The sequence below is a fragment of the Cupressus sempervirens genome, chromosome 3 (genome assembly GCF_028749045.1).
Source record: "Cupressus sempervirens isolate cs-2001-9-10 chromosome 3, ASM2874904v1, whole genome shotgun sequence".
In the NCBI taxonomy this organism is placed as follows: domain Eukaryota; kingdom Viridiplantae; phylum Streptophyta; class Pinopsida; order Cupressales; family Cupressaceae; genus Cupressus; species Cupressus sempervirens.
This window is the reverse complement of record NC_143120.1, coordinates 1,088,632,371-1,088,920,728: the sequence shown is the minus strand read 5'-3', so window position 1 is coordinate 1,088,920,728 and position 288,358 is coordinate 1,088,632,371. Positions and strand designations below refer to the sequence as shown.

Sequence of the window (288,358 nt, the reverse complement as noted above, 5' to 3'; positions counted from 1 at the left end):
TTGGTTGCATTACCCAAATTTGGTACTCCAACATAGACTCTTTAGTAGCCGAGCACCGATAGGTTACAATTACAAATTAGGACACCAGGCTCGAGCTCATCAAAGGTAGCCAGGAAACTTCACTATGGAATTCCTAAGCTTGATGAAGAAATAAAAATTCCATATTATGAATCCAGCACTCTCACTGAAGAGAAGATCAATGAAATTCAGAGTGCATTGGACAGAAGAAGGAGACAAGAAGCACTAAGAAGAGAACACAAGCATAAGCTTACCTTGAATGAAATCAAAGACATATTCACCGAAGCTTTCTGCTTACAGTCTCTAGATGAGTCAAAACCAATTGTAGAACAACTATCTGATATAGTTGACCAGGTGACTAGTGAAGACCAGGAAACAAACACCAAATTACTGGAATGGTCAGAAAGAAAATTCCAAGGCAAGGTAAACAAGAAAATATCCGTGATATAGCACTATCACAAGTAGAGTCGGCTAAGAAAATAGAAAAAGTCAAAATTGTACTTGGAAACATATTTTCCCTGTACAACAAGTTGTGTGACTTTTCCACATTCACACAGGATACTAGCCAGAAGATACTAAGCTTGGAGAAAAATTTGAAGATTTCTAGCATGCAACTCCCCACAAATCCAGCTCAGAGTGAGATGCATTTTGCCCAATTGCTTCACACACAAAGAGAGTTAGTTGTCTTAACAACAAAGGAGGCAACCACAAAAGCTAAATTGATACAAATTCAATCCTCTATCACTCCTCATTTGGAATTACTTCACAAGGAGCAGATGAATGCAGAGACAGTCCACAAGAAAGACCCCAATCTTTCTACAACTGATGGACTTGTACACCTAGAGATTGCCATCCATCATAAATCATTGGATGTTGCACTAGCAAATTGGGATGCAGCTCTGAAGGTACTCCTTGAAGTAAATAGTACATTTTTGGCCAAGTATGGCATTTCTTTATAAGACCTTTCACATAAGTGTCAAAAAGGGGGAGATTAAGTATGAAGTGAGAGTTAAGTATAGAATGAAAGGGTAAGTATGATAAAAGGGGGAGATAGAATTTTTTTGACAAATCTTGTATAACATATTAGTCAGAATGCAGAAACGGGACAGAAGCCACAAAGTGTATAAGGCATAATCAACCCAGAGGGAGTCATAAGGTATATTCTTATTTGTTTCTAAATTTTTTGAAGTGAATAAGAGGATGCATGAAATAATGCCAAGATCACAGGATCTTAGTTAAGTGTTTTTGCCACTCATGTCAAAGGGGGAGATTGTTGGTCTAAAGAATAATTTTGATAGCTGAGTGTCAATACACTTAACCATTTTTCACTATACAATGCCGAGTGATATCAAGTGCCGAGTTATTCAAGTGCCGAGTGATATCAAGTGCCGAGTTATTCAAGTGTCGAGTGATATCAAGTGCCGAGTTATTCAAGTGTCGAGTGATATCAAGTGCTGAGTTATTCACGTGCCGAGTGATACAGTTTTGTTTAGGTGCCGAGCTATCCAGGAAACAACATGTGCTGAGCATTAGTAATGCTTCAGGAGCCGAGTAACTCAAGATATTAGCATAAGAGTTTGTAATTGCACAAACTATGATGTAAACCATTTTTGTAGCCAACATAAGGTAAATCTTGAATGGTCCAGAGATAAGAACAAATATTTTACATTTCCTATGCAATCTGCATGCAGCCAATTGGAAAATTGGAAAGGCATGCAACCAATCAGCAAAAAGGGAAGTATTGAGCAAGAAATTGAGATTCAATGTGGATCGTAGATCCGTATCTAACCCTAAATCCTCAAATGTTTTTATAAGGAAGACAAAATTTCATTGTAAAGAGATGCGAGTGGATATACAAGGGTGTATAAGGAAATCTATTTTCAGAACAAGGGTTATCAGATCACAAAGGATCAAGATCAGAGAAAGCAGAACAAGTGCCTGCATTCAGCAATCAAGGATTGCAAACTATCAGGTTTATAATACCTAATACTCTCTTACCATTTTATTAGAAAGGAAATCCTATGTAGATAGGTTTGCTTAACAACTATTTGTAGATCCTTATCAAAAGGTGATTAAATCCTTTAACAAGGTGACACTTCATGTTAAGTGTTTGTAAATCCTTTAACCAGGTCACTATTGACACAGTGTAAAACCTTTAATAGGGCAGGCCTTTAACAGGGCAGACCATCAGAAGTGGTTGAACCATATTACTGCAGTGAATTTTTGTGGGTATCATCCCCACCCTAGTTTTACCTTCTTATTTCTGGAGGGTTTCTGGGTTACCAAATTCCAGTGTTGTGTGTTGTTGATGCATGTTTTAGTTTCATATTTTCATGATGTATTTACATGCATGCAATTTACTTTTAGATAAAAGCTTTATTGTATAAAGTATAATATTTCTGATTCACACCCCCCCCCCCACCCTCTCATCAGTATTCTTTCCATATTTGAATATTCCAACACATATTATTTGTTAAAACAATATAACAAACAACTTACCAATGGATGATAATCAAACCCCCCTTCAATGTGACCATTGTCTCTATAATGTTTTTTAAGTATTTTGATTTTGAGCCTTCTAGTGTTTAAGCCCTTGCAATGCTTGTAGGGACAATAAAATTTGTCATCACCTCATCTTTGAAAGTTAGACCACAATCTAGCGGTTGTCTCCCTATTTTGATCCAATTCACTCATATTATCCGACATGATCCTTCTTCATAAGATCTTATGCTCGTACCCTTTATCAATTGGTTGTACTTTCTACATCTATCATTGATAACCATTTCACCATACACAGTAACATTGGAGAATAAATTGAGAGAATATGTCAAAAGGAATAATCATAGATTCCATTAAAACCTTTATCAAAGCATATGACTAGCCTTCATCTTTACTCTTATATAGAGAGTAAACTATTAATTATCTCCAGCAAACTCAAAATCAAACAAACCAAAGTATTGATTGCAGGAAGCAATGTACTTGGAGAGAGTTCAACCTTCACTCACAGGTAAACCCTCAGCCATTTCAATAAACTACAAAAAAATAATACCCCCATTCTCTTGCATTATATCCACCAAAGTTTTGAGTATAAATCTCTAAGCTTGAAGAAGTAGACTATAATTTTTCCAAGTGAAAGTGAAAAAAGTGCCTGGACTCTCTTTGGGATTGATATTCATCAACCTTATTTAGCTAAGTATTCAACATACCTTTAACCAATAGTCCTATGTAACATACCAAAATGCAACATTCAACAATTCTTGCAATCAAGGGGGCCCTGATGGAATACTAATAGTGAAGAAAGATATAGGGTAAAGAATTAAGTTGCATTAATTTACCTTGGAGAAATTAATTACAAATTTTTACAAACCTTCTTAGCTAAAGAGGAAAGTGCTTTCAATTGACTATTAAAAAGGAAATTTGTGGAAAAAAATTTTTTAAAAAAATCTTACATTTACATTCTATCAGTTTGTAATATATATGAAATTTTAATTCTTGAAAGTAAGATAAGAGTAATTTTGTTTGAACAACTATCAAGTTTAAGTCTAACTTTATTTTTATAGTATATTAATGTTTCTTTAACAACTATAGAACTATTGGGGCGGGGGCCCTAGCTCGGTTGGCTAAATCTTCCCTGTTGCAAGGGGTTGGTCACGGGTTCTAGTCTCCCCTGTCCTCGTGGTACCAGTGGGCGTGTCATGCCAGTGCTACCGGTCATGTTAAAAACTTTACCAGGCGCACTGCAGTTTATAGGGGGGCCGTGTTGCACCGATTCCTGCAGTCTAAAAAAAAAAAAAAAACTATAGAACTATATTTATGTGTTATGAACTTAATTTCTTTGTCTTCTTCTCTTATTTTCTTCCACTTGTTTGTCTTTTGGTTCATGTGTCACTCCCTAAATCCTATACCACCCCTTCATTGTTTAGTGGATCTTGGTCTACTACTTATTTTTTATTCTCTAGTTCATTATTTTGATGATGAATCTATTGGACTAACTGCCAACATTCCCCTTTGAGATTCGTGATGTGGTTAAATCGTCTCCTATTTTCTATAAGTCTAGTGGTCGTATCGAGTATTGACAGGTCGATATTTTCTTGTAACGACAACCCTAGCTTGTAACAAGTGGTATCAAAGCTTGGTCATAGGTTTAAATCTCCTTGGGTAATGTTGAGGGAGGGATTTTTGGAATAACCACTAACATTCCCCTTCAAGATTTGTGATGTGACTTAACCACCTATTATGTTCTATAAGTCTAGTGGTTGTATCGAGCATTGACAGGTCAATCTTTTGGTGCAACAGAAACCCTAACTTGTAACAGAATCATGGAGTATGAACTAAAATATTAATGCAAAAAGCTATATACAATTAAATCCAAATCTTACAATAATCATTAACATGGACTATAGAAACTTAACATCTTTAATAACCAACTATCAATATAACAAAATTACAAACTTGACCAATTATTTACATTTAATTATTACCAATAACTTGACCTTAATATTTGAATTTTAGGAAAAGAAAAGTATAAGGAACTATAACTTTTCATAGTAGTCCCACGTAAGAGAATCCTACACCTACAATTTTCTAGGTTGCAAATCTTACAATAATCATTAACATGGATTGTAGAAAGCTAACATCTTTAATAGCCAACTATCAATATAAAAAATTACAAACTTGACCAATTATTTACATTTTATTATTACCTATACTTGACCTTAATAGTTGAATTTTAGGAAAATAAAAGTATAAGGAACTATAACTTTTCATAGTAGTCCCATGTAAGAGAATCCAACCCATTGTGAGAAAAACTATTACTTCTTATTATAATGTTCCGCTATCTAATCCTATTTCTTATAACGTTCATCCTTTCTATCTTAATGACTATTAATCAACTGAGAACCCTTTCCCTTATTTTTCTATTTAGAACAAAGAATATTAATATTAGATTTATCTATATTAAAATCCTCTCTCGCATATGATAATAAATTATAATATAAGATCCAAGATATTGATACAAATAAACTTTACAAAATTGAATTCAAACATACAACATTGAAAAGTCTCATTTCTACCTACCTAAATCCAATATCTCACTTAATAGTATCCATTAGAACAATGCCAGTTCTCATCATCATCCTCATGTATGAGGCTCATTTGTAAAATAGAAGCCCAAGTGGAACCTACTTCTACTTGTGGTCACTTGCACACTTGCTCTTTGTCTTACCAATGAACCCTTTTTTCATGATGGTCCAGTTGCAGTAATAACATAGTGTTCTCTGTGGCAGCAACAACTCTCAATTTACTTCCTTTTCTTTTATGGTGTCCTTCATGGCCTCCCTAAAAATTAGAGAAGTTAAATTCCAAATACATAGCACCCACATTAATTAATCAAAATCCCCACAACACATAGGTTGCAAAGGAGGAAGAGCTTTTCATTTGTGGCTTGTGCCTTTTGTCTTGTTTACTAACTAAATACAATATGAGATAGTTGTCAGAGCTTTGTCTATACTTATCAACTTTCAAAGCCTCACCACCCCATGTGAGGATTTGCTTTGTATTTAAAGACATTGTACTAAATAGAATAATGTACCAAAGCCCCATTATGTTGCCCGCAACTATAACAAGAATGACTAGTCAGTGTGACTGTGACTATATGAATTTGTTTCTTCCATAATGACAGGCTTATAGAGATAAAGTGGTCTATTTACACTTAGATGCTCAACAACCAATGAGGAGGTTTGGATCCCACATCACTGGAATTGGTGCTTTCCTTGTGTATAGGCAAAATCTTTATCTCTTTCATGTGTAAGAAGAGAACTATGAATGACAATCTCACTGTTTTAGTGGACCTATTTGTTAGCTATACTTCATTGCAGTGATATTGTATTGTGTTGGTACTAATTCCAAAGAGGAATTATAACTTGTCCTCAGCAAAAATCAATGAGGTCCCTTACACAACTAATTGCACTTATCATCACTCAATTACTAAGTTAAAAGTATTCTTCAAACTACACCATAGTAGGGTCTTGTAACCTTTTCTATTAGAAATATAGTTCTTTATCTATCAAACACTATTCTCACATGCAAAGACCAATCAAACATATATTATTAAATTTGATTCTAAATATACATAATCCTATAACAATATCCCAATTTGATGCTTCTTATCTATACCAAAATAACTATTCAATTTAATTAACAATATCCACATCAAACATAGTTTTTAAGTAATAATATTGGTCTCTGAATTATAATAGAGAGATTCATTTATAAGCATTTAAGGAATTGTTGTTTTCTTTAAAATTAATAATATTTTTTCCAAAACAAAGGACTCGCTTGGTTGTAGGCATAGGAATTGAAGATTACAATTGAAAATGGGAATGGGTACGGAAATGGAGAATGGAGAATGGGAATGGAAAATATGAATTCCAATGTAATGCCCCACCAAGGGATCCAAAGAATTAAACTAAAATTTCACTAAGTTTGGTAGCATTTAAAAAAAAAAACACAAAAGTAATATCATTTACAACTAATCCAATTACACCTAATACATAAATATGGAAGCAATAGCAATAACCATCTAAAAGTAAATATAACATACATAACAGGTTACATTCTTTAAGGATCCCTTAACATTGAACTACATCTAAATCAACTAACATTATTGAATCCTTCTAATACAACAACCACATGAAATAATAATGATAAGTCCAATGTTTATACATTACATTTCTAAATGCTCAATCATCCACTGTACATGTCACAAGGTATGAAAAGCTTAAAAGAATATACATATGAGAAATAAGGTACATCATCCTATTCTAACCCATGATACATCAAAGTAAAGATAATCACATGATACACATGATACATCATCATAGAAGATATATACATCCATCATAAAGATCAAACATAATAAACTAAGTGCACAGTTCCACCCAACCATTGATAGCATCATTAGACCATCGTGGGTCCTAGCCATCCCTCCGTGCGTAACATTCCAAATCACCGAGGAGATCATCGGTGTAACATAGTAGGAATGTCACTCCTAACATATACTACATCATATACAGAAAGTAATCTAACATGCAAATAAAAGCATAAGATAACATCATCTAACATATGCTAATCATCAATGAAAGGATACATATCCACCATCATGAAGGACGCATCAACCACGATGTCTCAATGGATCTCAAATGATAAGAGTGGAAAAACACTACCACCCGACTATGTGATACCTAAGTGGTCCACTCCCACCGTGCTAAGGAGATAATCTCAAGTTCCAAACAGGCTATCCAAAATCACATAGCATAAGAATACTCTCTAAGTCTCGAAATCCTAGAAGTTTACTAACTTAAAGGTTCCATCACACAAAAACTTGACATCTAATTCCCAGAGGCACACAAAGACATGTAGGAACCTACTATGCAAGTGGGAAAGTGTCATCGCATATATCATGTAGAAGTTATCCTGGCAGTTAGCTAAACTCCACGGGTCCCTATTGATCCTCATGCGGTCACTAGTATCCTCTCATACTGACAAGGCATACTATGGAATGCAAGGTCGCAACCATGCGTTCTCTCTACTCCCATCCTAGTCTGTACAAGCACTCGAGGCATGGGCGAGAACAAAACAATTATCTTTTTAGGTTCATTTAGTTAGTATTAGGTGTGAATGTTTTCACTTATTAACCAACTTACAATGAGTTACCCTGGCAGCCTCTTAGGGCCCCGACCCCCATTGCAAGCCACTTCCCCACACTACAAGCAGATAACCTACCCTAAGCTCATGGAATCATAAACCTCAAAATCATAAAAGATAATCCATAATAAGAACATCAAATATGCACAATAAAAGCATCAAATCTCCATGAGCAAGCATCCATAGAAAATCATGACCACAACAGCTCTCTATTGGCAACTGAAGCATCACTGATAATTAAAAGTATCCATTGGTTCTCAATAACCAAAATATATCTCAAATCATACTGATTGAAGACTCCAAAATGGTTGAGTCAAATCATGTCACAACATGACATCATGAATCAACATTTCAGTCTCATCATGGCGACTAGAAAATATCCCAAGGATAATTGATCGATGACTCAAAAATGGTTAAGTCAAGTGTCTCATAAATAGGAATCTCAACTATAACAATCAGTAATTACAAACATTACATAAAGCATTCCATCACATAACCATGGTTGGGTTTATAAAGATTGAAAATAAGACATCATTACGACATCACAATCATAACCCCCCCAAGCCTCTGGTAGACGTCCTATAACTGGTCAACACTAGTCAACCCCAAAACCCAAAACAAAAACATAAAGAATACACAATGCAAACACATGTTTTGGTTTTGCTAAAATTACATCTTGAATTAAATGTAGAGGTCTCAGTTTATGTTTTCAAGTTTGGATAATGAATGGAGGAACATTTTTGTATGTTTTTTTTTTCCTACCCCATGTATATGTTTGATAGATAAAGGTTTCTCCCTAAAACCCTTAGAATCAATTTTCCAATTAATCTATTGATTATAAAACATTAGTTGAAAAAGACCCCCATCAAATTTAAATCGTAATTGAGAATTTACCAATTCTTTTTATTAAATTCTTTTCTTCATAATACAAGTCAATTACATAATTTAATTAAACCTAAATTATCAAACTTTAATATTACAACCTAATTTGTTATTAAAACAATGATCTATTTAATACAAATCAATTTTTTTAAATATAATAATTATTTATTATCATCAATATATATACATACATATATATATATATACATATATATATACATATATACATATATATATATACATATATATATATATATATATATGTATATATGTATATATATATATATATATGTATATATATATATATATATATATGTATATATATATATGTATATATGTATATATATATGTATATATATATATATATATATATATTATAATATTAATATTTTATATAAATGAAATATTAAAAAAATCAAATTAACAAAACATATTATGATAACCGCACATTATAAACAAAGGCGAGTTATTTAATAACCGCTAGTCATAGTTGTGTGCGTCCTGCGGATCGTAGGTACACTGTAGACCACAGGTACTCTGCGGTATCGCAGTCCGCAATACATTGTCGTCGGTGGGTGGGGAGATATGTCTCTCCCGCCCCTCTTTAAACTTCTAAAAAAAATTTATAACATTTTTAATAAACGTTACAAACATGATTGCGATTTTTTTTTTATAAATATTTTTCGAATAATATTTTTTTAAAACGTATTCGATCAATCGCGATGCGATTTTGACTTTTCAAATAAGTAAATGTGTGTGTGTGTGTGTGTGTGTGTGTGTGTGTGTGTGTGTGTGTGTGTGTGTGTGTGTGTGTGTGTGTGTGTGTGTGTGTGTGTGTGTGTGTGTGTGTGTGTGTGTGTGTGTGTGTGTGTGTGTGTGTGTGTGTGTGTGTGTGTGTGTGTGTGTGTGTGTACGCAAAGTTTATATAGCATAAACATATATATTTTATAAATGTATTTTTATGCAGATCTGAAATTATATGTTTTTACACCAAGAATATATATATATACAATTTTAAGAATCTCCTATATAATATTTGCTCTCTAAATTTACCCAACAATTCTTTTAATGGATTTGGCTACAATTTAAACCCTAGCCCCTTGTTCTCTTCAAATCTATGCATACAAGGTGTTTTCTCAAATAAATTTAACTACCCATATTGAAAAATGCATACAACCACAATAGGAAAAATCCTCAGAAAGCATATGGAAGACACGAAGAAGATAGGAAGTGCAAGATGCGGAAATAGCATAAGCAAAATCACAAGAGTCTACCCAAATTTTGATGCTAATTCACTCTTCCTCAAAAAACCCACAGAGCAAGCTCCTCCCTTCTCCAAAGTTCTCGAGTCCTCCAATGCTCCAAAACGCTCTTCCACGCTATGTCTAAGCTTCTAGGAATGCCTAAATATAAAGAGCTCTCAGGAAGCACCTAGAATGTCTCTAGAAATAACTAGGTGTCACCAAATAAGCATGTGTCTTTTCCAACCTTCTAGATGAGTCATAAGGTTGTAGACACCATGTGCTTAATTGGTGCACTAACCCCCGTGTTGTTGACATATGAGGAATAAAAATGTGCGTTTACTCCTAAGCACGCTTATAACTCTTATTTAATTTTTTTATAACTTTCATTTTAATTTTTATAACTTTTATTATTATTATTTATTTATGACTTTATTATTATTTTATAATTATTATTAATTTTTAATTTCTAATTTTCTTTTATTTAATTCTTTTTCCTCAATTAATTCTCATTTAATCAAAATATCAAAGATCATGATATTATATTAATTTTCTCCAAATAATTAATTTATTAATCTAATCTATTTATTAAGACTTAATTAATAGAAAATTCACCATAGACCTCCAAGATAAAATATGAAAACCCATCATAGAACAATTCACACAAAATTAGTCTAAAGGGTTAAAAATCATGAAATATGTCATCCGACACATTCAGTGGGTAAAATATCTAGATACTTGTCCTACCTCACTAAGACAAATGGTTTAAGGGTTTGGGATTTGGACTTGAGAATTTATCTCCCTTCTCTTATCATTGAGATAGTATAATAGGGTATGCTCATCCTCACAATTCAGGGAAGTCGATACCCAGTACCTGCAACCTGCATAAAAACTATGCATGTACATACAATATATATAATGCTAAGCTAAACAGGCAATGGCAAAAAGTGGTGCATCGTGTAGATCCCGACTAGCAAGTGACTACGACTCCCTTCCTTAACCACATCAGAAACGCCATACAATAAAAGCAAACACGCACACCATACACATGCAAGTATGGGGTAAGTATTCATAATAAAACACATGAGATAATAAACCATCTAACTAATCATCATCAATAACTGAAAGCAATACAATGATCATCATACATACATGAAACATAAAGTCTAAATGATCTCATCATATGTCCACTGAATCCATAACATAATGTCTGATATTCTCAAAACAATACCACTAATCCATAAAACTAGTCTAACATAATCTAATAATGAGAACAACAATGTGTCCAAAAAGATGTGAATAAGGGCAGGCACTACATCCACCCCCCCTTAGATTAGGCTTACTCCTGGAAGCCTATAAACAGGTAGGGATATAACTCTCGTAATCTAGCTGCATCCTCCCATGTAGCTGAAGAATCATCAGTAGGGTCCCATTGGACCCTTACCTGCTCGATGGTTTGACCCTGAGGGTCAACTCCCGCTGCTCTAGAATACGAACCGGCTCCAAAGCCAGCTGTCTGTCCTCTACCTGCAATGCATTCCAATCAAGAACATGTACAATATCAGGAATATACTGCATAAGCACTGAAACATGGAAAACATCATGAATGCGAGCTAAGCTAGGTGGTAGAGCAAGGCGGTAAGCAACCAAGCCAATCCTCTCAAGAATCTCGAATGGTCCCACAAAGTGAGGTGCTAGCTTAGAACCCTTTCTGTATCGGATCAGACTCTTTCATGGATGCACTCTCGAGAAAACCTTGTCTCCCACAACAAACTGCTTATCTATCCTATGAGCATCAGCATACTTTTTCTGCCTATCTTGTGCCATAGTCAAGTGCTCACGGATGCGCACTACCTGTTGCTCCATATCATGAAGCATCTCAGGACCCAACAGGATGCGATCCTCAAGACTATCCAAACTCAAGGGTGTACAACAAGGACGTCTATATAATGCCTGAAATGGTGCCATGCCAATAGAACTATGATACTCGTTGTTGTAAGCAAACTCCACTAGGTAGAGATAGTCCTCCCAATATGTCTGCCTATCCATCACATACATTCGTAACATATCCTCCAAAACCTGATTCACTCTCTCTGTCTGACCATCTGTCTCTGGATGATATGTCGAATTGAAATTTAATTACGCTCCAAGCTCATGCTGCAATGATGTCCAAAATGCGGATGTGAAAACAGGATCCCTGTCAGAAATGATCTTTCTATGAATGCCATGTAATCTCACAATGTCACGCATGAAGACATTAGCTACAAAAGCTACTGTGTAGGATGACTTGATCGATGAAAAATGTGCCACCTTAGTCAACCGATCAACGGTGACCATGATAGCATCATGACGATGAACAGTCATAGGTAATCCTACTATGAAATCCATGGAGATGATATCCCACTTCCAAGAAGGAATGAGATTTAGCTGCAAAAGTTCGACCGGGTGCTGGTGCTCTGCCTTCACTCTCTGACACTCAAGACACCTAGCCACAAAATTAGCAATGTCTCGCTTCATCCCAAACCAAAAGAACAAACGTCTCAAATCTCTATGCATCTTCTTGACACCTGGATGTACTGAGTAAGCTATACGATGGGCTTCTGCTAGAATCAAGGTGCAAAGCTCATCCAGTAATGGCACATAAATCCTCCCCAAATGTCTCAAAAGACCATCTGACTCTTGGACGTAGCCTGCAAACTTACCTTCCAAAGGTCTTCCTGAATCTATTTCTCTGCACACTTCCTGATACCAACAATTTGTAGGAAGTGCCTAAAGAATTCGACTCCTCAAATCCACACTAAGAGTCATAGATGATATCACATGTCTCCTGCAACTCAAAGCATCTGCCACCACATTCTCCTTTCCCTGAATGTACTTAACCTCAAAATCATACTCGCATAGAAATTCCATCCATCGCCTCTGGCGAGCATTCAAATTAGGTTGAGTGAAGATGTACTGAAGACTGTGATGATCACTATGTAGCTCAAATTTGTGCCCCAACAAGAAGTGTCTCCACCTTGTCAAAGCATGAACTACTGCTACTAACTCAAGATCATGCGTAGGATAATTTAGCTCGTGATCCTTGAGCTTGCGTGATTCATACGCAATCGCGCGTCCATTTTGCATCAATACTGCCCCAATCCCTTCAAGAGAAGCATCTGTACACACCATGAAATCACCTTCTGGATCAGTTACTACTAAGATCTGTGCACTGGTCAAAAGCTCCTTGAGCTTCTGAAAAGCTTCCTCACATTTCTCCGTCCACACGAACTTCTTTCCTTTCCTCTGAAGAGAATTGATAGGATGTGCTATCCTAGAGAAGTTTTGGACAAATCTGCGATAATAACTAGCTAGACCCATGAAACTACGAATCTCTGACACATTAGTTGGTGTAGGCCAATCTATTATCTCCTGAATCTTTGTAAGATCCACTGAAATACCATCACCTGAAATGACATGCCCTAAATACTGAATCTCTGATTTGAAGAATTTGCACTTAATTGCATTAGCATAAAGCTGATTATCTCTTAAACACTGTAAAATCAATCACAAGTGTTCCTCATGCTCCTTATGGGTATTAGAATATATCAATATATCATCAAGAAACACAAGTACAAACCTGTCCAGATAAGATCGAAACACACCATTCATCAAACTCATGAAAACCAATGGAGCATTAGTCAACCCAAAAGGTACCACTGTAAACTCATAATGCCCATAGCGAGTTCGAAAAGCAGTCTTGTGAATATCAGCTTCCTTAATGCGAAGCTGGTGGTATCCTGACTTAAGGTCAATCTTGGAGAATACTGTAGCTCCCTTGATCTGATCAAATAAGTCATCAATCCTAGGTAGACGATACCTGTTCTTAATAGTCACCTTATTCAACTGTCTATAATCAATACAAAGGCACAAAGAACCGTCTTTCTTCTTCACAAAGAGCACTGGAGCTCCCCATGGTGATACACTAGGTTGAATGCTCCCTTGGCCAAAAGTTCCTCTAGCTGAAGACGTAACTCACCCAATTCTTGTGTAGTCATATGATAAGGATTTTTAGAGATAGGCTCCACTCCAGGAATCAGATCAATACTAAAATCGATGTCCCTCTTTGGAGGCATGCCTGGAATCTCACTTGGAAAAATATCTGCATACTCCTGTAAAATTGGGTGATCTAAAGTCTTCCTCATGGGATCTTCCTCATCAAGATCATTTACCATAATAGAAAATATCTGACATCCCTTATGGAAACTCTGCTTCATTTACATAGCAGAAATCATCTGCAGAGATATAGGCCTTGGTATCCCAACTATCTTCACATCATTTCCTTGGTCATCTTGGCACAAAATAATCTTCTTCCTGCAATCTATACTAGCTCTATGAGATCCAAGCCAATCCATGCCTAAAACTACATCATAGGAACCAAGGGGTATGACTCGAAGGTCCACCGTAGTATCAAAGCTTCCTAAGCTAAGCCCACACTTATGAACTACAGAATCTGTGGAGACCTTAATGCCTAAGGCTAGTTCCACTTGCCAACCATGATCTTGCTTCACCGCATCCAGCTTACACATAGAAACTATAGATGGTGAAATAAATGAATCTGTAGCTCCTGAATCAAACAATACTAAAAGAGATATACCTCGAATAGCACCTGTGGTCTCAACCACTATTCCCTAATGATCTGCCTGACGGTGATCTACTGCTGCAAACACCCTATGAGCTCTACCTGCATCACCAACTGTAGGCTCTAAAATTGTAGGCCTAGGCCCTAAAAACTGAGGTGCTCGTTGTGGATATTGAGCTACATAATGTCCAATCTAACCACATGAAAAACATTCTATATTTCTTTCAGATCCTTTACCCATAGGTGGTGCATTCAATTGCTGACGGCTATTCCTGCTAACAAAAGACTGACTGCTCTGAGCTGGCTGATTGGGCTAATTTTGTTTATTGCATTGAACATTGCGGTTGTTCTTGGAGTTAGAACCTCTACCACCATCTTGAGCCTAAGAATTCGATCCCTTCTGTTGCTGCGTCTACTAAGACTGCTATTGATACTATTTCCCCTTAGAAAAAGAAGGCTTCCTATTACCACCTGAATTGTAGTTGCCTTTAGATCCTGATGCTACTGGCGCTCCTACAAAACCTCCTTGACCAAGGTTGACACTTTTCTCAACAAGGATAGCTTGACGTACCGCATCCTTGAGGGTTTTTGGCTCAAATACCTTAACACCCCCAATTATACAGTTGTTCAATCCCCTAATAAAGTGTTGTGTCAACTGAGCTGAATTTTCACTGAATCCTGAAAAAGACATGAGCTCATAAAACTTACACTCATACTCGTTCATTAACATAGTATACTATCTGAGATTATGAAACTCATCTGCCCTTTGCTACTTCCATTCCTCTGGTAGGAATCGTTCGTGGAAACTTTCTAAGAATAGTTCCCAAGTGACACTGCTCATATCGATTCCCAGCTTCTTCTCCTCAATTGTCCACCAAGTGGCCCCAAAATTCTCCAACTTGGTGATCGAAAATCTTGCCTTAACATTGTTGTCAAAATCTTGCATGGCAAAAATCCTGTCGAGGGAAATAAGCCACTGTTCGGCCACATAACCAGAACCTTCCCCATTGAAAGGCTTGACCTCGGATCTCGAAAGATCCTTCATCTGAGTGGACACAATGGACCTCTGTTGATCCTTCCGAGGACTCCTAGACCTAGGTCTATGCTCTTGTTTTGTCTGATCTGCTTTGGGCTGATCTTGAATAGGAGGTAGACAGTCCAGAATCTGCATTATCTATCTCAAATCAACCTCTTCAGACTCAACTTGGTCCTCTCTATGGCTCTCTTACTATTGCTTTCTAGCGTGCTCTCTTATGCTCTCTTCATGAGCAGATTCCCCATGGGCAGACTCATGGACACTTATAGCTCTGCCACGACCACGACCTCTACCACGACCTCTACCACGGCCTCTAACAGAAGACCTAGTCCCAGATACCATCCTAAAACAGTACAAAGTACTATTATAATCAAAAGACACATTTTTGCAATAGACTAAGTTCAATTTAACTAAAATTTTCAGTTTTGAAAACTAAGTGTTGAAGTATGAAAAATATACAAGTAACAATTCAAGTTCTGTTTCAGTTCACCTAGTTTCAAGTTTGAAAAGACACACTTAATAATTCAAAGTTCTAGTTGTTCTAAAATAACTAGAGCTCCCAATGTAGAAACTCAAGCTCTGATACCAAATGTAATGCCCCACCAAGGGATCCAAAGAATTAAACTAAAATTTCACTAAGTTTGGTAGCATTTTTAAAAAAAAAACACGAAAGTAATATCATTTACAACTAATCCAATTACAGCTAATAAATAAATACGGAAGCAATAGCAATAACCATCTAAAAGTAAATATAACATACATCACAGGTTACATTCTTTAAGGATCCCTTAACATTGAACTACATCTAAATCAACTAACATTATTGAATCCTTCTAATACAACAACCACATGAAATAAAAATGATAAGTCCAATGTTTATACATTACATTTCTAAATGCTCAATCATCCACTGCACATGTCATAGGGTATGAAAAGCTTAAAAGAATATACATATGAGAAATAAGGTACATAATCCTATTCTAACCCATGATACATCAAAGTAAAGATAATCACATGATACACATGATACATCATCATAGAATATATACACATCCATCATAAAGATCAAACATAATAAACTAAGTGCACGGTTCCTCCCAACCGTTAATAGCATCGTTAGACCATCGTGGGTCCTAGCCATCCCTCCATGCGTAACATTCCAAATCACTGAGGAGATCATCGGTGTAACATAGTAGGAATGTCACTCCTAACATATACTACATCATATGCAGAAAGTAATCTAACATGCAAATAAAAGCATAAGATAAAATCATCTAACATATGCTAATCATCAATGAAAGGATACATATCCACCATCATGAAGGACGCATCAGCCACGATGTCTCAATGGATCTCAAATGATAAGAGTGGAAAAACACTACCACCCGACTGCATGGTACCTAAGTGGTCCACTCCCATCGTGCTGAGGAGATAATCTCAAGTCCCAAACAGGCTATCCAAAATCACATAGCATAAGAATACTCTCTAAGTCTCAGAATCCTAAAAGTTTACTAACTCAAAGGTTCCATCACACAAAAACCTAACATCTAATTCCCAGAGGCACACAAAGACATGTAGGAACCTACTATGCAAGCGAGAAAGTGCCATCGCATATATCATGTAGAAGTTACCCTGGCAGTTAGCTAAACTCCATAGGTCCCTACTGATCCTCATGCGGCCACTAGTATCCTCTCATACTGACAAGGCATACTATGGAATGCAAGGTCGCAACCATGCGTTCTCTCTACTCCCATCCTAGTCTGTACAAGCACTCGAGGCATGGGCGAGAACAAAACAATTATCTTTTTAGGTTCATTTAGTTAGTATTAGGTGTGAATGTTTTCACTTATTGACCAACTTACAATGAGTTACCCTGGCAGCCTCTTAGGGCCCCGACCCCCATTGCAAGCCACTTCCCAACACTACAAGAAAATAAACTACCCTAAGCTCATGGAATCATAAACCTCAAAATCATAAAAGATAATTCATAATAAGAACATCAAATATGCACAATAAAAGCATCAAATCTCCATGAGCAAGCATCCATAGAAAATCATGACCACAACAGCTCTCTATTGGCAACTGAAGCATCACTAATAATCAAAAGTATCCATTGGTTCTCAATAACCAAAATATATCTCAAATCATATTGATCGAAGAGTCCAAAATGGTTGAGTCAAATCATGTCATAACATGACATCATGAATCAACATTTCAGTCCCATCATGGTGACTAGAAAATATCCCAAGGATAACTGATCGATGACTCAAAAATGGTTAAGTCAAGTGTCTCATAAATAGGAATCTCAACTATAACAATCAATAATTACAAACATTACATAAAGCATTCCATCACATAACCATGGTTGGGTTTATAAAGATCAGAAATAAGACATCATCATGACATCACAATCATAACCCCCCCAAGCCTCTGGTAGACGTCCTATAACTGGTCAACATTAGTCAACCCCAAAACCCAAAACAGAAACATAAAGAATACACAATGCAAACACATGTTTTGGTTTTGCTAAAATTACATCTTGAATTAAATGTAGAGGTCTCAGTTTACGTTTTCAAGTTTGGATAATGAATGGAGGAACATTTTTGTATGTTTTTTTTTTTTCCTACCCCATGTATATGTTTGATAGATAAAGGTTTCTCCCTAAAACCCTTAGAATCAATTTTCCAATTAATCTATTGATTATAAAACATTATTTGAAAAAGACCCCCATCAAATTTAAATCGTAATTGAGAATTTACCAATTCTTTTTATTAACTTCTTTTCTTCATAATACAAGTCAATTACATAATTTAATTAAACCTAAATTATCAAACTTTAATATTACAACCTAATTTGTTATTAAAACAATGATCTATTTAATACAAATCATTTTTTTAAATATAATAATTATTTAGTATCATCAATATATATATATATATATATATACATAAATACATATATATTATAATATTAATATTTTATATAAATGAAATATTAAAAAAATTGAATTAAGAAAACATATTATGATAACCACACATTATAAACAAAGGCGAGTTATTTAATAACCGCCGGTCACAATTGTGTGCATCCTGCGGATCGTAGGTACACTGCAGACCGCAGTCCACAATACATTGTCGTCGGGAGGTGGGGAGATATGTCTCTCCCGACCCTCTTTAAACTTCTAAAAAAAATTTATAACATTTTTAATAAATTTTACAAGCATGATTGCGATTTTTTTTTTTTAATGTTTTTCGAATAACATTTTTTTAAAACGTATTCAATCAATCGCGATGCGATTTCGGCTTTTCAAATAAGTAAATGTATATATATATATATATATATATATATATATACATATGTATGTATATATACATATGTATGTATATGTATATATAAAGGTGTGTGTGTGTGTGTGTGTGTGTGTGTACGCAAAGTTTATATAGCATAAACATATATATTTTATAAATGTATTTTTATGCAGATCTGAAATTATATGTTTTTCCACCAAGAATATATATATATATATATACAATTTTAAGAATTTCCTATATAATATTTGCTCTCTAAATTTACCCAACAATTCTTTTAATGGATTTGGCTACAATTTAAATCCTAGCCCCATGTTCTCTTCAGATCTATGCATACAAGGTGTTTTCTCAAATAAATTTAACTATCCATATTGAAAAATGCATACAACCACAATAGGAAAAATCCTCAGAAAGCATATGGAAGACACGAAGAAGACAGGAAGTGCAAGATGCGAAAATAGCATAAGCAAAATCACAAGAGTCTACCCAGATTCTGATGCTAATTCGCTCTTCCTCAGAAAACCTGCAGAGCAAGCTCCTCCCTTTTCCAAAGTTCTCGAGTTCTCCAATGCTCCAAAATGCTCTTCCATGCTATGTCTAAGCTTCTAGGAATGCCTGAATACAAAGAGCTCTTAGGAAGCACCTAAAATGTCTCTAGAAACAACTAGAAGGTGTCACCAACTAAGCATGTGTCTTTTCCAACCTTCTAGATGAGTCATAAGGTTGTAGACACCATGTGCTTAATTGGTGCACTAACCCTTGTGTTTTTGACATATGAGGAATAAAAATGTGCGTTTACTCTTAAGCAAGCTTATAACTCTTATTTAATTTTTTTATAAATTTCATTTTAATTTTTATAACTTTTATTATTATTATTTATTTATGACTTTATTATTATTTTATAATTATTATTAATTTTTTATTTCTAATTTTCTTTTATTTAATTCTTTTTCCTCAATTAATTCTCATTTAATCAAAATATCAAAGATCGTGATATTATATTAATTTTCTCCAAATAATTAATTTATTAATTAAATATATTTATTAAGACTTAATTAATAGAAAATTCACCATAGACCTCGAAGATAAAATATGAAAACCCATCATAGAACAATTCACACAAAATCAGTCTAAAGCGTTAAAAATCACGAAATATGTCATCCGACACATTCAGTGGGTAAAATATCCTGATACTTGTCCTACCTCACTAGGACAAATGGTTTAAGGTTTTGGGATTTGGACTTGAGAATTTATCTCCCTTCTCTTATCATTGAGATAGTATAATAGGGTACGCTCATGCTCGCAATTTAGGGAAGTCGATACCCGGTACCTGCAACCTGCATAAAAACCATGCATGTACATACAATATATATAATGCTAAGCTAAATAGGCAATGGCAGGAAGTGGTACATCATGTAGATCCCGACTAGCAGGTGACTGCGACTCCCTTCCTTAACCACATCAAAAATGTCATACAATAAAAGCAAACACACACACCATACACATGCAAGTATGGGGTAAGTATCCATAATAAAACACATGAGATAATAAACCATCTAACTAATCATCATCAATAACTGAAAGCAATACAATGATCATCATACATACATGAAATGTAAAGTCTAAATGATCTCATCATATGTCCACTGAATCCATAACATAATGTCTGATATTCTCAAAACAATACCACTAATCCATAAAACTAGTCTAACATAATCTGATAATGATAACAACAATGTGTCAAAAAAGATGTGAACAAGGGCAGGCACTACATCGAATCCCATTTGGTTCACTTGGAATTTGTAGATGGGTATGCATGTAACAATAGTGTTCAATATGGGGCTTCTTGTGGTTGCAAAAGAAAGAAGTTGAGGAAGGTTTTTTAGAGTCAATTGTTTCTGAAATGAAGAAAGAGGGATTTTGTGTTTCAAATTTTGTAGGACTAGGAGATATAATTTATGGGAGTAGTGAGAATGTTAGGTATGGGAATGGTAGTACACTGGGGTGGAAAAAGCCTCTGAGGCCTCTTAGAACACCCACAAATTCCTCAACAAAGAGACATATGAAGGGAAATTTTGATAGAGCTTTGTTAAGAAGAGTGGCTAGATTGGAGAGAATGAAAAATTGAGAAGGTAGAAGTTTGGGAATTCATCTTCAACTAAAACCAATCCCTGGGCTTTGTTATTTACAATTTTCTTCTTTGTTATTGTGATCACTCAAAATAATCTTTAGGTAGTCATCACTTGCTTCATGTACATTCACTTTTGACCTTGTACATTGTTCCATTTGGTATCTCCAATTTTAACACACTTTAACAACAAAATGCACAGCCGAGTAAGAAAGAACATTGAAATTGATCTCCTAAAATGTTGTAGTAAAATGGTGGAGTATGAGCGAGGGTTTTTTTAACCAGCGTAAAAGGCTCCCATGGACCTAACCAATTATATATTTTGCCAAATTTTGGGAAAGCAAGATTGGGAATGGGAATGGCCCATTCCAATTACAAGTTTTTTTTAGAATGGATAAAAGCTCATTTTGGGGTAATAGGAATTCGTAATCCTATTCTCCATTCCCATTTTGTGCACCAAACAAAGAATTAAAAACATATTCTAATTTTTTAATCGTATTCCAACAACCAAATGGGCCCTAAGAGAACGTGTTTGCTAAGGTAAGGACAATGATCTACTTGAAAGACCTACATTGGTTAGTTGTCATAAGAGTTACTTTCCTCTAATTTAGCCAAAGAAAGTAAATCTTTCAAATTTGAAACAGATACATTCATACATGTTGAGTCAATATCTAAATTATCAATTTGTTAGTTTATTAATTGTCATTCATTGTACTATAGAGTAATTATGGAGGGGAGTATTTTCACATTTTTTGAGAGAGGTCCATTGTCATTAATTTGGATCCTTATTATTATTTATAACCCCTTCCATAATGGATTATTTTAATTTCTTGCACTCGAAGCACATCATCCCTTCTTGAAGTCTTGCCTTGCTAGAAAATCCTTGGTAGATGCCAAACTAATTCATGTTCACATGATTCAAACTACTTTCCAAAGCAATTATGACATTTTACTTGTAAACAAACTAATGAGTAACTATGCCAAATTATTTATTTTGTTGGATGCTACAAGAATATTTGACAAAATGTTAATAAATAAATAAATAAAGAAGTCTCATGGAGTGCCATAATTTATTCTTACTCAAGCTCTGGCTTTGATAAAGACATTGGCATTGTTTAAGAAAATGAAAACAACACCTATCCAACCCAATTACTTTGAATTTTCTAGCGTTATCCCAACATGTGATCACATGGTGTGTCTAAGAGAGGTTTATGGGGTTACTATTAGAAGTAATTTTGAATCTAATTTGTTTGTAGGCAAAGCTCCAAGGTGGAAGTGCTTATTTTCTTATTATAAAGTGTTTACAGGGTTATTTATGAGTATTTAAGGAATTACTATTTTCTTTACAATTTATAATTTATTTATTTTTCAAAACTAAGATAACGTGTTTGCTAAGGTAAGGATAATGATCCAACTGAAAGACCTCCATAGTGAGGTAAACAATAATGTTGATGCATTCAAGATTTTAATGCAAAATTGAAATAGATTAGGATAGAGCCAATCTACTGGCGATGGAATTTGTGCATATTCTCAGCTAAGGCACCACATTGGCCAAACAATAGATTCTTTGGTCAAAATGAAGGGAAAAATAGAGTCACAAATAACTAGCATAGATGGCTCATAGAAGAAGCCATCTAGTGAAAAACATTTAGCTATTTTAAGAATGAAAAATTAAATAAAATTTTGTTTTGTTCTTCTATTCCCTTAGGAAACAAATGGTTTAATCCTTAGGGTTTTGCCTAATTGAATGCCCTTGTTTAAATCAATAGATTTACTCTAATTTTAGCCATACCTAATTTTGTTCTCCTTCTATAAGTCGATCCGTGGAAAACTATGGAGGTTGTTCATGGCTGTAGTCTGATTAAATATGCAAATGCCACCTCTTTCAATGTAAACCTTAACATCATTTTCTCTCTTCTTCAATATGCTTCAGTAAGCTTCACCAAGGAGAGGCATAGATAGTTGTCTATGGACTATCCCAATAAAGAAAATAGTTTCCATGAAGGACTATTCTCGTTGCTACTTAAATGGTTAAATAGTCCACGCATATGCATCTGCCCAAAAAAAATCATATAAAAGCACCTGTAAAAAACCTCTCCATTCTTGCACAATCATCAATGAAACGAGGTAGAGTATTTTTTAAAAATATAAAAAAATTACAAAATACGCATACAAGCTATTCTCAAATGTAAACCGTCAAATTTTTGAAGGAAAATACTGTTGGAATTACAATAAGAAAGGTAATCTTCTTTGGGGGGGGGGGGGTGTGAATCAGTAGTTTAAACTTTGACCCTTCAAACACTCATCATACATCCATCTCATACATTCAACAAGTAAACTAAAATATTGTGTAAAGCATGTACATCTAAAACATGTAAACAAGTAAACATCACACATATATGACACCAGATATGATTACCCAGAAACCCTACAATGAGAAGATAAAACTAGGGTGGGGATGACACCCACAAATCTTCACTACTGTAGTAGTAAAGTGTATCCAATAAAGGTTACAATGTTTTGATCATTAGACTTGATCTACCCTATTAAAGGCTTACAAAGATTGTTAGGTCTCACCCTGCTAAAGGATTTCAACACCCTGTTAGAAGTGTGGCTTGTTAAAGGACTTTAACTCACAGTTATGTAAGCACCCTACTAAATGATTTCAATATAGCCTATTAGGATTACTTTGTTAAGAGATTTAACTGATTCACCTGCTAGAATGACTCAGCATTGATCTTGCAATTAGCACTTGGTTGCTTGATGATAGATCACCTCTATACTGATGTTCTCTTGATCCTTCTCGATCAGTTGCCTCGCCATTCTATACTTTTCCTTTCCTTTGTTCTCCTTTAACTGATTCTGCAATGTAATCTCAATTCACAATTTCTTAGTCACCATGAATGCTCTATCTATGCATGCAAACTTCTCTCTTTGCTCCTTCATACACCTTAGAAAGTTTAGGGTTTGTCCTCCTTAAGAAGACTTAGGTGACTTAAAGTTAGGCATGAATCAACGACTGTGATCCATCCATTTTGTCGCTTAATCTTTCCCTTTACTTGATTGGCTATTGTATGCCTAAAATGTGGGCACACTTCTATGAGTCATTATATCCAAGATTGCTCAAGAATGATGGTCTTGAATGACGGCTCATAGCTCTCTATTCATGGAGTGCAAGGGTTTCTAATGAAGGCCCTCAGTTTGACCTAGTTTGTGCCCATACAAGTAAACCATGAAACAAGATATTCAAGGATCCAAAAATATGCGTGCAAATGGAGATGAAAACTAATCTATATGATAACAATGCAAAACAACACAAGAAAGGAAATGTAATAACAATGCAATACTAATCTATAAAAGAAAATAACAATACAATATTAATCTATGAAAACAAATATGAATCTAAGCTAATATGAAAATGTAAGGATGAAACTTCATGATGGAAGCCATGGATGCATGAGAGAAGAAGACAAGAAGATAGATTTGTTCTCCACAAAAAGCTTTAGTATTCAAACTCTTTCAAAATTTGCTTTCAAAACCTAAAACATAACAATAGCATAATAGTGGACATATAATTGTGGATCAATTGTGGATCAATTGTGGATGTCTAAAATGAGGAGAGGGTTCTCCCTTATAAAGGAAAATATGGAGGTGAGAGGCTTTCCACAACCAATATGAGATAATAGAGTTTGATCCATGTGAGACAAAATTCTACCAACGAGAAAAGAGGAGTGTTAGAGAAGAAAGTGGAAAGAGGAAAAAGAGGAATCCCACTTAGAGATATGTGCATTTAAGTGTAGAGAATTTTTTTTTAAAGATTAATTTAGTTTTTTATTTCCTTTTCAAGTGGGTTTAATATTTATTTAATTAAATTCCTTTTTATCACAAAGAGATATTTAAGTGGGAATTTTATTTAGTTAAAAAGGAGCAAGTTCTTTTAATTAAATAGGAAATATTTAATTAAATTAAAAGAAAGGTTTTTCTCTTAATTAATTAAATGTGGATGAATTTAATTAAAAGAGAGGTTTTCTTTTAATTAAATGGGGACTTATTTTATTTAATTAAAAGGGAGATTTTCCTTTAATTAAAGAAGACTTAGGATAGAATGATCAACCTTAGAAAAATAAATAATTGAATTTGATCAAGAAAATTGAATTGAATTGATTTAATAAAATATTACAAACCATTGATTCAGGAAATTGATAAATTGAATAATGGGGGCCCATAGTCTAGGTGACCATTTTCGGGTGCATACATTTGCCCCTCTTTGACTAATGTGTGATCAATTTGGGAACACATGTAGTCAAAGAAAGAAATTAAAGTGTGAGGTCAATTTGGGATCACAAAACAACCTAGATGTGTGGTCGATTTGAGAACACATCAGGACAAAGAATACAAATAAATTTTGACTTAAAAAAGTCAAAGATAAAATTGATAAAACTGAATCAAGGATTGAAGTTGATAGGTATTGCCCCCTCGTGATTGAAATTGAAATGAGATAGAGGAGAAACAACAAATTGATCAAATCAAACAAAAGGTAAAGTTCTTGATGTAAGATGAAAGATATAAGAATCACAGAACCAAGATAGATCAAAAAGCATGAAATATTATGCCCCAAAGGTGATTTAGAAGAAAAGAAGTGAGGAAAAGGAAAATGGATGGTAGAAGTTTGGAAGATATGGAAAGAAACAGAGAGAAGAAAAGAAAATGCCCCAAAATCAATCAACTGTTTAAGATAGAAATTTTGATTGAGATCATGAAAGAAGATAAGGAAATGAAGATCAAAACATGACCACAACTAATTAAAAGTCCACAATAAAGATGAAGGAAAAACCCTCTCAAACTCATAATGTAGCCTAAAAATGCAAACTAATATGAAGTCTAATAATGCAAGCTACATGAAAATGCAATGGTGTACTTGCAAAAGAGCAATTGTAACATAGGATTTTGTGTTCATCATTCATTAGAGAATGTAAAAGAACTTATTTTCATTATTGGGCCATTATTAATGGACATCAAAAAATCACACAATTATCACTAGTTACAAGCACAACTATGAAGATATGAATGTGATTTATATCAGATTGGAATGTGGAAAGATTCTAACATAAGTATCAAGGACATAAAGGTCAAGATGGCTTCGATGTTATCTCACCCAATTTAATGTAGCAAAACCATACTCACATCAAGGCATAGATGCCAGTATGATCAGAAGAATGGTTGTGCAAAAATAGTCAAGGATGATGCCTCAAATCTCCTAAGTGTTTCAAGGGGACAACAAGAGACACTCTAGAGTTTCAAGACCACACCCACAAGTAGAAAATAAATAAAAGAATGCCCCAAGTCGTCTAGTTATGCATCCCAAAGAGACTTATCAGATAAGGACACTTAACGAAAATCAATAATAGTCAACACACAAAGAAAAGATCATGATATAAGTCAAGCATTAAGTGTTTGTTTTTAAAAATTTAAGTGGGTTGACTGATATTGAGTTTTCAGGATAAGGATCAAATTATTGCAAGTAGGTAAGATCACATGACAAAACTAGGTAAGACCAAACTGATAAGTGTTGAAAACACTCGATGTTAGGGGTCGTATTGAAAAATATAATTGGGATGGTGTTGAAAAACACCGGTTGCAAGGTGTCCTAAAGACTAACGCAACCAAGAGACCAAAGCTAACATAGATACCCCCCTAAACAAAGACCAAATCCAAACAAAGGCAACAAGGACAAGGCATGGTGGAGAAAGGTTAAGTGTTGAGAACAAGTGCTAAGAAACAGGGGTGCAAAGGCTTCAAGTAGCGCCTGTGTCCAAGTTTTTACCAGTTGAATTTTTTTAATTTTTAATTTTATTTAAAAAAAAAAATCAGGACTTTTTATAATTTTTTTGTATTTTTTCTACCAAGGCTCCTGTTTCAAGGTTTTCACCAAGGCACTTTTTTCTTTGTTTTTTGAGTTTTTGAATTTTTTTGTATTTTTAGAATATATAATTTTTTTGGAGATACATCAAAGCACCTATTGCTAGGTTGTCACTAAGATGATCATTTTTTTCGGGACATTTTTTAATTTTTAGAATTTTCACAATATATCATTTTTTTGGATTTTTTTTAGGATCAATAAATATGTACAAAGATGCCTCCACACAAAAACAAGGACCAAACTCTCAAACAAGAGCACATCATGCAGTCCTAATCTCTAGCAAGGTGGAGGACAAGAGTGATCAACAAGCTAGTGGATATGATGGATAAGCAAGGAGTGTATGAAGCAAGTGAAAGTGATCTTCAAGGACTAACTCCTTAAGAGTACCCAAGATAGGGAAAATTTGTCATGTAAAGCACATTTGGACAAGAAATGAAAGGCCAACGCAGGATAATTCATGAAAGCATAATGTAAAAGTGGGAAAGATGCAATCCAAAAGAGTAGACGTATCAAGGGGCTTCATATCATCATATTTTACTCTTTTTATTAGATCAAGACCAAAAGGGTAAATGTGAAAAGGATAGAAAAATACTAGAATAAATGGAGAAAAATAAATATGAAGGCTAAACATGAAAGGAATGAAAACAAGATAATCATAAGATAGCTCACAAAATAGCCAAAGGTTTGCGTATAGGTCAACATTGTCAAGATCAAAAGAGAAGACAGAATGGATGAAAGATGTAAAAGAACTACACATGATGCCTAATTGTTAGGTTTTCATCATGGTACTTATCCAAGGCACCACAAGGGAGTGGTTTTTACCATAGGATGAATTTATTTCTCTTTACTTTTGCTACCAAGGTGCCTGATTACCAGATTTTTACCAAGGCACATTTTCAAAATTATCTTCTTCTTTTTTTCAATTTTTTTTTTTTGGAAGAAGTCAAGCTTTTTAGATACTGCTCCTTGAAACTTTAAACCATGACATGCAAAGTATTTGAAATAATATGCTTAAAGATGTTGATAGGGAAAGGAAGATGGAAGACAAAAATGGAGGATATGGCTTTATGCAAAGCGAGTGAGATTGGAAAATAGAAATGAAGGCAAGATCAATGTCAACACATACCTTGAAGGGTGGAAAGAGGATGGAGAAAACATGAATGAAGGAATACATGAAGGAACATGGTAAGTGGATAGAAGAGGTTGCAGTTTAGGCACATGGAATGGAAGAATGCTTTTGGAAGAAGATGAAGTGGAATTCTTTGGAAGTTTGAATGTCAACTTCAATTGTTGTTCAACATTAGACTCTCTCAAGAGGGACTTTGGAATCCATATAGCCATAGGCCTCTTTTTAATTCTTTTTGATGATTTAGAGATGATATCTTCAATGATGGATTTTGGAACCCATACTTGTCTTATAATTTTTTTCTTAGATATCTCTTTTGACTTTATGCCCCCATGTCGATTAGAGGAGACATGGTGATCTTCTTTTTTATATGGATTCTTGAATTGCTTCTTTTTCTTGTATTGAACATTCAGGTTACTTCCAAAAGACTTGGGACTTGTGGAAGAAGAAGGATGATATGACTGGTTTAAGTGAGTAGGTAGATGTAAAGGATTCAAGGATATTCATCTACATTGATCTTGAGGAAATATAGGAGAGGGAGGGACGTAAGGACCGAAGATGGATGATGAGTTAGCAGAGTTGGGAGGGAAAAGTGAAGGGACATTAGGACCCAAGATGGAAGGAAGACATGAAGCATTTAGTATTGGTGGGGGAGGTCCAAGGATGGATGTGGAAGATGCAATAGGGTAATCAATAAGTTCATCAACATCTATATGACAATCAAGGACATCAACATCTTTAGAGTGAGCATTAGGATTTTCAATAGGATCATGAACATCTTGAATAGGAGCAACTTCTTTGATAGGAGTACTTGAAACTTGAGAAGACTTAGGAAGAGTAGAAAGTGGAAGGGAACATGGAGTGGTAGAATAAGAAGATGGAAGACTTTGATCTTGACAAGGATCTTTGGATAACATAAGTGTAAATTTTTTCTCTTGATTTTCAATAGGCTCAACATTGGAAGCAACAACAGTATTTTTAATAACCTTAATGGAAGTATAATCTCTAGAAGGTGCAATTGTATTAAGGTCATTTTGATTGTCAATAAGCTCAGCAGTGTAAGTAGTAGCTTGATCTTGCTTAGGAGAAGACTTAAGACATGGTGGAATGAATGAGGAAGGGCATAGAGGATCAAAAGGACCATGAAATTGACAAGAGACATCATGAAAATAATTGGATGACATGGAGTGTTCTTGATCTTGATCTTTCTTTATATTCTTTTCTTTATCATTTTTAGAGTCCTCTTGACATGAAGCCACTCCTAAGGAGAAAGAAGCATATTGGAATTGTATGGAAGACTTTGGAATAGATGATGAAGGACTAGTTGAAGTAGGTATTATAGCGCATGAAGGCTTAGGCTCTTTGGATTTAGCATTGTCAAAAGTATTTTCAGCCAAGTGAAGGTTAGCTTGAGTTTCTTTAAGAGGTAGCCTTTGAGGCTAACTATAGGGAACTGCATGAAAAGCATTAGAATCTTTGTTAGATAAAGGATATGTAGAAGATTTGAGAGACTTGAAATCTTTAGGAAATGTATGGATAGTGGAGGAAGTAGAAGATGAAAGGGGAGCATTAGAAGACAAAGGTTCAACATTAACATAATCTTGCTCAAGAGTGTAATTTTATTTTCAGCATAAGGGTTCTTAAAAGAGGAACTTTTATGCCATTGATGTTTTATTTCAGCGCAAAAAAATGCTTTTTCTTTCTCAAAAAATGTAGATTTATCATTTAGGTATTGTTCACAAAATTTATCAATGTTAGTTTCAAAATTTGAGTCATATGGATTACCATCAATATCTATTAGTGACTCATCCCCTTTGAGCATGAGCATAGGACTAGGACTTTTAGGAATCGTAGGAATATAATAGTCATCATCATCATAATCATTGTCACTATAGGAATTATAGATAGGCATATCACAAGACTTTTCATGTTGTTCATTATGGTATGTCTCAATAAGAGGAATAAGACTCTTGGTAGAAGTAGAAGAAGAATGATATCATGAAGAAGATGTAGGTGAAGACCTACACAAATGATATTTAGAAGAATCATGGTAAGACTTGGAATATGAAGAATGTGAATGATATTTAGAAGAATAATGATAAGACTTAGAAGATGAAGATTGTGAATGATATTTAGAAGAATCCTGATAAGACTTAGAAGATAAAGAATTTGAACGATATTTAGAAGAATCATGATAAGAATTAGAAGATGAAGAATCTGAATAATATTTAAAAGAATCATAATAAGACTTGGAAGATAAGCAATATTTGGAAGAAGGACATTGTGATCTGATCTTGCATATGATCCTAGCAAGAACATCTGATTTCTTCCCTTTTTGAATCATTTTTGCCAAAAGGTTAGCATCCATATATCTATTGTAGTAACAACACTTTTCAAATTTAAGAAGGAGATCGAGTTCATCTGAGCTCAAACAAGGATCCCTAACAAGATATTCAAGATCCATGTTTCTAGAAGAAGAAGAATCAAGAATGGAAGAAGAGAAAGGATGAATAGAAGAAGGTAGACTATATGATAATAGGAAGAAAAGAATCAAGAAGACATGAAGAAGAGGAAGAATGGAAATGGGAGATTAGAAAGACATGGAAGATGAAGAAGAAAGAAGACCAAGAATCATCTTGTGAAATTTGATACCATTTGAGTTCATTTGAATGTTGAGCAACATGTAATAACACTTGTAACTAACATGAGAGAAAAGGTACTAATTGATAGGATAACCCTTAGAAACATTGGTACCAAACTAGGATAGAAAAAACACTCATTTGTTCAAGAGAGAAATGATAAGATAAAATATTGCAATAGACGTAAACCAACACTACCACAGAGGTGCCCACGACTTTGGGTGAATACCCTAGTACATATAGACTAGGAGGATGATTTACCCTTATTATAAATAATTAAAATCGAATTTTGATGAAAGTGGATGGACAAGAGATTACTAAGATTCTCCAAGCATAATATCAAAGAATTCAAGGTATATCTTTCTCAACAATGACGATCTCTAACTCACCAACTCCAAACAAGTTCTCTTTTGAAATCATTGATTATTAATTCAATAGGTCAAAGCACAATAACCCAAGGTGCAAACAAGCTTCTAACAATGAGGTAAGTAGCCTAATTTGAATTGGATCAACTTAGGTAAATTGAAAATAATAAGACAACAAAGTACTTTGATCGTAAAGTCTCAACTCAAGAACTCAGATTTTGTTCGTTTTAAATGTCCAACTACGTGTATCAATAGATTTTTAATCATGAACTAAGCACACAAGATAACAATCAAGGATTTCAAACAAATATCTTCAAACAATGAGCAAGAGACAAAGCAACCTTGCACATGAACAACAATAGTGTCATAGTATCAATCTAATCCCTAGAACCACTACTGTGTGTGTTCTTAAAATATTTTATAGTCATGCACATAGTCTTAGAAAAAAAAATTGGCAACACTATGGTTCTTAGTAATGTTCAACTTTGTAGCTTTTTTAATCTAGAGTGGGCGAAATCCAATCCTAGTACACCAAGGTTTTGACATATTTAGAGAATTTAATCAATTGGAGATACTGAGGAGATTTGACAGCCTAACAAAAGACTACACCCATGAGGATTTCCCCCACAAGGACATTTATATGGCGGTTGCTACTACCATGTCAAAAATTTCTATTACTGCTTGAGGTACCATCCACATGGTTGACCCAATTAAGGAAATTTCCACTATGGTTTAATCCTCTCTAATCAGGGAAGACTCACAAAGTTGTACCACATGGAGAGGTTTGGATTCAAGGGTTCCAAGTTTCTGATGTGCCCAAAAGGGAATAGAGCATACTCCTCTAACATTTTCACCTTACCCAAACATAGAAAACAAGATTCTTTGACATGCTAATTTGAAATCACCTCACCAACTATTTGGAAAATCCAACAAAAAATACCACCAATCTCAAAAGAGAAAGTACTAATGGATGTTGAGGACAAATCCAAGCAGAATAGCGAAATAATAACAAATATCCTTTCCTACCTACAAGGAGATCCGTCATCAAGAGGAGCTTCACATGTAAAGTAATCGAATGAAGCTCAGTCTCTCAAGATCTCCCAAATAGTATTCATAGGCCCTAATTACTATGTGAAACACAGATGCGTGAAAGCAAATCTAGATCCAATTTTAGAGCACCAAATGAAGTGTGAATCTATTAAAGCATGTAAAAGCACTCTAGCCAAACACATGAGATGTTTATTTTACTTCCAATCCAAATGTTGTAGAGATCTAACAAAATAACTAGTAATCTTTGTAACACATTTTTTATTTTTTGTACCGTTTGTTTATGCTTGAACGCTCGCTGACAACGAACAAAGCAACAAGCAAAATAAGCAAACACAAGATATGCAATATATATCCAACTTATGCAAAATTAGGGTTAGATCTAAAAATCTTAATTATAATAATGATAATAATTAGGAAATAACCTGAATGAAATCTCACACCATGCATTGATCCATTGTAAAAATTAAATGCAAGCTATTCATTAAATGTCATTTTTTAAAATTGATTTTTGACCTAGTTATAAAGATTGGACCTATATGATATGAATTCGGATCCAAAGCCCTAAATACTAAAAAGTGACCCCTACCAAAAATTAGAGAGCTTTCCAAAAATGTTAGAATTTTAAAAATATATTTTCATTTGTGCCCTAGGGAGCCATTTTGTCAAAATAGACTAGTTTTTGCAAATCAAATTATTGAGCCCTAATATGATCTTTAAAATCAAAACATAAAAACCAACTCTATTTAGAATTAAGAGAGCTTTTAAAAAATGTAGACTTTTCAAAAAAAATCGCTAATTTGCTACTTAAAATGATTTTTTTATTAAAAATAAAGAAAAAATTATAAAAACATTGAAAATACTGTAGAAAATTTTGAAAATTAGATTGAAGCTTTTCTAATATGTTGCCACCTTGTAGAAAAAAATTTAGATCAAAATACCTAGTTGTTTGGGAGATATGATCAAATCTTTCAAATCTAGGATTTTTTAATCTCCAAACAAATCTACACAAGGGGGTTAACTCCAAAAAAATCTAAAACTAGCAAGTAAAGGTGGGTTGCCCCAAAATGGGTGCCAAAGATGTATGCCTAAAATGTGGGTACACTTCTATGAGTCATTATATCCAAGATTGCTCAAGAACGATGGTCTCGAATGACAGCTCATAGCTCTCTATTCATGGATTGCAAGGGTTTCTAATGAGGGCCCTCAGTTTGACTTAGTTTGTGCCCATGCAAGTACACCATAAAAAAAGAGATTCAAGGATCCAAAAATATGCATGCAAATGGAGATGAAAACTAATCTATATAATAATAATGCAAAACAACACAAGAAATGAAATGTAATAACAATGCAATATTAATTTATGAAAACAAATATGGATCTAAACTAATATGAAAATGTAAGAATGAAACCTCATGATGGAATCTATGGATGCATGAGAGAAGAAGACAAAAAGATAGATTTGTTCTCCACAAAAAGCTTTAGTATTCAAACTCATTCAAAAATTGCTCTCCAAACCTACAACATAACAATACCATAATTGTGGATCAATTGTGGATGTCCAAAATGAGGAGAGGGCTCTCCCTTATAAAGGAAAATATGGAGGTAAGAGGCTTCTCACAACCAATATGGGATAATAGAGTTTGATCCATGTGAAACAAAATTCTACCAATGAGAAAAGAGGAGTGTTTGAGAAGAAAGTGGAAAGAGGAAAAAGAGGAATTCCACTTAGAGATATGTGCATTCAAGTGTAGAGAAAAAAAGAAGAAGAAGATTTATTTAATTTTTTATTTAATTTTATTTCCTTTTTCAAATAGGTTTAATATTTATTTATTTAATTTCCTTTTTCATCACAAAGAGATATTTAAGTGGGAATTTTATTTAATTAAAAGGGAGAAAATTCTTTGAATTAAATAGAAAATATTTAATTAAATTAAAAGAGGGGTTTTTCTCTTAATTAATTAAATGTGGATGAATTTAATTAAAAGAGAGGTTCTCTTTTAATTAAATGGGGACTTATTTTATTTAATTAAAAGAAATATTTTCTTTTAATTAAACAAGACTTGGGATACAATGATCAACCTTAGAAAAATAAATAATTGAATTTGATCAAGGAAATTGATTTGAATTGATTTAATAAAATACTGCAAACCATTGATTCAAGAAATTGATAAATTGAATAATGGGGGCCCATAGTCTAGGCGACCATTTTAGCTGGGTGCATACAGCTGCATGTAATGCATTGCAAATCCAACTTAAAATTCGTCCTTATCTCCAAAATATCATAATTCAATCTTTAAGTTGACTAAAAAATGGTCTACATAGTTGTTTGTGCCATTACAAACAACTCTAACAAAACTGTCTTACTTAGCATCTAAAGTCTCTGATGCTTGGCATATACCGGTCTCTATCCTATGACTCAACATGTTCTTCTTACTTGGCTCCTGAATCACTCGGCATACACTGCCTACTCGACACTTGATTAACTCGGCACATGAGTGACCTGGCACTCACTGTGAACTCGACATGCACTATTATAGACATGTTGTGCTTGGCATGTACTACTTGTCTGACATGAACTAATTAAATGACTTAAATGTGTAGACACTCATTAGTCAAAATCAATCTGAGATCAACACATACTTGGGGATTATAATGGTGACCTTCATTCAAATGTAAACCCTCAGCTTCTTGATTCACAATGTTGAAATGAGCTTGATTTCCCTTTTTTTGGGTTATATTCTCGCTTCCATCTAAATACTGATGGTATCGTTGGTATTTCAATGACATCGGGGACACTAACCAAAAAAAGCCAAATTCACATGTAAATGACTTTGTCGTCCCAATTTGACCCAAAATCTACTAGTGGTTGGATATATAAGAAGCAAGGTTAGATGTAGGAAGTATAGGCAAAATAATAGGAAGAAAATAGAGATGTGAGCTTGGACTCTAGTTTCATAATTCTCTTTGTATATGGTTGCAACCCGAAAGGCCTCACAATCGAGCATGTTGTCTTTTTTATATGTGAAGTGAAATAATTACACCTATGAATGTGTTGCATCTTGCCTCGTGTTCTATGTTGTTTATTTAATTTCTTTGTTAAATCTTCCATGTGTAACTCTAAGCAAGGAATGTTGGTAGGTTTAAGTTGGGTTTATTTTACTGTTTTGTCTATCATCTCCTGCCTGTGTCAACAATCAAGGAGACAAAGAATCCATCAAGCCCTTAAGGGACTAAGTCTTTGTTAACCTTGAGATCATAAGAAAGAAATCATTGATTGAGAAAACAAGAGAAAGAAGGCATTAATACGTCCGTTGAGAAATATACATCTCATTGTGAATCACACAAAATAAATAATAAAAATGGGTTACCTATGTATGGGATTTAGCATAGTTGAATGTGTAAAAGAAAGAGAGACCTCATCCTAAGGATATGTACAAGGTGAAATGTTAGAGAGCGGGCTTCCATTTAGAAATTCATTTTTTACATTTGATTTCTAGTAATCAACACAGAAGAAATCTTCAGCTAAGATGGTTATACCTACTTTTCCCTTATAGGATTCTTGGAACCACTCGACTTCTTCTTCCCCAAGAGCCCCGCAACCAACCCATCTTGCAAAAAAAAGTATGTTTTTCAATGTATTTTCATGCCCTTAATAGTACCATTATTAAGTTCAATGGTGATACTCTCAAGTAGAGATTTACCAATTTTCCATAGCTACAATCTTTGGTGGGTCTTGAGGACCCCTAATGGATCTAATAGCTTTCTAGTTTCATTGCCTCCAGATTTTGGAGGAAAAATCTCATAGATATCATATGGGGTTTTCTTATAGAGTTTTAATATTTATAAAATTCTTCTTAGGATCTAAATTTAGAGAACCCTCCTCAGTGTTAAGGAAAATAGATCAATTTGGTGGAGACTGAACTAACTTATATTGGCCAAAATATCATATTGATTAGAGTATTATTCAATTTCCCTTTTGAGAATTCTAATATGTATTTGATTGACTTTCTTTTGTAGTTTGATTATGTTGATGACAATAACTATGAAATTTGATGAGAGCATATCTATTTCAAACTCTACTGAAAATATATTACAGACTAAATTTGTTGAGTTGAAGACTGTGATTCACATTGCCTTGTTATTGATGTTATTTAGCAGTCTTCAAAGGCATATTAATATATTGAGTAACATGCCCATGTATGGGCATGACCCTACATGGTTACATTTGATATCACTTGCAACTGTCGATTCAAAATAATATGATTATCAATGATGGTCAATACTTAATAGACATTTGGTCCTTAATAAAGTTGATACTTATCATATTTTCAATAATATAATTTTGATATATGATATATGTAAATATATATGTTGATGCTATGTGTATGTGTGTGCACACATGCGTGCGCGTGTGCATATTTACATATTAGATCAGACTTTCATACATTAGATTTTCATCAACACATATATATTAACATATATTATTTATAGAATTGTCTTCAATTCACCATGAGGCTAAATTTCTCAGCACTCCTTGTTTAGCAAAGAGGGAATTGAAGCAATTTCCACAAAATTAATATAAGCTTAAACACCACCTTGAGTATGTCCTATAATAGTAAATATATCACGATATCCGACAAGATCTAGCCCAAAGGACCATGACAAGTTGGTTATCATGATATCGGAAAAATTCAATCAAAATAACCATGATAATTTGGTCATCATGGTGTCCAACAAAATCTGGCCCAATGAACCATGATAACACTTGCTCCTAAACATCCAACACATTTAGGTGCTACAAGTCAATGTAATGTATCTAGGAGATAGGTCAAACTATTGATAAGGTCATCACCTTACAATAGTGACCTCACACACATCTTTGAAAGATTGTCACCTTTCATAACACACAAATGCAAAAATTAAATTTTCAATTATTCATGAATATATTAAATTAAAAATGTATTTGAAAACTTTTCATGCCAAGTTTACCTATGAAGTACTCTATTTTCAACCTTGCAAGAGGCTTGGTGAAAATGTCAAAATTTTGCTCATTAGTGTTGATATAAATCAGTTTAATAACATTTATATTAACCATATCTCTTATGTAATGATATGGAGTCTCAATGTGATTTGATCGATTATGAAAGATAATATTAGCATAAGTTTTGATGCATCTTTGGTTATCACAATGAAACATCCTGGAGCTTAGCTGCTTTCCGAATAGTCCAATAGTAGCTTTCTCAACCATACTGCTTTACGAGCTCCCATGGAGGTTGCCATATATTCAAATTCAGTGGAATGCAAGGAAACTATTGGTTGTTTTCTATTGAACCAAGATATCATTGTTGATCCAAGACTAAAGAAACACCTTGTAATACTCTTGTGATTTATGGAACAACCAACCCATTTAGAATTAGTATATCCTTCAAGTTTTATCTTAACATTTTTTACTTCAAACTAGGACCAATAGTACCATGTAGATATCTCAAGATATGTTTAGCAACCATCAAATGAATCTTTTTTGGTTCAAACATGAAGTGAATTAATACATTGGTGACATAACAGATATCAGGCCTAGTGTTTACCAAATACATAAGTGATCCAATGATTTTTCTGTAGAGAGCGGGATCAACAGATTCTAAATTCACTGCTTCTTATTTTAACTTGTGTAGATTTGATTCCACACGAGTCACTGGGGACTTGTAGTCCATCATACCAAATATAGTCAAGATGTCATGGGTGTACTTCCCTTTAAATAGAAAAAAAAATTGACATACTTCTAGACCCAAAAAATATTTTAGTAGGCCTAGATCCTTCATTTCAAATTCAGCTACAAGATCTTGTTTGCATTTTTCAATTAGATGATCTTCACCTTGTTGACAATATGGTTAAATAGATGTATTGAGTGTTGTCATTTATGAAAACATATATTTAACATTTCATTTATGCATTTAGAGATAGAAAATTGTCTAAGTGTTAGACAGTTTGCAACAGTAAAAGAGAAGATGTGATGTGTATGGACGACTCATTGAAAGTTAGATCATCTGTAGTTGAGGAAAGCTCTATGATAGTGTCATGATGACATATGCTAATCCACAGGTGTGTACTGATAATACAATGCGAGATATGATTAAAATACTAGTACGAGTATTTAATAGAGCAGAATAAAGCATAATAGAGAATTGGATTGTACAACTTGAGGAATTATTTTGGAAATAAAATAATTACTAATTCATGATGAGCCGACTATGTGGATATTATTCCATAAGTTATTTTATTTTATGCCAAGTGTGTGAAAGCATAAAGGTTGACTAAGTAGTGAATTATGAATATGAGAGGTATAAGTAAAGACCTTATCTTGCGAAGATAATTGTATATATATGATCTATCTGAGATTTTTGATTGATAGAAAGTCAACGAATGCAAACTAAATTTGATATATGATCAAAACAAGTATGAAATACAACAAACAGAAAGTATTGTATGTATATGTATTCTTGAAGAACTAAATTGTATAATTGCATGCTAGGACAGTGGGCTCTTCTTGCATACATTGTATTTGTTCTACCAACTCCTAACAGGGTTGAGGCTTCTAACAAGGCCTAGTCCTCTAACAAGGACTTGAGACACTATATGTACTTCATAGACTCTTAACAAGGTCAATATCCTTAACAGGATCCTATCATTTAGTTAACCATCTAGTGGTTGTCATCCCCACCAGGGTTTTCCCTTGGCTAGGGTTTCCCTAGTTATCAGATAATGGTGTTATGAGTTCTCTATGTGCATGGCTATATTTACTATTCAACATTGTTGGTTTACATTCATATGAAAGTTATAAAGTAATTAACAATATTCAATTGTGGGCAAAAGTTTGTAGAATACTAATTCCCCCCCCATCTCGGTATTATCTATTTTTAACAATTAGTAATATAGCACAATTACTCAGAACAAGTTTAACAACTTGACTAAGATCCATATAGATATGGAATAGTTAAAGAAAAACCTTGAAGAATCTCTTGAGAAAATTGATCTTCTTACTGAAGAAAGAGATAACCTAAAAGATAGATATGAAGATGCAAAAGTTTTCATTGGTAAACTGAAAGACAAGATTGATGATCTAAAATCTAGCAAGGAATCATATGTACAGACTAGTGACAATGATGAAGTAGGAAATCTCTAGAAATAAAATGAGATTTTGAAACATGAACTGAAAATCGTTGAACTTAAGTCGAGTCTTAAGAAAAATGGTAGCAAGAATGAACCTGAACTGAAAACTGAGAATGTAGATCTTAGATCCCAGTTAAGTCTAGTTACATCGAAACTAGAAATTATCAAGATTGAGCATACAAAATTAGAAAAGTACAATATAATTATGAAAGGAGAATCGACACAAGCTAAGTAATAGTTAGAGAAACTTTATTGCAACAGTGAGAAGATAGATCAACATATATTTCACCAAAGACCTTCTTATGACAAGACAAGACTTGGATATCTGATTGGAGAGAAATCAGCCAAGAAAGTTAAAATCAAAAGAGAACCATATCCAGTTATTAAATCCCCTAGGGAATCTAATCTAAGTAAGGTTGAATCAAGCACATCTACTGAAGTATCAAAGGAAGTAGAATTAATTGATTTATCAAAGAAACGTGATGAACCTAAGATAACAGATCAAATTGATAAACCTAAGCAAGATTAACCACCCAAGGAAGTAAGACGTGAGTTCAAAGGTAGATGCTTCATATGTAATGAAGTTGGACATATGAAAAGAGGTTGCATAGGTAAGTCTTTTAAACCCATTACTAATTTCTATTGTTACAATTGTCATGGTTATGGACATAAAATAATAGAATGTAAGAAACCTAAGTTTAATTATAATAATACAAATAGTAGAATGTTTAGGAATACTAACCCTATAGGTAATGAAAGAGGAAGATCACAAAATAGATCCAATGATGGAAAGAAATCTAATGAAGAGAAGAACTAGTTTGTGTGTTAAAGTGTAACAATCCTAGACATATTGCAAGGAATTGTAGAGCACTTGAGAATCATAATGGAACTAATCAGAGAAGAAATGCACCTATATGTCAGTTATGCAATAACTTTGGACACACAATGAGATATTGCAGAATGGATAGAAGGAACTTTAATAGGAATCCTAATAACAGAAGGAACAACAACAAAAATGACAAAAGGAATGATAATGGCAATGACAATAGTCAGAAGGAAGCAATTAAGGAACATGTTGATGAGTTCAAAGAAGCATTTGTGACACCTAAGGATCTAAAAAGCTCTTATATAGTTTTGAAGGAGCACTAATTTGATGCATCTAATAAGACATTGAAGTCACAGATTGTTTATGACTCGTCCTACTTGAATTAAGAAGTTTTAGAAGAGGCAGTGCATCAGTTGGCCAAAATTGATGTTAGAGAGAGAGTTGGAAGTTGTGTAGTTAACTAAAGGTTAAGGACATAAAGAGAAATCTATGATCAAGTGTGCAAGTCTAGATATGATCTCAATGAGCAAGAATCTAAAAAACAATCTTATTAGTAAATAGAGACAATATTTGAATTTCTGGTAGATACACATTTAATGTGCATTGTAATTTGAAATGATTTAAAGATCGCAAGCAAGATTGTGTGTACCATTTGTTCATGTGAAGTGTCTTGAGTGAATTGAAGAGTGATTTGACAATGAATTGAAGTGAAAAGAGAAGTTTGTGAAGCGTGAATTTGCAGAAGCCCTAAATCGTGGTTTTAAGGTATTTTACGAAGTTTGAAACCTATTTTTAGTGTTTATAGGTACAGTTTCAATTTCTAGTCAGACCGTGTATGATGTAAGTGATAGACCACGATATGTGTTTAAGAAACATCTATTTGTTTCACTTTTGGATGTCCCTTTGGGTGCCATTTTGCAACTACCAGAGAATGTGCTTCATGTTGAGGATATCAGAAGCTATATTCAGTACAAGATAGAAAGTATTGGTGATGACGATATTCATCAAGATTTGGGAAAAATGTGTAACAATGACCTAACCTTGAAGTCTGAGCATGCACACCTAGATGACTTAAATCTAGTGAAGTATATGTTTTAGACGAAGTTTGGTAATTGTGATTGGACCTGAATGATTATAAGTAGGGTACACGATGATATGTTGTGGCTAGGTGATTGTTGGTAAATAGATTGTTCTTTCTAATTTTAACCCTTCAACGCCCTAATTTGTGAATGATTACAACAATTGGAAAGTTGCTTCTAAAAATACTTAATTTCCTATGAATTATTAGGTACAACTACCTATTGTAAAATTTGCAATGAATTTTGTTTACTCCTAAATCTAAATAGGCTATGTTATTAACCAGAGAACAAGAGAGGTAAACCAAGTCAAACCTATATAGGATTCAACTCAGGAAAGAAATGATATTTTGAGGGTTGATTAACTCTATGAACTCGTAATTAACATGTGTTAAGGCTAACTGGTCTATCTAGAAACTAAATTGTAGAGAGAAAGAGACAGAGATTAAATTGAATGAAAACATCTAAAGGATCTCTTTTAAGCCTATAATGACAATACTTATCATATTCAGCTCGTTGTTTCAATATAGGGGAGTGAAGCTCTGTTCGTTCCTCATTTTGATCCAGAATAAAGAGAAAACAAGTAATTAACAATTAGCCAAAATGGAATAGAAAATAGTTGATACCAAAATACCATTCGATTGACTCTGCAACATCAAGTATTTCACACCAAAAATTTGCCAACCCTTTATTCATCTTTCATTATCATACATATAGGATTCTGAGATGACCGTTACAATAGAAGTTCAATCATTTCATCTCCTCAAAAATGACAAATGGAAAGGAACCAATTTGTCTATTACAATGATTACATAAAAATAATGAAAAGGCAGAAAATGAATCACTTCGCCTTCTTTCCTTTTTCTGGCCCTATAGGCTTTGGCAGCAACAATGATTGGAATTAGCTCTTCATATTTATGGATGTGTACATTAGTGTAACTCAAGAGCCATTTTGAATGCTCTCGAGCCAGATCTTTAATGATGCCCAACTAGTCTTGTAATTCTTCTATGGCCATGTGCATGCATCCACCAAGCCTTTGAAGCTCAGAGATTCTATCCTAGTGACTAGAAGTCATTCCTGTCAACTAATCTATGGAATTGGAGAAATTTGTCTGCATGACAGTTACTCCAATGATTGTCTTCCCTTTCCCACTAGATTGTGAGTCTGTATGCAAACCTCCTAGTAATTCATAATCTCTATCTTGCTCCTTCTTTAATTTGACTTCAATTTCTTTAAGTCCCTCCTCTGCCACCATGATCATTTTGGACTTGAACCACACACTCTAAAACCACTCAACTAGGGGCTTATCTCCTTTAGGTAAAATATTTGCTTCAACAACCTCTTTTACCTTCATGTGGATGATCATCTTCAACAAGGAAACATAATCATCACTCTTGGTTTTCTCTACAACCATGGTGGTTCTATTTGATGATATGTTATCTTTCTCTATTTCCAATCTTAATATAACATTACCAATCTACTCTATAATGGAGAGTCCTTCCACCTTGATCTTCTCACTCCACTCTCTACTGATTTGCCCAAAATACTTATCTTCCTGGAGCTGGGAGATAAGTGCCTGAACGTTTGTTGTGGTGGGATCTCTAGTAACGGGCATCCCGGGGATGCTTGCCAAAGGGGTGACTAATTGCCTTACGAAACCATTCAATTCTTGTATTTCCACTTTCATTTGGACCTTTGACAACTTAAGGCTTTCCAATTGTCCTTCGATCACCTCTTTTTTTGACTTCCACAAGCCGACTTTGGTATCATGTTTGGCTTCCCCAAGATCCACCAAGTGCATGGTGAAATCATCTATTGTCATATCCTCAATCCTTCCTTCTTTAGTAGGTTTTATTATTTCCATTGTCAAATGCCCTATTTCAGGATCTTGTCCAAGAATAAACAAGGTATTTTGTTTCTTAGCCTTAGTCAATCCAGATCTAGAGTGGACAACAAGGGATAAGATATCCTTGTTGGGAGCACCTTCATCCTTCCTCTTTCTCTTCCTATCTAGGGTATCTTCCAACCATGAATCTATGCCTATTACCTTTGAAGTTGTCCCAAGAGAATCTATGCTAAACATTTTCCTTTTGACCAAAGTGATTGCTTTCACGGTCGAAGAGAAGGGATTCTTTTGGGCTTGTGAAATCAGCTTTGAGGACTCTTAGTCTTTCTCTGTCTCTGCAGTCTTCTTGGTTGCCTCATCTGATTTAGCAGACTTGCTATCATTACTTCATCCATCTCCTAAGTCCACTACTTGCACACGAGCGCTGCTTGGTAGAAGAAGTGCAACACTTGCAGATGGAACTAGACTACTATGAGGTGAAGGAACTAGAGTAATAGCATTATCTTTCAGTTCATCCACCTTCTTCTCAGCTTCTAGTTGGGCACCAATCACTGGGAGTGAGTTGTCTTGACAAGTCTTAGCCATAGGGATATTCCTGTCTAGAGGTTGATCACCTCCACCTGCTGGTTGAGTTGGTCCTTGAGTTGTGGCCAAGGTTACACTTGATGTGCCATCTTGTGAGGAGGAAGGAGGAGTAACTATTGGAGAAGCTTGAGTGGGTGTGCTTTTACTTTGACTCCTTCTTGTTGTAGTCCACTCGACCCACTTCCTAGTCCTTTTAATAATTTGGGCCATCATGACATCTAGATCTTATCCAATATCCTCATAAGGCTCTAAGCTGATGGGAGTATTTATTAGCTTTGTTAAATAGGTATTACTATACATATTTTGCCCATCATCTTCCACTCCCCCCACATTGATATCAACTTTATACATTTTCACTTGATCTATTGTGAGTCTGGTGAAAGCACAATCACAACTCTTGAATTCATCCTTGCAATCGACCCAATAGTCTTCAATGGTGGTGATGTGTTTGATAACACTTCCAATATACAACACCTCCCTTGGATATCCATTTGGATCAAACATAGGCCTCAAAACCTCATACATCTCCGATTTATATTTCATCTTGAACACCTTTAACATGTTCCTTGCATCAGAATGAGACTCACAACTGAAAGCTCCCACCTTCACAGGAAACTCGTAACCTTTCTTCTTTAGACTCTCACTCAACACATTCACTTGAATTGCTTGCCTCACGATCTCAATCAACATGATCATATCACTTGGATATCTCGGCAGCTTCAAGGGGAATCCATCAAAAGTTGCAAGAAGCAAATATGAAAATGATGAGAATAGGATAAAATAACTCTCGAACTGACTAATGGCCTCCATAGCTTTAAGACTGAATCTCCTCTCTAGACATCCTTGGAGCTCCCTACAAATTATCATGGTAAATGCATCATTGACTCTTATATACTTTGTGTAACTATTTTCCAATTGTAAACATGGGTAGAACTCATAAGACTTCGTGTCATTAGGGAAATTTTCTACTCTTGGGAGACCTAGCCATAACTGTAGAGAAGCTAACATGTAAATTGGAAAGGAGGACATATAGAAGGTGTTGTAGAATTTCGCAGTACAGAGAGCATTGGACAGAATCTCACTTACCTTATGAGACCAATCAATAAATTGGGTGTCAAAGTAGATAACTTGCACCAAAAAGAAATATTGCTCAAGGAAGTTTAAAGCTTCTACCTCACCTTTCAATTTGTGTAAGAGAACCAGGATGTCGACAATCTCAGGCTTGAGATTAGTACCAAAAAGAGTCTTAGGAACCTTACTCTTGGCACTTTATGGTTTTTGAAACCATGATTGCATGATTTCCTTTCTCCAAATCATTTTCTTCGCGAAAAATTCAAAGATGGCTCTGCCAATTGTCAAATCTAAAAACTCCTCCCACTCTAGAACTCGAAGGCAATTTACCACAGTTTTTCTATCAATGGAGATCAATACTATGTCATCTGGCAATACAACCTTTCTAGTGTTTAGGTTATAATGATTTATGCATTCATATATCAACTCCAGAGCTTGGACTATCACTAGAAAACCCACTGCTTTGGCTAGCTTGCATCCTCAGAGCTTCTCAGTAAGGGGATGAATAGGCTCTGATCTCACTCTCTTCTAAAAATTTGCATGTCATAGAAATGAAGAGAAGTGTTTGTGAAATTCTACAGCGAAGACTTGATTCCATTCAATCCATCGAAACTTGCAAATCTAGTTGCCAGTCTGTTTGAAACTGAATTTTGAATCTAGAAAATGAAAAGAATAGTAAATGTGCATATACTAGATTTTTGAAAAAGTAATGCAATTTTAATAGAATAATAGTTCAAGAAAGAGCGGTAGTTTTGTAACTGTTCATATTTCTACCTATATAAGGGCTTCAATTCACCCGTTGATCTTCAGTATTCATGCCACACGAATGAATTGAAGGAGAGATTCATTGGAACAGTAAATCCATAGTTTTAATAGGTATTTAGGTTTCTTTTCACTGTTCAGTTTGCCCAATGATAACTTTCTATCTCTCATACTTACTTTCTCATTTTCCATTAAGTTTCGGGAAGTTATGAATCAAGTAATCTGTAAGAAAATATCCACTAATCAAATTATGCTTAATAGATCTTTCCCGCAATGGTTAGACTATTTCCATTATCATCTTGAGATGTTTTGCACATGAAATATAGGTTCAATCTGCTTACCAACTTGATTTTCTTTAAAATCTAGAAAATTGTCCTCATGGGTTGAAAACTTGCCAAGGAGAAGACAATTTTTGTTTCTCTACCCAGACTTTGCTTTTAACTTTACCTTTTGATTATGTTTTCCCTTGAGTTCAAAAATGTAGAAAAGTAGTACACAAAATCATTAGGGGGCTACCTTTTTTTTCCTTTCCCTCAGAATTACCTTTTGCAGGAAATAGACTACATGGGTTGAAAACCCATCAAGGAGAAGTTAGTTTCTAGTTTTCCACCTGGAATGATTATAAGAGTTGAAATGAATCTCGAATACTTACTAAGATAGATAATTGTAAGAGGAACATTAATTTTTCATAGGACACATTATTATCCTCTTATTTTGACCCTTATGCATCATTTGGTGCTCTTCGCGAGAAATCACCTTCATGGGTTGAAAACCCGTCGAGGAGAAAACGAAGTCTGGATTTCCACAAGCTTTCATTCTCATGGAAAAAATAATGGGCGGCAAGCAAATATAACTCTTGCAAATAATCTTTGCATGTTTCATGAATCTCCGTCGGCTTAGGTACTAAGCTACCTGCAACATCCCTCGACACAAAGGAAAAACTATCCAACTACGAAATATGGAGAAGGGAAAGATGATAAATCTAATGAAGATTCCTGCCACCTAAGGGGACTTAAACTTGAATACACCTAGGACCTTACTAAAGCAAATATTTCCACTTTACAAATTGGTTAGAGGATGAAAAGGGGGGCAACAGTGATGCACAGATAGTTATTGACAATGACCTAATTCATAAGGTCACAAGATTGAGTAATGAAGGTTGTAATCCTGTTAATGAGAATAATATCAGGAAGATGGTTGAGACAAACCTGAACACAAGGTTTGATTGAAGAAACATGAAGGTAGATTCCATTGAAGACAAAGGAGCAAAGGTACTAAGCAAGATATTAGGGTACAAGTTCAACCATGGATCAAGGGTTAACTTGGTACCAGATGGATTTTTACATGTACCTTATGTAATGGAAATTCAAGGGAGAAAAGTTAATTTGTGTGAGATTATTAGATTGCAATTGTTGGATAACATTACAAAGTTGAAGAAGACAAAGAGTACAATTTTTAGATTTGAGTCCCTATTGACTCATTTATTCTTTTATGCTACAAAGAAGTTTCTTGGAATGACAAATTGGGACAACAGCAAGTGTGCAATGAAGATGGTGAATCAATGCTATAGATAAAAGTTAGAGAATTCTAGAGATGATGGCATAGACGGGATAATAAGGAGTTTTTAGACATAAATGAAATAGACGTATAAAATACCTCCTTCCATGATGGAGAAATATAAGGATGAAATATGCTTTACAGTGGAAACTGATAACACATATATGGAAGCTCTAATACCAATGGTAAAGTTCATAAAGCCCATGGGATATAAGATGAGCATTGAGCTCATAGAAGGGTATGTGTAGATCATACTTCAGTCAGAGAAGGACACCAAGTGCCCTAGATAGAGAACTTATGAGGAGAAAATGAGAATAGTTCAGTCTGAACTACACAACAAGGAAAGCAAGAAGAAAGTAGAAAATGCAATTGATTCAATCCTTAAGGAATTAGGAATTACCAGAGAGGAATTCAATGAGGTCAAAGGTATTGTGATAGAAATGAGAGCAAGTGGATAATTTGAAGTGCTAGCAATAGCTCCAATTGTTGTAGCAGGACCTTCAGAAGGTGTGACAATAGCACAACCATGTGCGCAGACCCCCATTACACCTTATGCAGTAGTTGTGCAAGTGCAACCTATGAGAACAAGAAGTGATCAACCAAGGAGGCATCAAGAGATGGAAGCACCTACAATGTAGAGAAAATTACAGAGATTAGTGAAGGTGAAGCAAGAACCTGTAGCATCACCAAAGAAAAGGGTTAAGTAGACCACCAGTGGACCAGGCAAGAGGAGGAAGACGATACAAGTGAATTTGAGAGTTCTAAGGATAAAAATAGAGATAGGCTAAGCATGGAAACCAGAGGTAGAGAATCTTAACATGAAGATAATAAATGATGACAATTTTGTATAGTTAAATAAGTATTATAAACTATATAGTAATATGGATAGAAGGCAATTAGAAAATGCCATTGTAAGGAATATGATTTTGAGGAATAAGAAGTTTGAGAATATACATAATAAGATACCTGAAGATCTACATAATAGGCTTATAAACAAGAAGAACATAGTATTATCTAAGAAGATTTGAATTTGAGAATCACTGTGATAAATAAACTATGTGAAGTTGACTCTAGTGAGGACTCAAATAAAATTTTGAACGGTATTGAGCCCCTGCTAAGGAAAAAAAGAAGAGTAATTCTTATGATGGGAAGTAATTATGAAGATGTTAGACAAGAAATAGAGGATGCAATTGTAAAATACATGACCACAGTGCGAGAGGTAAGTGTGCAATCCAAACCTATGAGCCTGGTCTATGTACAAGAAAGTACACCTTCCAATGAAGAGGAAGAAGTAGAGGAGACACAACAAGCACTTTCACCACCACACATTTTTATGGGTACTAAATCCATGCAAGTGGATAGTATGCACATAATTGTGGACACAAAAGAAAATCCATTTGTAGCCTATGGCCAAACTATTGTTGGCAATATTACAACTTACTCTAGCTTGAATGATGATGGAGAAGAGGAGAAGAAGAAGAAGAAAGAAGAAGAGGAGCATAAGAAAAAGGAAGAATATGAGAAGAGAAAAGAAGCAAAAAAGAAAAACAAAGAAGAAGGGGAGAAGAAAAAGGAAGATTTTTAACTTAAGCATAAGTGGAAGATTGTAATCCAAGAATCAACATTATTTCCCAATCTAAAACACATGGAGTCAGAAATTGGGAAGGTAGTGCTCTAGCATAAGGCTGACATACCTTATCTAGCCCTAGCAATTATATCTATTGTAGTACCAATAGCTAGCCCATCAACAATAGTATCAGATGATGAAGATGAGCTTGCTAAGCAAGTTGTTTGAGAAGAACAGATCAATAAAGTCTTTGGAGAAGACATTAATTGAAGTCATGGACATAATGTAGAAGATAGTTACTACAATTGCAACAAATCAAGACTTGTAGTCAAAGGCCAAGGAGTTGGTGAAAACCGTTGATTAGTAATTCACAACTCTAGCAGAGGTAGCTTCAACACAAGCACATGTTAGACATGATGCAAGACTATTTAATATAGAATGCACCAATGTGAGGAATGATCTAAAGGAACTTGATGGAAGCATTAAGGAACTGAGAAAGCACATTGATGAAGGAAAAAGGTTGTATGGACAATACGTGTTGTTATACAAGTACGTGACTTATTTTGAGAGCCCAATAAATGATAAGTTGAGTGAACTTGAAACACTCACTGCTAAGCTACAATTCCCAGAGACCAATATTGAGGACTATAGAGAAAAAGTTGAGAATATACATGATGTGATCAGAGGCTCGAAATCTAGTAAGCAGAAGGCATCAAAGAGATTCTCTAGTCTTAGAGATTTTTTTTTAGCAAAGATTAGCATTTTGTAGAGGCAATTAGAGGAATGTCTTGCAACAAAGACTTTATATGACAAATTTTCCTATACTGACTTAAGCATAGTTGAAGTGGAATCTTATGCACTATGCGCACAAATCAGTATTTCATATACAATGAAAGAGAACTAGAAGAAGGATGTGGAAAGACTAAAACTTGTGTATGCAGATTGCTTTTCTAGAATATCAAGTTGATCAACAGCAGGCCACCCAGTATTTGTTGATACAGTTTTGATACCTTTGTCATTGATGTCAAAGGGGGAGTAATAGGTAAAGGAAATTTGTATATTTGTAAGTTGTATATTGGATATGTAAGGGGAGGTACAGTTATATATCAATGTAAAGGAGTCATAAGGAATGTAATGATCCATCAAAACATGAATAAAATTGTTATGTTTTGAAGGTAGTTTTGTGTAGTTACTTTTATTTATTTTTTACTATGTATGACATCATTTTGGGACTTCGTCAATTTTTCCAAATGTTTCCATCAATGCCAAAGGGGGAGATTGTTGGAAATATGGTCAGATAGATGTATTGAGTGTTGTCATTTATGGCAACATATATTCAATATTTCATTTATGCATTTAGAGATAAAAAATTGTCTAAGTGTTAGATAGTTTGCAGCAACACACAGAGAAGATGTGATGTGTACAGGTGACTCATTGAGAGTTAGATCATGCACAGTTGAGGAAAGCTCTAAGAAAGTGTCATGATGACATATGCAAGTGTGCAGGTGTGTATGGAAAGTACAACATGATATGATTGAAATACCAATACAGGTATTTAATAGAGCAGAATAGAGAATAGTTGAGAATTGGATTGTACAACTTAAGGAATTATTTCGGTAACAAAATAATTACTAAGTCATGATGAGCTAACTATGTGGATAATATTCCATAAGTTATTTTATATTATGCCAAGCGTGTGAAAGCATAAAGGCCGACTAAGTAGTGAATTTTGAAAATAAGAGGTATAAGTAAAGATCTTATCTTGCGAAGATAATTGTGTGATATATGATGAACTACGAGGCATATATATGATCTATGCAAGATTTGTGATTGATGTAAAGTTGATGATATGCAAACTACACCTGATGTATGATCAAAGCAAGTGTGAAATAGAGCAAACATAAAGTATGGTATGTATATATATTCTTGTGAAGAACTGAATTGTATAATTGCATGTTAGGGCAGTGGGCTCTTCTTGCATACATTATATTTGTTCTACCAACTCCTAACATGATTTAAGCAAGTCATAATAGGGTCGAGGCATCTAACAAGGCCTGGTCCTCTAATAAGGACTCAAGACACTATATGTACTTCATAGACTCCTAAAAAGGTCTAAATCCTTAACATGATCCTATTGTTTGGTAAATCATCTAGTGGGTATAATCCCCACTAAGGTTTTCCCTTGGCCAGGGTTTCCTTAGTTAACAAATAATAGTGTTATGAGTTCTCTATGTGCATGGTTATATTTACTGTTTAACATTGTTGGTTTACTTTCATATGCAAATTATAAAGTAATTAACAATATTCAGTTGTGGCAAAAAGTTTTTAAAGTATTGATTAACCCCCACACCCCCCCCCCCCTTAGTACTATCTATTTCTAAAACACCTGTTATTAATAAGTCATCAACATAGAGAACAAGAATTAATGTGTCACCATTAGATATTTTGAAATATATGTTAGGATCAACTTCATTTTTGGAGTATCCTAATTTGGAGAGATAGCTATCAATCCTTTCATACCAAGCTTGAGGTGCTTGTTTAAGGCCATGAAGAGATTTCTTTAGTTTAATACATACAATTTCTTATCTTTTATAATAAAACCTTTTAGGTTGTTTGATATATACTTCTTCATTAATTACACCATTCAGAAATGCAATTTTGACATCCATTTGATGTATCTTCCATCCTTTGGATGTTGCAATTGCAATCATTGTCCTTATTTCAATGTATCAAGCAAATGGAGAAAATGTCCCCTCATAATCAATACCATCTAAAGCATACTTAATTTTGAATAACCACTTTGATGAGACAACTGATTTGTCTTTTGACCTAGGTATGATTCCCAAACATCACTTTGTAATATGGATTGATATTCTTCAACCATAACATCTTTCCATGCTTGACATGATTGAGCTTCTACAATAGTTGATCGTTCAGATTTTGTAAGCTTAGTTACTAGTGTAGTGTAGGATGATTTATTTTTGGTTTTCTTACTCTCTTTGGAGATTTCATTTGATTCAACATTATTTGCTTCAATTATTTTCCTTGCCCATAGCAACCTTTTCTTAATATTAGAGATGTCCCAATCTTCAATGTTTGATAATAGTTCATTTTCTTCTAATATGTTATCCCTCTGATTTTTAGTTTGTTGAGTTTCATCCAATTCTATGATGGGCTCATCTTCTACACTTGTGGATAGTTTGAAGGCAGTGTCTTCTTCAAATTTGACATCTCTATTGATTTCGACTGATCTTTTCCCAGGTATATAGACTCTATACCCTTTAGTATTTTTATTATATCCAACAAATATACCTTTCTTCCCTGATGGTTCTAACTTGGTTCTTTCTTCTTTAGGTACATGAATGTAAATGGGGCAACCAAATATTCTAATATGACTTAGGTTAGGTTTAATTCATGTAAAGGCTTTTTCAAAATATTTTTAGATAACTTAGGTCAGGTTTAATTCCTATAAAGGTTTCTTCAAAATATTCTAAGATGACTTAGGTTAGGTTTAATTCCTATAAAGGCTTCTTCAAGGGTTGTGTTTTCTAGGATTGAGTGTGGGCATCTATTTTGAATATATATAGGAGCATTAGCAGCCTCAACTCAAAATGAGAAGTGTAAATTTTGATCATGTAACATGGCTTTTGTCACTTCAACAATGGTTCTATTTTTCATTTCCACTAGTCCATCCTGCTGAGGATTATAAGGTACAATATACTCCCTCTTAATCCCAATAGAGGTGCAAAAATCTATAAAAAATTTGGAGGTATATTTGCCCCTATTGTTTGATCTTAGAGTTTTATATCTCTTTGACATTTAATTTTCCACAAGTGCTTTGAACTCTTTAAATTTCAATAGAACTTCATTTGATTCTTTTACTTCTAGGAAGTAAATCCAAGTTTTCCTAGGAAAGTCATCAATAAAGATTATGTAGTACGAGTATCCTCCTAGAGAGGGTGTTGGCATAGATCCACACAAATTAGTGTGAACTAGTTCTAGTACTAATTTAGATTTGTGTTCACTTGGGGGAAAATATTAGTTTACATTGTTTACTAGAGCGTATCCTTTACAAATGCATATATGGTTTGAATTTAAGTGAGGTGTTCTAGTGGTGATTTTTCCTATATTCGGCAGTGTACCGAATCCAAGATGTCTATACCCTTTATTCCATACTTCATTAGGGTTTGATACTTCATGATTTAGGGCTCGAATATGAATGTTACATAGTTTATATAGAGTTCCATCTCTAGACCTTATGGTGATGACATTCTTAATTTTAGAATTTTTAGGCCAATACAACACTTTGTCTTCATTAAAGGTAACATGATACCCTTCATCTGCAAGTCCTAAGATGGATACTAGATTCCTTTTCATGCCAAGTACAAAGAGAACATCTTTCAATTAGAGTGATCTTGGTTCTTAGTTGTATAGAACAAGTCCCAATTCCTTTTACTGGATAGGTGGAGTTGTCTCCAATGATGACTCCTCCAGTGAGATCATTTTTAAAAGTTTCAAACTTATCTCTGAATCCTATTATGTGATAAGAAATAATAGATTATCCACACATTTTTTTTAGAATTCATCTCACTTGATAGAGCTAAGTAGAATAATAGATTCTCTCTTCAACTATGGTGGCTAGAATTTTTTTCCCTTTCCAGATAGAATTTGCAAGTATGTCCAAATTTCTCACACTCATAACATTGAACTTTAGAGAAGTCTTCCCTACTGTGATTATTGTTTCCTTTTCTTTGGTCATTTTTCTTCCCTCTATTACTAGAGATTGAGAAAAGAGCTTGATTTTCTCTCTCTTAGTCTGAAATGATCCCTCTAGAAATTAGTCTTGATTCTTCTGAGGTGCAATCATTTTAAAGTTAATCAAAGGTTGGTATTGAAGGTTTTTTGATGACTTGGATAGATGCTTCCCAAGATATAGGTAGCCCTTTAAGTGCTATTATGGATAATTCTTGATCTTCAACTTTGTTTCCAATAGATGATAGTTGATTCTTTATTTCATAAATTCTTCCAAAGTAGGATGAGATTGACTCTCCTTTATTCATTTTTATATTCATAAGTTGATTTTTTAATGTGATCAATCTACTTGAATTATTAATCTCAAATGTATCCTTAATTGTTTCAAATACTTAAAATGCTTTCTTTAGATTTGAAATGGAAGGGAGAATGCGATCTTTTATTGAATCAACAATGAATTTTCTGACTTTATTATTTCACTTTTTCCAAGTGGATTTTTCTACCTCATTTTCAGGCATTGAAGTGTCTTCTTCAATAAATGATCCTAATTCCAATTCTTTGAGGATTGTTGTAATTCTAATTTTCCATGAGAAGGAATTTGTCGCTCCTTCAAGCCTATCCTCGACTCTAACATTGCTTGCCATGATGTCACTTTTATTTTGTGATTCAAGAATTTGTTTTAATTAATTTAACAATCTCTCGACCAATTAGCCTTTAATACCATGTTAAGGAAAATGAATTGATTTGGTGGAGACTGAACTAACTTATATTGGCAGAAATATTGCACAGATTAGAGTATTATTCAATTTCCCTTTTGAGAATTCTAATATATATTTGATTGACTTTCTTTTGTAGTTTGATTATGCTAATGACAGTAACTATGAACTTTGAAGAGAGTGTATCTATTTCAAATTGTACAAAAAATATATTGCAGAACGAATTTATTGAGTTGAAGACTACGATTCACATTGCCTTATTATTGATGTTCTTCAACAGTCTTTGAAGGCATATTAATATATTGAGTAACATGCCATGTAGGGGCATGACCCTACGTGGCTCATACTGTGTAGGGTCATGACCCTACTTGGTCACATTTGATATCACTTGTGACTGCTAATCCAAAGTAATATGATTATCAATGATGGTCGATACTTAATTGACATTCAGTCCTTAATAAAGTTGATTCTTATCATGTTTTCAATATTATACTTTTGATATATGATGTGGATGTGTGTGTGTGTGTGTGTGTGTGTGTGTGTGTGTGTTAATTAAAATAGGTCTTAATTACTCCACTTTTGGGGGTGGTATTGACCTTATACCTCAAAAAGAAGTTAAGGAGATTGATCATTTCAATTCTAACTCAAAGGTAATTATATCTAAGATGATTAGTATAATCCAAATGATGTAGGATCACTAATGCAAACCAAGATCTAATGATTATAGAATTAGAGAAAGAATATAAGATCTTTAAACCCTAATGTAGCAAGAGCTATGGAATGCAACTAAGATTATAGCCATGGAAAGTAGATGTGTTGAAATAAAGAAAAATAAATAAATAACTTACCTTAAAGGGTGATAAGGAATATTGAAATTGGTTTACAAATTTCTATACAACTCCAAACTACAAGAAAATATAGTTTCAAACCTAAAATAGTGATATCTCTGAAACCCAAAAATCTTTAAGCTTCTGATCAAGATTGACCGGGAAGAGAAGGGTTGATCTACAAAAAAAGGGTCAATCTAGAGAAGAATTAGGGTTGCACTACATCCCTAATCTACAATGTCCATTTGTAAAACAAATTTTGAATCTCTTGGGTTCTATGAAAGGGTATCCAAATTTGCGATAGATTTTTCCTTCCAAAATTTGCAACCTGCATGAACAATGGTTATATTTTGTTGATGGGAGCTTTGCCTTGGTCAAATCTCATATTAAGAATTAACCTTGAAATTAAAATAATTGAAATGTTGGAAATGCAAAGTAAATTCACCTTACAATAGTATGATTTCTCAAATCACATGTAATGAGACCACTTTACCAATTGAATTGATCAAGAGGAATGTGAATGTAGAACAAGGATGAATGTAGAAGCCCTCTCTTGATGGCAAGCTCCACTATCATCAATGAAGGAAGTTAGATCTTGAAAGGTTATGAATATGTAAGAGATGATGATGCTCCCAAATGAATGCAAGATACCTCCTCTCCAATGGCTTGTAAAAGGATCTCATTGAATTTACTTGAAGGTGGCTTGAAATGATTAAATGCTTGAACACTTTAATGCTTGAGGACTTGTGTGTTATGAGGGAGAGATCATGGTTTCTTAGATGTGGTGTATGGATTGCTTCCACATTTGAATTATGGATGCAAAAAATGAGGAAAATAGATGGGCTAATAAAGGGCTTAGAATAAACTTTCTCCCATTGGTTAATCAGACACAAAATTAATACCTTAGATCAATCCTAATACAGGGCTCAAGAAGGGAACTTAAAAATAGGTCCCAAGCAAGAATAGATTACATCATGAATGATGCACTACATCATTAGGGACACATTGCATCCTTCATTCCTAGGTACAGAAACCCCTAGAACTCCCTCGAAGTCCCAAAACAGGTCTTGGTTTTGGGAAATCAAGTGTCAATCCTGATAAAATCCAATTTCAATGTGGATAAGAGATTATGAGTGATTGAAGGAAGGAAAGGGAACACCCAAGTGGAGAGGTCCTACCTCAAGCTTTGTGACATGAAATAGGAATACCAAGGAGAATCTATTAGGTCCTACCCTAATTCCATCCAAGAAGAATAAAGAGATACGAGAACAAAGGGGATAATGCAAATTAAATGAAAGCCTCTCACTAAATAGGTGTTAAACCACCATTAAATTGAAGTGCTTACAATTTAAGATGATACATTTAGCCCTCACTTAAGTGAGTATGGGATCAACCCAATCTCTTGGTAAAGTAGAACACAAGGCATAAGATAATCTTATCACAATCAAGGAAATAAAGTATCCATCAAGCCCTATGCAATCGAGTCTTTTCTAACCCCAAGATCATTATAAGAGAGAAATCATTGATTGAGAAAAGTAGAGAAAGAAGGGGTTTGATCAATTCACCCAATGAGAAGTGTACAACTCATTGTGAATCACACAAAAAATAAAAAATAAAAAAGTGTTACCCATTTATGGGACAACATGTTGCATTGAATATGTTATCTATGTATGGGATTTAGCATATTTGAATGTGCAAAAGACCCCATCCTAAGGTTGTTTATAAGGTGAAATGTTAGAGAGGGTACTTTCCATTTAGAAATTCATTTTAGAAATTTGATTTGTAATAATCAACATGAAGGAAAATTTCAGCTAAGATGGTTATACCTACTTGTCCTTCATAGGGTTTTTGGAACCACTTGACTACTTCTTCCCAAGGAGTTCCATAGCACACCATCTTACAAAAAAATTATAGGTTTTTCAATGTCTTTGCATGCCCTCAATATTACCATTATTAAGTTCAATGGTGATACTATTAGGCGAGGATTTTTCATCTTCCCATGTTTTAGCTAGAATCTTTCATGGGTTTTGACGACCCCTAACAAAGCTAGTAGTTTTCTAGTTCCATTGCCTCCCAATTTTGGAGGGAGCATCTCTTATAGATCATATGCAGTTTGATTATGGAGTCTTAATATTTCTTAAAAACATCTTAGAATATAATTTTAGAGAACCCTCCTCGAGGTTATGTAGAAGTTGATATCTGTTATTAACTGACGATATATATCTTTCCCAAAGGGAACTTGAAACCATGACCTTCTTAGGGTGTTTTTTTCTATACCCCTTAACCTGGCCTCCTAATCCCTCCTATATCCAATGACATCCCAACCTTAATCAGTATCCTAGTGAGGAGGGGCAGGCAACACCTCCTAAATAGTGCATAATCACCTTTAAATCTCCATGATTATTCATATGCACATTTCATTTTATCAAAAAAATATTGTTGAGTCCACAGTTTTATATTTCAATATGGTAGAAAATCCATTTTTAACAACTTTATTGTTTTTGTACAATTGAGACTTGTATTATTGTTTGATCATGCCAATGTATTCTATTACATTCATTAATGTTTATTTGGGGAAACTATGTTGACTTTAGGAGTGGTACACAAGATGCTTGGATTTTGTTGTCTACATGACATGAGTATTTTCAATAATTTTGTGATGTTGACTTGGTCATGATTATTTTACTCAACTTGCTTTATTAAGCTAGTTGTGTTGTGAATTGTTTGAGAGAGAATGTTTCATGATATTATGGTGTGATGACAAGTATGGATTTATGATGTCATGGTTTAAGGACCATTATGTATTTATGATTTTATGATTTGAGGATTAGTATGAGTTCTAGTTGTCTTTTTTATGGAACTAAATGTGACTAACTTGTCTTATGTGATTTAACATATTTATTATGATCTATTTGCTTAAGGTAGGTTATCTGAGTGTGTAGATGTGGAGTGGTTTGTAATAGGCATTAGAGCTCATTAAGTGGTTGCTAGGATAACTTGTTGAAAATGTATTAATAACTAATTTCACAATACATTAAATGGGGTTTACAATGAATTAATAAGATGTTTTGTGTGTTGGAAATATAAGGCAGGCTAGGTTACTGAGAGGGGAGGGGTGAATCAGGAACCAATAAAACTTTAACTCACTTCACCAATTAATCCTTCATATATTATTATGATCTAATTGCATGCATGAAAGAGTGAAAGCAACAAAACATTCATAACACTTTGAAAAAGATACGGTGACCCAAAAACTTTCGAATTAGAAAGTAAAACTAGGGTGGGGATGATACCCACGAGCTTTAGTACTGCATTATAAAGTTGGCCGAGCGATCTTCCCTATTAGGAGCTATAAGGACTATTAGGTCCACCTTGTTAAAGGATTTACAAACATACAATGAAGTATGCACTTTTTTAGGAGATCTGGCAAAAGACTGTTAAGTCCACCTAGTTAAAGGATTTGATTGATGCACCTAAGAATGAATTAGTGGTTGATCTCTGATCTACAACTTTGACTTGCTGAATGAGATTCCTTGAATAATAATGATAACCTAACTATGATAGATAAGTCTCTATTGTGCCATATACTACTTGTAGTCTTCTTTAATTCCCACACCTCTTCTCTTACTTCACATACTCATTCAATTCGCACACCTCTGCTCCTACTTCTTCAATTACTCATACTTCCTTACATTTGGATATGATACAATACATTACATATATACCAATCCAATTAACTACTTACTAGGGTCAACTACAATACCAAATTCATCATAATTCACAAAGTTGGCCCATTGTTGTAACTCAGGTTCAGAAGACAAACTCAATGATGTTCTTGTTACAAGCTAGAGTTGTTATGTGAAAAGATCGACCTATCAATGCCCGATACAACCACTAGACTTATAAAACACAGGAGGTGTTAAGCCATGTCACGAATCCTAAAGGGGAATGTTGGCGATTAGTCCAATAATTGCCGCCTAAGAATTACCTGAGGAGATTTGAACCTATGACCAGGCTATGATGCCACTTGTTACAAGCTAGAGTTATCGTTACACCAAAATATCGACCTATCAATGCTCCATACAACCACCAAACTTATAGAACATAGGAGGCAGTTAAACCATGTCATGAATCTCGAAGGGGAATGTTGGTGGTTAGTCCAATAGTTCTAATGCTCCACAAACACTATCAATGCTCGGCAAACTTTGACACTCGATTGACGTTGAAGCTTGGCACATACTGATCACTTTGAGTAGCACAAAATCAATCAACACTATATGGCTTGATGAACATTAAGAAATTCAGTAGATACTAAATCACTCGGTTGACACTACATGACTTGGTCAAAATTGCATTCACTTCATTAACACTGCGAGCTCGATAGACACTGTAGAACTTGGTTAACACTATAGAGCTTCATTAACACTAAGATCTTCATTACTTCTATTAGATAACTCAATAGACTCCGCTTGGGCTATACTATAAACTATCTCAGATGCTCGATAGATACTGTGAAGCTCGACATGAATTGCATTCTGACTACTTAGCTCAGTTGCAATTGAAACACTTGGTTAACACTGCTAGACGAATGATAAGCTCGGTAGCAACTATAGAGATCAATAGCAATGTAACCAATTGACTAAGTGTTAAGTTACTAATTGACAAATTGACCTTAATGTCAACAATGTGTTCATCACCCATGTCTTAATTGCTAGTATAAGTGAGGTCAGAGTGTGAGATGATGCTTGTTGCCCTGAGAGAGCTTGGATATAAATGGTTGGTAATGCTTTATGCATGTGAGGTTTACTGAGTTGCATATGGTCACTTGGGCATTATGGTCCAAAGAGGCTCCCAGGATAACTAAAGGGTTAGTTGTACGTGATAATACTTCCCCATATGTATCTTAGGTCTCTTATATCTATTGGTTGCCTCTTATTTTTGTATGTATTACCTTTGCAACATGTGTATTTGATGCAATGAGAATATGAGGGTACCCTTACTGGAGGTAATCCAGATCCCTGCAAATAACCACACAATGGAAACACAACACAAGATACACATTCTGATACCAAATGCAACTCTTTATTCATAAAATGACTATTTACATGCAATGTACCTGGCTATAAGGCCTTTTGGGTTTTGGTCAAATACAATAGCAATTACAAAAATATTTATGCAAGATCCCTCAAGATCTAATTCCAACACTAGCTAGTTTAGATCCACACTTTGGTAGAAACTTCCAAGGAATATCTCAACTTGTGCTTGCAAGCCCGCCAAGCAATCTCCTTGTTTCCCAAACCTCATCTTTGCCACATCCTCTTCTCCAAGCTAGATAAATAATGACTTAAGACTCCAAAAAATACCCCCACTTATACCCAACTAAGCCATAGGTTGGCCTAGCCCATTAAAAATTAAATAAACCCTTAAATCAAATATACCCCTCAAGCCACAAGTTGTCTCACAACATAAATTAAATACATATAACCCACATTAAATGCATAAAACAACTCACAAACAACTTGGTCAACATAGACACCAAGACATGGCCAAGTGTAAAAAACCTCCACCAAGTATCAACAACTCACCAAGCATAACCAAGCTCCCTTCATTGACCAAGCCAACTTGGGCAACACTACTAACAAGTTCCCAGTGTAAACCAAGCCACAATATATGCTGAGTACCCCAAGCATCACTAAATGCCTTCATTAACTAAGTTCCTTCACTGACTGAGCAACTTAGGCAACACTGCAGCCAAGCTTCATCGAGCTCCTAGTGTGTGTTGAGTTCTCACAAGCAACATCAAGTGCCTTCGACAACTGAGTGCCCCTAAGCTATGTCGAGCTCCTTTGACAAACAAGCACCTCTAGGATTGCCAAGTCCATCCATCCACTGAGTTCTCAACCAAGAACTACCAAGAGATGACCGAGTAACCTCTACCAAGCACGTCTTCTTCAACTAAGTACCAATCCAACCACCCTCCAAAGCAACTATCAAGTATCCTCCCACAAACTCCAAAGTAGCCACCGAGAAAACCCAAGATTCTCATGCGTCATTCTCCAAGGTAAATAGAAAAGTGTGTCCCACACTTTGATGTCCAAAGAAAGATCAACAAATAACTTTATTTCACCAAAGGATTCCACTCCAACATGGACAAAAAAACTAATCTACACATCATCCACATCTACATCCATCTATCAAACACCAAAATCTCAGTCATCTAATCAACATGCTCACTTCTAGAAAAAACTTAACATAATTCTTCATAGGTAAAGCCTCATAAGTAACTAGTAAATCCACACCAACAACAACAAACTCCACATCAACAACCATATGTAACTCCTTAGCAACATATGCCAAACTCTCAATACCAACAATCTCATTGCTCATAACAAGATGCTCTGCAACACATAACTCATCACCGAAAACAATTGGATCATCCATGACTAAGAGCTTTGCAATTTGCATGTTGGACTCAACCAATTGATCATGAAAACCAATATCCATCACAACATCAACAAGGTTAGGAATATCCTCATCAACAACCTCAAGTTGCTCTATAGGTTCTGCATTAGACTTCACAAACTGATCAACAAAACCAACCTCTTCCACCTCAACCTTGCTATGCCATCTTCTTTCTCAAACAAGTCTTCTAACTAGCCAAACAATTCTCTTTCAAATTGGTAGACTCCATCTCTAATAACATACAAATTTCTTCTTCTATTTCTCAACTCTTTTAGAAAAAGTAGCATCCACAACAATGTCCACCCGAGCTATTGTTTCATTAATCCTCCTCTCCACTATATCATGGAGATTCACAATCATCCCAGGGTCCAATCCTGTCAGAGCCATCTTCCAAGATCTTCGCAAACCCTCTACAACAAATGACCAACAAATCAATCTTCCCCAACAAGATCAACCTTCCATCTTCGCATCCATCGATCCATCTGCAAATCCTTTGCAATTGCAAGTCAAAACCACAATCTGCCACCTCCCAACCAAGAGATCTAGGACTCCAAAAAGAACAATCCACCACCAAATCAAGATCGTCTCATATCAACTTCTCTCAACCCAAGGTCTTGGTGCAAACTACCTCAACTTTGACGATCAATCTACACACTCAGGAACAATTGTGATTTTATACTATCTGATGCAACAAGAATCTGAGGGTACCCCTACTAGAGGTAATATGGATCCCTACAAATACTCGTATAGCAAAAACACCACACAAGATACACAATCTGATGCCAACTGCAACTCTTTATTCATAAAATAACTATTTTCATGCAATGTTCCTGGCTGTAAGGCCTTCCAGGTTTTGGCCAAATACAATAAAAATTACAAAATAGTTGTACAAGATCCCTCAAGATCCAATCCCAACACTAGTTACTCTAGATCCACACTATGGTAGAAACTTCCAAGGATGATCCCAACTTGTGCTTGCAAGCCCACCAAGCAATCTCCTTGTTCCCCAAGCCTCAGCTACTAGCCCTTCTCAAAATTCGCTCTTTTGCCACATCCTCTTCTCTAATATGCATGGACAATGAGCTAAGACTCCACAAAACACCCTTGCTTATATCCAACTAAGCTACAGGTTAGCCTAGCCCATTACAAATTAAATGGACCCTTACATTAAATACACCCCTCAAGCCTCAAGTTGGCTCACAATAGAAATTAAATACATATAACCCAAATTAAATGCATAAGTCAGCTCATAGACAACTTGGGCAACATAGACACCAGGACATGACTGAGTGTCAGAAACCTCCACCAAGTATCAGCAACTCACCAAGCATAACCGAGCTCCCTTCATTGACTGAGCGAACTTGGGCAACACTACTAGCAAGTTCCCAGTGTAAAACTGAGCCATAGTATATGCCGAACACCTTCATTAATCGAGTCCCTTCATTGACCGAGCAACTCGGGCAACACTACAGCCAAGCTTCACCAAGCTCCTAGTGTGTGTTGAGTTCCCACATGTAATGTTGAGTGCCTTCGATGACTGAGTGCCCCCAAGCTATGTCAAGCTCCTTTGATAATCGAGCACCTCTAGGATCACCAAGTCCATCCATCCACCGAGTTCTCAGCTAAGAACTACCAAGAGATGATTGAGTAGCCTCTATCAAGAACCTCTTCTTCAACCAAGTACTAGTCCAAGCACCCTCTAAAGCAACTGTCGAGTCTCCTCCCATGAACTCCAAAGTAGCCATTGAGGAAACCCAAGATGCTCCTACATTAGTATTACTTCTTCAAATAGAGATGTTTTTGGATCCCCTTCTTAATTTAGTTTTGGTTAATTTTGATATTTGATATCCAAGTGGGGTTTGATGTTATCTCCTCGTCATGGTGGAAGTGGACCTTTGGTTCCATGTGGTTAGGTTTTAGTTATTGTTTTACCACTTGAGATTCTAACATACTTATATTAGTGTTGGATAATCCCCATAGTTGTTTTATTCTCTTGATCATCATTTGAGAATTGTTCTTATCTTTCATGTGTTGCATATTGTATCATGTATCAATTTTGATACTTTTAGGATATTATATAGTATTCTATATTTAGTTATTATTACACACAGTGTGACTTGTGCAACAAATCTTGTTTTTTTATATATACTCTATGGTATCAATTTTATCTATGTATCCACTAGTGTGGTGATGTACTTGATATTCACCTATGGATGTGAAACTTTTTGCTTATGATTAATCTACATCATTAATTAATATATACATAATTATTGGTTATAGAACCCTTGAGAATTGAAATCTATGTTTGAGTTAGATTCATGTGTATGTATTGTATTCCATGACATCAATTCCACATTGTTATTATTGTTGTTATGTAAACAATTAAAGGAAAATATTATTCTATAAACTTAGTATTGTGTTTTAGGATGATTTGTTTTGGTTTCCTTACCAACACATTATAGATTACTTCTCTTCAAGTCACACATTCAAAAGAAAGATGTCCCAATAGGCTAGGATGACCCAAAGTGCTAAATGGGTCAATGATCCTTTGTTAAATATGTTAAATCAATATGGGAAATGATAATGAATTGAGAAATACAAATTAGGGGAAATTTGTATGCACCTATAATCAAAATAGGAGATACACTGCTTTTGATTTGAATATTGGACAAAAATAATGATAAACACCTATGACTATTGCTATGAGATATCTAGTTTGTGAATTTTCTTTTAGTCAAATATAGCTCGGATTTGAGAGGTATATGGAATTTAAAACATTCTATGCCTAGGTATAGGATGTTTGAAACATTTTGTACCCTACATTTTTTCCAAAAACTTACAAGGATGTTATGATTGTTCTTGATCTTCTTGGAAAAGTTTTGGTAGATCTATAACATTTCTCTGCACATAAAAAAATTAGGAAAGGGTCGGGTAAAAGGGGTTTTCCTTGGTCAAACTTACGGAACCAACCTTGAAAATGAAAGAGAGCAACATAGAGGAAAGTATGTAAAAAAATTAAATATTTGATCCACCTTGCAAAGATCTTCACGGGTGAATATAAGAATCACTCGCACCCATAAAGATGTTCAAGTGTTCTTAGAATCAAAGAGTTTAATTTGAAATGTAGGATACAATCAAGGATGTCCTTAGAAATGCATTAATCTATGAACCACCTTCCTAAATCTTAAATTTTGGTATGCTTGATAATCACTTGCAACAAAGGAGAGATGATTACAAATCAAATGAAGGATCTTATTTATTAAATGGGAATTCCTCTACTTAGATTTCATAGGAGAGAATCTTTCTTCAATGGAGATTTTTTTCCTTGGGATTGAATTAGATAAATTGGACAAATGAGATCTTGGATGCTTGCTTTAAATTATTGAATCAACTCAACTGCTCTTGATTGATTTAATGCTTATTGACCATGAATGGTTGAGAATAGTGAGTGATATCAAAATGAGGAGATAAAGAGAGAGGGTGTTTATATAGTTCATCCATAATTTGGAGATCAAAAAAAAAAAACTTGACCATGCAATCTAATTTCTCTTAAGGCCTCGACATAGGGTTCCCAGCCAAATTTGAGCCAAAAAGTGTAGGTATGGAATATTTGAAATGTTTTGTGCCTAGAAGATTCAAACCAAATTCAAGATGGCATCAAGATGGTGGAAACAATGTGACAAAAGATGATTCATGTTGCTAGGATCAAGCATAAAAAACTTCAGATATCAAAATCACCCAAAATGGGGCTTATTAGAGCATCCAACTATGAATGCTAACTTCTTTGGATGCTACACATTCATCTACCTGTTTGATGCATCAAAGATCTACTATGGACCTAAGCTATGATAATTTCACATTTTATCCTATGTATGCCTTTTCCTCATGATCTTTTGTGAGATAAAACAATTTGATATACTAGCCTTTTTTACATCCATTTTTCTCCAACCATGTGATATTCCTTAATTTTTCTCTCACATTCTTTTGATATTCCTTAATTTTTCTCTCACATCCTTTTTTATTTTTTCATTTGTATCCATACATTCTTCTATGCTAATTTTTTTTTTCATCCTTTTGTCATTTTGCTTCACCCATGTTTTCTTTCTTCTATCTAGTTTGTCCTCCATAATCAATTTAAGCCAACAACATTTTTCAATACTTTGCATTTTCTTTATGCAACTTAACAACCAAACGATTGATGAAACCTTGAATAGGAAAATATCAATTTCAGCTAATAAGATATCACAGGGGACAACACTTTAAGTTTGAAGCTATTGATAATAAATGTTTTTTAATTCTTTCTACTTTCTTCTATGTCTAATTTGATATGCTACAACCCTGAATCTCTCATCTATTGAGTAATCAAATTAGGGTAGTAATATTTTTTGATACTTTGCATTTTCTTTATATAACTTAAAAATTAGACAATTGATGAAACTTCTAATGGGAAAACATCTATTTATGCTAATAAGATATAATGGGTAACAACAACAATCTAAAGTTTTAGGTTGTTGACGATAAGATGTTTTGAATTATTTCTACTTGCTTACACTTCTAACTTGAAATGCTATTGCCCATAATATCACATCTATGGAGTATTGTTATGGTGAGCAACAAACTAATTTTTCTTTTTCTTAATTTTACAATACCATAACTCTGTATTAGTACATATTCTTTTTAAGGAATATAACACTTTATAGCCTCTCAAATTTATTTTTTCTCTATATGTTCCCAACTAAGTTTTTTGTGGAAATCAATCCCTAAATATTTGTACTCACAATCTCTAATAAATTACCTAAAAAAACAAATGTGTTTTATGATTATTTGTCGTCGTTACATTAAAGTAGGTACCTATTCCTAAGACCTTGTCCAGGGTATTAAAAATATAAATGTCCCTTTCAAGTGATGCACAAGGATCCTCCCAGTCTAAATTCCCGTTCTCGTGTATTTTTTAATCCTTTTGGAGAAAAAACACAATGCCACCCTTATCAAAAGTTTATTTTATGTTATTTTCAACAATGTGTACTATTTGTTTGAGTCATATTTCTCGATACTTATGAATTCACGCCTAGCTTATTTGATTAAAATGGTAATTCCTCCATGTAATTTGCCAATATTAATTCTTTCATTCTAAACTGAAGTTTTTTTAATCCCTAAAACTCTAGAACTTGACACCCATCATGCTCATGTCTCTACAAGAAATATGGTATCTTTACCTCTAGCTACAGGCCCTAACTTGTATCCCCTTCTCCAGAGGTAATCACTACAATTCTAGCTAACCATATTTATGTTCTTTTGAGCGGTCCCAAGTTCATTTTTCTTATGTGTCATTTTGTTATTGATTTGGGCCTTACCATTTTCCAACTAAGATAAATTTCCATTATCCCTTATTACCTTTACTTTTTCCCATTATTTCCTTCTTGTTTCTTACTAGATTATGGTAAGGTCCTCATCAAAATATATGCGTGTGGCATTGAGGAACCTCCTATTTCTTAGAAACATGTTTGTGTCCTCCATGATGTTCAAATTATTCCTTACATGTTTGCCTCTGCCATCATTCTTTCATTTTCCAATTCTTTGTGCTAGTTGGATTACTCTATACTATTCTAATTGATTTTTAAGGAAGTCTCTTATTAGTTATTTTGTGTTTTCTTTTCTCTACAACTTTTTAGCTCTTTGACGATGATATTTGTTGTCTTATCATTTTTGTTCTTCTCTTCTTGTATATGCATCCTTTCTTTTCAATGAATTCACTTAGTGTGTTTGATGACCCTCATGCCACTTGAGTTCACAACTTGACCTCTTTTGTTTGTTCTCTTGACTAACTTTCTTTTAACTCCATGCTTGCCATTACAGATTAAATTTTCTTAATGTGCAAGTCAGTATATATTTCATTTCCACTTATTTTGTTTTATCCCATTGTTTTCATTTCCTCTCGCTCTTTCCTCATAACTCATATTCACCTCTTTTCATGTTGAATTGTAATTTTTAAACATTTTCTCTTAATTCTTTATTCTCGCTTATTATTTTTTTATGTCACATTTATCCAAATGTCCTCCTCACTACTCCTTATTTCTAGAAACTTGTTTACATATAAATCTGAACACCATGTTAAAGTTATTCGAAGTGGGAGTCTATTTTTATCAAACTTCCACCTTGTTTGCTATTTGAATTTCATGCTCAACTTTTTCAGATTTGACATTAAAAGAAATGTTGTATTCATCATCTCTTGCACATGAATATTCATTCTTAGGAAAAATCAGCTTCAATCAAGAAAATTATGAGTCATTTGTGGTTGCCTTGGAGCACAATCTTCAAATTACAAAAGACGATCCTTTGTGCAAGGGAACAAAAGAGAATAAGAAACATATTTGTTACAACTTGCTTATTCCTATAATCCATAAAGCTCTAGAGGCATGTTAAATATCTTGGTCTAAAAAGAGGGGCAACAACACTTTCCCATCCAACCCATGGTATGGTGAAGAGTGCAAGGCAACAAAAAAAAGAATAAATTGGAAAAGAAAAACAAAATATTATATAAGGAGTTGATAAAATCTAAAAAGGAAAGATATGTCACTACAAGAAGATAATAGCTAATCTCTTTGGGGAAACACAACCTCGAGAGATTTCAAAGAGAATTACAACAAAAGAAGTAACAAATAGAAAGCAATATTACAGATAGTCAGTGGCTAGAGTATGCAAAACTCCTTTATGATCAAACTCAAGACATAAACAATCCTCTTAGAATTAGCACTTCTATTGAACTTTTCTCAGCGGAGGATATTAAAGAAGGAATAAAGAATCTAGCAAGTAATAAAAGCAAAATATATCAATGGGCTTTGAGATAAAATTCTGAAGTGGGGGCATAGAACTTCTTGCTCCCCACATCCAAAATATTTTCAACAAAGTTAATCAAACTGGCTCTTCGACAAGTTGGACCACCAGTGTGGTTATACCTCTCCACGAGAGTGGAGATACCAATAATCCCTCTAACTACCACACTATTGTGGTAAATCTACTCCTTGGAAAATTATTTGGGGGCATGACAGGCCACAAAACGACAGATTGGGTTTAGACCAAAACACTCTATTATTGACCGTTGCATCACTCTTAGACACCTTATTGAAAAGGTTTGGGATATATAGGGCAAAGAGATTTTCTATTGTTCTGTTGATTTTAAAATAGCTCTTCACATGGTTCCTAGAGACAAATTTTGGAAATAAATGGAGGAGCTTAAGTTCTAAATGAGCTTAGAGAAGTTGTTCATGGGCTTTATGAGCATGTTAGAGCTAGAATCAGAATAAAAGATGATATGTCATAATGTTTTGGCAACAATATTGGAGTTAAGCAAGTCTTCCCTCTTTCACCCACTCTATTTGTATTATATATTGACAATTTGGAAGAATGGTTAAACAAAACGGTGGGGGGTGGGAGAGTCCAACTTGCTAATTACGTGGTGAAGTTGCTTCTATATGCAGATGATCTTATTCTAATTGCACAAACGACCAAGGATCCAAAAGAACACTTGAGAACTTTGGAGAGTTTTTGTCAAGAAGTTGGGATGCAAGTGAACACTAGCAAGACTAAAATTATGATATTGTCTCTAAACAAGAAACAACAAGAAGTTGACTTCCACTTCAAAGGAAACATTCTTGAGATTGTAGAAGAATATAAATACCTAGGCATCGACTTTAGCAACAAAGTTGATTAGGAAACTTGTAGAAATAAGTTGATACAAGGGGGTTGGAGGGCTTCCTTTTTATTGTAAAACAAGTGTAGTCAGGCATAGCTTTGGGATTGGAAAATCCAAAAAAAATCTTTTTGGGCTACTAGTCTAATGAAGGGCCTACTCTGATACCATTTGATGACGAGCCACACTACCCTTACCAACTCGCAACCAAGAATGCAACAATATGAAGACAATTTTATTATACTTGAAAATCCAATAGTAATTACAATAACATTTTTGGCAAGATCTCTCAAGATCCAATCCAAACCCAAGCTAGTCCAAATCCACACTCTGGTAGAAACCTCTGAGATCTCAACTTGTGCTCGCAAGCCACCAAACAACCTCCTTGTTTCTAAACCGCAGTCACTAGCTCTTCTCTAACTCTATCCAAGATCCAAGTGTAAATTGCCTCACATTCGACACTTTGTCTACACTCTCACAAGTCCATCACAATTCTGCTGTAAACTGCCTCACATTCGGCGCTCTGTCCACAGACTCAGGAAAACTCACTCTTCACTTCCTCCTTCTCTTTCACACCTTGAAGCCTTCCAAGCTTTCCAAGCTTCACCTTCCACAACTTTCACCTTTCCAAGCTTCTCTTTTTCGAGCTTCTCCTTCTCAAGCTTCTACTCCTCGAGCTTGATTATAAATGCTCATATGCCTTGCTTAAATAGGCACTAACCACCCAATACATGACTTATCCACAACCTTTTAGAATTTCTCCACAACCTTCTACAACTTCCATAACCTTCTACAATATCCACAACTTTTTACAATATTCATAACTTTCTAGAATTCTTCCCACACACCTTGATAAATGGAATGACAACCATTTATTTTTTATTTTTTCTATTATGCCACCTATGCACCTCGAAAATAGAAATCCCCTTTTCCTTTCTTTTCTCCTTTTTCCTTTTATTTATTTATTTTCTCTAATTTTCGTCACTTTCTCTCTCCTCCAGATTTATTTATTTATTTTTTTTCCAATTTAAAAAAAAAAAATTTCAATAATTTTCCCATGCAAGATGCTCCTGCATCATAGTCACCCCAGTTGCCCTATATGGGTGTGAGGTTTGGGAGAGCAACCTATCTAGCCACAAATGGAGCAGATAAAAAGAATACAAAAGAACCTATCACTACAAACCTTAAAGTCAAATCAACAATACCGTATAAGATCCTCTTGGTTGAAGCAATGATGTGCCTGATGGAAGCTTCTATGATTGTTCATCTGTTAAGCTATTTAAACAAGGTTGAAAATATGGATACACAATGCTGGCCCAAGTTTGTGGTTGAAGAGGGATCAGACCAAAGAAAGAAAATGTTGATAAAACATAATGAAAAATGACTAATTAAGTGGGACATTGACATACTAGAACCACCCAAGACCAATGAAGAGATAAAAAGGCTTGTGGTGGAAAAATTTAAAAATACCATGTGGACAAAACTAATGGCGAAGAAAAATGGCCACTATGTAAAAGAGTTCAATCCCATGTAGTGTCACAAGGTTAAAGATTACCTCTGAGAGGACATGAAAGATAAAAATAGGCTGCTAGTGGCGTAATGAAGAACATGATCCCATCATCTACGGTGTGAGATGGGTAGATGGACATTACCCAAGGAGAATTGTGAAGAAAGAAAGTGCATCTACTACAGTAAAAGATGTATTAAAACATAATGACACTTAATTTTTGAGTGCGCTGCCTACTAGGATATCTAGAAACAATTTGAGGAAAATTTAAAGGAGGGCCACTTGCATCAACTTTATGAAGAAATAAAACTATACAAAACAATTAATTTTTTAAAGTAAATTCATAATATTGAAAACAACATGAAAGTAGTCCCCATTGACTGGTCGACCTTATGAACATTACCAAAATACCTTCGCTCCTTCATCTTTGACCTTTTTTTTCCCCAGTTCATTTTGTTCAACTCCAATTTCAGCGATATCTCATGTTTAAAGAAAATGTGTCGAACAATTCCACCAAACCCTTAGGCTGGGGTCCCATGGAAGCCAACTTCTTTAAAAATAGAGCTGCACCCGCTGAGATTTTTTAGGAAATTTGTAAGCTGAATGGTCCTATGGGTTTTGTAATTTGAGTTTCAGCTCTCAAATTTAAGGAAAAACTTTCTAAAATTTATTTTATGATAAAAGACTTTTTTAGTTTTAAAGTTTCAGTCTTTGACAAATGGCTAGATTTTTCCCTAAGCTGGTGGGCCTATTTCCAACCCCACCCCATTTTCATTTGCTTCCTAAAAAAGCGGGGCTCCTATTATGAAGGAAAAGATTCTAATTAAACCTGTAGCCCCTAAAAAAATTTCTTATAGGACCTCCTCTACCTGAAAAATAGCCCTGTAGCCCCCTCATGGGACCCTGCCTTACTGCCCCGCCCTATTTTCCCTAAGTCGACTTTATATTTAAATAAGTGAAAGGATTTAGCGTTTTAAATTATCCTATTAGGTGCAAGACACGTTTTCTGTGGAATTAAATTCAATTTTTTAATGCAGAAGGAGCTTGCGAGAACAGAGTTTTGTTTTCCTCTTCCCGCCCCAATTTGTGGCTAGCATTCCGCCTCTAAATGTCTGTCTAAGAAAAATCGAATTGAAAGTGCCTTCATCTTCCTTGGGATGGATTCCTGGTCAGCTGCAAGTATAGCAAGTAAGTCATTGAAAAAATACATTTGTTTGATTTTTTGAGATATAAATATTCCATGCTAGGTGTGTTTTCATTTTGGTATTAGTTGGACTGAAATTAAACAGTTTTAACTGCTCCAGTTTTAAATGTATGCAGTATTTTTGTGACATGCTTGTTACGAGAATGGTTGAACACTAGGTTTGTAGCTAGAGTAATGTATTATGTGAGGTCTAAGCTATATATATTTTCTCTTCGTTATTGCTTTCAAATGATCTCTTATTGTCGTGTGAACGGAAAATCCTCCTAGTTTTTGATTTTATGGACAATAGGTTTAAGGGAAGTGGTTTCAATATATTGCGTTTTTCTTAATCCTTGTTCGCTCTCGCGGGGGGTAAAGCATGACCAGTATTGGGTAGTCTCTATGTTAAAATGCCTGTCGCTTTATCCGTAAGATTTCAAGGTGAGGCAATGCTTATGGATATTCTGCCGTTATCAGCTTATCTAGCGTCAGACGGATTTAGGTGGTTTGGGTTCTTGCAGAATATGAGCTGGCACTGCTCAGCATATTTACAAGGTAATTTATTCATCAATAGTATTCATTTTCTAGCTAGACTTGGCTGAATGATCTGTCCAAGATTTGCAAAACATTGTGATACCTTTCGAAATCGACAGCCAGAGTTCATTATATTGTCACCCGAAACTTAGGTTTCCACGAGTAGAGGATATGCACATATTTATCACCGGAGTTGAGGCTTATTTGAGATATCTTCCAAAACCTTTGAACTAGATGATAAAACCATGGGATGAAAGGAGATTGCTTTGTCTCAATCATCTTTGAACCCCCAAGCCATTGGTTCGAGAATCATTCGGGTTGGCAAATGTCGCCAGACACCAGCAGCATCTGATTCGCTCTACCAAGGCCCTGCTGAAACCTAAGGGCAACATTTTCTTAGGGAACTCCCAATTCTCCATACTTATTAGTCATGTACAGCGACATTTTTTCAAGAGTGGGTAGACCACTAGATCCCTGTAATGCTGTTAAGAATTTGATGAGTATATCAAAGCTTTTCTTGCTGGGTAGAAACTATGTTTTAGAGACATGTTTTGTTGGTTTTGTTACCAATATTTTTATGAACTTATAAACGGAGTTGGATACAGCAATAGGCCGTGGTGCCCCTAGCATAGATGCAGAAAGACTATTTGACATGGTATTGTTGAAGGTCTGCTTATTTGGTTAGAGGAACGTCTTTATAAACTTCAAGCAGGTCATTTTTAAGCAGACTGGAAAACTCTTGGAAGAATGTTGTAGCACAACCATTTGTGGCAAGGGTCTTTCCTATATCAATGTTAGTGTTGGTAAATAGATTTGTCACTGCGAATGCTTCTTTGAAAATGACCTTGTTCACCCGCAGAGCAGTGACAACTGCACCAACATTTGGATAGATTGGAGCCTGATCACTATCAAACTTCAACCATCCTCTGCAATTGAGAGGGGCGGCTCCCTCATATGATAGGGGTGTTTGTATTTCTGTGTACTTTTCACATGAAAGTACATAAAGGAAACAAAATAGAACTACAAACATGAACCCCAAAAGCAGACATACGAATACGTTGAGATTCACAAATGATAATGATTACAAAGGGGTTTAGGCACAAATGAAATGATGACAAAATAAGAACAACAAACCTTAACGTACAAAAAGATAAGTTATTCTAGTACATTCTTATCTAGATATCTAGAAACGAATGCATTTTGCCAAACCAATTACATAAATGAGAAAGACTAATGGTTTTCAACAACACCTAAAGAGATTACCAAATTGACATATGAAAACTTAGTAATATCAAATCATGAACACAATTGAGACATATGACTAAACACTTTCTTCATTATATCTTTAAAGATGTACAAATTCAAAGATAACTGTATACATGATGGAAAGCCAAAAATCTGTTTTGAAATTTCTCCATAATATCCCCTTTGTGCAAAAAGTACCTTTTTTCTTTACATTTTCAAATGGCCTTGTATATATAGGCTCTTCTTGATAGCCAACCTGTAACCACTTAACTACATTGGGTAACTAATTAACTAACTTTAGTAACTACCTAGGGTAACTAATTAAGTACCAATTGGTAACTGCTTTGAGGTGGTTACTTACAAATCAAAACTTTCAAAAGTTGCTAATTGTAATTTAAAATGACTACCTCCTTAGTACAAGTCAGGATTGCACCTAGCTTTTTACAATTATTGAACTCAAATCATAACTTAAGTTACATTGGGTGACATAAGTAGCTTTTACAAAAGGCGATTAACAATCCCACAATTTTAAAATAGAACCAAGGTGTCAGTGTCATTGAAATGATCTCTTTGTCTTTGCTCGATCCATGGATTACCTTTCTATCACCAAGTTCAATTTTCAAGGAAATGTATTCCACTTGCATTCAATAGACATCTTTTTCCTTCTATATAGTCATAGTCATCTTTAAGCATTTCCAAGCTTCATCTTTCCCATCTTTATCATCTTCATTTCCTCCTTACTGCTTCCATCTCACCACCAAGTTTGTTTATCTTTGGCTATTTATCTTTGAACTTTTAATCATCTCTTTATCCAGTGCATAGCCACATAGCTTTGTATCTCGATCATTGACATTTGATAGGATAAGAAACTGCACCGAATAATTAGTAGTTATGCCTTTGCTTCCTTATTTTACATACATGTCTAATACACTCAATAAAAGTCTTCTCTTCACAATGCTTTGAGAGATGCCAATGTCTCTTTTGTGGTAAAAGAAAAACAATAACAATTATGATCTTCAATGGAACTCAGTTCAAGTGACATCTTTATTGCATTTTACACTTCCAACTTCATATAGACATTCTATGTATATGATGAAGAGTGGTCCTATTAATACCACAACAAACAACAGAAACAAAGAACAATACAAATTGAGAGAACAAAATATGTGCTTCTTGTTATCACCGCAAATGCGGAATTACAAATTTACAATATGCAAAACCACATGGGCACCTTTGTTACAACTATCTGCAAGAGAGAGTTGCGACTATCACCCAAAATTGCCCTAGACAACTTACGAGCCTTCCTTATATAGGCACTTTTTACCGCCTGTGAAGGTTCTAGACACTAAGCCTAACCCTTGAGGCCAACAAACCTCATATTATATCATTTCATTATAGTTTATTATAAAGGATTGACTCAAGGCAATTTACAAGATACATTTTCTGATGGGTCCACTTTTGGAGACCACGACTAGCAAACCGTTGACTTGATGGGTTATTATAACCCTATTTCGGAATCCTTGGCTAGCAATCTACATCAATGATCACGCAAGCGTCCATTAGTTGAGGTTTTGCCTCGTTTCAGAGCAATTAAAGCTTTCATTGCTGGACCTGAAGTTTGGATAGCCAAAATTCATACCGAAAATCTGCACTAATTGCACTAAAACATATGACAATGAAACTCATCTAGTAGGCTGATATGTTAAAGATGAACCTCCACACATGAGATAAGAACAATCTGAGCACATGATACCAATTAACTAAAGCTAGCAAACTTCCACAAAGAATAACTCTGTACAAAAGTAGCCCTTATTAAAAACATAAAAATTGGATAAGTGGAAATATAAATATTTTTGGGTGATGCAAGATTGCCCTTACACCAAGGATGCTCCTGCATCAGACACTCGGGGTAATTTAAGAGGTGACTTTGTCACGTCTTAGGTATTCAGAGGAAAACCAAGATGATCAACCTCCTTTCGACCAGCCATGATGAATCCTCTACTAGCCTCCCTTTCCATTCAACTAGATACTCTTCATATTTTCTGTTCCTTGTGCTTCTTCCTTCACGACTGTCCAATATCTCCTCAATCACTATGTAGCTGAAGTGGATGTTGGAATACTCCATTGTGCTTCTACAACTTCATCTCCATCATCTCCCTCATAATATTCTGTCAAATTTGAAATGTTAAACGCTAGTGAAATGTTCAGTTCAATTGGCAACTCTACTTCACAGGCATTTCTATAATCATGCCTTTTCTTGCATGGTCCAAACTTCTTCATTTTCAGCTTATTATACGTACCCACTGGAAATCTCTCCTTCCTTAAATGAACTATGACTTTATCTCCAATATGAAATTCTTTGTACTGCCTTTGCCTTTTCACATCTGCTTTAGCCTTATACTATGTATTCATCTTTGTAATGTGCTCCCTCACCTCATGGATGTTCTTTAAATGTTCAACAAAATCTTCTGCTTCAGCACTACTTATTTCTCCTTTATCCAACTGGCTCAATTCCGAAGCATTTCTGGTACGACTCCCATATACAATCTAGAATGGTGATTTACTAGTACTCTTGTTGACAGAATTATTGTATGCAAATTCCGACTGTGGTAAAATCATATCCCAACCTTTTGGCTTATCTCCCACCAAGCATCTCAACAAATTCCCTAATCTTCAGTTCACAACTTCTCTTTGTCCATCAGTTTGTGGATGATGGGATGAATTGAACTTCAAATCTGTCTTCAATTTCTTCCACAACGTACGCCACAAATACCCAACAAACTTGGTATCTTGATTAAAAACTATAGTCTTTGGTAGACCATGTAGCCTCACCTCTTCTCTGAAAACCAACTCCGCCACATGAACATCACTAGTCTTCTTGTAGGTAATGAAATGTGTCATTTTTGAAAATCTATCTACCACCACAATAATTGAATCATGCCCTTGCTATGTTCTTGGTAAACCAAGAACGAAATCCATGTTGACATCTTCCAATGACTTCTCAGGTACAGGTAATGGTTGATATAACCCCATATTTTGTTTCACTTCTTTTGCCATTTGGCATACTCTGGAACTTTGCACAAACTTCTTAACATCTTGCTGCAACTGTGGCCAGTAATAATTCTCAACTGTGGCTAGTAATAATTCTTAGCAACCAAAGCAATGGTTTTGTCTCTACCAAAGTGTCCAACCAATCCTCTGCTATGCTTCTCCTTAGTGAGATTTGCTTTCATAGAACTTTTGCGAATGCACAACTGACTTCCCTTGAACAATATACCATCTTGGATTATGAAATCTAACCGCTTTGTCCTCCTAAGTGTAACAGGTTTTGTACAAGTTTCCCAAGCCTCACCAAAATTAGGATCCCCCGGAAACAAATTCTTGAGTTCCTTGAATCCAACCACCTCAATTTGCATTTTTGTTAGCAAAACTTGACTTCTATTAAGAGAATCTGCGACTCTGTTAGACTTCCCACTCTTGTGTTTCAAAACAAATGTATAGCTTTGCAAAAACTCAACCCATTTCCAGTGTCCTTGGTTCAATTTTCTTTGACTATTCAAATATTGCAAAGCTTGATGATCAGTATACAAAACAAACTCCTTAGGAAGAAGATAGTGTCTTCACTTCTTCAATGCCTGAATATAGCATAAAATTCCTAAACATAATGCTTTCTTTTGGCATCATTCAATTTCTCATTGAAATAAGCAATAGGTTTACTTTCTTGGCTCAAAACAACTCTTATTGCAGTACCACTAGCATTACAGTCTACTTGAAACACCTTATTAAAATTTGGAAGTGCTAAAATAAGGTGCTCTGTAACTTCCTGTTTCAACAAATTAAAATTCTTATTTGCTCCTACAATCCACTTAAATTCTTTCCTATTGTTTCAGTGAAAGGTCTACAAATATTGCTAAAACCTCAGACAATTTTTTTGTAAAAACTAGCCTGTCCATGAAAATGTCTTACCTTTGTTACATTCCTTGGATTAGGCCATTCGAGGACAGCGTTCACTTTCTCAAGGTCCATTTTCAGACCTTTTTTGATACCACAAATCTCAAGTGCACCAAATCCTTCTTCATAATACTACACTTCTTCAAATTTATTAGCAACTTTTCCTCCTTCAACTTATCAAACGCCTTATGAATGTGCATCAAATGCTCCTCCAATGTCTTACTAAAAATCAGAATATCATCTAGGTAAACAATGACAAACTTACCTGGAAACTCCTTTGTTACTTCATTCATGAGCCTCATGAAAGTGCTCGGTGCATTGGTTAGCCCAAAAGGCATGACTAACCACTCGTACAATCCTTCCTTTCTCTTGAAGGCAGTCTTCCACTCATCACCTTCTCTGATGCGAATCTAATGGTATCCACTCTTCAGATCAATCTTTGTGAACAAACTGTCCATAATATCATCCATCCGTTGCAATGGAAATCTATACGTCATTGTGATCTTGTTGATAGATCGTGAATCTGTACACATCCTCCATTCTCCATTCTTCTTAGGTGCCAATATTGTTGGTACAACACATGGACTCAGACTCTCTCGAATCAACCCCTTCTGTAATAAGTCATGAACTTGTCTGTTCCAACTCTTCACTTTCTGTTGGTGTCATTCTGTGCGTTGCCTTGTTTGGCAAACTGACTCCTAGAATCAAGTCCATCTAATGACTGATCTTCCTCACCGAGGGTAATCCATCAGGTAAATTATTTGACAAAATATTTGGAAACTCTTCTAACAAATTTACAATTTCTACAGGTGCCTTCTCTACTTTTTTACCATCTTTTGGATTTACAACAAAACACATATGCTCATGCCTCATATCCTTGAGAAACTGCTTTCCATCAACATAACATATTCTGGCAATACTATATACCTTTTTGTCTTTCTCCTTTAATGGCTTCAACTTATGTTTCACTCCATCCTTTGTCAGAGTGTAGGTATTTGCACGCTTGTCATGTACATCATGCCTATCAAACTGCCACAACCTACCTAATAACATATGACATATGTCCATAGGTATGATATCACAAGGCACCTCATCCTAGTAGCTTTCAATCTTGAACTTCACTAGGTACTGCTCATTCACCACGACCTTGTGGTCACACCCAGGTATGGTATGGATGTCGGTGTTTATGCCTCTTGAGATTTAGCTTTGTGACCATCTTTTTTGACACCATTTTGTTAGTGCTTCCACCATCAATGATCACATCACAGCACTTATCTTCACATTTGCACCTCGTGCAAAACAAACTTCTCCTTTGATCAGGTTAATTCTCACCACTCAACAAGACTCTTCTGTTAACCAGAATGACTCCTCTTTCAACATCTTCAGAATGTGACGATTTTGCATATTCATCAACATGTGCTACTCTGGCTTGGCCTTCAGTTCTTCTATTAGTTCTTCCTTGGCGCTAGAAATACTGAAATGCTCTATGCACTTCTTCCCTGTAGTGAAAACATTTTCCATGGAAACCTGCTTTTCTAGATCCTTGCCCTCTTCTTCTTCCTCTTTGATCTCTATTGTTTAGATCATGGAAACGATTGGAGTTGCTCCCCCTTTGGTTCTGGCTGCTACTACTAGACTAATCCTTGTTCTTCTGATCGTCAATTTGACCTCCATAAGATAGTCCGCCAGATCTTCCACCGTGACCTCAACCACTATTTTTCTTATCAAACTTTTTGTTCATCTTTTCCTCAACTCTCTCAGCAAACTAGTATGCCTCCTCAATATTGGTCATTCAAACTAGACTCAACTCTTGAATGCTTGGCCTCAACCCATTAAGATAAGGAACAACTTTCTCCTTATTAGCTTTCGCATGGCCGGTTTTGATGAGAACTTGGTAGAACTCTTCCATATTCCTCTGAACAGATCTTCCTACTTGCTTCAACCCTTGCATTTTCTTCAATAGATCGAGCTCATAATCCATGGGAATGAATTGTCGCTTCAATTTAGCTATCATCCGATCCCATCTTGTGATTTTATCCTTACCTCTCTATTTCGCTCCAATTGAATCTCCTGCCACCAGATCTTTGCATGACCCTTTAGTTTGGCCTTCACAAACCTGACCCTATTAGGATCCTCACTATCTTCATACTCAAAGTATTCCTCCAATTCATTGATCCAATTGATCAACTCCTTTTTGTTAAGATTTCTCAAAAATGTGGGAACCTCAAACTTAGGTCTTTTTTCAATCTTGGAGATGGCCATAAAAAATCTTTCTTCTTTTGGGTTCAAGACTGCTTCTTCTTCAATATTTTCTTCTTCTCCTCCTTCATTCTCACTTTTATCTCTTACGACAAGATTTATTCCTCTGCACATTTGTTCTTCTAATGCTTGCATCTGTCTCTGGAGGGCTCTAAAACCCTTAGGTGTAACACGTACGACTCTCTTGCATATGTTTACACGTATGAAGAGAGTGTGTTGGAAGAGTCTTACGTTACACTTGAGGGTTTGAGAGCCCTCCAGAGATAGATGCAAGCATTGGAAGAACAAATGCACAGAGGAATAAATCTTGTCGTAAGAGATAAAAGTGAGGATGAAGGAGGGGAAGGAGAAAATATTGAACTCTTCCACCACACTCTCTCCATACATGTAAACATATCGCATATGTTTACACACTCAGGAACTCCCGCTCTGATACCACTTGATGAAGGTTGCTCCCCTTAATACCACAACAAACAACAGAAACAAAGAACAATACAAATTGAGAGAACAAAATATGGGCTTCTTATTATTGTTGCAAATGTGAAGTAACAGAATTACAATTTGCAAAGCCACATGGGCACCTTCCTTACGACTATCTACAAGATAGAGTTGCTACTATCACCTAGAACTGCCCTAGGTAACCTACGAGAATTCCTTATATAGGCACTTTTTACCGCCCGAGAAGGTTGTAGACATTAAGCCTAACCCTTGAGGCCGACCAACCTCATATTATATCATTTCATTACACTTTATTACAAAGTATCAACTCAAGACAATTTACAAATTACATTTTCAGATGGGTCCACTTCTGGAGACCATAACTAGCAAACCATTGACTCGGTGGGCTATTATAACCCCATTTTGATATCCTCGGCTAGTAATCTACAACAGCTGATTGTGCAAAGTGTTTATCAGCCGAGGTCTCGCCTCGTTTCATAGCCATTTAGGCCTTCATCGCTGGACTTGCAGTTTGGATAGCCAAAATTCATATCGAAAATCTGCACTAACTGCACTAATACATATGATATGACAATGAAACTCATCCAGTAGGCTGATATGTCAAAGATGAACCTCCACACATGAGATTAGAACAATCTGAGCACATAATACCAACTTACTAAAACTAGCAAGTTCCCAGAAATAACAACTCTGTATAGGAGTCCTTGTTAAAAACACAAAAATTGGAAATAGAAATATTTTTGGGTGATGCAAGATTGCCCTTACACACAAGATGTTCTTGCATCAGTATGTGTTTACAACAAGATGAGCTTGCATATTCAAAGGACGTCCGCCTACCATTATCCTTTCATCCTTTAATATGTTGCCAATACTGTGTTTGAATGTTCTTATCGAGTGGGGCTATTATTGGGATAGCCAAAGCTTGGAGAATGCTAAGAACATTGTCTTTAGAGGTCTTGAAATACAACTTTGATTCATCATTACTATGTTTCAAATGCCCACTTATGACACAATACTAACAACTCTACGATGCCTTTGATTCCATATTTTGCGTGCATTGAACCACTCAGAGGATGTAGCTTCAAGGTAGATGTGAAAGCATTACTCATTAATTGCAAAAGATGATTTCCTTACAATCATTTCTTCAATGATTTGGATCTGTAATTGATATTTCTACTCAGCTGGTGGTAAAATATAGGTTAAAACATGGATATGCACTGCATGCTTGAAGAAGTGATTGACACAGGAAACAAGAAATCTTGCTAGCCACGCTCATTCTGTCAAACATTTTATGTGTTGAGCTCATCTTTGATAGTTATAAGAAGTGTGGGCACCTTCTTTATCCTAATGTGTAAATAACCATGCCCACTTCCTTCAACATGCATTCTTTGGCATGATTGTATGCTTTGAAGAGCATTACATGAGGTGATAACATTCAAAGGTATTATGTCAAATGGTTCATAGCCATATTGGCTATCTTTCCATACTCAGCTTAGGCAAGGAGAGTGGTTGTAGACTTTCATTGTGTGTCTTACATTCCCTTAAAGATTCTCTAAATCCTCTTCTTTTTAAAAACCATTAGAGAGTATAACTTTGAGTATTTGCAGAGATATCACCGTGAATGCATTCTTTGCACTACAACATGTACATGGGATGATAGGTAGTTTCAAGAAGTAGTTAAAGTTTGAGCAACTACCTTGCTTCATATTTGAAAAATAAAAGGAACTTATCGGTTCTTCTTTGGGGAAGTTGACAAACTTTGGAAACTTTGGAAACTTTGAAGGCGTGCGATAATGTCACCTTTGTAATAGAATGCTGCCACCTTTTCTCTTTCCACATGGCATACTTATTCTTCGTCAGCCCTTTTAGAGTCTATCAAAAAAATTTGTATCTTCAACACCCTTTAATCTTTCCTCGGATATTTCAGCAATATACACGAAGCAAATATAGCTTATGAAAAGAAATATACACTTATCGAGCAGATAAATAATATTTGAGAGCTGGCTAAAATATGATAATTGCCGATGTAATACTTTCCTTTGGTAAGTTGTGTGTCTGAGATCAAAATTTCATTTGTATTGACTTCAAATGTGCCCCACCTATTATCTTCCTCTTGGTATTTAGAAGAATGATCTTGACAATGTTATTGAGTCACCAACAACCACATATGCATAACTACCCTTCCACAAAATAATGTCTTGGGAATACTGCCAAACTGAGATTTGATTCAACATCATAAACTTTTATTAACCAGTTAACTCAAGTGTTCATAATAAACTTGATGATTTGTGAGGGAAGACATGTCAACTTATTTACTAGAAGAATCATGATGGAGATCTCTACATGAAATCACATAGTGACCAATTGTTGAAGTATTTACACCAAATGCTCAAGATTCAGGTTAGTGAGATAGTGAATTCAATATGAAAGTTTAAATTTTGGCTAGTTCAATATAGGGGCTAACAGCTAGAAACCAAATTCTTTATCGCTTCAACATTCACTCACTTAGTTAGGACTTTGTGCTGCCATTGAAAAATAAGGAGGAATCCAGGCAAGATTTTGCAGTGTTTTGGCATAGGAGCATCTAGGCCCATGGTTAATCTTGCATCACAATAAATAGAGAAATAAATAAATATAGTAAATTCTAAAGTTTTGGCTGCTTTTATCCAGCAGTTAACTTGTCAAACACTTGGCACATGCATGGTAATGGTTGGAAGTCCTCAGGCCACCTAAAGTTTGGAGTGCTGCCCAGGCATGTAGGTTGTATTGAAGGTATTTAGTTGACCTTTGACAAAGCTAAGGTTGCTGCCTTAATGGGCTTGAAGCTACCTTAAAACATATTTGGACCACATTTAGATACTTTAGAAATACCCTTAAATTGTAGCACCTACAGAAGAATTGTTGCCAAAGGATAACAAATCGACACAAAAAATGGTCATAGTTACAATATTTTTTTCTTGAATAGGAAGAAAAATATCTCATGGGCATAGAATACTTTGGGGATCGTCACTAGTATGGTGCTAGCTCATCTAGGAGAAGAAACTATTCCACAACCCATTTTCTTTGCAACATGACAAATAATTATTCTATTGCAAAGAGACAATCATTGCATAATCTCTTTGCAAATCTATTTTAACTGCAATTATACCACTAGGTCACGAGATATTGGTGAATAAGCTAGTTATTGGAGGAATAGTATGAAGGTAGTAGGTGCTTCAAAAAAAATCAGCTCAAAGGGGCTTGAATAACTTTGTTGTTTGCTTGATTCGTTTTGGAGTGAGTACACAATCAACTTTATTTTGGATTGGCCCGATGATAAATTACATAGCAAGTATTTTTTGTTGCTTGACTCATATTAGAATATTGTAATGTATCTTTAATGTGTTGATGTTTGGTAGCTTCAGTTGGATAAACTATGAGACTAAAGTGCATATATATATATATATATATATATATATATATATAGTCAATTATCATGTGTGATAGTATATAGTTAAATAATAATTGTTTTTATATTAATTACATTATAATGAACAAACATGTTCTATGAAGGGACATGTCTCTTCTTGGCTCATATTTTTAATATAAAAGAAAGAGGTTGTTGCCTTTGGAAAACACATACCAAATAGATAGTGCTGAGTACATTTGCAGCAATCTCGGAAAATTAACATGGTATCAGACCCAAATTGCAAATGTAAGAAAGGAAATGACAAATTGAAGGAAAGAAATGAAGGCGGTTTTAAGAAATGCAATTAACTGATTCGGAGATGGTCATGAATGGATTTATTTGTATAGACCCACGTGAGCTGTGGCTATGGTCAAATTCGCTATTGAAATATACGGGTAGGCCTTTGTGGATACAACCTTTTCAAGTGCATTCATAAATGCACAAGCCATTCCGTTAACTACAAAGTTGTTATCTTTATTATCACTAGATGAACTATAAAGCCAAATTGATAATCTTCAACTTCTAGTTGCAGAGGATTTTAAAGATGGTACACGAAATTAATGAAGCATTTGTTAAATGGCAGAGAGGGGGAAGAAACATTTTACATTGGGCAGTAAAGAGAAGCTACTCCTCAAATATCGTGGATAGTCTACTAGAGTGTCCTATTTCAAAGGAGAGTGAACGCTCGATTTTATTCAAAGGACAATCGTGTGCGCATACATAAACATGTTACTATCTTTATGTTTATTTGGAACAAAACCATCTACTAAACGTTGACGGGTGTTGGTTGATCAATACCATATTCAAACCTAAGTAAGAAGACAACAATATAAAAAGTGAGACATATGGTGCTGTTGCTTTGGTGCAAAATGGAGGCACTGTTGAACTGATGAAGGAGGGTGATGTAAACAATAGAAGGAATGGGGTCCAATCTTAATATTGGCCATTTCTGACTAAGCAGGGATCCCCATGCGGTGGATATTTTTATGTAGATGTGCTGTTTTTGAAGACATCAAATGATATAGGGGTATACCCTTGGCATAAACAAATTATATATAATATTTTGAATAAATTACATTAAGGATGCAAGTAAATATAGGGCAAAATATATCAAAGAGGATATTAAACGAGATTGATGTCAAAAGTTTATAGTATCTATAATGTGAAGAACAAAGGGATCGGGCACCCACTGACCCTATAAGGTATGTGAAACATTATTTTAAGTTGTTTTCATTTATTAATATGTTTAAGATATTAGTATAATTCTTATGTGAGAGGTGAGGTCCAAAGTAAAGTAAGGATGAATATGTTAAATAATTATTATTGCGAGTTTCGAATATTCTTATTATAAACATTGTATAAGAATGTCATCTTGAATAGAGTAATCATATTATTCTAAAGGAATACAATTACACTATTATGATTATTACTATTATATGATTATTCCTAAATGTTATTCTTATCCTCGAGTATTATAGTAATCTTTTTTTAATACATATTATAATAGCTATTTGCCTTGATCTTTTCTTTCGAGAACATTATTGTAGGAAAAGGGAGATTGATATCAAATTCAGAGGGATTCTGACACTTCTTCAAAGGTAAAGGAGCTCAGAAGATTGATGTGTAGAGGGAGTCTAACACATTCGTCAGAAGGAGCAAATAGAGGATATGTTTCAGTTGATCTTCGAAGATCTTAATCATGTTAGAATCAGAGGAAGTTTTGATTTCATGTAAACTTTTGTTATCATGCGTGTGATTGCATGATTCAATTGGGTACATCATGAGGAAGTGATGACTTCCAAATGATTATTACTTGCATTTTCAGAAGTAAGTAGAAGGTCATGATCTTACGATAACTTAAGTCATGATATATATTTTATGTAAATGTTGAAATATATCATTATGAATTATATCTTTTAAATCAACAACTAAGTGTTAGATGTCATTAACTTGACGGTCTATGAGTTGTTTGTATAGATATATGATACGTATTTGGTGAATATCATGTGTTGATATTCTACAGGCCATTACCTTATTGAGTACTTGGTGAATATCATATGTTGATACTCTGTAGGCCAATACTCAGAGTATTTGGTGAATATCATATGTTGATATTTTGGAGGCCAATACTCATGATATAAAATGTGTTATCAAAATGGTTGATATCTTTTGATCAAAGCTATTCTTAAAATTTGCCATTTTTAATATTACCAATGGTGTAATATTATCATGTGTTTATCCTTCCTAGCTAAGAGGGAGTGTTGATGTTTGGTAGCTTTAGTTGGAGAAACTGCGAGACTAAAGTGCATATATATATAATATGTGTGTGAGATATAATATATATAAATTAATTAAATAATTGATTATTATGTGAGATATTTTATAGTTAAATAATAATTGTTATTATATTAATTACATTATAATGAATAGACATGTCCCATGAAGGGACATGTCTCTTCTTGGCTCATATTTATAATATAAGTACAAATGGTCGCTTCCTTTAGAAAACACATACCAAATATGCAGCGCTTAGTACATTTGTAGCAATCTCAGAAAATTAACATAATGGTTAATTTAGTTAGTCTTTAGTTTATTAGGTAGTTTTCTATTTCCATTTTTAGCTCACAATTGTTCCTTTTAGCAACATTATCTTTTTAATCTATATAAAGAGCTTTCATCTCCTTTGTTTAATACAACCGCACAACATTGATTTACTATAACATGGTATCAGGGAAGGTCGATGGGATTCCATCAAATTTGGCAAATTTTTAAAGAGAAATTTGTCTCTTATGATCTAGAGGTTTTATTTTCTAGAAATTTGGTTATTGTTAGAGGTATTTAGTGAAAATTTTGTGGTTTGGCTTCAAAGATTTTTGCTGAAAATTGCAAGCTTGGTTGAGGGTTTTGACCACTCGATTTCTTGATTTCAGCAAGAGTTTGATTTTTGAAGGTTGCATGTACTTGCATGTTTGTTGCATGCTGCTTACTTGCCCTTTTTGTGAGTTACATGTTCTTGCATGTGCTGTCTTAACTCGTGAAGTTTCATGTGTTGTTGCATGAAGGTTTTTTTGATGGATTTTCATAATTTTCCCCTTAAAAACATTTATGATAGGTTTTCATAATTTTTCCCCTTGTTTCTAATTTTGCAATTCGTTAAGTTGTGTGGGGTTCCTTTGTGGGTCTTAATAATTTTTCTTCTCAAAAAATATTCATTGGGTTTTACTGTTTTTCTTAAAAAATGAAGCGTTGTATTCTTTGATCTATGTCTCAGATTGTATTCCCTGGTTTGGTCGATTTTCACCTAAAACTTTGTCTGATTTTAATGATTTTTCTCCTTAAAAAAATGGCTTTTGGCTTTTTGCATTTTTGTTTTGGATGGCTTTGTTGGTTTTTCCTCAAAATTGTGCTAGTTGCTATTAGTGCTTGTATCTGTCTCTAGGGAAGAGCAACTTTGTTATCCAACATTGGGGTACATGTTTTGTGATTATTTCTAGTCAAAAGATTTGTTGGTTTTGGGAGGGTTAGTAATAGACTTATCTGAGTGGTAGAGTCTATGAGAGAGGCTCTGGTCTCATTCTCCAAAGCTTTTTGAAGAAGGGGACACCCTTTTGTGTTCTTTTTTGGATGGTTTCTGGCTTCTTGGTCATTAACATTTTGTAGATCCAAGGACGGTCTTAGCAACAAGAAAATGTTTTGAAGAATTTGTAACCAAATGATACTAGTTAGACAATGATCATTAAGGGAGGGTATTAGAATATGGTAATTTTTCTTTAATGGTCATCTTAGTTAGTCTTTGGTTCATTAGGTAGTTTCTATTTTTGTCTTTAGTTCACGATTGTTTCGTTAAGAAAAATCGTCTTTGTAAATCTATATAAGGAGCTTCAATCTCCTTAGTCTAATAGAATGACAACAACTTCAATTTGCCATAACAATCCCTATTGGCAAGGGCATGTATTTGTTGTAGATGACAAATATTTGCCAATTTCCATGAAATTAGGTTTCTTTGCTTCCTCCCATTCTCTAGAAAGATATTTGTTGGCAATATAAATTAGTTGAGGGTTAGAATTATTGGAATGGATATCTAAGCCTTTGAATTATTGTGCTCTGATTTTCCCTTTGCTTGAAGAGCCTTGATCTTTGTTCGCAATGCCCACCTTTTGAAGTAGGATTTATTAATAAGTAATAATAAAATTAAAATCTTATATAAAAAAACTGAAATATAATTCAATATAATTAAAAGTTAATTAAGTTTAATGAAAGGTTAAGAGGTATTCAATGAAGAGTTGTGACTCCCTCAACACGAGATTATAAAAGGGAAAAGACTTAACTTGAAAAGAAGATATTAAGGAAGAATGAATGGAAGATGTAAATCAAAAAAGAATTAGCTGAAGAGAAAAGAGGAGCATGAAGATTATAAGAAAGTAACTCCTACAAAAAGGAGAAATTATGGAGGGTTGCAACTCTTGTAAAGGGTGGCAATTGTGAAAGGTTGTGACTATTTGAAAGGGCATAAATGATAAAGGGTTTTGACTCTTTCAAAGGGTGGTAATTATGGAAGGTTGTTACTTATTCAAAGCGCATAAATGATGAAGGGTTTTGACTCTTTCAAAGGGTGGTAATTATGAATGGTTGCGACTCTCAAAGGTAGACATGATGAAGAGTCGTGATTCTCCCTCACATTTGAAGATATGAAGGGGAGAAGATACCATTTTTAGGACATCCAAGGGAGATCAATTTTGGGAATAATATATTACTCTCAATGACAACAATGAAAATTGGTGACTTCATTCATATGAAAGGTGATGACTTTGAAAGCTTTTGACAATAGGTTTTTGATTCCGAATTCCCAATATTGATAACCCGTTCCAAAATACAAGAAAAATGGAATTTTGGTGAAGGCAAGCCCATGTTTAGGAATTAACCTTGAAAGATACAAGTATTTAAAAGCAAATAAAGAAGTAGGACAAATGCAATGATTCACCTTACTTGATGAAACTATTGTTAGAAAGAGTTCCATAATGCTAGATGTTGCTGATGTTGAATGTTCAATAGAAATTTAGGAAATCTTACAAATGTAATGGACCTACTCTATACCAAATTATGGAGCCATGGATGTAGATGTGCACAAAGGAAGAAGAATGCCATAATGTAGATCTCTTATCTTGATGACCAACAAAATGCTAGATCTTGAAGAGGAAATACTCACCACGAATCTTTGAATCTTGAGAAGAGCATGAGAATGCCTTGAAAACTTGATGAATGTCTTGAGTATGCTTGCTTGAATATCCTTATGCATGTGTAAGTCTTGTGATTTGAAACTGAAGTGACCAAGCTTCCCTATATATCGGTTTTTGGGATCGAAGACAAAGCAAGTTGACTAGGTGACAATATTTAACAATTTAACACCTGAGGCAAAATTGGCCCCGAAAGTAAAAAGGGCCAAGGTATACGTCGACCTAGTCGACCTACACTAGGATTATCCATGGACCATAGCGGGAAAAAGAACCTTTTGAGCACAAATGTATCCATGGACCATAAGATTAGTAAAGGGTGGAGCTAAAAGGTCTAAAAGGATGGGTTCTTGTATTTTAAGACGGTACATTTGGCCCCAGTGTTACATGGGGACTCGCACCCCCTCCCAAACCTTAGAGTACCCGTCCCTGAGATGTCCCTGCACTGGGTATTCACGTACCCAAGTACCCCCACCTCTGCAATTCCGCAACCATGCTACTGCTAGTATGGAGACTTGGATTTCTATTTGACTTTTGTTTTTTGAATGTTACTATTGGGTATGTAATATGTTACTACGTTGAATGTTCAACGGTTCTAGTTCATGTTGCAATTTGGCTATGTTCAAGTATTTAAATTTGGTATGTTCTACTGAAACATCATTTCATAACAAGCATTTCAAGTTCTATATGTATACTATACAACACTCCTCCCTGCCTCATCCTCCCCTTGCCACCATCTCCTGGCCGCCCCCCTCTGTCCCAAAAATGAGGCCCATTTTCCCCCCATCCCGGAAACTCGTTTCGACGTCCCAACGCACCCTAGTAGTGGGGTAACATTGTTTAGCCCCCACTTTAGTGGGAGTACAAGCCTACCTCATACTCATGATAAAGTAGATCAAAAGCAAGAGCTAATCTCATCTTGACTAAGGAGATAATGAAACTACCAAGCCCCCCAAAGGCTCGAGTCTTTTCCATATCCAAAACCATAATAAGAGGTCATTGACAAGAGAAAAAGAGAGAGAAAATGTGGTCAACTCGCCCAGTAAGGTTTGTGTTCCTTATTGTGAACCACACAAAAAGATGTGCTGCAATAAAAAGATGGTGTTGAATGGTCTCGCAAGTGTGTGTGACATGCTAATTCACCCATCATAGATGAATTGAATGGTCTAGCTAGTGTGTGTTTCATGCTGGCCAATCCATCAAAGACTCATCCTCAAGGGACATTGTGTGCCAAAAAAAGAATCTGCAAAAACAACCTAGACATAAGGATGTGTTTTCTTAAGGGATTGAAAAAAGTGGAAGAGCCATCTCAGATTGTTTGGTAATCCAAGTAAGGATCAAAAAGCAAAGATCAGGCCTCCCAGACTGTTAGGTAATCCAAAGAGGGATCAAAAAGCTGTGGGGATCAAACTTTCCAAGCTACTTGGTAACCCAAGGAAGGATCCAAAAAGATGCAAAAGAAAATTGTCAAAGTGCGTGTGTGCACGAGTGAGGGGAGTGTATGCCACCACGTTAGAGTGTTTGGAAACTCCTCAATGGGAGCAATGGTTTTAGTGGAAGCGTACATGCATCCACTACAAATGTTTCCACTATGAAATGCCCCAAGTAAAGAATACTTAGGGAAATAAACACATGACAAAGAGAGAGCACAAGAGGGATCTACCAATTGTGGGGTTAGTATGATCATATGCTAATATATATAATATTATGTCAAATATGCAATGTCATCATTTCCCAAAGGATGCAAAACTACAACACAATGGAGGAAAAACACTTAAGATGGATAAAGAAGAGTCTTTTTGGGCCGATATCAAAGAGACCAAAAAGAATTGGTGCTACCATGTTGCAAGCATCCAAGCAGACTACACAAGGGCACATTGACGAACAATGGCACATATACAACGCAACATATAATGACATATAGCTGAAGAGAGATATAGATAGAGGAATGTGTACAACTTGTTCAATTATTGTATCACCTTGCGCCAATGTAGCAACAAGGATCATTTTAAACAATCTAGAGAAAAAATATATAACAAGCAACACATCACAGGGGAACGCAGTACAATAGACAAATACATAGACTACCATGCTAAAGAAGTCACGTTAGGCATGTTTCCTAAACCCCCATCTTGTTTTGTATCGTTAGGGAAAGGTGGGTAACTTGCAAGAGGAACCACATTCAACATAGTAGGAACAACAATTAGATCTAAGCAAGGACTCTGGTGGGAGCCATTGTGCTCAATACTAGGAGTAATCTTTATTTGTTTGTAAAGCATGTTATGCAAATCATGATCAACAATAATAGTCTTGTATTCATCATCATTAACATGTGTATTATCATTATCATCAATAACATCATCATCAAGAGTATCTAACTTATCAAGATTAATCACAATAAAATCTAATATACAAATAGAATTATCATGTTTATCCATTTGCATGTTATTATTATGATTTACTTCGTTTAAAGGCTGAAGCATGGGTTGATCGAAGCAAGGCAATAGTTGAGAAGATGACGCAATTTGAGAAGCATGAATGCATGCTTTAGCTTTAGCTTGACGGTTCATACGATACTTACGAGCATGTTGATTACGAATGGTTTTACGAGATAAAGCAAAAGGAGCAAGATCAATAGACATAGGTTCCGAGGAAGGATTAATGACGAGTTGAGAGATATTTTGAGAAATACTATAATGTGAAGGAGGAATAGGTGGAGTAGGTACAATGGCTTTGGAAGGACCAACCTTAGGTTGAGTAAGTTCAAGAATTTTTAAAATTTTGAATTTCGAGTAGGATTGATAAAGATGACCAGGATGGCTTGGTAGTTTTTGAGGTAAAGAAGGCCAATAGAAGTCCATGTTAGCACAATCTTGAGGGTTAGAAGGTTGATAAAGAGAATGATTAATAGTGATGATTTCTCCGTTGTGGGGAAATTAAGGCATCTATGAATGGGTGGAGCGATAGCTTGCATGGAGGAAAGCAATAAGATACCAAGCTTAACTTGCATTTGATTTGAAGGAGGGATGACAACAAAGGTAGTATCTACAACTTTACCACAAAGGGTCATAGGAAGAGATATAAAACTTGAGGAGGATAAAAGAACTATTACAAGCTTGAATCCAAACTTCATATTTGTCATACGAATCTTTATGCAATTGTTTTTTGTAAAGATGTTCTTCAGTGATAAATTTAACCATGGAAGAAGGATCAACCAAAACACCAGGGGAAGGGATATAAGAAACCCTTGTAGTAATGTAAAGAGGACCATTGGGTGCTTTGATCATGTTATAATGATCAAAGGTGATAGGAAGTGAAGATTTAGGTTCAGGTGGAGGCAAATTTAGAGGCTAAGGGTGAGATTCAACATGATTAACAATGTGATTAGCTTTTTTTGCTTTGTCATTATAAGTGATATTAGTAATCATAGAAGAAGGTTGATTAATAAGATATGCTAAATGAGAGTGTAAGGGATTGGTGTAAATTTGCAAGTTCTGATTAGGAGATGCAACAAATTTATTCGGATAATTAACCTCAACACCAATGGATATAACATTAGAATCAATGAAATCTTGGATAGCATTTTTCATCGAATATTACTTTTCAGTATCATGGTGAGGCTGATGATTATATTGACAAATTTTTTTGGAGCAAGTGATTTGGGCATTGGTTTGCTAGTATCAAGAGGTTAGATGGGAGCAAGTTTAATAATATTGGCATTGATTAAATTTGGTATTAGAACATGTAAGGTTCAGACAAAGAAGTGTACTTACGATTAAGACAATATACAAAGGAAAAAGTCACTATACCTTTAGATGCAACAACAACTTGTTTATCTATTATGTTTGTTGTCTTGTTGATTTTGATGTAGTTGTTGGGTTTGTAGATTTTTTTTGATGAATCACGATGTCACTCTTATCAATAGTCATAAGAGCCACCAGAGTGGTTCTCTCAAATTGGCTCATTTGTAATTCATAATGGTGAAACACTACACAATTTTGTGAAAATGAAGTATACTTTGTAAGGAGAATCTTATCTCTAGTATCTTTTTGCAAATTAGAAATAAAAATATATTGAATATCATGATGAGGCACATGATAAAATATTTGAGCATACAAATGTTTGAATCTACCAATGGAGTCACCAACTTTTTCTTTAACATTTTGTTTACAATGCATTAAATTAGTTAAAGAAATTTGAGTGCCAATATTATTTTGAAATTGTTGAATGAAAGCATTGGCGAGTTTTTTTAAGGAATCTATAGAGCAATACATTCAAAAATCTTTGTCTCTAAAGGTTCATGTGAACAACTTAGCCATGAGACTATAGTCGTGAGAAAATCACTACATATAGTTTGGAAAGTCCTAACATGAATCACAGGATCACCCTTACCATTGTAAGTCTCAAGATGAGGTATCTTAATATGTTGCAGAATAAGAGCAACATGTAAGTCCTCTTTCAAATTAGCAATGGCATACAAGTAAGTACGCAAGTAAGTCCTCTTTCATGCAATGTACATTAACCTTTAGATTTGTAAAATACAAATTGAGTTGATTGGATTAATTGATTAAGTGCTAGATTGATTAACTTGCCTAGGATTAATTGATATAAATGCAAGAAACACATACACAACCCTACTAAAGCAAGAAATCAGATTTGAGACACAAACAAAAGAGAGTTAAAGTAACTAACCTTGAAGAGGGGTAGTAGAAGACACCTTTCTGCTCAGAAAACTAAAGAATGTAAACTGCAAAACAAGAATTGAGATCAGATCTGGAATAAGGATAAAAAACCCAAGAATCTCAAAAAAGTGAAGATCTCTAGGTAAAAGTCAATTTGGTTGACCTATGCTACTATATGTTATACCAAGTCGATGTGTTCTTGGCAGGCAAAAACACTGTCGACCTCAGACTTCCCGAAAGCTTCCGATAGTAGCTTTCTTATTCTAAATTTGTAATTCAAATAACTTGTTCCTGCACACAAAAAAAATTGGTTTTTTTTTTTCGGGAGAGGGGGGGGGGGGGGTGGCGATGCAGGGCTCGCCTTAGTGAAGCCACTCTTTAAGAATTAACCTTGAAAGAGAAAAGTATGTAAAATTATGTAAAGAAGTAAGAGAAATGCAATGATTCAACTTACTTGATGAAACCCTTGTTAGGAAGAGTTCCGTAATGCTAGATGTTGATGTTGAGTCTTTAATAGAAATGTAGGAAATCTCCACAAATGCAATGGATCTAGTCAATACCAAATCATGGAGCCATTGTTGTAGATGTGCAAAAAGGAAGAAGAAGAATGCCACAACGTAGATCTCCTCTCTTGATGGCAAACAAAATGCTAGATGTTGAAGATGAAATGCTCACAATGAATGCTTGAATCTTGAGAAGAGCTTGAAAATTTGATGAATACCTTGAGATATGCTTGTTTGAATTTACTTCACGTGTGTGTAAGTCTTGTGATGTGAAAATGAAGTGTCCAAGCTTCCTTATATACTAATTTTTGGGATTAAAAACAAAGCAAGCTAACCCGGCCACAACATTTAACAATTTAAACACTTGAGGCAAAACTGGCCTTGAGACTAAAAAGGGCCAAGGTTGACGTGGTCGACCTATACCAAGATTATCCTGAGGAGAGAAAATCTCGGTATCTTGGGGATGGTGCAAAAAAATTAAAGAAAAATGACAAATAGCGAGAAAAAGAGCCATTTGAGCACAAATGCATCCATTGACCATAAGTTCACTAAAGGGGGGGAGATAAAAGGTCTTAAATGATGGGTGCTTACTTTTTAAGATGGTACAATATTAAAGAAATAGATACGACTACTGTTATAATTTATATGTTGTCTGACAGCTTAAGCATATTTATTATGGAAGTGTTTCCATTCTATAGCTTAACCACTGAAGCTATACCAAATATGATGTTGTCTTCCACAGACTATTGCAGATTGACTAGAGTCATACTGGAGGGAGGCCTAACCATTTGAATTGTTCCCTCTTTAATTAATCTTAAAGGTTTTCTTCCCAATACCTTCTCAAGGGTGATGAATAGATAAGGAGACAAGGGGTCCCCCTACTTGATACCTTTGGTAGCTTTAGAGAAGCCTCTCAAAACTCCCTTTAACAAGATTGAATACCAAACTGTAGTAACACACTTCCTTATCAAATTAACCATTCCATTGTGAAACCTTATCTTCCCCAGGACTTAAATAAGAAGTCCTACTTGACTTTATCATGGGCCTTTTGAGTTGTCGAGCTTAAACACCATTCTTGGTTGACGACACTTGTCCATGGAATGGAAGATTTCATGAATTGTAATAATTCCATCAAGGATATGTTGCATAGGGACAAACCCCTTTTGGTTGCAAACAATGATACCATCCAAAAGAGTTATGATTCTAAAGTCTGAGAGTCTTTATGGTTTTTGTATCTTTTTAATAACTTCCCAGTCTAAAAGAAATCCTTTGTTAGCTATGGTGATTTCAAAACCTGCAATGTGATTTCAAAGCAAACGACAATGGGCTTGGAGCTTTGTAGGCCCCCATAGAGAAAACATTCTTGACCTCATCCTCCATTATTGGTGCAATAAATTAGGCATTACTAGTAGCATTGACAACACTAGGTACGCAATGAAGCAATTGGTCTTCGAAAAGCTCGTTGACAATACGATGCTCATCCTTGAAAATATTACACATAATTTGAGGCCATCAAGCCAAATTGATCATCATTCTTGATCTCACTATTATCTTCATCCTTGAAGCTAAGGATGGTGTTTCTCTTTTAATGCTTGTTGGAAGAATGGTGAGAATAGGCCGAATTTCAATCACTCTTTCAACCATTGGACTTTAGACTTTGCTTCCCGTTTTTTCCATATATAAAATTTCCTTCCATTTGCTTCTTCGAGCTTCCTTCTTGTGTTAATTTTGTGTGGTCACCTTTAGCCATTTGATCTTTAATCATTGCAATCTTATATTGATTTCTCTTTTCTTTGCAAAATTATCCCCAAATGTGAATTTGTTCCAACCCTTCATGTTTTTTCTTATAATATCCAACTTCTAAACAACTCTCTACATCAAGGTCTCTTGGATAGGAGGACGCCACCAGTTTTGAATGTAGTTACAAAACATAGGATATGTAGTCCACATGATTTTATAACGAAAAGGTATGTGTCCCTTATTTGGCTCGTCAATCTATTTAAGGAGGACATGTTTGTGATCAAACACCATCCAGGGGAGAGCTCTTAAGGCGGTTTTCTACCTTGTGTCCCAATCAACAGAAATTGAGAATCTGTCTATCTTGACTTGAATGAGGTTGTTCCCCTTTCTATGATTGGACGAAGTGAAGAATTGCCTAATCAACTCACTGTCAATCAGACCAATATGATTAGTAAAGTTGGCCAAGTCAACCATTCTACTAGAGTAATCAACCAACCCTTCCTTTCCAACAAGAAGATTGGTGAGTTAAAATCACCTATGACTAACCAGTGCAAATAATTGAAACTTTGTATCGAGGAAGAGGTCTCCTCCCAGATCATCAACTTTCTAGTTGCTTCAGGGTGATTTTGGTGCTACAATAATAATCCCTTCAATACTTTATGTAGTATTGGGATCAATTGGTCATTGCAATGATCATGTCTATCAAGGGAGTTGTTTTGATGTGAGTGGGCTTTTGTTGTAGGATGAGATCCAAAATACTCATCGACTTGTGGAAGTGTAAAGGAGAATCTGGGAACAGAATGGCTGCACCATTATATTTGATGGGTGGAAAAATGATAGGAATATGACACTCATCAACTTTCTAGCTACTTCAGTGGGATAGTTAATATTTTAAAAATTAGTGGATACTTGTGATCAACTGAAAAACATAAAGACTTAGTGCAACATGTTGGATGAGGTTGTGATGGAAGTGGGAATGCATAATGTCGTCCAGATTGTGATCAATAGTACAATTGCATAATGTGGCAACTGACAAACATTTGATAGAAAGACATTTGACGTTATTTTGGAGGCCTTGTGCTGCCCATTGTCCTGACTTGCTTCTAGAGGGCATATGGTGGGAAGATGGAAGGAATACCACAAAGTACATCTACAACCACATATGGGTCCGAAGTCCTATAAGAGAACACATAGATGGTAAGGATCTCGTGTGATCGGGGGTCACATGCTTTGCCACTAATTTTCTCACCTTGCAAAGCATATTAGCTACATTGCCCAACCTAAAGCAAATGTCACTGAGTGAGAGATGGTAGGAGGGTCCTTATGCCAAGAAGCCTAAAGCAAAGAAGGTTGTGAAGGCCATTTTTGGTGTTAGATTTGCCAAGGTGATCGTGGAGATCATCAACGTAAGTTTTCAAACCTCCATTGATGATTTATTATTTAATTTTTGATATTGCAATTCTTTCTTTTGTTAATTTTTTATGTCTATGTGTTGGAATTGCTTGTGAGGGTTCTACGAATGGTGGATGGAGACAAAAACCCCATGGGGTATCTATAATCTATATGAGGCCATGGATAGGGCCAAAGATGCGATTAAGCACTTGTATGGGTCAGATGAAACCAAATATGGATCCATATGGCGCATAATCGATTGAAGGTGGAACAAACAACTCTACTAACATATTCAAGTTGTTGCCTATTACATGAACCCTAAGTTTTATTTCTCCAACACTTTTAGAGAAAATGCAAAGGTTGAAACTGGCCTAGACACGTATTTGGAGATTAGTTGATGATGAGCAACTTCAAGATCTGATACTTGATGAGTTACATAGTTGTAAGAAGTCCCAAGGGCCATTGTTTTCTTCACCTAATTGCATATGTAGGAGAGACACCCTACAACCAGGTAAAAAAGAACATGTGTTTAATTTTATTATATCATTTTTTTCTCTCATTAAGTTGATCACAATCTTTATATAGTTATAAATGACATTTTGTATCCTTGCATCTTTGTGGTGGGAAGATTATGGTGCCATAACTCCTAATCTTCAAAAGCTTGCCATCCATATATTATTGCAGCCGTGTAGTGCTTCAGGTTGTGGGCACAACTAGAACATTTTTGAGGCCATTCATACAAAAAAACATAATTGGTTGACTCAGTGGTGCTTGAATCACCTAGTGTATGTGTGGTACAACCTTTGATTGCAAGAAAAGGTGGAAGGGCAAGTTTCACATGAAGCACTTGACTTGGATGACATTGATCCATATTTAGCTGATTGGATTGCTACTCCTGACGGTGATGATGTAGATTTGGGTCCTTTCTTGATAGACGGTCAACTAGCTAAGTTGGAGATGGAGGAAGATGACTAGGACGCAAAAGTGGTTGCATGTGAGAAGGAACATGGGCTTGGTCGTCCATCAAAGGCTTCTGTTGAGACACCTATTCAGTCACTAGTTGAGGATGTTGCAAGTACTTCAACACCACCCACATAGATGCAATTTATGATTTCTATTTTTCATGATACTGAAACTTGAACTTAATATGTATTCAGAGGTTGTAGTTGTTTCATGGAGTTGGACTTCGATATGTGTTGAACTCAATTGTATTCTGGTGTTGCACTTGTTTTTTGGTACGACTGGTGCTGATTGGCTAAATTCTAGTTGCTATGTATTTAACTTAAAACTATGATCTATATGTGATCGAATCTCAAATCAGTATATGCTTTACAAATTTGGTGTATATGTGTCTTTGTAAAGAATATTTTAAGAAATTTTATATGTTCAAGTGTTTGATATAAGTGCCAACTTTTCTTGCTAATTTTTGTGGCAAGTCCGAGTTTTTTAAATTTTTGAGCAAGCCAAGTTATTACTTATTCTGACTTTTTCAACTATGGCTCCCTTACTTTGCCATGGATGAAGGCAAGACACAGACATTGGGCCCCAGATTTGGTTGGCTGCATCCTAAGAGACTCCGGGTCCAAATTCTTTACCCAGAGCAAACTCTATGCAAACCATGGCTTTTTCAGTTTATTTTAGTTTTGAATTTTTTTTTGGGTTTTTTCTTCACATTGATATTTTTGATTTTGTTACCAGTTTTCCTAGAAAGAATAAATAAAATATGGTATGAAGGCCATCATTATTGAGGCTTATTCTTTTACTGACATCTCTGTCCAATGATGCCAAATCATTTGTGCTGAAAAATGACGGTGGCATTAATGTTGTTGGAGCTGCTGCTGTTTTTAGGTCATATGCTCTACTCTTTCAGTTTCACTCTTTTCTTTTCCTTTTTTCTACTTTTGGGGATTTGTATGGCTTTTATTGTTTGTCCTTTAATGGAAAATCCTGGAGTTTCGCCTGCTGCATTTCTCTGTAAAAAGCAACAATGCGCGGCTTTGTATTATTAAAAACAATACATGTTTTATATTCATATTTTTTTATAAAATGTCGAAATGCTTTTAACCTAGAGCTATGAATCGATCAGGTCACAAATAAGGGACCTTGTACCTGATAGAAATATTTAACACTACCACCCCAACAGGGTTTTGAACCATGACAGAAAGAACAGCAAGACCAAAACATAACCGTCACATTATGCAAATACCATCATCACATGTTTTTCTTCTTAATCCTTACGTGTTCACTATGTTCATATCATTGCTTTAATTTTTTTGTTTTCAGTGTTCTAGAGTTTATTCTCGATGTTCTTAGCGGAGTCTTTGGAAATCAGTTGACATCTTTATTAGTGAGGTAGATACCATCTTAAAACTTTTATGGTTTTGTTTATTATTTGTTTGTTATGTGTACTGTGAACTTAATTCCTGTTTATAGGTTAAATATGCACACGTCTATGATTTTTTATGATATTTTTCATTTTTGTATAGAGATACCCAACCTCAAATGTTTTTGCTTTACCTGCGTACCTAACCAAAGATTTTAGTTTTTCACAGGGAAACATAATATCATGTATCTAGAAAAAACTGTATAACATTTTTTGATTCCAGCATTTTGGGCCCTCTTCGATATTTTGATTTTTGTTGATAGAAATTTATATGCTCACTAATATTCCTGGCTAAACCTCCCTCTCTCCCTCTCCTTTAGTTTGTGTTTTGTTACATGGCTCTTTGCTGTTCACATTTTTTTATGGCAACTAGAATTTTCTATATTTTGGGTAAATTTATGGAGGCAGGATAGTATGAATAAAAGCAACCTAAATATTCTCAGGCTGTTTGACCTGTAAAGGATTTGTTTGGTATTTATGCACTGTCATTTTCTGAAAGGATTTCTTATGTCTAAGTTGCATTTGTAGACATTTTAAGAGATTTGATGTATTGTAGAGGAATGAAGGAAGGACGCTTCAAATGCACATGGACAAAAATGGCAGAGATGGAGATGACTGTGGCGCCGGGTGGCTTGAAGTCAAGAAGGTTGAAACTTGAATCAATTTTATTACAAATTTTGTCGCTATTTTTTGCCATGTTGAGGGTTTATTCAATGTAACACATGGTTTTTGAGTGCATTTTAGTTTTAGTTTGTTTTATTCAATTATTGTAGATTGTTATTTATATTCATAGCCTTAGATGGATGTATGTTTCCCTATCCACATGCAGCAGAAACATTCACCATAGTCCTCTTATTGTGCTTTAATAATTTTGTAGAAACACAGATCAAATACAAAAGTCTCCATGGTCCAGGGTGTTGGCTCCAGCATAGTGCGCCCTGAATTGTTGAGGAAAGGAAAACCAGGATTTTTACAGAATCACACTTTGATATCTGGGCAAGTAAGGCGAAATTCCTCTAATAAATCTTCGAGTTCGAGGAACACACAAAAAAATGAAAATGATGAGAGAAATGAACTTGACAGAAAGACAATGCTTGAAAACAAGGAATCAGATATCGGAGTACAAGTTCATAATTCGCAAGTCTTCGAAGAGGAAACAATAAAAAAAATAGCTGAGCATTCTCTTCAATTTGGTGAAATTAAGCCTTCTGTTCAGGGAATTGGTGATTCTTTAGAGAATGCTGAATCAAAAAATAGGGCAACTATAAGAAAGCATGTTCAGGAGACTTGTGTAAGAGAGACCTCTAATATTGTTAATCTCGAGGTAGTTTCTCCAATGGCGCAGGTTCCCAAAATTAAGTGGGGGAATCTTGAAGAAGATGAGCTGAATGGAACTGAGTCCACAGTGATGGGCACTGAACTAAGCAAGCATCAAAATCTGGATGGTCCTTATATAGTGGAAGATAAAATTCCTTTAGTTATAAGTGCTGCCCATGCTATTAGCAAGAAAAATAACTCCTTTGGCCTGGAAACTTCAAGAATTTCAGAAGATACGGAAGAAGCTGTACTTGGTGATGTGTCTTTTGTCAACTCCAAAATGGAAGAGGTTAATTTAGAAAGGGACAAGTTCATGGAAAGTTCCACGGACATAGCTGGAAAATCTGAAGTTTCTGCTAAACAACTCGATGAAAAGTCTATTGAGATTGAAGAGTTTTGTAAGGTACAGGGGGACAGCTCCATCCTAAGTGAATCTACGCAAGTTGATAAATATCGAAGCAAACCGTTATTAATGTCAGATGTAACTGAAATGGCATCTAGTGAAGATCCCAATTCTGGGTCCAAGGGCGGCTGTCATTCTTGTTTGGAAATAACAATTCCAAACAAAGTAATAGCTGCAGGTGAAGAGACTCAGGAAGCTGCCTCTTCAATACATAATTTAGATGGTTATGAAGGTAGGGAAAATGCATCCAGATTTGAAAATACAAGTGCAGCAGAATACACCAATTCTACACAAGATACAACACAATTGAAAGCCCCAGAAGAGATCATAACTGCAGATTCTCAGGTAGATAGGGAGAAGTTTAATGAAGATAGAAGCATTGCAGAAAACTTGTTGATAAATGCATTTGAGAAAGGAGAAACAGGAGAAAGCAAAGAGAGGTTCAGACAGCGGCTTTGGTGTTTTCTTTTTGAGAACCTCAATAGAGCTGTAGATGAACTTTATCTTTTATGTGAATTAGAATGTGATGTGGAACAGATGAAAGAGGCACTTCTCGTGCTTGAAGAAGCACAATCTGATTTCAGAGAACTAAAAACTAGAGTTGATGGATTTGATAAAGCGAGAGATTCCTCTTTTGCTTCCCAAACATTGTCAAATGCAACACCCATCGCTACAAAGGTTGAGCATCGTCGTCCTCATGCTCTTTCTTGGGAGGTTAGTGCTTTATCATATATTCATTCTTATTTTGATATTTCTTGCATTTATAGTGAGAACCTTTTCATACAGAAGACAGCAAGAGGAGAGGGTTTGAAGCTTGAACATACTAGCTAATATATATTTTATTCTGCCATAGCTCTTGGATATTGAATACAAATGAATGGATGAGATGATTTTTTTATGCCTGAATGTTATACAGTTTAACTACTTTTGGATTAAATTGCTATACTGTGTTTCTTTGCAATGATTATACTTCCTTAGATTCGCTTAAAGGTGTGAACATTGTATAACAACTAAGAATTACTTTGAGGTTCATGACATAACTCAGAATTCGCTTGCATATTTTAGAATTTTTATTTTTTGCAAAATGCATCTGATATTACTCTAGAGAACAAATGATTTACAGAAGTTGAGCCTCTCTAATACCAGGGAAGTCTTTCCCTGTGTAGGCAAGAAAATAGAGCACTTTTGCCTGTGCTTGAATGAGCAAATAATTCTTATGTTCCGGAAACTAGCCAAACTTCCCCCTGTTGGGTAGATAGGTATTTTTCTGGAAAGTAGCTTTGCATCTTGTCCTATGAAGGAAAATTGTGTGTGCAAACCTTGTTGTAAGCCACAATCTCTCGAAGCTGCCCTTGATCATCCAAGAATTCTTGGAATAGGTTTGTGCCAAGTGACAATGGCATTTAAAAGGAGGTTGAATTCAGTTGTATCCATACCCACAATCCTCTATATTTCAGCACTTAGAGAAGATATGGTAAATTCTCTGCTCTTTTCAACAGTATTTATAACATTCACAATACCTGCATTGTGTTGTACTTGTGACAACTAAATCTTGATGCATTACTAACCACCCGAGCTTCTTGTAATTAATGAAGTTTTTCCTTTCTTTATGACATGAAAGTATCATTGCTGTTTCTCCTTAGGGTTGTTGTCTCACCAGTGCTTGTTTAGTTGTAATGCAATAGTTATAGAATTTTTGTTGTCTTGACATGGTTTTGAACCTTTGAAATATAATCATCATCAAGACTTCCTAAAATCATAAAAATAATGTTGAAGCTCAAGGATGTTACAAAAAGGAAGGAATATGTTCTGTTGAAACTTCATCCGCAATGTATCAAAGAAATAAGAGACATTTTAAGATTACAAAGGAGTGTGGGAAAGGCGAGTCTCCTCTATTAGCTCCTTCACCTACCTTCAAAACCATTATTGGAAGCCAATAAGGTTTAGACTTTTGAGAAACCTCTCAAAGCTCCAAATTATAAGCAGATACAATATTCATTTCAAAACGAGAGCTATTAATATGGCGAGATTTCACATCTGCCAACATTAACAGATGCTGATTAATGTCCTCACAAAACACAAAAATACAAATGTAGAATAGTATAAAGCAATGCAACGCAAATGGGAAGGTACTTTAACAAGTGACTGTTAAGAGTGGATGCAGAACTACAAGAGTGAATTGCAAATGAATCTTGATTGTCAGGTAAAAAAGATTTTGGTAGTACAAAACAAAAATCTCTCCAAAATTTGAAGGTACATAATTGCCTTCTGTCCTCATAGTTTATAGAGAAGAAATATTTAGTTTTATAATGCTGGTTTCATAATAGCTTGTTTCCCGCTGGATGTCTTGCCCACAATAATTTTTCTCCTAGAAATGCTTGACTTTTTGTTGAAAACTTTATTTTGCTTCCTTTATAAATTACTCTTGGCAAAAATAAAGTACAAATATCTTGTATATAAGCACCAGCTTTGGAGAGCATGCTTCTTTAAATTGAAGATACAAATTTAGGGAACATAAACTTTAAAGACTTTTGGAACATAATGGGGAATGAAAATAGGTCTCCGTCGATGTGAGTTTTATGACCATTTCAACATGCAGAATCAAATGCTTGGTATTCCAAACAAAACACCAAACCTCCAACTCTCTCTTGAATAAGGAAGTTCTTATGTTAAACGATGTATGTGGATCGTGTGATTTAACGAGGCAACCCCGAGGTTCCTTGTAATTGGACTATCACATGATTTTTTCCCAAGAATCATGGAAGATTTTTCATGATCTTTCCTCAAATTGTGGTTTTATTTTGCCTCTTATTGATGATTATTGACAAAATTGTGGGTTTTGTATTTTTTTTAACAAAACGGGGGTTTTTGACCAGTTTTTCACAATTTTTTTGTAGAACATGCTGACCTTTTGACCATTTTTAACAAAATAGTAGTCTAATGTTGCAGAACCTTTTGAATAGTAGTCAACCTTCTATGCATTTGTGGGCAAGTGACGAGTAGATTATGTCAAATCTTTTGTAGGGTAGTTAATACAATGAACATTAGGGATGGGTATGAATGTAATATTGGAATATTTGGATTACTGGTCATGCAAGTAACTTTCTTTTAAGTCAATCAGTTTTAGTAGCTTTTTGTTCTTTAAGTTGTTTAGTTAGTTTAGTAATTTTCTAGTCTGTGTGTAGTTCTCGATTGATTTTGTTATGGAAAGATCTTCTTGTAATTGCTTATTGAAGGAATATTCCTCTCCTTTTTTAAATTTTGAATATTAGTTGATAAAAATTTCAATCCTTTGTGGATGCAAAAAAATTTATTGTACTTGTTTTAAGGTTTTACAGTTTTTGAAGGTTTCAGAGTTTTTTTGAGAAAAAATTTAGACTGCAGGAATTGGGTATAGCAAACCCCATATATTGCAATGTGCCAAGTAAATGTTTTGAATGTGACTGGTGACATCAGTGCTGGCGTGATGTATCCTTCTGTACCATGTGACCTGGGGGGAGACTTGACCTTGTGACCTTGTGCTTTACAATAGGAAGCTCTCACCAATCAAGCCGGGGCCACCAACCCAGGTTTCATAGTTTGTTATGATAGTGCAGTTTCTAGATTTAACATTCTTCTGAAATAAATAATAATTTGGATTGCAATGTTGTTAGTAGCATTTTGCCACAACTTACATCATACAACAAGACTAGTGCTTTTCACATATCATATAGTGAAAATTTCATTGTTAACTTAACAATAAGTTTATCAACTTCATATAGAACTTACCAAGTAATCATTTACCAGCAAAACTTACATGCTACACTGCAATCTGCTATTTTAGACAAATCCTTTCTTTGGACAATTCATGGGCTAGAACTCCCTGATTTATTTTTCCTCTAAATCTCTCTAGTATGGAAATGCCTTTAAATTTCATAACAAGTGGTTTTTGTCTCTTTTGCAATATTTTCTTTTCTTTTTAAATGTGATTTTTCCGCATTTAAGTCCTGTTTTTTTCAAAAAATCTTAATGCTTACAGTTTGCTGTTTTTTTTTCTCCCAAAGAATTTAGCTGTTATACAGTTCAACTAAAACCAGAAGATCCTTTTATTTACCTCCCGGAAGTCTTAATAGAAATCGGCATTGTAAGCTTTAGAACTAGGAGTGCTGTCTCGAATCATGTTGAAGACCTTGGATGTCAGTTCTTCCATTGACACCTCCTAGTTAAAATCTCTATTTTTTTCTTGAGAAGCTTACTGAGGGGATATTAACTAAGAGTGAATTGAGATCCTTTTCATGGTCCTTGTCTTCCTCTTGAAAAAAGATTCCTGAAGTGAAGAGAAAATTTGCTCCTTTATATCCATAGCCTACAAAGGATGGCCATCGTCACTTTGGAGCACAGTGATTGTATTTGCATTCTTTCTCTGCTAAGTTTTCTTAATGAAATATTTGGCACTTCTGTTGCATTTGGAATTTTAGAGAGCCAGAGAAAATTTAATTTTAGTCTCCAGTAGTTTCTGTGCTTCTGCTATTTGAAATTATGTTTTGTTGATATATTAGTTATGGTGTATGGTGTACATCATCAATTATGGTCTAGAGTGAGCTTGCTGTAGGAGAGTGGAAGACCATGAATGATGCTCTTAGAATTGATAAGTTCAAATGGGAATAGTTGATTGTGGTATTATTTGTTTTGCAGGAGTACTAAATTTTTTAAGATTATTTTCCTCCCAAATATCTTCCCAAATATGCTGTATACATCTATTTTGTAGGTGTCTCATTTAACATTTTTCAAGCTGTTATATTTCATGTGTGATGATATGATCTATGAACTTGTTTAACAATAATACACCTATGTTTTGTGTTTCTCACAAAGATTCATGTTTGTCTTGTGTTCACCAAGATATCTTCCAGTGGCAGATTAAACAACTATATATCTGTGCTTTTGGTTTCATATGGTGGCATCTAAGGAATTTCATTGTTTTAAGTGTGAGTAATATATTTGTTATCCAGCTTTTTTCTTATTGATTGGTTAAACTGTAGGTACGAAGGATGGCAAGTTCACCACGCAGGGCAGAAATACTTTCTTCATCCCTTGAGGCCTTCAAAAAAATTCAAGAAGAAAGTGCGAGTAAAAATGCAACTCACTTGAGTAAGAGAAGAGATACCACTTATCCTCCATTGACACAAAGCCAGAGGGAAAATGCTTCAGGGAAATTATCTGCAACAGCACGTGATTCAATGCCAACTTCCAAAGAAGTTAGCTCAAAGCTGAAAGGAAAGCAAATATATAATTCGGAGTCCGGGAACCGTGGCTCCACGGGTGAAAGAAAGCATGCTGAACTGGTCAAGTCAGTTAAAGAAAACTCATCAGAAGCTAGAATAGTTCAAAAGAGTCCACATTTTGCTTCCCCTCAACTATCAGGCAAGAGGGAAGGAAACTCATCAATGTGCAATGCTTCAAGTTCTAGTTCAAAACTTGATTTTTTAAGGCCTGTTTCTGAATTGGACTCAGTCAGTACTCGTCGATTAAAATTACCCTTGTCTGAAAATCGGGCTAACAAGAACAGTAAAGGAGGCGATTTCCTTCGGCATCAATCTGCTATTGACAAAGAGAAGGACAAGAGATTATTATCAACAAAAACATTGGATGCTTGGAAAGAGAAAAGGAATTGGGAAGATATACTTGCATCACCTCTGCGAAGCTCTTCTAGGACTGCTCATTCTCCTATTGTCAGCAGGAGAAGCACAGAAAGGGTTCGGGTTTTACATGATAAGTTAATGTCTCCTGAACGAAGGAGGAAGAGCCCTCTAGACATGAAAAAGGAAACTGATGAAAAGCATGCCCGAGCAACAAGGATAAGAAGAGAGCTAGAGAATGAACGAGCTCAACGCTTGCAACGAGTATCTGAAAAATTGACTCGGGTTAGTGAGTGGCAAGCTGTAAAAAACTCCAAACTCCGAGAGGGTATGCATGCCCGACAACAACGTGTTGAGTCACGACATGAAGCTTACCTAGCACAGATTTCAAGAAGAGCAAGTGATGAGAGCAATAAAGTGAGTGAGGTTCGATTTATTACTTCATTGAATGAAGAGAACAAAAAGTTGTCATTACGGCAAAAACTGCAAGATTCAGAGTTGAGAAGAGCTGAGCGTCTTCAGAATATCAAGATTAAACAGAAAGAGGATATAGCTAGGGAAGAAGCGGTATTAGAACGAAGAAAACTACTGGAGGCTGAGAAATTACAGCGCCTTGCTGAAATACAGCGTAAAAAGGAAGAAGCCCTTGCAAGAAGAGAGGAGGAGCGGAAGGCAGCCAGTGCAGCACGAGAAGCAAAAGCTGTGGAACAAGTCCGAAAAAAAGAAGTCAGAGCCAAAGCGCAACGTGAAGAAGCTGAACTTCAAGCACAAAAGCTAGCTGAGAGATTGACTGAAAGTGAACTTCGACGGAAAATATACTTGGAGCAGATACGTGAGAAAGCTGCCATGGATTTCCGAGAACAATCATCTCCCTCATCGCGACGTCCTTCAAGTAAAGATGGGCAGCAAAGATCTGCATTGAATCAATCCTCTGAAGGGTATTCAGCAAGTGCAGTCACTGGACTCGCATACTTCACTCCACACTCTTCTAGTAGTCTTTTACAGCAGCAATCTTTTAAAAAGAGGGTGAAAAAAATAAGGCAGAGACTGATGGCATTGAAATATGAATTTGTTGAACCTCCGGTGGGTGTTGACAGCAATGGACTTGGCACAATAGCAATGGCTGGAGCTGGCAGATCAAAAATAGGAAGATGGCTACAAGACCTTCAAAGGTTGCAGCAGGCCAGGAAGGCGGGTGCTGCAAGCACAGGCTTAATAATTGGAGAAATGATTAAGGTACACAAGGATAATTCTTTAGGAGTCAATAGAATTTTATAATGTTCTCATCTCCAATGTTCAAATTAGTGAAATTAACGTTCTTTATATGGAACAGTGAGAATAGCTATAACTGAGAAAAGTTGAGTGGTAAGATCATCTGATATTAAATCATTTGTGATAATACTTTACTCATGGGAATGTATCTGGTTTTATCTTATCATTGAATCTCTTCCTGTTACTTTTTATTGATAGGGATCTAAATGCTGCACTGTGCTCCCAATTTTGGCTCAATAAGCCTAGTCGAGGTATCCCACGGGTTGGAAGTGGGAATCAAAGTCATAACTTCCTTTATATGATAGAGTCCACAATCTAATTGCAGTCCAACCATGAGCTATGTTTTTCTTTTTTCCTGTGGTTTTGTTGGATAAGGTTCTATGCCCTGGAGCATAACTTTTGCTTGAATTAGAAGTTCAACATGAATTCTACAGGTCTCTCATTTGAGGGGGAATAACGAAGGACCTGAATCATACATGTAGAAACAATATAGAAAACACCATCGTATGTTCAAGATACAAGCTCTGCTAGTTCTTTTTCCAATAAATTAGATCTTCTATTAATTGGAGAATGTGCCTTTTAGTAGATTTCAGAATTAGCTCCAGAGCAGCTCTCTGGCATCCATAGGCAGAGACAGGTTCGGAATATTTATTCCCATGGCATCAAGATCAAAGCTTTTATTGCTGGCATTAAAGTAATAATTTTGGATTACCCAAATATTTTGGCCAAATAACTAGGTTGTTAGTTTAGTTTGATAAATGCAAAAGATCCAACACACAGGACATATGTAGGCTGAGAAAAATCATAAGATGGTATAAGGCCACACTTTCCTGAACATATTACAGTGGGCATTCCTCTTTAGCACCAGCCACCAGAATTTGAGCTTTCTATGGTAAAGTAACTTGTTCCTTTTAGTAATTTTACTGACTGGATTTGGAAGCAATAAAGGGAAATGCTGTCCACATCATATTATATTCGTCTGTTGAGTCATGTTTCGTGGATGTAGTAAATCAATTTGATATCCCATAGAATTCTGCTATGTATTCAGACTTCCCTACCGTAGATTAATCATCTTAGAAATTCTTTCATTGTTTTGTTGAAATGATTGGAATTTGAGTTCCTGAATTATTATCCTCATGTTGAGCAAATTTCTGCTATCATGGTTGAAACAAATCAAAACTTAACTTAGAAAACATGTTGGGGGACAGGAGTGATGGGAAAGAATCGAGGATTTTTTGGAGCCCAAGATCACATGTTGGAGACAATGAAGTTTTGCTGATGTAAATGAAAAACTCCTCAGAGATGGTGGAAGTCCGTCATCGCCGAGCATAAAATTCTCAAGAGGTGTCAAATTCCACTCTTAGCAAGGAGAAGATCGCACTAAGGATCAGCTGGGGAGAAAAGGACGAAAATACATTACATGCATTAATATACTGAAATAACATAAAAGCATATGCATCAATCATGTAAACATGTAATCAAATACACACACTTAACACCAGATATGATTACCCAGAAACCCTCCAAATGAGAAGGTAAAACTGGGGTGGGGATGACACCCATAAATCTTCACTACTGTAGCAATAAAGTGTATCCCATTAAGGTTACAATGGTTTGACCATGAATCATGATCTGCCCTATGAAAGGACTACCCTGTTAAAGGCTTAAAAAGAATAAGGCCACACTTTCCTGAACATATTACTGTGGGCATTCCTCTTTAGCACCAGCCACCAGAATTTGAGCTTTCTATGGTAAAGTAACTTGTTCCTTTTAGTAATTTTACTGACTGGATTTGGAAGCAATAAAGGCAAATGCTGTCCACATCATATTATATTCGTATGTAGAGTCACATTTTGTGGATGTAGTAAATCAATTTGATATCCCATAGAATTCTGCTATGCATTCAGACTTACCTACTGTAGATTAATCATCTTAGAAATTCTTTCATTGTTTTGTTGAAATGGTTGGAATTTGAGTTCCTGAATTATTATCCTCATGTTGAGCAAATTTCTGCTATAATGGTTGAAACGAATCAAAACTTAACTTAGAAAACATGTTGGGAGATAGGCGTGATGGGAAAGAATTGAGGATTTTTTGGAGGTCAAGATCGCATGTTGGAGACAATGAAGTTTTGCTGATATAAATGAAAAACTCCTCAGAGATGGTGGAAGTCCGTCATCGCTGAGCATAAAATTCTCAAGAGGTCAAATTCCACTCTTAGCAAGGAGAAGATCACACTAAGTAAGGATCAGCTGGGGAGAAAAGGACGAAATTCTGCTCTTAGCCATGGTCTACATTGAGATCAAAGGGCAGACTGAATCCTTCTACTTCCAGGATTTGGGTAGAGTTGATACCAAAACATGGAAATAAGTTCTTCGACAAAGTAGGAAGGAAACTTTGAGGATTGAAAGTGTGAAATTGAAGAATTCTTGAGTGATGGCAGAATTCCGCCATCCCCAAGGATAAATTCCTCTTCCTCTTGGGATTTCAACCTAAACATGAAAGGCCAAATATCAATACGATTCCGCAACTTATGATTGAAAGATAAAACAAGAGAAAATGAAGGAAGCTTGGTAAAGTTTTGTTAAGTTTTAAGGGTGTCTAGATGAAGTTGAGGCAAAAGCTAAGAAAAATCCTTGGGAATGGTGGAATTCCGCCACCCTAGAGGATTCAAAATCCTCTCATTTCCCTTAATTCCACCACCCTAGAGGATTCAAAATCCTCTCATTTCCCTTAATTCCGCCAGGAATCCATGGCAATGAAGTCAAGACAAAACTTTCCTATCCACAAAATGATGAATGTGAGTATAAGTTGATGATTAAAGGCCAAGTATGGACAAAGTGTTATGAGGAAAGATCTCAGTGATTTGAAAAGCATGTAGTGCAAAATCCTCTAGATAGTGGGATTTCCGCCTCCTATGAGGACAATTTCTCCTCCACCCTCAAACTACGTCTTGAGTTGTTTGTCACCACATCTTAGTTTCGAGACAAAATGTTCAGGTTAGAAGGTGATGGAAGTTGTGCAGGGGTAAGGAGAATCAAAGTTGTGAAAGCTGATTGAAGTGAATCCCTTAGGGATGGCAGAGTTAGATAAAATTCCTCTCCCAATAAGGATTTTCACCCTCCGAAACAATAAACAATTCAACACTTAAATGATGTGATGAAAAAAAATTGACCGGAGAATGAAGTTAAGGGGAGTTTGATGGCAAGCAAGGGGAGGGTTAAAGTGAGATTTTGGCTATGATAAATGTTAAAAATCCTTGGCAAGGGTGGAACTCCCATCCCCCCCCTCCTCCCCCAATCGAGGATTTTCAATCCCTCAAATGATGAAAATCTTCACCTAAATAGAGACATGGCAGCCTTTGAAAGAATCTTCCCTGTAATCTGATATGGAAGTGCAAGGTCAAATGAAGTGAGCTCAAAGTTGGGAGGTAAAGTAGAAGTAAACACAAGTCAATTCCTTAGGGATGGTGGAACTCTGCCATATTCGAGGATAAAATCCTCAAGCATAGTGGAATTTTTCCCTATGTGAAGACTTGAACAAATCTTAATGAACAGTGATTTCCATGAAGGAAATTAAACATTTTTGAAAAATCACTATCGTTCTTTGAAAAAGTTGGCCTAAGGGGCTTGGTAAAACAAATTAAATAAATAATATCATTCACCATTTTTAGCCAAGTTGGACAACCTTCAGGAATGTGCCTCTTCGCATCACCAATGCCTATTTAAGAGGTCAAATTCAATCATTTTCACATCTAAACGCAGCAAAATATCTTAGACCGTAGCAGCAAACTGCTCCTCAATTAACAGGAATTTTAGGCAGTGAACTTACTTTCCCAATAGGACAGAAAAATGTTTCCAGGAGTGCTGGAGTGATACAGAGATTGGTGGATCAACATTTGGAGTGAGATAAAATGTTTTGAGAAGCTATAATTCTGGGCGAGGGAGGCAGACTGCTTTCAATCATTCTGATTGGAGGAAGGTAAGAAGTTGAAATAGGAAGTTGTCGCAATGTAAAAACCATTTGTTAATTTCTGATTTAAAAGAAATCATGATGCAGAAAATCACATTTTGTATGATGAATTTTGAGCTATAAGGATTAATTGAAATTGATGAAAATTGAGATATAATCGGATTTAAATTCTCATTTAAATTCTCAAATTTTAGTTTTCTTTGAAAGCAATTAGATCATCATGAAGAGGAAACTACAAAATAAAGGGATAGAATTTACAGACATTAATTAGAAGCTCTTCAAACATTTAAGTCTTAGCTTTCTAATCGTAAATTCAAATCCAAATCTTGATGTGCTAGTAGAAATTAAAAGTTGAAGTGTAACTGAGGAATTGTAATTGCAGGGAGGAGTATGTCAGGAGCGACATCCAGGAGGTAATACCAAAATTCAGTCTCACCACAAAGAAGAAGAAGACTGGAGATACCGATATTGGGCTAGCCAAGATGATTCAGTCAAGGAGAGGATGTCACGAGGAACTAATTCTAGGATGGCTAAGATGATGACGAAGAATGAATAGTAAAGCAACTGCCTGCCCTCCTGCTGTGCAGTGCATCAAATTGGTTCTTGAATGTGGAAATCATTGCAACCCTCAAAAGAAGACAATTGAATATGGGAAAGAGAAGAAGGTGGTTGTAACTACACTATCAGAGAAGGCTATTCATTGCAACCCTCAAAAGAAGACAATTGAATATGGGAAAGAGAAGAAGAAGGTTGTAACTACGTTATCAGGGAAGGCTATTAGGGCCACTTTCTACATACCATCTTACAAGGAGGGAACCTTCATTCGAAAAGAGCAAGCCTTGGAACACTATGAGGATCAAGTAGATGCATGTACGAAGAGGATGAATGATGAATGAATAGTTGAGCCATGGAGTCACTATTTTAAAATCTTGAAGTTGACCAAGCTAACTATATCAGACCTTAAGCAAGTTTTTTAGTGATCTTATTGTGATGCTAAACAGAGTGATGAGAGAGCCATAACTAGGCACTTTAAAGCCTTGGATGTTCTACTTCCAAGATCTCTTCAGGAGAGGTGATGTTTGAATGGGCAAAGATTATCAGTGCCAACATTGACCACCAACTAAAGGTGATTTTTACTATGGTATTCAAATTTTAAGGATTGGCAAGTTTGGAATGACGTGGAATTGCTCGAGGGGATTACTTAGTGCACGATTGCTATCCACAATACACCTTCACAATCACAACAACTTAATAATTTTCAATTATGCATTTGCCATTAAGATTGTGAGACAATTGCAGGGGGTTCCACATGTGAGACTTTCTGAAGAGGCTAAGAAATTGATTGAAAAACACATATCATGGTACAATCAATATTCCAAGTTCACATACATTCAAATACTTTGAAGTACCGTTTTTACAAGGAAGCTGCCTATGTATTTATAAAAATGGCAGTCATCAAGGAGGAGGCAAGGCAACAACTTGCCTAATATAGAATATAAAAGAACAAACACAAACCAAGGGATAAATTTGACTCAATCTAGGAAGTGAGACTTGTCCATCATAAGTAGCAGTTGAGGCGAGAGTTGAGGAATTTTAGTACTATGGATTAGGACTTTTTGAGTCAAGAGAAAACCTTGATCCTAAGAGGAAGATTAAGAGAGCATATGGGAACATATATCTTCACATTCCACATATAGAAGATTATTGGGCTGATGAAATGATGATTTGGAAGTCAGAGAAAGAGGATGTTCTCTAATTTGACAATAGACATAATTAGAAAGTAAAAGTGGAAAGGGATTTTGGTTCTTGATCAATTAGAAGAGGATGATAACATGAATAGAGGAGACTTCAACACCATTGCAAACCATGAGTTGGAAGCAATTGATTGGAAGAATGATAAGAAGGCTAGCCTCAAGACTTTGATGATTTAGGTTTCCTTCTTCACTCTGCTATGATTAGATGATCTTTGAATGTTTTTGGATTTAATTGTGTCACTCTTTTTATCATCAACATTTCAGATCACACTCTGGGATTCATCACCAAGATGAATGATAAAGAAAGAACAAAATAAGTGGAGTGATGCTGGATCATAGAGTGTGATCTGAAACGTTGATGCAAAAAATATTGACATAATTGAATCTAGAAACATTCAAAGATTATCAATGAATTGTGGAAAACTGCTTTATCAATGAATGGTTGGATGGAAAGATGACCAATTTAGTAATAAGAGCAATAAAGTTGACATATGATAAGACGAAGGAGGCAAAAGAAATTGAAGAGGAAGAATCGTCTGAGTAGCCTCAAGCATCAAGTGGGTGGCAAGGGGAAGCTAGAAAGAAAAGGAAGAATGTAGCAAAGGCTCCACCTAGTAGGAATTTGAGAGAAAAGAATCAAGATTGAAGAGCCACAACCAAAAAGACAAAAATAAATTGCTCAATCCAAAGAAAGTGCAAATCCAAACAAGGAAAGACTATGCCATCTAAAGGGAAAAAACTGCATCTAGAGGTTTATTTTGAATCAAAGTACAATACTTGTTAGAGTTCTTAAGGATACTCAACATTGGGTGTAGCTGAGGTAGAATGATTGTTCTCCACACATAACGATAATGATGATGAGATGGTCAATATTGGAGATTCTCCTAAGGATAACTAAATCCCACATCTTAATGAAGGTCTAATTGAAGATATTGCAACCATACTAGTTGCGAGCCAAATAAGAGAAGAAACCAATTTGGAGTTAGGAGAATGCACAATGTTTGATTGGTTGTGAGATATGATACAAGGAAAGGAGAGTGTTAAGCTTGAATCAATTGAGAACACCAAAGATGTTATACAACAAGTTGAAGAAGAGAAAGAGAGTCAGCTAGCGTGAAGGGTAGCCAAGGTGATTAGAGATGATTCAGGAACCCACAAGGTTCATATTGCTATTCCTAAGGTGAACAAGATAAGAGATTGCATTCTACCTCAAGATTACAAGATAGTAGAACATGGATTGGGAGCTACTACAAAGAAGATAGAGTACGAAGAGACTCAAGATGCTCTCAAGGTTGTCCAAAAGAGAGTGAATAAGGAAGTTGCAAAGAAGAATAAATACAATGAGGAAAATCAAAGATTCAGAGAATACTATAGGAATGTATTTGAACCAATCTAGCATAAAGATCACGCATTTGTACTACCTCTCACCCTTGAGAGGGATTATATTGATAGTGCATAAGGTTAAAGGATATCACAAGGCAATTTTGAACACTTACAACACTTTGAGCAAGATTTCATGCTTTTAGTAGCCTTTGGGAGGAGTTTCAGCCTATCAAGAACAAAACAATACGCCAACTGTACGCTGTGAGAAAGGTTCCTGACAGTAATTGGGAAGAGACAAGTTGATTAAGATAGGAGGAATGAAGGATGTAACATCATGGTATTTGTTGTGAGGTTCTCACACCATCGCCCCAAAACTTTGGGGACCCCTTTTTTTATCGCCTTGGCAAATTTTTGGATTTGTCCAACAATTTTGATTTGATTTTTTGAGAATTTTAAGTCTCGGACACCTTCAGGCCAGAAGGGAGAGGGCTAGGTTTATTTTCACCCTGTTTCAACTTGATTTTCCAAAGCAACCAATTTCATCCTTAGGTCGGACAAAATTTTAAAAAGCAACACTTGGTAGGATAAAATTATAAATATTGTACTTAGACGATTTTTTTGAAAATTTGGATGTAATTGTATAAAATTAGATAATTTTCAAAAAAGTGAAATTTTGTTACATTCGAGTTTTTGGAAAATCTTACATTTTTCCTTGGCCAGAAAATTAATTTTGTGAAGACGAAATCAAATTGCAAAATCGATTTTAGACTCTAAAAATGATTTTATTTTTGTCAAAAACTAAAATAGCTTGGCAAAATCGATTTGTATTGAATTGCAAAAATTGGCTCTAATGGATTAAATTTGCCTTGAAAATTTTTAAGCCTTTAATGAAATTCGTAATTTAATATTGAAAAAATGGCTTTTGGCTAGCCAAAACCCGATTTTAATGACATTAATTGCTAAATCATCATTAAATGGAAACATTTAGCATCTCCAAGGCACTATTTACTTTCTTTTTGCAATTTTGGTCTAATTGGCAATTTTTAAATGTAAATTTCATCTTGGCAAAGTTAATAATTGGCCAAGCATTTAATTGAGGGCCAATTTTGGTGTTCTAATTAATATTTTCTTGCTCCTAGGGTCCCAGTTGGCCACCTATGGAGAGTAGGAGAGTTGGGTATAAGAGGAAACTCTTTCCTCTTTTCTCCTCACTTCTCATCTTCCTCCTCTTTGGTGTTTGGCAATTTTGACTTGGAGCAGCTCTTCCTTGGGCGATTCTTCTTGCAAGTGCAGATTTCTCCTTCCTTTGGCGATTTTCTTCTTTGGGCAGAATTTCCATGCTTCGATGATTTTGAAAAGGCAGATTTCTTCTTCATGTTGGGCGATTTTTGCTAGGGCAGTCTGATTTCTCTCATGCGTGGCAATTTTTATTGAGAAAGAACATCATCCATGCTTGGGCAAATTTGTTTGAGGGCAGAATTTTCCATTCTTGGCATGTTTTTGAGAGGGCAGATCTGATTTTTATGCCCTAAGCGATTTATGGTTAGGGCCTGATTTCTTCTAGAGGGATTGCATTTTTTTTTTTACTTCAGACTTGGGCAAATTTATTTGGAGAAGAAATACATAATGAAGGTCTGATTTTTTTTGGCAAATGGTGCACAATTCCGAGAGCACTAAATTCTGATTTTTTTTTCAGCTAGAGCCTCAAGTTTTGCAAAGGGTTTGAAATTCTCAAAGTTTGATCCTAAATTCCAAAAGAAAGATCCGACTATTGGTAGAGGTGACTTTTAATCATTTAGAGTTGAAAAGAGTCCTTAAGCTGACTTCCTTTTTTCGTTCTTGTCTAGATATTGTCTCCCTTGGTTCTTCTTGCATTCATTGTCCACCACTTTACCATCTCGTAATAGGGCGGCGAGATGGAGGATGGTAGTGCAAGCAAGAATCCTAAGGGAAGAAATACTAAGAAAGACAAAGAGGATATGATGCCCAAAACAACTTTCTTCTCGAAAATGAAGCGAATAACCGATACCAATGTCGGTACAGTAAACATGATACAAGTAAAGGACAGACTAAAGGAAGGTCAATCGCTCTTTGGCAAAGAAGATATACAGAAGTGGAATTGTACATGCAACAACTTTTCCTCCTACATTGCCCTGTCCAGAATTGGTTATGGAATGTGCATCCAAGTTTGATCTAATCAGTAAATCCATCATTTTTGATGAAGGGAAGAGGGTGTTGGCCAATATTGGCAGACAAGCAATTAGAGAAGCATTTAACATTTCCCAGTATAAGAGCATGACAGTGGTGATGATGGATCAAGCAGCTATGTAACGCTCCGCCAAGAGACCCAAAAGAAATAACTTAAAGTTTTACTAAGTTTGCCAACAATTTTTTTTTTAAAATACGAAAGAACAACATGCACATCAAACACGTAGTAGCAGAAGCAATAACATACAATCAACTAAAACATACATAACAAGTTACATTTCTTAAAGATCCCATGACGTTGAATTACATTTTAATTTAATCTAATACTAAGTCTAACAACTACCACATCCACATGAAAGAATAATTATAAAGTCCAAAGTCCATAATATACATTTGTTTTGAATGCCTCTTGGCAAATGAAATCCAGAATGCTCAATCATCTACTGTACATGTCATAGGGTATGAAAGGCTGAAAGTATATATATATGTAAAAATAGAAATACAACACCCTCTTCAGATCCATGATACAAAGTACAATAAAGTAATGAAACCATCCACCATACATGATACATCCATCCATCATAAAAGATATAACATCCAACATGAAATACAACTATCCATCATAAAAACATATCTAAGTGCGCGTTTCCTCCCAACCGTCAATAACATCATAAGACCATCGTGGGTCCTAGCCATCCCTCGCACGTAACATCCCAAGCCATCGATAAGATCATTGGTACTATCGTAATAGGGACGTCACTACTAAAACATGCTACAACATATGCATAAAGAAATCTAACATGGTAGAATAAAACATAAGATGATCCTACAAAGTAGATAACATCACCTATCACATGCTAATCATCAATATAAGGAAATGCGTTAGTAAATAACATCCATCATAAGATATGACCAACCATCAAATGAAACAAGATAGAATGAAAGGATATACAGACAAGAAAGCTCCAGCCACGATGACTACGAACGAACCTCAATGGTAAGAGTAAAAAGCACTACCACCCGACCGCGTGGAACTTAAATGGCCCACTCCCACCGCATTGAGGAGATAGTCTCAAGTCCCAAACAGGATATCAAATCACATATCACAAGTACTCTCTAAGTCCAGGAAATCCTAAAAGTATTCTAACTCAAAAGTTTTAAAATAGATTGACATCTAATTCCCAGAGGCACAGAAGACACGTAGGAAACCTACTATATAAGCGGGCGAGTCTCATCGCATGAATCACGCTCGAAGTTACCCGAGCAATCCCTTAGGGCTCTCGGGTCCCTAGTTATCCCACTGTGGCCACTAGTATCCTCTTGTACTGACAAGGCATACTACGGAATGCAAGGTCACAACCAAGCGTTCTCTCTACTCCCATCCTAGTTTGTATTAGCACTCAAGGCATGGGCGAGAACATACAATTAACTCTTATTAGGTTCATTTTAATCCCCATTTAGTGTAAATGTTTTCACTTATTAAACAACTTACAATGAGTTACCCTGGCAGCCACTTAGGGCCCCGACCCCCATTGCAAGCCACTTCCCGACACTACAAGTAGATAACCTACCCTAGGCTCAATAAAAACACAAATCAATAATCATATAAAAATCACCTTAGTTATACACAAGTGACTGGAAAGCATTATAAAGATAATCATAATAATCACATCAGTTCTCTACGAGCAACTGTAAAGCATCAAAGATAAATCAGAATATCCATCGGTTCTCAACGAGCAACCGGAAAGTATTCCAAAATAATACTGATTGAAAACTCCAATATGGTCAAGCCAAAACATGTCACAACATGACATCATCAAGAACATAACAAACACTTAGTCCCATCAAGGCGACTGGAAAGTAATCCAAGTATAACTGATCGAGGACTCAAAAATGGTTAAGTCAGGTATCTCATAAACATTTACCTCAGTATCACACAAGATCACTAGAAAGCAATAACGAACAGTAAATACAACATATCATAAAACATATCATCACATTACCATGGTTGGGTTTTAAAAGATCGAAATCAAAGCATCATAACATCGCAAACTCATAACCCCCGAGCCTCTGGTAACAACCTAAACTGGTCAACATCTAATCATCCCCCAATCCAAAACATAGGCATCACACAGAAAACAAGACAGTCTCATAGTTTAGATTTGATTTGAAAGCATATAGTTGAGTTTAATGTAAGGTTCCAGTTAATGTATGTTTTAAGTAAGTAAGTTTCAGGGTTCACCCTTTTCAAGTAACCCATTCTTATTTTAAATAGTTTGTGCAATTACCCCTATTTGATTTAAGTAAGTTTCCTCCAAAATAGCCTAAGGATAGTCATTAATTAAATTATTACAATAGTAATCATCGATGTTTCAATTAATACTACTTTATTAAAAATCAATTTTATTAATAATAAAAATAAGATAACTCTATGTCTTTTTCTGCAATATTAATCATCAATTAAATTCAATTAAACTAATTTTTTTAATTAAATTAATTAATAATTATACAAGACTACTATATTTCCATTCATTAATAATCTATTAAAATTAATAATTATTAATAAATAAAAATTCATTATTAAAGTTAATTATTACCATTAAACAATCTTATATTAAAACTGATTAAATAATTAAATATCGATAAATTAGTATATCCTTAATAAACTTATTGATAAATAGTAATTTAATTAAATATATTTTATTTTTTAATAAAATTAAATTACATTAAAAAAAATTATAATTAAAAAAAAAAAAATAGCGTGTTTTATGGCCCACTGGCCCTCACGTTTAAAGCGGCTACGCCTTCTGTCCTGTCGTAGCAAAATGTACTGCGGCTAAAGGCCGCCGGTTAAGGTAAGGGGGTAGGGGCTGGGTGAAACCCGCCCCTCTCCAATTAATATTTATTTATTTTTAAATTTTTGTTTATTATAAATTAAAAACTTTAAAACTATTTCCCCCCACACTCCCGCCCCCCACCCCCCAAGTGGGTAAAAATGCAATTATTTTATTTTATTTTAAATTCCCACTAATAATAATATTCAAATAAACAAATAATTTTAAATTTATTTTTACTTTATAAATACTTACAAATGTAATCGGATAGAGGAAATATCATTATCCAATCGAATTTCCAACTCTTAACTCGTTATTAACTTTTATTTATCTTTTCCATGCACATTAATTAATTAATTAAATTACTTTATTTAATTTTCACTTGACTTCGCTTTTAATTAATTAATTAAGTTTTAAACTCATGCACACATCATGCAATTAAAATATCTCTATTAATTTCACTTATTTTATCTTTTAATTAATTTCTTATATTTTAATCTCATGTACACATCATGCGAACTTAAAACTTTTAATTAAATTAATATATTTTATCACTTTTTAATTTATTTTCGAAACTTAATTGATAAAATATTTATTACCTTAAATAATAATAATATTTAGCATTTATTTAAAAATGAACTCTAAATATATTATTATTAAATTAAATAAATATTATCACGTTTTAAAATTAAACTTATAACTTTTATCTTCAAATTTAATTCTTTTTATCTAATTAATTTCCCAATTAATTAAATTTAATTAAAATATCATAATAATTTTCCATTAAATTAAGCCATTAATTTAATCTTTTAATTAGACTTAATTAATAGAAAATTCACCAAAGACTCATAAAACAACATACGAAAATCCATGAAAAAAAAACACATACAAAATCAAACTAAAAGGTTATAATCACGAATTAACGTCATTTGATGCATTCAGAGAGTACATGACTCAAATACTTGTCCTAATTTCCAATTAGAACAAATGGCTTAAAGGTTTGGGATTTAGACTTAAGAATTTATCTCCCCTCTCTTATCATTGAGATAATGCAATAGGGTACACTCATCTTGACAATTCAGGGAAGTCGATACCCAGAACTTGCATCTGCATAAAATCCATGCATGTACATAGACAATATTTACTAAGCTAAACAGGCAATGGCAGGAAGTAGTGCATCATGTAGATCTCGACTAGCAGGTGACTACGACTCCCTCCCTTAAGCACATTAGAAATGCCATACATACAGAAAACAAACACACACACCATACACATGCAGTATGGGGTAAGTATGCATAAGAAAACACATAGCATAATAGACTATTTAACTAATCATCATCAATAACTGAAATCACTGAACAACTATCATGCATACATGAAGTATAGAGTACCAAGTAATCTCATCATAAATCAACTAAATCTGAAACAATATTTGACAATCTGAAAGTAATGCTTCTAAACATCAAGCATAAGACTGGTCTAAAAGAGTTTGGCAATGATAACATAAATGCGAACTAGGGGTAGGTACTACAAGCTAAATCATTTCAGGATAACCAGGATGACTATTTCACACATCTAAAGTAGGATTGGCTACACGAGAGAAAGAAAGGCGTAACTAAGTCATCAAAGCTTACAGTGACGGACTTTAAATTAGAATACGAAGATCTCATTGTGCTTCTCAGTCGGATCATGGGCCTAGCTCAAGATATGCAATTTGAAAACTGGATGTACTTCTTCATTGATGAAATTGAAAAGGGAAAAAGAAGATTTGATTGGGCTAGGATCATAAGCGAGAACCTAGAGTTGCAACTTAGAACTATACAAAACCAAAAACGATTCTATATGGGATCCTATCTGTTTTACCTAATTGCTAAATTATATAAGAGTCCGGGTCTTAAGGCCTTAGGAGGAGTTGGCAATGGGCGGGGGCAATATTTGGTGCATGAATGCTATCCACAGCTTCATTTGCACAACAACAAGGAGTACAAGATGTTTTGTGACGCCTTTGCTATGAAGACAGTAAGGGTATTACAAGGGACACTTGCTAAGAGACTTTCATTAGAAGCAGAAGCAAAGATAAAGAAGTTTGGGAGTTGGTTTATCCAATTTCCACAATTCACCTACATTAGAGTAGTAGGGAGCACAGTTTGTCCTAAGAGGCTTCCGAGATACCCACCGGACAAGGTTGTTTTGATGGAATTGGGTAGGCAACTTGAGCACTATGATAGAATAATGAGAAACGAAGGTAAAGTAGGGATTACCTTCTCAATCGGGATTGGCAATGATAGTTGCCCGAATCGGGCCACCTTTGCAGCTACGGAGAAGGAATTGGAATGGTATCATCTAGAGTGGTACAGAGCAAGGCAAGGATTCAATCCTAATGGTCTTATCAAGGTATCTCATGGAGATGTATTTAAACATGTTCCCACTACTGAAGACTTTTGGGGCAATGCCAAGGATGACTTTCATGTGAAAAAGCTAGCTTTCTCAAGATTGTCGGTGAACATGATGAGAGATATCAAATGGAGAGATCTTAATATTCCCGATCAATTGGAAGATGATGGTAATGTGTTGAGAGAAGATTATGATACAGTAGAAGGAACATAGTTGAATTCGGTAGATTGGGATGACCATTAGGATCCTTCCTTGGAAGCAGTCACAAGGGCAGTTGATTTGCATACCGAGTCATGGTATAATGAAAGATTAAGGAAGCTACAAAGTCAAAGGGTCCCCCTTACTTATGAGAAGATGAAGCTAAAAGAATGTCCAACAGAATCAGTCAGACATAAGGGTGAAGGAAGTAGCTGGCAACAGGAAACAGTTAAAGGTGAAAAGAGGGCTTTGGAGGTTGAGAAAAGCAAAGAACATCCGAAACCTCCAGCCAAGAGACAGCATATAGTTCCATCAAGGGAATGTATAATTGAGGCTAGAAGTCAAGAGGTCAGCTCAAGTGATAGAGGGGCCGCGGCAGAGGGGAGCTCTGATTTAGAATCAAGTGGTTACAGTGAGAGCACCGAGTACTCTTCTCTCTCAGAAAACCAACAAGGAGATGATATGGCAGTAAGTAGTGGAGAAGAAGATGGGCCGATTGACATTAAGGCAATAAGTCGGGCACTTGAGGCCGTTGGTGATGCTTTGTTAGTCGAACCAAATCCAGATTTGGGGAGATGCATCGCACCACTATGGTTAAGGCAAATGCTTATGCCAAAAGGCAAGGTGGTAACTGCCCGAATAGTGGAAGACATCCAAGGATTAATAGAAAAGACTGACAACAAGAACTAGAAACAAATGGCAAAGACGGTGGCAAAGGTAATCAGGAGTGACAATGATGGTCACCGAAAGGTTCAGATTGCTATACCTATCGTCAACAAGGCAGTGGATGAAATTGCAGCACAGGAATATGAGATAGTGGAACACAACTTGAGAAGGAACATGGATGATATGGAATGTGAAGAGATCCACGAGGGTATAGTTTCAATCAGAGAAAGGTTGAGGAAGGAAAATGAAAGGATCGTAAAGTTGGAGGCCGAGAACAAATATTGAAGAGATTGCCAGCCTATTCAACAGTTGCACCAGGCAGCCCTTCCTCAAGATAGCGGAACAACCTAGAAGAGATATCAGCTCAGCTACATGAAGTCAAGGGTTGGATCCATGATACAATCCAAGATGGGCGAAATTTCTTGCCTTCCTTCATCTTGACATTCCGGTCATTAGTGACTATTAGAAACAAGTTTAGATTATTTGAAGAAGAGTGGAAGGATTTCCTTCCCATCAAAGATTTAGCTATTCCCAGGCTGCAGGCATTCATTGGGCTACCAGAGGCATATTTGGAGAGGGCCAAGTTGGTTGATGAGAGAAGATTGGGTACGGTTGAATCTCGTTTGTCGCCTTGACTACTAGATTGAGAACACTCGAAGAGATACATAAGGCAGTTGCATAGCACAGCCCAAACGTCGACACTTCCATTTCAACCATGATGAGCGACGTTGGGATGGCGCTTGATTTTGAAGACATCAGATAAGAGGATATTAATGAGACAAGACTTGCATCAAGATTGGATGAGTTAGGAAAGGTTGCTATCAAGAAGAAACATCTAAACACCCTTTCCTCCCTAAATGCTTTTATTGGATTCGCAAAAGAGTATGAGAGGGATCATGAGAAGACACTACAAGTAGCAAACAACGTGATGAAATCGGCGGAGCTCAAGATAAAACACACACCTTGTCCTCCCATGGAAGAAGTCAACGAAAGGCTAGCTAGATTCATCGCCTTAGCTAAAAGAATGAAAGAAAAAGGGAGAATTATATTAGAAGATCATTTGATGTAAGCCCAAGTGGCAATTTCTCTTTCTTCTAGGATATGACAAGTGTCTAATTCTGATTGGCCACCATTTTGGTGCCTTCTCATTGGTTGCCACTTTTACACTTTTTTCATTGGTCCATTGACGAGGTGGCATCTTCTCATTGGCTGATAGGTTGGCAACCCTAATTAGGGTTTCTAGGATTCAATCTGGATCATCGATTTTGTCTCTTTATCTCTACCGTCGGTTGTACATTTTGGCTTCTATATAAAGCCATTTACTTTCATTTGTAATGGTCAGAGAAAATTGTTGCAAAGATAATGCCAAAATTTGCTATTTCTTTCTCATTGTTGTGACTTGCATGGTGATTAAGAGCCTTTGGTATTATTGCATGGTTTCTACTTCCAAATAGTTAGAGTAAAATTTCCTTTCAAGTTGTTAAAGTTGGTTGCATTTCAAGTTGTTAAGAGTAAAGTAGATGAATAGTTGCATGGTAGTATTAGTAGATGTTTGATAGGGATCAATACTAGACCACTAGCATCCTAGCGACTTGTTGGGAAGCTTTGTGTGGCAAACTAGTTTATTTTTCGTTTGAAGCATTGCATCTATGGAGGTGGAGCCGCTGGTTAACTTTCATTAGGTTCGATCCTAGTCCATTTGCTAATCTTCCATCCATAGGAGTAGGAGTAGGATAGCAAGAAGTTTAGGACTTAGAATTTAGGAGAAGAGAGTTAGAAAGATACCAGTTGTAGGAACCATTCACCCCCAACTACCATCACTTTCCCATCACCATCTAGCATTCACACCGAATCGCCATCTCCATCATCCCACGGAAGTCCAAGTCATCCTCAACAATTTGCGTAAGGCCGCCTACGTAATTACTAGCAAATCACATCAATAAACTGAGCGAGTGTCCACAAGTGCAAGGAACATTGGAGTTACTCTCATATCCCATGAGCATTAACTTTTCAAGAGAGGAATTGTGTGTTTGATACTCCGTATCAGATATTCAATTACTAATATGTTATGTAGTGGTTCAAAAACTTTCATCAACAGTACTTAACCTTAATCCACATATAGGATACTTTGGAAAAGATAAGGAATGATAGTACTCATCTTGGTGTTTCTATCCATACTACAATTGAAGAAGCTTTGAGTGTAACGAGGACTGCCTTGGAGAAAAAGGAAGAAAACATGGACTTAGAGATTTCAAAGAGAAATTGAGAACTCTCAATGTTAAGGAGAATGATATCATAAGGAGAGAGTATTTGAGAGGACTTGTATCTATTGAGCTTTCCATGGCCTTAGTGAAGGACAATGCAGCTGAATGAGAGAAAACAATTAATACAGCTACAACTGAAATGAACTTAGCAGATTGGAGAATGCAAAATACGCCTATGCCTACAATGAATGAGCTTAATGGTATGGTGTCCAGGTTTATTGAATTGCAAGAAAGAAAGAGAAAGAAAATATTATTTTTGCATGATGATTTGATTTAAGCCTAAGTGGCAAACTAATATCTCATTGGTTGGTAGTTTAGATGCATAATTCTGATTGGCTCACGTTTTGGTGCCATTTGGTTGGATGCCAATGTTTTGTAATTTTGCTATTGATTCATTTTGGGATTCTTGAATCCCATTGGCCAATGGGGTGGCAACCCTAATTAGGGTTGTAGGATTCAATCTAGGCCATTGATTCTGATTTAATCTTGGCCATTCATTGTACTTGAGCTCCCTATATAAAGATTGCTCCTCTTATTTGTAGGGAGATGTTGGAGAATTGTTGCTAAGATAATGCCAAATTTGCTCTACTTATCATTATTGTGTTTTGTATTGTGATTTGTTGTGAACAAGTGTGAATAATTGCATGGTTATCTTCATCCTCATTTAGTTCCAAGTTGTTAAGATAGAATAGAATTTGCTTAAGTAGTTTAGTTGAATGAAAGAAATTGTGGATGTTTACTTGCTTGACTAAATTTAATCTAGGCCATTAGCCTCTTGCTGATTGTAAGTGTGCCTTGTGTGGTTAACTAGTGATTGAAAGTACTTAACTTCAATTGGTATTCAACCTTTACTTTGCATTCATTGATTGGATTGAAGGTAGATATTGATTTGAAAATTATTCGAGTATGATGGAATTCTATAATTTTGGAAAATTTTGAAGTCCCAAACATCATAGTGATATCTAAATAATTGGATGGGCTTTGCGAGAGCATTACAATGAAGAGAAATATGAGTAGTTCGTGGAAAGAACGGTATGATATTTCCCTGAAAGTCAATGGATTGGGAACTAAGAATGCCATCAACTTTTGAAATGAAACTAGAAGAAAAAGACGAGGTCCTTTATCAAGTCTTTATTTCTCCAGTATTGAAGATAGAATTAACAATCACTCCAGATTTCAGTGGAATAATAAAATTCATAGATATGTTGAGCCTTTCTGGACTATAATAGAAGACAATGATCTAATTTTAGCAACATGATGCAGACAGTTTGGATACATCTGAATCTGTTTATCAAAAGACCCCAATATCTGAATGGTATTCTAATCTGTCATGATTCATTGCCGTTATTGCCAACGTATGGACACGAATCAAATGAGCCAGTACATTAAGAGGAGCAAAGACTTGAAAAGAAGTTATCAATAGCATAAATTTATATAGCAAGTGTAGTCTATGCTATGGAAACCAGAAAAAATGGAGTGGCCTGAATATCATACATAAATTGCGTTGAGTTACACGCGAGTACAAACCAGTCTTCTCGGGATATACTTGATGTTTCTTATTTTATGGCCCCTCCTTAGTCTGTAAAAGTAGTAGCAGTGATATGTGATTTACACATGGTGTCTACAGAATCTAGGCTGTCATGAATTCAGTGATTGTAGAGACATTGAAAAGTGACAACAAAATTACAGGCACGATGGAGATTTTTCAAAAGCGACAGATATGTTTGAAGGAGTATTGGGCAGATTCGAGCTTCATATCAGGTTCAGTATTGGGTATAACCTCAGAGGTATTCTAGATTGCTGTTGAGGAATGTATGAAATTATAGTATTAGTTTAAGATACAGTGATAAATTCATCAAACATATACAGTTATAACTGGTCCCAAGGACACTCAGTGATGTTCCTAGATATTCAAACCTTAAAAACAAGTATGCAGATTTGAATTCAAACATCCAGCAGTGTTGTTTATCATATACAGTGAAACATCAGCCCAACTGAAGGAAATAATAGCGCAATAGCAGAGACAGAGAACGCTACTTTGTGCCCTTCAAAAAGATGAATTATATCCAATCTTCATTGATAAATATGAACACAAAAATGAATTCTTGGACTGACAGGAGCAACTGGAATCTGTAGGTGACTGGTGGACGTCTAACCCATACACCCGAGTAAAAGTTTGTATCGCTTGTGGAAGACATTGATGCCAAGTGTAAAGAGCCTTGTTTGGATGCTTGCCTGCATTGAAGACAAAGGAGTCAGGAAGAAACTCATGCCCTAAAATGATTAGGGAAGCCGTTGAGATTCAAACCGAGCACGGGATTAATGGAAGAAGCTGCCGCATAGGCTCCATCAAAGATAAAATAAATTCTCCTATATGCCAATATAAAGTGTCGCCTGAAACAATACCTCAATGAATTAATAAACGGAAACTATATGAAAGCCCGATAAAATTTAATTAAAGGCAATATTTTGGAGATTTGTTGCAAGATGAAAACGTTGAATACCTCCGGACATTTCACTCGCACAACCAATAACCTTGGAGCACGCATTTTCAGTGAGTGATGGAGATTAACGGTAGGAAGGAAGGTCCAAATCAAAGTCATCCATTAACGGCAAGAAAATATTGATCTTCGCAAGCAATTTGATCTATGGCAAAAATCAATGCCTGTCTTCCAAAGTTATAACTATGGGGATACCATCAATAATTAAAAGGGTTGAAGGGATATATTAAATTGCTTATAATAATAAAACATTAAAAAATGATTGGTTATCGGGAGTCATTTGTTTTATTTTAAAAGGGTATATTGAATAGGTGTGATTTTTTAAAGTTTGAAAGGTCACATCTTTCATATTATTTAGATATATAAGGGAGATATGGAACCAAGCAAAGAATTCAACATTGTAATATATCCGAACATTTTATTCAATAGAAGAGAAGTATTTTATATTTATTGTATGGAGAGATAAGGGCAATATTATGATTTTGTAATAAAGTCCATTATTTTATTTTTAAATAAAATAAAAATGTCTTTTGTTTACCTTTAATGGCGCGGAGATTTAAACTGCAGGTGAATCGTCCTTCATAAATATATTTTAAAATTCTATATATGATTTTGTTATCAGATAAGTGGACATGGTCAATTAAGCATTTTAAATTTGATCATCGCAGGTGTTGTGAAATATTTAATTGTTTCCACAGCTGTGTCCAGTTTGTCTCAGTGGAGTTAAAATTCAATCTGGACTAATTTAAGATTGTGTCATAATTGGTCTGTCGCATCTAGATTATCAAAATTGTTTGCAGTAAAAATACATTGAACATTATGAAGTTGTATGTAAAAATTCTCTGAAGTTGACTCTATCGCCCGGATAAGCGAAGGCACTGGTCTTTCTATTGAAGTCAGAAAATCTATATTCCTCCTGCAAGCATCAAATTCATTATTTACAAAATTTATACAAAACATTCAATCATCAAGTATTCAGCATCCAGTTTCAGTTTCATTCTGATCGAGTTCAAGGACCTTGCCAGCTGAGGAACTTGTAAAGTTTAAATTCGCTATAGAAAACCCTTGAATTGGGTAGTCAGTGTTCAAGGTGAAGGTTTACCCGCCTGGGTGTAGTGGAGCCCGAAGTGCAGGGGAATCTGAGCGATTTCCGTTCGTTGGCCAAAACTGATTGAGAAGTCCTACCGGAGAAGTGGCAGGCTCTTGGATTTCCAATCTGCGGTTTTGGGAACCAACAGAGTATACCTTGGAAACTTGCACTAGGTGGGTGGAGTAGCTGACAATGTTGCACTCAGTAGAGTCCAAGTTCATCCATGCTTCCTTGCAGTCATAGTTAGAAGTCGAAGAAGTTAAGTTCAAGTTGAGAATCCGGAGTTGGAAAATTAAAAAATTTTTATTTTTGTTGCGCATTGTGAAACCAAATCTTTAGAAATCCAATTGAAAAGTCTTGAGAAACTGCATAAGTCCTCTTAGTGATTCCTTAGTAATTCACAATTGAAGGAACCTTGAAGGCATTCCATGATCTTACTTTGCAAGAGAGGATTAAGTATTTGGTGTTTCACTTCAAAACATTGAGTGTGTGATTCTGCATGTTGCAGTGAAATAAATCTCACATCAACACTACCCTAACAACATTTTCTTGCCGATTTACTTATCTGTTATTAGTGTTGTCAGATAGGACTCCCTTGTCTAAAACAGGGAATGGTGTATACTGTGGATTTAATAGTGCTTTGTGATTGCCTGCTTGTAATGTTTTGTTGACATTAGGTAATCATGTAACATTATGGCCAGTGTATAACAAAAAACCATATGCATCGTCATTTAAAAAGTAAGTCAATGCTAGAGAAGGTATGCTGATTCCGGGCCTCCCTGTACCACACAATATTAAAGATACTTCCTGTAAGAGAACATCTGATTATCTGTTATTTGTTGTGGTCATTATTATTACTGTTATTATTAATATATTACTGTACTTCGTAGTGTCGAATCAGTACCAAAATGAAGAGACTAAATTGTGAGATCTTCTGATAATCTAGTCATTGTCACTTTGAGAAGGAAAGTGTATCTTGAAAATCTGTGTATTTTTAATATTTTTTGGGTGAATGGTGCTTTGGCTATTGAAGCATCTGTTTCATATGATTGTGATGTCCTGCAAAATTTATTGTGCAGCCTAGTCTTATCCCGCATCTGTTGTTCTTGCATTGTTGTTTTTTTCATGTTTTCATATTATTGTATACTGACAGTGTTGGTTTTTTACAGTACCTTGAAGGAAAGGAAGCTGAACTTCATGCAGCTCGCCAGGCAGGCTTACTTGATTTTATTGCTTCTGCACTTCCTGCCTCACATACATCAAAGCCAGAAGCTTGTCAGACAACAATTTCACTTCTCCGAATAATGAAAGTTGTTTTAACTTTAGCAGCCAATCGCAGCTATTTTATCGCCCGTAATTTATTGCCCCCTCTTATTCCTATGCTGTCTACAGCTCTTGAGAATTATTGTACCATTGCAGCATCAAATAATAGTTATGCTGGTGTGTCAGGAAACACTACTAACTCATCAACTGATAAATTATTTGATGAGAAACTGGAAACAATAGGTGAAGTACTGGAAGGGCTTTTATGGTCTGTTGCAGCTATCATGGGTCACACTTGCTGTGATGAGCATCAAATGCAGATGCAGGATGACTTGGCTGAACTGATTGTGGCTTGCAAAGTTATTCACCATTTACGTGACTTGTTTTCTCTTTTTGATAGACCTCAGATAGAAGGGGCTCCTTTCCCATCTCCTGTCCTTCTGGGGCTAAATTTATTAGGAATCTTGACGCATAGAAGAGGAAATCTTTTATTTGAAGGCTGGGAAGCATGCTCAACCCCATTGGTAATGTTACCTGCAACACAAAATTTTGAATCTACACACAATGAGGGAACTTTGACTTCTGTGTCGGATTCTTCTGCAGAGAAAATAGCTGAATATCATCCATCTGAATTGATTGTGAAGGAGGGAACACAGATATGTGAACTTGGTTTGATCAAGAAAGATGAGACAAAGATTGAACTGCCCGCATTGGAGAAAAATGAGGAGCTTAAGAATGCTATCTGTGAAAATGGTGTAAACACCAGACAGCCAGAGTCAACTAGAGTAAATATGACAAACATCGGCCCAGAAGAAGCTGCTACTTGGGAACAGACAGATTCGTGTAGCTCACAAATGGAAAGTGGTGGAAAATCAGCTGAAGAGGCAAAGTCTGAGTCAGATAATACTCTATCAGCAAAGGTTGATGAACAGAGGGTTTTGGCAAGAAATAGAAGTGAAAAAGTGCCAGTAGCAATGAACAATCGATCTGTTGCATTTTTAGTGTCAGTTATTGCTGAAACAGGTTTGGTAGGTCTGCCATCACTGTTGACTGCTGTTCTTTTACAAGCGAATCCTCGAGCAAATTCTGAGCAGGTAAGTTATACTGATAAATGCACCAATGTCTTTGACTACATCATCATCATTAGACACTGTTGTGTTATGTGAAACTTGCTGCATTTATAGCTTTTATTTGTGACACATGTCTCTATCTAAGGTTCATATTTGTGTTGATGTATAATCTTATCAGCATTACTTGTGATACATCTGTGTTCCACTTTGCTTGTCCATTGGCTAAATTGTTAACAATGTTTTTTTGACTGGAACTAGCAACTTGTTGATGGTATAGTCTATTCCGATTGACAAGGCATATAAACTCACTTCATTTTTCAAAGCACACTGGGAATCTTATACATAGTTTGATCATGTGATAAGTCATTGTCTTATGAGATTTTTTTATTTACTTATTTAAAATGACATGATATTCTGAAATGGAATTTGTTACAGATTTACAAATTACAGATTTTCTCATTCATTAATTACAGACAGGAATCCATCTTTTAGTCTGATGTGTCTACACACTGCTGTTATAAGTTATGGATTAGCAAATATGGCTATGAACCTTTGATGTTTTGATATTTTTTTTGTCTTTACTGTTTCTTTTATTTTTATTATAGACATGTATTTATACAAAGTTACAATAAAACCTACCTAATTCTCTTTCTCGAAGTTTCCGAATTGGAATTGGATGCTGATATTGGTATGTGGGTATGATGCGCTAGTATGCCAATTTAATATTGGGCGCTATTTATGTACTGGGTACTTCCGTAACAAAAAATCCCAATTATATAATAATATTTATCTAATCTAATATGAATAAATAATATTAATATGATAAAATGTTAATGAACTAATACTAATTAATTTATGAAATAATATATACAACTAAATAGTAAATATATATATATATATTATCATATGACTAAATATCATTTTAACACAATAATATTATTTTTTATGAAATAATGTATAAAACTAAATAGGAAATCTGTAGGCAAGAGCCTTCAACACAATGGTAACTTGTGAGTCTCTAATGTGGGAGCTCTTGGGTTCAAGTCTACTCGAACTTAACACATTATAATAATTAATTACAGTAAATAATAATAATTAATCTAGGCTTCGGCCCATTACAGGTAAAAAAAGGAAATGTGCATCATAAAATATAATTTAATAATAATGTCAATATTAAATAAATAAAAGTAAAATGTTATAATATTAATTGATTATAATTTAAAAATTATATTTATAATTTATAAATAGATTTATTTATAGGCTTATCCCTCAACCAACCCAAACATCTTGAAGTAGGCTTCTCTATGAGCTAAATGAACATTCATTTGTGCAATGGTCAAGTCTACCAATCATCATGCCTAAGAGGTTGGACCCACCCAGGTATTAATGACGTGGTCCAATCATTAGACCATTGTTGGTGAATTGTCTGGGTGTTAATTCGCTCAATTGGCGAGGTAGTTATATCATATGGTGTGGTGGAATTGTCAAGGTGTTAAATATTTTTCCATTGTTTATCCAAAGTGTCGGTGTGGGCAAGCCTGAACCCCCAATGCCCTACAAAATGACAGGGTGGAGGTGATAAGTCAACTAGATCAGCCATGGGGGCACAAGATTGAAACCATGATTGTAGTTCAAGCCAAACCAACCTTTGGACAAAAACATATTTTATTTTTACCAATCTGTCTGGTTCAAGCAACAGGAGGGTGGAATAGTATTGTAAATTTGTAATGCTGCCTGAGCAATAGAAGATGGTGAAATGTAATAAAATAAAACATGAAGGTTTCAATTTCACTATATTTTTAGATAAGAGCAGTGATATAGCAATGCTGTCTAAGTCTATATTGCTTGTGTTAACTATGTTTATTTGTTTTAAGTGATAGCAGTATGCCTTTATCCAAATATTAGAGACTGAAAAGTGGATATCAAGCTAGAATAGGAGAGTAACAAAAAATGCAGATCTGGGCAGTTTTGCACTTTATAAACAGTGTCACAGCCACACTGGAATTTGCATGATTATGTAAATATCCATGGTGCATAGAAAACAAGATGTATAGGCTCCAAGTATCTGCAAAATCTTAGCAAGTACAAGACAACAACAAAGAGGATACTACAGAAAAATAATAGGAAAAAATACAGGTTGCGTTGAATAATGCGAATCCATTGAAACTATATTAAATCAAACCAAATAACTGATACAAAAGAGGGGAAGAAAATTTTAACCATTGAATTAGATGTTGAATTTTGAAGAAATTACACTCATGAAGCCTCCTACATCTAGCACGGGATAAACAGTTAATTGCTTCGAGTTGGGAATTTACCAAAATAGTCAGTTCAAGCACTTATTTTTGTAGTTCCACCTCTATGGCAGAAAAATTAAAACGGATTGTTAATATGTTGCTTCTATCCTATGTGTATCTAGAACTGAGAGCAGCTATGTATAACAAAATACAAGAATAATAGTAAGGATGTCTAACACTTTTTAGTGCATGGTGAGGGAAACCTGGGAAAATGTAACACCAAGAACTGGCAAGAGAAATGAAGGAACAAGAAACAATGTGATAAACTAAAAAAATGAATAATAAACTGTAAATAAAATATTGCTACCTCAAGAGGAGGAGAAAAACACAACAATAGAAGTTGAATGGGAAAGGAAACAGACAAGAAGATACTTTCCCTAAAACCATAGAGAACGTTAGAATATAAAATAATAATAAGTAAAGGTACAACATTGATAACATGAAATAAAAACTTGCAACCACAGATTATTGGAAATTTACAAAGAAACATAGCTAACAAACTTGCAAGTCTAAGAGGAGTAGATAGCAAGCTTGCAGGGAATATGCCAAAATTTTGCTGATGTGCTTGCTGTGACTGATGCTTGCTAATGCAGGCATACAGACAACTGTACATCTGTATGAAATAATGGCAGTGAGGCAAATAAACCTCTGGAGAAAGTCTTCAATTTTGTGGTTGAGTGTTGACCTTAGGGTTTTTGGGCATTTGGGACGTGATGGCAGGGTTTATTTTGATCTGAAGTGCTCCAAAAATTCAGCTACTTGCTAGATATGGCAACCTCCCAGCTTCAAACATTTATAGATGTGGCTTCACAAGCCTAATGTGAGTGAAACAATTGGCAAGACTAACTTTTTTTGACTCCCTAAATTTCATGGTGAGGTCAGATTTGCTATAACATGCTCCAAAATGAACCTGCACTAGAAACCCATAAATAGGAAATCTGATGCTTTTTTCAAGTTTTCCTTATTTTCTAGGTCATGAGATGATTGAAGAGAAGATTATACTCTACTAGTTTCACCAAGATTTCTCATTTGGGAGTAGCTCCACCCTTAGATTTGAGAGGTGTTTTCACAAGACTAGAGCTTTAATATCACGAAGGAGCTAAATAATGGCTCATCACCCCAAGATCTCTTGCGAAAACCAAAGACCTCCTTCTGCAAGAGAGTGTGGAAGAACTGATCTTATTTAAGTTCTATAAGATATGTTAGAACTTAGAGTTCGATAGCCTTGCTTATGTAGGCAAGGTGAGTGATAGGACTAAACAATATGGCATATGTCCTAATCCTATAACATGAGACAACACAACGACCTAGGATACAATATTAAATATCTAAAAGATAAGCTATGATATATGTGACAACTAAAACTTCTAGAGAGACTCCTAGGACCTAAGTTAACGTGTGAATAGGAGCCCACTGAGGATGTATTTTCCCCTCCCACATAGTTGTTCGTGGTGACCTTGTTTGGCTTTTTAATTCTCATAGGCTGTAGTCAACAATAAGGGAATCAATTAATTTATTCATCTAATATTATTCTTCAGTGAAACATAAGGTTAGTATTAATTAATTTAATAAAGTTATATTGTGACTTAATGGCTTTTAAGTGAGGTTTTGATAAAGTTATTTTATTATTATTCCCCTCAAATTCAAATTTAAGTTAAAGAAAAGGGAAGATCAATGGGTGTCTCTAGTGGTTATAAAAGAGGATCTCGGGCTTCATTTGTATCTGTTATTATTAATAGATATATACAATAGAGACAAAATGCTCTATTTAAAGCAGATTACAAAATAAATTAGAAACTAACAGAAGTAACTAATATGACCATTATAGAAACAATAAAAATATTTCTATACCCTCACTTGATGGTCATCGTTCTACCTACCCTACAGAAGACATAATATGTCGGTCTTTTGGTCATGAATATATAGAAGGCCCCCTTCTCTTGAAATGTTTTGTGACATGAGTCTATTGTAAAGACCTTCGTTGATTTTGCAGATATAAAACCAAGATAACCAAAATCCTTCCAACTTGAAGTTGAACTTGAAGTTGGGAAACAAAGCTATCCCTCTCTTTAGCCAGAGGCACTGCGATCAACTTCTCAAGCTAAAATGATGATTTTGAGGAAAAAATACCAAACCCTCCATTGCTTCCATAAAAAAAGCCATGATTTTGTTAAACAAACATCAAAACTTTTACATATGAGAACTACAATCCAAAAACTGACTGCAAGAAACCAGAATTTTTATGGGAAGAATTGTCAAAACAGTCCAATAATGTTTTTGGCAAAATAAAATAACCCTAAGACCTACAACACCAGTCATGATTATTGTGGGAAAATTGGAAAACTCGGATACGGTTTTTAGGAGGAAATTGAAATAGCTTAGACTTAATTTTTTTTGAGGAAAAAAATAGCTTAATTGTTTTAGGAAATAATTATAAAACCCAGCAATACTTTTTTAGGAAAAAATAATAAAACTGAACAATAATTTTTAAGGGAAAAAATATAAAACTGAACAATAGTTTTTTATGAAAAAAAAGAACGAACAATATTTTTTTTGGAATTTTTTTTATGAAACCCAATGTCGTGGACACCTAGAAACATGGCCAACAATTAATGCTGCAGATGAAGTTCTAGACGAAGCTGTGACCTTTGAAACAGATGAAAAAGCACCAACCAAAAACCCACCGTCATTGGTGTTAAGGTCACATCACCGAAAAACAGGCTAAAAAACCCTCCTTGCACAACAAAAACACACCGAAAAATGATCATAACATTAGCTTGCATGTTAACAACACGACACAGAAATTACAGATGAAAAATAATCAGACCATGCAAGAGTAGAAACCCTTGCAAGAAGCATACAATTAGGAACAGAAATGGCATATTTTTCTTTAAAAACAACATAATGATGTTGCTCTCAAGTCGAATACGACACAAAATCTCCAAATCGTGTGGTACAGGAGAAAGAATCTGCTGAATTCTAGCTGTCAAAATACAAGCCCTCGCGAAGTTGGTGCTCATAATGTGCAACCTCAAAAAATGACTGTTTTACGCTTAGATACCGATTCTCCCCTAGAACCATTGAATGCTGATGCTGATGTGTTCTGGTGCGCAGGTGCATTTGGAGGCTGCCCGGATGCGCCTGAGAAGCTCATTCCAGGCTTGTGGATGCTTGTGGAGGCGAGCTTCCTGGGTACCTCCAAATGTAGTTGAGAGCATTTGTGGGCCTAGATGGTTTTTCCAATGCCAAAATGATTTAAAAGTGTTTTTCTGCATGTGCTTTATTGTTTTATTTTATTCTTTTTTTTTGCTCCTTTTTGCTATTAAACCCTAAAACGACCCTAAAGAGGTCATTCATTTGTAATGTTCCTCTAGAACTATCTTTATGAAGATAGATAAACAAGAATAATATATTAATTATTTTAAATTAGTTTCACATTTCAAATTTTTGAACTAATATAAATTAATTAATTATTTAAAGGGATAATAACATTTCATTATGTAGTCAAGTTAACTTTCTGGGATTAATTAATCAATTCAGTTGGTCAGTTTTGGAAGTTCATGGGACTTCCACCCAATTTCTCCAAGTTAAATAATGGCCATAGACAATTTTGAGGGCAAAGGGAATTGAGTATTCGATCAAAGTTGGTCAGTGACCAAGAGACAGATAACTCCTTTTGACTAAATATGTACATCTGGCCTAGTGGAGACAAATGGGTGAGGAGTATTATTTAACAGACAAGGTTCATGACGATTGGTGAACAATGAATTTATCCTTCCATTGTGTTGTACGCAAACAGGAAGATTTATATTGTCAGTGTAAGTATTGGGCTCGTGAACAAGAAACAAAAGATAATGGTGTCCTCTTGCGAGGAAATACCCTCTGACTGACATGTTGGTTTAGAACATATGATCGGGTGGAACGAGAACCATAATCATGGAAGTAGAGACCACGTTAGCATAGTGTCCACGAAGTTTCATGGCTTCCATAATGGTAATAGATACAATTTCAATATTTTGTTTTGAGTGAGGAGGCTTTTGATGGGATTGGTCAATCCATTCTCCGTTGAGCGAATCAGACGAAGGGATGCCATGATCGCAGAAATCCAACCAGCCTGAGAGTTGATTAAGACAAAGAACCAAATAACTTGAGGAAGTATTGATTGAACGTCCGGAAATAGAAGTCTGAAGAAGCCAAAACGACATTTTATATTGAATTGGAGTCGTCAGATAATTTTAGAGAATTGTAGAGAATTTCCAAGATATTTCCTATTGTATTTGGAGCATTGGTGTGGACCCAATATATATATTTGCATAATTTTCCAGGTGCATATTTTTGAGTTTAATATGTATTCCTTAGCAATATGATCAAATCAATTTTATAAATCAATTCAATATAGATCCAAGGTTCAATTGATTGTATCTGGTGTTACAATAAATCTGTGTCTTGAGTTTGTAAATTCTGTTTGGAGATAATTACTAGTAATTACATTCAAGTTTGAAATTAAACCTAGAACAATATTGGAAATTGTCTTGTAAAATCTGGATTTTATGGTATTAAAGTTTTCTGTCTTGCCATCCTGTGGGAATAATCCTAATTAAGATGAATCATTGAATATGCAATCTTCATCTTATAGTCTAAGGAATACCCGGGTGAGGCAAAGGAGACGACTTAGCAATCAAGTAGAATCATCTAACTCCTCCATAGAGGTTGACATACAAGACGACCATACTAAGACGAGGAAATAATTTTTGAAAACAATATGGGAAACATAGATGACACTAGGGATCTCATAGCTGCATTACTCAGGAGCCAAGAAGATATGCAAAATAATGTAAACCGCATGGCAGATTTGATGGCACAATTCATGAACAATAACTTGAATCAAAATCAAAATAATGTAAGGGAAATAGGTGGACAGGAGAACCAATTAGTAAATGGACAACCTAAAGGTTCAACTTCATCAAGACCTTTCATGCCAACCTTCACCCCTAGAAATCCACAACCTGAAAGAGAACCCACTATTAGGGAATTCCAGGAAGAAATCTATCATGATTGGATACAATCAAGTGATGATTTCAGGGCATCAATGACTTTTAGAGAATATTTGGATGTTAGGATGAAACATAAGAATAGGGGGCAAAGCGGACATAATAATGAATTGCAAAGGAAGATTGGTAAAATGTCCATTCCATATTTTGATAGGTCAAGTAAAACCACTTCTAGAGCTTGGGTACAAAAACTTGACTCATACTTGCAATTAAATCCAATGATGGAGGATGAAGCCATCAAATACGCAACATTACATTTGGAGGGAATTGCCCATGAATGGTGGCATCATGGACAAATTACATTGTGTCATAATCAGATTAACACTTATGCTATTTTCATAGAAAGACTTATTGACAGGTTTGACTGTAAAGATCGTGAACTCCATCTCAAAGATTTGACTCAGCTTAGACAAACAGGTACGGTGGAACAATACATTTCTGAATTTGAAAAATTAGCAGCATTAGTAACAAAAATCACTAAGAGACAGAAAACAATGATATTTACAGATGGATTATCTGATACTATCAAAGGGCGAGTTAAATCCATAAATCCTCCTTGGTAAACAACCATAAAATGGGCTAGAGAATTAGAACCTCCTTCTAAAGGAAAGACATTTAACAAAGGGCCACTCTTTAAGCCAGATTTTGATAAAAATCCTTTTCCAAACAACACACCTCCTAGAAACAAATTAGAAAAGGAAGAGCACGATGAACTCATAAGGCAAAACTTGTGCTTCAATTGTAAAGGCATGGGCACTAGGTCATAAATTTGTGGGAGAGGGGAAAATTCACTACATTGAGGTAGTATTTGATAGTCAAGATGAGGAGAACATAGATCCTAATTAGGAAGAAAATCTTAAATTTGCAAGATAGGCTCAAGAAAATCCACTAGGGAAGGGTGAATATGTAGTGCCTGTCCCTAGTTCGCATTTTGCTGTTGCTGCCGAACTCTTTTAGGGCTAGTTTTATGTTGATGATTATTAGTAACATTATTTTGAAATTATCAGATATTGTTTCAAATTCAGCTTATTATATGATGAGATTACTTGGTACTTTATATTTCATGTATGTATGATGATTATTACAGTGTTCGTAGTTATTAATGATGATTAGTTAGATGATTTATTATCATATGTGTTTTTTTATGGATACTTACCCCATACTTGCATGTGTATGGTGTGTGTGTTTGTTTTCTTTATGTGTGGCATTTCTGATGTGGTTAAGGGAGTCGTAGTCACCTGCTAGTCGGGATCTACACGATGCACCACTTCCTGCCATTGCCTGTTTAGTTTAGTATATATTGTGCTTGTACATGCGTGGATTTTATGTAGGTTGTAGGTATTGGGTATCGACTTCCCTGAATTGCCAGGATGAGCATACCTTATCACATTATCTCAATGGTAAGAGAGGGGAGATAAATTCTCAAGTCCAAATCCCAACCCCTTAAGCCATTTGTCCTAATTGAAAATTAAGACAAGTATCTGAGTCGAGTACCCTCCGAATACGTTGGATGGCGTAATTCGTGATATTAACCCCTTAGTTTGATTTTGTATGTGTGTTGCTTTGATGGGTTTTTGTATTTTACTTTATGAGTCTTTAGTGTATTTTCTATTGATTAAGCCTAATTAAAAGATTTAATTAATGGTTTAATTAAATGGAAAATTAATATGATATTTTAATATTTAATTTTATTTAATTAATTGGAAAATTAATTAAATAAAAATAAAAATTTGAAGATAAAAGTTATAAGTTTAAATTTGGAACGTGACAATAATTATTTAATAATATTATATTTAGAGTTCATTTTTAAATAAATGTTAAATAATATTATTATTTAAGTTAATAAATATTTTATCAATTAAAGTTTCGAAAATAAATTTAAAAGTGGAAAAGATATTAAAACTATTAAAAGATTCTAGATCACGTGATGCATGCATGTGATTAAAATATATTAAGATAAAACAAGTGGATTTAATAAAGTGAGTGCATGAGATTTAAAATTAATAAATTAATTTAAAAAAGAGTAAAGTGAATATTAAATAAATTAATGTGCATTATTTTAATATTTATTCACATAGGAGTATGTGAGCTCTTGGGAGTTGTCATTTTGACAACACAAGAGTTTGTACTCTAATTATGCACGTGTTGTCTACACTTAAGAGTTAGCACATTATTTGAGCACATGGTGTCTACAACATTTTAGACACCTCATCATGTTTATCTTCTTATCATGGAAATTATGCGTTTAGTTGTCATGCTTATCTCTTAGTTCTTTCTAGACACATTCTAGATGCATCTTAGAGGCCTTTATATAGAGGCTCTCCTAGTGTGTATGGACATCCTCAAATGCTTATACAAGCACTTCTAGTCATTTGGTGGTTTTGGTTCTTGGAGGAATTGCGAATGTTGGAGAAGGAAGGAATTTTTAGAAAGAAAAAGGTTCTGAGAGGAGGAGCTTCTCTACAATCTTCTGAGGCGTAGCGAATTAGCATCAGTGTTCAGGTAGGCACTTGTGATTCTTTCGCATATTTTATTATGCTATTTCTTTTCCTATCTTCATCGCGTCTGTTATGTGTGTCTGAATAATTCTCTATGAATGAATCTTCAATTTTATAATTTGGAATTTGGGCATGCATATTGTTTCATCCCGTTATGGGAATTAAAATATTATTGCAATCTCCCCTAGTAGAATCAAGATTTGGAAATTGATTCGCGTTTGGGTACGAATTAAAATAGAATCTTATTATTATGCATTAGTTTTATATGATTTATTAACTAATCTAATTAAATTAAATTAAATTAAGATTAGTTAATAGTAGAAGAAGTGTAATTAATTATTAGTCAATTTAAGTAAATGAATTTTTAAATGAGGGCAAATTAAAAGAAAAGAGATATTAATAAGTGGAATTAAATAATTGAATTATTAATGAGATTGATTTTACTTAAAATCAATGAGGATTATTTTAAATAAATGATTGTCCTTGAAGTGTTTAAAGGAAATTGTAAAGTATTACTATTATTCTAATGTTTTGAATAATGTGAATGATTTTATCTAAAAGTCAATGGGAGCTAGTTCAATGATTTAAATAAGTAGATAATTATTTTATGATTTTAGAGAATTGTTTTAAAATAATGGAGGGATAATTCTATGTATTTATTTGAAAGGATAAATGGGTTGACTTGGAGATTATATGAAGAATCTTATACACTTGAAATATGCTTAAACGAAAATTGAAACCTCTTACTTGGTGTAACCATGTGTTTGCATTTTGATTATCTTTGGAAATTGAATGGGGTAATTTTGTATTCTATTTGAGCAATCGAATGAGTTAAACTTTATTGAGTAAGATGTACCTCTTTAAATTTGAAAGCTCAAACTGAAGTAAGAATTGGAACTTTATTGTAAATTGACATTGTGTGTTCAGAGCTAAACCCAAACATGAAACTTACACTGATGTATGCATATTGTTTGTGTTTTTGGTTTTTGGGGTTGACTAGATTGTTGACCAGTTATAGGTTGTTACCAGAGGCTCGGGGGTTATGAGATGTGATGGCATGTTGATGTTATTTGGTCTCGATCTTTTTAAAACCCAACCATGGTAATGGGGGGTTATGAGATGTGATGGCATGTTGATGTTATTTGGTCTCAATCTTTTTAAAATCCAACCATGGTAATGTGATGGCATGCTCTATGAGATGTTTGTATTTACTGATTGTTATTGCTTTTCAGTCTTTCTGTATGAAGCTGAGATGTATGTACATAAGACACTTGACTTAACCATTTTTGAGTCATCGATCAGTTATACTTGGATTACTTTCCAGTTGCCTTGATGGGACTGAAGTGTTGATTTAATCTTGATGATGTCATGTTGTGACATGTTTTGACTCAACCATTTTGGAGTCTTCGATCAGTATTATTTTCTTTGAGATGCCTTTTTGGTTGCTCGTTGAGAACCAATGGATATGGTGATTTATCATTGATATGGATATTGAGATTTATACGGTTGCTCGATGAGGACCGATGGATATTGTGATTATCTTTGATATTGTGGATATTTGATGTTCTTATTGTGGATTATCTTTTGGTATTTTTCCAGTCGCTTGTATAGGACTGAGGTGATTTTGTGATTTATGATTCCATGAGCCTAGGGTAGGTTATCTACTTGTAGTGTCGGGAAGTGGCTTGCAATGGGGGCCGAGGCCCTAAGTGGCTGTCAGGGTAGCTCATTGTAAGTTTTAATAAGTGAAAACATTTATACTAAATGGGGATTAAAATGAACCTAGTAAGATAATTGTATGTTCTCGCCCATGCCTCGAGTGCTAGTACAGACTAGGATGGGAGTAGAGAGAACGCTTGGTTGGGACCTTGCATTCCGTAGTATGCCTCATCAGTATGAGAGGATACTAGTGGCCGCATAAGGATCACTAGGGGGCCGGGGTCTATTGAGAGACTACTAGGGTAACTCTAGCGTAATTCGTGCGATGACACTTTCCCGCTTACATAGTAGGTTTCCTACGTGTCTTATGTGCCTCTTGGTATAGGTGTCGACCCTTTTATGTTGAAACCCTTGTGTTAGTATATTTTTAGGATTTTTGGACTTAGAGAGTATTTGTGCTATGTGATTGATAGCCTGTTTGGGACTTGAGATTATTTCTTCAACGCGGTGGGAGTGGGCCATTTAGGTCCCATGCAGTCGGGTGGTAGTACTTTTTCACTCTTACCATTTGAGATCCGTCTGAGACACCGTGGCTGATGCATTCCTTGTTGGCATCTATCTTCATTCTATTCTTGGATTATGATGATGGACATGTATCCTTATATTGATGATTAGCATATGATAGATGATGTTGTATACTTATCTTATGCCTTATTTTCCATGTTAGATTTCTTTATGCATATGTTGTAGCATGTTAGATTGCTTTCTGCATATGATGTAGTATGTTTTAGGAGTGATGTCCCTACTATGATACTACCAATGATCTCTTCGGTGACTTGGGATGTTACGCACGGAGGGATGGTTAGGGCCCACGATGGTTTAATGATGCTATTTACGGTTGGGAGGAACCGTGCATTTAGATAATTATGTGTAGTGTTTATGATTTATGGCTATCTTTTACGATGGATGTTTATATCTTCTATGATGATGTATCATGTAAGGAATTTGGTTTCATTTACTTTATTGCACCTGCATCATGGATTAGAATAGGATGATGTATCTTTATTTTTACATATGTATATTCTTTTAAGCCTTTCGTACCCTGTGTCATGTACAGTGTGTGATTGAGCATTTCGAATTTAATTGCCAAGAGGCATTCGGAACAAATGTGTAATATGGACATTGGACTTTCTATTTATTCTTTCATGTGGATGTGGTAGTGGTTAGACTTAGTATTAATTAGATCAAATGTGACTCAACGTCTTGGGATCCTTAAGGAATGTAACCTATTATGTTTGCTTACAGTTGATTGTATGTTATTGTTTCCGCTACTATGTGTTTGATATGAATGGTTTATCTTTCATGTTTAAAAAAAAATTGTTTGACAAACTTAGTAAAATTTTAGGTTAATTCTTTTGGATCCCTTGGTGGGGCGTTACAGAATAGCAATAATGACAGGAACTCCACACTACAATATTTTCAGAGTAAGAGGGTTTTTACAGGGGCAACGAGTCATTGTTATGATAGATAGTGGTGCTACTCATAATTTCATTGATACTGCTCTTGCTAAAAAACATGGCTTACATAGTGAAACATGAATGATTTGGTGTCTGAGTAACAGGTGGTACTACTTTAGTAAGCTCACGTAAGGTTCCTCAATTAAGCATTACTCTTGGTAATTATATAGTAACAGATGATTTTTATGTGGGGACCCAGGGTTATTTCTGCTAATAGGATGGAAGCATTTTCCGTCATGGTGATGCCACTTGGTCAATACAATGCCTTATCTCCACTAAGGTAACATGTTTTGAATCTAAACATTATCAAGATGGTTTTTTGCAGCTTTTAGATTCACATAGTATGGTTTTCAGTGGTATACATCTAGGAGTACCTTCGGATAGAGGTTTTGAACATACTATTGAATTGGAAGAAGGGGCAAAGCCAGTTATCACTACTCCATACAAACATCCTAAGGCATTTAGAGATGAAATAGAAAAGGCCATTAAGAAGTTGCTAGATATGGGACATATCCAGCCTTGTTCAAGTCCATTTGCTTCTTCAGTAGTGTTGGTCAAAAAGAAAGATGGGACTTTACACGTATAGATTACCGTGCCCTCAATAAAAAAACCATAAAAAATTGGTATCCAATTTCTTGTATTGATTAATTGTTAGATGAAATACATGGTGCTATATATTTTTCTAAAATTGACTTGAGATCTGGATACCATCAGATCAAGTTAAGGGAACCTGATATTCATAAAACTGCTTTTTGTTGTCACTATGGTCACTATGAATTTTTAGTCATGCCATTTGGACTAACAAATGCTCCAGCAACATTTAAGTCTTGTATGAATCATATTTTTATAAACGACTGAGGATGTTTTTGCTAGTTTTCTTTGATGATATACTGATTTATAGAAAGGCTTGGGAGGAACACTTGAGACATATTGACGAGATTTTGGGTATAATGGAAACACAACCCCTTTATGGAAAAACCTCTAAATGTGAATTTGGTATGACAAAAATTTTATATTTGGGCCATATGATCAGTGCTAAAGGTGTGTAGGTACATCATGAGAAGATTAGAGCCATTTTGGATTGGCCACCTCCGCAAAATCTTTCAGATTTAAGAGGGTTCTTTGGTTTATGCAATCATTAGAGGAGATTTATTAGAGGATTCTCACAACTTGGTGCACCATTGACAAATCTTACCAAAAGGGGAGTATTCAGGTGGACTGAAGCAGCACATGTATTTGATAAACTCAAAGAGGTAATGAGTTCTTGTCCAGTTCTTGCACTTCCATATTTCAATCAGCCATTTGTCCTAGAATGTGATGCTTCAGGTGAAGGAATAGGGGTAGTTTTAATGTAAAATAAGCATCCTATAGCTTATGAAATCGGGAATCTCAATAGTGCTAAAAAGTTGTATTCAATATATGATGAGGAAATGTTAGCAATAATGCATGCATTGGCTAAATTTCGACAATATTTGGTGGGTGGTAGATTTATGGTTAGAATTGATCATAGTAGCTTGAAATATTTCTTAAGCCAGAAAGATTTGAATGATAGGCAGCAAAAGTGGATTAGTAAGATCCAAGTTTATGATTTTGAGTGAATATGTCAAAGGTAAGAACAATGTTAGTACTGATGCACTATACAGGAAACCTGAAATTAATGCTATATTAGGGGTTACAGCTGATTGGAAATCTTTCTTATTAGTGGAATATTCTAAGAATGCATTTGCATGTAATTTATTGAATGGGAATGTATAGGATGATAGATATAAGATTGTGAATGATATTATTTACAAGTATAAGATCTTTCTTGTAACTGATTCTAAATTAAAATTGATAATTATGTAGGCTGTTCATGATCTACCTTTGGTAGGACATCCTGGTTATTTTAAAACTTACAGGCAAATAATTGAATGTTTCACATGGAAAGGGCTAAAAAATGATGTATTACTAAAAAATGATGTATCCCATTTTTGAGTTCTTTTACTAATTTTTTCTGAGATCATGAGTTTTTCAAGATTTGGACAAACTTTTACAAGTTCTTTTATTATTTTTTTTAGAAATAAAGAAACAAATTTAGCTATCTATTTTAATATTTTTGCACTTGTATGCTTGATGTACATAGTTTGTTTCTAATTTAATTTATTATTATTTTCTTATTAGATTTACAGAGTGTATTGTGCAAGAATGACTACTACCATAGTTGGAAAACTCGCCAATGACAACAACTCGTTAAGCCGCTAAAAGTTTATTTGTGAAAAAATCGGCCAATTTAAAAAAAAATTGGGGAAAATTCGGGAACTTGAAAAAACTGCTAAAATTCAATAAAAAATACATTTTTTGTTGTTGCAAATTTCAATGAGAAGATTCATTTAATGAGTTAATTAAAGGGAACACAAAAGAAACACACAGAGTTTAGATATATATAAATGCATAGTGGGTACAAAATTGCATTCTCATGAGGAATGTTGATGGCAAGAAGCAAAATAGTAAATAGTTTCTTTCAAACTAGAAGTCTAAAAGTAAATACTAAATGGTAAATACATCAATACAATCACATCTTCCTCTTTCCAGCTTTGCCAGCAAAAAAGAGAGGGGCTCTAGTCCTCAAAGAGGTGCCCCGCACTAGGACTAGGCGTGAGCTGCGTGACTGTGAAGTTTGTGGCTGTGCCTCTTGGCTTGGCATCCCTACTAATTGGCTTTGCGTCCTGGAAGTAGATGTATCTCCTCTTATGTGTGGCACTAGTAATACCTCCCATAGAGTCTGAATCCTCATCATCCTTGTCCTCAATGTCATCCATTGTGAAATGAAAATCTGTTCTTGCATCCCCCTCCATGGCCTACCTCTCCAAATCAACAACCTCCTCTACTGAAAACAATGGACCTGGTTCTTGTGCTGTCCAATCAGAATAAGGATCGATCTCATCTAGATCAAATGGACTAGGTACTCCTGAACTCTGTGCCCTTTTTATGTGCAACTTAAGATTATAGTGTACATAAATAAGGTCATTGAGCCTTTTTCGAGGCAATCTGTTTCTTTTCTTTGTGCGGATAGACTCAAATAAGCTCCGATTGCGCTCACAATGGGATGCACTACAAGGTTGGTACAAGACTCTAAGAGCAACATTCTTTAAGTTAGGGGTATTTCCACCCCAAGTTGACCACCAACCATCTACTACACAAAATATCATAAGTTATAAAACAATGAAAAAAATTAATAAAAAAACACTACTTATCAATTTGCAAAAGTTTTTATGTTTAAACCTTGACGGTTTACTTAGGGCTTGAGTGCCTCTTGCTCTCTTTGCTAGCGTAGAAGAGAACAAATTACCCCTTGATTCTACATAGACTTGTTGTTCGGTCACATCAAGGTTTCTCTCTGCTTCATCGGATATCATCCTCTCAATGCATCTAGAGAGACCCTCCATGACCTCTCCATTAGGATATAAATAGGAATCATCAGCCCTAAAACAAACAAAAAATTAAATCAAGTCCTAGTACACAACCTTAAAAAATGAAGTAAAATGAAGTCTTAGTAAAATCTCAAGGAAAATCATAGTACAAATTTGGGGTTGAGGAAGCAACTTGCTGCATGAATGGGTCAGTGGAACATAATATTCCACCTCCTATCAATTATTTCCCCAATGGGGTCAAATTTGAGTTTGTATGCATGGTAGTAATTTCTAACAGCCTCTTTGGCCTTATCCATGGCCTCATAAAGACATCCCATTGGGTATTGTTGCCCAACACCTCTGCACATGACTCTAACTAGGGGCATAGACATCTACAGTTGAAATTTGTAAAATACAGATTAGTTACTAACATAGTAAGTTAACAAATTAATAATGAAACTTGAATCAACTAAAAAAATAATGTTTTGATTCTTGAAGTTACCTTCACAATCTCAGTTGCCTTTTCAAAAAATCTATCATCAAAGACTATCCATGCCACAACCTCTCCTTCAAGCTTCTTTGAGTATGGTGAAGCAACCAAATCAACACACACAAACATTTGTTTCAGAGGTAATATTGCGTCGATAATGCTTTGCAACATTAAGAACACCGTTGCAAACTTTGTCATAGCGGGTCTCACCAAATCTTTGTCTTTGGTGATCCCTCTATCAAACTAAGTGTAACAACCCCTTTTCTCAGGTCTTAACTAACAAGTAGGATATTTAAGAATTACAGTTATTACTTCATATTTATAGGAAGACAACTATATCAGTTATGTTCATGGAATGAGATTAATGGTTACAATTAGTTAACGAAAATTTCATAACTAACAATTGAAAATACCATCAATGAATTTAATACGAAATTTAAAATCTACATATCGTAGAATTCAAAACCGAAATCTGTCTAGGGATGCTTTTGCAAAACTTAGGTTAGTCCATGAATACCGCTTAGGAACATATAGCCATATCACTTTATCGAAATGACAATACCATCAAATACCAATATATCATTTAGGGTATCAAATACCATTGTATCATTTGGGGCATCAAATACCATTATATCAATTAAGGCATCAAATACCACTGTATCATTTAGGGCGTCAAATACCACTGTATCATTTAGGGCATCAAATACCATTGTATCATTTAGGGCATCAAATACTACTGTATCATTCCCTTTTTTTCTATTGCTAACTATAGCAATGACATACAATTAGAAGATACATTCTTTTTCATAATTCACATAAATGAAAGACAAAAATAACAATCCATTAGATAAACCTATCTCTTGCATATAGATATACTTCATGTTTAGTTGGAAGGTCAACCAATCTAACTGGTTACCAATTAGATTGACGAGAAAAATTGCTTTCATCAAAGGATTTAATTGATTCAATGATATAACTCAATCCATCATATCTTCTACTTGCAAAAGCATCATGAAAGTAAAATACCTTTTACCAACAAATGTTTGAATGCATAACTCATCTTTGTCTGGTGCATGTCTTGGCATCTTGTGGAGAGGGGAAACATTGTCAAGGGCTTAACCTCCCAATCGTGGACCCTCAAGGTAGCCCAAGAAATCTCATTCGAGAAAGGCCCTCCCTATTTGGAGTAGACATGGAACACCTTGTCCAACCATTGAGCATTCTGGTTCTTAATTGCACCACTGGACTTGGCAACAGGGTACGTATTGGACAAACATGAGCTTATTGGAAAGTTCTTTAAGTTTGAGTGATTAAGTTATCATGACAAATCTGATTTCTGTTCCTTGTTTTTGCAAAACTTCCTTTACCTCTTCACCCTCTTTCTTGGCCATCCAACCACGGTGAGTCCTTGGTGTTTGTTCATTAATGAAATCCTTCCATTAACAGTTCGTTTGTTGAAACTCAACTAATGTAAAGATGATAATTTATTTCTCGCATTAAGTCATCCTTGTGACTCAAGGACTTCTCTTTCATAAAAATCAAAAGATTATATATCAGAAATAAAGGACAAGCTGATTCAAGAATGAGAATATATAAATTGCATATTTGCTTTGTGTTAGATTTGAACAGGTCAAATTACATGGTAAGCTTGATCGAATGAACTATTCATTATTCATCTTTTTATTTCACAGTCATGCATTGAGGAAATAACATTGGCAAACTCAAAACCAACTTGCATCTAGATTTCAGACGCATATATACCAAATAAGAAAATAGAAGTATCCACATAACTTGATCAATGATGGAATGAATTCGGGTAGTCGCGACTGGCTGACTCTCAATGATTTGGATAGCCAAGGTGGAGGCCTGACATAGAGTCCCTTGTCTAAAAAACAGCAAGTTCGGTTTCACATTCAATATCGGGAGCCGAATGGAAGGAGTAAGAACACGAAAAGAAAAAGAGAGAAAGAGAGCAGTATTGATGTTAAGCTGAAAGCAAAGCAGTAAAAGAATATTTTGTCTAGGCAAGAGAGAAAGCTTGAACTGAAGCTGCAACTCAAGATGACAATTATAAATAAGACCATCGACTTCTTGGTTCATCGATTCCAAAAGAAAGAAATCTATATATGTGCATAATTCAAAGAATTTATTTTATCTTCATATCTTCCCGATGTGTATATATATATATATATATATGTATGTATGTATACGTATGTTAATACAGACGAGCTTGGATAATTTAATACCATGGTGGCATCATACCTCTATACATATGTGCATATATATAATGAAATGATGAGGATGCCAACATAAATCATCAAAGGTACAGATTTTGATTATGTTTAAATATTTAAATGTTTTATATGTTATCCAAGTAGCTCATGGTATTGTCCAATGTACACTCTTGCTTGCCTAGTCGTTTACCCTTAGCCATGGTGATTCAAGGTTCAGACCTATTTGCCCAGTGATGGTGGTGCCCCTGTGCCCAATTCTTTTTTGACAGTGCTTCCACCCCTTTGATGTGTTCCCTCCAAGGAAATTCTCCACAATTAAATCATATTCCTCAATATAATAATAATTACCATAACAAGTTATTAATCATAAATAATTACAACGGCTAACCGCCTTTTCACTTGCCATGAATTCATGATGAATAACCAACTTTCCAAATAGCATTAAAATATCATCATAACAGTTAGCTAGTATGCCAATCGTCATATAAAATTATAAAGATTAACCATCTTACCATTTCACATGATTGTAACTAATTTTACTTGTCAACAGACTTCACATGAAACCTCAACGGTTATATGAAGATTTCAAATGGAGCCAAATTTTGGGATGTGACACTAAGAACCCATGGGTGATTATAGATATATTTGGTGGCTGGCCTTGCATCTTCCACAATTGGACTCACCCATTCAAGTTTTCTTATGTCCTTCAAAAGAAGGTCGAGGACACGTGTTGCACAAGGTGACTAAAAAAGTGTGGGATGCCTCTCTTGGAGGATTCTACCTAAAAGATTAGTAAAAATAATATCGAATGTACTTGTTTTCACATATGCTGCTGCATTATCTGTGATGATTTGCACTACATTCTCTACTTCCATCTCCATGACAACATTCTCGAACATTAAAGCCAATGTGTGTGCATTTTTCACTTTATTGGTGACATCAACGGATTTTCAAAACACCACATCATCTTTGCAAGCAACTGAGAAATTAATAATTGTTCTACTTCTTCCATCTGTCCACCCATCAAATAAAATGGCATAGCCATATTTCTTCCACTCTTTCTTTTTATCTTCTATTAATACTCTTGCCCTATCAACCACATTGTCAAGCAATCTACAAAATTTAGGTGTAATAAAGTGTTAGTAAAAAATAGGAAATACCAATTAAGATTTAAAATAAAACAATGAGCTCAAGTGGATTTCAATTATTTATTGTTACTAAATAGTAAAGTACTAACCTTGCACTCAAATCCTTGTGAGAAGGGGGGTTGTACCCTTTGCTTGATATTGAAATTGCGTTCATCGAATTCAACCAGTAGGGACTATCAACAACATACATTGAAATGTTGTTGAAAAACCAAAAATCAACTGCTGCAATATTACTTTGCTCATGCACCTCCTTGTTCCATCCAGTGCCCTCTAGTGATGGTTGTGACCCAACGGTGTTCCTGTACATAAAATAACTCCCTATCCCTGATGCGAATGGTGATGAAGAACTAGGTAATGTAGAAGTAGTGGAACTGACAAAAGAGGCACTTTGTTTGTGGATCTGTGGGCCACGAAAAGATCCCACTATGTTCTCGAGTGCTTCTTCTTCTTCGTGAATACCAATAGAAGCTCTTTGAGATTCAGTTATGCCCACCCTCATAGCTAATTTCCCCCTCTCCCTATTCAAAATTTTCTCTTCAACATCTACAACTAGGGCATTGGTGAATATTTTTTCATCAATTACCTTGAGACAAGGAGTTGAATTATGTTTCTTTATGCCTGCAAGGTGGTACTTGAAGCGGTTTATGCATCTAGAAATAAGTTTTTCAAATGAAATGCATATAACCTTTCCAACATCATTTGGAGCTTTATAGGCATATCGACATGCCTTTTCTCTTGCATTTCTAGGTCGAGTGCCTATATATCTAGATGGGCATGGAGTTTGTGGCCACTCTTCCTGTGAACTTGTCATGCTTTAAAAAAAATTAAATGCTTAACCCCTGCCCTAGAGGTATAAATTTATAGAAAAATGAATAAACAAAGTTAGAAGGTAGAACTTCGATCTATGAGTATGAACTAAACAAACAAAACAAACAGTTAGGGTTTGTTTTTAAAAAATTCTTACATATTCTTCAAAATTTTTTGTCAAACATAGAGCTGAAAGGCTTTCAAATGATTCAAACATAGAGTTGAAATGCTTTCAAATGATTTAAATTCATTTAAAAGCAACAAGAAAACAATAAAACATTTTTTTAAAACTATAAAAACAATCTCAACAAACCTACCTCGGAGATAGATTTGTCTTCTAAAATCGGGTTTAATCCTCTACAAATCCACTCAAATCCGCCTTCAATAGCTTGTATTTGCAATCACCTAAGAATGCCTTGGAACCCTTCTTCTCTTCACTCCCCAAGCCTCTAAAATGCACAAATGAAATTGGTGAAGAAAAAAAATCAATTTTTTGGCCTATATTGCTGGCCTGTGCGCGTAAACGAGTTTTTCATTAAAACTCACTGTGTAATTGATGAATTTTGGTTAGTGGCCGATTTTACATACGTGAGTTTTTGGCAAAAAAACTCGCCTGTCTATAAAACTCGGTGACTTTAATTTCTAAAGCTTGCCGATTAAACTGTGAGTATGCTAACTATGGCTACTACTGGTAGTCTAACTTCAGTAGAGGTGAATGAATTGATCACTTCAAAATTGATATAAGATCTCCACAATGGAGTCAAACCACAAGATTAACACAAGTTTCAGGAGGTGAATCATACATGTGGAAATGTAAAGTATGTCATAGTAAAGTATTCAATAACTCATATTCTTGGGTCAAAGCTCATTTTATGAGCCCTAGTGGTAAAGGAATAGGACTGTGCAAAGGAAGCAAAGATGGAAAGAGGATGATTGATGCACAGTTAGCAAGATTTATAAAAGAACAAGAAGCAACTACCGATCATTTTTGTCAACAAATCATAAACAAGTTTTTATCAACCTTCATCTAGAAAGAGCAAAATGAAATTGGCCAGTGATCATGTTGTATCCTCCAAACATCCATTCATGTAAGTACTTGTACCAGGAGAGGAAGAGGAAGAAGTAAAAGTTATTGCCTGCAAAAGAGGTCCATGGGATTCCACATTTAAAATGTGGGCAAGAGAACTCGCTCATCAAGCAATTAAATGTTGCCTCTATGCCATTTCCTTTCAACTTGGTGAGATTACCATATTGGAAGGAAATGGTGGCAGTCATCAAAAAAACACCAACTGATTACACTAGTCTTGGGTATTATATGGTGTGTATGACACTTTTGCAAAAGGAAAAGAGTTCTACGGACTTGGCGTATATTCATACCGAAGCTGAGGACTTAGTGTATATTCATATCAACTAGTGTCTTTTGTCACGTAAAGAGGATGGATATAAGGAAGGGTCAATCAAGCTTTGGGATGTAGCCCCTAAATGTGCAAACTTGGATGCAACGATTTGGGATCTTACTACAATCACAAATGATGATGCTGATAGCATCATACATAGATGGAAAACTTGACGAGTTTTAAAAACTCATCGAGTTTTCTACTCGGCAAGTTTTTCCTATAAAAACTCGCAACTCAGTAGGGACAAAACTCATCGAGTAATTGATGAGTAAAAACTCAACAAGTTTTAGGAAAACACTCACCTGTGATGGCATTTTTTGATACTAGTTTGCATTTGCAGCATTGTTTAGTCATTTTTGCAGCTCACAAGTAGTAGGATTTATACAAATATAACATTTAAGTATAAGTTGCTTATATTTTTACGTTGTATTTGTATAAATACTATTAGGATGTTTGAGATAGGTTTTAGCTTCATAGGAGTTTAAATGTTGATTGTAGATTTTGTGGGTTATAAAACAATTCCTAGCTTAGCCAAATTTCAAGAGTCAACATACCTTCAATAGTGTTATCTCCCAACTCCCACAACCTGTCCCTAGCTATTTGAGGTCAAATTGAAGCTAAAACAATGATTTTCTAATGATTTTAACTCATTTTCTCACAAATCGCTTGGTTTTAATTCTATATTTTTTATTCTTAACAGACTTAGGTCAACCACTTGCTTACACCCAAGACGAGCATTACTTTCTAGCAGGCCAAAATTGCTTAAATTCACTCTTAGACTATTTTGCCATTGATGTATTTACTTCTAGTTTTATAGAAAGTATTTTCTATGATGTATTTACTTCTAGTTTTAGAGAAACTAACTACAATGATGTATTTACTTCTAGTTTTATAGAAACTATTTACTATTTTGCTTCTCGCTATCAACATTCCACATGAGAATCCGATTTTGTACCCACTTTGCATATATATATATATATAAACTTTGTTTTTTTCTTTTGTGTTCTCATTAATTAACTCATTGGATGCATCTTCTCGTTGGATTTTGTAGAAAAAAAGTACTTTCCTTGATTGTCTTTTTTAAACTGGCCAAATTTTTCTTGAGATTTTTTTGGTCTTGGTGAGTTTTTCTTGATTGAGTTTTCCATCTATGGCATCATGACACATGGTGCGTCTAGCACAAGCAGAACCATTTTTGGTTCAAATGATCTTGACCTTGCAAGTTTTGCAACAGTTGGAGATGATGAGAATGTGGATTTTTTTGAAAATCCTTATGATTTTGAATGATTGAATTTGATTAGTGAAACTTGAGTCTTGACTCTTGATTGATCAACATTGAATCATGAACTAGTTTTTGATTTTTGTAATTCAAATTGCATTGGAATCTTGAACTTGAGTAATTTACTAATTAGTTATTTTAATTTTTATATTTGTGTTTGCGAAGTTTGAAGTTGAACTATCAATGGTGAAGTATGATACTATGGAATGGTTTATTGTTGTATATTTCTTGCATCCAAAATCGAAAAAAAATTCGGGCATCCAATTGTTGCATCAGCATCGGCAACTTTGGTTTCACAAGTGTGGAGAAAGAATGTGGGCTGGAGGAGACTCGACATGAGTAGAGTAAAACCTTTGAGCTATATAAAAAAAAGGCTTGACCCAAGAAAAATGGTTAAAAGCATTGTACATTTGCAGAAATTGTTTGTTGGTTTTCCAAATCTCATGATTTTTTTTTAAAATCCTCGAAAATGCATGCAAGAGACTCAATTCTTAAAAAATGGTGCACAAGAAATTGCCAACTAAAGCCCTTCAATGTTGCAAGAGGTCACTATGCTTCTAGAAAATTCTTTGAATGTAAAGGACAACTTTTGGAAAAGCCTACAATGACTTATGTCATAAAAAATCAATTTAAGTTTTATTTGGAAAAATTCCAGGTAGAGCTTCGAACTTTTATTTAAAAATTCACCAAACTTTAATGAACCTCATCAATTTGCTCTTATATCATATTATTACTATTTGATATATACAATAGAGACGGAAGGCTCTATTTATAACATATTATGATACAATGTTTCAAAATGAAACAATTGTAAATCTGAAGCCAAAATTAAAAACTAACTAAATTAAGATGACCATTATAGAAACATTACAATATCTTCATAGTATCATGCTTGGTTTATTTTTCATTTTGGCATGGAGAGCTTCTTGGAGCTATAACATGGAATGATCCATCCTGGCTAGTTTGTTGGAGATATCACTCTTGATATTTCACTTTGCATTTGTAGAGTTTTGAATTTTGTGAAGCTTTTATGGAAGGCAAAATTGAAGAATATAGAATTGTATTGACATATGAAATAATTATAATCATGTGGGAAATGAAGATTCATTATGGGCTTACAATTTTGAGTAAAAGGTCACTATAGTTGCTAAGGATTGTGGTGCAATTTTTTTATAAATTGGTTCAGCTTCTATCACTAGTTGTGGATGCTATATTTTGAGACATGTTGATTGTTGGCTTTTCCGAGCATTGTCATGAAGCCTTTGAAGTATTAGAGGTTCCCGTTGATTTGCATACGGAAGGCTTCTGAATTGGATTGAAAATAAAAAAATAGATAATATACAGTTGAGTGTTTGTATGATTTTTCAGCCTCTAGTTAATGTAATTCCATCCCAAGGCTGCAGGATTCTCTCCTTTTTGCAGTTTCTATTATTCCTGATGTCTGATGATTTTGGGCACAAATTTTGAAGTGACGTGATACATTCTTAGTAGCACAGGTTTCTTATGGGTGTAGAAAAATCATCATACTATTGTCACCCTTTCTTTGCACATGTTTTGTTACCCTTCTTAGCAACAAGAACTTCTATCAGTTTACTGAAGTATCGAAGATTTGGATGAATGCAACATGTGGAAATTAATTTGTGAGTGACATTGACGATTGTTAAGTTTTTAATATTAGCAAATTCTGCAAAATGCCAATATTAACCTTAAATTGTCTATGCTACCGTCATAACCGTCCTATTAAATGTTACTATTCATAAGGCAAATTCATATTGTGTCCACAGAACATTTGATTTTTAGTACATATTAAATTTTTGTTCCTTTTTTCACATGGAGGATTATTCCTATGGCTACTATTGGATGCGAAATACAATGAATTTATCTATTCATTTATATGTTTCTAATATATATATATATATATATATATATATATATATATATATATATATATATATATATATGTCTTGATTTGTATTATTAGATTCTATATTATTCTCTTACATTGCATAATATATTTATCATGATTGTATTCATTTATTTCTATGTTTCTCTTTTTTTCTTGTCCTTTGCTAAAGCCTAAAAGTCCTATTACCTTCTAACCCTACTTCCTTTTGAAAGTTAATTGTGCAATCTTAATTGTAACTATTCTCTTCTTGATGATGAATCACCAAATGTGATAAAAAATTTAGACAAAAAAACATATAGTTAAATCCAGAAGCACTCTAGTAAGTAAACTCATGCCAACTAGTATCCAAATTAACTTGTACTTCATACCAAGTTGTCTTTTTGTTGTCGAGATTGAGGGTTTGGAAGCTATGAAGTATAGTTTGGTCATATTTAGGCCTGAACCCGGTCCAGTTCGAAAATGGTGTTGGGTCCAAACCAAATACACTTATGGGTCTGGACATGGTTAGTGCCTACAACATGTGGTTCGATGTTGTTGAACCATATTTGAACTATGGTAGACCATAGCGAATTTCATGGAAGCCAATGCGAACCTATTAGTAAAAGTAATAACTACGTGATTTTTTATTGCAATTTTTTTGAAATTCTAAGATCCATAAACCTAAAATGGATTTTTAAACCGACTTATGTTGGCTTTAATGACTCATTTGGTGTGCAAATGGATTTTTTTCTCTTGAGGTGGAGAAAATGGGTGGTTGAGCAATTGAGAAAATTCTTGGTTGAGCAAAAGGGAGTTGGAAGACTGATTTGTGAATCTTCATCAAGTGTTTGTGCCTCATTCCTACACCTTTGCAAGCTTCTAATGGGTGAAAAATGTAAGTTTTTTTTTTTCATTTGATTTTTGTTTTGTTTGAGGTTTTAATTTTTCTAATTTCTATTTAATTGTCCTTTAAGATCGATATATTTTTTTCCATTCTCTTGTTATTATTTTTAATATGTATAAAATCTATTGCCATAGGAATTGCAATGGTATCTACCTCTTCTCTAGTCAGCAATAATGAACAAAGAAGGAGATTTCCAAATTATGATTCTCCTTTTTGAAAGTATGTTGATTAAATAAGACCCCTTACAGGGGGTGGTGATTTTTGTTGGAAATGTTGGGGTTATGATGTAGAAAGGAATAGTTTGTATTATTGGGTGGTAGGCGATTTGTGTGGATATCATGGAAGATGAGTCAAGAAATGCCCTGGAAAAAAAGATGCACCTATACCAAGTGAAACAATATTAAAATATATCACGGAGCATGAGTAAGTAGAAGAGAGAGAAGCACATATTCAAAATACAACCACTAAAAAGAAATCAATAGGAATGCAGCCCCCATCTTCAAATATTGTGATAGAAAACCACCCCCTTTATACCACTGCAATTGAGCCTATAATTGAAACTCAAGTACCCATTCTGCGTAAAAGTAAGGGACCTTTGGAAATTTTATTTCAAAATGTAGTAAACTCTAATCCAATTTAAGAAACAAAATACTGGATATGAAACTGTGGGGCATTATATCAAACAATTTTCAAACAATCTTGGACTTTATTAAAGGTCCAAGAAAAAGCCCCTTTCTAAGTCAAATCGGTGAGGGGTGCAGCTACCTGTGAAAAACCCTTGGCAAACCGCCGATAATAGGAACATTGACCAATGAAACCCCACAATTTTGAAACATCCTTTGGTGGCGGCCAATCCAAAATTGCCCTGATCTTCTCCTGGTGCACCTTAACTCCTTCAGCTCTGATCACATGACCCAAGTAGAGAATCTCCGTCAACCCAAATTCGCATTTAGATTCTTTTGCGAATAGAAAGCTCTCCGCTAAGATACTAAGAACCTCATCCAGATGCTGTAAATGTTCCTCCCAAGTTCTGCTGTAAATTAATATGTCATCAAAGAATACCAAAACGCATTTCCTTAACTGTTTTTAAAAAATATGTTTCATGCAAGACTAGAAAGTGGCCAGTGCGTTAGTGAGCCCAAATGGCATCACCAAGAATTCATAATGTCCGTAATGGCATCTGAAGGCTGTTTTATGCACATCTTCTTTCCGGACCCGTATCTGATGGTACCCTGAGCGAAGATCTATCTTAGAGAAGTAAACTGCCCCATGAAGCTCATCCAACAACTCATCAATGCGGGGAATCGGGTACCTATTCTTAATAGTCCTCTTGTTCAATGCGCGGTAATCTATGCACATTCGAAGGGTGCCGTCCTTCTTCACCAACACTACTAAGGATGCAAAAGGACTCGAGCTGGGTCTGATATGCCCCATATCCAAAAGCTCCTTTATCGTCTTCTCTATTTCCTCCTTGTAATGCTTGGGATGACGATAAGGTGTAGTAATAACAGGTTTAGCTCCCTCCTCAAGCTCAATAATATGCTCAAATCCCCTCTCTGGAGGAATCCCAGGTGGAATGTCCTCAAACACTCTCTTGTGCTTATCTATAACTGATTGTATATCACAGTGATAACGCTGTCCTGTACCTTATGTCTCCTTGGACGAGATGAAGCACTGAGTAGCCCACTCTATATCCTCGTGTCTCAAAATAGCCTCCATCCTGTGAGCTGAAATCACCCAGGGACTATTATCAGATATAGCTTTGAGGATCACCAATCTATCATCTTGTAAAAACTCCAGCTGCATAGTCTCATGATCAAATGTATACCGACGGAGTGTACTCAACCATTGTCTTCCCAAAATAGCATCTAGTCCCTCCAGAGCAACCACATAAAAATCAGACTCTAGAAGATAACCATCAAATTGAATCTGGAGTCCAACTACCTTCTCTGTGCACCTCAAAACTTCTCCACTAGCTACCTTAACATCAAACTCGGGTATGGCCACTGTTTGTAATCCCCTCCTAGATACCATTTGTGTACTGATAAAATTATGTGAGGCTCCTGTATCTAAAAGGCAAATAATACGCTGGCCTCTAACAACCCCTTTCACCTTGAAAGGATGACATGCTGGATCACTCGAAAGGGTAGCTAAAACTGGAGGCTGTTTAGTAGGGGTTTGTTTCTTCTTATCTTTACCGGCCTGCCCCTCAACTTCCTCCTCCCCCTCGCTGTTAGCACTGATATCCTCTTCCTGTGGCTCTTCCACCCCTTCCTCCTCCTCAGAATGGACCTCAACGTAGTGGATTTTGCCTTTACCCAAGCATCTGTGATTAGGAGTCCAAGGCTCCCTGCAAGTAAAACATAACTTCTTCCTCCTCAATTCATTGCGTGTCTTAAAATCCAATTTGGGGGTGTTTGTCTTTTGCTGTTTTTTATTCCCCTTAAATGAATTGGATCCCTTATAGGATTTCTTAGGAGGTTGGGACAAAGAGATAGGTGTGTCCAAGTCGTGAGCAATCTTAATGGCATCATCCAAGGTGTTTGGTTTTAGGACCTTGACCAAACCTCTAAATCTGTCCTGTAATCCTTCAGTGAATAACATCACCTTGCGCTGCTCGGACATATCCGGTACCATCACTTATATTTGCTGAAACTCATCTATATAGTGATCCAAAGTCCTGCTCTGCCGTAACTGGGCCAAATCCCAATAGTAGACCTCGATATCTTTCCTGTCAAAACGGGTAATCAGCTTTGAGCTGAAAACCTCGTATGAAGTGATGAGTCCATGATGCTGGGTAACAAGTCCATGGTGCCACCAATCATAGGCTGCCCCCTCAAGATGCATAGTGGCAAATCTAATAGCTTCTGTTTCCGCCATGGGCTTGAGTGTCAAGTAGGTGTCCAATTTATGAATCCATGCCCTGGCTGTAGTTTTATTGCTGCCATCAAAAGTGGGAAGTGTTAATTTGTTCATGGCATGTTTAAGATCTGTGTTTTGCATCCTAGGCCTTCTATCATGTTGAGGTCTCGCCGCTTCCCTCTTTTGGTTCATATATTGATTAAAAGTCAAATTTTGTTTAATTGGATCTGGAAGTACATCCCACTCATCATATATAGCTGTAATATTATCCGGTAACAAGGCTGGAGTTGCGGGTCGAGCTACTTCTTCTTCAGCATTATTTTCCACAAAAATAGGCATCAAGGATCTATCTGTATTCCGAGTTGGAGTTCTTGCTGTACGGGGTGTTCCTGATATGCTACCACCCCTACTGTGGTGGCTGGGCGCTCTCCTATTTTCAGGAGCTAACTGCTGCATGGCACCTGTGAGCTGCTGTAACGCTGCAGCAATGTTATTTTGCCCTTCTCTAATGGCCTGCATGGTTTCCATTACTTCCCTGTCTATTGCTTCGTCATTTCGTGCCATTGGAGAAACTAGTGCTTGTTCCTGAACCTGTTCAAATCTAGTAGTTTGTTCAACTTGTACTTCTGGCCCAAAGCTTATATCCTCATCCACTGAATAACTATCTTCCACCACAAGACGTTCTGAAGATTCTGTCTTTTCCGGCTGAAGATGACGGAATGCATACTGCCTTTTACTCATTCACGAACTTGTAAAAATGGTTTTCCCCCACAAGCTGGTAGGGTCTGTGGCTCTGATACTACTGTAGTAAACTCTAATCCAATTTAAGAAACAAAATACTGGATATGAAACTGTGGGGCATTATATCAAACAATTTTCAAACAATCCTGGGAACACATTTGATATTGTGGAGCAACCAATCGACTATCTTTCTATTTCAAGCATTAGATATTGGTCTTATGAACAATTAAAATAGTCACAGTCAATTACAATCAATATTGTTCCCTGTTAAATTACTGATTCCTTCTATATTACAACCTTCCCAGTTATGAGCATTTAAGCAAACAGTTTGTAAGCAATATCCCTACAGGTGACTTTCCAAATCACTTCGAATACATAGGAATATATCTATTCATATACGCTGGCACTACAGTATTACTTGAATTTGTAATTATACTATCAACTGATACATTGGAAACAAAAAGTTAATCAAGGAAAAATAGTGCACCTGTCAGACCAAACCCCTATGCTAATACCTTGTAGATTGGCGGAATTTCCAGAAGGTCAAACATGCCCGTAACTGATGTTGTGTTCAGTTTGTAGACCATTGACTGACGTAGTGTCCACTCCAAATTGCTTAATGCGGGGTGACTGCTGTAGCCGTCCAAACAACTGACTCAGAATATAGCCACGTTAAGAGGGTCTGCCAATACTACAAATTGCCCGACTGTAGATATATTAGCTATCAGTTAACTCTTATAACTCCTGCAGCTATTAATATATGCCTTCATTCCAACCGTCTGTGATCACAATCACATCTCAGAGGATAACCACGGCCTCCTTTCACGCGAACTTTAACCCAGCTATGAAACTTTCAAACATGCGTATCATAACCTGCACATGACGCCCAATGTCGTGTTCCTTGGTGACATTTCAGACTAACCCGATTATAATACTGAGCCTCAAATATTCACGCCAGTATTTAGTGAAACACTCGCTCTCAGCTGGTTATATACTGCAATATTCAAACGTTCAGCCCTTAGTCGGGTTTAACCTGTGTAACGTGTATTCATTAAAACGACTAGTCCCTCAAACAACAATGTATATCAATGCGCCGACTGGAAGTGTTAAATCCCGTGGTTTGCCTGCTATTATGAATGTAAAACGGCCCAGTTCGAAAAGAAAACTCTTACACCCTGATTCTTGCCCTTCCTGTTAATATTGACCACTGGATATTGAACCCCGGTAGAACTCCTTGCAGTCGTGGGTTCCTTAAGATATTTCTTCAAATCTTTGAAGGACTACCAACTGTAGATAATTGCAATCCACATGCCTGCTATAAAATTTACTGTATTTAACAAACAATGGCATAAAATACTGAACTTACTGCATTCATAAAATTGGTCTTCCTGACGTTGCCGACTTTTGCCCAAATATTACTGCAATATTGAAATGGAGAAGCTAGGGTAACGTCCAACTTCTTGGAAAATCTCCAGACTTATCCTCCCAGTCATAATCCAGTCACATTTAAGCAACCAGAACTCAGTGCATTCAGCTTTCATAAATTTCTTGTGTGTGTTAATCCCAATGCAAACTCCTGTATTTATAACCTCGGAATGAGGGAAAAGTACCACATGCAAAGGATGTGGGATTAAAAGTCGTTTTCGTCCTGTAGTCACTTAAGGCTATTTATAAGATAAATAACTTTAGAACATTTAAAGTGACTTAACTCTGCACCTTTAACAAAGTCCTGGAATATATTAAATTAAATTCCTCTTTTTGTGACTGGATAGCATCCTGTCTGAAGTCGATATTAATCTATCCGGATGTGGAGATAGATTAATTCTGTCACCCAGAACTGAAATTGAGAAGGGGACATGACACAAAATGAAAGTTGGGACATTGCCGACCAAGATATAGCAAGATGCATATATACATGCGGGTTGCCTTTAAGTGTTGTCTCTCCCCATACAAGAAGATGTTGAAAAGTGTCAATGAAGCTCCAAGAGGGTATAAGGGCCCTGATTATTAGAGAATATGCACCACCTTATTGGAAAGAGAGCTCAAGTCAGTTGAGGATGCATTGAAGCCTATAAGGGATTCATGGATTGAGACGGTTTTAGATGGCTGGAAAGATGCAAGAAGTTGTCTCTTGATCATGTAAGGGGCAATGTTTTTGAAATTTGTGGATTGTGAGGGCCACGTAAAGATGCGTAATTTATCGCCAATATTCTCATCTGTTTCATTGAGTCAGTAGGACCTAGAAACATTGTCTAAGTCATAACAAACAATGCTAAGTTTAATAGACCACTTGGTTTGTTGGTTGAAGAGTGATAGCAACAATATCTTTTGGACACCTTGTGCAATCCACTTAATCTTATGCTACAAAAGATTCAGAACAAAATTGAGTGGGCCAAATTAGGTGTAGAGGTTAAGGACATCCAAATGTTTATCACAAACCACCGCATGACTCAAGGAATTTTCAGATTATTCTCAAGTTTAGAGCTATTAAAGGTAAATGAACTTGAATTTGAAGTAGTACTTTAATTTAAAAATATTAAAATTAGTATTTTACATTTTCTAATTTTTAAAATTTGAGTGTTATGTATATTATTTTTCAAGTTTGTCTCTACTTAATTGTATTTTTTTTCCTCTACTTTCTATTACAGGTTACTGAGACCTGTTTTGCATGAAACTTAATTATCTTGAGACAACTTGTAAAAGTTGAAGTGACACTTTGCAATATTGTGATCATCAATAATTGGTTTATATGGAGGCAAAGAAACATTGAGAGTGCAACAGAAATTAAGCGAAGGATATTGGGATGACTCATGGTAGCAATGTGTGGAGTATCGCCTTCGCTTCATTGAGTCCATTATGAGCTTTCTTCGCTACATTGACATAGATAGACCTTGTCTTGGAGAGTTGTATGATGACATTGACTCCATGCTTGAGAAGATGAAGAAAATCATAATTGACAGAGCAAGATCCTGAGTGGACCTCCTTCAAACAATTGCAAGCAATTGTTGTGGAACGATGGAACAAGATGACAACTCCTACATTTGCTTTCCTATGTGTTGACACCAAAATATTATAGCAACCAATATCATAAGACGTCGGGAAGGTTGCCATCATATAGAGATTTAGAAGTGTTTGATGCGTACAAGGCAACATTTGAAACTCTTTTTTAATGATGATATGTGAGATTTGATTACAAATGAGTTCATAGAGTTTGTGAATGCAAGAGGCTTAAGTAATTTTATGACTAAAATAATTCTATTTTAATTGCTTACTTTGTCTTGTCTTCGAGGTTGCTAGTTCATCTGGATCAAAAAGAAACTAGAGCACATATTCTTTTATCTGCTTAGTAAAGCGCAATACGTTACAATAAAAAGAGTGGAGAAGTTAAGATATGTGCATTCCTACTTGTGTTTCCTTTCCTACAAGCAAAATGAAATAAAGAAGGGGAGACGAAGATGTGAAATATAAATGCAGAGCATATGGACTTGGATGCTTCTAGTTCCCAGCTTGCAATTGATGCATTGGATGACTTGGACAGCGATAATGTCATTGGTGCAGCTGATCTAATAGGCTTTGGCAGTATTTGTGAATCAACTAATGCCATTGGCATTGATGATGAGGATGAAGAAGTAGGAGAAGAAGAAGAACCATAAATTATTAATCCAATAGTTTAATTCGAAACTCAAAGAATGATACTTGAATTTGATGTTATGATTTAGTTTTTGACATTTCAATATTTTGATGTTGAACTTGAAGTATATGATGGTATGATCATGATGCTAAGATGACAAGTTTATGGTGTTTTTGTTGTGTGACATTCTAATCTTGATTCATGCTTACAATCTTTATCCATTCATAATGTTTCTTCAAATTATCCCTTTGTTGGTACATTTTTGTTATCAATTTGTCTGCTGTCTTTTATTGAGATTATAGAGACTAGAAAGATCAAGGGTCATGATCTTCCAGACCTCGCTTTCTCCACATGGAACTTGTGTGAGCAGACATGCAAAATTTGAAGAAAGATTTAGCTGAGCAACTCCAATACCACTGGGATTTGATAGACAATAATAAGGTGCTCTGATGCTGTTAATCTGAGGCCAAGGTGTGCTTGAAGGACGACACACTCAAATGAATTCACATCTGTTATGAATATTTCTCTTGGCCTGGTTGAGCTTTGATACTACAAAAGAGACTAGCAGAAGTGAAGCAGGGAGAAAAAGCGACAATTTGGTTCAGTCCTTCATTATTTTTTTTGAATAGGCAATTTATTCAAGCCCGAATAAAAAGTATATATATAAGCCTTCTTATTTTCTAGATTATGATGTGAATACAAGCAGAAACAAATAATTTCTTAGATGTTCTGTAACCCATGTAATCATGATGATATTCAATGACCTTTATACATGAATTAATGTAGTACATGTATGGTTTTATTTCTGCAATAATAAATTTTCTTAAAAAATTGCCTCCATGAATTATTTTGACATCAAGTTCCCCATTTTAGTGATTTTCATTTCGTCTTTTCAAGCTATAGACACTTTTGGAAGCATCTTGCATATAGTTGAGTCAAGATAGATAATTTTTCCCTTATTGAAGTGCCTACGGTTCTTCTATTTAATTGATTTGAACATACAGGCAACGTATATGCTTCCAGTCAATTTTGAAGAAGTGGCAACTGGTGTTTTGAAGATTATGAATAATTTGGCTCACTTGAATCTTACTCTTGTACAAAGTATGCTGGTGAGTTGTGCACTATTTTAAGTAACTAGTCAACTAGATTATTCAATGTTTCTTTACTCTTCTAAGGAGATTTATTTATCATCTTGCAGAAATTATCTTTTTATTATTTGAATTCTTATTATTTCATCGCTGTTTAACATATTTTAATAGGTATCTACAATTAAAAATAATTGGGCTTCCATGTATACCAATCAATTAAAGGATTCAGTATGCATGATATGAAGTAGTTATTTGTTTTTTGATTATATGTCCCACAAAACTTTTTATGTTTTTGGTTCTTCAGGCAAGGCCAGACTTACAAATGGAGTTTTTCCATTTGATGAGCTTCCTTCTTTCTCATTGTACAGGCAAGTGGAAGACTGCAACTGATCAGGTATTTTTTCAGGGAACATGGTTTGTAATTTTGATCATAGTGATTGCTTTAATCATCTCGAGTTATACTTGATGTTATTGGATCTTTCTCTAGTACTTGCATGCTATTTAGTATTCATTTTCACAATTATAGATAGCTTTGCTTAATATGCGCTACAATTGAAATTTTTCCACAAAACTTGTTAGTCTTATTAAGATATATTACATAAATAGGATTTCCACAGAGTTGGTTATTAGAAATTTAGAAGTATATTTTTGCTTCCTTTCTTGCATGTTAAGGTATCTGTGCTCAGGTGCTTGTTTGCCACACCTAGTTTCCTTGAGTTCATTGTGCTCGTTTTCCATTACAGCTTGTTGCTACATCCTTCAAGGTCGATCTGTGTGTACAGATACATAATCTCTAGAAAATAACTGTGTAAATAAATAACCTTGGGATCATTCTGCAATATGATTTTATCAATCAATATTCAATAGGGTTGATAGATTGGTTTGCCAATTACATAAACAAATTGTGGCCATCTTGACTAAAGTCATTAGTGGATATGCAAAAAATGTGATTGTAGACAAAAAGCCTTGGAATTTTGAAGTGATTGCATTATGTAGGTGAAAAGTCAGCTGTCTTTCTTTACAAAAGAAATATCTCCAGTGATCATAGATTAATGACTGCAACGGATTTCCTTTAATGCATGCATTTCTTGTTATCTGATTAGCCAATGGAAACATGTTTCACTCTCCTAGCAGCTATTTTCTTCCAAAGATCACTAGGAACTAGTGAACTGAACTGGTACTTTTGGTTCCCTTACCTTTGGATTGTATCAATACCAAAACTCAAAAGTTGTTATTCCATCCAATGCTGAAGTTTTAGCTTTATTCACAAATAGACTATTTTGTATCATGTCTTCCCAAAAAAAATGATCTTGATTTGAATTTTTCAATTGAGATCTAGCCTATCTTGAAAATCATTCTGCTCTCCCCTTCTGCTGTGGTTTGTAGAGCGGGAGAAAAATCTCCTGTTTTCTGATGTTTCTTACAAAAATGTTAAAACTTTTCAGAAATGTTTTAACCATCATTAGCTAATCATATCTTGTGAACACCTTTGACTTATTAAAGAAATACTGATTTATACTATATTTTTTCATGAAAACTACAAAATATCTATTCGCTTTGTGTATAATCTGCTCTATCGCAAACATCAATATGAATCAATTGGAACTATTGACTAGCAATAGTTTGATTGTTGCAGGAACTTTTAATGATTTTTCTTACCTAAGATGCATTCAGCTAGAATATTCTCTGATCCACATGTTGGCTGTTGATGTACTGGAAACCTTTCCTTTGCATGTCAGTTAAATTATGTAACTTCAAATGCCCATTAGACTGTAAATTTAAATGCCCATTCTTTAGATGCCACAGCTTTTGAAGATGCACATTCTTTGTGTTCAATTGCTACATGCTCCTGTCTTCTTTGTATGATTTTGTAATCCATTCTAATCAAATTATAATTGTCATATACTATAAGCTTAGATTTATATCCACACTCAACTGAATTTACTTCACCAATACATGCATAGTACAATTTGATAACCCTATTTCCTTATATTATGAAAGATAACAAATGCTTTTTAAAAGTAGGAACATATCATACATCACAAATAAGAGCTTCAGTACCATTAAAATGTTTTACCTTCACTCTGCCAATGGCAACTGCTCAATGCGAATCTTGTCTGCAGTTTGGTTGAGTTCAAATGTGCATTTTGGTACTCCCGAAAGAAATCCTTTCTAAAAGTCATGTTTTGCAAAACTTGTATCATAGACCAAGTTCCACACATTTGTCAACTTTATAGCACCCACCATATTGTGCACAGCTAACTGGATATTTTCAAAGGTTGCATGGGGATGGGGGTACTTGGGTACATAGGGTAAGGGTATGGGTATGAGTATGGCTATTTTTCAAAATAGGGGATGAGGGTACTTGGGTATGTCTACCTTTTTAAATTATAATTTAATATTTATAGAAAATCTGAAATTATGAGTTATGACAATGGTTTTTTAAAACAAGAACAGTGATAAAGTTTGCACATTTAATGTGTTGTTTTCAGTTTCAGATTTGCTATATCTTTGTAATAATAATATATGATAAATGTTTAGATGTATAATGGAGAAGGCAGACTTGACACATGAACAAGATCATAAATCATATAACAATGACATATTGCAAATGATAAACTTCTGACTTGAACAGCGATAAAGTTTACTGTTAATCAGTATTGTATCAAACTTTCAAACTGATTACGTATTGAATTAAGCTTGATAAATAACAAGCTGATATGCAAACAAAAAACCTAAAAAAATCAGAAATCTTAATCAAGGTCCTTAGCTATGCTGCTCTCACTGAGTACCCGGTACTTGGGGTACGTGTACCCGGTTTCTGGATACGTGGGTACGATTACCAGGGGTGTGGATACGCGTACCCATGCAACCTAGATATTTTCTTTTTGGAGATCTCCTCAAAAGATGTGTAATACTTGACAGTTTCATGTCCAATCCTTCCATATCTGTAGCTTTGTGGTTTCGTTTTTACTTTTGCTTTGGCCTCTTCCTCTTCCTCTAGAATGATTATCTCTTGCATGCCTTGTGTAATGAAAATCTATACCTCTTCTGTTGTTGTACACTTCTGCATCTGTTTGAACTTCTTTAACTTTTATTTAAAAGCTTCTTTGACTTCAAATTTCTTGTAGGTTGCAATGTTTAATTGAAATTTTTATAAAAATGAGGACAACCATTCAATGTGATTGTTATCATAGTATTTATGTTTTTTGCCTCAAAATCTTCTTTGCTGATTTGTGGGTGGACATTTTTTATTTTAGACAAATGTTCATTTACTTCTATTTTTTAAAAATATTATATAATTCTAGCATTAAATCATTCTTCTTTCATGCAAGTCATGAATTGTGTGTGATACCTTCTATCTATTGTTTGATGAGTCTGTGAACATGTCTTTGATGTGTAAGTTGGATTATTGCAAGTGGTTTTTCGATTTTTTGAATTCACTGTGGTATTATAAAAAACATCTATTGGAATAGCAAATCCATCATTTGACCCATCCTCACGAAGCATTGGAAATTAATGTTAAAACCAGCCTTTTCATTCTATGTGTTATGTGGCATTTAACATATCCGAGCTATTGACTAGTCAAATCTTTCACATGGTTATGAGAGTAAATAAAAAAGTCCTAGTTATCGGATTCGTCACTTTACCCTCGGATTCGGATTCGGGTCCGATTTGGATTCAGATCCATGTATGGATCTTTGAGGAGCCAGGCAGGATCGGTAATCCTCCTGTGGCGCGCGGATCCTGACGGATCCACAGGAGGATTACGGATCCTACCCGGATCCTTGAGGATCCACACGCAGATCCGCGTGAATCCGCGGTAGGGTCATAAAGAAATTGCAAAAAAGTGGGCCCAACCCCATTTTTTAATGTTTTTTTTTCTGAAGGCCCTAAACCCTAAAAACGACCCTCTAAATCACAATGCAAGTTCATTTAGTATCTATTTTGCTCTCTCATACTTGCTAGTTTGAAGTAAAGAGCTTGGATTCGAAGGAGATCGGTTGTGGAGCTCCAAATACCTTGCAAGAAGTGTTTAAGGTATGCATTTCAACTATATTCTTGAGTTCTTTCATAGATTATTGATTTATTTTTAGTTTTCCAAATTTTCGAAGTTTTGTGTAAGTGTGAAACATGGTTTTCTTTCATTTTTTTTTTTAGATTGCAAGAATAGAACAATGAGTAGTCAAGGCTCAGTGGGTGGGGGTGGGGCTACATCACCAAGCTTCAAAATTGATAAGGGGTGTTCTTAGTGGAGACACACAACAAGAATTGTACAATGTCTTGGGGGTGGGGCATACATATGGAAATGTAATTTTTGCAACATACAACATAGAAGCTCCTATTCCTGAGTGAAACTACATTTGTTGGGCCTTGCGGGTGAAGGAATTAACATGTGTCTAGGTAGTGATAAGAAGGGATTACCAGCTGCACAAATAGCAGCATTAGCAAAAGAGCAAGAGGATGTTGATAGAGCAGTTGCAAAAGCAAAACGTGGTGCTTCCAAAAGAACAAATTTGCCAACACCATCATCCGATCAAACAAACTCAAGAACACATCGTTTTTTGCCTATGCCAACTAAAAATGATGAAGATGAAGACCCATCTCCACTCACCTGCAAGAGAGGCCCACTAGATAGGGCATTCCAAAATGAAAAGAGAGACATTGCTGATCACAAAATTGGACGTTGTTTAATTGCAAATGGTGTTTCATTTAATTTTGTGAGATCATCTTATTTTAGGGAGATGGTGGAAGCAGTAAATGATGCACCCCATAGTTACAAACCGCCTGGTTATGAGAAGTTGCGCACTACCATATTACATGATGAGAGGAAATATGTAGAGGCTCAACTTCAACCAATAAAAGATTTTTGGGTTCAATCGGGTGTGTCTATTATTTTGGATGGGTGGAAAGATTGTAGAAACCGTCCATTGATTAATGTTATTGCTGTATGCTCTAAGGGGGCAATGTTCTTGAAGGCAGTTGATTGTGAAGGGCAAGTGAAAGATGCAGAATTTATTTCATGCATTCTCATTGATGTTATAGAGTCAGTGGGTCTTGATAATGTTGTCCAAGTGGTCACGGACAATGCAAAAGTTTGCAGGGTTGCAGGGATAATTGTAGAGTCTAGATATGATCATATCTTTTGGACACCATGCATCGTCCACTCTCTCAATTTAGTGATGAAAGCAATTGGCATCGAAATAGATTGGGTGAAAAGGATATATGAGGAAGTTGAAGAGATTCAAATGTTTGTGACAAATCACCACATGTCACAAGCAATTTTTAGGAGTTTCTTGGACTTGGAGTTATTGAAGGTAAATTTGTATATTTATTATATAATTGAATATTATTGGATTCCATAATTATTAATTTTTGTTGTTGTTTACATTAACATGTTTTAATTTTTAAATGTATTACTAACTTGAGTTTGATATGTTCTTAGGTTGCTGAAACCCGCTTTGCCTCACACAATCGTCTTAAGACGACTTGTGAAGGTAAAAGAAGCATTGAAACAGATGGTCATTAGCCCCTAATGGGGCATTTGGAAGAATTTCAATACAGCAAGTGCCATAAATGTGAGAAGAATGATACTAGATGAGGATTGGTGGGGTCTTGTGAGTTATGTGTTGGAAATCACCGATCCAATAATGGCAATGCTTCGCTTCGCAGATAGTGATGAGCCATGCCTTGGGGACATTTATGATTCCATGGATAGTATGTTGGAAAAAATTAAAATGGTAAGTTTTACGCTCTTTTACAACAATTTGAATTTTTTATTTGAGAGATATCTAAATTCTAAAGTTTAAATTGACATATTCACTAATTATAATTATTATTCATATTTCATATCCTAGGTCATACAGAGGAGGGAGAATGATCTTGAGGACACCCTTTACAAGAAGGTGGAAAAAATTGTTCATCATCAATGGAACAAGATGACCACACCTTTGCACCTCCTTGCATATGTGCTATCCTCGAGGTACTGTAGTTCTTATCAAATGCTTGTGCTTATTTTATCCAATGTTTGTGCTATTGATATTTGATAGTGTTCAATTGTCTTTTGTTATCCCCAGGTACTATAGTGCAGAGGTACTTCACCTTCCAGGTAGAGTGCCACCATTTAGAGATGCATAGGTTGTAGATGGGTATAAGAAGGCACTAGCTAAGATATTCCAAGATCTAGAGATTGGGGCAATTGTGAGGAGTGAATTTGCTGCCTTCAACTCAGGTGAGGATTTCCTCCCTATTGCCATAGCAGACCGAAGCAGGATGGGTGCCATCAAATGGTGGTACCTTCATGGGCAAGCCTTCACGTGCCTCCAACCTCTTGCCATAAAGGTCCTATCCCAAGTAAGTTTGTAAAATTAAGCTTAAGGTTAACACTCTCAATTCCTTGAATTTATTATTTAATTTATTTATCTTGATTGTTGTATTGATAATTTTTAATTTCTCTTTAGGTTGCTAGCTCTTTTGCAACTGAGTAGAATTGGAGTATTTACTTCTTTATCCACTCAGTCAAACGCAACCGGTTGGCTCCAAAAAAACAGAAGACCTTGTGTTTTGTCACAACAATTTGCGCTTGTTGTCACAGAAGGATCCTAAGTACAAGAAGGGGCTTGAAAAGCTTTGGGAGGTAGCACTTGAGACTCCTGATTTAGATATGACCATCTGTGATCTTGCTAGATCCACTTTGATTGATGTGGATGATGGGGAGGAGGATTATGAGTTAACAATCCCCTCTACTAGTACTACTGGTGGTTTGGGTTCCTCTACTGATACAGATGCAATACTTGCAGCTCATCAGTACCCCTCTGATGCAGATTTTCTTGAAAATCCATTCGATGATTAAATCAGAAACTTTTAGTCTTTAATCTTGACTCTTTTATGAGTAAATCATGTTACAAACTTTAAGTTTAATGATCTATATTTTGAATGTTACAAACTTTCACTTTCAGTAATTCAATGTGAATGTGTTGATTTTCTTTGTAATCATGAAAATAGATTAATTATCAATGTCATTGATCAAGTATACTAGATTCATAGATGCATACTATGAAATGATTTAGTTTTAGAATTATTTATATTTCTCTTATTTTTTAGTATATATATATATGCACGAATCCTCCACGAATCATAATTGGGAAAAAAAAAAATTCTCGAATCCACGGATCCGATTCCGTGCCCAAATCGGATTCGTGTCACGAATCGGCAACTATGAAAAAAATTAAATGTCTAACAAATTAAAGACAGCCTTCAAAAAATTCTCAAAGAACCCTTTATATTAATGGAATCATTGCATCCTCAAGCTGTCCTCCCCAACGTCACAGCCTCAAAAAATAAAAAAAAATGACTTGAGATGACATTGGGATGCATAATATTTATATGCCCAAAATCATAGTGTATCCAAGAGGAGATCCAAGTAATGACAGTAGTAGTTTAGATTCAATTTCTTTTTTATTGTCCTTTTTTTTAAAGCAGCAAATGTAAGAAAAAATCTAACACCATCTCAACATTTTGATCAATCTCAACAAGAACGGTTATACAGTTTGTGATGAATGTTTATGCACTGCTTGCTCATATTTCTATTTTCTCAACAAAGATTAAATACTAAGGGGATTGGATGAGCTTGACACCATTGATATCTTGGTACGAACCATTGCACCAAAACCACGAGGTGCTAATGAAGGCCGTCCACCAGGATCATAACATCCCACCATGCTCCGCAATCTAGAGTCTGGGTTGGATGTGAGCCCATACGGTGGGCCCTCCCTTGGCCGTATGAGCCCCTGACGAACACTGCAATGTCGGTGTTGCCACCCGCTCAGAGAATCGAACTTGTGTGGAGGCTTTGATACCACATGGTATGAACCATTGCACCAAAGCTCCAAGGTGTTAGTGAAGGCCACCCACTAGGATCATAACATTGAGTCTAAGAGCGGGTGGCAATGCCGGCATTGCAGTGTTCGTTCGGGGCTCATACGGCCAAGGGAGGGCCCACCGTATGGGCGCACATCCAACCCAGAGTCTGGACTGTGGAGCGTGGTAGGATGTTATGATCCTGGTGGGCGGCCTTCACTAGCACCTCGGGGTTTTGGTGCAATGGTTTGTACCATGTGGTATCAGAGCCTCCACCCAGGTTCGAGTCTCAGAGTGAGTGGCAATGCCGGTGTTGCAGTGTTCCTCCGGGACTCATACGGCCAAGGGAGGGTCCATCGTATGGGTGCACATCCAACCCGGAGTCTGGACTACGGAGCATGGTGGGATGTTATGATCTTGGTGGGCGGCCTTCACTAGCACCTTGGGGTTTTGGTGCAATGGTTCGTACCATATCTTATAATAAAATACTCTAAAGACACAAAATAATGGATTTCCATCCTCATGCGCATAAAATAAATAGAAAATGTTTAATTTGCAAAACTAAATATACATTAAATAAACCTACTATAGTTTGGATCAATATTCCCAAGTCCTAGTGCTGTACACCCTTGTCATACATACTCCAGCTATGGATGACAGAGAATGATTTGTATTTTTTTTTGATTGACTCAAGAATGATTTGTATTATTCTCAATAATGAATTCTTCAAATAAATTTAAAGTGCATAAAAGCACAGATTTATTTTCATGAAAATTGTTTATAGATATCTCATTAGCAGAATGAAGTTATAAGTATCCTGGATATTTTATAGCCACATACAATTGTCCTCTGCATTTAATTGAGATTTTCATAATTTATCTTCTCCCTTTAGCAGCTGTCCTCACTTAAATACTGTTGTAAACCTTGTTTATTGATCAATCTTCAGATTCTAGAATCTTGTAAGAGTATTTAAGTGCAACTTTCTGTAACTCCTTCATGGCTCAGCCACAAGTACTGTTGATCGGATCATAGCAGAATTGACCCACCAACTGTTTCCAACATCTTTCTTTTGGCATTGTGTTGAATTTCATTTCTTGCTGTTTTTTTAGGAGGAAAATAAAGAAATGGTGCAAAGTTTCTTAAATTGGAGATAAATGGATTTCTATCTGAAGTTGGATTAAATGAACAGAAATATTTTTTCTTTTCTCAAAATCAGTGTTAATACTAAGACATGTAATTTTTATTGCCTTTGATTTAGGTGGCATTGCTATTGTTTGAGACACTTTTACTGCTTGGTTATTTTGCATTGCTTCATCGTGGTAATCAAGCTGTACTTCGCTGGGGGAAAAGCCCTACAATACTTCACAAGGTAAGATACTATATTATGATTTTTTAATGGTGTGCATAAGTGATGATAAATGCATACTGACAAACAATTGGTTTTTTATTTACTTTCAACAATTCTGTTGTTGAGGATCTTGACCTAGTAAGGATCACTGTTACCAGACTCAAGGCTGGCATAGAATTAGCAGGCTGATTACGGACTATGATTCAACACAATTTTTTTTATATTCTATAATTTACAAACTAAAATATGATATATAAAGATTTTTTAAGGAAATGCAAGCTTTTTTATCCACTCTTTTAGTATCAACTTTCAACTCAGAAAATCAATTAATTGAAAGCTACTGTGATTACATACACATATGCATAAAATGAGTACAAAAGTAGACTTTAGTGGAAGGAAACAAATTTCTTAAATATACAAAAAAATCTTGTGTTTTTGCCTCTTTGGTGTACAAAACTCACAATTTAAGATATTTTTGGCTAGATGCAGAAAGAAAAAATTATTAATAAAATTAAGTGATTGAATTTCATTTGGAAAATAAACCAGATTGCCAATTCTTAGTTTAGGATAAATACATGTTATTGTGCTTGATAGTGTAGACACTAAAAATTGTTCCATCGCATGTGCGTGTTATTTTTACTAATTTTTGTCTCAATTAGTTAAATAATCTTTATTATTTAATTAATGTGTCATTCTTTCAATTCAAATTTTAAAAATTACCATTTCTTTCCAAATTCTCATAGTTAAATAATTTTAGTTTTTAATTAGCTATTTTTTTTGGATTGGTAAAAGGCCTAAGCCCTGTTTTATATAGAATATTGAATTGCATTAAATCTTTTTCACATTTAGGCATTACTTGAATGCTGAGAGTCTTATAACTCTTCTAGGACTTATTGTCCTTTAAGAGATTAAAACAATTATTCAATTTCAAATCTTTCCTTGATTATACTTGCTTGAATTAAAGCTTTCATCTTTTTGTAGACACCTCATTCCATAGTTTCTTCATATCATTCGTTCTTTTCCTGCATAACTTAGTCACTTGGCTAAGATCAATGTTAGTCCCATTATATTTCCATATGTAAATGCTTAAATCTAATAGATTACTAATTGTGAGAAAATATCATAATTGTTTGAAGGATCAAAGAAAGGAAAACATCAATTAAACCTCCCTTCAATTTGTTAGTTAAATTTGTGTAAAGGAATGAATATTTAAATATTGTATATCTTTATTTACATCTTAATTTCTTTTTTTATTATCTTGAATTTTTCTTTTGCTAAATTCCAATTTTTATATTTCTTTGCAGGTGGATTACGATTTTTTCAATGAAAGGATTTAAATTACCTTGTTATTAAGTTAGAGTAAAATGATCTTTTAAAGGAGAATTTCACCTTGCCCCCGAATTTGCTAGAGAATCGGCCTCACCATTCCCTTCTCTATAAATATGTTGTATGCAAGCTTCTTTCAGTTTATCCATTAATATTAGAGCACATTCTAATTTTGAATTGAGCTGCCACTTAGGAGTCCTTCATTTTCTGATAGCGTTTAATGTAATCTGCAAACGTCCTTCTATAACTAAGTTTTTAATCCCTATTTGTAGACTGAGATTCAATCCTTTAATTAAAACTTCTAATTCAGCTATGTTTTTCGATACTACCCCTTTGGATTTAGCTATCCATTCTCCATTTGTTGAGTGGACGATGCCTCCTATTCTTGCATTCCCAGGATTACCTCTTGAGGGACCATCGAAGTTTAATTTAGCCCATCCTCTATGTGGTGGATCCCATTTACAATTTGGTCTTGCCTGCTTGTCTGCCTTAGGATATAGCATGGGAGGATTTATCAGATAGTGCCAATTCTGCCTCATTTCTGCATCCCATTCTGAAAAGGTACCTTCTTCTTTAATTGAATGTTTAAGTTCATTATTTATATTTTTTATGATACTTGCCTCTACTTTGTTCAAAAAGGAAGGTATTGACAAATCTTCATTAATGAAAATTCTACGATTTCTCTCCTTCCAAATTTCCCATAGTAAGATGGATGGGGATGCCTTCCAAAGGTTGTTGTAGATTTTGGAGTATCCATTATTGGGCCAGCTTTTGAGGTCATCCCAAAGATTGTTTAAGAGAGTCAAATGCCAATTTAGTTTGTTACATAGCCAAAGCCAACATGTTTTGGCGAAGGGGCAATTAAATAATAGGTAATCTGTTGTTTTTGAGTTGTTTTTACATAATGGACATCTCTAGGGTCCTTCGAAACCCATTTTCATATATCTATCTACCATTAGAATCCTATTCTGGATAGCTGCCCATAAAAAGATGCCCGCTTTTGGTAGGCATGCTGGATCTTAACATAGAAGGGATATCTATTGTATTCCATCTTTGTGATTCGGTAGTTATCTCATATCCTTTTTTCACTCTATATTGTCCATCCTGAGAGGCTCCCCATATAAGTTCTTCCTCTCTATCTTTATGGTTTGTTGTTCTTTGATTGATGAATATTTCATATTGCTGTTTTTCATGTTCTCATAAATTCCTATCTGAAACTGATCTCCATATGTATCTTGTTGATTGTGTTGATGTGGAGATGGTTTGGTAATCGTATACTGAGTTACTCCATAGATTGGTCAATGTATAATTTATATTTAAGGGGAGATTTAGGTTATCGGGGGTTGGGAGGCAATCCCAAGAGTCTTCCCAAAATAGAGCAATCCTCCCATTACCTATATCCCAAGTAAGAATATTATTGATAAGGGTTCGACATTGCATCATAAAGTTCCAGGTTCTAGATCCCTTTGGAGAATTGTTAGAATGAAATAAGGATGTTGGATCAAATAGAGTTAGAGGTTTGTGATATAGAATTTTTGCCCATTTTCTATCTTTCTCATGAAACATTCTCCATACTAGTTTTGCCCCCAATGCTTCATTTTGCCAATTTATATTTTTAATACCTAAACCTTCTGCTTCTTTTGGTCTACACATTTTGCCCCATTTGATAATTGCTTGTTTTTTCTTGTCCTTTATCCCATTCCAGAAAAAAGTCCTCATCTTTTGGTCTAATTTATTTTTAACTCCTTTGCATAGAGGAAGATAGGACATTTGATAAGTTGGAATGGCTGTTAATACTGATTTTAATTTGGTTGCTTTTCCTGCTTTAGTTAACCATCTACCTTTCCAATTCTCCATGTTTTTATCAGATTTCTCTAGAATAGGTTGCCAAGACTTAGATTCCTTGTTACCTTTTTCAAGTTGTACACCTAAATATTTGCAAGGAAATTAGCCTTTCTTGAATCCCATGTATTGACAAATTCTACTATTCCTCACTATTGATTAAATAATTTTTATTGTTAAATTAATTATCTTTCTCAAGTTTTAACTAAATGATCATTATTATTTAATTAAATTGATTCTTCTCATTCTTTCCACCTCAATTAAATTTAAATGTTTATTTTAATTATTTAATTTACAACTATGTCTTCTATAATTGAATAAATCATTTACTTTATATTTAATTATTCCATCTCCCGAAAGCTGACTGAAAATTAAAAAAATATTTATTTTATTTATTATCTCATGCACAGTAAATTAATATTTTAATTATTTTATGCTAATTGTTCCTCTAGTTCCACTTCCCTAACACACACTGACTCTTAGTCTAAAGAATTCATTTATCCAGTGATCTCTTCAATCAGTTCACTTGACTAATCAATCTCCTTAGTCTTATAATCTGTCAATTCATTCGTCTGTCAATCAACCAAGTTACGTCAACAATCAATTCTATAAGCAAACAGTCAACTGCCAATCAGTCTGAGTCATCTGTGCAATCAGTTCAGTCCTGATAAATCATGGCCATTCATTATTAGTCTGTGCCCCTTAATCTGAACCAACCAATGAAATCCAAAATTTTATAAAATGAAAAGTGATTATATTATGGATTGTATATGATTTATTCGTCTAATATTTCTTTTGTTAGGAGTAGGATTTTGTCCATTGAGGATGATTTCTTATGGATTGTCCTCTAATCTTGTAGGTTGTTGATTCCACAATTTTAACCCTCCTATAAATATCATTGCACATACCTTACAAACAAAACCCTTTTCCTGTTTTAGGATATCAATTTAGCAATGCCCCTCGTCTTTTTTCAACACCTGAAAAGAATATGAAAATGTATTTGAACAGCCTTGGACAAATTTATCCATTCTTTTTGATTGATGGTCTACAAAAGGTAGAGAAATTCAAGAAGTAGCTAACAACTTGGTGATCCTATCTAGGATCAATGATCTTCCGAATTGTCATGAATCTTCTTTCATCATTCTACTTTTTAAATTGAATTACCTCCTTTGCCATATCAGATAACCCATGGGGACTTTTCCCTCATCAACCAATCTTACCTCTCTGACTTTTCCTTCATCAACCAATCTTAGTACTCTGACCTAAAGCTTTGGGATTTGCACAATCTCTTATGCGTCTACAAAAATGCATCATCAAACACAAGATATGCAATGTTGACCTCATCCATTTGATTAGAGAAAAATCACTCAACCCAGTTTAAATAAAAAATGTGTTTGAAGTTCATCTGTTGAGCACATTTATTATTTATGATAGATTACAATGAAATTAATCAAAAGACATGCAGTCTACAAAATGATAATCAATTGGTATTCAATATCCTCTTCTCCTTAAATAAGCAATTGCAAGGTCTTTCTATAACGGAAATGATTGAGAAGTAGAGACAAAATCGAAAGTTACTAAAATATTCAAACAACTTAAAGAACATAAAGTTACTAAAAGATAAGTGACAAACTTAAAATAAAGTTACATGACTATTATACTTAAGTACTATAATATTAGTTTAATAACCTCCCTTAATGGTCATTCTACTAACTACCCTACAAAAAGATGACATAATGTGCATGTCATTTGACCATAAATACTTGGAAGGCCGCCTCCTTCAATATGACTAAGTATACCATAATCCTTCCAACATGATGTTAGATAACAAAGCTATCCCTCCCTTCATCCAGAGACACATATCAGTTTCTTAAAACTTCACAGTTCTGGAAAACAGCGAGTCTATAAAAAATTGTCAAAAGCAACAACACCCGCAATTTTGTGAAACAATTGTCAAAAACTTTTGTAGTAGAACATCGCTCACCCTAGAAACACTATGTGCGACACAAAACAAACTGCAAAAAACCATGATTTTATCCAAAAAATTGTCAAAAACTATTGCTATAAGATGACACCATGATTTTGTGGAAAATGGGCAAATCTGCGATGCAATGTTGAAATCTCACATGATTTACAAAATCGACAAAGTTTTCATTTTATGAAAATGGATAAAGTCGCATGAAATCAGAAATTTGGAGAACACCCATCATGACTTTTTTTTTGAAAAAATCAAGCAAAACCCTTCCATGACTTTTTGTGGAAAACCAATCAGAAAACCCTCTTAGATAAGAAAAATCACAAATTTAGGGGAAAAATAGCAAAGCAATCGTTGTTGACAATAATAGAGAACCCTTGCATTTCTTTTTTGGTGAGAAAATGGTAAAGAAATCTGTAGAAACCACGATTTGTGTTAAAAAAACACCAAATAGTAAATACTGAAAGCTTTTGATTCTATTAAAAGATTGAGGCAAAAATCTTCTGAAATTATCCTTACAAAATGCTAAAAAAATCCACAAATTTTGTCTTGTAAGAAATCCACCAAAAAACTCAATGATTTTTGTTTTAAAAAGAATTGGGCAAAAAATTCTAGAAATTTAGGGTAATTAAACCACAAATTTTATTCAAAATTCACATAAAAAACATATTTTTCTCTCATACCATAAAATGATAATTGATTGATTTTCAATATTAAATAAAGGAGAGAAATACTTCTTAAGTAAGAACTTACAAGATCTTTCCGAGAAGGAAACAATCAAGAACTAGAGATAGAATAAAAGGTTACTTACATGACCATTACACCAAATATTATAATATTATATTAACAATGTAATGCCCCCTTTTTGAAATAGATTTAATAATAAACAATAATAATAGTTAAAATATAAAAGGATAAAATAAATAATATAACATGATTTAAATTTAGTTAAGTTGACGAAGGGTCAAAAGGGATAAAATGAAAAGTCGCAACTCCCTCAAACATCAATTATAAAAAAGGAGAAGGTAACTTCTGTTGGAAGGAAAGAAAGGAAGAGAAAAGGGAAGACATGATTCAAGAAAGAAAGGAAATGACCACTTCAAAAAGCAATGTTATGAAAGGTTGTGACTCTTTCAAAGGGAAGCAATATGAAGGGTTGTGACTCTCTTAAAAGTGGTAGTTATGGAAGGTTGTGATTCTTGCAAAAGGCACCAATGATGAAGGGGTGTGGCTCTCTTAGAAGCTGGTAATTATGAACAGTTGTGACTCTCACAAGGTGAAGAGTTATGACACTTTCGAGGGGTGGTACTATTGACAGGTTGTGATGTGACCATTGCAGAGGTAGACATGATGGAGAGGTGTGACTCTCCCCCATATAGGATGATATAAAGGAGAAGGTTTCAGTTTGGGAGGTCATTCAAGAGAGATCAATGTGGGGACTAATATATTATTCTCAAAGGCAATAATGAATATTGTTGACTCAATTCTTATGAAAAGTGGCGATCCTTTACCAATAAAGTAAAAAGGAGATTTCATTCCAAGCATTGAAGGAGCATTTAACAATCCTCCTCCTTCCATTAATCATTAATCCCTCAAAAAATCAAGCAACCGATCAATCATCAAAATCAAGCAAAAAATCATCAAATTCACATAAACTAATCACTTCATCTTGGGATCAAGAAACCATACAATTTATCAAACTAGCTTTCATTATATTGTCATGCTTTAGTCATGTAATCACAATTACTTCATCATAACTCAAATCATCAAATCAAAGGAATTCATTCGATTAATCAATCAATTCAACAACAATTGAAAGAACAAGCAATCATTTTCAAGATACATTGACCTTTTCTAAGTCAGAAATCACAAACAAAAAATCATCAGATGGAAGGAAGAACAACATTCAAAGCAAGAAGATAACTTCCAGATCGAGCGTAGAATGATAGTAGACATCTGATCAATTTGGTACTGATAACTTCTATATCGAGTGTAGAATGATAGTAGACATCTGATCAATTTGGGGCTGTTATTACCTATAAATATTGTTTATATGTATGTATTTATATAATGTGCACATGTTTGTGATAAATCTATTTATGAATGCCCATCATGTATGCAATGAAGGAGGTGCAAGGAAGAGGTGAATTATGAGGCTGCCATCTAAGTAGGCCACCTTAAGTAGATGTCCATGTTGCCTGCCACTTGGGCCAAGATGGAAAACTCACACTCTTAGGCTTGGATGGGACAATCAAGAAGTCCTCATTATGATCTCCTCCCATATAGACAATGATGGCTATTGCTCTTTGGGGCATGAGGCATGGATAGGGAAAGCAAATACAAGTAACCAAGTATGCCATCTTGAGTTGATGCCCATGTTGCTTGTCACTGCGGCCAAGAAAGTGAGTACCTACTCTTGAGCTTGGTTCGAGATACCTATAGGTGGACTTATCACACTTCTTCCTCCAAACCCTGATGTATTTGAATAGTAATATAAATATTGTATGAATACTGTAATGTCCCCACTTTAGCAGTTGTCCAGTTGTGAGACCATTAGCCTATTTTTGCATGGTCCCGAAGGCTAACGAAGAGGTTAGTGGGATCTTGAGATGTTTTGGCCTAGTCATTTCCAGTTCGGGCTAGAACAAAGTTGATTTACATGGTGTTGGGCATAATTACTATTTTTAGTAAGTCAGCAGGGCATGGGTGATGTCAAAATTAGTGATTGGGTTTGATGCTCTTTGATGAGAGCTTTCTGACGAGCTATCACTCATATTATTTCGAGTCCAATTACTATTTTATTTTAATGCCTGAAGTTCATTAAAGTAATATTTAAATTAAATGTGAAAATAATAAAGTGTTACTTCAATATTATTCATGTTGGGTTGTGTGTGGAAAAGGGAAGCCCAAGGGAGACATAAGGTGTTATTTTATTTTATTCTATTTTAGAACACTTTATCCCACATTGCTTGTGAAAATATTATTTCGAGTCCAATTACTATTTTATTTTAATGTTTGAAGTTCATTAAAGTAATATTTAAATTAAATGTGAAAATAATAAAGTGTTACTTCAATATTATTCATGTTGGGTTGTGTGTGGAAAAGGGAAGCCCAAGGGAGACATAAAGTGTTATTTTATTTTATTCTATTTTAGAACACTTTATCCCACATTGCTTGTGAAAAGTGGGTCAACCCTATGAAGTAGAAATAAAAAGGAGAGCTTGTGGCCTTGTTTGGCAGGTGGGATATAAGAAGAAAATTGATGTGTGAGTTGCAGATCCATTCTTGGCATTAGAGGACGTCTATCCTCTCTTGTGACATTCTAGACGCCATTTCCTTGGGGTTTGGCCTTTGGAATTCATTGTTATCAGCTTCATTAACAGGTAGATTGGGCGCATTTCTAGCTACAGGCGGATTCGATGTTTGCTCATATCATTCTTGCTTCTTGTCCGATGCTTATGCCATTGCGAAGGGATGATTTTATGAGGGTCTTGGACTGATTGAAGGCAGATTTTACTGTAGCAGCCTGTAGCGCGACACTATTCATATTACTATAGCAGTAAGATGGGAAGTCATTACTAGAAAATTATGTTATAACGCTGGAGTAATTAGTGAGTTGAAAAGGTTGCTATGTATTTGATTTTATTAGTTGAGAATTAATATTATTTCAGCAGTAGTTCAATCTTTAGTTTGCATATTATTATAAATTTCTTCTTGTTCTTGTTATGTGGTTTCAAATCTATGCAAAGACAAAAACAAACAAACATTTTATTTCTGGAGCCATAAAAGGGTTTAGACATTTAACAGAGAAATTAAGACTTGGATGCAAATTATTTGACTAAATTCCTATCAGTAGTTGGTTTAGTTTTTGGGCAATTCTAGGGTGCCCATTACAATGTTATCAGAGCTTTAAGTCTTGCCATCCTATGGAAGCCTTACAAGGAATTTGGAATAGCAAGTGTTTGACAAAATGTCAAAACACTAAAATCAGAAATAGAACAGGTTTAGAATGTATGTTTGAGCATGCGACAAAGGCCATTAACTTCCACCATATCAGAGCAAGACAACAAAGATTTAGACTCATAGAGCGAGCAGTCTAGTTCATCCATGCAGGTGGACATAGAATCCAGTCATACAGACACAGGATATATTCTTTGAACAAGACAATAGTATGGGTGACCGAGATGACAAGAATACAGGATTAGGCGGAGGCAAGAATGCCAGTCTAGATCAGGAGGAGGTAATGTTTAGACGATTACTGGTTATGTTAGAGGATGGGCAACGTATGCAACAGGAGCAGAATAGGCGAATGGATATGATGTTGCAACTTCTGGCTAGATAGATGGCCGTCAATATTAATCTAGGTGATGCAAACAATGGAAATGGGGGCAATGATAATAATAGAGGCTGAGGCAACAACAATGGTCTTGAGAATAACATTAATGGTAATAATAATGGACATGGTAATAATGGGAATGAGGCTGATAACTTTAGACATGTTGCACGCGTTGCTCAGATACTGAGCTTGAGACCTCTTCTACCCACCTTCGCACCCAGAGATCTGGTTCAACCAATAAATGAACCGCAGATTACCGAGTTACAAAATCAGTTCAGGAGGGACTGGGGGGCTAGTGGACCGGAGTTTCAGGCGGATATTTCCCTCAAAGATTATATGGACTCGAGGATGAGGCACATGCCTAGAGCAGGAGGGAGAAATCAAAACTTTGAGCTGAGAAAGAAAGTTGGGAAACTTTCTTTACCTTACTATGATGCCTCAGGGAAGATGACTGCACAAGCTTGGGTGCAGAAGGTAGATATATACTTCTAGCCGAATCTGATGCCTAAGGAGGAGGCTATCAAGTATGCGGCTATTCATTTGGATGGCCCAGCGAATGAGTGGTGGCACCATGGCATGGTAACCTTGGGGCATAATCAGATCACATCTTACGAGGAGTTCATTGAAGGACTCATAGAGAGAGTTGATACCAAAGATCTTGAGTTATAGTTTAAAGAGTTGCTGCAGCACAAGTAGTGGGGATCAGTTAAGACATACACTAGTGAATTTCAGAGGTTAGCTGTGTTGGTTATTGATATTTCAAAGAGGAGATTAGTAGTGCTATTTATGGATGGACTCTTAGATCCCTTAAGGGGTTGGGTCAAAGGGCATGACCCAACTACATTACAGGAGGCCACTAAGAAGGCTCGTGACCCAACACCTTTTAAGAGTAGATTTCAGCCTAGGGATTCACATACGAAGAAGGATAAGGAGAAGGACAAAAAACATTTTCACCAGGATGCTCAGCCAAAAAGAGATAATAAGCTAGATAATGACACCTTGCATGAGTTGAAGAGTAAGAAGCTATGTTTTCATTGCAGAGAGCCTTGGGACTTATCTCATAAGTGTCCTCTCAAGACCAAGACAAATCAAATGGAGTATTTCTCAGCAGAGGAGTCATAGTTAGAGAGGGAGGATCAACACTCTAATTCAGATGAGGGTAGCACTACAGAGGAGAGCAACATTCTTGAGGATGAGAAGTCATTGGCATGACTAACGGCGGCTCAGAAGGCAATCACATTTAAGGTTAGGGGCACTACCCGGGGGCAAAAAGTGTTCTCACTCATTGACACTAGGGTTACACATAATTTCATAGTTGCACAATTGGTAGCCAAGAGAGGTTTACAGATCGAGGAGCATGTTGAGTTTAGAGTCATGGTGGCGAATGGTGACAAATTATTATGCACTCAGAAGATATCTAACCTTCATATAAGGTTTGGAGATGGCTACGAGTTAGAGGATGAGTTCTATGTAGTAGACATGGGAGATTATGATGTCATCCTCAACATGACATGGATGGCCTCGTTGGCAGAGTTCACACTCAACCTAGCAAAATTGGAGATGAGGTTCCGGCATGAAGGAAAAATTGTTGTACTTAGAGGACTTTTAGATGGGAGTTGCAAAGTAATCTCCTTGAGGAGAATGTAGAGATTGTTTTGGCATGATGATGTAGAGTGGGAGGTAGAATGTTTCACTTTGCCAGCCTCATAGGAGCCATAGGTGAAGAGTCATCCACTAGATATCCAGGAGATACTGGATAGACATGCTAAAGCTTTTGGCGAGATTCCGCATGGGTTTCCTCTTGACAGAGGGATAGAGCATGTTATTGAGCTCGAGGAGGGAGCCAAACCAGTTATGATTACTCCCTATCATCATCCTAAGAAATACAAAGATGAGATAGAGAAGGTGATTAATGATTTGTTGGAGATGGGGCATATCATGCCTAGTAAAAGCCCCTTTGCTTCAGCAGTAGTATTGGTAAAGAAGAAGTATGGGACGATGCACATGTGCATTGATTACAGGGCATTAAATAAGAAGACCATTAAGAACAAATATCCCATTCTGTGGATAGATGAGCTGATTGATGAGTTGCATGGTGCATGTTTCTTTACGAAGATTGATTTACGGTCAGGGTGTCATCAGATCAGCATGAGGGTGGAGGACATTGAGAAGACAACCTTTCGGTGTCACTATGGCCACTTCGAGTTTTTGGTTATGCCATTTGGGCTAACCAATGCCCCTGCTACGTTCTAGAGTTGCATGAATCAGGTATTCAGGGGGCAGCTTAGGAGATTTGTCTTGATTTTCTTAGATGACATTTTGATCTACAGTAAGACTTGGGAGGAGCATTTACAACATCTTGAGATGGTGTTGTCCATTTTGGAGAAAGAGTCACTATATGGCAAGGATCTAAGTGCGAGTTTGGGTTGATTGAGTTACTATACCTTGGGCATATCATTAGCGCAGATGGAGTTCTAGTAGATCTTGGAAAAGTTAAAGCTATTGTTGATTGGCCTACTCCTACAAACCTCACACAGCTTAAGGGGTTCTTTGGTCTCTGCGGGTTTTATAAGAGATTTGTTAAGGGATTTTCTCTGACCTCTGCACCCTTGACAGACCTTAATAGGAAAGGGGCCTTCGTATGGACAGGGGCAGCTTAGAGATGCTTCGATCATTTCAAGAAGGTGATGTCATCATGTCCAGTATTAGCTCTATCAGATTTTACGAAGCCACTTGAGCTTCATTGTGATGCGTCAGGTGATGGGATTGGGGTAGTCTTGATGCAGGAGAAGCATCCCATTGCTTTTGAGAGTAGGAAGCTCCATGGAGTGGAGAGGAGCTACTCCATCTATGACTGAGAGATGTTGGTCATTATGCATGCATTTTCCAAGTTTCAGTCCTACCTAGTCAGGAGAAGTTTTTGATCAAGACTAATCACAACAACATCAAATACTTCATGAGCCAGTGTGACTTGAATGATAGACAACATAATTGGATTACGAAGTTGCAGGCTTATGACTTTGACATTAAGTTTGTCAAAGGTAAGAAGAATGTGGGGCCAGATGCTTTATCCAAGAGATCTCATATTTGTGCTCTAGCTGAGATTACTGGAGATTGGAGAAATAAGATTATAGTAGAGTATGTGAGGGACACTTGGGCTTCTAGAGTGATTGCAGGCACCATATAGGGTGATCGTTATGTGGTGATGGATGGATTGATCAAGTTCCAGGGTAGGATATATTTGATTCCTTCATCACAATTTAGGGAGGTAATACTAAAGGCATTTTATGATGTACCTACAATTGGACATCTAGGGGTCTTTAAGACCTATAGGCAGATCCATGAGTGGTTCACATGGAAAGGGCTCAAGGATGATGTTTAGAAGCATGTCAGGGAGTGTTCAGTTTGTCAATAGAATAAGGGAGAGCACACATATCCTGCAGGGTTGTTACAACCTTTGTCCATTTCGGATAGGAAATGGGAAAGTATTTCTATGGACTTCATCACTAGGTTACCATGAGTACAGGGGAGAGATTGCATCTATGTGGTAGTTGATCGGCTAACAAAGTTTGTTCACTTTTATGCTATTCCATCCACCTACATAGCAGCATAGGTGGCCGATCTTTTCTTCAGAGAGAAGTTCAGTTTACATGGGCTACCTAGTTTCATTGTTAGTGATCGGGATAGTAAATTTACGAGTGCTTTTTGGCAAGAATTCTTTGGGTTGTGTGGCACAAAACTTACACCTAGCACTAGTTATCATCCACAGATAGATGGGCAAACGAAGATTGTGAATAAATGGGTGGAAGGATATTTGAGGAATTATGTGATTGCACAACAGAGAGCTTGGTCAAATGGCTACATATGGGAGAGTATTGTTATAACACCAATTATCATATATCCATCAAGATGACACCATTCATGGCACTATATGATTATGAAGCATCTAGCTTCATGGATCTAGTTTTGGGGGACAGTAGAGTGCCCAAAGCCAAAAACTTCTTGCAAGATAGTCAAGATATTTTAAGGGTGCTCAGGGAGAATATACAACAGGCCCAGAATCAACAGAAATTGGATGCTGATCAGCACCGGATAGAGCGCAACTTTGAAGTTGGGGATATGGTTTACTTGAGGCTACAACCATACAAACAATCATCACTTAAGAAGAGCGGAGCAGAGAAGTTGAAGCCTAGATATTATGGTCCCTACAGATCTGGTTGCCTACGAGATTGAGCTTCCAGAGGGTAGTCGGCTGCATAATGTGTTTCATGTGTCGAGGCTTAAGAAAGCCATTTGTCAGAGAGTTGTGCCTTTTGCAGATTTGCCACCATTGGATGAGGAGGGGAAGCTCGTATTGATTCTTGAGGCTATTTTGTATACCAGGGAGAGGACTTTGCAGAACAGGGTGGTTAAAGAATATTTCGTTTGATGAGAGACCTGCCAGAGGAGGATGCTACTTGGGAGAGTGAGCAGGTGTTACAACAAAGAGGACTGAGATTGCTTGAGGACAAGCAATTTCAAGGGGGCCGTCCTATAATGTCCCCACTTTAGCAGTTGTCCAGTTGTGAGAACGTTAGCCTATTTCTGCGTGGTCTCGGAGGCTAACGAAGAGGTTAGTGGGATCCTAAGATGTTTTGGCCGAGTCATTTCCAGTTCGGGCCAGAATGAAGTGGATTTACATGGTGTTGGGCAAATTTACTATTTTTAGTAAGTTAGCACGGCATGGGCAATGTCAAAATTGGTGATTGGGTTTGATGCTCCTCGATGAGAGCTTTCTGACAAGCTATCACTCATATTATTCCGAGCCGAATTACTATTTTATTTTAATGCCCAAAGTTTATTAAAGTAACATATAAATTAAATGTGAAAATAGTAAAGTGTTACTTTAATATTATTCATGTTGGGTTGTGTGTGGAAGAGGGAATCCCAAGGGAGACATAAGGTGTTATTTTATTTTATTTAATTTTAGAACACTTTATCCCACATTGCTTGTGAAAAGTGGTTTGAACCTATGAAGTAAAAATAAAAAGGAGAGCTTGTGGCCTTGTTCGGCAGGTGGAATATGAGAAGAAAATTGATGTATGAGTTGCAGATCCGTTCTTGGCATTAGAGAATGTCTATCCTCTCATGTGACATTCTAGATGTCATTCCCTTGGGGTTTGGCCTTTGGAATTGATTGCTATCAGCTTCATTAACAAGCAAATAGGGCGCATTTCTAGTTACAGGCAGATTGGGTGTTTGCTCATATCATTCTTGCTTCTTGTTCGATGCTTATGCTATTGTGAAGGGATGATTTTATGAGGGTCTTGGACTGATTGAAGGCAGATTTTACTGTAGTAGCACTGTAGCGCGACACTATTCATATTAATGCAGCAGCAAGATGGGAAGTCATTACTGAAAAATTATGTTATAATGCTGAAGTAATTAGTGAGTTGAAAACTCTGCTATGTATTTGATTTTATTCGTTGAAAATTAATATTATTTCAATAGTAGTTCAATCTTCAGTTTGCATATTATTATAAATTTCTTTTTGTTCATGTTATGCGGTTTCAAATTTATGCAAAGACATAAAAACAAACAAACATTTTATTTTCGGATTCATAAAAGGGTTTAAACATTTAACGGAGAAATTAAGAGTTGGATGCAAATTATTTCACTAAATTCCTATCAGCAGTTGGTTCAGTTTTTGGGCAATTCTAGGGTGCCTATTACAAATACCATGTGTTAATTGTCTAGCCCTAAAAGTTGGAAGTGTGTGTGTGTATCTAAGACTCTATTATCTATATGTATCTATATATGTTAGCATAACTAAAGATGTCATGCTAACCCTAACTTGTCGCAATCATCATTCTAAAGAAAATTTGGAAGGAAGCATTATATGCAGAGACCCATTGCCAAATCCTAGCCATCATTGAGAAATGCAAAAAACCAATGATTTGGAGATTTGGAAAAATTCATCAGAAAACTAGTTGTGCAGGTCTAATCACCAAAAAACACACAATTTTCCTTAAGAAGCCTTCAAAAACTTATAGAACTTTATCAACCATGTTTTTTCAGAAAAAATGGCACAAATTTTAAATGAAAAACAGCAAGATTTGAAGAAAAATGGCATGATTTTCAGACAAACAAGAACTTGTAATGTTGAGACAAAGAGTTTCATGCTTTCCTTTTAGAAAACCATGATTTTTTGATGGAGGAAAGCATCATTTTGTTGAAGAAATGGGTTCCATATTTTGAACAGAAAAGTTGTCCATCTTTTTACGACCTGCAAGAATCCCTAACAAAATGTTATTTTGTGCGAAACTCTGCCGAAAAGCCTTGCATATATGTATAGTACCATATTATTCTGCCCTGCAATCTTTTGGGAGGTTCTGTGTCACAGTTGATTCTTCTATCCATCACTGTCAGCAACAGTCCCTAAGTTGATTTATTGTCATGCATTTCAAGGCTCTAGCTAAGCTTTAATACCACTTTATGAAATATGCAAGACACATAATGATTACCAAGATGTTCAATATTAAACAGAAGAAAAAGTATTCATAAATAAGAGATGCAAATGATTAATTTGTGAAGGATAAGATCAAAAACTAATTAAAAAAAAGGAAAGGAATGAAATATTTGTGCAATCTACGGTGAAGACTTAATTGACCATTCTAAACTAAACATTACAATACTCTGTTTACCATACAGGGTAAAAGGATACTTATCGCATGTAGTATAGCAAGATATAACACAGAACAGATACTTTATTCATATACGCAATATGCACTTCAATGCTTACAAAATGATTATGCTCCTTCCAATGATGTTCCAAGTTCCTTTATGGATGGTGTACATATACTTTCCCAAAGGGGTGACTCAACCATCATGTGCCCATTCGCATACTATTCTACCCGTTGGCTACAATATAGAATTTACCAACAACATCATACCCCTCAAAAAGTAAAGTTGTCTCTAGACGACAAACAACAAAATTCCAAATAAACAATTAATTACATCAATTTTTGTTATTAAGAAGAGGAATGCTTCCTTGGAGTAGTAGCCGTTCGTGCCCTAAGCTCATTGAGCTCTGCTCGTAGCTTGTAGACTTACTCCTTCCGAACTTTCAATTCGGCTTCCACCTCCATCTGAAGCTCCAAACCTGACTACATCATCCCAACAATCTCTCCCACTTTCTCTCCTCATCTGCTACTCGCTCCTCTGGCGCTAATTGTTCCTTCTTTGTTGCCAATTTCTGTAGTTGACTTTGTCTGGCTAACAAGGCTGCCCTCTTGGATTCCTAGGCTGCCCTCTTTGCGGCTAGCTTGGTAGCTAACTCCACCCGAGCCCTCTTCGCTGCTACCTGATCTGCCTGGCTCCTCTGAAGGATGTAATATGCCTCCCTGTGTATCTCCACTATCTCTTGAGTCAAAACCTCTACTCGGCTCTTCATACTAGGATCTCTTGTCATGGCTCAATCCTATCGGATCTCTGCAGTCTCCACACTCGGCCATCCCCATTCCTCAAAACAGACTATAAAGGCAGCTGGGCATCCTAATTTCATGAAAGATACTACTCTCTCTAGCTCCTTTACTATTGAGTCCAAAGCCTATATCTCTGCAGAGGCCACTACCTGGCAAGCCCAAGTTGCTAGAGCTACTACATCAGTGAAGAATGCCTCTCTCATCCTTGTTTTTGGCGCTACTAGATGCTGCTGTACACCCATAGCGCTCTCTACTACTTTCGCCATCCATTCAACAACGCTATGTGGTAGTCCCTCATCCTGTGTCTGCTCCTCCACCTGTGCCTGCAAAGGGTCTTCCTCTGGAATTACTTCTCGCGTAGGTGTCTGTAGGTATGTCACTCGAGGCACTGGGGTACGGTGGAACCACGTACTCAGGTACGTGCTCAACTTTTGGGTTTTGTTCTATCTGTTTGGCTCAAGCGATGCTAATAATGTCGTATCCACCGTAACCACTGCATCTGAACCCACTATGCTCTCAAACCCTCACCTGTTGGTATCTCCATTACTCCTACCTTAGTGTCCATTGCTGCCTCAGGTATAAGTACCTCAGCCCCAGCCTCTGGTAAATCCTCACGAGCAGGCTCCATTGTTAGCTCCGGAATGACTGTCTCCGTCAGTGGCGGATGTGCCTTTGCTAATGCCTCAAGAATATCTCGTGTCTCCACTCGTGCCTCTGCGACAGGCTGAATTGCAACTGAAACTGGCGTCATCACTACTGGTTGCCTGAACTGACCAAACCTCAGAATACCATGAATACCTACCAGAGCTAAGTGTGTCGTCGTTGAAAGCGCAGGCCGTGGGAATCTCAATGGTGTAGTTGTAATTACTTCTACCTCCTCTTCCTCCTCCTCGTCGGTCCCACTTTCCTCAGAAGAAGTCTCCTCCCGACCGCTTTCAGTATTTCCACCGTCTGGTCTCGGTCGTTTCTGTCCGGCCGTGGTCTCGGTGCCAAGTGTATCGAGATGTCTCCATTGCATAATCAGGGGTTCGCCTAGCGCGAGTGGTCGCAGTTTGGCCTCCTGTGCATGTTGGGGATCACTTGCGTCATTGCCTCCAAGAATAGCCCGATGGCATAATGCGGTATGTAGAATGTTTTGTGTTGTAATGTCTTAAACTCATACATTCGTTCGGCCAACAATGCAGCCCGGTCGTACACTCTTCCATGCAAAATACCATTCATCATTGCCACCTGTGGAAATGAAATATTTGAGGCAAGCTTGTAAGGTGACTCTTCACAATGTCCATCAGACAACGCCAGTGACCTTCCTATATGTTGGATTTCTTCAATCCTCTACCCCTCGATGTGTCCTAAGAGCTTCTTGCTCTGCCTACGTCAGATCCCCACATACCAGCTGTATCAATTGTGTCTTTACTTCTCAACTTTTTTGGTTTCCTATCTATTTTCCTTTCCCCTTTGCACATGACCAGGTGTCTTGAATGCTCGTGTGAAGTTGGCTGGTTTGAATGATATCACCAAGTTGCAACCAAGGTAAGCAAACGTATTGGTTCGAGAGAAACTATCATATGTTTCTATCAAGATGCGTAAAAACCCTTCATAATCTCTGATACAGAACACAGGCATTTTATCACCCATTTGACCTGTGCCTTTCGAATGTTGGCCTTTACTGGATGGTTATTAGGTGTCTCTTGCCATCACTTTCGGCATTCTGCACCATTCAATCCTTCAAATGCAATATTCTGCATTGTGGGATTATCTGTCGCAGTCAACTATGTTGGTTGCTTCACTTTATTTTTGCTTGGTCCTGTACTTGTTCCTCCTGCTACACGGACTTCGGATGGCAATGTCTTCACATTCCTGTTCATGGTTGTAGTTGTCGTTGAATCTTCGTCCAATTTTTTTTTTCACAATCTCTTGTTGGCTAAATGCATAACTATCACCTTTTTGTCGTATTGCTCGAATAAAAACAAAAATTCGTTAGGTCAGTTACCTTCCTCCGTACAATTTTATCTCAAAAGTTCCTTTTACTATCTTGGTGTCTGTACGACCCTCAATCTAATGCTTCGTATATAGCTTTTGCTTTGCCAAGCTCTATCTACTATACAACTGCAATATTTTCTCTTGCTGAGATTGTACGATTGGATGACTTCTACTCCGTTTCAATTGTGAATTCGAAGCATTTAGACTAACACAATGTACGATAACTTCCCTCTGCAATCCTCTTGGTCATAGGTGTACGGTTATTCACCATGAATTACTTGTAGTGACTGTACGGGTTGCCCCTCTTTCCCCACTCTTCATTCACAATATATCTTACTCTTCCGTACTTTATATTTGTTTCTGTGTGCCAATGATTCCTACTTCTTTGCTTAGCCGTACGATGGATCAATTGTCATCCCCTACTGGCCCCACAAGGTTGTACAGACCATGTGTTTTCCTTAAGACCGTACTTACATTAACTTGTGCTCACCTTGAATCCATATGTCTGTACAACCCAATTTACGAGCTGGTTATCTGCTCCTCTGTCTGGCCATACGATGGATCACTTGTGATCTCCTGCGGCCTTTTGCCTGGTTGTACCATGTCCTTCCTTGGCCGGGAGTGAGTGCCGTACAGTGTTCCTTACGGATCTATTTTATGGTAACTGTACTCCCTTCTACTGTACAGTCATACGGTCAAGCCTCTCCTTCACATGTGCCCGTATGAGCAAAATTCCTTGTACACTTGTTCGTACGATGGCTTTGTTCCTTCATTCATGTCTGTAGGGTCACTTTTTGATACTCTAGATATCGTATGGTGATTGCTTTTGTAGAAGGTTCCCTCTTTGAGCTTTCACGAGCCATACGGTAGACTGTTCCTTCCACTAATAGCCGTACGGTTCCAAATCTCTCTTCTTTATGCTACTGGAAGGCCGTACGATACTCATTGTTTATTAATTTAATATTCTTGTTCTTTATACTCATCACTTCATAATTTTTGGGCCCGTACTTAGAAAATATGCTGAACTTTATATATTATCTACATTCAATTATTTTACATATATACATTATTTATTATTACGTTTATACACTTTTTGAGTTGTTCAGAGGCACGTTATTTCTTTCATGATAAATCTTCGACCCATTGATTGCATCGGGTATTTTTTCCTGTCCAACATCCATAATTTGATTGCTCCATTATCTCCAACTTCGCCTATCCTGTATAGTCCTACCCACTTCACTTTTAACTTTCTTGGTTTGATCTCATTCCGCCCATTATTCTTCAAGACTACTTGGCATTGTTGAAATCTGTTCAACTTCAAGTGCTTGTCATGCCATACCTTATGCTTCTTTTGTGTGACTTCTGTAGTCCATTGTGCCTGTAGTCGTCGCTCATCCAATTTATTCAAGTTATACAATCTCTCCCTCAGGCTTTCCATATCGCTCGATTTGTTCTCGATTGCAATCCTTAAACTTGGTACCATGAATTTTGTCGGTACCACGGCCTCTTGCCCATATACATCAACTAGAACGGAGTGTCCCGTGGTTACTTTATATGAAGTGCGGTACGCCCATAATGCTGATGTTAGCTTTTTTTCCCAATCTTCTCCCTCAACTGCACAAGATTTATAAATTACCTCGACTAAGATCTTATTCATAGCTTTTGCTTGTCCGTTGGCTCTCGGGTAGTACAGGCTTGATAGTGAATGATAAATTTCTTACTCCGTAGTGAGCAGTCGGATGACACAATTGACAAAGTGTCCTCCCCGGTCGCTTGTCAACTGCAATGGAATCCTGTACCTAGTGATGATTTGCTCATAAATAAAATTTGTTGTGCTCATCGTAGGGTTGTCCGATGGTGCACGTGCCTCCACCCACTTGGTTAGGTATTCCGTCACCACCACGATGTACCTGCACCTTTTAGTTTTGCTTACCTTAAGGGGTCCGACAAAGTCCAATCCCCATCTTTCAAACAACTCTTGCACGTGCGAAGGATTCAAAGGTATGAAGTCCCTCTTCAATGGTTTTCTAGCTCTCTAACATGTGTTGCATGCAACAACCCACTCCCTAGTGTCATTGTGCATGGTTGGCCACCATAACCCTGCCAGAAGTATCTTTCGCACAGTTGTGTTTGGCCCCATGTGTCCTCCTGCTAGTCCCTCATGTGCTTCCTTCAACACCTTTGGAATTTCCTCCTCCAAAACGCATCGCCTTAGAATCTGATCGGCTCCCATTTTGTACAATAACTTGTTGATCAACTGAAATGTTCAACTCCTTAGCACCAGTTTTCTTCTCTCGTTCGGCAACATCTCGCTAGGAAACTATCTTGTTCATAGATACTCTGATACGTGCATACCAGGAACAGTACTGCAAAGTGGAATAGCTACGCATCAGGAAAATCATCATTGACTCCCTCTGGTGGCTCTCTAGATTTTATCCTCGACAAGTGATCCACACTTACATGACTTTTTCACGGCCACACCACAATCTTGAATGTGAACTCTTGCAAAAATAATAACTATCAACTTATCCTTCCCTGAATAATCGACTTATTTACAATATATAATAGTGCTTGATGATCTACATAGAATACAAATGGCGTTGCCAACAAATAATGTCTGAATTTTTGTACTGCATACACCATCCCTAGTGCCTCTTGCTTCGTCGTACTGTAATTTTTCTCCGCCTTAAATATTAATATACTTGCAAAATACACCGGATGGTCCAATCCGTGGTCAACTGTCTGCGCCAGTGTTGCTCCAATCGCATAATTCGATGCATCCACATGAACATGAGATTCCTTATTCCAATTTGGATAGGGTAGAATCAGTGCTGTGGCCAACCTCGTTTTCAATCCATCAAAAGCTTCATTCTGCTCGGCTTCCCATTTATAAGGTTTGCCCTTGCAGGTGAGTTTGTCCAATGGGTAGGAAATCTTCGCAAAGTTCTTGATAAAACTCCAATATTATCCAATGTGTCCAAGGAATGATTTTACTTCAGATACATTTGTCGACGGTGGCATATCCAAAATTACATGAACCTTGTCCGACTCTGTCTTCAGCCCTGCTTTGTAGGTTGTGTCCTAGTAGCTTCCCTTGTGGTACCATGAACTTGCATTTCTTCGGATTCAGTGTCAATCTTGCCTGTCTGGATCTCTTCATGCATTCTCCAAGTACTGTTATATGTTTATCTTTTGTGCTAAAAATTGACCAATCATCTAGAAATGTTTTAAAGTTTTCCACTGACATTTTATTGAATATGTGAAGGATAATCCTTTGGAATGTTGCTGGAGCATTACATAGTTCGAACGACATCCTATTATAGGCATATACTCCATCCTCCACGATGAATGTTGTTTTCAATCTGTCTTCTTCAACGATGGATATCTGGTTGTATCTCGAGAACCCATCCATGAATGAATAAATCTCATGCCCCACAACTTCTTCCAGAATGCTATTAGTGAATGATATCGGAAACGGATCTTTGATCGTTACGACATTTAGGCATCGAAAGTCTATGCATATTCTTATCTGTGTGGTGTCCTTTTTAAGGGATATCACAATCAGTGATACCCACTCACTCGTCTGCACTCTAAAAGTAATTTCTGCTTCCAACATCCGATCGATCTCATCTGTGACCCGTGCAGCATAGTTTTTGTTCATCTGGTACAGCCGCTTCGGTACGGGTACTGCACCTTCTATCAATGGTATCCGGTGGACACATAATTTTGGTGACACTCCTTTTAAATCTTTATACATCCAGGCGAAGATGTCCTTGTACTCCATAAATATTTTGAATGCTACTGCCTTCAGAACTGGATTCCAATCATCTCCTACAAGAATATTTTTTGGATTGCCTTCATCTCCTAAGTTCATTGTTTTGATTGTAAGCTCTTCATACTTTATAGGTTTGTCATCACTAAACGTATGCGCCGACGTTTCATCACATGTGCTTCTCCCTCCTTTACTTCTCTATACTCCTTTCGAAACTTGTTCCCTTCGTTTCCCTCCTCGACACCCAACATGTTACAGCTTGGGAAAAGCTCGTAATCCTCCATTTGCCAATAGAGTAGGCCGTTCATTGAGTCTAGGTTGTCATCATTCGACCCTCCTAATCTCAATACTCCTTTGTCTAGTTCCATTCTCTTGTTTCCTTCATTGTCACCTTACCTTCACCTTTGGAATTTGACAATGCTGCCTCTTCTCGTACCATCTGTGTGTACAGGTCAATTATAAATCTTCAGCTCCTGCGTTCCATGGATAGGGTATTTCGTTTCCAGTCATGTTTCACTTTTGCTTGCACCAACCAACCTCGTCCAAGGATAGCGTCATATCCTTTTCTTTTTAGTGGAATGACCACAAAATCTAATAGAAATGGTTGCGTTCCAATAGTTACCAGTTGCGCCATTAGGGTTCCCAACGGCTTGATTCTGTGCTGATACGCCACGAGTAACTTAAATGTAGGTGGCCACAACGTAGGTTGTCCCAACATTTTCCATATATCCTTTGGTAGCACGTTTACGCCTGACCCTCCGTCCACAATTGTATTTGTAAGTACTGTTGCCAGGATACCCATCTCAACTACTACCAGATGCCTTCACGTCGTGAGTGCCAGTAGCATTGGGTCTATTGCAGTCATTCCACTACCCACTTGTCCTGTTTCCTCCGTTACTTTCAGGAGTGGTGTCATATTTAGAATTGCCATCCGTAACTGAGGCATTGTGAGGTCATTTAATTTTATAGGAACTTCTATTTGCATTACCTACCTTATCATGTTTTCTTTAGCTAGGTTCCTCTTCGAGGTATCGGTAATGTCTTTTGCTTTCCACTTCCCTGTTTCCATCTGTTTTTCCAACTCCATTTGTGCTTGCTGTAACCTCTTCTTTTCTTCCTCTGCATTAGGGTATTTTGCCTTCTTAGCTTGCTGACATGTAATGGCTAGTGTTTCCTCCTCACATGTTTCAATGCTTACAAATTCACCGCTTGCTTATTTTGAATCGTCGTGGTCTTTCGGACCACACCATCTACATAACAGTTGCAACGTCTCCTTCATGGTACAATCTCTGGCAAAGTGCCCCTAGAGGTTGCATGCATGCCCGTACCACACCATCTGCATAACAACTACAACGTCTTCTTTGTGATAAAATCTCTGGTGGAGTGCCCCCAGAGGTTGCATGCACGACATTGTATCATTGACCGTCCACTCGAGTCGTACTGTATCCGACTCTGGCCTCGATTGTTATTATTACCACCCCTTTCGCGTCGATTATTGTTGCGATATCCTCCTAAGGTTGCATCGTTGTTCATGTTTGTTCCGATGGACACTTCTTGCGTCAGTAACACTTGCTGGTGTCCCTTTTGACTTCATATTGAACGGGCATTCCTTTATGGAATGTCCTGCAATCTGATAGACATTACAAAATCATTATTTTGGGCATGAGCCCTTTGTGTGGCCTTCCTCCTTACAGTCTGTACACCACAATTCCCCCTTCATCGAGTCAAGATTCTTTTTCAGATTTTAAAATTCCTTCATCATTTGTAGCATATCCTTCTGCAATGCTCAAACTTCCTTGTTTGATTCTTTGTTGCTACTGCTGCTTTCAGACGATTTGTGCTTCTTCTTCTTGCTTTTTTTTTGTTCACTCTCTAGATCCATCAGTCAATTATATGCATCTGTGTACGATGTTGGAGGCACAATCTTCATTTTCTTTTTCATAGTCGGCTGTAGCCACTCAACAAACCATCCTTTCTTTAATCCGTCAGCCGATGGGCTCTTTATCTTCATCAACTCTTTTAGCCTTCTTGCATAGACATAGATTGTTTCATTCTTTCCCTACTTGGTATTGTATATTTTTGCTACAATTTCGTTATCGCCCATTAGCAATTGGAATTTTGCTAAATTCCTTCCTAACATCCGTCCATGTAGTTAATTTTTGAGGATCAACATCCGCAAACCAATCAATTGTTGTACCCGGTAGGGTCATTGGAAATTGCTAGACCCAATCATCCTCATCCGTTACATCATTTTCTGTCCATATTGTCTCACGTCTTGCAGTGTTTGATTGGATTTACCTTCCCATTACTATTAAACTTCGACAGTTTCTCCTTTTGTCCTGCCATTGTTACTTTGTTCTGATTTTGTGGTACTTGCTGTGTACTCGCGTTGTTCTGAGTACCCGCGTTGTTCTGAGCACCCGTGTTGTTTTGCACAACTGCGCTGCTTCAGATAACCGTCCTACTTCCAACAACCATGTTACCTGGTGAAAAAAGATCTTCCTCAAGCAAAGTTGTTCGATTCTCTGCCTATATCTGTTTGTCGGGTGTATCAGAAACGAAGAGTTCACTCTACGCTCGTGCTCCTTCGGCACTTCGAGCCGTGCGAGTTTCTACCATTCCATTAGGATTTTCTACCCTCAGCGTATGTAGTTAAGGAACTCCTCCCTTGTCTCTTCCAGCAAATTCAATAGCTGTCAAGTCTCCTCTAGCAATTCCTCGGCACTCCTCGGTCTGCTAGGTGAATGCACTCCCTCTATCTGTGCTCCTTCACCCTCTCGGTGTCCGTCAGTAATCTATTGAAGCTTCTATTTGCGCTCCACTTGTTGTGCTAAAATTAAAACTTCTTGTGCTGTGCGTATTTCATCCTTATCTTTTATCTATTCCTATCCTTGTTAAGTAGATTCAACATTAATCTTCATAACACTTCTTTCGTTCCAGGTTCGATTGGCAATGGCGCCAAATGTTTAGCGTACAAGGTAAAAGGATACTTATCGCATGTAGTATAACAAGATATAACACAGAACAAATACTTTATTCATATACGCAATATGCACTTAAATGCTTACAATATGATCATGCTCCTTCCAATGATGTTCCAAAGTCCTTTTCGGACTGTGTACATATACTTTCCCGAAGGGGTGACTCAACTGTCACATGCCCGTTTGGATACTATTCTACCCATCGGCTACAATATAGAATTTACCGACAACAACTACTTTAATAGGTTGATTCTCTAGTGAACTGTTCAACATGTAAAAACAATATTTAAATTTAAATTGTAGAGAGACTATGAGCCTACAATCAAAACCTTTGGTTGAATGTTCATGTAAGAAGATTGCTGCACATGATTAGAAAAGTTTGTTAATGGAATCAACTTTATGCCTCAATAGATCATTATGAGTTTTCCATTAATTAGAGATATACCATACCTTGAATTGGCGAAGTAGCTTTCGAAAGTTGAGCTTAATCTGATATTTTCATATGTAACATTCTTTACTTGTCAAACAGCTCAATTAGCAATCAATTATTATAATATTCATGAAAGAGATTATGTTGCATGTATTGAAGTTATGTAGTCCTGATGAAATTTGCAACACAAGCACTTAAGGATCAAACACAAAACAAAAACACAAAACAAAAACACCTTCCACAAGGAGGGCGGCAACAAAATTGTTGTTACTTTTTACTTTTCTCAAGAAGCAAAAAATATAAAATTACAAAATTGTGACTGGGGGATTTGCATGATTGTAGCATTAATTACAATGAATACAATGTGATATTTTTACAGAAATCATGTCTTTAAAAGTAATTTGTAAAAAAATAATAAAGCTAAGAAAGCAAACTAGTGCATGATGTGCAAGCTTAAGTGTATGATATGCAAGCTTAGGTGCATGATATGCAAAAGTGGGGGCCAACTGATTGAGCTAAACTAAATTAGACTCCACTAAAGCTCAATTAAGCGAAGTTAAGCTATGCATGCACATGCAAATATGTGCTCTGATATGCATGAGAATATTCTTGAGAATATTATGTAATATATGAAAATGTGTGTAATGCAACATTAATGCACACTCTAACAGCCTGAGGTAAAATATAATTGTTAAGTCAGTTAATTTGTTGTTGCCATTGTAGCAATGATGGTGAAAAAAGATATCTGAAAATGTACCAGCATATTACCTTGTACAAATACCAAGATAGAAACATCTAATATTAACAGAAAAGTATGGCTTTACCAGTTACCCCATTAGGGAATTTCTAAAATATCAAATTGATGGAAAGATCAAAATATAGAGGCAAAGAGGAAGTTTCCAACAGAAGAAACAAATTGTAATAACAAGACCTTCGTAAGAAAATTATGATGTAGAAAACAAGTCTCCATGCAGAATGAAAATTCAAAGCCCATTCATCACATAGGAAGATGATACCTTTAGATTACTACTATGAATATTTACTCACTGACATGTTCAATGTTGAATTCAACAGATATGTGATCTGCCATTTGCGTTCTTCAGCGATCCACAGCTAACACCAGTTTTAGTTGGGACACTGTTAGCCGTATGTTATGGATGTGAACAAAATCGGGATGTTGTTCAACAGGAGCTCAGCATGGATATGTTGCTTGTCCTTCTGAAGTCTTCTAAACAAGATTTGCAGGCATCTCCTGATTCTAAACAGATGATTGTTCCGAGGGTTTTGGATGTCCAGTCAAATTCGGTTTCTTATCAGAGTGGAACTATGGACGTGATAATGGAAGAGTCAGAAGAGGAAATGCAACGCATACAGGAAAAAGGTACTCCTTTGAACTGTCAAGAAATGTCAAGAAAGCTCCATGTAACTTCACCAGTTGATGACATTCCTAGTCTTTCACATCAGCAGCCTAGTGCCAGGCCATGCAAGATTAGTCTGATTTCAGATCACGCAAACAACACAAAAAGGTTAAATAGAAGTGTCAGTAAATCAGCTTCACAGGGAGAGACTGCTTCAAAGGACTCTAGTACAAGAATCAATGCTTTGGGTAAAGCTGCTAAGGGAAAGCCAGTTTCCTGTAACAAAGAGATTTCAGTAAACCAAGGAAAGTGTTTGAGGGTACCAAATCCTGAGAGTGTCCAAAGAGCTCTTCCTTTTTCATCAAAGCGCAGTGGGTCAGCGATCTTTCCAGATCTGAGAACTAGTTCATCTATTGGATTACACTCGCATGGACTGAAGGTTTCCAAAGAAGACCAGGAAAATGCCCTGCTTTCACCAGCTTTCAAGCTATCCAACCGGTTCCCTGTAAATCTTATAGATCGTGCACAAGAATTCTTTGCAGCTGGTATTGACTAAGTGCTGAGTTTTTTGCATAAAGATTATTGGTCACATTGTTGCATGGTATTGGAGCTAAAATATGTGTTCTATCATTTGTGGGTTTAGTAGCTGCCTTCCTAAATAAATAAGGGGACGCTTTCAGATTAATTACTACTAAATCTAATTACATATTATTTCTGATCTAATATGGTTGGAAGTGGCATTTTGGGCATGAAAGGACTGAGATTACGACGGTAGAAACAATCATTCTGGGTTACATGAGGACTTGACTTGGGTGCATCCAGTGGAAAATTTTTGGTAAGTAGTTTACTTAATCCATTGAGTTGGAATAGCTAGTTGCTACTTTATTTTAATTTTATGCAGAAGTGGAATGGGGGCTAATTTCATGGACAGTGTTTGACTGCTGCAGACGGGAGCATTTGGGTTCACCTTAAAAGAAAGTTTTCTATATTGCTGCACTAGGTGTCTCAATAGAAGATATCAAAGTGATTTTGATCTTAGTTAAACACAAATCATCCAAAGACAAACATTTACTTATGAATTAATATTTTTCTTATCTGTAAATTTCAATTTTGGTTACTATCAGATGAAATGTATATTTCTTTCTCCTGTTGATGGGCACATTAATCTTGCGTGCTTTCATAATTTCTCTTCTACAACCTGGCATACGCTTTAGTTGCAAAGCATTGCACTGTTTATTGCCATGATAATGCAATGGCAGATCCATCAGAAACTATTGAGCATTACTCTTAAAGTTAGTTTTGTGTAGACTCTCAATAGATGCATAATTTATCAGGAATATTCTCCAATGTGCTCCACAAATGATTCTTTTTCTTCTCCATCATCTTTGTCACGAGGGCATCGCTCCTTGGAAAATCCTTTTAGTCAGAAAGACACAAGGTGCAATACTCACTTTTCCATGCAGAGTATCTTTTTAAGTGTTTGGATCACCCATACACAAAAAGAGGCTATTTGAAGGTCTGTTTGTCTTCATATTTTACGTAATCAAATAATAATAGATAGAATGTCAATGATTGTGTGCTATCTTATTTTTTAAGTATATGCTAAATAATTGCCTTTCTAAACCTCTTCGAAACCTCTGTGAAGCTCTGAACTTTTACTAGAATTTGTTTCTCTTGGTTTGGAATTTTTAAGCTCTAAACTATGATCCCGTGAAAGCAGAAGACATGACCGAAATATTCTATAAGAGTAAATTAATGATAGTAATCCCTTGTTTCTGTACCGTATACATTATTTAGAGGAAATCTCAAGTTCCCCATCAGAATAAATCATGTTACACCATAACAGAATGATTCCTCCACAATAATTGCATGGGATATATTAGGCTGCTAAAACATGCATCGTGAACTCACCACTCCACGAAAACTTGATATGTAAGGACATGCTATGAGGGTCTAAGAGCATGTTCCCACGCTATTGCTCATCTTATTTTGGTAAGAAGTGGCTGCTCAACAATTATAAGAAATAATTGTGGAGCTTGTGGCCCCGTGAACATATGTTTTGCTGCTTATTAAGCAGGAAACTTAAATTCCGAATTAATTAATTAGATAATACTTTTACAAAGATGAAATTAGAAATGAAATATTTTTAAAAAGGAGGGAAAAAAGTTTGTGGAGCCACGACGTGTTTTTGGCAATAACCAGCGATTGCTTATTTTAAGCCCCTCCTTTTTTCACATAGCTTATTTTCAATTGCTAAATAATAGCCGCTCCACTAAAATAGCTAGAGATTCTAAATTATCCTTTATAGACACTTCTAAACTTTCACAAGAACACTAAACTGCTTAAATATAAACACAAAATGCACTTAAGTAGTTGCATGGGAACACAATGTAAGAATTTGAAGAATATTTAGTAGCCTTCTCTTTTGGCGAGGATTTGGTTCTAGCTGTCAATTTAAATTTGAGGATTAATAAGCTTAATTTGTATAACAAGAAAATATACTTTTTATTAATTAATGGTAAATTAATATTATTAATGTTAATTTAATGAAAATGAATTATTATTCGAATTAAAAGATGACACTAAGTAATTGTGATTTAAATTTGGTGTCAGCTAATGATACACCATCATTAATCAATAATGGTAATTGGATCAATATGAAACAATTGTTGTTTGCTTTGTGTATAGTGTTGAGATATGAAGCCCAATAGTCACATTGATTGTTCAACTTCGTGTGACTATTTGTTGATGGTCATTGTGAATGTATAATATATGTATTTAGTCATGTATTGTATTAGACATGTTATTGTTTAATATAATAGTTCCCTACCCAAGTGTGGACTTAGCCACAAGTTGTGATGAATCATGATAAATACCTTTGTATTGTGTATTTCATCTTCTTTGTTTACATTTTTCATTTCTTTGCTCACATAATATTTACAATTGGTATCAGAGCCAATGTGAGGCTAGAGCAGAGATGGAAGAAGTTGAAGTTGATTTCATTAACAAATTTTTTGGGAACTTAAACTCAGCAAAGAGTGACATTGTGCTTGCAAAGAGCAAAAGTGATTGCAATTTGCATGTTAGAAATATGAGATATCTTTAACAACATTAAAACATGCACGTGATTAAATTGAAAAGTAAACATAACAATAATACAATACAGCTCATAACACCACTATTTGTTAACCAGGGAAACCTTGAGCAAGGGAAAACCCTGGTGGGAATGGTACCTACTAAATGATCAACTAATCAAATGTATCTTGGGAGAGATATTGACCCTGTTAGGAGTCTATTACATCCGCATAGTGTTTATGTCCTTATTAAAAGCCTCAACCTTGTCAGAAGTTGGTATTACAATTACAAAAATATGCAAGATGAACCCACTGCCCAAACATACAATTACAATGATATATTCTATATACAAAAAGAATAGATACAAAAAGCTTTTGATAATGTTGATATCTACAATATCTGAATTGTCTTTTGTAGCTCTGTACACAACTTCACATATATTGTCCTTTCATTGCTCTAACATAAAGTTCACATGATATAGCAAGTACATTTCAATGTCCGAAGACATTATACAACTTTGCATTTTCAAATCTTTCCTTTATACTTTGTTGTTATGTCCTGTTGGCAGTCATGTCTTCACATGTGCCCCTAAACACAAAATAGACTCATGCTAAGTTAGGGTTAACATCTAGGATGTTGTCCTTAATTAGTAAAGTGATTATTTTGGTAGACTAAAATGATTTTGTAACACAAATTACCATTTCCTTCACTCTGTCCTGTTCTGCATGTACCTGATTGTGACTGGTAAATCATTAAAATCTCTCTCTACAACTCATATGACTTGCACTTTGACATTTTCTATCCAATAGTCTTGTTGATCATTTTCACATCCATTTGGTTAATCTTGTCTAATTTCATGTTACCACCATATGGTACTGACTCAATGTTTGTCTCAACCAACTTCTCGACATATTCTCATTGACATGGGTACTATCTTCATTTGCTTAAACTTGTAAGTTTATGGATTATATCATCACATGATTTTCACCTACCAGAACATATCCTCGTGAATTCTGCTTAGCATGAACTTGGTCGACTCATGTTGATCAAATTCTTCAAAGAACATATGTTTGGTAATGTTTAGATTCTCCAAGTACTCAAACCCTTATTTGAAGGTTGAATCATTGTTGTAAACTAGGTTCATGTCATTATCTCAATTGACTCAAATTTGCAATGGATGCATGTTGAAATGTCTTCTACGTGTAAAACCCTACTAAGAACTTGTGAAAAAGCTCCAAATAGATCATCCTCACGTGAAATATATGGGTGTTTCTTAAATTTATGCTTAGGCCTCTTGTTAATATCACATACAATTTTTGTTGCCATACTTTCAAACTTAAAACCTTTACTTCTCTCAAAAACATTACTGTACAAGCGATAAATACCTTTAAAATTGTAAAACTAGGGTTTGGATGAATTCACTTTCAATCCATTTCAAGACACTTTAATTTTTCTCTCAAATTCATTTCCAAGAGCTCTTCAACTCTTTGCATGGTCAAATGGTGTCCATTCAATCAATTTCAACCATTCTACATGATTCAATTCAATTTTGCATTAATTACACAAGTACACATTGATGAGAAAGTTATTTTCCTTAACTAGAGAACTGATTTCTATTCATACTCACATATGAACTCAAAAATGAACATGCTCTTAGCTGTAGCTTCCTTTTATCCATCTAAAACCTCTCCTATCTCCACAAGTCTTAATTCAATCTTTTAGGGGCTAAACAAATTTTTGATGTCATTTCCCCTTTTGCTTATCAATAAATAAACTCCTTAAATTGATAAGGGTTTGTCAACAACTATTACTAACTTCAACTTTTCATGTGTGTCATCTGTCTTCTTTTCTACCCAAATTTGTGTGTTTATTGGTGTCTTAGCTTTAACAAATGTTTCATTGAAGTTCTCTACATGTTCTTTCACATTCTCTTTATGTTTATCATTGCTATTTTCATTCCTTCTGACATAGTTGTTTGCATTCCTTCTATAGTTAGGTGTCCTTGCATTCTGTGATCTCATATTGTTTGACATTGTTATGTTGTTCATCCTATAGAATCTTGATGTATGTCCCATATTGTTATGAATTTGACATGCTATCACATTGTTTTCATATCTAGGTCCTGACTAACAATTTTGTAATTTGCAATCTCTAGCATTATGTCCAAACACATGATTCCATTTCTTATGGCATTAGTTGCACCAATAGGTCTACTAGTTGCAGGGTTACTACTTTGATACATATTATTATAAATATAGGTTTCCTACATTCATTAGCTTTATGTCCATAAGCATAACAATTATAACAATAACCAGTAAAAGGGTTATCATACTTACCCAATACAGTCCTTCATGTGACCAATTTCATTGTACGCAAAACATCTTCCAGTAAATTGTCTTCTCACTTCTTTAGGTTGTTCAAATAGTTTAGGTACTTGTTTAGATCTTGTTGTTGTTCAGGCTATTGGAAAACGTAGCTTTGCTGCAAGTTGGGTCATTGAAAGTGTTGCAATAAATCGGGTCTGTGTAAGCTCACCGTTCATCTCTGCATTTGCGTATGTTATATGTATTGCTGAAATTATACTACGCTATCAGACTGTTGTCAAACTATCATAAAGATTGGCTTGTTGTGAGGCATTAATATTGTGTTATGAATTAATTTCCCTAGTTCTGGGTTGTGTTATTAGCAATGTCATTGATTGAAGAACAAAACATTTTGTGGTATTAATATATGAAATAGTGAGACCATCTTGTTTCGGTTCCAAGCATTTAACAGTGAGACCATCTTGTTGTGGTTGCAAGCATTTTTGGTTACATTGCAAGTGTTTGACGAAATTCCCATCAGTCTGGAGTTCTATTATTGTTTCGCTTTGGTCAGAGAACATTATAGTGGTATCAAAGCCACAAGACCTGCCATCTTGTGGGAAATAACAGACAATTTTGCAGACATTTTTTAAATCCAAAAATGACAGTCGAGAATGAGTAAAAGACAACACAAATTCGATCATCTACAACCAGAGCAAGAAAGTTTTTTAGATCACATTGAGATTGAAGATAGTTTTACAGTGGATGAGGAAGTAATATTTGAAACAGGTGAACAAATTGATATTACTCAAAGGGTTGATCATATAGGACAGGTTGAACTAGAAAACAACATTCAAATGGCATATCTTGAGACTGAACTAGATAGGGAAGTACATGAAACATTGCAGGCTATATGGACAAAACAACATTGCTAATGCTCTTCAGCAACTAGTAGGTACTATGCAACAGTTGGTCCCAACCCATAGGAGAGCACCGAACCATCACAATGGAGGCAATGGTGTAGTTGGATCCCTTTGAGCTGTTAGAGCTCCCACACATAATACTGACATACCTTTAATGCCAGTTTTTAATGCATAAGAAGTAGTACCACTAGTAGCGCCAAATTTACTAACAAACAATATTATGGCAATGTTTGATGAATGAGACTTGTTTCCAGACCCAATTAAACAAAATATGACCTTTGTCTAGTACTTAAATAAAAAAAGGGAGGTTGATAGATAGCAACAGGACAGGGGATCGAGGGCACCAAACAGGGACCTAAAACACACTATGAACAAGTTAACTCTCCCCACCTTTAAATGGAAGCAATCAAACATCCACTAGACCTTGAATTCACAAGCTTGATACCTATTTGACAATCAAACCCATGGCAGAAGCAGAAGCCATCATATTTGCAACAATGCACCTTGAGGGAGCAGCGTATGATTGGTGGCATCATGGATTAGTCACCTAGGATCATGGCCTCATAACTTCATATGAGATTTTCAGCTCCGATCTGATTACTCGCTTTGATAGGAAAGATATTGAAGTTTATTATAGGGATTTGGCTCAATTACGTCAAAGTGGGTCTTTGGATAAGTTCATTGATGAGTTTTAGTGTATATCAGTTGTGGTGCTAGATATGTCAGAACAACGCAAGGTGATGTTATTCACAGAGGGGTTACATGATAGATTTAGGGGTTTGGTTAAGGTACTTAAACCGAACACCCTGGATGACGTGATTAAGTTCGCCCATGATTTGGATTCACCTTCATCACTATTGCAGCCTCCGAAGAAACCCTATAGAGGGTCTACATTGATCCAAGGAAACAAAAACCAACAAAAACCAAATCCCCTCATATTGGATTTTGAGACTCGTAATGAACTTAGGAGGAAGAAATTGTGCTTCGCTTGCAGGGAACCTTGGACCCCCGATCACAGATGCCTTGGTAAAGGCAAGATTCACTATGTTGAGGTTCATTTTGAGGATGAAGAAGAGCAGTAGGAAGGTGATGGTATTGAAGACAACGAGGAGGAAGAAGTTGAAGAGCAACTCGTTAAAGATAAAAAAAAGGCGGCCGCTACAGAACAACCTTCGGTTATAGCCACTCTTTCTAGTGATCTGACATGTAATCCTTTTAGAGTGAAGGGTGTGGTTAAGGGTCAGCGCATTGTTTGTCTTTTGGATACAGGAGCATCCCATAATTTCATTAGCACATAGATGTTATCTAAGAGAGGTTTGTAGATAGCTGACATACCCGAGTTTAAGGTGAAGGTAGCCGGTGGTGAGGTTTTGAGATGTATAGAGAAAGTAGCTAGTCTTCAGCTATAGTTTGATGATTATCTTTAAGAGACTGATTTCTATGTTATTCATTTGGATGAGATGGATGCCATTCTAGGTAGATAGTGGTTAAGGACTCTCCGCAGGTACACATTTGATCATGGGACCATACAGTTGGAGTTCTCACAGGGTGATCGATTGGTAGTCCTAAAAGCCATACCAGATAGTGGACCTAGGTTAATAACAACTCACATGATGGAGGCTATTTTGAGGCACGACGATATCATATGGACGACATAGCGTTTGATCTCTTCCAAGGAGACACATGATACAGGACAACAATACCATTGTGACATTCAGATGGTCCTAGACAAGCACAGGAGGGTATTTGAGGATTTACCCCTGAGAATTCCACTAGATAGAGGGTTTGAGCATATCATTGAGCTAGAGGAGGGTGCGAAACCCATCATTACCACTCCTTATCGTCACCCCAGGCACTACAAGGAAGAGATAGAGAAGATGATCAAGGAACTTCTAGATGTGGGACATATCAGACCCAGTTCTAGCCCCTTTGCCTCTTTAATGGTGTTGGTTAAGAAAAGGATGGCACCCTTCGAATGTGTATAGATTACCACACCCTGAACAAGAGAACCATTAAATACAGGTATCCTGTTCCCCACATTGATGAGTTACTAGATGAGCTTCATGGGGTTGTTTATTTCTTGAAGATAGATCTTTAAGCATGATACCACAGATATGAGTCTAAGATGAGGATGTGCATAAGACAACTTTCATATGCCACTACAAACACTATGAGTTCTTTGTGATGCCATTTGGGCTCACTAATGCAGTAGCGACTTTCTAGTCATGCATGAACCATATCTTCAAAAAATAGCTAAAAAAGAGTGTGTTGGTTTTCTTTGATGACATATTAATCTTTAGTAGGAGTTGAGAAGAACATTTACAACACTTAGATGAGATCCTTAGCCTCATGGACGAACACTTTTTATTCGCAAAAGAGTCTAAGTGCGAATTTGGGTTGACTAAGATTCTCTATTTGGGTCATGTGATTAGTGCCGAGGGAGTTAAGGTGCATCAGGAAAAGATACAGGCAATCCTAGATTGGCCATCACCAAGGGATATATTTGAGTTGCGGGGTTTCCTTGGTCTTTGTTCCTGTTACAGGCGATTTGCCAAAGGTTTTTCCTAGGTAACAACACCTCTTATCAATTTGACACAAAAATGGGCATTTAGGTGGATAGAGAATTCATATTCAACCTTTGATAGACTAAAACAGGTGACGAGTACATGTCCAGTTCTAGCACTTCCTATTTTTTCTAGACCCTTTGTTTTGGAGTGTGATGCTTCGGGAAGCGGAATCGGGGCAACTTTGATGTAGGATTGCCATCCCATAGCTTTTAAAAGCAAGAAAATTAGGGGCAACAAATTACTATATTTTACTTATGATAAGGAGATGCTGGCCATAATGCATGCCTTAGCCAAGTTTAGGCAATACTTGGTGGGAAGTAAATTTACAATGAAGACCGATCATAACAGTTTACGTTACTTCCTGGAACAAAAGTAATCGAACGAAAGACAACAAAAATGGGTTAGCAAGATCCAAGTATACAATTTTGACATTGAGTATGTCAAAGGGAAAAATAATATGGTTGTTGATGCTCTTTCCCAAAGATCCCTAGTGCTAGAGTGCTACGCCATTTCCAAGATTTCAGCAGATTGGATGTCCCAGTTGTTAGTGGAGTATTCTAAAAATGTTCACGCATGTCCGATTATGGATGGTATACTTCAAGATGAGCGGTACGGGGTAATAAATGATATAATAAATGATATTATATATTACAAAAATAGAATCTACCTAGTACTCGAATCTAAAGGGGAATATTATGCACACCATACATGATGCACCATCAGTAGGGCACCCAAGTTTTTTCAAAACCTATAGGCAGATTAGCGAGAGATTCTCTGAGAAGGGGCTAAAGGACGATGTATTGCAACATGTTAGAGAGTGCCAAACTTAACAACATAACAAGTCAGAACAGGGCTTTCCTGTAGGTTTACTTCAGCCTCTCCCTATTTAAGCTCAGAGGTGGGAGAGTATCTCTGTGGAGTTTATCATAGGGTTGCCTAGGGTCTAGGGAAAAGATTGCATTTTTGTTGTGGTAGACAGATTGACTAAGTTCGCACACTTATTTGCTATTGTTGCGGATTGGTCAACCTCTTAGGTGGTTGAGTTGTTCTTTCGAGAGGTTTTTTGTCTCCATGGATTACCCAGGACTATTGTGAGTGACGGGGACAGTAGGTTTCTCAGCACCTTTTAGTAGGAGATTTTTAGATTGATAGGTATAGAGTTAACTCCCAGCACTAGTTATCACCCACAAACAGATGGTCAAATCGAGATAGTGAATGAATGGGTGGAGGGGTACTTGAGAAATTACATTGCAGGTCTTCAGAGAGCATGGGTTAAGTGGTTGTATTTGGGGGAGTATTTCTATAACTCCACATATCATATGTCTATTCGGATGAATCCTTTCCACACCCTTTATGGTTACGAGCCTCTCTCTTTCATTGATTTAGCTTTACAGGATAGTAGGGCGCCATTGGCCAAAGATTGGATTTTGGATCAACATGACATCCTCAGAGCTCTCAGGGATAATATTTAGCAGGCACAGAACCAACATAAGTTATATGCTGATCGACATCATATTGAGTGGAGTTTTGAGCTGGGTGACAAGATTTTTCTTTGTCTACAGCCTTATAGACATAGCTCCTTGAAGAAAAGTGGATCAAAGAAACTTAAGCCCAGATTTTACAGACCTTACTACATCACCAAGAGGGTGGGAGAGGTTGCTTACAAGTTGGATTTGCTAGGTGACACCCAAATCCACAATGTATTTCATGTCTCATGCCTCAAGAAGGCCGTTGGCTAGCAGATTGTCCCTTCAGAGGGTTTGCCCATGCTTGATGAGGAGGGTAAACTTATTTTGGTGCCGGATAAGGTGATTGAAACTAGGGAAAGGAAGCTGCGTAATAGTATTGTCAAACAATATCTAGTTCGTTGGAAAAACTTACCATGTGAGGATGCCACCTGGGAAGGTGAGTCTATTTTGCAGCACCTAGCATTGAGATTGCTTGAGGGTAAGCAATCCCAGGAAGGGAGGACTGTCAAGTCCCCTTCTCTGCACTAATGTTATGGTGCCAGGTTAATCTATCTATCTCCACATCCAGATAGATTAACAACATTAGCTGTCAGGATACTTACCAATCACATCAAATATTTTTATCTTAAGTACATCAGTTATTATTTTAAAGTGTTTGGATAAAGTCACTTTATATTTATATAGTCATTTACTTTATAAAGTGACTTAAGTGACTAAATGATGAAATTGTTGTTTTATCCCACATCTCTTATTTCAACGTCTTTCCCTCACTTCGAGGCTATAAATAAGAGACCTTGCCTTGGGATTTACACACAGAAGAAGTTTATTAACTAAAAATATTTATAACTCTGGTTACTTGGATATGACTGCGTAAACTCAAGGACAAAAACCCTTGAGAAGATTTGAAGCTGGATGTAGTCCCAGTCTTCATATGAATTTTTTCTACTTATTAGTTGGAATCAATAGGTGGTTGAAGTTTGGACAAATGAATAGGAATGAGGGAGTTATTTAGGAAACATGTGCTAACACTCCATACGCCTTGAAACAATGAGTCAGAAGTTTGAGAAAGGATACTCAGCAAGCATTCAAATTGATTCTGTAAGTCTGTCATTATTTTCTTTGACTTTGGTATTGTTAGAGATTATTCTCTCGATAGTAGCAGGCCGATATTAGCTATAGCCCACTCGGCAGGAGGTCACCTTATATTTTTGAAAGAATACATGTCTAAAGCACAGTTATGGGCTGGTGCATTGGTTACGTTGGTAACATAGATTCTTTGGGGTTCACAGTATTTGTAGTCATCTTCGAATACTCTCCCACACCGGTATCTAACCTTGGGTCACAACATTGTGAAGACATTATCTCTAGTGAGGGTAGTATTCTCCAACAACACGTCAAGGAATAATAGGTTGGGAGGTGAGTCGGCAGTGTGTACAGTCATCTGGAAGAGTTGGAAAACATAGCTCTGCTACAAGTCGGGTCATTAAAGTGTTGCAATAAATTGGGTCTGTGTAAGCTCACCATTCATCTCTGTATTTGTGTATGTTATATGTATTGTTGAAATTATACTACGCTATTAGACTATAGTCAAATTGTCATAAAGTTTGGCTTGTTGTGAGGCATTAATATTGTGTTATGAATTAATTTCCCTAGTTCTGGGTTGTGTTATTAGTAGTGTCATTGTCTGTTATTGATTGAAGAACAAAACATTTTGTGGTATTAATATATGAAACAATGAGACCATCTTGTTTTGGTTCCAAGCATTTCTGGTTACATTGCAAGTGTTTGACAAAATTCCCATCAATTTGGTGTTATATTATTGTTTTGTTTTGGTTAAAGAATATTACACAACTTGCTGACTTAATATAGATAATATGATGCCATAAATGACAACTTTAATGTATATCCATACTCCTTTCTTAGCTAAATTGCCAACAGTGCACTAGTGGGATGACTGGGAAAATGAGCCAAAAATTGAATCAGAAGAAGACTTTAAAGTTCTCAAATTTTAGCTTAGTGCAATTCTTGAATGCATACATGATGCACATTGTAGGAAAGACATCATGGAAGAATTGCAAAAGAGGGCAAAGACAGACAAGACATGAAGGTTTGTAATGGATTTGGTGTTGGCCATTTTGACAATGGCTTCTCTTGGTTCTATTTCCAGCCTTTATGATTGAATTAATTTTGCTTCTAGAATTCATAGGATGTTGCTACTAGATTATTTTGTAGAGCATGCAAAGTTCCTTGTAGAAGAAAAGGAAGAGGCGAACGAGATTTTTTTCGTGGAAGAAGATGAAAGGGTAGATGAGATGTATGTTATGAAAGAGTGTGAAGGGACATAATACATATTAAAGAATATGAAGGGACAGAAGACGTAACTAGTATGGAGCTTATCTTCATGAAAGTAGATATGAAAAATGGAATGATATGCCCAAACATGTGCGACTCAAAAGAAATGAGAGCATACAACCAATTAAGTCCCTTGTATATAATTTGGGGAATTTAATTACGACATGTTTTGCTGATGGTAATCACCAAGTTTTTAATGATTCTGTATACACTTAAAATTGTCCTAAACATTATATTAGTTGATTTAATACTTCCCTTTAATATAATTGATTATTTAGTAATTAATTATATTTGTCATATTCTTCTACTTATTTAATTAAATAGGTTCACTTCCCTAATGTATTTAAATTTAATTTTAATACTTCCCCCTAATGTGTTAAATTTATTTAATACACAGTGCTCCATAAATCCCCTTTTAAATAAATTTTAATTTATTTAAAATCCTCCATTTTATTAAATTCTCTAATCCTATGATAAAATTAAATCTTATTTAATTTAATCCTAATCCCACCTAAAACTTAGTCTACCACCCATCACTCTCATCCTTCTAAGTCTACCCACTAGTTAATCCCACTTAATTATCGTAAATACCCTCCTAAACACCTTTTGGTCCCTAAGTGTTTGCTCACACGTGTGAGCAACTCAAAATCCAACAAAGTCTCCCTTTTATTAATTTATCCAAAAAGCCTCTTACACTCTTACACACTTTCCCCCCTTTCCTTTCTCCAAGGTTGCTCACACATGTGTGAGCACACCTTGACCCATCTTAATCACAAAAAAGGCTTATGTTGACCTTTGCATGATTTGTCCTCTTAGCACACGCGTCTGTCTTGTAGCACCGATGTGGATGCCACATAGATGCCACCTCCCCATGGCCTCTCTCAAGCCTATAAATAGAGCCCTTATCTCAAGCATTTCTAATTTCCCTCATTTGATTTTTTCCATACTAGTATATTTCTAGAGATCTTAGTGATTTCATGCATTGTTGCTAACTCTTTGGTAGTTGTTAGATTTCATTTCTTGCATTGATAACTTAGTTTATTTTCTTGCATCCACATTCACCATCCTTGGATGCTTTGAGCATAGTTGTATTGTTTGAAGCATTCTCTTCACATCTAGTTAGCTTCATACATTTTGCATTTCATTTCAAGCCATCTTGAGATTCATTCTAATGCAGGAGCATCCAGAGGTATAAGGGCAATCCTGTGTCACCCAAAAAAAAATGTACTTAGACGTAGTTTCTGTTTCACGTGTTTTCATTTTTGGATACCCATTTGGGTCAAATAAAGGTTCCAACTCTCATAGTTCCACTATTGGTGTTCTAGGATAGAGTATTTGAACACCTTGGGATACGTATAAATGCTGAAAAATAGGAGTATGTAATTGAGCCATCATTTTGGTGATCTAGGAGGTGTAAATTGGCCAGATGAATGTAATTGCAATTTAGAGCATTCCAGAAAAAGAATCAAGTCAAAAGGCCCCACGGTTTGACAGTTATCGCAATTTTTCAATTTTTGGAGACCTCCTAAGAATGCTTCAAAGTCAGGTTAGGGGCATTAAATGACCTTGAAAAGGGCCAAAAAATGGGGGACGAGCGAAGCTGGTCCATAGGGCTATAGAGCGCTTCGAGAGCTTTTCGAAAATGTAAACGGTTTGTCAATCGGAGCTACGGTTCAAAAGTTATGCCTCCCGAAAGTTCGGTTACCGTTTTTGGATTCTTCTAGATTTGCACCAACTTCTAACATGGCTTCTGGAGCCTTCTACTTGGTCGGTGGGTGCCTACTAGCACTTTCTAGAATGTACTCCTAGTCCTTAACCCTCCGGGGTCTATTTAAGGACATTTTTGGCATTGTAAAAGGTAGTTCGGAGTGGAAATTGAGAGGAGGTACCAAAGGGAGAAATTATCTCCAGTTTTGTGCTATTGTAAGCCCTTAGGGCATGTTTTGAAGTCTATTTTCTCTATACTGAATGTACTAGCTTATTCTCACAGTTAATACAATTTCCCTTTTCCTGTTGTGTCCATTCTGTGCTTGGGTTGTGTCCCCATCACATTCAATAGTTGTGTTTGGGAAAACACATCCACATCCCTTACTATTGAGCACACTAACAAGACCTCTTGTGGGTGCCCTTGTTGAGCTGCTCCAAGGTTGCATGAGGACTCTTTCTTTTCGGTTGCACTAAGTTGTAAAACTCAAGCATAGAATTAGTTTTATTTTTCTTTACTTTGAATCTTTGATATACATGTGCAACTAAGGTCTGCTTGTTTACGCGTACTCCTGATAGGTTAGGTTTTCTTGTATAAAGATTCAAAAGTTGGTAAAAAAAAAAAGGATCACCCCACTATAGGCATGTCATGAACCAATGATCTATTACAACAATATGAAATTGCTCAAGGTTAGAATGCTGATGTTTATGGGACCAACGCTTCTGGTCTAACTCCCCTGTGTGACACACCAAACTGGAAGGATGGTGATTAAAGAATGGTCTTTGGAACAATGTTCCTATGGCTCCGATCCTTCTGTAGGGGTGGATAAATCAAAACCATTGCCTATATTTGATTCTACCAAATATTTTATTGAGGAAGACATGGAGCTCGTAACCCTGTCCAATTAGTATTTGTATTGGTCTTACTAGCACAAGGAACTCATGTGTATGGTAATATGACTATAGAAATAATCCAAGTCATTATTAGAGAATAAATTAATATCACAGAGCAACTTAGCCATTGAGGTAATTTTTGTAGCAAGCATGATGATTTGTCTATTGACCAGTCATTTCATGTTGAAGTCTTTTGCATCTTAGACAAGGGAAAATTGATGGAATGCTTCTCTGACCATTATGTGATCTCTACAAAGGGTGATTTTGTTGGACAACTAATGTATAGCTTAAAGAAAGAGTTGAGATTGGAAACAAAGAAATTTGAAAAAGATTTATTTGACGTACCTCATTCTAAGGTCCCTCAGGACACAATTTCAAGTCCCAAGCCGAATAATATAGTTTCAGAGTCACCCTGCCCAAGTCTCAGGGGGGGTCATAGACAATACTCTACAGAGTAAGTCTCTCAAATAAAGACATGAGAAAGCCCAAGGTGGGCATATCCTCTATGTAGTATAAGGGTGACACATGTAACATAAATTTGCTCAAGCTAGGAGAAGCCATTGAGGAGTGCATTAGGGATGCTAGCTTGGTGGTCTTTAGATTTAACAAAGTGGGGCTGAGTGACACAATATCAATTGGTACTAGGTGGAGGTGTTACAACTTGCAACCTAAAAGTGTCATGGGGTCTCAGTGGTACGATGCCAATGTTTCCATGCTTGGTAGTGATAAAAATATGCTAGGTATCATTATGGAAATGTGGCTTCTAATTGACCTAGCACCATGGTTAATGGAGGACCGATTGAGCCTGACCATTTCATAGGTGAAATGTACAATATTGTATCATCCTTTCAAGGTTATGGGGAGTATGTCAATGGGTTAATGACTGCTGAACCTGTCTATGTTGAGTTATTTGTAGAGAATTTCCAACAATTGGCTCGGCATAACTCATTTATAATATGATGCTGGATGAACTACAAGATGTGAGGAAGATTCTCAATAGTGACAAGAAAACTTCAACAATGATTGTTGAAAATGTTGTCCTCAATAACAATGATGCAAACTATGTGAGCAACGAGTTGTATATTTTTGACTCTGATCTAGCTTGGAGAAGGTTCATTCAGAGTGTGTTAGAAAAAAGTTTGGTAATCCTAAGATAATCTCAAGGCCTTATTTTTCTATAAAATTTAAAATGGGAGGTAGGGAATGCTACTATGCATGATTGTACTGGTTGGACTTCGTGGGGAAGATTGTTGAGATATGAAGCCCAAAAATCACATTGATTGTTCAAGTTCTTGTGACTATTTGTTGATGGTCATTGTGAATGTATAAATAGATTTGTTCAGTCATGTATTGTATTAGATTGGATATCTTTTAATATAATACACTAGTAGAAAAACTACAATATATGACTAAAAAAACCACTAAAATTTGTATATATGTGACCAAACTTAGTCATGTGACTAATAGCAGTTAATATTCAGTCATTTATAACACTACTAAATTTACTCCTAAGCAATTTTAGTCATTTATTTCATCATTGATTTTGATCATTGATTTAGTGGTATATTTAGTAGGATATATAGTGGCATATTTAGTAGTATATTTAACAATTGATTTAGTAGTATATTTAATCATGTGGCTCGTTACATAATTAGTAGTATATTTAATCACATAATTAGTTATATATTTGATAGTTGATTAGGTCACATATTTAGTAGTATATTTAGAAGCATATTTAATCATATATTTGGTCACATGTTTAGTGGTATATTTAGTAGCATATCTAGTAGTATATTTGATCAAATATTTAGTAGCATATTTAATAGTATATTTGGTCATAATAGGGCACGATGGAATCAAACCACCATCCATCTGCTTGTAAAGTAGGTGCTCTTCCATTGAGCTAGCACCCTTTAAAGAATGATCATTGTAATATCCCCATTTGCAAATTAAATTAAATTAATAATCTTATAACAATTTATTGTTAATATCAAATTGATATAATATAATGTTATATCAACTCATATAATGATAATATATAAATAATAAAATATAATTGTATAACTCATAAGTAAGAATACAATATTACGAATGAAAATTAAATAAATAATAGAATATACTTATTATTATAATAAATATAAAAATATAATTATAATAAAATGAAAATAAAAATTAAATATGATAATAAATAATTAATTTTTAATATATATTATATATCAAGAGAAATATTTGAAATATTGTATCTAAAAGAATTCATACTAAAATATATTTATGTGATATAACAATCAAAAATAGCAAATAGAGGTCATATTAAAATAATATAAATAATGTTAACAATAAAAACTAAACAATCATGACTCTTCATTGGGTATGGGTTGTATAAATCAGGTGTAGTAATTTAGATTGGAGGTAGGGGATAATAGGAAGGATACATAGAAGGGGAGATAACCAATGGATATCAAGGAAGGAGTTGGTAGTCAAACACGAAATATTAATCCCAGTCAATAGCTATGTCTAATCGGAGAAGGTGGCTTATTTGCGATTTATGGAGATCAAAAGGAAATAAGAGGAATCTTATGGTGAACACTGGACAGAGGAAGCACATAACTCTATTGGTCAAGAAACGATAACGTTAGATATATACCTAGAATTGAAGTTCAACAATTAATGTCTACACATCCCAATGTCCACATCATTATCAGAGAGTCATTAGAAGGGATTAGGATTGAAGACTTTCAACAATTGTAGCAGAATAGATATAAATAGTGAGAGATGAACATAGAAGAAGATCTATTAATAAGAGAATATAAAATACTTGGACACCCAACAGGTAAAGATAAACAAATACATATTGACGTCAAAGTATTACTCATTGAGGCCATGTTGGAGAAGCAAGGTTGTCATGCCCAAAAATTTACTATCAAGAACATAATTTTTTATTTTTTTTTGTCCATAATGACATATGCATGATGCTATGAGGTTACCAATAGTAAAGTGTTCAAAATATATGCCTCAGGGTCTTCAAGTAACAACTATGTCCAAGAGGGTGATACATCTTTAATTACTAGACAAAGTGGTCCATTAAATCAATTTCTTAAGTGTTTAATTCCAATAGATGACAATGTCAGATGACCCAGATTGCTTGAAAACCCTACTACATCAAAATAAATTGATGGGTAGATTCTATTCTAAAAAGTTCCCTAGGCTAGCACTTATTAGGGTTTATTAGGGATCAAGTTGTGACAAAGAGTTAGGTGATGATCTCCAGAAAAGTTCGTCCACCTACAAGGTTAGATTGTGGAATCATCGATAAAGAGAGTCCCAATTTATGTTAATAACCTGACCCCTAGGATATGCTTTTCTTTTACCCGTATCATGTAAAAATCTAGTTGGACATAGGTTCATAATTACAATGATTCAAGAGGGAGTATGCTCATGTTCGTATTTTATCCTGAACTCTATATTTAAAAACTTTCTATTAATCCACTTATCCTTCCACTATCCATAATTCTTAACATCTACTATCTAATTTAATTTCATATAAAATTTACTAATAACTTTGTTGATTCTATTTACTAATCATTACTAGTTACTAGTTATTCTACACATTAACTAAGTAACCACCCTTTTTATAACACTAACTACTTATTTATAAGATCTACTAGATTATACCTATTAATCATCCTACTACCTTACATTTCCTACATCCCTACGAACATCTGATATACACACAACATTCCAAATTCCCAATTCATAACTGACAAAATTTATTTTACAATAATAATTTGATTCCAATTCCAATCAAATTACTACTTTGTTGATACCCTAGTATTACTTATTAATTAGTCTTCATTACATCACTATCAACTAATTAATTTCTAATTACTTTTACTTTATTATCTTCTTACTAACTTTATCTCCTATAATCAAATTAATCACTAACTACTAGTCAACTAACTCATCCACTAACTATATAATACATGTTAGTAAAATCTTACTTCACTAAAACCCCTTTATCCATTGAACTAATCTACTACCCATGTGGCTCTCTTTCAAAACATATATGCTATACTACTCTAATGACAAGACATGCTCACTCCATCCCAAGAAAAAATTTCCCAATCATTGGGGTGCCACCCAAGGGATACACATAATCCCAAAGAAGCTTGGGTGGCTTCCCAAGTTGAACCATCCCTAGTTGTATTCATGGAGAAGTGTGTGAAGTTTAGAAGGGTGTGTGGCCCACCAAGATAAGGCGCTAATTCAAGAAGCAAGGACGACACTTGATTTCCAAGAAAACTCCCCTTGCCAACTTTTCTACACTTGGAGTTTGGGGTACACATAAAGGTGTGGTATGGTTGGGTGATGTATAATATACTATAGAGTGTGTTTATTAGTGGCCCCTTTCCCCAAACCCTTTAAAAAAAAAGATTAAAATGTACGCTTCATTCTGAAAAGGGATGGACACTTAGGAGAGTGTGGGGTAGGTTTTGATCTTATTTTATTTTATTTTAAAGTTATTTTTATTATTCTTTTCAATGGGGCCAGACTACCATGTTCACATGAGCCTCTTGGGGAATGTAGGGGAACTCATAATGGGACATGAGATTGACCCATTCCAAATTTGTACTTCATTATAGTCTTAGACTATAGGGAAAAATTATAAGGCATTTATTTATAAATTTTACAGGGGAATCACAGGGAATATACTGGAGGATTATTTAATTTCTATGTAATTAGGGAGTGAATTATTTCTCCCTCCCATACATTTTCCAGAGAGTGAAATACTCACTTCTAGCCCATTTTTCCAACTTGTCATCTGTTCTCTTCTGATTATTATTATTTTGCTCTAGATTCTATTCAACTATAACATTGTGAATATATGTTCAACGTAACTACGATGTGATTTTAATGTCTCAATGCACTTTACTTGATTAATGAATCTATTGAGATAACTTGAACAATCAACTTAACACTTGAAAAGAATTTGAAGCAAGATCAAACATGAAAAAAATAGATTAATTCTTCCTATCCCTAATGGAACTTTAAATGATAATTCTTATTGAATTAATGCATCATGAACTTTACTTATATGAACAATCATTCTGAAATGTATTCATTCATGATTCAAAATGAGCATGATACAAGTGATACATGTACATTACATGCATATCAAACAATGAGATATCTTATAGGATGAGTTTCTTTTACATCCTATCTATGATTATTGTGATTGTCAACCTTTCCATTTGATTACAACTAAATGCATGACATTGAATTTTACAATACGAATTCATATAATAATATCCAAATTTCTTCATTTCTTTTATGGATCTATTCTTCACTAAAATATACATAAAATGCAAACCTTAGTATAATACACCAATGATGACATTGAAGGGTTCATCTTCACAATGCAATATTCAAATGACTTAGAGAAAGAATTCATTCTTTCAAATGCATTACAATCAAACCCATCCCTTCCTTGCTATTATACAATCATTCATTGCAAAAATATGAATAAGGTAGAGAAAGATTCTCCATACAATGCTCAGAGACAAGTTTTCTCCTTCACGCACATCTACAAGATGATCCTTCCAAGTTTTTATCCATTTTCTTCCTTGAGCACAAAATTTGCAACTACATCACAACAAAACAACAAGAACCATAGAGGCTCACCTCCCATCATAGAATTCTATGAAGCCACCCACCAAGCAGGGGAAACAAGACTCAAACAGGTTACACTCATGCAGCTAACAATGCATACAACTTGACATCACAATACATAAACAATCCCTCCATGGTTTAACACAATGATTCACTATTGAAATCATGAAACAATGGGTGAAGGTGGGCTCTCCAAAGAGGAGAGTGCCATATCCATATACACATGTAAATTTACAATTGCATAATGCCTCTTTGAGGCTATCAAATACATCTCTTCATCACAACAATATACTTATACCTCTCATAGTAACAAAAAGGCATATGGCTTCAATGGAGCCCATACTCCATGAACAACAAAACCCTCTCCAAGAGGAAAATCTCTCAACTCCAATGTTGAGCCCAACCAACCCCTTCACCCAAGGCATCTCTTCCCTCCCAAGGGTAAGTGAAGCCTTCACACCCATTTACAATTCAACATCCTAGAACAAAATAAGGAGATCAAGAAAGAAACCAAGAAAATACATGTAACAAAAATCACAATTTCACCATCACAACACAATACAAGGATTCACAATGAAAATACATGAACCCACAACAAAAATACATATTTTCATCAACATTGTGAAAATGCAAAAGATGGTCATGGTTTGAGCACCAACGTTGGTCCAAGCTAAAGGCGATGGTGGTTGATGAAGAACTCCCTTCTCCTTAGACTCCTTTCCAAAAACCCTAGCTATCTCTAAACTTAGAGAGTGGGTGAACACCCACTAGTTTGTCCAAACTCCCTTAAGAAGACCTCTAACCCCACATCTCCATTTTTGGCAAAACATGAAGCCCACTTTCTCTTACACTATTGTTCCTTCTGAACATAGGACCTTGAGCAAGTGTGAAGGAAAGGTTAAAGTCATGTGGCAACTCAAATTTCGAATTGGTGGAAGAATGCATTGGTTAAAGGGTCCCCTAGGTTAGCTAAGAATTAAAATAGTCAAATTTAGGCCCCTAACATGTTATGCTAACATATGGGTAGCTTATTTTCACAAAAAATACTTTGGGACCACCTATTGACCCTCTAAAATCCTTGTCAAGTTTGAATTCGAAATTCCCCTTGATGGTGACCCATCCTATTCTCTCTCCAAGTGTATTTGATTAAATCTTTTGAAGGGCATATAGTTTAAGGTTAAGTGTTGCCATGACCAAAACCCCTAGGTGACATGTCATCAACACATAAACAATTTACAAGTGTCAAGTGACATATTTAAACACATTACACATCACAATGACATGTCCTTAATTCATTCATGGATATATATTTACTACACACATGCAACTTACATTTACAAAATAAACACATCACAAAGAGGCTTTGAATCTTCCAAAGATTCACCTTAGCTATACTGTGTCCACATAAGTTTGGGCCTTGTTTCCCAATATAATTCCATGGTTCAATTGCCTGCACACTAAACTCGAATATTAGTAGCCCAATGAAAAAAATCATATAAAATGCATGTATTTAGGTGCATGACAAATTTCATATTGAATAATTCGCATTAATATACTCAATTATCCTAATCAACTTTATTTTCTAATCATTTTCACATAAAGCATCTAAAACATGAAAATATCAAAATCTGCATATCAACATTAAACTTTCCTACCACAATCAAATTAATATTTTGAATCACATTATATTCCAATTTCTATCATGGTGATCAAATATTGAATCCATAACTATTAGATCATCAGGCATATGAGTTAGGTTGTAGTACACATCAAAAGTAAAATTCACCAAAATGTAAACATTACAACTAATATCCTTTGATTTCATCAAACATAGTGTGATTACTAACAATATCCCATTTTCATTTTAAAATAACACATCATAAGGTGCACCAATTCTATCAAGAAAATAGTCAACTGGCATAATCATGTCTACATATGTTCAAAATCAGTCGTTAGAGAATTCCATTATATCTTGTTAGCCAATATATTGTATTCTTTAACTTATTATCCTCCATAACATATTCACCTAATACCATTCACACAATAATTGACTTATTATATTTACATCATATCGAGTTCTTTCGAGTAGGCCCTTATCCAAGATTGATAACAATTTCTATCTATAATTATTAGTAGTACACACAAGAGTTGGTGTTGATTTGTCTTTCCACAATGACTGTCTAAATCAATTATCCTAATGAATCATAAAATCCCATCAACCTATCAACATAGTTTCTAAGTTATGCCATCTCGAGCCTTTATTATATAGGTTAAGCTTATCAACCTAATGCAATTTTCAATAAGATACTTAGAAAAAAAATAACTCAATAAGGTCTCAAATTCATTATTGATAAGGGAGATTTCAATCATTACATACTTAGATCCTAAGCCTTCTTACCATCATTTTATCCAAGAGGTAGAAACATGGTATCTCATCTCCTTACTCTTCCTAGTTCTAACCATATTTGTGTTAGTAAGATTTATAATAGGGTACTAGGGAAGGGGCCTCACAAAGGTAGTATAGAGGAGCAAAATAGAAATGGAAAATTGATCCCTATCAACAAACATTGGAAGTAAGCATTCATATCTTGGAACCGACTTCAGCTAAATCTAGGGACATAAAATTGTGGAGCATAACTAATCTGTAATAGATAGTATCAAGAGACATCCATTGCTACTGGTAGAGAAGCAAAGGATCAATAATGTCAATTCCTTCAAGTCTATACCACAATACAAATCCTATCATAAATAGAAGTTAGTAGGGGTGGTTAAACAACTAAATGCATTGATGTCTAGAATAAATTCATTAGCCAAAGTAGTAATATAACCTACATCCACTAGAGGTTACTCAAATTCCAATAGTTATGGGTGTCCATCTCAAGCAATTATAAATTACCTTGCTGAATCAAAAAGCTACGGAGAAATCAACAAGCACAATAAGGGGTTGAGAAAAATCTTAAGACAACGATCAGAAGAAGAAGAAGAGTAACGATCAAGTTGATCTTTCATAGTCAGCGAATGAGGGAAGATAATAGTATGTACAACCATAGGTCTTTTAATATTATAATCGTCAAACTGCATCTAGTGATCACACCAAAGGTGCAATGGGTACGCTAAAGTGTACCAATGTTTTATAAAGTAAAAATGGATTGATTTTGACATTGACGATTCCCTGCTGAACAGTTGGTCCTTTTATTATTCATATATCAATGTTGTTCTTTGTCCTTGATGGCATAACAATTCTACCCTACATAGAATAAGCCCTACCATTCTAGATATGTAAGTAGGCAATCAAGAATGGTCTCTGCTATTGATGGCTCAATTTATACCTTCCTTCATTGATGGTGAAGTCAATGATATCTGTGATAAAATCTCTAGGTTTTTTTCAACACTGGAGGAAACCCTCCCTATATTTTGCAATATTTTTTCATGAATTCTTTGCATTTCCATGTGATAAAGAAACCCTCATTTTTTAATTAATTATTTCGGGTGTTGCATATATACTTAATTGTAAGCTATCAAATCAGATGAAGAAATGGAAATGGGTTTTTCTTCAAAGCATCCCACCTAGTAGCATAAAGTAAACAGAGTGAAAATGAAAATAATGATTGCAAAGCTAAGAACTATTTCACATGAAGATCACATTAAATCCAACATGGAACCAATAGAAAAACTAACTTAAAACTATTTTGTGTTGACTCCTCAACAAAGTTACAAATATTTACAAAGGGTAGTCTTAAAATAGATTTCTCAACAACTATAATAGGTCCAAGATGAAATTTTGGCATAGAGGTTATCAAAAGATGTCCCATACAATAGCCATTGGCTGAGAGAATTATTTGGATGTCAAATAATTAAATTCATTAAAAAAATACAAGTGCATATTTCCTAAAATAACAAAAACATGGATTTACAATTTTTGAAAGCAACATAGGAAGGTTCCAATAAAAGTAGCAAAAGAATAATCATCATTCATTGATGATGTAAATTACATCCTACATTTTCTAAGATGGGATACACAAAAAGGCATTTTTAAGCATATCAAAAAAATCATGAGTTTTTCCCAAATCTCATGTATTAGTTCAACTGATTTCAAACTACAACATAGTTTTCCCACCCTCCACTCATTGTGTTCTTGCCAGTAGACACCACTAGACATGCCTACGGCTAGTTGGTCACAATAGAAGATCTTCCTTAAAAGCTCCTTATCTTATGAGAGGAGGGATCACTAAATATGTACTAGTAACTTCTTGCATAGACATATTAATGCTTTGTGGTGAGGCTACATTTAACTATCAACAATGCAATATACAAATCAAATCAATAATGTCACAGTAAATACATACCCATTCAACCAAGATCTCATCCTTAAGAGGTTGTGATGTATCAATAGGTTTCCTTCCAGTAATAATGTACCAATGTGACACCAAATTTAAATAAATCTAATCTTTGAGTAAGCTCTCCCCTTCATGCATATATTTGGGCCATATACCTTAAGTATTCAAATAAATGTCACATAAACTAAAACTTTATAAGGCAACAACCAAGCATTCTTAGTCCTCCATTGAAATGCAAAGATCAATTCAAGGAAAATAATGAAAATGGTGACACTTGCATCTTACCCAAAGATTCCCATGACACATGTTCTAACATGAGTATAAATGTCTAATGCTAATTTTGCTAGTCCAAAATTGGACACCTAGAACATGAAAATGCCATCATCAATTAAAAATCATAGATAAACTAGCAAGTCATCCTCACAAATATAGATATAAAACTTGTTATGATTAGAATTCATAAAGAATCCATACCTATACTTCAAACATGTCATCAAAAAGATTTTTTTCCAACTTTACATTCCTATGAATAATCAGAGGATGACCTGTCATTTGAAAACTCAATGTTTAGGGTACTAGTCAAAGTAATTGAAAAGAGAAATTAGAATGAACAATCAAGAATCATAGTAAAACATGCATCACTAGAAATGGTTTTACAATCTTCATGTATGTATGCTATCCCAAAAACTATTGCAATGGAAATTCTTAGGCTTGTTGACCAGCTCATTGATTAAATATTGTGTAATTTCTGATAGAACATAGCAAGAAATCCTGACAAAATTCTTGCAGCTACATGAATGACTATCAAAAAATACATTTACAATGAGATAGCCTCTAAAATGAAAAAAATACAAAATATTTAAAAAATTTAACTAACCTAACCCTATTTTACCTATTCTAGGATAAATTACCAGTCTGCAATGTAGGCATAAACTTTAGGAACACACAAGGCATAAGCATCATAACTTTTTTTTAGTGTTGTGGAATATGACAATACTTACTATCTATGGTCCTACATACATACTGATTACTAGAGAATCATAAGTCACATTATAAAGAGGCTCTACATGTTTCCTACTCTTGGTATCTAAGGTAGGCATTGGCCATCATGGTCCTCAAACAACACCAAATTGCCTTGCATTTTGACAATCTTAACAAAAACTGCATCAACAAGAAGGAATGTTTGAATCAATATGCAAAGATCACAACAAAGAAAGGACTTCTTTTGTTCCATACTTCTGAAATTTTCTTCTTTAGCCATTGAACCTATGTGTTGAAATTTGGATGGGAAAATTAAATGGTTAAAAATCATTTCTTTGAAAAAGGGAGGAACATAGTTTAAAAATGAGTGAATAAATATGCCAGAAAAGAAGATATGGTGAAAAGTTAAAACTTTGAATTGCCTCCTAATCCATAAGTCCAAAAATCAGCATTGTTGTTGTTGGCTACATGAAGAGTACATGATACATGCAAGGCACAAGGCACAATCCTCTACTTCTCTGGAGATATTTGGCATGATGAGCTCTTTCATCTTGGAAAATATTATAGTGAAATGTTGTGTAAGGCTCAATTCATGATAAAACAATACATTTATATTTACTAAAATTGGTGGTATCCAATCATCCATAACCAAACATACACCCTTGATGAACTAAAAGATACTAAAGGCTGCAAGGAAAGTAGACATAAAATGCAAACTCCAACAATAAAATTCATTGTCAATCATGGCATAAAGATCATCCCCATCATCATGACCCCAAGTGAAGACTATAAATTTCTCTAATTGTTAAAAAAGAAAACTGTGAATTTTAAAAAATCTCTAGATACATCGACACATATTATCAAACAGTTTGATTAATTGAGCTTTTGGAATTAATCATAACTCAAATTGAACCATAGAGAGGCATCAGTAGTCACAACAAAATTTACAAGGGTACAAGACTTCCTTATTACGTAATCTGCAAGTAGCTTCTTTATTAGAAAGTATTTTGTTCTATCGGCTTTTGAACATGGATATAGCTATCTTAGAATAACAAGCCACCAAACCAAGCTTCAACCTCCACTTCAACCACTGGTAATTTTAGTAGAATTCTTGCTACAAAAGTAGGATAGTGGTATGATAAGAAGTGTGTTGGCGGGGTATGTTAGTGTCCATCACAACATAGTGGAAGTAACATGTTGTCAATTTCTAGCAAAATATTTTTTTATAGGTAAAGTACCTGTGTCTTATCTTGCATGGTGAGTAAGATTAGATGGTCAATTAGCCCAAGAAAAGGATATAAGGACATAGATTATGAAGCAAAAAAATCACTTACCTACTGACTTTGACTGCACTGATTTAATTATGATGAGCTCCTACCACTAGAACTCTTGCAACTAGATTCTTAATCTTTTCCTATATTTCTGTAAGAATTTTCCTAAGGGAAAAATTCACCCAAGAACTAAGAACTCAAACACAAGCACAAAGTAGACCAAAGAGAGAGAGAGTATGATTAGAATAACAATGTATTTAATAACTGATGCTCATTAGAGTACACTAGGAGTGCCTGAATATAAAGGCCTCAGGAGAGCTTCTAGAATGCATAGAAGTTAGCATCATGATGTGTCATACAACCAAGCACATGTCCAGCAGATATGGATTATCCTCCATTTAGCACGGAAGTAAGTGCGGTGATGAGAGGATAAGCCTACAAGGGTGGGACACGTAAATCAGTGTTGTAGACACCATGTGCTCAAATAGAGTTTCGTACTCCTATGTTGTCAACATGACAACTCACAAGGTTGCACAAAATCCTAAGTGTCTCATAAATAAAATAATAAAATAATGTAATATAATTAAATAATGCATTAACCTAAGTAAACTTAAGTAAGTGTAAAAAGTAAAGTACTTATTTACACCAACAATTTCAATGTAACTTTTCTTCAATTTTCTGTTTCCTTTGTCATCTATTAAATAGTCACTAGATCTCCCCCTAGGAGAGGATGTATCCCTGTGACACTACCTTCACATGCTTCTAATCTTGAAAACATTTGTACATGTTGGTTCTGATTAAAATTAGGGGAACACATCCGATAATGATTCTCATAGTTATTTATCTACATAGAAGGGAATTTCATTTAGCTTACATGTCATGTTGGTGAATGAGAGAAATGATGCCTCCTCTCTTATTTGTTGTCTCTACATGATCTGGGCTCATGGTTGTTGTGTTCTTCATGTCTCCTTGATGAAATTATCCCATCCCTTTCTCTTTTGGTCGCTATTTCCACATCTCTCTCTCTCTCTCATGGCTTCCATTCCTTGTGCCTTGATTCTTTGCTCCTAAAATTTGCATAATCTAGGTCTTTTCCTCTCTCTCTCTCTCTCTCTCTCTCTCTCTATCATTTTCATCATCTTTTGATATGATTTTTTCCTTTTCACTATTTATTTGTGAATGTGAGCTTACTTGAGAAATCCTTGAAGAATTTGATGAATTATCTTATCTTTCCATGGACCTTGAAGAAATAACAAAATGACCAAAAGAAATATGACCAATAGAAGAGTTGGCTCACTCTCTCCAAGAAGAAATCTATGACATGACAGATTGTCCAAATGGCTAAGGCACAACAACTATTCCATCATTAGTGCACACAGATTTTTGTTTGTACAACAATATTTGTTAACTTGGATGTCAAGATATATGTGAAAACTTGATAAAATATTTTTAAAATTACAATTAAGAAAAAATAAGAAAAAATAAAAAATAAAAAATTGCCCATCTTACTAGTGTTCAGTTAAGTAAAAGAAAAATAACACAATTTTTTTTACTAATTATTGTTCTTAACAATAGAGAAAATGTCACTACAAGAAATCACTCTTCGCAACCTTTTTTAGGCATGAATTGCCAAAAATAAAAAATAACAAATGACTAATTTACATAGAAATTAGAATTATAAATGTTCTACCTTCAAACTACATTAAATCTAGACCTACAATTAAAAATTAGTATATCTGGCTAGTTTTACCTTCTAGAAAATTTACAATATTAAATCATTCAACAGTTAAGATTCACTAAAGCTTAAAATAACTAATGCATATAACCATGTACCTTTAAATATTCATCTTTATGATTTACTTATGATTTGTAAAACTGGGGATGTAAAAATCAATTTATAGATAATATTAAACAGATAATAGAGGACCATCAATCTCCCATGTTTCAATAAATAATGCTATTACTAGCTAGAGGTACTCCTCATTGTCAAAATGCAACCACTATGTTGTTTTGCCTAGGTGGGGAAGGCGAGGAAAGAACAATATCAAAACTCAAGTTACAAAAGAGCCTGGAGACTACACTAAAAATAAAAAATGAGCTCTTGAATAATTTTGAATATCACTATGTTTGTCATGATGCAATATTCTAGTGTATTTATGATGCAAAGTAAATTTCAAACATTCAGAATCCATGAGATAAAATGAGTAAAATCAAAGAGGTCTATTTTGAAAATCAATAGGGAACTTTGAAAGAAAAAAGATTAGATATGAAAATAGAGTGAACATAAAAATTGTTCCATAAAAGTTTGTGAGAGACGATATGATATTCATTTCATTAAGCCTTTGAATCTAATTGTGATTGCAATAAAATGGAATTAGAAGGAAAAAATAATTCATCTGTCACATAGAAACAATGAAGGATAGAAAATACTCCCGGATGAGAATGTCAATCAAGTTTCCACAATACCTTATTGGTTTTGTCAGATACCAATTTTAAGGCTAGGTTGGATCATACAAGGTAGAGGTATCTATTGGTATCATATGGAAAACCCCTATCCTGATCTTATTCAAAATGATATTTATGAAACAAGCCTCTCCTCAAAAGGTAACCATGTATTCATGTTGCATATGTGATGTTCCAATATTTAGTTGTAGAGAAGACTACTCCATTGACTAGTTTTTGCCTACAACTTCATTTGGAGCATGCATGTCTATTATTAATCCTACAAGTGAGCTTTGTCCTATTAGAATGTGAGTCATTTAAACACCCTCTTCGAATAGATGACCAACTTAGCTGAGTATTCTAAGTTTTCCCTTAGTAAAATGAATTAGTTTGAATAAGATAGGTGGAAAATCAATTAGGTCAAATAAAACCATTCAAACCCACAACCCCCCTTAACTGAAACTTAGGAAAGACTAGATAAATATTAATGATGCAACAATGGATTATGATAGGTTGCAAATATAATTCATGTTAGATACCCATGTATACGTGATCTCACAAATAGAGCAAATAAATAGGTGAAGGAGAAAATGATTTAAGGAAGGCTCAATAAGCCCTCCTAAGGACTACATCTAGTAATAATAAAGTCACTTTTGCAATAATGATGAATGCTAAAAAACAAAAAATAATTCTCTGGCTAAAAAATAATAAATTCACTTTTACACATGTTTTATTATGTTTTGAAGTTGAAAAAATGTCATTTTTGATGTTTTGTAGAAAATTGGGGCCCAGATGCTCAAGGATATATTGTGGTGTGCCCAAGAAGTGCATCATAAAGCTGAGAAATCCCTGTAATGCACTTCTTGGGTGTATCCAAAACACACTAGTATCTACATCAACATCCATAAGCTTCCGCATCTGCCTCCATGCCTAACAAAAAAGAATTGGTATGAGCTAAAAACACATGCTACAATAAGACATGTCTAACAAAGATGATTACATCAAGAACAAATATAAAATATGTGGGTTTCAAAAATTATCATTGCTTCATTGTCTTGTAATGTGACAGTTTTGCATCCAAGTAGATAATTGATAGGCAGGCATGTTGATGTACCATGTACCTTGGTAGTGTGGTCTGACATGGTGCGATATATGATAAAGGTCCAATGTGAAAGTCATATGGACAATGTTATAATTCTTTCTCCAACCCTCTTGTACTGTGCCACATAGCTGTGATATTCTTAGAAGATGGTGTTGAGGTGAGAAGTCACTGGGAATAGCACAATGCCCATCGTTGTATTTAGCACATGGGATGCTGAACAATGCCAAAGTAAGGACATGAATTGGCATTACTTGGTATGGATTATAATATCTTGGATAACCCTAAACAAATATTTATATATTTCTTTGATGCATTTCTTGTTTGCAGACTGTTATTTCACCATGTCTACAATTAAATTAGAATTGCTTTCTTTAGCTGAATTTAGCTATGCTAGGTTTCATCACATTTAAGTGTAGTTTGAGCACCTTACCATAGTAATTGTGATTTCTAGGACTGTGTCGATTCTAGAAAACAATTGCAATTCTATTTCAAAATCTATTAGTGGTCTCTTATTTGAAATTAGTATAATTGATTCTTTATAAATTGTAACACATTTTAAGATGTTAACTTTTTAGTAGAGGGTAGGTGGTTCTATCCTCACAGGATTGCACTACTAGCATCATCAAATACATTATGTAGCATGTTTGATGGAGGCTACATGAAGAAAGAGGCAAACGACATTAAAATTCCACTACTGATGAGATTTATTTACACAAGAATAGTTGATGTTACAACATATATAGAACACAATCTTCTTAGGGCCCTAAACTAAGAATGAGTTGGACTCCATGTCCATATAAATAATTCTTGTGTGATTTAATTTACCAGTGTGATAATTTTTGTAAAGAGGGCCAACCTACCAAAGGCGACATAATAATTGATCTTAATTTATATATATACATACATACATACATACATATATATATACATACATACATATATACATATATATATATATGTATACGTATATATATATATATATATATGTATACGTATATATATATATGTATACATATATATATATATGTATCTATACATACATACATATATATACATATATTATATATATATACATATATGTATACACATATACATATATATATATATATATATACATATACATATATATACATATACATATATGTACATATACATATATGTATATATATACATATACATATATGTGTATATACATATACATATATATATACATATACATATATATACATATACATATACATATATATATATACATGTATATATACATGTATATATATATACATATGTATATATACATGTATATATATATACATGTATATATACACATGTATATATACATATATATATATATATATATATATGTATATATATACATGTATATATATGTATATATATAGATGTATATATATATATATACATTCCCGAATAATGTTTGACATGACCTTATCTTCATCTGGTCTTGGCATCAATGTTTCAAACTATTATTGTTCTATGTGGCCAAACTCCCTTGAAAAGCTCACTACCATATTCAATGAAGAGCAATACAAAAAATATATGCATAGATAAGTCCTATGATGAGCATAAATCTTGATTAAAGATTAACATGGTCACATGAACAAAAGGTATTAATGATTAAAGATTCGTTTTGAGATAAAATAAAGATTATTATATTGAGGTAGTGACCACGAAAAGTTTGTGTCCTCTATTGAGGGTCAAAAAATTCTAAAATACACCTATCTTTATGAAGCTATTAAGATACATATTGAGAGGGCCATGATGGAGAAGGAACTGATTAAGAAAATCAGACAAAAATCAACAATAGTAAAATGGTAAACATGATTAAATCAGAATATGTTATTGATCAGTAGACAGAAAATAGAATAAGATATTCCAACAAAGATTCTTAAAAGTAGCAAGAATTAGGGAAGTAGACATGCGAGATCATAACATCACATTCATACATACACACATACATGTATATGTCTACACACACATATATGTGTGCACTCTCTCTCTGCCTCACACACATATAGGTGTAATAAGGCATCAATGCTAATACATAGAAGATCGGTCTATTAGACATCAATGATCTAGAATATAGATGCATCAAACCAAAAATTATTATTATTATAGGAAATAAAATTCCTTGTCAATAGTGGCAAGCACATGATGCTAAATTATAGGGTAATCCAAGGGGACACTACAATAGGTTGATTTTGAGTGGGGCAAAACCAGAGTTGAATATCATTTTGCTGAATGTGCTTATGTATGAAGTGCCATTGAAATGTTATTTGTTTTGTGCACTCATAACATATTGGATTGTGAATTAATTTTGAAAAACTCTAATTGTTATTTATATGATTTGTGGTTGTGTCTGGGGCACTCCTCTATTGCTAGTTACAACTTTAACATATTTCTTCATGGTGCTAAATATTCTACTGTGGTGAAAGATTGAATAGTTTTATTTCACTAATTACCTCACCATGATGTTAAACCTTAGAAAGGAAAGCTATTGTGATGTAGATTTCATGTCATTTATTGACCCTTTGTAGTGATGTTACACGTAGGAGAAGAACAAGAAGCCTTTGCATGATTGTGTAGATTCAAAGAGCATAGGATTGCAGGTAACCACCAATGAAAGGGAAGGCAATATGATGACCAATATGGATATTGGATGGGTGAAAGGTCACATAAATGCTTATTTGTTGTGCTCACTATTGGTGCTCCTATATTTTTGGTACTGATACTAGTTTGGGAAGAGTTTGACTAAAGAAGCACCTGGATCGAGATAACATAATGGCTAGTAATTTTTTTGCACAATGGCAATTTTGCTGATGGACTTGTATGTTTGGTTTGCAAGCGAATTCAACATTGGAATCTAATGCTAGTGGTCATACTGTTGAAGAATTATTTGAAAGTTCAGTAATATGGAGCAACTGGAAATAGAACTCCAACTCATAGTTTTACTACTATTTTTGACATAGGCATCTCCAGTCTTTAGACACCTTTGTCTAAATGTAAAATAATATTTATTGCTAGCTTGTTATTTTCATTCAGAGTATAAGGTATGATAGTTGAGCACATATGTAAAAGATGGAAAATCTAGCGACATTCAATACAATAGTGGCTCTCAAGTGAGATAAAAGACTTGAGGAAGAGAGACAACATGAGGCAAGTTGAAGGACTATAAATTTCAACACCACAATTAGAAGTGAATTAATTTGGCTTGAAACCTAAGTATGACATTTTACAAATGTAATTGAATTTAGAATATTTCTCTTGTCATTGTTAAGAAAGGATTGTCCATATTTAGGATAAAGCCTTATAGAATATGGTACCAAAAGAAAATGATAACTAAAGTAAGGTTATTGATTTTAAGTAATTTTGTCATGTTTCAAGTCTTTTCAATTACTAAGATTAGCCAGTATTGGTTTTAATAATGATGAAGTCATATCCATATTTCCATGCAGATACAATATGTTTGATTAATAAAATAATGTTTTCCTATGTGCTTATAAAAACTAAGGTATTTTCATGTTGAATAATGAAGTTGGGATGTATGTTTTTTAAACAAACCTTGGGACATTCAAGTTGTTTCATGAGTATTAATAGGGCAATTTTGATGACTAACACTTTTGATATAAATTCCTAATAGTAGCTAGATTATTTTCTAATATATTTCAAACTTAGTTACTTCACAAGCTTGCTAATATTTTATCTCATACTTAAAGAACTATTTGGGAACTTCCCTCTTTGAAAATCTGGTAAGTTTTGATCTTAGTTACTTCATAGACTTGGCTAATATTTGATCTCATAATTACACAACTATTTGGTGACTTCCCTCTAAGAAAAATCAACATAATATTTTCCTATACAATGAAGAATGTGAATATAAATGAGAAATTTTATTTTCTACAATTCATTTTGATCTCAGGTACTTCATACACATGGCTAATATTTAATTATTTATTTGATGGACAACCAAAAATCTAGAATCTACATTATATATGATATATTCTTAACTAGGAGCAATAATGCAACAACTAGGCATTACAAATGAGAGTTGGCAAGAAATTATGATAGGGTTGAAATCTCTAATCCAATTGGTTGAGGGAAAGATCATACCAATTGAAAAACATTAGAAACTACAGTAAGATTTATTCCCACACCTCCAGCCTTCAAGGAAATTAACATCACCAAAAAAAGAAACATTAACAATATATATTATATAAGCACCCAATTCAATTTTTTAGTAGCATGGATTGTAGTAAAGAATACAAAACTACAAAAATATGAGGATTTTCATGAAACTCTGGTATACTCTTTCTCTCTATTGTTGATTCAGTGTCCCATCCAAGCAAAAAAACTAGAAATTCCCTCTACAAATAATAGAAATAAACTCAAGTGAACAAAATAAAAATAGCCAAAAGTGTTTTGAGTGCTACTACTTTCATAGCAAGAAAAGAAAATAACAATGGTTTAGAATATCTAAATGATAAAAAGTATGTTACAAAGAGAAATACAATATAGGAAAATTGGGAAATCCTAGCTGCTATTTTAAAGATACTTTAAGCATCAACTATGGAACAAAAAAAATAATGGAGACAATTATAAATAATAACAAATGGATGTAGGAAAATATGAATTTATTTATTGGCAGTTTAGTTTGCAATAAAACATATTTATCTAGGATGCCTGGAAGCAAATATTATTCATAGTTACACCACCCTAGGGGATGGCGAAATGGATAGACAAGTTTCGGGGACAAGGGGACAGAGGGGCATTAATTTGGGGACAATTTTTTTGGACAATGGATTATGATATAACCCATCCATTCCACTGAAACACCACTATTTTCTAGAAGTTGGACATTGTAATCCATATATTTTATTGGACTTCTTATAACTCTCTCATTCTCTGTAAGCACCACCCCAGGATATTTCCCTTTGACATGGATTGATTTCAACCACTAAACTCGTAGCCTTAAGCTTTCTATCTCATTAAAAATCACACTCACCATCTCCCCAATACATGGAAATTACCTTTGATTGTGCTTTAACCATCTGTATAAAAAGAAGCTTTCATTAAAGAGTTTCTACAAGTCCACAATTAAGATCAATATTTGCAATGTGCATACATAGTGCTATATCAAAATTTGAATTTTCTCAATTAGCTCTATTACAAAATCCTACATTCACTCAACCTCTTCTAGACTAACTTCTGTTTGAGGCAAAAAAATTCAATGTTATTCATTGAAATAGTTCAAAAAAAAGTGCTCTTGATGCCAAATTGAATAGTGAAAATTGAACGAAAGAACAATATTATTAATTTTCCATGTATTTAGGCATATCCATGTTTCAATAAGGATAGTTAAAAAAAATATCATAGTAGTAAAATCGTTCTTGAGATTAAACAAGGATCTCTAGAAATGTAACTATCACTATTGTTTTTCACAATACAATTGATCCAAAATCTTCCACATACATAACATGGCATGAAAATCCTCTCTAGAAATATGTCTAACAAAATGACTATCACTACTATTTTTCACAACACAACTGATCCAAAATCTCTTGTTAAGAGTTCCTTTGGGGAGTGAATTTGAAAAATAGTTAAGAGTTCGGTGGTTTGAGTATTTTTGTCAACTCACTAGAATGCTATATAATTAATTGCAAGATATTAGACCATACTGATACTAATTGTAGAAAGTTTGCAAGTGAAATCCTCAAGGGTAAAGTTAAATAATCAATAAACATAGTTGTTGAGGAACCACTAGCTGATGTTAGTGATGATGGTATCATGAAGATAAAGAACTTGTTATATTTTAAAGAGATTGACACTTTGATTATAGGGAATGGTGCAATAGAGAATAGTTAGATGTTCAATAGTTTGAGGTTCTTGTGGATTAGAGAAGTTGTACCTCATTGGAGTTTTGAACATACATGTCAAGATTGGTGTACAGTAGTTCAAGGGATATCAGAAATCTAAATGTTCAACATTATAATTTATATTTTTAAGAGGATGATGAGACACTTCATCTACAAATGGTGTCTAGAGATGTTGAGAACTTGGATGATAACTAGGCTATTATAGTTAAGGGAATCTTGACAAATTCTCATTGATCCAAGAACTATTTTCAAACAAAAACTTTCACATAATGTATTTCTTATTATTACATGTTGTATCATTAAGAGGGAATGTTGAAATATAATGGTTCAACAATTATGAGTACAAGTAGAAACCACATAAGATTTTTAGATCTATTTCGATTGGCTATTGAGACTTTCTAGATGAGTGTCAATTGGTTTTAGTTAGTTGTCAATATTGTTAATTTGCAGTCATTTATATTAGATTAGCATATAGATAGGATCTTGTTGAGATCAGTTGAGTTTATATATTTGTATATTCAAATGATGGATGATAAGCTATAAGTTTGATATTCTTTTCTATTGTTCTATTCTCTAACTTCCTTGCATACATTTTTTTAGAGTTCATGGGCCACCAAATAACAAATACTTCATAATGAATCTTATGACCTGGAATTTGATGCATTAAATGAAAAGTTCATAAGTTATAAAGATATAGAGAAGTCTTTCAAGTCCACCAATAAACTAAATAGCAATAAATAATGATGAGTTACAAGCTTTGGTTAATAATGAGACAAATCTATTGTATTATTAATACAGACATAGAAAGCCTTTCAAATCTAGCAATAAATGAAAAATGCAATAAGTAATAATGGTATACTTGAGAGCCTTTGGTGCTTAACTTGATAGGGGATGAATGAGCCTACCTCTATTATATGATTTGACATATAACTAAATCCAACATGTAAATTCTCATCTGGCTTGAGTTCAGGAGAAAGATGTAACTTTTGGGATCACATGAGTCTAAATCAATATTGATCAAATCCTAGATTATAGAGTTGTGCAAAATTTCATAAATGCACATTTATGTTTTTTCATAAATATTTCAAGTTTTCAACTCTTGTAAATTACCTTTTTTTAGTCAAAAGTGGGAAAACCACTAATAGTTTATTAATATTTAGTACCTAGCTAAAGAGCTCATCTCGAAAAGAACAAGGAAGAAAATCCAAAATCCCTTATCGATTACAATATAAATATAGAAACATCCACCCTAGACTTAGATCTACAAAATTACCTCAAATATTATATATTAAATTTTGTTTAGCAATGCCACAGATATATCAATGATGTGTTACCTTAAATAAGTGAAACAAATAGCTAATAAAAAGCATCTTCTTTCAGCATCAATCACCACAAAAATTTGTTTGCATCTTCTTTAATTTTTTTTGGCCAAACAATAGCCACAAAAAAATTGGATAACCTTTTCAATAATATTTCCTTTACAAATTTCAAAATTTGGCAATTGACAACACATGTAAAGATCTACTCCCACTTTTTTCATATTGATAGAGGGGTATTTCAAGATGATTCCTTAACAAAATAATCCAACTTTCCATCCACCATATACTATAAATCCTCCTGGAATTCTTAAATTAAAAACCTTAACACCAAGTGAAGTCGACCACATAAGGTAATGTTTCTTTTGAACAGGGCCATGTAGACCATACAATTTTGTGTTTCACCAAATATTTATAATTTCAACATCATCCGCTCATTACAAGTTATTAATTTATTTCAAGGGATAATGACAACGCTAATGTTAATGGAAAAGCTATTTGTTTTGAGTTAGGGAACCTCCAAATTAATCACACAAGGAACAACATTTTATACACTAAAAGTTGTTGGACACAAGCTCTTATCCCTCCAAAACCCAATATTTCCCAAGCCTTCCTCACTTTCTTAAAGTGAAAATGCACATCGCATGGCACATGCCACTATTATGAAGGGGGATATTCAAACAAAAAAGGAATTGGCATTATTGGGTTCTTATTCTCAAGCAATAAAAGCTAACGATCTTTAATTTGTTTATGGTGTTCAAGGTCTTATTATTTAGGCTATAAAATTCATTTCAGATAGTGTGGAAGAGAAAGTTGAGCAAGTTCTCACAAACATGGGAGAGATCTTGAAAGAAAACAATTCAAGCTAGTAAATGATATTCATGCAAAGTATTTTTGATCACCTACACCATCTTGCTCCAATTATCAAGTTGCAACATTACCATTGAATGTGAAGATTGTAATAGATTATATTGCATCTCTATAGGTTCTTGGTCCCCAACTTGCTTTATATTGGCTCACCCAACTCTATTGGTTAAGATCATTTGCAATATTTTGACCATATTGGCATCTTGTACAATGATAATAATTTAACCTTGAAATTGAAAACAAATTGGTAGAAACCAAAAAAATTACAGCTTCTATCATTTCCATGCATTTTTGAAAAGATGCAAAACCAAGTGAATTAGTTAAGGAATTTTGTATTCCTTTTGTATGTATTTTCTACATGTATGCATCATATGGGGTCATGTTTGAGTTGGTATGTTTAAGAATCAATAGTACCAAGACTACTTACAACAATCTACATTGTCTAAAAAATACATCATCCGCTAAGTCTTCAAGTAAAATATATAAAAATCTATTATTTTATATAATTAAAAGCCACTATCGTATTTAATAGTGCAATTGTTATTGCTACCCTCTCATTTGACAATGGAGTTGTCCCCTCTTCCTAAATAGATCTTCTCAACATATTCTTCATAGGAAGCGACCCCCAAACATGAGATCCAACATAGCCTAAATGATGCATTATTAGACCCTCCATTACCAATAATAAATTCTCATCAATATCTCCAAAATCTATAGTCTTATCATGACTCAAAAAATCAATGTTAAAAATATCTATTTGCTCATATCTTCACCCTCCACATCAAAGAGAACATATCTACTACAATCCTTGATTTCTTGAGACAAAGTCCACAGATTATAGTACTTGAAACTACACAACTATCATTCGTTAGTCAATGCTACTTTCTCAAACCTTCTACTTTCCTATCCCCTATCAAAAATAGAGTTAACCCTAGTAACACCTTCAAGTGCATACCACTCTTCATTTCTAGCTAGAAAAAGACAATGTGCTAGGCTTCTACATTAAAAATTCCTTGATAGAGCCATAGAGTATTTTGTAGTGACCTCTCCATCTCAGAGGAATCAAGGTTTAAATCAATCAAAAGCCCTACAGATGAACATTAGATGCCTCTCCACCACTAAGAAGAACCCACCTTTATAGAATTGAAGTACACGTCCTTTCAAATAATTCATTCCTCTTCTATTGGCTTGTATAATAGTTCCAAGAATGAGACTTTATCACTATAGATTACCATTCACAAGGAAAAAATTGCTTCCTTATTAAGCCAGAAACCTTATACTTTTTGAATGAGATGCTCTACTTAACCTTATCATCTGAATGATTTGACCCTTCCTCCCTCCTCCTAATAAAAATTCTTACACTCTTTACTCCATACAAGACTTCTTATATTCCACATCCTTAACCTTGAATTCATTCTAGAAATCCTATCTTGTTCTAGTTTGCATCATTAGGATGCAGACTTGATCTAGATCTTGTCAATCCAGGGAAATTTTAGACCATCTTGAGAGTGTTCTTGAAAATGAACCTATTGAAGTTAAACTAATGAGGGCACAACCCAAGACAAAATGAAAAAAATAGGAAAAGGGGAATATTATTATTAGAATTGATATGCTATTACATTTAGTAAAACAAAAATAAACTCCATGACATGCACTATGGGCTTACAATGTTATCAGATTCTGGAGAAAAACCCTTCTCACAATATCTTCTCACAAACTCCACAAAAAACTACGTTTACAATGCTAGAAATGACCTCAAGTAACCCAAATTAGGTTTAAGGTTAGGAATACATTTTAGAATATGCCATTTGGCATCCACCACCAAAATAAAAGGTTCTAGAAAACACATCAAAAATTGGTGCAAAATTAGAAGAATCCAGAAATGGTAGCCCAACTTTTGGGAGGCATAACTTTTAATTCGGGACTCCGATTGACAAATTGTTCACATTTTTGGAAAGCTCTCCAAGTACTCTATAGCCCTATGGGAAAGATTTTCTCATCCCCCATATTTTGGGTTTGTATAAGGCAGTTTAGTGCCTCAAATATGACTTTGAAGCGCTCTTAGGGGGTCTCCAAGCAACTTAAAACTACAATAACTTTCAAACTATAAAGCCTTTTGACTTGATTATTTTTTTGGAGTGCTTTAAAATATAATAATCCCTCTAACTCATCATAATTATGGATCAATTAAAAATAACCTATTTTTTGCATTGGCACATATCCCAAGGTGCTAAAAAATGCTAACCTAGGAAAACCAATAGTGGAACTATGAGAGTTGGAATCTCAATTGACCCAAATGGGTATCAAAAAATAAAAACACATTAAAAAAAAACTAACACTAAGAATGTTTTTGGGTGATATAGGATTGCCCTTACACTACAAGATGCTCCTACACCAGACACCTAGGGTAAATTCAAAAGTGACCCTATCATTTTATAACTAGTAGAGGAAAACCTAAATGGGAAACTCCACTATGGATATCCAAGTTGAATCCTCCATTGATCATCCTTTCCACTTCACCAGGTATTCTTCATATTGCCTGTTTCTGATACTCTAACCTACACAACTATCCAAAATTTCCTCAATCTCTTCCTTCTCAAAAGTAGGAATTAGACATGGCTCTAGTATCAACCCCTTCTTTGCACCATCATCATGATATTCTATTAAGTCTGCAATATTGAAAATAGGAGAAATGTGAATCCCATATGGCAACTCCACCTCATATGCATTTCCTGAATCATGTTTGTTCAAAATATTTGTAGGGACCAAATTTATTCATCTTTATCTTGTTGTAGGTACCCACTAGAAATCGTTCGTTCCTCAAGTATACCATAACCAGATCCCCAACTTGGAACTCTTTATGTCTCCTCTTTTGATCTACTTTGGCCTTATACTGCAGGTTTCATCTTGGCAATATGTGTGTGTACCTCCTCATGTAGGTTCTTGACATGTTCAAAAAAGTCTTCTACCTCAGCACTTGTCCTCTCTCCTTGCTCCATCTTCCTCAGCTTTGGTGCAGTCCTTGGACTAGTCCTATACAAAATTTGGAATGGTGATCTACCAATACTCCCATTCGTAGAATTATTGTAAGAAAATTCTGCTTGTGGTAGAATCAAATCCCATCCCTTGGGCTTATCTCCTATTAAGCAGCTTAGAAAATTTCCCAAACTTCTATTCACTACTTCTGTTTGTCCATTAGTTTGTGGATGATGTGTAGAATTGAACTTCAATTTTGTCTTCAACTTCTTCCATAAAGTCCTCCAGAAATACCCAAAAAATTTAGTACCTCTATCAAAAAAAGTACTTTTTGGGTGACCATGTAGCCTCACCACCTATGTGAAAAATAAATCTGCAATATGCACTACATCATGATTCTTGTGGCATGGAATGAAATGTGCCATCTTGGAGAATCTATCAACCACCACAAATACTGAGTCATTACCCCTTTGTGTCCTCAACAATCCAAGAACAAAATCCATACTTATGTCCTCTCGAAGCTTTTTTGGAACAGGCAATGGCTGATAGAGTCTAGTATTTTGACTAAATCCTTTGGCTATTTGACATACTCAACAACTCTACACAAAATTCTTCACATCTTATGACAATTGAGGCCAAAAATAATGTTCACTGATAATGGAAATGGTCTTATCTCAACCAAAGTGTCCAACCATCCCTCCATTGTGTTTCTTCTTGATCAAGTTCTCCCTCATGGAACTCCTTGGAATACACAATTGACTGCCCTTCAACAATATACCATCTTGAATCGTGTAATCTAGCCACCTGGTCCTATCTAGAGTAACAAGTTCTTTACAAGCCTTTGAAGCCTCTGCAAAGTTAGGATCCTTAGGGTATAGATTCTTGAGTTCATCAAACCCAACCAATTCAACCTACATTTCTATTAACAAAAATGTTCTCCTACTTAATGCATCTACAACCCTATTAAACCTTCCGTTTCTATGTTTCAATACAAATGTATAGCTTTGCATGAACTCTACCCATTTCAAATGTCTTTGATTCAATTTACCTTGGCTATTTAGGTACTGCAATGCCTGATGATCAATATATAAGACAAAATATTTTGGCACTAAATAATGGCTCCAATTCTTTAAGGCCTAAACTATTGCATATAACTCTTGATCATAAACAAAATACTTCTTCTTTGCATCATTCAAATTTTCACTAAATAAGGCAATAGGTTTACCTTCTTGGCTTAACATAGCCCCAATAGCACTACTACTAGCATTGCAATCCACTTGGAACACTTTTTTTGAAATTCAGAAGTGCCAATACAGGTTGCTCTATCTCATTCTTCTTTAGTAATTCAAAACTCCTTGCAGCTTCTATAGTCCACTTGAACTCTTTTCTATTGCCCCTCATTGTTTCAGTTAGGGGTGCACATATACTACTAAAATTCCTAATGAAGTTCTTGTAGAAACTAGCTAGACCATGGAATGACCTCACCTCAGTGGCAGACCTTGGAGTAGGTCATTCCAAGATGACATTCACCTTCTCTGGGTCCATTTTGAGACCTTTAGCTAATACAACAAACTCCAAATAGATTAACTCCCTTTTGAAAAAGCTACACTTTTTCAAATTATTCAACAATTTTTCTTCCGTCAACCTTTCAAGTATACTACAAATATGCAATAAATATTCATCCAAAGACTTACTAAAAATCAAAATATCATCCAGATAGACAATAACAATTTTTTCCAAAAATCTCTTTAGTACCTCATTCATAAGCTACATGAAGGTGCTTGGCGCATAGGTCAATCCAAAGGGCAAGAATAACCACTCATATAGACCCTCCTTGGTCTTGAATTCAATCTTCCAGTCATCTCCCTCTTGTATTTGTATTTGGTGATAACCACTCTTGAGATCTATCTTTGTGAAGTACTGAGCTCCACTCAAGTAGTCCATAAGATCATCCATCCTTGGCAAAGGAAACTAATACTTGATGGCTATTTTATTTATAGCCCAAGAATTTATGCACATTCTCCACTCTCCATCCTTCTTTGATGCTAGCACTGTAGGTACTACACATGGACTCAGGCTCTCTTGAATTAAACCTTTCTGCAACAGCTCCTGAACTTGTCTATTTAGATCCTTAGTCTCAGTAGGAGTCATCCTATGAACAACCTCATTTGGAAAACTAGCTCTAGGCACTAAATCTATTTGATGACTAATTTTCCTTATTAGCAGCAACCCTTCTAAAAAATTATTAGATATGACATCTCCATACTTAATAGACATGAAACTTCAAGTGGAACTTCACTACTACTTTCCTTATCATTTCTAGGAATTAAAGCATAACACATATGCTGATGTTTCATGCCATCTAGAAATTTTCTTCCATCAACAAGACATAATCTAGAACTACTGCATACCTTTTCACCTTCCTTTATCAAGGGCTTCAATTCATGGAAAACTCCATCCTTTGTTAGGTAGTATATATTTACCTGACAATCATGTATAGCATGCCTATCAAACTACCACGACCTTCCCAACAATAAATAGCAGACATCCATTGGGATTATGTCACAGAGAGCCTCATCATGGTAACTCCCAATCTTGAAATTTACCAAACATTGATCACTAACCAAGACCTTATGATCATCCTTCACCCAAGCAATCCGATAGGGATGGGGATTTTTCTCCCTCTTGAGCTTTAGCTTTGAGACCATTTCTTTTGACACCAAGTTGTCAGTGTTCCCACCATCAACAATCACATCACAACATTTACCCTCACACTTGTGCCTAGTATGAAACAAAATCCTCCTTTTTCTAGGTTTAGGCTCACTGCTCATCAAGACCCTTTCATTAACTAGAACCTCTCCTCTTTTTACACCTTCTGAATGTGATGACTATGCATCATCATCCACATAAGTAACCTTTGTTGACCATTAGATCTCCTATTTTCCCTTCATTGCAATGAAAAGAGGCACAATGGAAGCCTCCTCTTTTTGAACCTTATCCATGTCCTCTACCTCTTCCTCTCTGAGCTCTAAAATTTTGATCATGAGAGCAATTGAAACCCTTATTTCTCTGGTTTTGGCTGGTACACAAATCTTCATTTTTCTTTTGGCTCTCATTTCAGCCTCCAAATGACTTGCTGCCACCCCTTCTTCCTTGATTGTGCCCTCTTTTCCTCCCATCAAGCTTTCTATTTAACTTCTCCTTGACTCACAAGACAAACTAGTATGTCTATTCAATGCTAGTCATTCTAACCAGACTTAACTCCTCTTGAGGGTTAGGTCTTAACCCATTAAGGTAATGAGAAAGCTTCTCCTTATTTGCTTCTACATGCCCCACTAATAAGGACATGCCCCACTAATAAGGACTTGATAAAATCCTCTATGTATTCCTAGATAGGTTTTCCCACTTTCTTTAACCCTTGCATCTTCTTGAACAAATCAAGGTCATAATCAATAGGAATGAACTGCTTCTTTAGTTTTTCCACCATGTGATCCCATCTTGTGATTTTCTCCTTTCCTCTTCTACTTCTTTCCAATTGAACCTCTTGCCACCAAATTTTGGCATGGCCTTTCATTTTTGCCTTCACAAACTTAACCCTATTAGGGTCTCCAATATCCTCATACTCAAAATATTCCTCTAGCTCATTGATCCAGTCGATAAACTCATCCGGGTTTAGATTTCCCAAAAACATGCCAATGTCCATTTTAGGTCTTTTTCCTAGCTTGGAAATGTCCCTAAAAATATTCTTCTCCACCTGGTTTTGGAATTCTCTGTCTTCTTTCCCTTCTTGCATAATGTTTCCTTCTTCTTCATTTTCCTCCTCACTTTCATCGCCTACGACAATATTCATCCCTCTATGGATCTCCTCTTGCAATGCTTGAATTTGTCACTAGAGGGCTCTAACCTCAAGAGGAACAAATATGGCCCTTCCACCATGTTTCCTTCATGGAGGCATCTTCTTGCTATATCAAAACCCACAACCACACAGTTGACATTTTGTCTACACACTTAGGAAAACTCGCTCTAATACAACTTGACGAGGGAACAACCCAAGAAAAAATGAACACAATAGGAAAAGGGCAATATTATTATCAAAAGTGATATTATATTACATTTAGTATAACAAAAATAGACCCCACAACATGCCCTATGGGCTTACAATGTTATCAAATTCTGGAGAAAAACCCTTCTCACAGTACCTTCTCCCAAACTCCACCAAAAATTACATTTACATTGCTAGAAATGACCTTAAGTAGTCCAAGTTAGTTTTAGGGTTAGGAATAAATTTTAGAATATTCCATTTGGAATCCACCACCAAAACATAAGGTTCTAGAAAATATGTCAGAAGTCGGTCCAAAATTAGAAGAATCTAAAAATAATAGTCCAACTTTTGAGAGGCATAACTTTTGATTCGAGACTTTGATTGACGAACTATTTACATTTTTGGAAAGCTCTCCAAGTGATCTATAGCCCTATAGACTAGCTTTTGTTGTCCCCCATTTTTTGGACCCATACAAGGCCATTTAGTGCCTCAAACTGACTTTGAAGTGCTCTTAGGGGTCTCCAGGAAACTTAAAACTGCAATAACTTTTAAACCATAAAGCCTTTTTGACTTGATTTTTTTGGAGTGCTTTAAATTAAAAGTATAGTCATCCCTCAAGCTTACATCCTCTAAATCATTGTAATTATGGCTCAATTAAAAAATAATCTATTTTCTACATTGGCACATATTCTAAGGTGCTAAAAAACACTAACTTAGAAAACCAATAGTGGAACTATGAGGGTTGGAATCTCTATTTGACCCAAATGGGTATCCAAAAATTAAAAAAAATTAAAAAAAAACTAAAACTAAGCATATTTTTGGGTGATATAGGATTTCTCTTACACCACTGGAGGCTCTGTATCATAAACTCCTCGACATTAGAAAGGATCTAGTGGTAGAACGACTTCTATCAATGATGGTTAAAGAGGGAAGCTATTAGATTTAGTATTGTATATTTGGGATGACAGATCTAATGAGGATATGTTTGAAAGAATTGCAAGTTCCATGGAGTTTTTTTTTTTTTAATAACTTAAAACTTACCATAAAACTTGCAGCTAATAAGTGAAATGTTGTTTACCAAGATGCAATTAAAGAGGAAAGTAAAGGAAAGTCTAATCTAGCTTAGTTAATGAACACAATAACTAAAGAAAATTCATAAAACATAGAGATGATGTGAACAATAATAACAAATAAAATCAACATAAAACATAACTTAAAACCAAATTACATCACCTATAATATTATTGTTGGATAAATCAGTGGACATGAAAATATTAGAAGTGGCAGGCTCCATTGATTGAAGAAAATTATTGAAATGCCACAACTATCCTATCACAAATTGGTTAGAAAACTATAATTTGGATCACAAATTGGTAAGAAAACTATAATTTGTGATCCAAATATAGATACTTCCAAATCTTAGGTTATTATAAGATAAATATAGAGATTCAACTATATTCTTGTCAAATTTGGGAGCAGGCCAAATAGGGTATTGCTTGAGAGATTAAAACTAGCTAGATTATTCAAATAAAATTTTTGAGGAACCCCACTATTGAGCTTTTTGTTTGATACATCAAAATGCTCCAAATATCCATCTACATAAATAAACCTGTAACACTACCTATAAACATGTTATTTGACAAAATAAAACTATCAAACTTTGTGGACCTATCAAATTCTAGAATGAGACATGTGAAGTTAATCTATTTTCTAACTTGTGAAGGAATAAATATTTGTCATTATTGATTGTGATGCCCTAGAAAATATGTAGGAAGCATAATTCATTGACAGGGAAATAGATTGAAAAATTAATTAGTAACTTGGAAATCATCATAAGTATGCCACTTATCTAATATATCAACTTATTTCAGCATAACAAGAAAAAACCATTTGTTTAGTTTGCACTGTATCGATACAAATGATCCAATTTGATATATTAATTAAATATTTCTATTCTAGAGAAAATGAGCTCCTCTACTTTGCTATTGAACTATGTAAATAAATTTTTGGGTGGCATAATTGAAATTTATTGAGAATATTAAAATCTATTTGACTTCATTGCAAGCTATCATTATTTGTATAAACTCATGGTGTATTGTTGTTGTTTCATAACCCATTCTACCTAAAAACATGAACACATACATTGAGCCTTGCTACATAACTATGTTTCTTGTATCGTATGGGGATTAAAAAGAAAGCAAGGGAAGTATAACAAATATTCAACTTTGTGTCCTTTCAAATACATGTATCGATCATAGATAAACTATTTCTTCTTCAAGAAGCCACATAGATAATAAAATTCATGAAACATCTAATGCAACTATGAAATGCTCTCGTAGATGTACTGTATCATTTTATTACAATAGATAGCATAATGACCATTCAACATGGGGTATGTAAAAGTATCCATTGTGGATATGTAACACTAATACATTATCAGTATGCTTTGAGGTCCCCACAATATTTTTAGAAATCTTTTATTGTATATCTTTTTGGAATCCCTTCACTTGAAGAGTCCATTAAATTCCTAACTAATACCATTTGAATTGTCGGTTCCTTATGCAAGCACATAGAAGGAACCAAATTAAAAATATCAAACACCTCTTTCCTTTCTACAATCTCTTTTAATTTGACTACTAATTGGCTTAATTTCCATGTCACACCATTTAATGATGTGCTACCAAATTAGAGAGAGAATTTTTATTTTGTGAGGCTCCAGGATCAAAAGAAAGACTATGTTGATTAAGTAATTGACTAAGACATGTCCCTTACCAAAAAATAAACCAACATGCATCATTTGTAGGTAAGATTTCCACCTCAAAAAATTATCTTAAATCTTATTAATATCATTTGGCATTATCAACTCACTTGACCATCATTCTATTATTAGACCACCAGAGTATTTTTTTAAATTTTGAGTGGGTGAGTCTATTCAAAAGAAAAATCGACAGGATTTCTTATAGGCATGAACTTTATGAAACATTTAATGTGCATGAATATATTAACAATGCATCATTCCTTTTTAAATGCACCCATCATTTCCATTCTTGAGATAAGTTCAATGGGCAAATAACATTTGGGCTTGTAAATGAACAATCTATATCACAAGATAAGATTCTAACTCTAGGAGAAAAGATACTACTACTCCTCCATGTACTTCATTTCTATGACTTTTGTGATTTTTAAATATTTTTTGCCACATTGGAGAAAGCCATTCACTGAATTTCTATACATCTCTTCACCTAGTTTCTCGCTATGTCTCAAACCAACTTATTTACTTGGACCTCATTTCAATTTTACAATTAAATAAGAGAGTTGAGAAAGTTTCTCAACCAAAATATATATATTGGCAACAAGTTTATGATATTTACAGATTGTTGAGGGCTCTTGTAACACTCTACCCTTTCCTCCTAAATAAAGAAGACCCATATTCTATAGCTCCTAAGCCTAATTTGTGTTATCATTTTCTGGCATTCCTTTTGATACAATAAGATAAATATGTAATGTAGTTCTATAGAAAAAAATAGCAACCATTAAAATTTATAAATTATAGGTCTACAATACAACAATAGAGCCCCAGAAATGAATTATCTAAGACGTAACAAGAAATAAGTCTGAAATAGTTTCTTCTTTTATAACCATCCAAATAAAGTTATACTTCATATAGACTTGGTTGTAGAAATTTCATATCATTTTTTTTCACTTTACAATCAACCAAGTGGAAGGCCTCTCATATGACATACATTTTATTGATTCATTTTTTTCAATCCTCATCCAGGAACTAGTAGAGCTTTTGAGCAGTCATATACATCTATTGTTCTTTGTTGCATGACTCTTATCATCTTGACCCTATTATTCTATTACTATTTCCTTTCCCCCTTTTTCCAAAGAGAGGATGGTTAGGGTATTATCCTAAAGCTACAGTGAGGTAGGGACTTAAACTGACTGCTGATAATGTAAATTGAAGGATAAAGTGGAACACCCTGACAAAGATTCATAGCGAGACAAAGGCCAAGTAGATGGAAAAAGAGATCACTACTAAAGGCCCTATTATTGTGCCATCCCTATTGGAAGGGTAGGTGGGAGGCTAGCCAATTGTGTTGGTGGGTTCTTCAGCTCCTATTGTTGTTGCTAGCATACATGGAATAGTATAGTTCATTGGCTTTGGAGAAATGGAAAATTGTTCAATTATATCCCATGAAAACCTAGAACTTAGAGAAGCCCCTCCTGCCCATTGAACTGAACTGGGGTTATTGAGTGAGGATGAAATATCATAATGGGTCCAAGCCATTCATTGGCTTCAGAGAAATGGAAAATTTTTCAATTATACCCCATGAAAACCCATAACTTAGAGAAGCCCCTCCTTCCCATTGAACCAAACTGGGGGTGTCAAATGAGGATGGAATATCATAATGGGTCCAAGCCTAGCTAGTTACAAGTGATTATCCATTTCAAAGTGAAGAAAACTTAGAGACCAGAAACAACTGAGCATACATTCTACATTGAAATATGATCTTGAGTTCTAATAAGAGAACTTTTAGAAACAAGAACCATGCCAAAGATCTAATTTTTGTGTAAGGTAAAGTGGCTTAGGGTTTTGAGCTTAGGGGTTCAACTCCTTATGTTCTTCTTTCCAAAAAATAATAATTTATTAAGAAATGAGAGCTTACCTCTATTTTGAGCAAGTGCCTCTTATGAAAGTTGAGACATTTCCAATGTTTGCATTAAGAGAAATATTTATAACTCTATTGTTACTCTTGTTGCAAAGGATGACACTCCATTCTCAACATTTTCCCCCAACCATGACTGTAATGCCCCAATTGGGTCCTTTGTAATTGCAACCTTGAAGTCATGTACTCCAGCAAGATTTTTCTCTACACATTGCGATCCCTCTAATAGAGAAATTATACCACTAATATCCATGATATCCAGTAGTAAAGAAATTATAAAATCAAGTGTTAAAATTAAAATATTAAATTTAAACTTTAAATATTAAGAATTTTTTTTTTATTTTATATTTTATATAATAATATATAATATGTTATTTTCAATTATATATTTTAAATTAGATTGGATATTTTAATATTTGAATTGTATATTTAAAAGCATTAAATTTTATTTTAAATTAAAAAATATGAAATAATTTAGTATGTTAAATTATTTTAAAAAATTAAAAAGTATAAAGAATATTCAAAGCTTATTTTTTAAGTGTATTTTTAAGAATATAGAAAAAATTTAAAGATGAATTATAAATCAAATTATCTCCTTCTCAATCAATAATTTAACCTTTGGATATATATAAATTTGGAAGAAAAATGTTTAATAGAATTTTTCCAAAAATAGTATGCAATTCATTGACCAAACTTTTAAATTAAATAAATTATATAGTTAGACAAAAATAAATTATATAATAAAATATCTTCAGTTCCATGTCTTTACATTTTACCAAAATAATTAATAATAATAATCTTCATCAAGTTTTCTTCTAGTAAGCCCCTTTATAACATTGTTATGAATGATGCCAACATGTCATTAAAGGTATACACAATTGTCCCTTAACTAGTGATGTACTAATCATGTAAACAATGCACATTCATGGAACTGATGTTCCTAACCCAAGTTGTAATTGTACTTAATAAAATTAATAGTTTATTGAAATCCAAACCATGTACAATTTTTGTTATCCTTATTAGGTTGAAAGAAACATCAAAATGGTGAATACATGTCACCCTCTACTCTACCGACCACCTACATTGAACTAGCTCAACAGGAAAAATTAGGTGGTCGGAACATCTAATTTTTTCATCTTTTTGGTCACTATTTTTTCTTTTGCTAGTACTAGACATTAAAAGCCAATGATCATCTTTGTACTTAAAAACCTATCAACTAAAAATAATATTTACACATTTTTTTTATTGGTAAATAAACATTTACATGTTAAATATTTTTTTGATTAATAATTTTACTATATTTTTAACTATTAGTTATAAATTCCTAGTTCTTTTAATTATGAATATTAGAATAAAGAATTGAGAATACAAATGAGTGAAATAAATAGAAGAGAACTAAATTAAGCAAAAAAATATTAATCCACCCATTTATTGATGAACTTCTTAGAGGAAGGATCAGTTCACAATATTGATCGAAGAGCCCAAAATATTGATTAAAATCACCCAAGATATTTAACAAAGTGATTTGTATCCTGGGAGAGGCAAAGTGAGACCATAATTAGTATGAGAATAAGAAGGTCCAAGGGCCATGAATAAGTAATGGAAAGTTAAATTAGCCTACTCCATAAATAAATAAATCTTAGAGAAAGTGAAGACAAGAAGTGTAAATGACTAATTATTAGTGACTAATTATCTAGTCACTTATTTAGTCATGTATTTGGTAGTCTATTTGGTCATTTCTATTTGATTGATCTTGTGATTTTACTTGGTGATCAAATCAATCACTTATTTAGTCACCGATGGATGTAAATTACAAAGAAATAGTAAAATGTGATCAATTTTAGTCACGTGACTAGGATTTTTAGTGGTGTGACTAAACATTTTAGTTACATAGTCACATATTTATCAAAATGTACTAGTGATAGTTCCTTGCCCAAGTGTAACGTAGCCACAAGTTGTGGTGAACCATGATAAATACTTGGGTATTGTGTATTTCATCTTCTTTGTTTATGTTTTCAATTTCTTTGCTTGTGTAATATTTACATATAGGACAACATTTAACTGATTGGATTAAATTAGGCTTGGAATTTGGTTAGGTTCATGATGGTTTGGTCATTTTAATCTAAATTAAAAATATTATATAATAAATTATATAGAAACTTTCTAAGAAAAAATCTTAGTCATTTAAAAAAAAATTGAATAATCAAAAAATTAAATTTTTTATTTTTAATTTTTTTAAAATTAATAATAATAGATAATAAATTATAAAGAAATACTTATTTATGCTAAGCTCAAAAGTAAAATTAGAAAACAATTATAAATTAATGATAAATGCAAAAATATCAAATTAACTTGAAAATTTTTATGTTTGCATATTTTCCTTTAGAAAGATTAAAAAATAAATAAATATAATAAACAATACTGAACATTTCTTTTTGATCGATAACATGATATATATTAATACTAATAAAAGTTTACATGTAGAGAAACATATCATATCTGTAGCATTATCAATTCAAACATTTGTTGAAAACCTTCATAATTTTAAAGCCTAACACCTAAAGATAGCCTACCTTGGCTATTTGCCCAATGTTTTGACTTTTGCAATAAACATAAATATCACAAACAATATTTACCCTGAACCTATTAACATCTAAACCATGATATGCTAAACCCACAACTTGCCTTATTTGGCTTTGAAACTTTGTTCCTGCAAAATTTTTAGCACCCACTCCTTGTAAAAAAACTACAAATTTCATTGCTGAGAAACTATCTTTTTTCCACCATTAGCCTTTGTTCACACCATCCAAAAATAGATTGATCCAAAAAAAATAATCATCCCCCATTCTTCAAAAAATGCACCACCCACAATCCAAGTCACAACAAGTTTCAAAATTGGTTGATCACTGTGTTGAACCAACGTCAATGTTTACCTTAAGAAGGCCATGCAAATGATCTTTCTTCACCGGGCCCTTGAAGCCATTTATTTGTTTGTCAGTATCAAATAGAGAGAGACACATCCATGCAGATAAAATGAACTAGCATGCCACTAAGTCAGGCACCTCACCAAACCCTTACTATCCTCTCTCACTTCTATAGCTATATGCATATATGGTCTTCACTACAACTTAAAAATCCTACCTCATTTATTATTTGTGTCATCACCTTGATTTGATATAATTACATTGCATCCTTCAATGGCCTTCAAAAAATTTGGAATGTCAAATCATCCTTCTACAATACCTTAATTGCAACATCAAATGCTATCACTGAGATCCATTCATTCGTAAAGTTTTTCACAAAATAATAACAAATCACCCCATCCTTATTACTTTCTTACATCATTCCCATTTTTTTGAATGGATTGAGGCTATCATTCTTTAAAATCACATACAATTAAGACTATTAAAACAATCATCTACAACCACATTACCAACATTATTAAGGGAGATAAATATTTTTTTCTAACAAATCAACTTCCCCATTTCCATCCCTATGGATATGGCTTATTATAAAATTAGTGAAGTCCCCCTAAGATCTCCCTTATATTATCAATGATATTACATAGATGCAAGGCTTGTGCATCTCCATATTTTATTCAATCTTCCATTCTTTGAATATTTTTCTAGGTGGACTTTGTCAAGATTTAGGTTTTTGCATAACTTAACAACTACTAATGTTTGAATGTTCCTTTGCCAGATTATACTTTCCTATTAGAAATTTTCTAATTACCTGTACTACCTTATTTCCATCAATATTACTTACAATTACCCCTTCTCCAAAAGTCCCTAGATTCCCACTTGTAGCTCCATCAAAATTAGCCTTAACCCAACCCCTTTTCGGTTGGCACCAACAAACTATATTCCTATCAAATTTACTATCATTTTTACAATCCAATTTCCTATATCTAAACCTCAAACCTAGCTAATTCCATTGAGCCAAATTATCCCATTAATGAAAAGGGAGTGGATGACAATATGAAGGTAGTAGCCTGATTCATCACTTCCAAAACCAACCTATCAATCCTCCATAAGATTTGATTTAACAACTCATTTTTTACTTGAAAAATTCTATGATTCCTTTTTTCCCACAACTCCTAGATGATAATTAATGGGATAACTACCCAAAATTTAGAAAATATCAACTAGCTATTTAAAATAGGCTATCCCCTAAAAAATTCCAATATCTAATTTGCCAAGGGTCCTTGCTAAGACAACCTTTGTTTAATCTATTCCCGACATGACTGCACTAAGTCACATTGGACAAGCAAGTGGTTTGCACCTTCACTAGCCTTATTACACATGATACACATTGTTGGCCCAATAAAAAAAATATTTTCTTTCTTTCACCTACTGAAATCCTTCCTTGAATGGCCAACCATGCAAAGGCCCCAACTTTTGGGAGACAATGTTTATTCTAGCACAATTGGTAGGGCCACATATCTAAGGGTTGGTCATTAATTAAGAAGGAATAGACCATATTGACATAATACTTCTCACTCTTGGTTGCAAACCATATTATTCTATCTTCATCAGTACAAGCATGAATGGGTCTATCATTACAAATATGATTCATACAAGCAAGTTGATCACCATTTGAACTAAGCTCATTTAGATTTTTCCAAACCTTATGAGAGCCAGTAGGTGAAAGACTATCCACCAAGTAGTCACAAAGTTTATCCTCCCAAGTTTCCACCATAATATTCATTACCTTATGATAATTCTCATTCTCTACTAGGATTGGCAGCCCATTCCAAGAATATTTCCAAAAGGAAACACTTCTCCCATTTCCTACCTGCCAAGTGAGATGATTAGTAATAACCTATCTACAATCAAGAATAAATCCCATTTGGCTGAACCTTTTGGAGGATTAAGAACAAAAACTATCCTTGTATTTTCCATAGGATCTAAATATTTCACCTTCAAAATATTTACCCATAAATGGTTAGGATTTGAATAGATTTCCCAAACCAAATTTTCTCCCAAAGCCTTATTCATCTACTACCAATATCTTACTCCCACCCCTATATTTCTTCAATTTGCAAATAGATTCCAATGCCACCAATGAAAGTTTATCCTCCTCATTATTTCCATTCCACAAAAATTTCCTCATCCTACTTTAAATATATCTCAACACTTTGATATGAATTTAAAGGAAACTCATTGAACTTAAACATGTATTACCAAAATAACAGATTGGAGTAGAAGAACTCTACCAACATATGTAAGCCATTTTCGCTTCTAGCCCTTCAAGTTTTTTAGACAACTATCTACAAGATATTTCAATAAATTTTCCCTTCATTCCCCTACAAATAGAGGAATCCCAAAATATTTCCTTCAATTCTTATTGACTCTCATTCCTATAATTTTGCTAATGTGGCATTGCACAGGCTGGCTAAGAATGAAAAACATGACCTCATATTTTTCCCAATCGGTATGTTTCGCCAAAATTTTAGTGTAATTATCTAGAGTAGCCTTAATGAGATTTTATTCTCTAATGGAAGCCTTAACCATTAGGTAGGTTTCATCTACAAATAATAGATTAGTAACATGTCCAATCTTGCAGCAACTTTAATGCCTTTCAATGATTATGATCTTTTCGCCTCCTTAATGTACAAACCCAACAACTTTGGTCTGCCTCATAATAGGTGTTTCATAGTCATGCTCTAGGCCATGCTTAGGAATAATATATTCAAACTAAGGACTATTTTTTCCACTATGAGGTGCATTTGATCTTGTCAACCCAGGGACATATACTTGAAATGGTCAGCACAGTATGTGCACTAGCTCTCTTAATGAGTCACTAAGCTTATGTTGCAGGAAAGTAAAATGCAAGGAAAAGAAATTACACTATTGCTGCAGGAAACTAACACACTTAACTCTATGAATACTAGAAATATAATGAAAGGATAACAAATATTCCAACTCAGTTCATCCACTATAACTGTTCTTACATATGCTACAGGAACATTCATAGAGTGCGATGCTACAGGAAGGAAATTATAACTTCTAATTACAAAACTAAAAATGCTTGGAAATAAATCTATTCTATCCTAATCTAATCCACCTTCCAAGTGGGCCCCCTTGGTTAGCTTCACTAAACTACTAACACAAAAGAGAAGCCAAAAACTATTTCATTAGATTTTAGAAATTCATTACATAACACAGAAATGTAAAAACACAACTGTAAAAGTTAACAATCTGTTCTCATAAACTCTTTGTTCTCCTTGAATGCAATTGCACTCAACTTTTGAATTCCTTCAATCATCTTTTAGTTTGCATTAACAGGTTAGTTTCAATACAAAGGCATGTTTGCAAATAAACATTTATCAAATTAAATTCAAATATAAGAACACACATTTTGATAACTATATGAAATACCACATAATACATATAATACTAGCAAAAGATGGCATATTTCTACCCATAGGTTTATCATAGGTTCGGTAAACATAGGTCCACAAATTTTTCAAAAAAGATAAAACATATTATCAACAAAGTGTCTTAAAACTATCATGAAATAAAGGCAAATTTTGGTCTCATCATCTGCCCCCTGCTAAACTATTGCTTGTCCTCAAGCATTGCACTTCCTTGTTGATGATTTGAACTCTCCAATCTCTATCCTTTCTTTTCTATTGCTCTTGAAAGTGTAGTAAAATCCTGTGGTTCTCTCCCACACTTCCCTTCTGTGATCTTCCTACATTTTGTCGAGTCTATTGGTATTGATGTCATACAAAGGCCACAGGAGCATTGGAGACTGCATGGTTAGGGGACACCACAACTCTGGTCTAGTCTACTTTCCTAACTCTAATTATTTTGGAACCTTGTGAAGTGTTGCTTTCAAGTTGATAAGACTATGTGGTTTTGACTTTTTAAGAGATTCATGTAGTCTAGCCCATCTACTCCTAGCACCAGTCATAGCTCTCTAGAAAGAAAAGTAGGGAAAATTTTCATAATTAGAATAAACCTTAGCTCTAGTAGCAAAGATCCTATCCCTTACTTCTAGATTCTTCTTTCCATAAGTTAATATGAACCAATCCCTGAGAACTTTGTATGGCTTGCTACTCTTTGCTCTTAAAGGAAAGGGTTCTATCCTTTCCTCATCCCTATAATTATTTAGCTACTTATCATAATTTGCTTCATTGGACATCCAGGACATGAGAGATCTTAAGTGTATATCCCCTGTGTAAAGCAAGGGATTCCATTGAGTCTCTAAAGGGATAACAAAATTATGAAAATATAATTCACAAAGTAAATTCTGTTGCCAAGGTGGCAGAGTTTGATATAGTCCATAAAATTCTTGTGCTGATTTGAACTCTACATTTATATTCTTAAGAGTTAACATTAATTAAAACAAAAGAAATTGTTCTTTCAAATAGAGAGCATAAAATCTTGGTGGTGGTCTACAAACAAGGGCCTAATTAGCTAACTTGAGGGCATGGTCCATTTATTTCTTTTGGCTTGCTAACAGTTCCTTTAAATTTGCAATTTCTTCACCTTGAGATGCTATAATCTTATTCATCTTTTTCTTCTCTTCTTTCCACAAGGCCTTAGCAAACAGATGCTGTCCATACAACTAAAAAAGGAGTTTCTGCAGTGTGATAGAACCACTATCTTCTTCATGATCTCTTTTCCTTTTTCTCTATTCTTGCCATAAATGTTCTACAAAACTAGTAATCCATGTTGATCTATGGGGAACTAGGGCAATTTTTGGATCAACATATTTAGGAACTACTTCATCCCTATAGCTGGAAGTACCTAGTAGGTCTACTGGGGTATCATCTAAATTTTCTTTGATTTCATCCCTACATTCCTCAGTAGGATTTTCAAGAATGCTTGTAATCTCAAGATGAGGAGGAGAGTGATCATAAACAACTTGCATAGGGGATTCCCTGGTGGATGTTTTAGACAAAGTAGAATCTTTAGAAACTTGCCCTCTCATCCTAGGGCTTCTCCTTATGGAGGTTTCTTCTTGTATCATAGCCTTTTGCCTACATTTCCCTTTGGGTGTCTCTGCTATAGGAGTAGTTGCTACATGACTTTTCTTCATTCTCTTTTGTCTTACAATTGTAAGGTTTGGCTCTTCCTTTTCCTGAACAGGGATTTCTTCTTAGAGTTTTTGTTTCCTCTTTGCTCTACTAGAAGTAGGTTTTAAGGTCTCTTGCACAGGTGAAGGCACATTTTCTTGAAAAAAGATAGTTTCTTGTACATTTTCTTGGGTCTTTTCGGGTTCAACCTCTTGGGTGTTTTGTTTAGTAGGCTTACTAGTGGGAGCTACATTTTCCTTACTAGGTTGTTCACTAGGGGCAACTTGGGGTTGCAGGGTTTTGGCTTGCAAAAATTCATCCCATGTCATGGGAGATACATCCCTAAGTGACCTCTCTATCAATAACTTGATTAAGGCACAATGAGTAACAAAATTATCTTTTCCTTTCTGAGTCTCTTCCGCACTAATGTAGAGCATATTATACAAGAAATTTGGAATGTTTACTACAAGAAAATGTGTTACACAACTAATTAATTTGAAATGATGTACATGCAAGTATGAGAATCTTCCTCCATATGTAAAATACCTGATAATATGCATGGCTAATTCATTGTATGGTGATGGCAATGAAATTCTCTTGCAACCTTGCTTTGTAATGTCCATTTGAGGATTAGGTGGTCTAGTAAATTGAGCTCTTGTTGACCTCACATCATGTGTACTAGGGTAGTGTTCTCCAATCGTAGGCAACCCAGTCACTTCAGTAATGTGTTCCTCTATTGCAATCACTGTTAAACCCCAAAAGGAAGCTTCACCTTCATCAAATGTCCTTGTAAATTCTGTGGCCACCTCTTCATCATATATAGTCAAACTCAAGAAATACCCTAGCCATCTGCATGCATTAAACCTTGTCACAGCTTCTACATTTGAGAGTAACATAGTATGTTCCACTAAGCTTATGTTGTAGGAAAGTAAAATGAAAATAACTTACACTATTATTGTAGGAAACTAACACACTTAACTCTATTAATATTGGAAATACAATGAAAGGATAAGAAATATTCCAACTCAATTCATCCACTATAACTATTCTCACATATGCTATAGGAACATTCACAAAGTGTGACAGTACAAGAAGGAACTTACAACTTCTACTTATGAAACTAAACATACTTGGAAATAAATCCATTCTATCCTAATCTAATCCACCTTCCAAGTGGGTCCCCTTGGTTGGCTTCACTAAACTACTAACACAAAAGAGAAGCCAAAAAATATTTTATTAGATTTTAGAAATTCATTACATAACATAAACTATAAAAACACAACTGTAAAAGTTAACAGTCTATTCTCATAAACTCTTTCTTCTAACTGGCTAAACTAACACACTTGGGTCGATTCATATATATAGGAGATCAACACTTATTCCATAATAGAAAATTAAATGACCTAGCTTTAAATTTGCAAGAGAGAAAATAGGAGGATAACAATTGAAGTTAGGAAGAAGGAATAATAACTTAAGGTGGGAATAATAAGGTTTGAACATCTGCTCACCATAGAATAAATGTAGAGAAGGAAATTAGTCTTCATAGTTCCTCCTTAGTTGCTGCCGTGTCTTTTGGAACCATTACAACTTTCCTCCACCGTGGCTGCTCCTTAGCATTCTCTTTGTGCTACAAGAAGTTCAATATCCAATGCCAATACTATCCTTAGAGTTTTATGTTCAAATTTAATTGGAAGCATTGCTGCCTTACCATATAAGAGCTCAAATGGCATGAATCCTATAGTAGTCTTCTAGGTTGTTCTGTGAGCCCAAACAACTTCTTGTAATCTACTGGTCCAATCCCTATGGTGCAAATGGACTATTTTTGTTAAGATGTTCTCTAGATCACAGTTTATGACCTCTGCTTGTCCATTGGCTTGAGGTTGATAAGGATTGGATTTTTGATGCCTGATGTTAAACTATTTCATCAACTTTGAGATCAGATTAGAGGTGAATTGTGAACCTTGATCAGTGACTAGCTGTTTGGGTACACCATAGCAAGTGAAAATCTCTTCATATAGGAATTCAACAAATTTTTCATCATAAGCATGCTTCATAGCTTTAACTTCAACCCATTTTGTCAGGTAATCAGTACATGCAAGAATATAGGATTTCCCATTAGATGGAGGATCAATTGGACCAATGAAGACCATTCCCCATTTGTTAAATGCTGTTAATGCCATTTGAGAATTAAGAGGCATTTCATCTATTCTTGTTGGCCAACCCATCCTTTGAAACTTGTCACACTTGTATACTTGACTACATCCTTGTGAAGTGTAGGCCAATAATAACCAGTTGTCAAGATTTTGAAAGTTGTTCTTTTTGTTGCAAAGTGTCCTTCACATGGTTCATTATGACATGCATGTAGAATGTCATATGTCTCATCTTCTCTCACACATCTTCTCATAACTTGATCAGGTCCAGTGTAGAGCAAGAGATTATCTATCCAAGAGAAATGAAAACTTTTCTCTACAAGCAGCTTCTTTTCCTTGTAAGAAAAATGTGCTGGTATTTTATTGGCTGCAATGTAGTTAGCAATGTCTGCATACCATGGAGTTTGAACAGAAATATGAAATAAATTCTCATCCAGAAATGCATCATCTACCAAAGTAGTGTCAGTATCATCATGATGGATTCTTGATAAATAATCAACTACAACATTGGCTTTTCTAGGCTTATCAACAATAGTTATATAAAATTATTGCAACAATAGTAACCATCTTGCTAACCTACCTATTATAGTAGGTTTTTTCATGAGATATTTAATTGTTGCATGATCATTATGAACAAATATGGAATAGCTAGTTATGTAATGCCAAAATTATTTTAGGCATAAACTACTGCTAACCATTCTTTTTCAGTCATAGTGTAGTTCAACTCTAGTCCATGAAGGCTCTTACTAATATAATAGATTGCATTTTCAAGATTTTGGGATTGTTGTGCTAGGACTATTCCTATGGCATAATTAGAGGCATCTATATATATTTGAAAAGGTAAATTCCAATCAGGGCCTTGTAGAATTGGGGCTGTAGTCAAAAGTTTCTTAAGCTGCAGGAAGGCTTCATCACATTTGGATGTTTAATTAAATTTAGCTTCTTTTGTGATTGACTTATACAAGGGACTAGCTATTTTTCTAAAATCTTTTATGAAACATCTATAATATCTAACATGACCTAGAAAAGATCTTACATCTTTAGAGTTTGTAGGTATGGGCAATGTTTGAATTACCTCTATCTTAGCTGGATCCACTTGTATTCCTGCAGTTGATATGAAATGACCAAGTACCACACCTTCCTGCATGAGCATGAAACACTTTTCATTGTTAAGTGCCAAATTATGTTCTTGACATCTTAACAAAACATTTTTAAGATTCACCATTGCTTCTTCAAAAGTGACTCCAAATGTTGTGAAGTCATCCATGTAGATTTCCATACAATCATGTGATATATCAACAAAGATGCTAATAACAACTCTTTGGAATGTTGTAGGAGCATTACATAGACCAAATGGTAAAACAAAGTATGCAAAAGTACTCCATGGACATGTAAATGTGGTTTTGTCTTGATCTTCAGGAGCAATACTGATTTGATTATAACCACTATACCCATCTAGAAAAGAGAAATACTTCTTTCTAGCTAGTGTGTCTAGAACTTGGTCTATGAATGGTAAAGGAAAGTGATCCTTTTTGGTAACTTTGTTTAACTCTCTATAATCTACACAAATTCTCCATTTTCCTCCTTTTTTAGGCATTATGACCAAGGGTGACACCCATCTACTATAAAATATAGAATAAATAAAACCAACATCAAGCAATTTTGGCAAATTAGTTTTAACTATCTCTCTAAGTCTTGGATTTATCCTTCTCTGGGGTTGACGAAGTGGTAGAAAACCTTCATTGATGTATATCCTATGAGCGTGTAGTGTAGGACTCAACCCTTTCATATCACTATAGTCCCATGCAAAGGCCTTTTCATACCTTTGAAGAGATTCTTTTAACTATTCTATCTATGTGGGTGTTAATTTAGGATTAACATGGAGATTATGACCTTTAGTCAGTTCAACAGTAGTGGTGGACTCTATCATAGCAATTTCAAAGATTGGACTAGCTTCTAATTCATAAGGTAAATGCACATAAATAATTTTAGTTACTTTGAGCAAAGTACAATTCTTATCACATTCCTCATATGTGATTAATTCCAACATAGAACTTTTAGATACATCTTTTTCTACCACACAAGTGTTAGTGAGGATACTTTGAAGTACTAAATCTTCCTTGTACAATTTTAGAAAAGACTATCTATGCAACATCATGAGCTATACTATAGAGTTTAACTCTTCTTCTTCATCCCCTAAATTTGGCCAAATAGATATGCTTAAATATGGTAATAGTTGGGTTGGAGGATGTAAATCAAATTTCTTTGTTGCTTGGCCATTTGATATGGTCATATTCCCTGATTTACAACTTATATTTGCATTAGCTGTGGCTAACCATGGTCTACCTAGGATGACAGGGTAACTAGATAGATTACCTTTGGGGGATAAAATCATAAAATATGTAGGATATTCTAGAGAATCTAAGGTTACAACTATGTTTTCTATCATCCCATCAAGGGTAATAGTAGAACTATCTACAAGTTGCAGAATTGTTTGTGTATCCCTTAGTCCTTCTATTCTCAACTTCTTCATAGTATCCTTGGTCATAAAATTTATAGTAGCTCCAAGATCCATTAAAATATTTTTAAGAAACTGACCATTTATACTGACATTCACTACTGGACTTCCTGGATTAGAATATTTTGGTGTAATCAATTTCCCTAGTATGATGTCAGCCAATTGTCCCACAACATGGACTATGGTGGGGTCCTTTTTCTTCCTTCCATGTTTCTTCAAGAAGGCCTCCCTAATAGCTTTTCCATAAATTGGAACATCTTTAATGGTTCAAAATAAAGGTATTTGGACATGCATGTTTTTCAACTGATCAACAGTATCAAAAGGCTGTTCCTCTATTTGTTCAGGTTTCTTTTGTATCAGCTTTTCTAGAAAAGGAGGTTCTACTAATGGTTGAGCTAGGGTTGACATTGTAACATTGGTTGAGTCAACAATTTTAGCAACTGAGGGTTCTGATGCTGTAGGAGAGTCTAGTATTTCTATTATAAGAGGCAGTTTAGGCACTGGTAAATTTGTACCAAATCTCAGATGTATGTCAGCAACATTTAGGGTGTAAGTAGGATACTACTAAGCATTAGTACTATACATGGGCTGCTATGGCTATTGGATATTTATATTTGGCTAAGGTTGTGTAGGTAACTATGTTTTCTTTTGAGGTCTAGGATTTGCAAGTGGTGACAATAGAGCAAGTTGTTGAACTAGAGGTGGTAATTATGGAGCACTAGTATTTTAGTTAGGCCATTATTGAGATCCTCTCCATTGATTTGTAGATTGCTAATTCCCTTGGGGTGGTTGCCATTGGTTCTGTTAGTTTTGCCAGTAGTTCTGTTGGTTTTGCCACTAGTTACTCTATTGGTTAGACCAAGGTGGTTGGGAATTCTAAGGCCATTGGGATTGTTGTGGGTTTTTTTTCCTTGCATTGTTCCAATTGGGTTGATTTTGTGGAGGACCTTGGGGATAATAGTTTTGATATTGATTACCATATGAATTTGAATTTTGCAAGGGGTCTTGAGGCATATCTTGATGTTGGGTCCATGGTCGGCATTGAGAAACAAAGAATACTTGCTCATCATCTCCATCTATCTTGACATACTTAGTTGGAAGATGTTGGTTCTCCATTCTTGTAACCAGTTTACATTAGCAATCCTTCTTCTGCTTCTGGAAATGAGGGCAATATTTAGCTAGTTATAACTTAGCTTCAACTTGCTTCTTCGTTGTAGTCATTGTGTCTAGATGTGTAGTGACATTGTTGATTATGTCTTATTTGAGATCTGAAAATAGGTTAGATATCTCGAGCTTTGAAATTCCTTGACTAATTCCTTTAGTGATTATGGAATGAGGTCCTTAGCCTTTCTTCATGGTTGACCTTGAATAGTTCTAACAGATCTTCTTGAGGTCATCCTAGGAAGCTTGATATACATCACCACTAGCCATCAGGTCTAATGCTTCTAGATAGTCATCATTCACACCTCTTAGAAAGACTAGCTTTTGTGAATCTTTAGATAATGTGTTTTGAGGGTTCTTTTGTACTGTATATAAGAAACATGAAACATAGTCTTCCAATGTTTCTTCCTCCTTCTAGGATATTTTGAAGACATCATCTCCTCTAGAACCAGATACTTTGCAATACTCTTTGTACTTATCCAGAAATAGAGTTTGCATCTCATCCCAACTTCCTACTGCATTGGTTCCTAAGCCCATGAACCATTGTAGAGCTGATTCTTTCAATGTGGCTAGAAACAATTTAAGCTTATGGGCATTAGTGTTGTAGTCAAAAATATGATAGAGTATATCAAATTCAAACAAGAAAGTATCAGGGTCTTCAGTTGCAAGGCTATAGAACTTTGGAAGAGCAGTGGGAGGTATTTTAATAAGATTAGCATTGGTTACAATACTTGGAAGAGGAAATGGAAAAGTAGGTTGTGCCATGACTGGAGGTATTAGATTATGAGGTTGCTGCTGAAAAGGGACATTGCATACTAGATGATTAACAATTGGTAGATTCAGAGTAGTGTTATCAAGAAAACTAGCCAATACTTTAGTGAAAGGTTGAAGACCACTTATATCTATTGGTTCAGCTCTTGATGATGATGCTATGAAAACAAGGCTTGCATCTTCAAAATGTAACTCAACTTCTTCTTCTTCTTCAATTTCTTCATTCAAATTAACAAACTCTCATGGAAGAAATCTACCATATTCATCTTGTCGTCTTCCTCTTTGATGCATGCAATTAAACTTTTTACACTAGTGAAAGAAACTTCAAACTGGAGATTTCTAAAAAAAATTATCTAAGAACTATGACTCAAAAATGCTCCTAGCTTGACACCATCCCCGATAATGGTGCCAAAAATGGTCCACCTCACAATAGGTGTTTCATAGTCATGCTCTAGGCCATGGTTAGGAATAATATATTCAAACTAAGGACTATTTTTCCCACTATGATGTGCATTTAATCTTGTCAACCTAGGGATGTATACTTGAAATGGTCAACACAATATGTGCGCTAGGTCTCTTAATGAGTCACTAAGCTTATGCTATAGGAAAGTAAAATGCAAGGAAAAGAACTTACACTATTTCTATAGGAAAATAACACACTTAACTCTATGAATACTGGAAATACAATAAAATGATAACAAATATTCCAACTCAGTTCATCCACTATAACTGTTCTCATATATGCTATAGGAAAATTCGCAAAGTGTGATGCTACAAGAAGGAACTTACAACTTCTACTTATGAAACTAAAAAATGCTTGGAAATAAATCTATTCTATCCTAATCTAATCCACCTTCCAAGTGGGCTGCCTTGGTTAGCTTCACTAAACTACTAACACAAAAGGGAAGCCATAAACTATTTCATTAGATTTCAAAAATTTAATACATAACATAGAACTGTGAAAACACAACTATAAAAGTTAATAGTTTGTTCTCATAAACTCTTTGTTCTCCTTGAATGTTGTTGGTACTCAACTTTTGAATTCCTCCAATCATCTTTCAATCTTCATTAATAGGTTTGTTTCAATACAAAGACATGTTTGCAAATAAACATTTATCAAATTAAATTCAAATATAAGAACACACATTTTCATAACTATATGAAATACTACACAATATATATAATACTAGCAAAAGATGGCATAGTTTCTACCCATAGGTTTATCATAGGTTTGGTAAACATAGGTCCACAAATGTTTCAACAAAGATAAAATAGAGTATCAACAAAGTATCTTAAAAATATCATGAAATAAAGACAAATTTTGGTTTCATCAAACTCCACAAGGATAATAAAGATGAAGGGAGATAGAGGGTCATCTTGATGCAACCTAGTAGTGGTCTCAAAAAATACTTGTGGGCTTCTGTTTAGATGAATTGAAAATCGTGGAGTGCTATTGCAACTATTGACCCATTTTATCGAAATGTGAGAAAAACCAAACCTATACAAGATGTCCAAAATAAAATTCCTATTAACATTGTCATAGGCCATTTTGATATCCAACTTGATCATTATTTTATATGCTTTTGAAAATCTAATTGTATGGATGACCTCATACACTACAATCACACCTTAAAAAATATACTTATTTGGAGCTAAACAACTTTGTTCTACAAAAATTACTGAAGACAAGACTTTTTTGAGTTTGTTCACAATAATATTTGCAATCACCTTATAAATTGTTTTACACAGTGTGATTGGCTTAAAATCATCAAAGGTTTTTGAAACACCTTCCTTAGGAATCAAGGATAAGAAAAGGTTATTTAAATCTTTATGAATGAAACCACTAGCTCTTGATTCCTCTGCAAGCTCCTAGAGCTCATCCCATATAATTTGCCAGGCATAAAAATAAAGAGTGTAAGAAAACCATTTGACCTCGGGGCTTTATCTCCCCCATAATAAAGAGAGCTTTTCAATCTTTTACTTTAGTAATAGGTTTCATGAGCATTGAATTTTAATTCCTTGTGATACTCCCAAGAATAAGATTTAATAAAGCTTCACCATTATCAACATCTAAAACCTCCTTTGCAAATATTGATGAAAAGACGTGGATTGCCTCCTTAATATCCTCATCATCTACTAAAAAATTCCCTTGCTAATCCTTGATTGAAAAATTATGGCCCTGCCTTACGTTGACTGAATTGTGAAAGAACTTTGTGTTCCTATTACCATCATGCAACTAGGATCCTCTAGATTTCTACCTTCGTAATGTGTCTTCACTTGTAGTAAGTTTAGAATATCACTGTCCTAGATCTTATTCTATTAAGAAATCCTCTTTCCACATACCCTTTTCAGCCACTCTCCTATTAACACTACTAGTTCTAACTCAAGCTTAAGTTTTTCCTCAAAAACATTTCTTATATTCCACCATATTCCATACTTTTAATTTTTCCTCTATATTGAAATTTCTTAAAGAAGAGAAAAGATTTATTACTTGTTCTAGGTTGGGGAGCATTGACCCACCAAACTACCACCATATTTTAGAAGTTAGTCATCATTGTCCACATGATTTTGAATAAAAAAGGAGCCCTACCTAGTGACAAATCCTTATTAATATACCAATAGATTGAAAAGTGATCCAACCTTGTGAAGGGTATTATATATCTCTACCTAAAAAATGCAATAACTTTTCTCCAATCCCCTCCAAGAAAAAATCTTTCCAGTTTCTCTGCAATGCAAATAAATCCACTTCTTTGGTTTGTTCACGTAAACTGATGTAGGAGCATCCAGAGGTATAAGGGAAATCCTATATCACCAAAAAAAAGTACATAGATATAGTTTCTATTTCATGTGTTTTCATTTTTGGATACCCATTTGGGTCAAATAAAGGTTCCAACTCTCATAGTTCCACTATCAGCATTCTAGGTTAGAGTATATAAGCACCTTGGCATATGTGTAAATGTTGAAAAAATAGAACTATGAAATTGAGTCATAATTATGGTGAATTAGAAGGTGTAAATTGGAGGGAGAATTAAAATTGTAATTTAGAACATTCCAAAAAAAGAATCTGGTCAAAAGGCTGCATGATTTGAAAGTTATTGCAGTTTTTCAATTTTTGGAGACCTCCTAAGAATGCTTCAAAGTCAGGTTCGAGGCATTAAATGACCTTGTACAGGGCCAAAAAATGGGAGACAAGTGAATCTATCCATAAGGCTATAGAGCACTCTGAGAGCTTTTCAAAAATGTAAACAGTTCATCGATCGGAGCTACGGTTTAAAAGTTATGCCTCCCGAAAGTTCGGCTACCGTTTCTGGATTCTTCTAATTTTGTACCAACTTCTAAAGTGACTTCAGGAGCCTTCCATTTTGGTAGTGGATGCCAAATAGAACTTTATAGAATGTATTTCTAATCCTTAACCCTTTGGGGTCTATTTAAGGACATTTCTGGCATTGTAAAAGGTAGTTCAGAGTGGAGTTTGAGAGAAGGTACTAGGAGAAGAAATTATCTCCAGATTTATGCTATTGTAAGCCCATAAGGCATGTTTTGGAGTCTGTTTCTTTGCACTAAGTGTACTAGCATATTTTCATAGTTAATAAAATTTTCCCTTTCCTATTGTGTCCATTATGTGCTTGGGTTGTGTCCCCATCAAGTGGTATCAGAGCAGGTTTTCCTGAGTGTGTAGACAAAGCGCCGCCTATCAGGTAGTTTGCACCAAGACTATGGTTTTGGGCTTAAGTTAAGAAGATGAATCCATGAAGAGAGTTTGGTGGAAGGGCTAGAGCTATTAATCCTAAAGAGATTAGAGCCCTCCAAAGGTAGGTTCAAGCATTGCAAGAGGAGCTCTGTAGAGGAACAATTGTTGCTGCCGGTGATGAAAGTGAGGATGACAATGAAGAAGAAGAAATTGGAGCAGAAGGGGAAGTTGAAGGGGAAGTTCTGAATCAGGCAGAGGAGAATCTTTTTAGGGCCATTACTAAGTTTGGAAAAAGACCTACAATTGATGTGGGTGTATTTTTAGGAAATCTAAAACTAGATGAGTTGATTGACTAGATCAATGAACTAGAAGAGTACTTTGAGTATGAGGATATCAAGGATCTAGATAGGGTTAAGTTTGAAAATGCCAAACATGCCAAAATATGGTGGCAAGAGGTTCAATTGGAAAGAAATAGAAGAGGAAAGGAGAAGATCACAAGGTGGGATCGCATGGTGGACAAACTAAAGAAGCAGTTCATTCTTGTTTACTATGAGCTTGATTTGTTTAAGAAGATGCATTGGTTAAAGCAAGTAGTAAAATTAGTCCAGGAATATACAGAGGAGTTTTATGGACTTTTGATTAGAGTAGGGCATGCAGAAGAAAATAAGGAGAAGGTTGCTCGTTATATCAATGGGTTACAACCTAGCATCCAGGAGGAATTAAGTCTAGTAAGAATGACCAGTGTTGAAGAGGCATACCAGTTTGCCCTACAAGTTGAAGAGAAGCTAAATAAAAAGTTTGAAGGGAAACAAAGAGGGTGCGATCAAGGAGGAAGGGGTAGTGGTAGGTCATCTAGAGGTTGAAATGAGACCCAAAGGAAAAATAAAGATGTGGGTACTAGCAAGAACCAGAGGAATGAGGATTTCAACCGCTCCCATGATCAAAACTTTGGAGATCAAAGAGGAAGAGGTAGAGGATGTGGACAAGGTTCAAGAAGAGGAGGTTTTCATTGCAATGAAGAAGGTCATCGTGCCTTTGAATGCCCTCATTGACAAGGAAGGATAGATAGGAGAGCTAAGGGCCAAGCTAGGGTTGCTCATGTGGATGAGGATGCATAGTCATCACATTCAGAGGATGCAAAAAGAGGAGAGACTTTAGTAAATGAAAGGGTCCTACTAAGTGGTGAGATTGAACTAGGACAAAGGAGGACTTTATTTTGTACCAGGTGCAAATGTGAGAATAAATGTTGTGATGTGATCATTGATGGTGGTAGCACTGACAACTTGGTGTCAGAAGAGATGGTCTCTAAGTTGAAGCTCAAGAGGGAGAAACACCTCCAGCCCTATCGGATCACTTGGGTAAATGATGATCATAAGGTTCTGGTAAGTGAAAAATGTTTAGTGAAGTTCAAAATTGGGAGTTACCATGATGAAGTTCTCTGTGATATTATTCCAATGGATGTCTACCATCTATTGTTGGAAAGACTGTGGCAGTTTGAAAAGCATGCAGTACATGATGGTCATGCAAACACATACTCTCTAACAAAGGATGGAGTTTGCCACAAATTGAAGCCCATGGTAAAGCAAGGTGAAAAGGTATGCAATAGTGTTAGGATCTATCTTGTTGATGAAAGAAAGTTTTTAGATGGAATGAAACATCAGTGTATGTGCTATCCTTTGATTACTAGAAAAGATAAGGAAGGTAGTAGTGAAATACCACTTGAAGTTTCAAATTTATTAAGTAAAATTGGAGATATCATTTTTTATAATGTTCTAGAAGGATTGCCACTAGTAAGGCCAATCAATCATCAGACAGATTTAATCCTTGGAGCTAGTTTGCCTAACAAGGCTGCTCATAGGATGACTCCTACTAAAATTGAGGAGCTAAACAGATAGGTTCAGGAGCTATTGAAGAAGGGTTTGATTCAAGAGAGCTTAAGTCCATGTGCAGTACCTGCAGTACTAGCACCAAAGAAGCATGGAGAGTGGAGAATGTGTACAGATGCTCAAGCTATAAATAGGATAACCATCAAGTATCAATTTCCTTTGCCAAGAATGGATGATCTTATGGACTACTTGAGTAGAGCTCAGTACTTCACAAAGATAGATCTTAAGAGTGGTTATCACCAAATATGGATATGAGAAGGAGATGAGTGGAAAATTGCCTTCAAGACCAAGGAGGGTCTTTATGAGTGGCTAGTCATGCCCTTTGGATTGACGAATGCCCCAAGCACCTTCATGCGGCTTATGAATGAGGTACTTAAGAAGTTCTTGGAAAAATTTCTTATTTTCTATTTGGATGATATTTTAATTTTCAGCAAGACTTTGGAAGAACATTTATTGCATATTCGTAGTGTCCTTGAAAGGTTAAGGGAAGATAAACTATTAATTAATCTGAAGAATTGTAGCTTTGCTAAAAAAGAGTTAGTCTACCTGGAGTTTGTTGTATCACCTGAAGGTCTCAAAATGGATCCAGAGAAGGTAAAATCCATCTTGGAATGGCCTACTCCAAGGTCTGCTACTAAGGTGAGATCATTTCATGGTCTAGTTAGTTTATACAAGAAGTTGATTAAGAATTTTAGTGGCATATGTGCACCCCTAACTGACACAATAAGAGGGGATAGAAAAGAGTTCAAATGGACTGTGACAGCTGTGAGAAGTTTTGAATTGCTAAAGAAGAGGGTGACAGAAAAACCAGTGTTGGTACTTCCTAATTTTAGCAAGGTGTTCCAAGTGGATTGTGATGCTAGTGGCAGTGCTATTGGGGCTGTATTAAGCCAAGAAGGTAAGCCTATTGCATATTTTAGTGAAAAATTAAATGATGCAAAAAACAAGTATTCTGTTTATGATCAAGAGTTCTATGCAATAGTTCAGGCCTTAAAGAAATGGAGACATTTTTTTATTGCCAAAGGAATTTATTTTATATACTGATCACTCAACATTACAATATCTAAATAACCAAGGTAAATTGAACCAGAGGCATATGAAGTGGGTAGAGTTCTTGCAGGGCTATACATTTGTGTTGAAGCATAGAAGTGGAAAATCTAACAGGGTTGCAAATGCATTAAGTAGGAGGCAATTGTTGCTTATAGTAATGCAGGTTGAAGTGGTTGGGTTTGATGAACTCAAGAATCTGTACCCTAAGGATCCTAATTTTGTTGAAGCATGGAAATCTTGTATAGAACCTGTTGCTATAGACAAAACTAAGTGGTTAGACTATCTGATTCAGGATGGTATGTTGTTCAAGGGGAGTCAATTGTGCATTCCAAGGAGTTCCATGAGGGAAAATATGATTAAGGAGAAACACAGTGGAGGGATGGCAAGACATTTTGGTCGAGATAAGACCATTTTGATTCTTAGAGAACATTATTTTTGACCTCATATTTCATAGGATGTGAAGAAGTTTGTACAGAGTTGTTAGGTTTGTCAAGCAACCAAGGGATTTAGTCACAATACTAGACTTTATCAATCATTTCCTATTCCATCAAAGCCATGGGAGGACATAAGTATGGATTTTTTTCTTGGATTGTCGAGGACACAAAGGGGTAATGACTCAGTATTTGTGGTGGTTGATAGGTTCTCCAAAATGGCACATTTCATTCCATGCCATAAAACTCATGATGCTGTCCATATTGCAGACTTATTTTTCAAAAAGGTGGTAAGACTACATGGCCTCCCAAAGAGTATATTTTCTAATAGAGACACTAAATTGGTGGGGTATTTCTGGAGAACATTATGGAAGAAGTTGAGAATGGACTTGAAATTTAGTTCCACACATCATCTGCAGACTAATGGCTAGACAGAAGTAGTAAACAGAAGTCTGGGGAATTTGCTAAGATGTTTAGTTGGGGATAAACCCAAGGGATGGGATTTGATTCTAGCACAAGAGGAGTTTTCTTACAATGACTCTATAAACTTCAGGAGAGATGTTAATGATCGCACTGGTTCAATGTGATACTCTCCCATGCCCCTTTCTTTCAATTTGAATGATTTCTCAATTTGTTTCAATTTATTGTCATGATAATTAGTAGACTCAAGGTTAGCAGGTATGAAAGTTTCATTAGCTTTGAGCATATTGCAGGTGTAGCTAGTAGTGGCATGAATATTAACTTCAGAGCCATGAAATGGGAACTTGATGCATTGGTGGTATGTGGATGGCACAACGTGCATCTCATGTATCCATGGCCATCCTAACAGAATGTTGTAGGCCAAGGGAATGTCAAGCACTTGATAGGTGACATCCCTTTTGATAGGACCAACGCGAATTGGTAAAGCCACAAGACCTAGAGACTTTCGTTCCACTTCGTCGTATGCTTTGATAGTGATCTTTCATCAAGGATCAATAGAGTCCTTAGAATAATTCAATTGTCTAAGTAGAGTAGCAGAGACAATATTTAGGCTAGCACCATTATTAATGAGTACCTAAAAAACATGTGTCTAATGGACCATAACCTCGATGTGTAGAGGTTGATTGTGTGGGTGACTCAATGAGTTGTCATCTTTCTTAGAAAAAGTCATAAGATATTGCGAGGTTAGGTGACCTACCATGGATTGAAATCACTAAAGATCAAGATCTTGGGGAACATTTGCCTCATTGAGGGTTTTATCCAGAATCTTCCTATGAGCAAGCGAGATTTTAAGTAGCTCAAAGATGGAAATCTAAGCATTAGTTCATTTCAATTGATCAAGAACACTATAACTAGTTGGGGTCAAGTTTGTTGTGGGTTTTGCACCTTTGCTAGATGGACTAGCAAGGGTTTTATCTTTGTGTTGTTCAAGATCTGAAGTAGGAGGTGCAGGGCCTTTGAGCACCAACTTGGCACATGAGCAAGTAATAGCGTTAACACAGTGTTGTGAAGGTGTATTATCCATTTCATCAAAAGTAGGGCCCCTCAAGACAAATGGTGTCTTGGGTTTGTTGTTATCTTGCTTGCCCTTAATAGTAATAACATTGCAATATTTAGAATCCATAGGTTCAACCATGTGAATGACATTATCATCATTGGAATATGTATAGTTGACCTTGTTGTAGGGTTGTGGTTTTGAAGTCTCTTCTTTTTCATAAGTTGAGAAAGGTTCTTTGAATGCCTTGTGATCCAAATTTTTGTTATGTCCATCTACCACAAGATCACCAGCATCAATCATGTCCTAGAATTTATTGTGCAAGTTTATATAGTTGCTAGTTTTGTGTCCCTGGTTTTGGTGATACTCATAGAATTAGGTCTTATTCCACCATGGTGGACGTGGTTGTGGGTCATAGGGATGAGGGTTATCCATTGGTGAAATAAGCTTATGTTTTAGCAATGTTTTGTAAACCATATCCAAAGGTTCTCCTAAAGGTGTATACTCTCATTTGGGGCATGTTGTCCAAGAGTTTCTCAATTTGTTCCTAGATGTCTTAATGTCAAGAGGAGGTTTCTTAGCATTTTTGGCTGCTTTGAGGCCATTTGTGAGATTAAATGCAGCTTTAGCAGGCTTGTGTGTAACATTGTCAACAACTCCATCATGTACAATTTCTCGGTTCTTGTTGACATGTTTGGTTTTATCCCTATTGGAAGTGGAACCTTGTTTTATGTCTCTTTGAAGAGTGAGTTCACCTTTCTTGACCATAAATTCTTTGAGACAGATAGCCTGTGTAATCATGTCTTCAAAGGTACATGGACCTTGTAGTTGGACTCTATATCCAAAATTAGGTAAGAGGTTATTAGTGAAAATGTCAAGCTTCTCCATTTCTGGGATTTTACGGGAATACTTAGTGTATAGTTGTCTCCACCTTTGGAGGAAAGTGAGGAAAGGTTCACCAAATTTCTATTTAAGGTTGCATAGATCTTGAATATTGATAGGATGTTGAATGTTACGAGAATATTGCTAAACAAATAGATTGGCAATTTTGTCAAACGTCTTGATAGTAGGAGGTAAATGTGAGAATGACTCCAAAGCCTGACCACCAAGGCTTCTAGGGAATAAATGCATGAGGTAGGTTTGATCATGTATAGACTCCATAGACAAAGCACCAAATTCTTGCAAGTGATCTTGGGGATCAGTAGTACCAAAGTACTTGTCATATTTGGGTAGTTTTATGCCTTGTGGGAAAGGTAGCATGTTTATGCTTTTGTCAAATGGAAATGGACAAAGAGTGTCCAATGTGTATGTCTTTGTGGGTTTCTCTTTCTCATGCGTCATCTAAGACAATTGGTCTTGCATAATTTTCAATTGTTTTTGGAGTTTAGAGGTCTCAGTTTCTTCTTCAGGTGTGACAATGGTCTCCACATTGAAATGAGAGGGTAGTTTAGCTCCCTCTTGGGCAAGTTTGAGAAAGTACTTTTCTTTCTCTTCATTGAGTAGGATTCCCAAGACCTTTTGAAAGTTTTTGTCTCTTCGACATTTTGCTATGTGTTTAGGGAGGATTTCTACTTCTTCCTGTTCCTCATCAGTGTCATGGTCTTTCTCTTTCTCTTTATCATTCCTTGGTGGTTCTTGATGTCGACTATAACTACCATGTTTAGGTTCACGATTAGTCATTATAGGAACATGTTCATTTTTAGTGTGTTTTGTTTCAAAAGATCCTCTGAAAAAAGGATCAAACATCGTGTTTGGTAATATAGGACCTCTATTTGGCTCAGTATCCTCTTGGTACAAAGGATTTCTAATTTGTTGCAAATTTATGGAAAATGTTCGTTGAATTCGAGATGATCTGGCAGGTGAGGGGGATCGTGAAGATGCCTCACTAGCCAAAGTAGATACAGATTGTATAATGAAAGGTAAGCAAGCTCTACCTTGATTATGACCCTTGGCATGACCATGTCTAAGGTTATGGAGATAAAACATGTTGCTACTTCTGGTCGCGACAATCATAGACAAGGATAAGAAGCTAGAACCTGGACAAGGACTACTCTAAGACTGAGTCTTAAAAAGGATAAGATAATAGCAAGAATGCTATCCAGTAAGGCACAAATGGTTTGATTTAAAGGCTAGAATAGTTAGAGATTATGATCAATGCTACACAAGGTATGGCAAGCATTAAGACGAGGACCAAAAATAACTTATGAGATGAGACTAGTCAAAGTGCAAGATACAAGCCCTTAGCAAAGAAAAGTGCCACTGTTTCAGGACTATTCATAGATAGAAAGTGACAATCAAATGCAGAAAAGGGTAGTGTGTAGACTGCAAACAGCTAAAATAGATTGAAAAGTGGAAATTTTGACAGAAGATTTTGTGTGAGAAACCTGTACAGGACACGTGAGGAAGTTTTGTAAGCCATGTGAAGAAGTTTCCTAGGTCACACAAAAGTTAGTGATAGTAGTTTAATTTCATGTGAGGAAGTTTATAGGGTCATGCGAAGACTCATGACAATAGTTTAATTTTGCGCGAGGACAAAATGATCTCGCACGAGACTGAAAAAGTTTTCGTGCAAGAAGGTAGACCAGTTTTAAAACAGCGACTGATTTCAATAAGATTTCTAGACTTTTCAAATAGAATAGATAGATTTTAGAGATAGGTTCAATTGGACAGACAGTGAGATTGACCTCGCAAGATGTTTGGACAAAGTTTCAAGTTTTCAATCCAAGAAAAGTGTTTAAATAAGACTTTGGGAAGCAAGTAGTAGTTGAAAATAGTCCTGCCAAGGACAAAGCAACTCAATAGGATAGGGGAGTCTTGACCTTTGTTTGTTGTAACTAGTTTGAAATTTTTTGATGACTCAATAACAGACACACTTTATCCCTAGAAAGAAAAATTGGTAGAGAAGGCAAAACCTTTGTCAAACATCTTATGTGCATGTGTGTACCTCACACAATTGTGTCACCCCCTAGAGGGTGCCCGTGTTTTTGGTATATTCAAAGGACTCAATAGTATACGCTAAACAAGCACCTTGTGGCAGGGGATGAGCATGTATACCACCTTCAAACGTCTAGTAGCATGCCTATGGTGAGTTCTACAAGAGAGATTCTTCCCCCTCTTTGCACAAAGATTATGCCTCCTTTCGAAAGTGAACCGGGTGGCTTCTAACTAAGAGGTTTTTACTTGGCTTCCGTTCAAATTAATCCCTAGTGGCTCCATAAGTGGAGTTGAGGCCAGTAGCCCACACCAACATCTAAAAGTGCACACTACTTGCTTAACAAGCTAGGGGCCAGTGCTAAATAGTGCACAGATAGAGCTTCCCCTTGATATGTGATATCAAGAATTAAGGGGAAGAAATTAATCTAGGTTTGGAGTCTTTCGCTCTACAAAGCATCTTGATTATAGTGAGTTGGAATCTTTGACAAAAGGAGTGTGCTCACTTGGGTCGTTCCCAAAGGTTGGATCACTCTGGCAAGCCCTCTAAAGGATTGAAATAGATTGGTGGTTTAGATCTAAGGGTCTGAGTTTTTGATTTCCCTCAAGGGGAAAGAGTATAATCCTCTACCTTATTTCCTTGCCCAAACATGCAAGACAAATTAATTACCAACTTGGCTTAATCAATCCAAACTCATTCTTCCTTAAAGATTTTGATTTCCTTAAAGGAAATCATTTTCTTATCATAGAAGAGAACAAGATTTGGAGAACCACCAAGCTGCTTGCCTTCTTTGAAATGTCATCTTTCAGAAGCGTCTAGGTTTTTGATTCACTCTTGGTCATGACCTCCAAGAAGTGAAGAGCATATTCCCCTATTCTTCCGTCTTGCACCCTAGGAAGTTCACAAGCCCCTAATTAGACTAGTTTTGAAAGAAATAAGAGAAGACACACATTGTTTTTGTGGGTTTGAAATATGGTCTTTGATAAGCGTATCTTCGACAAGTGTCCAGCAAGCAAACAATCAGTCTATTTTTGAGTGGGTTTTAAAAGGAGTCTTTGACAAACATCCTGCAAAAAACAATTAAACTACAAGAAATCTAGAGAAATAGATCAAGACAAGCATGTTAGTGAAAAAAAAAAAAATTGAAGATAAAAAAATAACGCTTAAAATTGAAACTGTTGTCACAAGATTTCGTGCGAAATCTCTGTCAGAGCTGCGTGAAATTGTTTGGAGCCCATGGAAGATTGTTTGGAGCCCACATGAGATTTTTTTATGGCTCGTACAAAGAAAATAGGTGCCGCACAAAGTTTTGTGCACTCAGGCACTTTCTCACACGATACAAAAAGAATCTTCGCACAAAGATTTTGGATCCTTGCGCAAAAATGAACAGTCTCACACAAAGATTTTTGAATTTGTACGAAACACTACAGACAGAGAACACGAAAATGATTAAAAAAATGTAGAAAGAGGCCAGAAAAGTTGATTTTCTCTACCCCATGGGGGGCGCCAAAAATGTATATACGAAATATGGCCTTACGCTTCACACACACACTTCAACATAGTCTTTATATGAGGATTCATCCCAGAATAAACATTGGATTGTCCATCCCAAAATCATCCAACAAGCCAACTTGTTACCTTCTATCTAAAGGGATTTTCCCTGTTAATATCTTTAGATTTGAGGTGTAGGCAACCAGACCCTCTAAGAATGAACAATTTGAAAATGAGATGCAACTATTCTATGTAAATATGCAAATTAATCTAAAAATGAGCTATGCAAACTAGTCTAAGAACATATAAAAGAAACTATGCTAAAGATGTATGCATATTAGATCTAGATGAGAATTAAGCTAAAAATGAAAATCTATGAGAATGTAATAAGCTTAAATGAGTATGCAATTTGGTAGCAATTCGATGCAAATTCTAATTAATCCCTTAAAAATGAAGAGACGAGGGTCTCTTAAATAGACTTTCCTAGAATCCATGAATGGTTGAGTTTGACTTCAATCAACGGTCAGGATTGAAGATGAAGTTCAGTCATAAAGGAAGATTCCCAAATCAAAGGGAGTTAATTGGTTCAGATTTGAGTGTAAGATTCAGTCAACTTAGATAGACTTTAGTGTCAGAGTAAGTGATCTGAGTCATTTCCAATTTGATCAGTAGTGAACTAGGAATTTCCCTTTTTGAACTGAAGAGAGATTTTGGAGAGATATTTAATTTAATAAAATGAGATATGCTCTCATAAATATATCTTCTTATTAATTAAATAATTCTTATTTAATTAATTAGAGACACTTTTATTATTTAATTAAATAACTTCATTTAATTAATTAGGAATGACTTCCCATTTAATTAAATAACTTTGCTTAATTAATTAGAAGTAGCTTCTCCATTTAATTAAATAATTTTGTTTAATTAATTAAAATAGGCATATTTATTAAATTAAATAAATTTAATTCCATTAGTACATTAGCCTTAGGACATAATTTAATTTAATTAAAGTGTAAATACTTTAAATTAAATTAAATTGTAATCAGTAGGTTTAATGTGACTAATATGAATCAATACTTTAGGAATTAAATAAAGAGTATGATGAATGCAGATTTAGGTTTTCTGCATTTGACAATTAAGTCAAATAGTGAGTAGCAGAATAAGAATTGCCTAGTGACATAGGACTTTAGAATCGATCAAAAATAGACCAGAATTGGTGATCGTGGCAATAAGCCAATTTTGGGGTATTACAATAATCACTAAACTACATGGAAAACACTAGACACTGATCAAAGAGCTCAATAACCATACAAAATCTGAATAAGTGTTGTCACTAATAACAAACATGACTTAATGCCAATAGAGGATGTCATAACCCACTCCTCCACATACTGAATAAATCGATATTGGACTACCACCTAGAGAAAAGTAAATAAATTAGTTGCTTGAAATAGAATTGAGAAGTTACTAATTTTGTTAAAAGTTTGTTTTGAAGAAAATAACTTCCAAACCGTTATAATTGGCACATATTCACATTTATTAAGTTATGCTTGGTAAACCGCCTAGTCCCCCTCAGTAGTTATACTCCATTTTACTTATTCCATTGCTATTAACAATCGTAGGGAGGTTTTACTCTCTTTTAATAGAGAAATGGCCACAAATTAGCATCCTTTCAGTGTTGTTAGCATTGAAATGGTGGGTGAAAGTGAAGAAACTTTGAAAGGGTTTTGACTTCATATTGTTTGTTGGAGAAGCTTTGTAGCAGCCAGGCTATGGTGAAACCCTCTTCAATTATGTCGGGTGTGAAAGTTCCTTATATCATTCAACAATGGCTTATTATGATGAATCAATGTTGTTCCATGTAAGTTTTATTTCTCTTGGTTATGATATGAATTGTATGCTTTAAGAGATGCCTATTTTATCTTTGTACAGTTCTGATTGTAGTCTCATGGAGTCTTGAGAATGTTGTTGTGATTGTGATTAACAAAGATGGGAGTGCCATTTTCTGATGTTCTTTTTTGTCACTAGTTTTTACAAAATGCAATCTTGAGTTTTGTGCAACTAATATTTTTAGAGTTCATTTGGTCCAAAGTTTTTAATTGAAGTGGTTGAAAAATGAAATAGAGAATAAATGAATAATAGTTAAAGTCAGCCTCTGTTAAAAAATATGTGGGAATCTTTATCAGTTTGTTTTATAAATCTTAGAATGATTGATATGATTTTATATATGAAAATGTTAACAAATATGAGAATGAATGATGTGATTTTATATGAGTCATTTGAGCAAGACAATGTGGTGTTTAAGCTAGTTATGATATTAGGTTATAAAAATAGAGTTCAAATGATATATTTTAAATATTATTTGTTTAGGTGGTTCATATGAAACTACAATGACTGTGTTTTCAAATATTAAAATGCCTTGTAATAATTTTACACTATTGAAATTCCATTCCTCTATTTTAAAACCCTTCATAGAATTTAAGTTTTATGAAAAAAAAGGGTGAAAATGGAACATAAATTATCTTTGATATTACCACTGATTGAAGAATATTTGATAGAAGATTTTGTAATATTTTTCCATTAGCATTTCTCTCTATACATAATAGATCATAGAATATTATCCAAAATTTTCCTTCATTCTTGTCCATTAACAAAATAAGTTTAGGCTTGTGGATTTACATGTTCAAGAGTACGTTATCTTCTTGTTGAAATAATATATTGAATTATTTTTCTGCATTTGTTAAAAGACAAGTAAATTAGTTGTTAACAATTAGATCCATGCATTTAAATTCAATTGTACTAGAAGTTTAAGACACATGAATAGAGTGAATGGTTTGGGATTGAAGTCTATCTTTATGGGTTTTCATGAACCTTTACATGAGATGAGGGATTCATTGGCTCATTTTTCTCTTTTAGAATTGACATTAGGTATAAATGGATACTCTTTATCAATTAATTCTTATTGTTTTTAGATGTTAGTCAAAAAGACACTTGTGATCAAAGATTCCTCCATAATTAGGAATATATAACTACTCAACATCAGATTTGTGAACTACTTGTTTATTTTTGGTGGGGTCTCTATTTGTCCTGAGTAGGGATAAGGAATGGTTTGGAATAAGCATAATTTTTGTGAACTCTTAGATCATGCCTAAAGAGAGTAGCGAAAGATACATCCCATTCAAGGGAAATAATTTGTATTTGAAGAGTAGGAAAAAGGATCACATGTTTTTGGGAATATGGAAAGTATTAATAAGTCGATATAAGGATGTATTGACTTAATTTTGTTTTGTTTCCATAGTGTACATGTCACATATTAAAAATAGATGTTGCCATTAGCCAAAAAGAGTGAATATTTTATTATTACTATGTTTCCCATAATTAGAGTTTCTTGAAGTAAATGACATATCCAACTATATGAATAAATAAAGGAAGTGTTATGAAATTGACATGTTTGATAATTAAGTGGATGTTTACTTTCCTTTATATGTATAGAATGCCAAGAGAATCATGATGTGTTATGTGTTAAAGGAGTGTCTTGGTGTAATGTTTCTATATGTATGGAATGTAATTAGATTTTACAAGGTATGATGTTGAAGATGATAAGTTGATAAAGTTGTATAATGATTTTATGATGATTTTACATGGCATGTTGAGGATGCCACATTATGGTTTTCTTATGATTCTTATTTTACATGTTTCACATGCATATATGATGGTTATGATGTGAATTGGAAATAAGGATAAATTATTTTAGTTATGATAAGATTGATACTGCCCTAATTATGTAGTTTGTGAATGTTTGTGTAGTATATTAGTTTTAGAATATGACTTTTGTTACTACACAACTCCATTACTTTCCTCTTAGTTTTGATTGTTTAGTCTTCCTCGTTGCTAGGCTGGGTATCTTTTATGTTAGGAAAGATTCTGAGGAAGCTTAACAACTTCATGGTAGGGTGGAAAATCACTCCTAAAATATTCTTGACCTTCTATTATTAGATAGGTTCTGGAACTTCTGTCAAAATCAATGACATAATCGGTACATCTTGAAATTTTGGTAACTGAATTATGGTATCCTTTTAGATTTGAGCATATATGTATATGTATCATTTTTTTCAATTTAATGATGGTTAATCAACTAATGTTGACTAGTCAATTTTTAAATGACTTTGACTCTTGTTGAATATTATGTATTATGTGGAGATTGCTAATGTGGCATTGGTTTTGCAAGGGCAATCTTTACAACATCATACTATTTATATTTATTTCTTTTAAATTTTCATAACTATTGTAAAAATATGATTTTTTTTACATAACTACTTTCTCAAAGTTAGTTTACTAAGTTGTTTCACTATCAATATAATGTAGAAGAGTTGAAGAATAGAGAGATGTTCCTCACTTATAGAGATGAGAATGGAGTTGCATATGGTTGCATGTGTAATTCCCATTCTATGAATTCCACCATTCATAATAAGTCTGTGCAAAGTGTCAAGATCCTCTTAAGAGGGATAAACTAATTTCCTTATAAAAGAAATTACAAAAATGAGTTGTCTTAACACATGGAAAAAAGGACAAGTAAATGACATGTCTTCACATGTGTACTAGAGGAAACAATATATAAGGGATACATAACTTGGCTTATCCCATTTAATAAATAAATCCAACTAAGGAAATATTAATAATTCAAACAAGTAAGCATATTTTTAATAATGGTGTTGTTGATGCCTCTAAGCCTAAGGAGCCGATCTTTAATTTATCAAGTGGAATCCAAGCTATGAAACTTGAATATGATTATTCAAATTCTAGTGACACCAATAAATATAATGACTCCAAATCATGGCCATCAAAACCTAATTACAATTCTATACCTTGAGCAGACTCACTTGATGTGGTTCTATAGAGTTTTCTCACAAACAAGATAATCACTTTGGTAGATAATTTGAGACCTTATGAGCCAAAAATCAAACCTAAATGGTGGAATGAAAACCAAAATCACATCTACAATAGAAACAAATAAGTATGAACAAGGGGAAAATTTCAAACCAATGAGTGGAGATGCTAAAATTAACTATAATTACACTAGCACAAACAATGTAATCAATATGCTTGTACTAATAACATAGAGTGTTACTATGATCCCGATGAAAGGAAGAATGCCAACTATGACTCAAATATTGATGAACTACCTAGAATGTATCTTAGGGGTAGAGAACATGTGTTCATGCATGTGAATTCATATGAAGATGAAAATGAAGATTTTTTTTAATTTTCCTTAGAGAAGTCAATTTGATGTAGGAGCATCTTGAGTGTAAGAGAAATCTTTGCAATCATCCAAAAATATTTGTGTTTTCAACTTTTTCTATTTTAATAAGGACTAGTAGATAGGGTGGTTACTATCTATAAGAACTTTCCATTTTTAATAGGTTTATCATACTAGCTTAGAATGTTCTCATTTTCTACATGAAGGTTCATTTGACACTACTACATTTGGACCCAAATTGTGATGGTAGGACATTGTAATTGCAATGGATAACTATTGCCCAAGTGACAGTTCCAAGAATTGGCTTCTATTAGATAGGCGTCAGACTTTTGGCATTGAACATTGTGATGGACACCTCATTCATCACAATTATGATGCTAAAACTCATCATAATTTGGCAAAAGGTAGGACAAATAGGTCACTATGACATTGTTGTAATTGTGATAGGCTGGCATCAAATAATATCAATTTCTTGTCCTTATAATGACAATCACATTGTATGATTGGTAGTCAACCATCAAAATGGTTGTTGCAACTACAATGGTAGGTGACAATAGTGTCATGGGTGTGATAGCTCTCTATCATCTTTGTCTATCACAAGTGTGATGGATATGTGATGACAATTCTCTTGTTCCAATGGCCTTCCATCAGATAGACCGTTGTAATTGTGATGACTACTGATATATTAAAAAAGAAATTGTTCTTGTTTTTTATAAATACATTCTACTATGTTGATTACACATGTTCACTATTTAGGGTAGGTTATTTAGTTTCCTCTTTGGCCCCTCTCATGGAGATTGTGTTTGACATTCTTCTAAGTTGTTTGATTGATACTATTTCTGCTTAAGCATTTTATAGATAGTGTTGCATTTAAATTTTCTTTTTATATCACTATAGATAAGAAGCCCAACATCATGATTATTTCTCCATGTAGGAAGCTATAGACTCAACATACATTTTGCATGCAATATTAGTTTATTGAGGATTTGACATGGAAACAAGATTTTGTCCACTTGTTTTCATGTCAAGTCCTCAATAAACTAATGCTACACACAAAATCTATTTTGAATCCATAGCTTTCTGCATGGAGAAATAATCACGACATTAGGCTTCTTTTATATAATACTATAAAAAGGAAATAGAAATGCAACACTATCTATGAAATGCTTGAGAAGAAGTAGTATCAATCAGACAACTTAGAAGAATGTCAAAGACAATCTTTCTGAAGGGCCAAAGAGGAAACTACATGACCTATGCTAAAAAATGTACATGTGTGATCAACATAGTAAAATATAGTTCTAACAAAGAAGAACAATTTTTTTAACATGTTCTTTAGATGTTTTCCTTGTGGTATTATTCAATGTTATATCTCTTGTCTTGACACATGATGGGATATTGTGTTGTATTTACTTATCTACACATCTCCCAAGGGATTTACCACACCTTTTTATTGTTCAACATTATTTTTATAAGGTCCTTTCAACATGGCACAACTTCATTCATGTAGCACAAATTTTTGTTG

The 288,358-nt window shown here is 35.1% G+C and overlaps 1 protein-coding gene across 4 annotated transcripts; it reads left to right on the top strand.

Moving 5' to 3' along the window:
- Positions 1-70,879: 70,879 nt before the first annotated feature.
- On the top strand, positions 70,880-204,499 carry LOC149570565 (uncharacterized). Of its 4 annotated transcripts, none has more exons than XM_089823152.1 (11): positions 70,880-71,638; positions 100,017-100,106; positions 100,338-101,894; positions 106,199-108,031; positions 130,441-131,628; positions 166,398-166,502; positions 166,786-166,875; positions 175,600-175,710; positions 202,869-203,697; positions 203,908-203,987; positions 204,084-204,499. In XM_089823152.1, the coding sequence occupies exons 2-10, from the start codon at positions 100,041-100,043 to the stop codon at positions 203,925-203,927; spliced, it is 5,799 nt and encodes a 1,932-aa protein (XP_089679278.1). In that variant the 5' UTR covers positions 70,880-71,638; positions 100,017-100,040; the 3' UTR covers positions 203,928-203,987; positions 204,084-204,499. The 4 variants fall into 4 exon arrangements, with proteins under 4 accessions (XP_089679278.1, XP_089679279.1, XP_089679277.1 ...); XM_089823153.1 differs by lacking the exon at positions 70,880-71,638 and adding an exon at positions 71,881-72,188; XM_089823151.1 differs by lacking the exon at positions 70,880-71,638 and adding an exon at positions 98,028-98,152 and having other exon boundaries at positions 204,100-204,499.
- Positions 204,500-288,358: the final 83,859 nt, after the last annotated feature.

Excerpts from the sequence above, each read along its gene's own strand:
- LOC149570565 (XM_089823151.1), top strand. Across the intron at positions 101,895-106,198 it reads CTCATGCTCTTTCTTGGGAG|GTACGAAGGATGGCAAGTTC; the intron begins GTTAGTGCTTTA and ends GTTAAACTGTAG. Across the intron at positions 175,711-202,868 it reads GCCCTACAATACTTCACAAG|ATATGTGATCTGCCATTTGC; the intron begins GTAAGATACTAT and ends TGAATTCAACAG.